This window comes from Calidris pugnax, unplaced genomic scaffold (assembly GCF_001431845.1).
Source record: "Calidris pugnax isolate Ruff unplaced genomic scaffold, ASM143184v1 scaffold8, whole genome shotgun sequence".
Taxonomy (NCBI): domain Eukaryota; kingdom Metazoa; phylum Chordata; class Aves; order Charadriiformes; family Scolopacidae; genus Calidris; species Calidris pugnax.
Genome location: NW_015090830.1, coordinates 25,681,874 through 25,885,770, shown reverse-complemented (window position 1 = coordinate 25,885,770; position 203,897 = coordinate 25,681,874). Strand labels below are relative to the sequence as shown.

Genomic DNA, 203,897 nt, shown 5'->3' with positions numbered 1-203,897 from the left:
CCCCCCCCCCACCCCTTCTACCGGGCTGGGGGGGCAGCGCCAGCCCCAACAACCCCTCTGTGTGTGTGTGTGTTAATATCACGTTAATATCATCATTAATATATTTAACACCCCCCATCCCGGGGCTGGTAAACTCCCCCCCCTCCCCATTTTGAGGCGATATCTCAAAAAACTGAGCCCGAGCCTTACCTTAATTTACTACACTTTTTTAAAAAGTGAGGGAGCTCTGGTGGGGTGTGGGGGAGTTGGTCTCTTCTTCCAAGCTACAGACGATAGGACAAGGGGTAATGGCTTCAAGTTGGCGCCAGGGGAAGTTCAGGTTGGATATTAGGAAACATTTCTTTACTGAAAGGGTTGTCAGGCATTGGAACAGCCTGCCCAGGGAGGTGGTGGAGTCACCATCCCTGGAGGTGTTTAAGAAACGTGTAGACATGGCTCTTCAGGACATGCTCTAGTGCCCAAGGTTATTGGTTTGTGGTGGGATGTTGTGTGGGTGGGGGACGGTTTTTGGTTTGGTTGTTGTTGTGTGTTTAGGGGGTGGGTGGTGGTGTGTGGTTTTTTTTTTTGGTTGGGGTTTTTTTTTTTTTTTTTTTTTACAGTTTAAATAACGAGGATGTCTTCCTGGATGGTGGTGTTTGGGGGTTTTTTTGTTGTTTGTTTGTTGTTTTTTTCCCCTCCTCCTCTCGGTGCGACATCCAGTTGCAACTTATCTGCAAGGATTGACATCCTCCTTTCCTGGGGTGCCTCCTTTATCTCTTGCCAGTTTCTTGGAACTGCCTCTGTGGCTAGTATCTGCCTCCAGGTTTTTGTCAGTTTTTATATCTTTTTAATTTATTTACTCTGTATCCTAGCGTTCGTCGCGATTTATTTATTTATTTCTTATTTTATTTTATTACTTCCTTCCCTCCCTTGGGGAAACTTCTGGCTCTTCCTGGCATCTGTCACGATTTTTGCCTTTTTAAGACTGAAGCAAAGATGAGGTGCGTATTAATTAGCGCCTTCTCCGTTAGTAGAGCGGCTGCAAGAATATACCAGGTCAAACTTGATAAAAGCAGCCCCTTGTCTCTGCAAGGACACAGCTCTGCATGTCTCAGGGACAGCAGCGTGGTGGCTGGTCGGTGCTCTCTGTAGGTATTGGGGAGGTTCTCTTTGTACATACACACACATTTTGTGCTTTTACTGATTATTGTTTGCATTCACTACAAAATCTATCATTGCTCTTGAGCTATTCGATTTCCAAAGGGAACACGGAAGAAGTAATTGTCAATTTAAATATGTTGCCTTCTGATTTCATTTAATCTTCCGTTGCTCTGGCATTATGAAAAGACAAACAAATAGGGCCACCCGTTCAACCTTGCCTTATGTCCTTCTCGGCTCCATTTTGGCGCCGCTTCTTGCGTGCTCTTCATGAATCAGTCCCCTTGGTTCTGCCACTGAAGCCTGTGGAAGTGAATCAGCCATCGCAATATCCGACCTTGGTTTTGCCAATACTACAGAACTATCTGAAACCACTTGCCTTTACTCATACAGCAAGATCTTCCCGTTTTTAATTTGTTTACTGCTCAACAGCACACATAGCCTAGGTCATATCCCCACTGGCGTTGAGATTTTCATGCTTTTACTTTCCTCTGCCTGTTCTGTTTATTTATCCATTTAGCTTCAACTGCGTAAAGCTTGCATTTCCTCAAAATGGTCTCTGTTAAAATACACTGAGGCATACCTTGATTATTCCTTTTTTTACCCTCTAATTCCTAACCAGTAATTTGACATCAGGACAAATGCTATAGACGAAGGAGCCCGATTCTCTTCACAAACTGATGTGGTACCAGTGGCTTGAAAGGTTACATTTTGGCTTATACTGGATCAAGCTCTGCTGTGTCTGGTAAGTTGCATGTCCCCAGAAATGAATACTGAGCATGGCTGCACAGGTGTAATTCCCCTTTTGAATATGCCCAAAGCATGAAATGATTATTTTTTTTTCTCCCCAAATTCCACTGAGTTGCAAATTCTTTACTAGGTGAAATAATTCTGATGGTGAAGATGAGTAGCAGAATGCCATTTACGGGGTCCATGCCACTCACCTCCTCCAAAGCAATACAATTCCACTTCTTCGAACAGAGGGAGAAAAGGTCGCATGGAGCAGTTAAGGAGCAGTTAACTGGTTTGGACGTGGTCGTATTTGCACATTCTTGGCAGAACAGAGGGAGAAAAGGTCGCATGGAGCAGTTTGGACGTGGCCATATTTGCACATTCTTGGCAGGAATGATGTTGAAAGCCGTGTCTCTGGCTCCAGCCTTCACATAGTGACGTTGCTTTGTGCTCTGGTTCCTTGCAGGCCACCTCCTGAGCGCCATTGCTCGCCTCATGCAGCACCCACAGCTGCAGCACTCAGGCTTCAGGCTCCTTTTCAATCCTTCTGAGGACAACAGCAGCAAAACTGAGCCACAAAAGGTAAAATGGCAGCTTTCTTTCCAGCCCATCCCTGCGGAAAGGTGGGACAGTGTGGGAGAATTCTTAGAAATTAATGGTCATCCTGTGAGCACCCCAAGCTCTGGGCAGCTGTTGACAATAGGCCTCTGACAGTAGTCCAGGCCCTTGACAACAGTGCAGGCCTCGAGGTTACTAAACGGTTAAGTTGTGATTTGTAAACTAATGAAGCTGGCACAAAAGGAGTAGCTGTCTTCTGAATGTACTGATAAGAAAGACCTTGAGTAGAATTAAAAAAAAAAAAGAGAAAAGACTGTGTGTGTAAACAGCTAATAATAGCCAACTATAAAAACATGTAACTAGTTATCACCTGCTAATAATAGTTCACTATAAAGGCATCACCTGGGAATTATCTATAAAAGCTGAGCTATCTGTGCAATAAAGTGGCATCTACCTGGTCACACTGGTCGTTGTTGTGCAATAAAGTGGCATCTACCTGGTCACATTGGTCGTCATGTATGGTGTCCGAAGCTTCCATGTCATTAGGATAGCCACCATTCCTTCTTACTCTTGATCCTGGGCTGGCCTGGAGTAAAGGCAATAGAGTTTATTTACAGTCAAGCCCTCCTACTGCAATTAAAAAGATATTTCTACGTTTTTTGTGTGAGGAGCTCTCTTTACGCAGGAGTGTGCGTGCAGCCTCATCCGTCTTCTAGTTTAAAAATTCCAGTTTCTAGTTGGACCTGGTCCTGCTTCAAATGGAATCACCGCCTGAAGTCCCAGTTATGTCAAAGGGAGTACAATTAAATGCTTTGCAGGGTTGTTTCTTCCTGATCCATCCCGCTAGTGTTGCCATTGCTGCTGTTCCACAGATGGTGGTTATGATGACGGCGACAGGGCAATCACAGAAGCCAGGGGGCACCTCGGTTTAACTTGTTCAATTAGTTGAAAACTTCTTAAATCTGTTTAATTTTTTTTTTTAAACAGTGATAAACTTAAAAGCACTCACACTTCATACACTTGCAGTGCTCACTGAGAGAAAAAAAAAAAAGCAGCTTTAAGTGCAATACTTAGAGGGTTTGTGTTTTTTTAATCTGAAAGCTGAGGAAAGCTGGACTGTTGTCCCAGATCTGTGAAGGGGAAAAGGTTACCATTTCCTCTAGACTCGCAGTAGGATGACTCTTCGCATTGCTTTTTCTTCGGATTATTTTATCATCTCAGTTGTTGTTACATTGCCACGATGAATTTGGTTTAGGATTTGTACCATCTAATCCAGAAAGGATTTCACGGGTCAAAAGGATGTTTCAGCTAGGTGTTAAAAAGCACTCTTCAAATATAGTCAGCTTCTTGAGACTCTTTTGGGACGCGTAGCATTAGGAATCAGGGTTTATGTATGTATTAGTGCATGTGTTTTACGGGTGGAGAAACTGAGCCACCGTGGTTAAATGATGTCACCGGTGACCAAAGAAACAGGACATGGCTGTAAGGCAGCAAGAACCTGTACTAAAGCTGCAGTTTTGTAGCTTCACCCTGGTGTCCCAGTCAGCCAAGTTGTTTCAGCTGCAAAGTGGTGTAAAAAGTTGTCTCCATCTGTCTGGAAGGCACCAAGTTGTGAACTGGAAGCCTTTGCAGAGAACGTGCCTAGAAACGGTGGCATCAGGCAGAAGCTGAGGGTTAGGAGCTATTCCCACATAAGAGGAGTCACAAAAAGGGTGGGAAGGTGATGGTGACCATGATTTTGGGGCATCTGGGGTGTGTGTAGACCTCGGAGGTGGTAATGGAAACTCACTCCTCAGAATCAGTGGAATCAGGGATAAAAGGAAGCCCCTGGAAGCCTGACTCCCACTCCGCTCTCATGGCAGACAGAAATCCCAGAGATGGGTAAGTGAATGTGTCTGTGAAGACTCTGTTGAAAACTATTATTGTAATATTTTTGATCGATTGTCACGAAGTATTGCTGAGTGTGCTTTTGAAGGGAGAGAGAGGCAGATAGCAAAATTTCGGTACCTGTCATGGAGATAATTATTTTTGTAGCTGTAGGGAGGGAAAAGGATGGGGGGAAAAACAAGAAAGGGAAATGAAGCATCACTTGCTTCAGGTTAGAGCGATTTTTCAAACGGGAGAATAATTAAGCTGAACTTCTATTTACGTGACTGCAACCAATTCCATTCCGGGCCCCTGACGTGAACAAAGTTCTCAGAGCTAAGAAATTATACTGCAGATAGCAATGCAGTGGGGAAGGATAATATAATTGTATCAGTGACAGCACTGGAGAAAATTCAGTAGTTTTCCCCTCAAGTTATTTGTCAGTAAAGTGGTCATGTGCATGGGCAAAATATTAATGATCTATTATAGCAGTGATCATGTGTTTATATTACACAAATAGAACATTTTCTGCGTATTTATATTCATTTCTGTAAGAAGAAAGAGAGTTCAGAGTTTTCTGCAAACTGTATATAGAAATTAGATAACCTGCTGCAAGCAGGTACTTTTTATATTAAAGCAAATTTTTCAAATTACCCAGGTTGGAAAATCCTAAGAGTTGGATAAACAAAGGAAATTAAGAAAGTCACAGAAGACATCACAGAACTACTGCGGCGGTGGCTTATAAACGCTCCATACCCTTTTTGTGTGGAAACAATATTGCTGTGAGTTACAGCCCTGGTATTTCCTCTTTTATTAGACATCAGGTTATGTTACTGCAGCTTTGCTAAGAGTCACAGCAATGAATTCGGGTCTCTATAATCTCTCGCATCCTGTTGCAAGAGCACAGTCGTAACAAACAGCATAAAAGCCACCTTCCAATTAAAGCTAAACTCAATTTGAAGGTAGTCTATGCAAATCTGCCCTGAAAGGCAAACTTCATTAAGCTTGTTATGCACAAAGGTGTTTATTTTCTTCTCGTTGTGTTTATCTCCAGGGTCATGGGGGTGGTGGAGGGGAGAGCAACTCTGCCAACCAAGAAACCCTTAGCTACTTAGCTCTTCAGCTTGAAAATGAGAAGCCAGGTATACATATTAACAACATTTATCAAATCAGGAAACCTTATGAGAACAACCTGTGTAGTTCAATTTCCACTACTTTTCCCAGAGCAGATGCAAACTCGTACTGCAAACTGTCCCCGTGTGGAGACGTGGCTGAGCTGCCAAGCCCAGGTGGTTGGCAGCACACCTCCCAGCCATCCTCCAATGCTGTCCTGGTTGGAGACCACACCACATATTCCGAAATTGCTTGTCTACGAAGGGTTTCCATGTAAAAAATCAACATATGCCCACCTCCGTGTTGGTGTAACAAGTCCCAAGCAGCCATGCTCAGGTTGGAGAGATATTTTGCTAGTGCTGGGATTTGCCCACTCAAAAATACCAAGGCAGAAAACACTCTGTAAAGGGGAAGAAGTACAGAGCATAAACTGCAAGCAATTTGGAAATTAGGTTTCAAACATCAGCACCCAAGGCTCCCAGAGACTGACTGAACAAAGGCACAATCAGGCAGCCAAACAAATGGAAAAAGAATCCAGGGGTGTTAAGCTTGATCCTGTCCTGCTCTGGGCAAAATTTCAGCCTCGTGGGTTAATGCTTCTTAAATACAATTCATTGTGTAAATTCAACATTGCACCTAAAAGTATTATATTTGCTGCATTACAGGTCTGAAGGGTTCTCATAAGCCATTTGGCTGAAAATCAAGGACAACGAGAGAAGAATGATATTAGGATGATCTCTGTGGGGTTTACCTACGCTGTGGTTCTCAGAAAAAAAAATAAATTAATCCAAATTGACTAGTTTTAGATTTTTAAAATGGATCATTAAACCAAGCTAAGCTCCTCTGTTGACTCTCTAATTCAGAACAAAGATTTTCACAGTAAATTGTACTTCTTTGGAAAAAAAAAGGAATAGAAGCGCATCCCCTTCAATTCCGAATGTCAATACACAGAAATTTAAAACAGTTTAACAAATCCACTCTGAAAGTTGATTCAGATTTAATATTTAATCATCCAGCATTCCTGTTGTCAGGAGGCTTATGAGCATGGGAAACTTAATTGTGCTGTAAAGCAGCTTTTAAGTTTTCATTGAAGGAGAAGACGCCATTTTCAGGGAAGAATAAACTACTACTGGGTAGGGGTCTGCAGGAAGAGTTCATGTAGGGTGAGTTTACAGTCCCCCTTCACTAACTTCACAGTAACCTCCTCTATAGACGTGCATCCAGATAATAGGCAGAATGTGTGTGTTATCCAGCTCACTTGGCACACATTGCAGCTCTCTGGGTGCAAAACACATCAGATTGCAAACAGGGAATGATGGCTGTGTCCACCTTAGGAGCAAAATGGTGTGTAGGGCCCAGCATCTGTGCTCTGTGTGTTTGAGGAGCTTCTCCTTCCAAGTAGCTGTCATGTGCTCCCGGGTACCCAGTGCCCATTGGCAGCTGAAGCACATCTTTCAGGTTTGCTCCTGCAGAAGGACCCCAGGTTGGGCAGTGTGAACCCAAGCACAGCAAATGGGGAGAATCAAGAAACTGTTTTCTAAAGCACGGTCCTCACCTGAACTGCGATGCGAGTGTAGACATCCCCAAGCAGAGCACAGCTTCCACCGTGGTCATCCTCCCCCTCTGCTCTGTCCTGGTGGGCCCCCATCTGGAGCAGTGTGTCCAGTTCTGGGCTCCCCAGTTCAGGGAGCTGCTGGAGAGGGTACAACAGAGGACCACAAAGATGATGAGGGGCCTGGAGCATCTCTCTTAGGAGGAAAGGCTGAGGGACTTGGGTCTTTCTAGTCTGGAGAAGAGAAGGCTGAGGGGGGATCTGATCAATGCTTATAAATACTTAAAGGGTGGGTGTCAAGAGGATGGGGCCAGTCTTTTTTCAGTGGTGCCCAGGTATAGGACAAGAGGAAATGGGCACAAACTTGAATATAAGAAATTCCACCTAAACATGAGGAGGAACTTCTTTCCTGTGAGGGTGGCAGAGCCCTGGAAGAGGCTGCCCAGAGAGGTGGTGGAGTCTCCTTCTCTGGAGACATTCCAAACCCACCTGGAGACATTCCTGTGCAACCTGCTCTGGGTGGACCTGTTTTGGCAGGGGGGTTGGATGAGATGATCTCCAGAGGCCCCTTCCAACCCCATGTCATTCTGTGATTCCACAGCAGGGCTACTCTGATGCCAGCCTGAGTGCACTGCGAGTCTGGAGTCACCAACGTCCTGGAGACCTGCTAGAGGATGGCTGGGGGACTCCTGGAGTTAGCAGAGAGGCTGGTATTTTCCATTCTGTGGGAAAAAAAGGGATGCAGAAAAGCACTCTTCATCTTGATGCCGATGGCATCATTTAGACCATCACAGCACTTGATGCAGAAGTAAGAGAGACTTTGTTCAGAGCGTGCACAGCGCTCTGTTATGAAAACCGCATTATAAAGACTGCATTGAAAGCTGACCCCTGAAGCTTTTCCTCCTCCAGCCTGTTTGCCATGAGAAACAATAAATTAAATCGCATCGGAAGCGCTGGCCTCCTATATATAATGAGCATGCAGCCCACAGAATGCACTAAGCGAGAGGCCAGTGGGCTTAATGAATTTGACCGGGTCTTTTTAAAGACTTCATGTTATTAACATTTCCAGCTTCTTTGTGTGAGCTACTGAGCTCTGAAGTTACAGCAGAGCTTTTGAAACAAATTTCAGGGATGTGCTGCTGTCGATTTCAGCGCTGCGTTTGTGAGCTGTGATTGTTGCTGGGAGTAGCATCTTCTGACCTTCAATCCTCGTACCACCAAACAGGAAAGAATTAGGTAAACGATTTGCTCATGCTGCGATTAATGTCGCGCTGCTGGTATTTGTGGGATTCTTTTTCGTAAGAAAACAACAGACCTACCATTCCAGCAGCTTGCAACATAAATTTAGAGAAACCTGCGAGGTTTGGCAAGTATGCTTTTGCTCCTTGCATAGCAAATAAGATTGAGAGGAAAACAGATGGCCACAGGTGGGTCCCAAGCAGCTCTACACAAACCTCGAACGTCCACCTAAAGCACAGTCACCTCTTGGGGATTCAGGTGGTTTTTGAACGACCAGTGGGCTGTTTGCAAATTATTTACGTGGATGTTAGCTTGTTCCTACACGTGACAGTAGCACATGAGAGAGAGAGATGGGAACGACTGTGGGAAAGGGAAGGTTAGGGCAGCAAGATGCACGTTGTATCACAGAATCATAGAATTTTAGAGTTGGAAGGGACCTTAAAGATCATCGAGTTCCAACCCCCCTGCCCTGGGCAGGGACATCTCCCACCAGAGCAGGTCTGTGCACCCTGTCAGTTATGGATTTAAAAAAAAAAAAAAAAAAAAGAAAAAAAAGGAGAGTTAGACTTTAGCAGTGTGTCTTTAAAAACAAAATAGGATGCTGCTAAGACTTGTAAAGGAAGGTCTGATGTATGTTGCATCAGTTGTTAAGCTGAATGATGTTTAAATTATATTTATTTTTTTTTTGCAAACGCCAGTGGCTGAGCTATAGCACGAAGCAGAACAAAGCCACTGCAGTGAAGAACATGAGTAATTTCAGCGATGGCACCTGCAGAATTATTTAAACAGATTTGTGTGGTAACTGGGGCTTTTCTCATGGTGTTTAGTCCTGATGAGAACAAGACGGATGTCTTATCTACACTGCTTATCACATTTACTGTTTAGTAGCAAAGGGAGCTGCTGAAAACAAACAAATAAACAATTGTCAGGAAAGCAGAGTGATCGCATTACCACGTAATTAATGTCCAGAGTCGCCAGTGGTATTTTTGGCCAAAAAAATAAAGGGATTTTCAGAATCTGCAGGACCAAGGTGATCGCTCAGCAGCCACCGGCGGGGGCTGCGGCAGCAGGAGGTGTCACAAGAGCCATTTGCCTCTGGCTCCTTCTCCCTCGTGATGAAGGAACCTTCTCCGCTTCCAGAGCAGGGGAACTGTCGCAGAGCAGAAGGACAGACAAGGAGGAGAGGGAGGGAGGCAGTTTGTCAAGGAGGAGCAGCCATCTTGGCTGCCCTTGGCTCGTCTTCTGAAGCACAGCCAGTTTTTGGAGGAAGGTAGCTCCGGGAAAAGTAGGTGCTGGGCTGTGTGGGAGCTGGCAGGCTGCCCCTCCTGGACCAGCAATTAACCCGAGCTAGAAGATGAGGCTGCTGCTTTGTGAAGCGCTTATTGTCATCTAATGGCCATGACAGAGATGAAACTGCTGGGGAGTGTGAAATTGGCTCACTTTAACAAGTTGGTACCTGACCCACAGCATTCACAGCGACCTGATCAACCTGGGCTTCCTGCTGGGGCGTTCTTCAGCTTCAACACTGAAAGCAAAAGATTTCATTCATTTTCCATTGCCCTCTTTCAGATACTTTGGAGATGCACTTTTCATTAATTTAAACAAAACCCAACAATGTTTTTCATATTGTTTCATGGGCCTTTTTTTTTTTTTTTGAAAGACACATCCCATAAACTTTTTTGTTTGATGGTGCACACTGAGAAGGCATCTTTGCTGAACTGTTCAAAAAGATCCTGCCAGGTTATTTTTATTTTTAAATGGGGAAGTGGCAGCTCATTTTTAGCCCAAGAGCATGCCTGAAATGTTCCAATGAGTTCCAGCTGAGACAGCTCTGGGTACAGCATGAAAACAAGGAGTTTGCTTGGTTGAAGAAGGTCATCCTACAGCAGGACATCTCTCCCTCTTCTACCTGTCTTCAGTAAAACCAAGGTGACAGATGAAATGTCACCAGCAACCATTGCACTTTTCCTTTTAATTAATGGCTCTTTGGGTGAATCAGCAGACACCTAAGACTTGTCTTTACTATGAGTAATTTGCTATTAAATCTTATTTCACTGTTTTAGTTCAATGGTGTTACCGCTTCCTTACAGCACACATTGCAAAACCCCCTTTCAAAGCCCAATCAGAAATTAAAATTTGAACATTGCCAAAAGCTACCTAAAAACTGAGCATGAATAGCTTCAGTGGCTAGAAATGTTATTCTTAAAAAAATTTCTTCTAATGACGGGTTCTCTACCCCTGGAATAGTCCAGAGGAGGTTGTCCTTGGTTTACACAGATGCTGACGAGGAAGTGTAAGCTGGCTTCATTCCCAAATTACGTGGTAGCTAATGACCCATAATTCATATGCAAGAAAGAGCTACTACAAGAGCTGCTACATGAAACTGGGTGGTTAGATGGCTCAGGTCAAAGCCCTGGAGAGAATCCATGCCTAGCTGGTGGGCTCTAGGCTCCACTGGGGTGGCAGTTCTGTCCCTGGTGATTTTGAGAGAGTATTAGTCTTGTCCCAGTGCGGAACAGAAAGCCATTGAAAGTACTGAAAACTTTTTCTGTGTTGCTCGGGAAGTCAGTACAGCGGGGCAAGGGCAGTGTTTGTCTTTCTTCAGATATCCTCCAAATATTTGTAATTTCTGTGACCTCTCCCTGGGTGCATTCTCCATTAGTATTTTTGCAAAAAGTATTAATCTAACATTTTCTGGGTAGCTGTGACATTTCAAAAAAAACCAAACCTGAACAATAAATTCTGTTATTTTCTCACAGCAGTACCAGTCCCCCTCCCTGCTCAGTTAATTTACAGGTCATTCTGCTTGGGATGCTCTCGCGGGGGAAAACAAGACCTCCCACAGCTGGGTCCCAGTTGTCTGACTGGGAATTTGTGCCCCTGTCAGTCTGCCAGCTGTTAAACTGCTCCCTGACCTGGAGCTCTAGAGAGAAACCACCTCTGTGAACTGAAGGAATATCGTGTACCAGAGCCTCATCACTGGACAGACTTAACTCTTGCACTACTACAGCATCAAGCAACTACCTTGTCAGTGGGAAAAAGGAACCACTCAGCTTGGATATAAATTAAAAAAGATGCACCATGATAAAGCTCGAGATTGTGATGTGTTCTGCACGTATAAGCAACATCCATCCAAATGCTTTTTTGTTCCTACTGCTTAATGCAATTTATAATAATATCGCAATTGCCCAGGAGCATGAACATGTCCATATGCAGGAAGCAAATTAACTCAGTAAATTACTGACAAAAAGAAACAAGCCAAATGTGGTTTTTTTGCCCCCAGAATAGCATCCTCTCAACCATTATCAAACAGATACCTATGTAAAAAGCTTAAATTTAAGGTGCCCTCCCCAGCTCTGCGCTATTCATGATACAAACCCATGCAGTTCATTACAGCACACAAGAAAATTATTTTTACTTTGTAGTAGCTCTTTCTTGCATATGAATTATGGGTCATTAGCTACCAAATAAGAAATATTTGCTCCCATGCGTGGCATGTAGCCACCTTAAAAGGGACAGTGGAAGCGTCCTAATGGAAGCCTAATGAGGTCACCCTGGGAAATTCACATGGAGTCAGGCAGGTCTAATTAACAAGTTTACAGAAACAGGGACTGCAAGAAGATGCTGCTTCACTTCTCAGGCTGGGCTGTGCAGATGGCACTTTTCTCCAAACTGTCCCACTTTACGTTAGAAAGTGTTTAATATGCAAGTTCAACCTACTCGATTCCCGGCTGAACATATTCAAGAACCCGGCTCAAACTGGTCTCAGGGAAGGTGTGAGAACAACATTTGCAGCTTAACTTTTCACCACAGACCCTGGGAAGTTATCTGCAGACCTGCTCCTTGCAGGGAGACTTTCAGTGAGGGCTGAGATAAGGATTAAACGCGATGGATTTCATGCCAGGATTTAGACACCTAAACATACCAAGTGTCTTATTTTCTTCATCGTAAGTGATTTGCTTGTGGGGACACAAGATGCTGATGCTCCAATAGGCACTGAGCCAAGCTCAGGCATAGCCTAAGCCATAATCAATCCATTTGATTAACCATAATAAGACAGTAGCAAGTCACCAACACGTTGACTCAAATGGCTGGATATGAAAGGAATGAATCGTCTATGTCCAGAGGCTAAAGGCAGGTACAAAAACCATAAAAATGACCAAAATAAATGCCATGAAGCATCCATTTGGCTTGAGCACTCAGCACAACGTGTCAGGAAGCTGGGGAGAGATAGGGGCAGCAGTTGCTGGGAGAGTGCAAGAGAAGAGGTGCTTCATTCTGACAAAAAATGCTGTTGGCACATTCAAAGGTGCAGAATGAAAGAAAGGAGTTCAGTAACTGCCAGGTTCTCAGTGGAGTAAGAGACAATGGGTTATTTCATCTCTGAAAATTGCAAACTTCACCATAAAATAGCATTCTTCTGCAGAAGACTGAATACCAAGATAGTAGTTAAAACAGGAAACTAGCTACAGACAGAAAAATACATGGTCTGAAAGAGTTAATCAAAGAGAGATCAAAACGTCCAAAGAGCTGGATATTACAGAAAAACTTTGACTGCCAGTGAAGGACCAGGAAAAAAAAATTATTTCTAAAATGGAAGGCACCATCTTCCAAATGGAACCTAAACCACTTGCAATTTCATTATGCATCGCACAGTACTCACATTACTGATCCGTGGTGCAGAGGACATTAGGTGACCCAGGTGACGTCTGAAGAAGAGCCATCACAGACCTTTAAACAGTGGTGAATGGGAAAAAAAAAAAGAAAAAAGAAAAAAAGGAAAAATATAAACCACATCTGCAATTAAATTGTAACTCAGCTAGAACTAGGCATGCACAAAGTAAAATGAATTCTGGCTCGGTTTCTCAGAGAAAATTAGATAGTTCTGCTTAAAAAAAAATAAGTGGGAGAAAAAAAAAAGGATCCTGTTGCAAATGCATTTTTCTACATTATGCTTTTAACTACCAGCTCTTAAATTGTGTCTGAAGGAGCCAGGGGAAACACATTAGGACCTCTCCACAAGCGCTGTGTTTGAACACGGTTGGCTTGGGGAGAGGGGAAAGAAAGATTTCCAGACTCGGTATAGACAGAGCCCCAGGGCTGTTGGCATAAGCACAAAGCCGGAGTAGCGAGTCAAGAAAAATGAAAAGAAAATGCCTTTAAAGCAGAATTCACCAAAGAGACGTTAAACAGCAAACAGCTGACAGGGCCCTGGAGAGAGAGCAGCGTTTAATAATTAGGTCACTGCTCAGTTGCAGAGCTCTTTTGTGGACCAGGAAGGTGCTCTACAATAGGAGACGGAAACCTGCCAAAAGACAATGTTCTAGAAACCCTCCTGGATTCCCTGGTTCAGTTTTCACCCTCGTAATTATCACAGAATCACAGAATCTTCTAGGTTGGAAGGGACCTTAAAGATCATCTTGTCCAACCGTCAACCTAACTGACAAAAATAGACACCCACACAACAAACAAGGAGCATCACCATCACTAAACCAGACCTCCCAGCGCTTCATCAATCCGTCTTTTGAACACCTCCAGGGATGGTGCCTCAACCACCTCCCTGGGCAGCCCATTCCAATGCCTGATAACCCTTTCAGTGAAAATTTTTTTCCTAATATCCAGCCTGAACCTCCCCTGGCGCAACTTGAGGCCATTTCCTCTTGTCCTGTCACCTGTGACTTGAGAAAAGAGACCGACCCCCATCTCTCTACACCCTCCTTTCAGGGAGTTGTAGAGAGCAATAAGGTCTCCCCTCAGCCTCCTCTTCTCCAGGCTGAATAACCCCAGCTCCCTCAGCCTCTCCTCATAAGACTTATTCTCCAGACCCCTCACCATCTTTGTCGCCCTTCTCTGGATCCGCTCCAGCACCTCAATTATCAGACGGACAGGACAACGGATAGAGCAAATTGAGGGTTACCTTCCAAAGCTGCTCACGGCTGGTCTTCAGGAGTTAACAGGAGCTCTGAGAGGCCACAGTTGCTGGCAGCACCCTTCTGAGCAGCTCACCACATTGTTTTGGGGGACGACGGACCTACCAGCAATTTCTGTGTGCAGAGGGACACAGTGCAACACAAAGTTACCGACTGCATTTGGCGATCACGACTCACCTGTCCCTGTCTCCGCGTCAGGGGAGCACTTGCTCATGAACTGTACTTCAAAGCACGTGCCATGAGGTCCTAAGTGTGTTTCTGACTCGGTGTTTGCAGGCTCTGGCAGCCAGCTCTGCCAGAAAATGCCATCCACGTGGATATTATTAGCACCCCTGCATCCTGGAGAGGGTTTTGCATTTGAGAGAGAAAAGATGAGGCTGCTGCGTGCTACCGGAGAGCTACGGCACTGGAGGTGAGCAGAGAAATGTCATCTGCTGACCTACAAGATGAAGCACGCCGGCCCCTGGGGTTTTAACGGATGCCTTTCCATTTCTTTTCTTCCTTCTAACTTGAATACTTCAGTGTTTTCAAAACGGAGAGCATGCGAGCAATAAAAAAAAAAAACAAAAACTGTGTGAAGGAGAGGGCTCGCGTTCTCCAGGCAGCCTCTAGATGGGTGAGATGGCACCTCGGAGGCAGACGGATGCGGATTTCCAATCCAATCATCAGTCGTTCAGGCTGCGTGGAGCTGGGAGTGAGTCCCAGCACAGGCTTAGGCAGGTCTGTGTGCAGCCTGCCTGCTTTTCCAGCAGCTCCTTCTACTTACAGTGTCATTTCTTTTCCTGAGAAATGTCTCAGCAATCCACGGCGCCCTGGGATGAGCAGGCTAGGGCTGCCACCGGTGGGACCCAGCCCAGGCAGAGACCTTGGCCAGCAGGGCTGCCCTATGCCTGTGGCTACAAAGAGGCTCCTGCCACCAGCCCAGGGGGTGCAAAGAGGACTGGGGAGCCATGGTGGGCTTGCAGGGAGGCAAGCAGGAGCTGGGAGTAAGGCTCATCCATCAGGAGCAGGAGAGGGCTCGGCCAGGAGTCAGAGCAGCACTAGCACTGGGGTAGAAACACATCAACTAAAGCATCAACACATGAGGACATGACTAAATTTGCAGCCAGAAGATCGGGCAGCCCTTAAACAAGAGTAGGTCCATCCAGAGCAGAGGCATGGCAAGGCTGAGGGCAGCTTTGGGTACCCTGAAGCAGGTGTCAGCCTCCTCAAGGGCATCACCCTAGCCCTTGGGATGGACTCAAACCTCCACGGCTGCGAAGAAGCAGAGCACTGACCAAACTATTTACAATCCCATCTGTACTGCAAGCTGATGTGCTTCGGTCAGTGTGACACACAGGGAGTTGTTTTCTCAGTCTAGTGGGAACAACGCTCTTCCCTGGTGTTCCTTCTTGAGTGCAATTAAAATTTTGTTTCAGTTTTATGGTGAGGAAAATGGAAGAAAGTGTCAATAAACCTCAGAGACTCTTCTGGAAATGGAAGAAAGTGTCAATAAACCTCAGAAACTCTTAGGAAAATGTGTTACAGGTATAGGTCGTTGTGATTTTACAGTATGTAATTTTTTCCAGTTACAATGTGGAAATAATTTTATGGGTTCTGTGTTATGAAATATAACTTACATAATTTAAAACCAATTTTCAAGGCTAAGATGAAGTTTTCTTTTACATTTTTTGCGCAGGTGTTGTATAATCATTATATTTAATTCTAGATTTTTATTGATGAGGTAGTCTTCAGTTTTTTGTTGTTTAGTCTTACCTTCCTGTATAAAGTCTGCTTTAAACCATCTGAAATTCCTGTATGTGGAGCTTACTGAACAACAAAATTCACTAAACTGTCATCGGTCTCTGCACGATTAATAGAGACTAAGAAAGTGCTGACATATGTACTGACATATGACATCATTGTTCCTGAAAGGAACCGTTAATCTTTGGCTCAACATTTGGGATTAATTGGCTTTGCTTATTACCAGGGGGAAAAGAGCAAAAAGTTCAAGTTCCACTAGCAAAATTATGCACTATCACTTAGTAATCTCTCTTCAGCAGGAAATATTCATGGAATTGAGTGAGAACAGATTTTTAGATTTTTTTTTTTTTGGTCAGACCAATCTATTTAGTCTATGTAATTACAGGCTAAAATGGATGTTTGTGTACTGACAGCCACTCAATGCCTGTGGACCACTTTATTTACATACTGCCAGTCATGTGCCACTATAATTTTTATTTTTAGTGTCATTGTTTATTTTAGATTAATTCAAGGCACTTCTGACACTGTTTTTGCCATGAATTTGATTTTTCAGAAACAAATCAGGTCTGCTTTGGAAATATCTGATGCTGTTTTAGGGTCTATGAACTACCTGCACAGGCAGGGATTACTCAGTTGAGACCTTTATGTATTTTAAACCATCTTTTTTTACAGTGTTTGTGTGAGCAATTCTGCAATGCCATTTACAAATGATGAAGGATCTGAAATTAATGATGAATGGAGAATGGATGAGACGCTAAATAGCTGCGGAGAAAAATCTTCCATCACAAAGAAAAGCATGCAAGGGAAAGGTGTGGTATATGTTACAGTGCTTATATAAAATGCAGGTGCGATCTCTAAATAAGAGATGGCAATTAACTATGGCAATGTGAGATGTGTGGGCTATTTTAGGCTAAGTCAGCAGGGAGGAAAACATTATTAAAACAAATATTGATAAGGAATCGATTTGCAAAGACCTAGTGATTTTGCAGAAGTCCTTCAGTATCGGGGTGGGGAGCCCCTCAGGGGTCTGAGAGTGTCCTTATTCTCCCACTAAACAGTGAGAGTCCATGAAACCCAACTGGGCTCTGGCAGTATTGGCCAATAAACTCTCTAGATCACCGATGCAAACATCACAAATTTGGCACAGCCCAAAGCTTTCTAGAAGGTTAAAGGTCAGCAGAAGCCTTACAGGATTTTTCAGAAGAGGTCTGATTTCCTGCTCTGGCCAAGTTATGATGTGAACACCAAGAGAGGAACAGGCACTGTCCGTGCAAACACACAGATCTTGAAAGCCTTGGAGACCATTTGGGATTGATAGCATGAAGGCTGGGATGTCATAAGAAAAAACACAAGGAGAGAAATTAGAGTGATGTAAGAGTAACTGCTTATTCACCAGTTAGGAAAATAGCAAGGTAAATGGGGAAAGAGGGATAATTTGTTCCTCTAAATGATGCTTCTTTTCTACAGTTCTGGGATGGTATGCTCTCAGTGCATTGCAAATTTCTTCTATATTCTTGTCCATAAGATTTGAAACAAGATAAAATACAGAGGGAACCAATAATTTTCCAAGAAGTGATTGGAAGAACTGGGTTATGATTCACAAAACAGGACTCCGATTTATGCTGTAAAAACCAGGATTTTACCTTTTGTGAGGGTGATTTCCATATGCAGTCAGCACTGAGACAGATTTTTGACTCATTTCACTGGAAACACAAATAATAATCAAAAGGTTATGCTGAGCTTCTGAAGCCAGAAAAGGAAATTTCTAGTTTTCAGTAGTTTTGTCACAGAAGGCAGACAATCTATTTTTCCCTTTGAAAGGTATTGTCCTTTCAGAGCTGCAGATTTATTTTTTTTTAAAGAAGAGTCAATAATGCAAAGGAAAGAAATGTCATGTCTTTCCGAGCACCCTTTTTTGTCAAGGTTAATAGATAACAGCAAAATTACAAAACAAACCACTCTGGGAAAACAAAATATGTAATACAGAATCTGCAGACAAAAGAAACTGCAATGGTCATCTCATACGACCTCCTCCTACTGTTAAATTTGGAGTTATTTGCAGAATATTTTATGAGAGTGGCCATTGAATCAGCATCTCAGCATAATTTACTAGGGTTAAGAGATGGTCACATGTCTTTTAAAAATAAAATTAAACATTATAAACAAATGATTGAAGTAATGATTTATAGGTCAGCAGGGACAGCAGCAGAGACATTTGTTAAATAACATGCATCTCTTCTTTTATACTTTTACTAATTATCTAAAGTAGAGGATAAAGAATGTAATAATGTAGGTCCCAGATATATTAAGTTGAGGAAAATTACTAATACAAAAAAGACATGAAAAAAAAAAGGAAAGAACTCACCCAGATAAAAAATACAGGGAGAAACTGAGAAAATGAGATACCATTTATGGAATAAAAACCCAATCAAAATGAAAAGCTGCTCTAATTCACAAGGGGAAAGAACAATCTAAGGCATGCACAATCAGATAAACCTGCAAAGAAATGACATGGAAAGAATCTTAGGGGACTGGAACTGCAATGCAGGATAGCAAGGTAAAATAGCCAGAGCAACATATAATGAGGCCAGAATATATAGATACAATCTTTTCACAGTCACACCTGGAGTACCCTGTTCATTTCTTTATCAGATGAAGAAGATCTGGTAAATGGGAGAGAATTCAGATCAGCTCAGTGAATAGATTCATCAAGGTCCAAAGTCTGATTTATGAGGAAGAATGAAAAGACTTCAAAATGTATTAGTTAGATTAAGAGAAAAATACAGTCTGGGAACAAAGGAACAGTCCTGAAATACATAAAACCTATAAATAATGTAGATAAAGGGACTTAGCTAGCAAATTCAAAGCAAAGATAAATTAATAGGTCAAACTAAGAAAGGAGGAGTTCAGACTGGACTGTCAACAGTCCCTCTCCTCATAGCACATCCTGTTGGCTTGCTCAGGGATCTTGCAGGAGTCGTGATGGAAGGAACTTCACTTGGCCCATTCAAAACCTGAGAAAAAAATGCGCAAGAGAAGTCAGCCAGGAGTGGGCAGATTTGGCTGCCCAGCTCGAAGTGACTGATGTTCCCCTGCCCTCCTCAGCTGTCACCAGAGAGATGTCACAAGGCAGTACCATGTCAGTTGGATGTGGGGACCTTGCTTGGTGCTACCCCTATGACCTTGCCCTGCCCATGGCTGCTTCTCACTCCCTGCGAGACTCTTTTGGGCATGAACTAACTAACCTCTGTCCCACCACAAGTCAGTCTTCCTCTTCCTTGGTTCAAGTGGTTCTTGGGTCAGGCAATGAGCCTGTGCTGGAAGAACGGCACTGCTTGTTTTACAAATCCAGCTGTGCCCAAAGCCAGATTTTCTAGAGGATTTTAATGGGATTTCTCAGCCCAGCAGACACAAGAGCATCAGTGGGAACGGGTGTCAGTTGGGAATGAGAAGCCCTAGCTGGGCTGACCTTCTCTTTGGGAAGAAGTGTGGCTTTGTGGCCTGTTTCACAAAGCAGAGGAGAGCTGCGGGTAAGATCTGGATGGCAAATTCAGAGAGCGAAGAATGATGCCAGGGCTCAGCAACCCGGCAGTGCTGGAACTGGAAAATTTAACGCTTGTTAAATTTCTTGGCATTAATGTCCTGCTGAGCAGCTAAGCTGTATCACATAGAAAGTGAGCTGCTGGAAGATAATGTCTGCTCTGTCCACCTCTCTGACCCAAGGGGCTATTTCCCTCAAACTCAGTTTTCCCTCAGGGCCGGCATGTCCGCATCAGCCCTGCGATAAAGGAGTATTTGCTTATTAGCACAGATGACCCTATTTCATCTACAATCTGCCCCAAACACACAGTTCCTGCTTCCCAAAAAAAACCCACCCCTTTTCTGTGGCCGTTGGTGAGGGTATCGTGTTATTCATTAGGCCTCTTATTAGCATGCTGCTGGCTTTCACTGTCTAACAGCACCCACTGTGGTAATGATCACAGAGTGTAACGTCGGATATGTACAGTGGGAAATCACGCACATAATGCGGGCAGGAGGGCAATTGATTGGACAGTTTAATCTCCTGGTTTATTCCCCCACTGCCATTAGGAAGTCAATTACATCGAGCAAAAATGCCAAGGCATCATCTTGTGAGCAAGCCTGCCCTTCGGTGGGATTTAAAGCGATGGAAAGTAAAAAGAACATGAAAAGTAAAACAATACTTACATAGAACTCTTTCAGGCCCCCATTAGTCACGCTGTGTTTGCGGGTAGATACTGGTTTTGGGTGGTACCTTCACACTGTAGGGCTGAGCGGCTTCCAGCTTCGCTTGCTGGATGCAGGAAAACGCGGTGACCTTTCAATGTTTTCTTCAGATAAGCCTGAATCAGAATCCCCAACCCAAACACCCCCAAACGTTGGGGAAGTTTGGATCTGATAGACAGACCAGCTAGGTGGTTAGGGATAAGTTTAGATATTTGTGGAGGAGGGAAAAGAAATCTCCCCGGCGCGTTACAGCCTGCGTAATCCTAATAGCTGCACGGAAAGAGCGTGTGTTGTGAAGAGGGGAGCATGACTAACCGAGGCAGAGGAGAGCAAAGAGGAACACAAAGGAGAGGGATAAAGTTTTCCAGGCACTGGGAAAGGCACCGTGATGGTCACAAGCCACCAGAGCTCCTGTTAGGTGCTTGCACCCAGCTGGGGTGATGCCACAGGAGGAAACCATCAGGTGAGATGTGACCCGACCAAATGCAGGACCTGGATGTCAGCAGGGCCACCTCGGGGTGAGCAAGAGCCCAGGTTGGGCTGGATGCTTGAAACATCAGCTTAATTCAGCAAGGGAAAGAGAAGCATCGTCTCAGCATCCTTTACATCCACCCCTTTCCAGTTCTGCCTTGGCAAATGGGCAGCACGAGTGTGGGAAGTCGGGAACAAAACCCAAAAGGCAAGCAATTAAAGGTGATCACAGAGGCTTGTCTGAGCTGAAGAGCCACGAAAGACTGAAATGTTTGTAGCTGGGACATTCTTGGTATTTGGGAAGTGCAAGCAGCAAGGTTAGCAAAAGCTGGCAAAGCTGACCCCTAAAAACTATTGCTCAGATAGGAGGGGGGAAGAATTTCCTCGACATCAGTTTGGGGGAGGCCACTCCAGCAAAACTTTACTCAAAGGAAATGGCTCATGTCATTATTTTGGATTCTTTCCACTAGCTCAACAGACCATTAAGAAATTTATTATGAGAGAATATGGAGCAGGAGAAGGAGTAGGTAAAAACGGTTGTGTGCCTAGTGGCAACAAAGTTTTTATGAACATATCTACAATTCTTACCCTGGCCTTTATGAGCTAAAGGACATGAACTCCTCCTGGAATTGCACGTATGCAGTTTGGTATGGAAAAACGTGGAAAAAACCACGGCAGGCATTTTTCTGTCTTGGGGTGTTTGCAGGCAGCGGGCCTGCAGCAGGAGCTACCAACAGCTCAGGAGTGGCTGACTTTTCAAGGGATGCCCTGCTTCACTGAGTGATGGGGAGGGATTTGTCTCCATCCCTGCTGCCTGCGACGCAGATGGAAATAGGATGACAGGTTGCTAGCAGGCCCAGAAGTTGGTGGCTGTCAGGGGACTGCATTTTAGAGCTTTATGTTGGGGAGCATCACTCCTTTCACCAAAACAATAGGAAGGACTAGGGCCTGAAGCCCTTGGTAGCAACCCAGCCTCTAGTGCTGTTGTTTCTTGGCACTAGAGTGGGAAGTGGTAACACAGCCATATCCCTTCTCCTTCTCCTCTCCTTCTTTGAGAGGGAACGATGGGATGTGATCACAATGATGATCAGAAGATGTCTGTGTGTGCCTGTCTGCTCCTGTGGGAGGATCCCACAGGAAAATCTGGCCCTGGCCTTCGCTTCCTCTGCAGCTCATTTTGTCCTCTACAAGCAACAACAACCCCAACCCCTGCAGTGATGTTGGAGAAGCCAGTGGGTTGGTGATTTCTCTGGCACACAAAGCCCTACAAGGGGTAGCAGAAGGAAGGGGCATGAAACCCAAAGGGGATCCCTCCCCAGAGCTGGAGGTGCATGGGGCATGGGTGAAGTTACCCACTTACCAAGGGGGTGCTCCCACTCACGATGAGGGCTTTACCTGCAGAAGACTTCAGCCCATGCCAGGGCTCACAGGCCTCGCCGCATTGTGCTTTTTTAGCGGAAGAAGCGTCTAGAGAAAACAGAATAAAATTCAAATCAATTACGCTGTTCAAAGTCAGTCTCTAAATTAATCCAATTATGCTGCAGCAATCTTTGCTTAATGCCTAGAAGCTAGGAAATGATTGTTAAAGCAGTGGTTGGGGAAATTAGTTGATAATGACAATAACCAACAATGGAAGATGCTATTCTGAACGTAAAGTGGGGGGGGAAGGAGGGGGTTGCGGGGAGAGAAAACGCTCTATTATTCATCCTTCAAGTGAAGTATATTGCTTAGCTATTAAAGGGTAATGCACCAGGGCTAACCAAACACAGTGCTGCCTCCAGGTCTCGGTGAGGAAGAAGTCGAAACTTGCTTATCATTCTTTACTAAGGAAACCTCCCAGCACTGTTATTATGGAAGTACAGCTCTTAATAACCATTGCACAGCCGTCTTCTGGAACAGCTTGCCCACACAATCTCTCTGCCTCTGTCAGGCAGGCTGCTAAAAGCCTATTTTTATATTTTCAAAATTTAGGCTTCAAATCAACTCGATACATTAGCTCAGCTTCAGGGCCTCGATGTTTTTAACACAATTGGCCACCTTGGACTTCCAGTTCGGGGCCCAAAAAGATGGGGGAGCAGCAGGTGCAAACAGCAATCTACCGTTGCTTTAATTAGTCAGTTTGTGTGCACAACAGCTGGTCAGCTGGACTTGGATCTCTTGAAAGCACTGATGAAGAATTGTACATTGACAATTTCAAGACAGGACGTTAAAAATATTTAAAACCATGTGTCCCAAAATGCCCAATAGCAAAGAGCAAGTGGAAATTCGCCTAGTTGCCCTAGATGAATTCCATTCAGAGCCTGCATCTCTGGTAGTCTTTACAGAGGCAAAACCTGTCTGAAACATGGAGGTTGCTTGTGAGGACCCATATTCATGTCATTACATTGAAGCCATCAGTATCTGGGGTGGTTTGGATGCCTCTTTCCCCAAATATCTTTGAATCTTGGTCTAGCTGTCTTGTTTTGTAGGGTACTTCATACTGAGACTTCATTTTTGAGCTCTAACTCTTCAAACTACATTGTTCAGTTCCTCTCTGCTGGAAAACAGATGCATCCTCCAGTGCCCAATCTCACATATCAGAACATAAAGAATATATTTACAAGATCCTCTGCTCTGAAAATGCTTGGATGTAATTTCTGAGGCAGGATGCTTGCTCGTTAACACTGGAAGAACCTGTTCCCAATATTGCAGCCCACATGCTGCTCAGAAATCGTTTCTTTGAGCTGTGTAAAAATTTCACAAAAGACTTGAAGGAGTCTCATTTCAACCCAGTGGGGAAATCGCACATTGCTTACACCTTTATACCTCATTGCTTCAAGACCACAATTATTATTCATAGCCCCTCACGTTCAAAATTGCACATAAACCTTCACAAAGGTGTGAGCCTAGCTTCAATACCCCAGGCATACCTGTTGGTGCTGTGCTTTTTCACAGAGCAGCCAAGACATATTTTCAAACTTTGCTGCAAAACCTGAAGGAGTATAGGAAAAAAATTTACATTTTCTTAAAGTGCAAATCGAAGTTCTTGTAGCTGGCAGATTCCAGAAACCACAGAAAGAGGGTTGGTAACCCTGGGCTTTATAGTAAAAGCTCATCGCAAGAATTGTGCAGCTCTATTTACAGATGCAAATGTACTGAATTATACTGATTTGCTAAATATCTTCTGAGAAAGCCAAGTGAACATCATAACATGAGAGCTGCAAGCACTGAGCCTTCTACATCGCATCAGGAAGCTCTGAGCAATGAATTTCTCCTTTGTGCTCTACAGGTTTCCAAATACCACATGCTTCCACAATGACCCTGAATTATAGAATCATAGAATGGTTAGACTTGGAGGGGACCTTAAAGATCCTCTAGTTCCAACCCCCCTGCCATGGGCAGGGACACCTCCCACCAGACCAGGTTCCTCAAAGCCCCATCTAGCCTGGCCTTGAACACCTCCAAGGATGGGGCATCCACAGCTTCTCTGGGCAACCTGTTCCAGTGTCTCACCACCCTCACAGGAAAGACTTTCTTTCTGGTATCTAATCTAAATCTCCCCTCAAATTAGTTCTGAATTCTTACTTCTCATCCAGAATGCGGTCCATAAGAGCTTCCAGACATGCCAGAGAGCACCTCCTCAAACAGCACGAACCTCTTGGAGAGCTTCAGGGTAGATGTCAAGGGAGCCATGGCAGTTTCCACCGGGCAGGAGCTGCCCCTTTGGGAGCCCTGAGGTGTCCTGCAGCCCTTTGCAGCACCAGGGGTGTGCAGAAAGACAATAAGCAATAGGGTGGGGGGATCTAAAAAAGCAAGGCATTTTGTGCCCCTAACCCCAAGGCCTGGATTCCAGATGAGGGCACAGGGTGATGAAGGATGCAGGTGGTGCCAGCAGCCAGGGCTTTCTTCTCCCCAACCCTAACAGAGACCAGAGCGCCGGGGCTGTTTGCCTGTCCCTGCTCTGTGGTTGCTCCAGGTGAGGTGCAGTCCAAGGTAACCAAGCCTGCAGTCCAGTTGCAAACTGGTCCCCTCTCCTGCTCGGGCAGCATTTTCAGTGTTTGCCCTCTGAAAGCAATGGTTGTCCCTGCCTTGCTGCCCACCTCATGGCGTGTGAGGCACTGTGGCAAAGCACAGTGGCCAGGGCTTGCTCCCTGAACATCTGGGCCTCAGGTTGTCTTCAGCTGTGGAGAGGAGGGGAATTATTCCCCGTGTCCAGGTGCAGAGTTGGTTTGGCTCAGAGAGGGATGGAGCACAGCTGCCTGTGATATCTATTATCTCCAAGGGAACGAAGAGCAGCTGAAGGCTGCAGGCGGTGCCCTAACGAGGTAAACGATGTAAGCTGGGGAGAAAAAGGAATTAACGGAATCATAGAATTGTCGGAGTTGGAAGGGACCTTATAGAGATTCTCTAGTCCAACTCCCCTGCCAAAGCAGGGTTGCCCAGAGCACATCACTCAGGACGGCATAAAGCTGGGGCTTGAAGATCTCCAGAGAAGGGGACTCCACACCCTCCCTGGGCAGCCTGTTCCAGGGCTCTGCCACCCTCACCCTAAAGAAGTTCTTCCTCCTATTTGGGTGGAACTTCCCATGTTCCAGCTTGTGCCTGTTGCCCCTAGTCCTGTCACTGGGAACCACTGAAAAGAGTCCAGCTCCATCCTCCTTCAACCCACCCTTTGGATACTTGTCAGCATGAATAAGGTCTCCCCTCAGTCTTCTCTTCTCCAGCCTAAAGAGTCCCAGCTCTCTCAGCCTTTCCTCATCAGGGGGATGCTCCAATCCTTGAATCATCTTTGTTGCCCTACGCTGGACCCTCTCCAGCAGTTCCCTGTCTCTCTTGAACTGGGGAGCCCAGAACTGGACACACTATTCCAGTTGTGGCCTCCCCAGTGCAGAGCAGAGGAGGAGAATGACCTCCCTCGACCTACTGGCCACACTCTTCCCTGTGCAGCCCAGGATTCCCTTGGCCCTCCTGGCCACAAGGGCCCATTGCTGGCTCATGGATAGTTTACTACTCACCAAGACCCCCAGATCCTTCTCTTCAGAAGTGCTTTCCAGCGGGTCTATCCCTGAGCACTTCGGCAGCGGCCGTTTGGTGCCTTAGCCTCAGGGATGCCAGAGGCAGGCCATTAAAGTCAAAGTTAGGCAAGGTGGCAGCTGAAGTGAAGCCCTGCCATGCAGCAGCTCACAGCCGCCGGCAGGCCCAGGGCACACAGACGGGCAGAGCCGCTCTCCTGTGATGAAGCAAACGAGGGGTCTCTGCTCGGTGGCCTGTCCACGGGCTCGGGTTCAAGCTACAGGGACAGCAGTAGGTGCCGGGCTGACACAGCCTCACCAGGCTCCAAACAGCCCTGGGCACATGCTGTAGAGGACAATTTTTGGTCTGATGAACTGCCATTTTGCCATCCTCCTTCCCCTCACAGACCGATGTGACACAGTGCCCAGCCTTTGTTCACAGCGCCGCATTTCCCCTCTTCCTCTTCTCCTTACATCCATCCCAGGTTTGTAGCACACAGACGTCCGTGCTGTGGTTTCTTATAAACGTGGCTGGAGGAGTGTGTTCCATATTTCTCCAGAAAACATGGTTTTTTTGTTTTGTTTTTTTTTTTTTCTGTGGACAGGCTATTTCAGATTGCAACCCGACAACCTCGGAGGATAACACCAGCGTCACAAAATGGCGGCGCTAAACCCACCACACATCTCCGGGCCATCAGGAAGAGTTGTAGCTTGTACCTCGGGCTGGAAAAATGACTGGCTGATACCTTCCTGCGCCCAATGGGTTTGTTCAGATTAAATGTACGCCAAGCATCTTCTCTGTTGCGACAGACGAGTTCTTCCTTTCGAAGAACTCAACCTTCAGACTGCTGGGGCCTGCTTCCACCTCCTCAGCTGCCTTCTGAAATTCAAAAAGGAACAGAGATTTTTAAGCGTGACGCAAAAACAAAGTGCTGGGAAGAGGCTTGACTTAGTGACAGGAGGAGCCAGCTGCGGGGGAAGCTGTGAGCGTTGCACACAAGAAGGCTGAAAGGGCATTTCCACCACTGAGGGAAAGGCGATGGTCAGTAGAGCAGATGGACACTGGAAGACATGGAGTTGTCACCCTGAGATGTGCTCAGAGGTGGCACTGCTTCCTGGTGCCCAGTGACAGGACAAGAGGAAACAGGCACGAACCTGAACATAAGAAGTTCCACCTAAACATGAGGAGGAACTTCTTCACTTTGAGGGTGGCAGAGCCCTGGAATAGGCTGCCCAGAGAGGTGGTGGAGTCTTCATCTCTGGAGACATTCAAAACCAACCTGGACACGTTCCTGTGTAACGTGGTCTAGGAGGACCTGCTTTGGCAGGGGGGTTGGGCCAGATTATCTCCAGAGGTCCCTTCCAATGCCGTATCATTCTGTGATTCTGTGATGGCCATGTCCTGTGGGCTGCTGTGTGTGTGGGTCCTGTGATGGAGCTCCCCTGTGGTCTCTCACAGGGTGGCTGAGAACCTGGATGCAAGGACAGAAAGAAAAAAAACTCAGAAAAATAAAATGGAGCCTTCTTCATTTGATATTCAGTGTCAAGGAAAAGAAAGCTTTCCTGTGGGTTGCAGCTATAAGATTAGGAGAGACAAAGTTGAATTATTAAAACATTTATTCATCCAAGTACATGTTGAGCTCTCCGAGGACCAAATGCATCCACTTAATTAAAACAGAGAACTTCCCAAGGACCGTTTATATTGGCACTAAGTGACACATTTAATACTTGTGTCCTGAAAGGGTCATACATATCCATAGCAGTAGAACTGAAAAGATAAAAAGCTTTTCTGACTTCTTGCTGAAGTCCCTGCCAAAAAGCACCGGTGCCTGGTCTGAAGGCAGCAGGATGAGGAGGAAGCTGCTGCCTGTGGGCTTTGCTGCTGACAGTTGATCAATAGCAATGGTCAGGTTGTGCTTTAGTGGGAACAGCTTGCCTGTTGTGAAAGAGTGACAACGTCCAAAACCTGACAGACAAGGCAGGCAAACGTTCTTGGGGACTTAAGAGATGTTGGTCTCCTATAGAGAAGGGAAAGGGAAGAGGACGCAGCCCTTCTGAGGGCCTTGGCCAGACTTTCTCCCTCATGGTTCCTGTAAGCACCAACACCCAGCATCGTGATTTGCCTTTTCAAGACTTTTGTGGTAGATGTGGAAGGAGCAGGGGAGAAACATCTGCATCCCTCATGTCCCATAGCAAACTCAGAGAAGGATAGGCACTTTATCATGGCCTGTCGAACCTACAGGGCTTTGCAATACAGCTCCTGTCTGCCAACTCTGGCGAGAGGTCGGCTTGGGAAGAGAGCAGTAGGGGAGGAAGGTCTGTCTGTCCCCTTCCCAATCTCCTGGTGGCACACACACTGACCCACGGAGGACAGCTCAGTGGAAAAGGGCAACGCGTCGCAAGCCGTGGACACAGCTGTTCATCTCACAGGTATGGCAGCAAAATGCACTTTTCTTACCTCTGGTGTGATAGATAAGCATCTTCTCGACCTTTAAAGCTGTCTCTAAACCTAAATCAGTCTAGGTTCTTCTTGGGACAGAGATATTTAGAACTGCATACGTGCTTCTATCTACCTGGTGAGACTCCCTGTCTTGTCGGGAAACAAAATTAGGACGGAGGGTGGAAAGAACAAAGAATCCATCACAGGTGAAACATCCCCTGCCAAGGGAGCTCTGTCTCACGCAGGCAGCTTGGCTCCACGGAAGGGGCAGCCCAGGCTCTGTGGACGTGAGACCTGCAGAGGTGAGAGAACTCCAGGGGGGTTAAAAAGTGCCAGTGTGTGCCAGCAACGTGAACACATCAAACCCATCCTCTGCTCAGCACAGGCTGTAGAGAACCTCTGCCACAACCAGCCCCTACCTTGCCAAGTAAATGATCTTAATGCTCTGGGGTTGGGGTATATGAACAACTCCACCGTGCTCCGGGACGAGACCACAGGTCTGATCCCTGCTCCCCCAGCAAAATGAGAAAGTGATGAAGAATGAGAAGTGTGAAAGAGATAATTGGCTGTACCAGAAACAGAGGTTGTGAAAAACAGGGCCTTGGCTTTTAGCTCATCTCCGTTTCTCCACAGTTCTAGCAATCTTGTGGTCCAGGCGCTTAGCATCCCTCTCAAACCTTGTTCCCATATGAAAATCTCAAGTGGCTCAAAAAACCCCAACACATATATGGTAAAATCCACACTCTCCTCAACTCGAGTTTGGGAATTCTCTAGTATTGCACTTGGAAGACAACAGGCTTCTGGCAAAAAGAAAACCCCAAAAATTTCAGCTCTTGGAAACCCACAAGTGAAGACCACACCTGCCTGATGCCTCTTCTGTCTCAGCCAGCACGGAATAGTTAAGGAGCTTGTATGACACAAAACAGCAATTATGCTCCTTGTGCTCATTCTTAATTTCGCTTGCCCAGCCCCTCAAAAATAAAAAGCTTTTTACTGTGAGGGTGTGGAGTCTCCATCCTTGGAGACATCCAAAACCTGGGCAACCAGCTGCAGGTGGCACTCCTGGCTTGAACGGGGGGTTGTGCTAGATGACCTCCAAGACTTCCCTTCCCACAGAATCCTGCGATTCTGTGGATTTATCTTTTTATATGCATATACTGATGACAACAGACTCTGCCTTTTTCCTTGGAGGAGAAAGACCACAGAGGGACATGTGGGCACAGTGGAGATCCAGGAAAGCAGCTGGCCTAGCTCTCATGGAAAAAGGCCTTACAGCTGCTGGGAATGAGACAGCTGAGAGATTGACACAGGAGCCCAGAGCAGAAGCAAAGGTGAATTTCTCCATTTGTGGTTATGAGCTGTATGACACTGAGGAACGGCTTCCCTGCATGAAAGATGTTCCTCCTTCCACATGGAAGCATTCACACTCGGTCTACTGAAAGGCCAAGGTTTCACTTCTCTGTACTGTATGTTACTGCTCTGTTGCTATAGTTCATGTATATAACATAAAGCCAGTTAAAGACTCTTGATTAAAACAACTGTGGTAGCCACCTTCTCACTTGAAAGAAATGGAGACTTACCTGGATGGGGTCTGTGAAGTCTCTGGTAGCTCAGGTAATGACTGTGTATGCAAGAGATGGAGAACTGGGTCCTTCAGCCTCCTGCTGCTCCGGAGCAGGACCGTCTTTAAAGGGGCCTTGTAAGAAAGATGGGGACAGACTTTTTAGTAGTGATAGGACAACAGGGGTAATGGTTTTAAACTAAAAGAGCATAGATTTGGAACAGATATAAGGAAGACATTTTTTACAATAACAGTGGTGAAACACTGGCACAGGTTGCCCAGAGAGGTGGTAGATGCCCCAACCCTGGAAACATTCAAGGTTAGGTTGGATGAGGCTCTGAGGAACCTGGTCTAGTTGAAGATGTTTCTGCTCATTGCAGGGGGTTGGACTAGATGACCTTTTAAGATCCCTTCCAACCCAAACCATTCTATGATTCTATAGTTCTATACCTTTCTATGATTCTATACCCAAGAGCTGCAACTCTGTCTGCTGGGTTCATGTTTGGGGAACACAAGGTGTTTTGTTTTTTGCTGGGCCAGTAGGTGGGAGAGCAGCAGCATGCCAGGATGGGGAGGACCTGTTGATGGAGCTGTGTTGCGGAAGGAAATCTTAACATCTAGTGCTTGTTTTGTAATTTTTATGGGGAGATGAGATAGGTGACGTGACTGCAAGAAGAGGTGCTACATAAGCTGCATGTTCTTTTAGCGTGCTTTAGACGGGGAGGGGAAAAGCTGGTATAATCAGAACAATATGATAAAATAAGAACTATTAATGACGTGTGAGTAGGAAGAAAGATCTCATTAGAAAGAAAGTGCAGCAAAACGACGGGGAGGGGAAAAGCTGGTATAATCAGAGAAATATGATAAAATAAGAACTATTAACGACTATTGATGATCTCATTTGAAAGAAAGTGCAGCAAAAGCCCCAGACAGGACAACAGGAAGAGGCCAGGGTATGCAGCTGCAGCAAACCAGCCTGCTGAGGTGATGCTGCCCAGGTGATCAGATACTGCTACCTCCTGTTCTGCAGAGAGGGAGGGGAGAGGAGGCTGTGCTGAGCACCGGGCTCCAAACACTCCTGAAATGACAACAGAAGGTGGCATTGGACAGGAAAAACAAATGTATAAAAAATTTGCATGCAGGTAGTGAGAGTTGGGACCTACTGGATAAAGGCAGTGATGGGAAAATGTTTCTTCAGTGACAGAACTGGGCAGGCGATGGCCAAGGCTCAGTGAAGAGCACAAGTCAAGGAGAGAAGCCAAGATGAGGCGTGGAGTGGCCCACACGCTGTACATGAACTTGAATTGGACAAGGAAAAGAAAGAGGATTTGGAGGCTCTGCTGAGGAGAGAAGCAAAAGAAATAATGCCCAACCTGCCTCCCATTTTACAAAAAAACCTTTTGTAACACATAAACACACCTTTTTTCTTTTTTTCGGTATCAATTTGACTTGAAGGCTTAGCTACCAGGGAACACGGCTACTTAAGAAAAATAATTTGTTTTTCAGAACACCCATGTATGCTTTTGTTTTTTTAATTAAAAATGATTCACCAATGTTTTCCTTTTCGGCTAAGAGTGATTTAATAATTTATGGGAGACTACTCGCACTGAATTTTCAGCTACATGAGGAGATCCCACTTCCTTAACAGGGCCACTACATATTCATTCTCCCACTTGTCATCCACCATCCGCGATGTTCGCGGTAGTAAAAATAGGCAGAGCTGAGAAACCTTTAGGTACAGCTCCAGGTTTGTGCGTGTGGATTTTCACGCTTGTAAGAGAAGTCACCTTCTTCTGCAAGCAGTAGTGCTGAGAAGGAAACTTGAGACTTTTCCACCCTCTGCAGAGGATGTTACTATCTCACGCCGCCGAGCAGACTCTGGGGCCCACTCTACATATGCACAGAACCCCAGGGTGGAAGGGTTTGTGTGCTTGGAGTTTTTTCACATCTCGGCGCTGAAGCGACACTGTTCCCTCCTCTCCCCCCCACCCCACGCTCACAAAGAGGGAAAACTTGGCCACTACCTGATGTATTTTTGCTTTTATCACGGGTCCCACCACCTCCCCTACACGGAGTGTGATGTCGTCCCCTTCTCTTAAGAACTGCTGAGGGCAAATCGAGAAGGAAGAAGTCAGACTTAAACTGAAATAAACTGCTCTTACCTGTTTTTAAACAGTCGTCGGAACGTAGGAGCCCTCTTCCCCAGGCAGCAGAGATGCTTTAATGAAGAGAATTTAATGAAGCAAGGCATGCTGTATGTACACCCCTTCTGTGCTCACTTCCACCCCTGGTTTCCCCTTCAGACACCAGCTCTGCCCGGTGAGTTCAGCAGCCCCAGTGGGAGTCTGGTCCTCGTTCGCTACCCCACGCACAGAAGCGGGTGAGGAAGGCAGGATGAAGCAGCTGGTCAAGAGATTGCGGGGCACTTCATAAAGAGTTAAAAGCCATTTCACAAAGCACATTTTCCTAGGATGATCCTGCAGCTTGAGAAAAGCATAAGTTAGTGGGAGTGAGCGAGAACTTCATACCTCAGAACACTTCTCGCTGGCAGGTCAGCCAAGGGTATCTAACTTACCATCTACTGCATTTTCAGTTTCCATTTCTCTCTCCTACCCCTGCAGAGGGGCTGGTGAGCACTTCACTAGACACAGCTACCCGTACGGGCAGGAGTCTACTTCTGGACAGGAAGCAGGCTCAATATCTTCTGGGCAGCAATGGGTTGGTGCCCCTCAAAAAGCCCCTCACTGGCACCAGACCCCTCAGCAGATGCAGCTCAGTCTGGTGGAGAGCCCTCGCTCGGTGTTTTCACAGTAGTCCAGATGACATTAGTGGAGTGCTGATGGCTTTTAGGACTCCTGCTCAGACACACGCACCACCAGCTACACCAAAAAAGCCATAAAGTAAAACTGGGAAGAGGATACAGCCTTCCGCACCAAAAAGCTCCTCAAACTTACCACGTGTGGAATCACTCCATGAAGCACTATGAGACATCTGCCACACCAGGAACGTGGCATCTGGAGCCAAGGGAGAACATTGCTGAGCTAACAGCAACCTACCTGGTTGGCTGTGTTTATATTTGAAGCTTTGATGCTACCACAGAGCCGCGTGGTGGCAGAGATCATCGGCCAGGACGAGCTTCTGCTGAAATCTATGCTGCCAAGTCATTCGCAGCGTCACGGTGACCCCAAAAGTTGGTACTGTTTCAACTTGTTTCAACTGAGTTGGATTTAAGAAAAAAAAACCACCACAGGACATACCCCACAACCCCTGATGTTTTGGTATTCAATTGCGCGGAGCCGCCCTCCGATAGCCGGGAGGCTGCATTTAAATTGCTGCAAAAAAATAGTATTTTGACTTCCCATTTTAGGAGCGCTGGTCTTTTTTTTGTCATGTTGTACAACGCAGCCTGCTTGGAGACATCCTGCTTGTCTTCACGGAGAGCTACAGCAGGTGGGCCACTGGAGGCTTCAGCCACGCGGTACCTGTGTAAACGTCCAGGAAGTTTAACATTTTCCCCCAGAAAACACTATTTTTTGCCTTGTGGATGCTGACCTTGCGTTCTGAAGCGGAATAGCAGTCTCAATCTGAAAAGATTCTCCCATTTTCTCAGTCTTCCTTTTATTGCTATTATGAAGCTTTGAAAACCAGGCTGTTCTTTGCAAACCAGCTGAGATTCTATTGAAATACCCTCTCTGTTTTACTGCTAAGTGGCAAAATTAAGTATTTCTGCACCAGAAAATACCTCCTTTTTAACCATGACATCTGAATTAATGAGTCTTCTTTTGCTAACACGTTTTAAAAGGATTTTTCTCTCCAGTTGCTAACAATTGAGAATAAACCATGATTCTGGCCTCAGAAATTCAACACCAGAGCAATGACTCCTGAGGTATCTTCAGGGGTCAAAGAGACCTGAGAAAGTGTCAGAACGTTAAGAATTCATGTACCAGAGAAAAGGGAATCTTCTGAGCCACCGTTTTTTCATTATTTTCATGCAGAGTAAAGGAAAGATAATACAGGAAGGTGCCTTGTATTTGATGGAAGCAAATGAACAGAGAAGGGAAACAAAGCGTACAAAATGAATTTTTATTAAATGAAAGAAAATCTGTTTTGTGGGTCAAATATGAAATAGAATATACAAAAAACTTTACATCAGATCTCTTGTCAAAGAAATTAAATCCTAGCTAGGCTGAAGTAGCACTCGTTCTTTCCAAGACAACACGAATGGGTGAATATGCTTCTTATGGCAGTACAGGATCACACAGTGTGCTGTGCTAAACTTCTGGTTACAGAGAAGAAAAGTCAAAAAATCTAAACGATGTCCCTAAAGAACCCAACTATTCCACAAAGTAACTTAAAAACATGAGTTTTGATCATCATGTATTCTCTTAGAAGCAAATGACAGGTGGGTGAAGTGCAGAGTTCACAAAACTTGCATATCACATCCTCTGTTTCTATACAAATATAAATCGTTCTTTTTTTTTTTAATTATTATTATTTATTTTAAAAATCCTCTGATATTTGATAGCATTTATTTGTGGAAAAGGATGACCAGTTCGTCAGGTTCCTGCTGTACTACCCAGACAATTCCATCTCCTTTAGCTCCTCCTTTTGTTTTTGAAGACCATTACCCATAGACCACAGACTGCAGTATTTTAAAAAAGTTTGCTGTATGTTTAATCACAAATCTTTGTATCACTGTTCTGTATACGAAGGTTCTGCAGAGCTCCTAGCATGTCTTTGGCATAGCACACCAAGTCTCATTTAATACTTTTTTTTGTTTAAAAAAGTATATTTTCCTTTAGTAAAACACCTTAAAAACATCTATTTCTGATTTTGTAAAATAATGTGTCACCTCTTGTGTTGCTTTGCAAAATATACACACACGTTTTGGAAAAACATTGAGTACTGACATAAGGGACTCGTCTGAAGTCCGATCTGTTTATGAGAAGTAAAATATAATTACAAATTCCATCCTCTGCGTGAACGTTCACATGAAGTCATTCAATTCAGCTTCAAGTGCTGCTGCCATTTCATCTGCTTCGGAACTGCTTCCTTCCTCATCCTCATTGCTAGATTCTTTACTGGATTCACTGGCAGCATCATCTTCATCCAGTTTGCGCTTGTGACCCCTGGAAGGATAAACGGAGATAACGTCCGTGAACTGAGGTGCCTCATTGCTTATTAACACAGACCAATATTTAACAGGAGGAAAAAATGGGGTTAAAGAACTCGATTTTTTTCAGGTTTAGATGAAAAACATTGCATTTGCTTTTTGATGAATGAACAGTAGTTAGTTCACACAAATGATTTTTTAATTGCTCTTATTTACCGTCAGCTCTAGGTGCAAAGTACTCTTAATTTTATTTTTCCCATTCTTCTAAACAAGGAATGAAAACAACATATAAGACTGTTTGAAAATAATGAGATGATTTACTTTCCTCTCACATTCCAAAAGGAAGAAGAAATCCATTTTGCGAAGGATGTTACCAAACTACATTATATGTTGCTATAGGATTTTGAAATATCCGAGTTTCTTCTTTTTTATCTCACATTCCAAAAGGAAGAAGAAATCCATCGTGCGAAGGAGGTTACCAAACTACATTATATGTTGCTACAGGATTTTGAAATATCCGAGTTTCTCCTTTTTTAAATAAAAATAAAACCGTAACTAATTAACCAAATCTCACTGCACCAGCTTCTAAACTTTCAGGCTTCCAAACATAGGAGGGGGTCTTATTCTTCCCTTATAAGTCTCTTTGGATTAGCACTGCCAGGCTGAAGACCACATTTCTTAGCATCTCTGGAGAATTAACCAGTTTGAACAGGAAGCTGCTGTGCACCAAACCCTGCCGAAGGAATCGTCTTCCTGCTTGTGAAAGATCTCCAAGGAAAATCTAACTCTTCAACTGGGACGTAGCCATAAGCAAAAGAATTCGGATTTGTGGAATCCTAAAATCTCTTTTCCCTGCCAAAAGGGAATTTTGTATCAGACATGTACTTCTGAGACAAAAATAAAGTTAAGATTTTGCATCGCATAGAATTCATAATGAGCTGTAGAAACACCCTTAAAATTCTTCCTTGATCATTTGATCACATTTCAAGCAAAGAAATAAATGCAAAGGGGCTCTCTCTTCAATAACTGCCCTTTTCATTGCTAGGTGAGGTTTCACAAAGAGAATTGCATCGACTTGCAATCATGAAAAATTAGTAAAATGATCATTTATCTGTTAGCAAAAAAGCAGTAATTTAACAACGGTCCCTCTACTTCTGAGAGCACAGAGAAGTAGCCTACAGCAAGGCAGACCTTCGATAAATACTGATTTAAACCACGCATATTCCAAAGAAATAAATACAAAGATTAGCAGTCAAATGTGAGTTTCTAAGTGACATTGAAATACAAAACAATTTTTATTCAATACAGGCATTCTTATTGCCTTTTTCCCCGAAACAGAAATTCTCGGGAGCCCAGAGTACTTGACTCGGAGGCTGGTTGTGTGAGACCTGACCTCCCCTTTCTCAGCTTTTGGGGGAGATGGACAAGGACAAGGTGGGGTGTGAAGACAGGAGGGTGGCCCCAATCAAAACGGGGAGCAAACAGCACTAAGTTACCCTGTTTTTAATTTCGGCTGCCCCGGTGGGACCAAAAGATAAGCTGCTGCTGCTTTACCAAGTGCTTCCTCACAGTGGGTTGTTCTGTCCACAATAGGGTTGTAGGGACAATACTCCAGGGAGGAAAGGGTCCCAGTCACACCCCTGGGATTCAACCTGGGGTCAAAATCCCTAATAACAAGGGAAAACAGGATAAGGTGAAAGCATTTCCTGAATGTTTTGCTATTGAAACTCCAGTGTGGACTGCTGAGGGAGTTACAGGGCACTAAACACAGCCTAAAACACAATAAAAGGCAGTTTCTCAGGCGTAACACTGATTTCCATGCAGCCCACATTAGCGTGCAGTTCAGACGAGGAAGCACTCACAAATTTCTTCCCAGTTGGAAGAAATCTTAGCACATTTCCATTAAAAGCTATACAAACGTACTGAGCTTGACTTTCCTCCGCTCACTTCATGATGCTTTCAGCCTTCAGAGATACAGCACTATTTTAGGCATTAATGACACTATTAGCTGGAGGCAAGAAAAAAAAAAATCTAATTGGGAATGAAAGCTGAAAAGGTCTTACTCAGCAAAAGAAGAAAAAAGTCGTGCATATTTAGAAAGTAGTGGATAAGAAGTATACATGTAGTGCTAACTGAGAAATACCGGTACAGACAGATGTGGAGGGGATCTATGTGCTAACTGAGAAATACCGGTACAGACAGACGTGGAGGGGATCTATAGCACCACGTTCACAGCTGAAAACATTTGTATTCGTCTGTTTGTAACACTGCATCTATGGAAACTGATGGTATCTACCAACCAAAAAATAAAATTAACAGCCTGACAGCCATAATTTACACGTAAGAAAGGCGTACGCGCAACGGCGGGTGATGTATTATAGAACGTGGCAGAACAAGCAGGTTTTCAGAGCCAGCCCAGACACTCTTGAGTTTTCAGGGACCTAAATCAATAGCAAAGATTCCATAGAAAAAAAGGTCTATGAATAAACAGTATCTCACTGCCAGTTGATTATTTCTTAAAAGTGAGGAACAGTTCATTTACTCACTAGTTAAGGCAAAGACTAGCAACATCACTGATTTATGCAACAAAGCCACCTTTTTATTTAAATCTACTCCATAGCAACCAGATTTCAGTAATCAACAAAATCAACAAAATAGAGGGACCTGAAATACTCAGTGTAATGAGTTAGTTAATGAACGGAGTTCTACACTACGAGGAGACTTTCCAGAAAACTTCAAGGGACAGTCCTGATATATATTCATCTTTTATGCGGTTGTATTAAACCAGTAGTACCTTTGGAAATGCAAAAGCCTGAATGTGATCTATTTTGTCACTTTTTGTTCTTTCAGCAAGGCTAGAACGACAGCTCCATTCAATCAAGATACGAAAATTTACTCACGGGGAGGAAAAAACCATCCAAAACAAAAAAGAAAACACAGCAAAGTATCAGTCCTCTGCTAAAAGAAACAAAAAAATCTCTCAAGAACACGAGTATTGTTCTTGTTAAGATATAAACATCTTCATAGCTTCATAGCTATTCCAAAAACATTTAAATGAGTATTATGAAATCAAATGCAAAGCTAACTCTAATAGAAGTAACATAGTACTGCATTTTTTATTTGCAAATTTAGAAAAGAGAGAGAACATCCCATTAATCATTTCTATCTTCAGAGAAAAGCAGTATATCCCCATGGCAGCATATCTATTAACATAACAAACAATTTAAAATATATATTTTCCTCATTATTTTGTGCCCACTCCTTGTCGTTTCCAGTTTCAGAGCCATAGTGCATCACACTTTTTAGTGGAAAAGTTAAGCACGTACAGGATTCCTCCTTCGTGTTTAGAGAAAATGATTCAGCAGTGTGTTGCAGGCTTCCATTAGCCTAATTTGCATTTTTAAAAGGATTTTTGCTTTACTGATATTAAAACCCAAACATATGGATAGTAACTGAATATCTTTAACCTTGTACATGAACAGTTAAACTTTCCAAAAGACTAAACTTAAAACTTTAAATATCTGACAAGTCTTTGACAAAACTTGTACAATTTCTACTTCCATTGCTTTTCCATTAAATATTTTTCTTTTGTAATACCCAACACTAGGAGCTCCACCAGTTCATGTGATGGAGAAATCTTTTTTAAAAGAGAATTACATTTAAAAAAACCCACCACTATTTAAATGAATTATCAAGTTTTAAAAATAAAATACAAATGTAATTCATAATGATATTAACGTAAAAAAACCCACTTGTAATTATACACGTTGCTTTTAGGAAAATTTAATCTACGGAATGCTAATGAGAAATATACTTAGTGATATTCCAAATGAAGAGAGAGGAAGAGAAGATATGACAAAGTTGCAATAAAGCATGGCATATTCATGTGAAACATAGCACAGGAAAAATTACTGAAAATAAAAATTTATTCAGCTATTGATCTGGTGAACTGGTCACTAAAATATGATTACAACTGTAGGTTGAATGAAAACTTCATTCTTATAATTTCAGTTTAAGCTTAGTTCACTGAAAGAGCCATAGGGAGCAAAGCAGTGAAGTCCAGTATTTGTTGCTTCCATTAGCCTAAGACCTTAATTTATAGTTAGCTGAAAAAATACAATGTTGGAAAACCCCCTTTTTGTCTAATAATTAAAAAGCAAATTGTCTCAGGTCTCTTTTCTAGGCATCCTTTTAAGAAATACAGAGCTACATTAAAATAGAAACACCTAAAAGGAACTGAAAGGGCAACATAACCCTTGTTTTAAACAAAGCAAATCTAAACCTTTTCCAAACTTTGTGTTAAACCTACAAAACTATAGCAAGTAGGTAAATAAATGCTCACATATACTTTAAACTCCAAACACCTACAACCCCCATCCCTGCTCTGATCAGAAGTAAACTTCTAAATTATGGCAAACTGCCCTGCTTTTTTCAATTCTCTGAAATTGGTAGAGTAACAAAGCAGAGTCTGCAGAATAAATGTGTTCAGTCTTTCACAAGCCATCAGCTTATAGCACTGGCATCATAAATCAGCACTTCAATTTGGTACCAAATACAGTCAAGTCGCTCTCTAATGAGAACACTGACGTAGCAGCCGTAAGCAGTTTGGAAGGCAATGGTTTAAAAAAGGGCATTTTGGAGCAGCTTGCTGCCTTCCAACAGCATCACAACCCTGCACGACTCCCTACGCTGCCCCAGGCACACCTCTGAACCCCCACGTGGAAGATCCATCCCAGTTTCCTTACCACTGCTAGCCCACAGCTTTCCCTAAACGCCTTCCACAATGGAGAGAAGGGTGATGCTGAGTTTGGTCACACAACAGGAATTTGACCCAATCCACAAGAATTTGACAATGAGAGCAGTTTCTTTAGATAAACTCATTCTGCTGCAATGTCCTTTAGTTGTTATGAATAAGAGCTGGTAAACCAGGAAAAATGTTCTTCAACTGATTTGAAAACGCCAGCACAGTGCTAGGCCAACAAGGTTAAAGGACGTGAGATCTGAGAACATACAGAACAAAAATCAGTGTTGCGGTCATGAATACATTATATTAATCAGCTCGTCTGTCCAAACTTTCAGGAAGATGTTCCAAGTTTTGCAGTTATTTTCTTACCATGGGATGCATCACAGAATCACAGAATGAGAAACTACCGTGAAAACTTTTAAAACTATTCTAACAGCTTCGTAGTGCTCCGAAGTAAACACTCAATATACGTCTGAATCGAAAGAAAGGTTTTTTTAAATCAGCAAGTCATAGAAAATGGAAAATAAATTCAAAAATTACTACAACGTGTCAACAAGGATACATTGTTAAGTTTTGCTAAAATTGCCCATTTGGCAAGGCTGCATTTTCCTGATATTTAGACCAACAGGAAAGTTTAATAACAAAAAACCCACCCCAACTTCTTGAAAACGGTTATTTCTTTACAATGAAACCTTTGGTTGGGATATTTTTCAAGAATAAAGTGTAGCAATAAAGCTTTAAAGTGAAAGACTGTGCACTGAACTAATTTTCTCTGCACTGAGCTAATTAGATACAGATAATAATTAAATTGGATAATTCAAAACTGAAAAGTTGAATCTACAGTTTTGCTTAGATAACTAAATCACAGAAAAGTAAACCGCGTCTCTAAAATATTACTTGTTATTTTATTAAATTCAAGTGGTTTAAAAATAATCCACATAGTTGTTTTAAGAAGGTATTTACAACATGCAACGTTGACTATTTCTTCAAAAGGCCCATGTGACAGTTTTATATCACATAACAAATACTCCTGTCATTGGTTTGTAGAAGACAACCAAAATCAAATATCCTTTTCAATAGGTGAGAATTCCAGTCTGTTACCTGACACTTCCATAATGGAAAAGGCACGGATGCTCTCTGCCATATCATCTCTCAAACACAAACACGAGGATCTGTTCACCTTTCCTGAACAACCTCACCTCCTTTCTAGATGACCAACCCAAAATTTAGACAAAAAAACCCACGTTCATCAACACATCAATATTTTTAAAGCTAAGCCAGGCCTCTTGTTTTTTGAGTCAAGTTCTCTCTCCAGCTTCTTCTAGTTTACAAACATGACCCATTCTGACCAAGAAATGTCAGATGGTAGATTAATAGCTCTGTGGAGATCCTGGGTAGCTCTGGAAGGCCATAATAGGAGACACCAAGGACCAGCAGGCAGCAAAAGAAGCTTCCAGCCTTCCTTCACCAGTGCCCAATAGGTAGAGCACAGCAGCTCTACCTGGATTTGGTTTGAAACAAGGCCTTTGCAAATGGTGCCACTCAAATAATTCCTGTTACAGGAAGCACTGCAGAAGGTTGTCTCAGACAGTGAAGAATAACATTCTAAGTTTAATCACTAGAAATCTAAATACGAGATTTGTTTTAAAAAAAACGGTAGCATGCAATAAAAAAATTAAGATGAAAAATGGGCAAAAACCGGAAGATGTATGTAATTTAGAAAATTCAAAACCGTACATCAAAATAAGGAGTTGAAAAAGAAAAAGCATCTGATTTCTCTGAGAAAAGCCAAACTACCTTCATTTTTCTCATCCTGTGAGCACACCGAGCGCGTGGAGACGCCCCTGTGCCAATACAGCGGAGTACAACTACAGTTTAAAGACCCCGTGCTGCAAAGTGAGGCTTGGAACTCACCTGCCCCATCATCCTGGTCAGATTTGCCAGCTTCACCCACACACTGAGAACGTTCTTCAAGATGCATCATTGGGCATCTTAACAACTAAAGATATAATTCAGCTCATAACACACTGATTGTGGTAACCAAGGAAGTTGGAAGAAGGATTTGGTATTCTCTTACTGACATGGTGGCTTTTTAAGTTGGGTATTTGCAGATTATCTTAATATGCATGTTAATACATAAGTTATGGGCTGCACTCAGTTATATTGTAAGTCAAAAAGGTTTTGTTAAAGCATTCAACTCCAATTTTTACTAATTCTTCTATTACTTTGTCATTGTTTTCAATAAATTATCAAGACTAAATTGCAAATAGCTAAAGCAATCATCCTTCTAGGATGTTCGTTCACTGAACAACGGCTTTCCTCACAATAATACTGACTAAGAATATCTTTGTTTCATGATAAAATATCAAACACAGAACGCATCACTGACTCTGTATGGACACTGGTAACGTTGTGCAGGTGTTGGGGTGTCATGAGGGTACTGGAGATACCATGGTACTGCTGGGAACACGGGAGTGAGATCTCCTCATCTGGCAACCAGCTACGAGGTTTGCTCCTCTGTATCATACAACATTTTCCAGGAATATTACCTTCCTCTACTACTTTTGTTTCCCTGTCAGAACACTTCAGCACTCCCAATGGCAAGACATGCTATCGTGGCACTCCCCACCCCTCCACCTCCTCCTTCCCCAAATTCCCAGCCCTGCCAGCTTAGATTTTTCTTCATTTATTGGTAGAAACTCTATACAATACATCTTTTTTCCATGCAGTAAAACAGGTCTGGGAAGACTTTGTTTCGGAGGTACCACAGCAGTGAAATACAAAGCTACGAGCAGCCTAGAAAATAATTGATCATTGTTAAAAAGTCATATTTGAAGCCAACATTTTGCTTCAGGCGTTGTGGTATGCTTCAAGATGTTTTAGAAAAGCCAGTAAATTACAAGATGAAATGACATCAAGGCAGGCAGTCACCTCTTGGTAGAAGAAATGTTGAACTTAAATTTGTTAGAAATTTGGGCTAGAAATTGCTAGGTGTCCGTGAGAAACAGCGGAAAGCGGTGTCACAGTTTGACTTACAAATAAGAAAAAATTGAATTAAAGTTGTAAAAGTATCTAACAGAACTACATGACTTTTGCATCAGTTTTACAAGGTTTGTGTAGACGATATGTACAGCATACCAATACACACAATACGTTCAAAACAGAATGGTATCCATCTTTCTTTAATAACAAGCTCCCCCAAAAGTGGGTCTACATTCATTAAATTTGGATCCCTACGACACTGGGTCACTGAGCATCACAAATTCCATCTGGATCAAACTGGCATATGCCAGCCTATCTGCCAAATCAAATCACACTGCAGAGAATTCAGCGTACCTGTTGTTTTCACACCAGCTAAGATATGACAAACTACCCGGGTGCAGCAGATCGCAGCTCTGCTGAGTAACAGCACTTGATCCCATCTACAGTCTGCTCCACAATTTTTTTCTGTCAACATTTCTGGAACAAATTTGAACTAGCAGAGGCAGTTTATACTTCACCTGTACTTTCTGTCGCGCGGTTGCAAATTTTTTCGATGGTGCTGCCCAAAAACTAGATTCACTATATTGTTCAACTGCAGCCTTTCCTGTATCTCTAATGAAGAACACATCTGAAGGAAAAGGTGCTTCATATCACAGGTTGCTGCTGAGCCTGGTCTTATCAATGTAGTGGTACCAGCCATACGCTCATCTAAATTAGGATTATCAAGTTAGGTGGGATATATGGATGCATGCAAGAGGAATGTGTGAAAACGTGTTCCTCTGGGTCCCAAATGACTACGGAGAAGTCACAGCACTTCAAACATTTAAGACTGCAACAGGACTGGAACTCAATGATCTTTAAGATCCCTTCCAACTCTAACCATTCTATGATCTAAACTGTTCTCTGGCCAGTTGCTACTGGAGACTGAGGTGGCCACACTGGTGCGGGGACAGGAGGCAGGAAGAAAGTCTTCCTGACTGGAAGATAGACCAGGCAATTCCCTTTGTCAGAGTTTGGGGAATAAAATTACTTTGGATGACCTTTCCAAACTGACTGAACATGCTCCACAGCCAAACTGCCCAGAGCAAGGACTCACTCAGATACACCCCTGTATGGCCAGGTTACCCTCCTGGGGGTAGCACATGTGTGCAGCCACGGCAGAGAGGAGAAGCCTGGCCACGTACCAAGATTTTGCAGGCAATTCTGGCCCTACAGCTCAGGTACAGTTTACCCACCCTTGTTAACATCTGGAACATAAAAAACCTTATTCTCAGACTTTCAGGTATTACCATTCCAGACACAGCCGACTGAAGTCAACAGCAACACCAGCTGAGACCTGTCTCCTATATTTTGTGTTGATGGGGTCTGCAAGCTCCACAGGTCCTCTTGCCTAGCAGGAATGTATTTTGAATAAGGATCTGGTTTGTTTGATAGCTTACTTCACTGTAACTGCCAAAACAAATACTGTTGTGGATTCAATTTAGTTTTCCAGGACATTTCCTAGGATAGCAAAAGGCACACTCAAGCCACGCTGGTAGTTTGAGAAACAGCAAAATGAGGCTCTAGGCAGGAGACGTACCCTTCAGTGAACAGGGACCCCTTCTGCATGACGTGGAAGCTTGAGCCACACGGTAAAGGACACTGCTGCTGCTGTGACATCTACTGCTGTGACATCTACTGTGGGGTGGGGGAACTAAAACATCCGAATTCTGCTTTTCACGTGCTTGGCTGATAACCGCGCAGGGACAATGCTCCACAATCAGTTTGCCACAACAGACTTCCCAAATAAGTTCAAGTTTTCTACAAAACCTGAACTTACTATTTCAAACTATTCACAAATAGGAAGATATACCCATATTGATTACTGGGGTTTTTCCCCCCCTGCATTAAGAAGCAGCACCATTTCTCTTCTACCAACATTTTTAGCACATGCTTCAAGCAGGCTTTTTAATTGTTGATACACACTGCTGTTTAGCAGCCATTACATGCTTGCAGGGGTCAAGATTAATGCACATTAGTTATTATGTGAAACTTAAAGTACTTTTAGAATTCATTAGGGAAGCTAGAGGGTTGTAATGTATCAGCTATTTTTCCTGATGGGAACAACATTGCCTTACAGCATTCCAGCTAATGTCCTAGGTCTCAGCAGTGGCACAGAATGAAGGATTAAAAACCTTCGCTAACAGTTGTTAATGTACTTCTTGGTTTCCTTATTCTCAAGAGATATTTAGATATCCGTTCATATTACTTAGGAAAACCCTAAATTGTTTAATAGCTTATAAATGGCACTGAAGCACTCAGCCTGACTAAAGGAAAAAATGCTGCCTAAATGACCCTAGGGCCAACGCTAGGCTGTTCTTCAGAGCCTTCATGCCAGCTCTCTCACTGACAGGTAAACTGAGGCTGTATGTTACCAGTTCCCCTCACCCTGAACTTCTACTTTACATCTTTCTTACCCCTCTCTCCATTCCTTCAAAGCCACAGATACAAAACAACATTACACAGAACCACAGAATGATATGGGGTTGGAAGGGACCTCTGGAGATCATCTAGTCCAACCCCCCTGCCAGAACAGGTCCACCTACAGCAGGTTGCACAGGAACGTGTGCAGGTGGGTTTGAATGTCTCCAGAGAAGGAGACTCCACCAGCTCTCTGGGCAGCCTCTTCCAGGACTCTGCCACTCTCAAAGTAAAGAGGTTCCTCCTCATGTTTAGAGGAACTTCTTATGTTCAAGTTTGTGCCCGTTTCCTCTTGTCCTGTCCCTGAGCACCACTGAAAAAAGACTGGCCCCATCCTCCTGACATCCACCCTTTAAGTTGATCAGATCCCCTCTCAGCCTTCTCCAAACTAAAAAGACACAAGTCCCTCAGCCTTTCCTCTTTCTTAAGATGCTCCAGGCTCCTCATCATCTTTGTGGTCCTCTGCTGTACCCTCTCCAGCAGTTCCCTGTCCTTCTTGAACAGCAAAGAGCGACAAAGATCATATCTAAGATTAGTATCTATGGACTGCTGAAATGGGGCAGTGGTGGTGGTAATAACAAGTGCTTCAACATTCACCCAGTGCTGGGGGAACTGTATCTTTTACATGCGTTGGAGCAGGATACTGGAGCCTGGTATTATTAGTTGCTCCTGTAGAAAACCAGAAATAATTCCAAAATAACCTGACGCTTAGAGTTTCTTATCTAAATTCAGATCTCATCAGAGGAAGGAACTGCCCCTACGTGTGGCACAAGTACTCTGAAGACAGTGAAATGTTTTCCTTACTCCTCCCTTTCTGAGTGAACAGAGCTCAGGTTTTTCAAATCCACTCAGATTTCTAGTTCTCTGCCTCTGGGTCTGGCAATCACAGGAGCCAAGCTAGAGATGCTGATTCTACAGGGGGGCAGAACAGGTAACAGACCCTTAAGCAGGTCAAGTCACCATAGAATCACAGAATGGTTTGGGTTGGAAGGGAACTTCAAAGCCCACCTAGTCCAACCCCCCTGCAATAAGCAGGGACATCTACAATTAGATCAGGTTGCTCAGAGCCCTGTCCAACCTGACCCTGAATGTTTCCAGGGATGGAGCATCTACCACCTCTCTGGGCAACCTGTTCCAGTATCTCACCACTCTCAGTGTAAAAAATGTCCTCCTTACATCTAGTCTAAATCTTCTCTCTTTTAGTTTAAAGCCATTACCCCTTGCTGTATCACAAGAGACCCTGCTAAAAAGTTTGTCCCAATCTTTCTTGTAAGCCTCCTTTAGTGCTGAGAGGCTACAATAAGATCTCCTCAGAGCCTTCTCTTCTTCGGGCTGAATAATCCCAACTCTTTCAGCCTGTCCTCATAGGAGAAGTGTTCCAGCCCTCTGATAATTTTTATGGCACTCCTCTGGACCCATTCCAACAGATCCATGTCTTTCCTGTGCTTAGGACTCCAGAGCTGGATGCAGTGCTTCAAGTGTGGTCCCACCAGAGTGGAGCAGATGGGCAGAACCACCACCTTCAACCTGCTGGACACGATTCTTGTGATGCAGCCCAGTGTATGGTTGGCTTTCTGGTCTGCAGCCCACATTGTCAGCTTTTCATCCACCAGTACCCCCAAGCCCTTCTTGGCAAGGCTGCACCCAATCCCTTCATCCTGCAGCGTGTATTGATGCCAGGGATTGCCCCGACCCGAGTGGAGGACCCTGCACTTGGCCTTGTTGAACCTCATGAGGTTCGCATGGGCCCATTTCTCAAGCTTGTCCAGGTCCCCAAGTCAAGAATTCCCAACTCATTCCCCACTATCCTGGTTTCTTGCCGCCTTCATTTCTTCAAACTTGAATTGTACTCTGGGCATTTTTTGGATCTAGGCAATACCTAAATAAAATGTTTCACACAATAGCACCTCTCCCAGCTGGGCTACAGAGCCAGCACCAGGTAACTGCCCTTTATGTGTTGTTCTGAAAATTCTCCACTCTTACCTGTGAGATTGTTTTGAACAGCCAACTATCTCAAGGGGTAGCATTACACATCAAGGGTTCTCCCTATCTGGGAGCTTCTCAGATGGGACCCATAGCCAGCTCCTATTTCCCTGGGTTGGGGTTAAGCTGGGATCTCATCAACACAGGCTCTCCTCCTCTTCCACCCCATGCACCCCTGCTGTAGGCTCCTAGGACTTGCCCAGGGCACTCCGACTCCCAGGTAGCTTATGCAAACTATTTCCTCCACCTCTGACCTCAGCAAGGCTGATTTCACAGTTCATTTAACAGTTATATGCTAATTAAAGCAAACAAAACACTCATTCTTGATTCTAAGACAAACTCATCTTTACTCCAGAAGCACAAGAAAACCAGAGCTAAATAAAAACGCGTTCACCCAATTTCTTACCCTCACTACTCTAGATCACTCCTTAGGCTTAAGGTCAAGGTCCTCGAAGGGTGGTGGGACCCTCCCTGCTGCACAGGGACTCTTCTCCAAACTGAAGTGCTGTTTTCCAACGCTTTGCACTTTCTTCTTCAGCTGGTCTCACGGTTAAACAAGAATCCTCTGCTGGAGGAGCACACCTTTCTCTCTGATTATGTGAATGCCTCACTGCTTTTCAGCCCCCTTTCTTAAACGATAGTAACAAATACGTGATTTCTACAGTCTGCTGCTACAAAATCCAGCTGTTGTAGACGGGTGCTTCTTGCAGATCTATTATAGAAAATTATTTTCCCTCAGGCTCGAATCATTCCATTGTCCCAGGGTGGAAGCTATTAGTTAATGGCTCTGCAGTGATAAAAGGCAACGACTGCAGAAATACTTCTACTTCAAATACATTGACGCATTAGGGAGAAATCAATTTCATTACTTCACCCAGAACTCTTAAGTTATACACAGATTCACTAAATCATTACAGACAGTAACGGTTAGAAAAGAGAAATGTAACAGCAATTCCTGTACATACTTTAGCGTTTATTAGCACATTTAAGGAGACAAGAACAAGGTAAATACTCTTATGCCTAACGACCTACATTACTGTTCCAAACTTCTGCTCCTGTATAAACTAGTAAAAAGTAGCATCTTAGATTCTCAGTTCATTTGCAGATACCAGGACACTTCTTATGGAAAGTGCACGTGAAGCCTATCTAGTGTTAAAATAAATTGAGAAAAATTAGGATATTTTAACAGCACTTTCCTAATTCTAGTAACATACAGACTTTCAGTTGTCTGTCTATCCTTCCCCCAAATATCAGAACTGTTAGAACTTAGGTTTCATGTAAAGGTACACAGTTAAACCACATAGTATTGAAGTAAGAAAACTCATTAAGAAAAAATGGTATTGATGACTTAAGTTTATTTTTAATGATTTCTCTATATATTAAGACACACTAGCTTTCAAATCTGTTACTGAAAACACTTAGAAGTTTATGCTATTTTTCACTTCGCCAAAGATGCTTCTCTTCCTCATCTCATTTGGGTAATCACTATGTCCATTAATAGGAATAACCTCAATACCACGTGCATTTCAAATTATATTAGCTGCACACACAAGCACATCTGGACCGGATAATATTATATTATTGCATCTAAACAGCTTCTAGGTATTTTCATCACAGCAGACAGTAAAAGAAGCTAAAGGCAGATGGTCACTCTAACCAGACTGTATTTCAAAGCATTTTCAAACTTCCCATCCTACATGGTCTAACACAAAGGTATTATAAATCACTACTTTGTGAGAAAAGCAGCCTTGTGCAGCTTAGATACATTTTAGCAATTTGCAATGATTTTATTCCTCCACATAGTGGAGGAAAACGTGAAGATACCTCAGAATCATGTTAAAATATCTCGCACAAGTTCAAAGTACCACTGTTCAGCTATCTAGTGAACAATGAAAAAATATTTATAGCACTAAAACAACTTACATTATTCTTAATGTAAAATCGATTAGACTTAGGCGATAGTTAAAGTGGAGAACATCTCACTTATTATACCACCAAATGCTAAAGAAACTTGGCACAAAATCAGTATCATATCCATATGGAGATAGACTTCGGAAAAAATCTCTTTGAAAAAGGAAAGAAAGTTAAAAAAATTCAACTGGCGTTTATATTTAATAGGTTTGATTTGAAAAAAACCTCATGTTCTGTGGATAGGAATGTTACTCAGAAACAATTTATACACGTTGTTTAGGAACTGTGCAAGAAGAGCAATTCAGATATTCTCTCCAGAAAGAACCATCCCAAGAGAAAGCAGCAAAAAACAGTCAGTCCCTTTGAGCTTTAGCTACAGCGCCCACCATGTAAGATTTATGATTATAAAAACTATGTATTAGTGATAATATTGAAATTTATAAGAACAAGATCACAACATTTGTCATTCCAGGACTGTGGGAATGGCCTGGCTACTCCTTATAGAGCTACCTTGATGGTAACCCAGGCTCTGGGGCAATCTGTATTAAGCTGGGTGCTTTTCAGCCCAAGGTTTGCTCGGTTTGGCCAGAGAACTTTTCCAATTGCACAGTTTGCTTTCTAAAAGCCTCCAGGAGGACGAGCATCTCCATTTCAGAGGAGACAAAAAAGCTGCAATGGAAACCTAGCAGCTTGATGCTTTCAGGAACCGTGCACAAGCTGTGCACTTGCTCCTCGTAGGAAACACAGAGAAATGCAAGACCATTTCAGTCTCATGATCTAAATGTGAACCAGCACCTTGGTTAATTTTAGCTCTAGTTAATAGTCTAAATCTGTGAAAGTGAGACTGTTCTCTCCTATGGCTCTTGGGATTTTTTTTTCTTATCCAGTTAATGATCTGAGGCTTTCCAAAATCCATGTTCCTCTTTAATTAGCAGATATTGTATTAGGCCTCTGCAATAACTGATCAGCAGCTCAAAGTATTTCAGAATCTCTAAGCAGCAGCTGTGAAGTGAAAGATGTCCTGTAATTTGTCCTGAAGCAAACTCTGCATCTATCTCTTGTGCTACAGGTATCAATGACATGTGCCTGGACCTTCCTCTTCCACATCTGAATAAGCACACCTTTGTTTTCCTACTGATCTACGCATGTCTGAACATACGACAGACCTAGTTAGACCTGGTTTTTCTCAGTAATCTTCCAGTAATTTGAGGGTTTTGATTGTCCTGTAAATGGGGATGGAGCCAGTTTGAGTATCTCAACATCCCCCCCTGCACAGTGAAATCCCATTCTCCTTTCTTTCCACATTTGTAATTTTGACACAGGAAAACTATTTTATCAAAGAGAAAGAAAAAATTCAGGATAAGTCTCTGACAAACAGAAAGAAGAAAGAGAACTGTCGAATTTCATGCAAGAATACAGTAAGAAGATATATATATATATCTCGTTTCTCCACTTGACATGAATAGTAAGCCTAGTGCAGTAACCGGAAAAGTGGAATTTCAGAGAAACATATAATGCTTGAAAAGCTTTACTGAAGAACTTCCCATGTTTTTGTGATACAGAACTCCCATTCAAACACCTCTTTGTGCCAAAGATGAACTCTGGAATAATCTGTATTTCATGCAATCACTTTCATTATGGAGCAATAACTTAGGCCAGAAGAATAGGATGAAGAAGTTACTTCCCCTAAATTTCTACCTACGACAGCAGTATCCTTAATCTCCTGCAAAACCGACTTTGTTACTGCAAATTCTGGATGGCAAAAGCAGCTTTCATCTTACTAAAGTACTTTCATATCCAGGCTTGTACTTTAAATACTGCATGTTTGCCATGCCTTTATTCTGGAATTACTATTATGCATGCTATGTAACAGCAAGGATAAAAAGATTTTTTTTTTTTTTTTTGGAAACAAAAGGGGTCTTAATAAAAAAAAAAAATTACTATGTCATTCTAAGGGTTGTATCACTCTCTGAAACTCCGTGCTTATATCCTTCCCATCACAGCACAAACACTGACACATTAGAGGGCTAGTCATGCACACACATTATTTCCATTGCTCCACTGGTATCGTTGCTTCTGGGTAATTAAAAATCTGCACTTAGAGAGTTTCCTGCTTTCCACAGGACTAAGAGTATGCTTTGTGTGCAGGAGAAATGTACAAACAGGAGTAGCACAAGCTGTAGCTTTGCATCTGCAATGCTGTCTTCCTATTTTCATTTAAAAACATTATATTTCTTCCTTGAACACTGGTTGGAAAAACCTGAGATACCTTAAGGGAACAAAAATAAAATATATTTTGAATCGGTGTGTGCTTCCTTGTATTTGTTCCTCTCTAGTGACCCATATTCATTTTGCTACTTGGCTTTGGAAGATGAGTGAAATCTATACATTTCTCCCATTCATGAAACGCACACTAAGTACATTCATCTGAAACGAGATGTAATACTTCAGTAGGCACAAATGTGCCATAGGAAAAGGTCATCTCCCCTAAGTATTCTGTGAGGAATCCACGAAGAATTTCTTACAGTTTTTCTTCCCTCGCAGAATGCTACCATAAATTTTAAATACAATTATAAAGAAGCCTGAGGTTAACAGCTGTCAACATTGTTGTTTAATCTCTTAATTTACTACTGTTGTGGTTTAACCCCAGCCAGCAGCAAGGACCATGCACCCACTCCATCCTCCCCCCTCGCCCGTAGGGTTGAGAGAAAAGGAAACGATGAAGAAAACCTCATGGGTTGAGATAAAGACAGTTTACTAGAAGAGAAGAGGAAAATAACAACAACAACAATAATAAAAGAATATACAAAATAAAGTGATACAACACAAGTTGTTCTCACCACCCAATGATCAATTGCCCAGCTCATTCCAAACATCGATCGTGGGTTCCTACCCCTTGGCCAAACCTCATACATGACATCTATGGTATGTAATATTCTTTTGGCCAGCTTTTCTGTCTATGCTCCCTCTCGGCTTCTATGGGAAGGTAAGAAAGTCCCTGACTAATATAAAGATCACTTAGCAACAGCTAATACAAGATGTGTTATCAACATTATTCTCATCCTAAATCCCAAACACAGCAGCTACTAGAAGGAATTAGCTCTATCCCAGCTGAAACCAGGACAATCACATAAATAACAAAAATGTCACCATCAAGAAACATATTAGAAGAAAATTAAATTAATGCATGCTTCCCAAATGAAGCTGCAAGCACAAAGCCTGCTCAATCATGCAACATTCCTTTCTTAAATCCTCTGATTTTCATACTATTCACCAATTTCTTCCTAAGCACAACAATATCTAAGATTATTTTCCAGACAAGCATATGAAACATATTTTAATAAGACCATACTCAGTTTCCTACAAAATGTACTGATAAGTCTTCAGGGCAAAACTACCCAGGTAAAGAGCAGCACAGGTCCTTCTGTTAAACTGAGGTGGGTTTTTTTTAAATAACTAGTTAAGATAAGAATAAGCTATGACTATATGTTAAAAACTGATTTCTTTGTATTAATAGCTGTCATTTTCATAATGAAAAACTACTCCCTTCAAAATGCTTCATTTTCACCATATATGCAAGACAGCAATCACCTAAAATTCCTTCTTATAAAGACTGCTATTTAATTTTTTTGTGTGCATAAAACAGATTTATGTCCATGATGCCCAGGAAATCGTGGGTTTCAGTCTTTCCCTTCCCATACCTTAGGAATCCCAGGTGGGAAGGAGAATTGAGACACACATAAATAAATACATATGCAGTAAGGGCTGTGATTTTTAAAAGGTAAGTGCATAATAGAGTTGACAGTCTCCTTTTAAAACCAAAGTAGGGTTTTATCCATTGTCCTTTCAAAAATCTTAAAATGACCTCTCTATTTTAAGGGAAACAGTTAATAGAACTGAAGCCTAAGGAAACAAGGAAGATGACAGATGATAATGAAGGGATAAAATAAGCATTTGGGAATATAGGGATTATAAAAGCATCAGCCAACCCATGGAAATTATTCATTCACATATTTATTTTTAGAAAGATGCTATGGCATTTGCATCTAGAAGAGCAGCTTCAGGTAATAGGAAGCCTGATCAATTACAGGGCTTTAAAATGCTACCAGCAGGACTAACTGACAGAGAATAGCTAAGACGAGCACTACTGTACTTGAACTCTTAAGGCATTAAGAGTATGATTCAGAACCTTCTCTTCCTCCAGCTTGGGAGACACTGAAAGACTTATCTAATATAAAATGCAATCCTTGGAAGGGTTGTACTGCCCACAGAAAGGGTGCACCACAGCAGGAAGAAACTCCAGCGATGAATCTGGCATGTGAGGTATGTGGTGCTTTAAACCCAAAGTACACAGGTTTGATTTATAAGACCATATTTTCCTTGAATTTGCTGTGTTCTTGCCCATCCGCCCCCTCCAGAACTATCCAGTGTCTTACATCAAGCTACCATCCCTGGCACTGGACATTTTTTCTATTAGTTTCCCTAAAACTTGTACCTTCTTTTCTTCTCTAATTCAAATTCTCCCTTATTCTCACATGAGAAACCTGCCTTTTTAGCAAGAGGTCCAGCCATGTAAAAATCTAAGTGATGAAATGGCTGAAGGGAGCCCAAGCTCTGAAAAACATTTATTTTTCAGTTGCAATAAAGAAAAAGACATTCCTTGTTAAGCAATATGGATGCCACAGGCATTACACCCTAATATTCACCTTATAAATTATACTTGTGCCCACAGCTTCTGGAAATAAAGCATCAGCTTAAGTCTCATAGATCTTCCTTTACAAACAGTGAAGAAGGTTAAATCCATATGAGGAGCTGGAAGGAGAACTTAATGAACACAGGAGCTGGTAAGGGTTTGAGAGGTTATCTGTAGCATTAAAAACTTAGTAATGCTAAAACTCTGCAGAAGGTGACAGCAAATATCAAAGAAATTTAAATTGGTAAAGGAAAACTTTCAAGGCTCGTAAGCATTTGTGTCACTGTTGTCGACCCCTTTCGGAAGGTGAACCTTTCTACTCAGAACATGAGCTTCTCCCTCCTTTCTTCCATACTTTGATGCAATATGTCAATAGCATCTAGAGAAAGCTATTTTTATGGAGGACAGCTTTAATAACTGGCTGCTATTAATCAAATATTTTAAAAGGAAACTATCCTTCCAAAGAACACATGATCTTTATGATCAGGTAAAGAGTTTGATGCTCAACAAATGCCAGATTAGACCTAGAGCAGAAATATGAAACCATTCACCTCTCCTGTTACGGGATATGGCTCCCAGTGCTGAGCACCTTGGCACCCATCTGAGAGCCAGCAGACTTTAAGGAGACAGTATTCACCTCTGGCACCTCCTTGCCTGTTCTCCCTGTCCTCTACCCAAACACATTCCAAATCCTTTGGAAAAAAAACCCAGAAGCATGCTGGTCTTACCTTGACAACAGCAGTAGAACACAGAGATGTGGAGACAGTTAGATAAGTTGCTATAATGATATCTACTTTTCTCATCATTTTCATCCTCAACTGCCTTAAATACCACTCAAACCCATCCACTACATACTTCTCAGATGTGGATATGCCAATCATTATCAATCACTGCACAGCCTCTAGTGTTTTACAGACTGATGCATCAGATCACAAAGAGAAAAAAGCACTACAGCTAAACAAACCTGGCCTATACACAGAATCACAGAATGATATGGGTTGGAAGGGACCTCTGGAGATCATCTAGTCCAACCCCCTGCCAAAGCAGGTCCACCCAGAGCAGGCTGCACAGGAACACTTGTCCAGGCAGGTTTGGAATGTCTCCAGAGAAGGAGACTCCACCACCTCCCTGGGCAGCCTCTTCCAGGGCTCTGCCACCCTCACAGGAAAGAAGTTCCTCCTCATGTTCAGATGGAACTTCATGTGTTCCCAGAAGTTCCTCCTCACGTTCAGATGGAACTTCATGTGTTCCCTTTTGTGCCCGTTGCCCCTTGTCCTGTCACTGGGCACCTCTGCAAAAAGACTGGCCCCATCCTCTTGACACCCACCCTTTAAGTATTTATAAATGTTCATCAGATCAGATCAGATCTTCAACGCTCTGCAGAAACTTCCTGGACTGTGTGTGCCTGGTTGTGTTGCCTTTCCAGCAAATATCACCATCTATTATATCTATACACTATGTACTAGAAAGACAAGATTAACAGATCTATCTTTGCAAACTGACTGAATATTTGAATCCCTTCTGGCCCAGATTAACAGATCTATCTTTGCAAACTGACTATTTGAATCCCTTCTAGCCTGACAACTCATGATACCAGAAGACCACAGAAAAGACAAAAAACCAGGAATGGATTCCTGTAGCTGGAGAAGTTTCCAGAGACCTATCTGTCCTCATTCTGAATTTGGGAGGGGAGTTCCTTGCAAAGTTCTGGAAGAGAGAAAGCTTTCTCAGGGGCTACTCAAGGTTTCCAGAAAAAATTCCTACAGAATCCAAGGAGCACAAACTTACACCAGATTGCTTTCCAAGTGCAAGCCTTTGCTCATCTGGACTTCTCTAGCAAATACCTAGTTGTGTGCCTACATTTCTGTATGTAGATAAAACACAATTTCAAGCAAGAACACACAACACTATAAAATTGAAAATCCCTACGTTATGGTAATTCATGAGTAAGACTCTACAGAGTGAATAAATGAATCAGTACACATCCAGATTTCTGATGTTCTCAATGCAGCAGCAGCTCATGTATCTAGAGCTGAAGATAGTACAAACTGCCTGTTAGGTTCTTCCCCGAGTGTTTGCTCACAGTGTGTTCCTGCTGTCTATGGAAACCATAAACCACAGTGAGAAAGTTGCCTACAGAGGCACACGGTCAGAAAAAAGGGGCTTCACTGCAAATTGGTCTCCAGCAAGAAGTATTGGCCCTGTGAAAACCAAATCTGACATTCTCCAGAAAGATCTAAATCTAGATCCAAACAGATCCAGGGCAAGAAATACAACGCAGGTTTGCCACTGTCAGGTAGATTTTTAAGATGACATTATAATCAAGCCTAATATGGGTGAAATAATGAAGTCAACACTTCACTTGACTTCATAAAACAATATTCCAGTATAAGAAAATGGTTTTACACATTACAGATAATTAAGCTTTGTCCAAAAATAAACTTCAAAATAAAAGCATAACTATAGAAATGTGCCATGGTACATATAGTAAGCTCTTCTCTCATCTCAAGACACAGCCCAGCTGATTACTGATACAGAAAATGTCTGGTAACACGAAGAGTGCAAGACACTTATTTGAATGAATGAGCAAAGTACTGATTCTCAATTTCTTTGCCATGTCAGATTTAGGTCTGGTTTCACACCTTACCCAAATTCTTGGATCTTCCACAAGTTCAAAGCACAACAAATCACTTGCATGACTACTTTTTGTGACAGATATTCCTCTCCTGAAGCAATGCTGTTATCTGCCTAGAAGCCCAGACGTACAGACAATTTGAATTTGATTTCTAGTTCCTGTTGGGTACATCACAATTCTGGTGGGATGTTTGCTTTCCAGGGTAAGCATCCTAAACGATCTGCCTAGAAGCCCAGACGTACAGACAATGTGAATTTGATCTCTAGTTTCTGTTGGGTACATCACAATTCTGGTGGGCTGTTGCTTTCCAGGGTAAGCATCCTAAACAGGAACTTAGTGTATGGAGAACTGACTTCGCTCTTCACCTGTAAATCTTCCTGCATATACATATAGCCAAGAAAAGGATGGAGAACTGACTTCGCTCTTCACCTGTAAGTCTTCCTGCAGGCTGTAAATACAATTTATACATATAGCCAAGAAAAGACTTTCTAATATAAATTATAATTTGTCAGTGCAATTGGATGATAGTAGATTCTTACAGACAACATAATATAGGAGTAAAGCCAACAGTAAAATTGCAGAGAAAACTCTGAAAAAAACCTGGGCCAAACTGCAACCATTTCTGTCCCCAACTCACTAATACTCAGATTCATTTTCTCGAGCATTTTTTGTACAATTTTCTTGACATCACATGCACTCTATGTACCAACAAGACTAATCAGCAGCTGGAACACAACTGTAATTTAATCTGCGACTTAACTGAAGTTGTAGTAGGTGTATTTTTAGTAACAGCTTGAAAATTTAGGCCATTAAATTCATTAACAAGCTTGAAGACATGAATGTTTCATCTACTTAATTGAGTGCTCTTATATAAAACTAAGTCATGCATTCATTTGGTTATATAGCTGATTTTGCCATTCATCAGTGCCACTCCTGTAATTTAAGCAATTTACCACTTGAAATTTTAAAATAAAGCAGTGTACTGCCATGTCCCAATATTCAAACTATCAAGAAGAAATAATACAAAACTGTGGTCACTGTCTAGATATAAGAGACTATCAAAAGCAGCAGAAAAGGAATCCAACCCTGAAAGCATATAAAAGTTCAAATGGAAGAGTATTCCAGGTGACTTATTTACTGTTGTCCTGTTGACACTCTAGGTACTGAGAAGACACATTTGGCTTTCATGCACATGGGCCATACAGCTGATTAAAGACAGAAATAGAATTTTACTTTAGATGACCTGTAAGCTCATCCAGTAGATTGAAGGTGCATCACTGGCTAGAGCAGAACAGGAAAGCTCTTAGAGTTAAATCCCATCTTAGATCAACCTAGAGGAAAGGCAGGCACACCAAAGCACTGCTTCAAAGGCATGCTCTTGATCTGGGCTACCACATAATGTGGACACGAGTTACCCCACCACATGCTCACTACCACTGTTTGCTTCTCCACTGGGAGCTGGGTACCTACTACATACATGAAGAAGAGGGACCTCTTCTTCATTTCCCACAACTTCTCCCAAACATTTACCACCACGCCTGCTATAGTTTCTTCTCTGATTTATTTTTAAAGAAGTCTGAAAGGGATCATACATCTGCACAACCTCGGTACTGTTGGTTTAATCTACCGATAATCTCTACTTCTCACCCAACCACATCATCATCGTCTGGTTTACACCAACTTTGGAAGTGTGACCGCTGGGAAATCACTAGATCTGAGATTAGGCAAGTGTAAAAAGAAAAACGTCCAATAGCTCCACAGAGAAAATAACCTATGATTTGTAAAGTCCCTTGAAAATAGGAGTATTAGAATTTCCTCAACAAAGCAATATTTTTCTATTATACAATATTATAACGCTGGCTGGTCGTGATGCTAGTACATTTGAGTAAGGTTTATTACATTAAAGTAACGAAATCACAGCTGAAAAGGTTATTCAATAGCATATAAATGAGCCAAATTCTGCATAGCTCAAGCGATAGCCTATCAAGCAGCAGTGCTACAGATTACTTTTTTTCTTTTTGTAGCTGAATAACATACAGTCATTAACCAGAAGATTCTTTAAAACCAACAGAGAAATAAATTACACCCAATTACCGACAATTTTATTTTATGCTTTTGCTAATTTTGTTTCCTCAACAGCTAGAGTAGTTCAAACTATGCTTTATGATTTATGAGTTTTTAGACTTGCCTATGTGAATTTTTCCATATGAGAACATAAAGCTTAATTAATTTAAATTAGGAATAAAAACCTTTTTACCATAGCAGCAGCAGAAAACTAAATACAAAAGCTAAAAGTGAAGGACACACAGATCACCTCTGAAGGTTTAAGATATTAATAGAAAGATAACTTCTCTTTAAAAAGCAATCAAAACTGTATAGCTTATATCTCAAAAATCCCCCTTGGGAACAGTTCCCTCAATCAGATAGAATATAATAGCAAATGAAGAGGAAAAATATTTTTCACTGAGATGATAATTTTGAGGTTTTTTTACTTTATATTAGAGCACTCCATTCAGTCTTCCTAAAAAGAAACGTTCGGTGCCAACCTCCCATTCTAACACTGTTGTCCTCTTTTGTGGCAGATCTCCCAGATTTCCTTTCATTTGTGGAAAAGAATTACGGTAGGGTTTTTTTTTTTCCCATGTCTTTTTAAAATAGAAATGTAATATTCCTTAAACAACTGATTTAGTCAAGCACATCTGCCTTTTTTTTTTTTAATAACATCTAATAAAACAGCATCTTGAAAATAGCATCACACATTTATGTTCCTTAGACTATATCTACCTACCAGTGACTTTCAGCATCCTTCCATCCACCTGTGGGTTTACATGGGTACAGAAAACCCATTCCTCTGTAGCTGCTACTGGCCCATCAATGCTGCAACTCCCCCCCAATAAAACTAACACATATCCATTTTTCAACCCAACATTTCCATATGGTTAAAAAAGTTAATCCCCCAAGTACAACATACTATAACTACACCTCACAGCTTTGGAGAAGGAGGAAAAAAATCCCTCCAGTTTTATAGGGGACTCATAGTAGATTTGAGACCTCATTTATTTAATATTGAAAAAACCTTGAAAAATCAAATCTTTGGCAAAGAAAGACCTACAGACACCTTTCTGTTAGTAAAAACTTTCTAGGAAGATTATACAGAACAAAGCAAAGCGAATTTGGTATAATCTTTTCATGGCAATAGAATTTTGAATCCTCTGTGAAAAGGAATCTATGAAGCATTATAACCCCTCCAGTTCATTCCACAAAGAAAAGACAAGCAAACAAGTTAGCTAAAAGACATAATTCAGGAACAGCAAATGAGTAGACTATTGTTGCTATTTTACAAGTACCATTATTTCAAATATTGTGTGTAAGAGTTACATGATTCAATCTTTAAGTCAAAAGGATTTCTCTCAAGATAACTAACGTAGCTTTCAAATAGCAGGCAGCATTAACACCTTAAACCTTTAACACAAATCTATTTTCAGTCCAATTTCTCTATGCATTTATGTTGGCCAAATTCAGAAAGCCTCAGAATTCCTCAGCGTATATTTCAAGTAAAAAAATAACATGAATGTAAAGCCACAAAATCTTGAAATGTTTTCATGGAGGGGACAGTGTCTATAAACCAGGTGTAGAAACATGTATTTAACTCCCAAAGTCACCCAAAATGTAGACTAAATGAGAGAATCCCTCACTGACTTTTACCAAATCTGCATGTTCCTCATACTTCTTTAAAAGAAAGCAGTATTTCTACTCAGAGATGAAGAATACCTCCAGAACAAAAGCAGACTTTAAACAGAAGTGAGCAATGCCCTAAAAACAGGCAAAAGCTGAATACTGGTGGACTAGTGGGATGGTTGAGGGACCTACGGAGTTAGTTGGATCCTTCAGACCATTAACCCTCTTCACTGAGCCCGACAAACCTTGGTGGAGAACAAAAAGTTAAGTTTTAGACAAATTCTGCTTGGTAGCATTTTTAGTAGGCAGATGTCCTCGCAGTGGAAAAAAATGTGGGAATATCAGGCTGACAAATAAAGAAGATTTCTGCAGCCCCTCCCAACCCTTCTCTTGAAGACAAGACAACTGTCACTTTTTCAATATGAGCAGACTGAGTAGTAAATTGTTTTCCAAGCCAGGAGTAACAAACAAGCCTCACGCTTCTTCTGGTTGCTCTAACAAAATGATCTTGCAAGATCGGGGGCAAAAAGCCCCTCCACCCTGTCCTTCCCCCCTGAGAAAACAGGCAGAAAAGCACTCCTCGGGGCAGAAGTCATGCTGGATCTTCCATTTTGCTCTAATAATCAGAAGGAAAAAAAGCAAGCAGTTCCTCTAATAAGAGCAGCTTAGAAACTATATTCTGTAATAGCTTTAAATTAATTACGGAATAAGTCATCATTCTACAAGGAAAACCAATGATGCTTAACCTCATTAGTGAGGAGACAGAACTCCCCATCTTGCACTGTCAGACACAGACCAAAAGACTAGCAGTTACCTAACAGAAAAATGGCAACTAAAACCGAGGAAAAGCTTTAAACGTTATAAATACAGTGGAAGTTCCTTCTGATTTTTTAAGCAGCCTACAGGTTTGCTTCTACGGTGATTCAAGTCTAAAGAGCAATATATGGCAAAATGTGTACGTGAAATTCTTTCAGGCAGTTAAGATGATTGCTTTTCTGTTTTACATGGGTAAAGTGAAAGCCTCATATCATCAAAGTGAAATTTTAAAGGCAATATTTTGGTGAAAATATGCATTCAAACGTACAGACTTATATGACATTCGAATAGTTATTTTCTCAATTGTAGAAGTCCTCAAATAGTCCTTGAAAGGAGGACTGGCTTAATAAACTGCAATGTTACTTAGACTTGCAAATGAAGCACAACCCTTTATATATATTATTTGTGAAGCCATAGCTTACGAATGATTTTTTATAAGTATGTTTACAGTCAAATGATATGATTGGCGTCTTTAAAAAGTAAAAAAAAAATACTCTAGTTTAAAGATAGTAAGTGGCACAATAAACAGAAGCATGCTGGCAAGTAGATGCAATTTTAGAAGTAAGATTCCCAGCTCTCTTGATTCCTCCTTCTGCATTTTTTAATGCTCCGCTGATAATTATAAAATGCTTCCAATATGGTGTTAAAACAGTTGCATTTGTCAGTGACTTCCCTAGGCATTTGCAATTACATTCTAATACTGTTGAAGTTTTCTGCTTAAAAATCCAGTTAGTTTTCAAATTTCAGTTAAAGCTGTAGAGATCAACGAGTAAAGACACACTTTGAATAAATCACCAGTATATACTGAAGCCTTTTTATAAAGATTGCTATAAGGAAGGAATCACTTAAGAGCTTGGACAGTCTTTCACTTCAATCAAATCTATTTTTCATGAAACAAAGCCAATCAGAGGAAACAAAGCATGGGCTATAACTACATTTTTCAAGTATAATTACCCTTTGCACAGTTTGCTCTTAAAAATAATTTTTTATGCCTTAAAATGGGACAAAAAGGGTCAGATTTACCTTATTAGGTGTAGACTTTCAAAGTTGGTGAGATAAGCTATCTCCTCAAACTATTTTTCTCCAAGGAGAGGTGGGGATAGAATGACTGGTTTAGGTATATGTAAATTTGGAGAGGTCAATTTTACCAGGGATGTGAGAGAGGCACCAAGATAAAAAGCTGAGAAACAACCTTCACAGTACATTTGAAACAAAATTATCAACTATCAAAAGAAATAATGCTCTTACTAGTTATAGAAGGTGGTTAATTGTTGATGGGATGTGCTCCAGTTGCCTAAAACAACCCTAATGAACCTTTGAAGGGGTTCACTAACCAGATCCTTACCTAATTAGACAAAGATTGCAGCTGAAGGACTCTTGTTTTTTTAGGATACGTCTTTACCTTTAGAATCCAAAGTATTCTGGATTACACTATTTTCAGTTTCTCCAGCAGGAAAGACTTGCTATAAAATACTTTCCTAATAGCATAAAATGTGAGTAAGGATGGGCTAACACCAGCTTTTTGGGAGAAACATACACACCGGGCATTTTGCCACGTTTGGACAATTTTCAAGGGGGACTGAAAAAGGCACATTCTTGATGCAGTTGGAACCCGTCACCTGAGATCCAGCACTCCAAAAATCAAGGGTTAACTAAGCCACAGTTTTTTCGACACTGGAAAACTAGTTAGTGTTTGGATTTTTTTTATTCTTTATTTTTTTTTAAATAAACTTTCTTCCCCTACCTTAAATGGCTGAATCTTTTTTACTTAATTTTTCCAAAAGCAATAAAACGTGAAGCACAGAGCAAGTCAGGGTATTTTAGCTCTGGCAGTTTATGTCTGGCAAAGTTAAAGCCAATAAAATGGAGTTGTGCAAGAAGAAAGTATCAGGCAACTTAATGCTACTGATCCCACCTATTAAAATGTTTACCTGAAGACCATTTCTGCAGAGACAAATGCCTTCCATCAACAACAATTTATCACCTCCCAAAGCCTCCATTCTGCCTAGTTTGCTTTTTTAATCTTTTTTTAAGCTATGTAAGTCCAGGAGGACTTGGAATGTAACAGGCTTGTATGCATTACAGCAGTGCGATTTCTAGATGGTACAAAAGTAATAAGTTCAGGTTAGGTAAGTATTTTAGATATTTCCCCCACCTGAAAAAAAATATAAATTTTTACTAGGCTGCAGTTTAATAATTATGCAGTAACTCTTTGCTGCCTCCCTCCTCACAGCACTAGAATACATTTTTACAAGACAACTCTGTGCACACCAGCAGTTAGTTTTATATCCGTAAGTATTTAATTGCAACCTTGAATAAAGGTAATTAGGAATATTCTGAGAATATATTCTGATTCTAACATATCAGTCAGAAACAGTGTGAAAAAGTGGGGTAAAGAGAGGGATAGGTACAGTATAGATACTTCAATACCATGTTTTGTTTATGAGAAAACATATATATTAAATTCTGTGCTAAGAAGAAAAATCCCATAGTATCAACAATCACTCGACTCATTTCCTGTGTGGTTTTAATCTTAGTTTAATTTATGGATCTATCAATGCCTTTTTTTTTTATTTTGCTTCTATTTATTCAACCCTCTGGAACCAGGACCTACAATTTTCTAGCTGTCAATCAGCAAAAATGAGTTGTTGATTCAACATAGTACAGAGAGTAGAGCATTTGCTACTAGAAACATTGAAAAAACCTAAACAACCCAAAAACCAACAGAAAAAGAAAAACCGTCTTTGGAGGAAACAAACTGATCTAATTCAAAAGGGCTTCAAAAAGCTGTTACCGCCCCTGCATCGATTTTGCCCTGTAGAAATTTTGGGTAACACGAGAGCTTTGAAGTAAAAACTAAATGTAAACTTAATCTTTAAAGTTTACAGTGGACACACAATTCAATAACGATAGTTAAGTACTGAAGCAAAATATGCTGTGCATGCCCAGAGTCCTCTTACTTCTTAGAGCCTTCATCAAAATCACTGCCAAATAGAAGTGACATTAAAATTCTGCAGAACAGCCGGCTCATGTGAAAACAGCAAGATGTGCTGCCAACGGGAGCGCTTGCCTTCAGAAGCTGATCCTGAATTTCAGTCTGGAGTGTTTCACCATTGCTTCTGGGAAAAAAAAACCCTAACTGAAGCTGCAGACATTTTTTTATTTGCTTATGTGTACTGTACACACAAAGAGTCTGTTTTCTTGCAAGCTGTTAGAAATGCAAGGAGATTCAGTCATTTAAACATACTCTTACCTTGCTGTACCTATGAGAACTACTGTTACGTCAGGAAAAATTTGTACCACCAGAAAACAACAAGGGTTTCCACTTTGGGGGTTGCATTCAATCAACACTTAGTGGGGAAAAAGGAAGTTGGTGGAAGTTTCAACTCTTATTGCCCTCAAAATACTCCTCTTGAATAGCTCTTTAAACTCTTCACGGGAGTACTGTACAGACTTGGAACACAGCTCAGGGGTTGTATTGCCCATATCAGTTAAGTTTTAAACCCAAGAAAAAAGTACTTGTGGTAACCTTGCAAAATTAAAATATTAATCACATTCTCTTACTACCTGAAGCATGTTTTCTTCTCTTAGATGTTGAATTTAGAATGTTGAATTAGACTTAATTTATAAGAGTTTAGACTAACCACGGAAATAATTACAGACAAAAGTTTGGGCTGTTTTCTGTCAAACACAATCTTTTCCCAACAACTTGAAACTTTAGAAGTGTAACAATTTATTAAATTGGAGCCATCGCATCATCTATTTTAAGCTTCCTTTACTTGCTCCACCTTAAGAACAGGAATTTCCAGGGAAGTACCTTCAAGCTGACAAATGCCACGTATCACTGCAAATTCTTAAAGCAAATCAGCTTTTCCCAATAACCGGGAGAGGAGGCAGTTGCCTGTCAGGGATCTTTACTTTTATAGAGTTCAGGTCTGATTTCTGCCCCCCACTCAGTGATTATTCACGGTGTTCAAAGCCTGAGTGGGTTTCCTCCTTTAGTGTGGACACCTACGGGCTCTCACTAAAATGGAGTGAGATGCTTATTAAAATGTAGTATTCAAGGAGGAAAACGGCATTTATTTACCAAACTACATCACGGACCAATAACGAGCTGCTGCTCCAATCAAACATACTGTGTTTGACTGGGGATTCATTATGTCATTGCCAATATCAATAAATGAGCTGTATATGTTTTCTGAAGTTTTCCAGCAACCTTAATTCCGTGCAGAGATCTTAAACCACCCAAACAAGCTGCAAGATTCAAGCTCATTCACCAGTGCTTAACTGAGATGCTGCTTCTGCAATACAGAGACAGACGTGACGAGTTTTGAGGGAACACAGTCTCTAAGATAAGCTGTTTTCCTCTGCAATCCCACAGCCAAAACCACAACGCAGTTATAGAAACGGGCTTATACTACAGCCAATTAAATAATTAACTCCAGTTCTTACAGAGGAAGATCTGAAGGGGAGATGTACCAAAGGACCTCAGTATTATGAATGACTAAACTCCACTGCTCCAGAAACTTAAGCAGTGCAGAACCACACGCCACAGAGATTCAGGTTAAACATTTGAAGCAATTACTCGGGAAAAGATATATCAGTGAGATCAAAATAAAGTTAATTTTTTCTTCAGACAAACAAAATTTTCCAATTACCTACCATGGCAAGTATCTGTTTACTTTAGGATTTGTTCCCTCCAGAGTTAAGCATAATGTTTTCTAGAACATCCAAGTGCTGACCAAATGCAGAAATATCGATCCCCTATTTCATTTTGCAGTTAGCTTTGCATTTTAAAGGGACCGAGCGTCCCTTTAAATAAAATCTACTTCAAGGGAATGGAGTTAAGTAAAGATTTAATTCTTAAAATCAACTTCTTAAAATCTCCTTACGGAGAAGGCTCCTCACCATACGATTAAGTGAGCTATGCTGATGCAGCAAGAGGTCCTGGGGACAGGAAAGGATGACTTTAAAGCACCAGTATTTCTAAATTCAGATCTGCAGCTTTTCTATATTCTAAAGATCAAATCAACAGTATATCTGCATCGTCAGAGAGGAATTCTGAAAGACTACACAGTGTAATAAAGCTAAGACTTTAATCATGAAATAATGCAGTGGGTTGCTTGGATAAGAAAATAGAGGACCACTATTATTTGGCAAAATGCTTGAATTTCTCCAATTATTTTGTAGAAATACAATGCATACTTGAGATGTGCTGTTGTCTATTAAGGGTACTTTCAACAAGACTTTGACCATATACCAGTTAGTTCCTTAATACACTTTGAATAGATTGTCACTGAAATTGTTTTTGAAAAAAATTTCAGCTGACTGAATAACAACCGCAAGGCTGACAGCCTGGGAAGCATCCAGCTGTAAAAAAAACTTAGATCACAAGATTCTCAAAGCCGAGTGTCTCAAGACTGGGAACTGGAAGAAAGTTATAGTGACAGTGAATGTACTGGTTCAATTACCATGAAAGGTGCCATCAACAAAATCCTGCAGAGGAGCTTGCAGCACTGTTTTCTGGCAGCAAGAAGGCAAGCAAAACTATAATTTCTGTCTTCTAGCAGAGTGGCTGTTGAAAGGAAGTGCTATTATGTTTGAAAAGAAAGAAAACATTTAGAAGAACTGAACATCTTCTTAAGGTAGTACATAAAATATCACTGCTCCTTTTGAAAGTCTAGTAAACGGGTACAGAAAGGACAATTGAGGGATTTCTGAGATTCTGAGCTCAGTTTTCCCTGATGATGAACTAGCAAGCCCTTTCTATAGATAGCTGAAATTTTACCTTACATCATGAATCATCTAACACAGCTGTACTTTAAATTAAACAACTATTCTCATTTATTAGGACAATGAAAAATAGCTTGACAAAACCTGTTTTGGAAGAAATCACAGGGCAGCTTTAATATGCAGATTCCTTCTGATCAGACAGCCAAAAATTAGTAAAATAATTTACTTCAGTTCAAGTAGAGTTCAAAGATTTATTTTATCTAGAGTTTCAAAGCCTGGAGGCTCCCTGAAAGACTTGAGATCAATGTAGAAAAGTAACTTGAAATGCTTTTCTTGAATTTAGTAAGAAAAATGTATCAAAACCTCAAAATGTGAATGTGTAAAAGCAGAAAGCATTTCAGATCTTTTGAAATTAAGCTGAAGTCCAAGCGTAAAGTACCATTTCATATAAATCTTTTATAATTTATCCATTTGTTCTTAAAATTATGATTTCTCCATCAGTCAAACATATAACCTACTCAAGATTGATGCAGAAGTTATGAGTAAGAATTTTTGCTAAAGAAAATGCTTCACTGGGCTATACTTTTTGTAAAGGAGGTTCAAACTCTGCAAGCAAAATTTTGTTGCTAATAGATTAGATATCACTTCCAGTTATTAGATTTCTTCTCACCAGTTATTCCGAGGAGAATACTTCCTTCTTAAGCTGAAAACCATGTCTTAACACAGGTATTGAAATTTCCATTCCAAAGCAAAGAAATTCTCAGCAGAGCAAGCCTTAGCCCTTACATCAGATTTGCACAAGCTGAAATTACCAAAATTGAAACTAAACACTGTAAAAAAACTAGCCTTGGCACTGTGAATTGAAAGCATTCAGAAAGAGGTTTTTTAAAAAAAAAGAAAGCATGCACTGGGAACCTGAAAAAAAATTATGAAAAATCAAATGAAATATGCATAAAGGTCTTCAGTGAACACATCATCAAACCTATCTGATGTACGTGGAGTATAAATAAATTTAACTGCTTAACAATACGTACAGACAAAAGTGTGGTTTATAAGCATACTTCAAATAACCAACACACTTTTCAGTTGTAACTTTTCATGACTCAAATAATCCACTCAATCACTTAATTGCATCACTGCATCAATCTGTTTCATGTTTGCACCCTTTCTCCTTCATTCCCGCTCACCCTCAGGGGAAGGTCTCATGTTGGTGGCCAACCTGTGCAAAAACCAGAACAAAAAACCGACACGCACCTCCCCGCACCAGAAAATTGCCTTTTATCAACCATCAAACTGCAAAAGCCCATGGATGTGCTGTGAACTGTGCTTTAGCAGCAGAGGGATGCAAAACCAGCAAGCTGAATCCAACCTCCTGTGCTTCAGGGAGGTCTCACACATGAGTCCTGGAAGGTCTCAGTTGTCCCAACACCCAAATAGTCTTTCCCGCAAAGGAGCAGCCACCACACCTTTACATCTCCACAACTTCCTGCAGTACACAAGCCCTTAAGCTTATTTAAAACTGGAGACCTCTGAGGAAGACTCTCCATGTCATAGTGATCCTAATAGTGATTCGCTCTCTACAGCTATGTAAAAGGAGGGTGTAGAGAGGCAGGGGTTGGTCTCTTCTCCCAAGTGACAGGAGATGGGACAAGAGGAAACGGCCTCAAGTTGCACCAGGGGAGGTTCAGATTGGAGATTAGGAAAAATTTTTTACACCGAAAGGGTTATTAAGCTTTGGAATGGGCTGCCCAGGGCAGTGGTTGAGGCACCATCCCTGGAGGGATTTAAAAGATGGGTTGACAGCGATGGCCCTGGAGGTATTTAAAAGATGGGTTGACAGTGATGGTTTTGTGTCAGAGTTAGGTTGATAGTTGGACTGGTTGATCTTAAAGGTCCCTTCCAACCTAGACAATTCTATGATTCTATGATTATTAACAGCAAATAAAACACTGCCACAACAGCTTCCTACATAAAAAAATATTAAAAATTACAACATATTGACTGTATGGAAAGTAATTTTATGGCATAGGTAAATGAACTGCATTATTTTTTACCCAACCTCGACAATTCTATGATTCTATGATTATTCACAGCAAATAAAACACTGCTACAACAGCTTCCTATTTAAAAAATATTAAAAATTACAACATATCAATTGTATGGAAAGTAATTTTATGGCATAGGAAAAGGAACTGCATTATTTTTTATATCAGTGCCACTGCTGGACTCATTGCCCATTAGTCAAAGCACTCTCTGCCTGGACCATAATTCCTCAGGCACAACTGAGGCAGGTAACGAGCTACTGCGTATCAGGGAGTCTGCCACAAGAGCTATCCTTCAAAAATCTGAAAGTTCCCATCACATCCTTTCCCTCAAGAATGAGAGCCTGACTGCAAACCTTGCACTAGAACACACGAACACAGAAATGGAACGGTTCATCTGGACCATCAGTTCAGAATCTCACATGAACATAAGTACTCGGAAACTAAATTAGTATTACATGTTTTTTTTAAAAAAATCCTGCTAACTCCCACTCACCACTAAATACTTCCAATATCTTAAGAGAAATTTTAGTTGTATTATAGAAGACCACATGCCACTGGAAGACGGCAACAGAGACAGCACATCTCAAGTTCCCGTTTTGCTACCCCAATTCCTTTTAAAATTCAATTTATTAAACGTTCACCCAATTTCCCAGCTTCAGTAACACAACCAAAGCATTTCATTACCTATTTTTGAAGTCTGCTCTGCATCAGAAAATAGGCGAGTCAATAGACACATAGCACACTTATATTTGCTGTACAGGGCTTCACTTCTCTACTAGAAACTTCCAGGATCTGCAAACTGCACGATGCTAAACCCTGGCCTTTGACATATTGCTCTGCTAATTTTCTCAATGACATTATTTCATGTGCCTGTCCATTCTTCTACCAAATACATTTTTCCCTTTTCTCACAAAGACCAGTATTGAAGCACACTATCACCCAATATATTTGTTCAATGCATATTATTATGGCAACCACTTCACGATATGGAAGTTTAAGGTAAGGGGAAGCATGAGAACATCAAATGTGTTCACTGTCACTCAAGTCTCAGCGGAGACAGCAGAGTGAAATCAAAATACACTTGAGAAAGAAAGCAAACTGTGCACTGACAACTTAAAGCTTAAAATATCTCAACTAATTAGACACCTCTTGTTGCTAGGTATATACTGTGCAATGGAAACTAAACAGTCAGTTTTCCCTATTTGTACTAGGCTCAAAAGCTTTTTCATATTACGAATCGTTAATCATTACTAACATCTATTATAAAACACCTGTGCACTTTCACGATTTATAATTCCGTATTAATAACTTATTGCCATTAAGTTTCACTTGTGACATGTTTCAACTCCATTAAGTGGAATTTCATTTTAAGTAGAAAATTTTAGTAGAACTGTGGAGGGGCTGAAATCAGGCTGCTCATTGCTTTGACAAAAGCTGGATCAGAGCTCTAAACAATTATTTTATTTTTTAAAAATTAGATTATCAGCAGCTCAGAAAAATACTATCTACACAAAGATCAAGACTATTTAAGGGTAAAAACTTGTTTAGCTTCTTTAGATTTTCTAAATAAAAGTGAGCTGTAAATATATTTTATTGTTGTGCAGGTCAATCACAAGAGGCTGATCAAATGTGAATAGTATAAACCATTATTTTTTAATTTTACTAATTTCTTTTTACACAGTATGAAACTCACATTCATTGTCTGGCCTATGCAACACCCTTCTAACAGGACACGTGAGATAAAGGCAAGCATTTTATTAAGTTGCATAAGAAGCTAGGATTTTCAAACAAGTCTAGGCTTCCAAATTGCAACCTAACTGCTCGGTACTTACCAAAAGTCATAAAAGTAAATGGATGTAGCAAAGATGCTGCATTTCCCTTCCCTCTCTCAGAAAGTAGCTATTAGATTTCTCCATCTCGGAGAATTTTAGAAGTGGCACGAATCAGAGGAACCATCAGGGCATTCTGTAGATTTCAAGACTGAAGACCAACGTTGGATAGAAGCAATGCACTTCTGTCTTGTGGGTGCTGTGGTTCCAGTGCCAGTCACTACTGGAAAGGTGCAGTGGAGCTTTGCTCACCAGGAACCCACAGCCTCTGCAGGTCTCACCTCTGCTGGGAATGAGCTGAGCCAGAACATGAGGGTGCTGGATGGTATTTGGAGTCTCACCTCTGCTGGGAATGAGCTGAGCCACAACGTGAGGGTGCTGGATGGTATTTGGACTGCCTTTCTCTTGTAGCTTTTGTTTTCCGGAAACATTAATAACTACAATATGGACATCAGGGTGACCATAACAAGTTGTGAAATAATGATTTAAACAGCTGGGCCAGGGTGGATTTACATAATGAATAGCTGGGGCTGGCTTTTATAATACAAAGCCTCTGTTTTCCTAATGTGGCGAGAAGTGATGGTGTTTATGGCAACAAATAACTGCGACTTCAGGCTATGTGACAGAGCAGAAATAATTTAAAATTATTAAGTACAGTTTCAGCCTCATTATGTTCCTAACACCCCAAAGACTCCAATTTTAAGAACAGAAACTTCATACGTCCCAAGAAGATTTATGTTTGTATAGCACTTAGCCACCAGAAACTGTAGCTAGGATTTGTGTTGGAGCAGACTAAGCTCCTGGAGATTTTCATCTTGCTGTTTAACAACTGTTCTTACCCTCTGGTACTGCATCTCTTTAGCGCATACAACACTGACTGACCACAAAAACATCAATTTAAAATTTAAAACTTAAAATGAAATGATGGGTGGAGGCTCCTTTCCATCAAGCAGAATTTCCTGCCTAGCAGACACTGGTTCAGCATCTGGACCAGCAGTTTGTGAGTATGTCCACCATTCAGGTTCAACCCTAGATGCAATTTAACACAATGACAGGGAAACTTTTAAGAGGCAGAAAGGTCAAAAAAGAAAAGCTGCTTAAGAAGAAGCCCTCTCAAAGATTTTATTCTAGCAACAACACTACCACCTCTACCTTCCAAGTGCAGAAGTATTGCCAAGCTTATTTATGAACTTTCCTATATAGAACAAAAGTTAATTACAAACATTCTTCTCCTCTATCTTTGTAAACCATACATAGAGAATAATACTTAGCAATAACCCTAAGCAATATTCCTTAATACAATTCTTCTTGCCTTTTGTTTTTCAGAATTTGATGCATTTTCTACACAACAAAACATCACGGTATTAGGATGAACTAACAGTGCCATGCCACCACCATGCTTTGCTGCTTTAAATGGTATTCTAAAAATATCAATCACTGGCTTGCCTTTCCTCTTCCAAACTTCATTTAGGAAGGAATTCTTCTAGCTATGTGAGACAGATTAAATTCTTACACCCTTTAGACTGACATTTTTCTGAAGATGCTCAGTGATTAGACATAACCCACAATAAACTAAAAGGCCTTTGTAATCTTCCCATGTAGCTCCTTCTCCAACAAATTCCTGACACATCAACCTTGGTACCCCAATCAAAGTCTCCTCCTGAATATAGACATATTTCGCATTCTGTGGTGGTTTTTGCAGTTTCTCTCATACATTCTCTGTGCGCTAGAACAATGCTCACGGAAGTTAAAATAATGTAAATAACTCACTTAAGTCCCACTACTTATATTGCTCTTTATTAAGGAGCTTAAATTCTTATGAGTGAGAACAGAGTCTGGTTGTGAGAGCAGGAAGAAACTACAATGCACATCCGAGTCGTGTTTGCATTTTTAGTACTTTGTGGTACAGGATGATGAACCCACCAATTCTAAATTAAAACTGCTATAATCTTAATCTTATATTGTTACTCTCAAAAACTATTAAAGGGTTGAGATTGAGAACCATTCTGTAACATATTTAAAACATGCACTTACTTCACCAAGTTATATTTTACTAGCAAATTGGTTGATAGTCATCATTCACCAAGTCAACGATGGGACACTATAATAATTTTTGCAGAAGAGACTAGCAAGTTTGAATTTCTTTCCAAGAGACTAAAGCAGAAAACCATCTCAACAACGTACTTTTTATGAATTTCCCACACAAAAATATCTCAAAAATTCAGGGTGAAAAAACCCGTATCTTTCCAAACACGTGCTTTATTTTACTTAAAGTAACACTGAAGAGGACATTGTCCTATTATCCGTTTCAGGATCAAGACTATTTTAAAATCGGTGGCCTTCAACTCTTTCAAAACAGGCAAGATCCTGGTTCTCAACAGACATCTAATACGACCCTTTCCATAAATCAATCCCAAAGCATTGCAAAGGTAAGCAGGACAATTTCAATGAGTTACCAAAAAAAAGTTACCTACACAGAGGTTAACAACATAAAGACTGCATTGCCAAAAAGCATGCTGAATAGTGCACAAACACAACGAACCATCATTAAATACGCTTCTTTTTACATTTGAAAAACTCATACCTGGGCACACTGCCTGTTAAGCTTCTTTCACTTGATGATGACGATGAGGATGATGATGATCCAGGTCTCTGATCCGTTTTCATTCCTAGAGTCTCTGTTGCACTAATCTGAGGTTTTTCACCTTCCTCTTCTGGCTTTTTTTTTTCGCTGTCACTTTCATCACTGCCTTCTCCTAGAATGTCGTCCACCTGCCAAAGAGTGGAGAGTCAGTGTATCTGCTAACAGACGATTCTATATCAATCTTTCAGAATTACTGGATTGCTCTTAAATAATCATTAAGAATATGCTTCAACTTTCCTTGACCTTCTCATTGAAAATTCAGATTAAACCCCAACGTCTTCATGCAATTCCTGTAACAGCCTTAGCAACACTCTATACAAATTCAGTCTATTTAGTCAATGTTTAACTTTAGATGTACATATACCGATTGCTCTTAAATAATCATTAAGAATATGCTTCAACTTTCCTTGACCTTCTCCTTGAAAATTCAGATTAAACCCCAACGTCTTCATGCAGTTCCTGTAACAGCCTTAGCAACACTCTATTCAAATTCAGTCTATTTAGTCGATGTTTAACTTTAGATGTACATATACTCACATACATTACACAGTCACATTTGAGGGTGTTTGCAGTTTTTTGTGACAACATGAGCAGCTGTAAACAAGAAACTGTCTGTAAACAAGAAACTGTATTACAAAAACATTACACAGTCACATTTGAGGGTGTTTGCACTTTATTGTAACAACATGAGCAGCTGTAAAGAAGAAACTGTATTATGAAAGAAGTGCTGTCTTATGAAATTAAAGGGATAGATGCTTCATACTGTTGTAACATATAATAACATACACTTTGTACTATACATATTTTACACCATTACAACCTATAGAACCAATTGGGCAAGGCATATCAATATCTCTAGCTAATAAGTATTCTTATATTTACAGGTATTCCTTGATAGATACATAACTTTAAAGAAATTTATTCCCAAGTAATACAATATGAACGGAACAGAATGTAGAGAAGCCCATTCAAACCAGATTGTCTGCTTATGCTAACTAATCAAGCCAAATCTATCAAAATATGTACACATTTCATTGAATGGTTGTTTGGCCTTTGCTTCTGAAAGGTTAGCAAGGGATTTGATACTCCTCTAAGAGTATGCTAATTTGCTCTGACAGGTTGGAACTGCTGAAACCATCATTAAAAGCAAATCATACTCATGAGCTACCCTGCTGAGCTTCAAAAGGTTATATTCTCTTCGAGTTGGCATTCAACCTTCGGAGAGAGATGAAAACAGGAGAAAATAAAGGTGAAGATCCCACAGTGTCTCTATTTTTGTGAGTAGCAGAAGACATGGAAAGAAACTACATGTGAATATTTCTCTATTGATATTTAAGAATTTTTCCTAAAAGTAGCTTATCCCAGCGTAAGTTAAAATAGACTTCACAACTGCTCTCTGTTCTCACTAATGCCACACCTGCTTTATCAAGAAGAAAAACTCTGTATATGAACATGGCCGAAAAGATTTTACACTACTTATCCACTGCTTTTACACTGGCAATCCCAAAAGCTAGAAGAAAGCTGTAAGAAAGTCACTTATATCTCATCTTTCATAAACGCACATCTGATTTGTTTACTGGGTATACAGAGAAGGAAAGTCAAAGCTGCCCTTTCTTTCATAAACGCACATCTGATTTGTTTACTTGGATATACACAGAAGGAAAGTCAAAGCTGCCCTTCTCTTTATCAAACTAAATGCAAAACATTTACATCTGCCCAGTACTCTACTGGAAAGAGGTAAATGAGATATCTTTTTCAGAGAAAGAGAAATCAAGGGAGAGCTTGCAAGCAAGGAGGGAGGGGAAATAGAAAATACAGAAGTTTGGTTTCCATTTCTTTTTCTGATGTCCTAACAGAGAGAGAAAAGAACCCAAGATGATGAAGGTGCTCCACAGAGCAATTTCACCAGGCACAGAGGTGACACCAGTCACACTCCTGTTGACTTCAGAAAGATGGAGTATGTGGCATTTTTCTTCAGTCCTCTGCTAAATAGACAGATTTGGTGGAATTATTGGGGATTTATTATCTTTCTACAAGCCTCACTAAGCTATTCCTGTTTGAGGGTAGTAGCAAATCATTTTTCTTCCTTATCTTGTGCTACTTTCCACAGAGGATTCTGCCAATCTGTATTGTGAAAGAGAAATGAAGCACAGGGAAAACAAATAGTAATAAAAAAGGTAAGAAGTACTTCAAAACATCCTAAAGTAATAATTTTGAGGAGATTTGCCACTGTAAGGGAAAGCAAGGACATTTTGTTACAAAATATCCTTGTGAAAAACAATTTATTTAAATATGTAATCGTTCAGAGTTCTACAACTCAAACTTTAAAACTGGATTTAAAAATCCAGGCTGTACTATCCTTGGATGGAATAACTCCTATAAAAAAAATGAAAAGTAACTTGCAAGCTTCCTAGATCTACAATTTAAACTGGTTTTCCATTGGCCCTTGTCTTGGTACATTTTTACTACCTGAAACATTGCTGTCTAATGCCCAGATTTTTCATTGTGAAAACTCTAAAGAAACCAAAATAACAAAGAAACCACACACCAGCTTAGTGCATCTAAACACAGACGATGGTTTCAGGTAGAAACTTTAAGGATTGCTGTGTCAAATCAAATTTTATTAGTCCAAAAAGGCTTTTTCCAGCAGAGGAAGTTGTCATACACGTGGAAAATAAGAATCATGGAATGCAATCCAGGGTCAGGGAGACTTAAAAGGTGGCTAGAGATAAGTCAACAGTGAATCTGGTGGAAATGTGGGAAGTACAGAGGGTAGGGATTTTTCAAAGAGTACAGAATACACAGGAAGCCTCAAGTGTTTGAAGTATTACAGTTTGGGATGGGATGGCAGGAACACCACGCCTGCATAGCTTTGTTAGAAGAGTTAAGGTTTTCAAAGAACAAATCAAGTTGATAGACATTCAGATGTCTCTCAAACTGAATTTTTATAGTATTTTAAAAATCTGCTTTGTGCGGACAGTTCTGACAGACTAGCAGTCCTGCTATTGCCATGTCTTCTTTTCTTTCATTCTGCACAAAGATGACATTATTCTTTTGAAGTCTGGAATGCCATTTAATATTAGAATTACTAAAGTAGTTTTACATGGACATGCCCCATTCCTGTATAAGGGCATTTAAAATGCATGTATAAATCAGAAATACAGCAAATTTTGAAAATCATTGCAGATGAAAACAATTAATGTGGGATGGTCCTTACAAACCACTTTTAATTAGAAGGGCTCCCAAAATACAGATTGACTAACTAACTACTGAATATCTTAAATTGCAAACTGTGCTGAAAAACACAAAGACTACCATCTTCATTTTCCAGAATTGTCAAGAGAAATGGAAAGGAAAATATGTTTTCATTGAGGCAGCAAGATTTAAGCTCTTCGCTCGAACAAATGAATAGGTAAGAAAAGCACATTAATGTTTAGGCAGCAGGTATCTACCTGGACACATCACTAACTTTAAATAAATAAAAAAGCTTAAAGAACAGAGAAAACTTTCAATCTGGTTCAGACCAAGACAGATGCTGATGTACAATTTCTGCTTATAACATCAGATTTTATATGATTAATACAAATGGAACATAACACTTCAGAAGAAAATGCCAGCTAAAACAAATTTTCACTGGTAAGATACAGTGAGGGGATGTTTACTGCTGAAACACTACCATAGCAGCTATCTTTAAAATACTTAAAAACTTTTGTAACACAGCAAGAATGATTAACGTCGAAAAAGAAAAATGATTCATCCCTTGAAGATGACAAATCGTTCCATTTAGCAAGAGAATGAAAAGTCTGACAATTCTTTTAAACACAAGATTATAAAAGCCAGAAAAAGTCCTCAGCTGACAAAGCTATTTTATTTCTCATTTAGGAGGAATACAGCATACACTCACGCAGACAAAATAGAGACCAAAGAGCAATGAGATTTTAAGTCTCATTCTCCAATTATAAGCTGTAAAGTACCTAGAGCTTTGTTAAAAAGAAAGCCAAAACCTTCTGTCTTATTAACAAACCAGGTCAGCTGGAAAACGTTCTTACTCCAAAAGTTGAGTTAACACATTCAAAATGAATCAAGACTCTGAGAAAACCTCCAAAAAGAAACTGTCTGAGCGACCTCAATTTGTCAGAAAGATAATTTATAGGTAATGTTTTGGGATGGCAATATGGATGTGACAGAAACCTATCACGATGCTGTAAGTTTTTTGGAAGAAGCAGTTACTCATGCAGTAATGTAAACCACATATTGAAAAAAAAAAAGGAAGCTGTAAATAAACTTTAATTCTTGTTTTTAAAACTAGCAAGTATTTTAAAAGTTTTAACAGAACTGAGAAACTAACTATCTTAGACAGTAACAGGACAACACATGTAACCTCCTAAATGATCTCTCTTAAAAGCAGTGGAGTGTTCTGAATAAATTCTTAACTGGAATTACAGAAAATTCTACGAAAAGAATAGGTTTAATGGGCAGCTGTTCATTTTGTGCTCCAGTTTTGCATGGAAGACAATTTCCACCTCCACCCCAGTCTTTCCCAAAGGATCAATTATACTTTTGCTCCAACTGATTGTGTAAGTTAAAGGAAAAACAGGAAAAAAAACCCCAAGTATTTACAAGGAATTTCTTATATTTGTTTCTACTGCCACAAAAATGACTGCTCATTGTTAGCAATGGAAACAATCCATCCGGTATTGACAGTAATCACAGCTAAAAACCAACTGCATTTCGGTGTAAACCCCATGTTTCTGAAGCAGGTATTTGACATTGTGCTGAATGCATTGCATCTTTGGAAGAACTTGCAGACACTAATATAATTTGCCATCTGAATGTGTCAAAAGGTTTCGGTATGTACCTTATATTCCCCCCTTGGCAAATAATTTCATTTTAGAGTTATTTTTATGAATTTAAGATGACCAGGTACACCAGTAATTGCAGATATCCCCATGTAAAACATGGTATTAGCTCAACACACTCTCTATAAATTAAAACGCTGCCATGGTTGGGGCCAGGGACCATGATGCCCTCTTAGTAGTTATTGAACATAAAAGGTAGCAGACCACCGGCTCTATTCAATTAGTGGGTAAATTGATACTCTGCAAACAAATCCCAGACTGAAAAAAGGCAAATAGACGTTTCACACATCAATTAAAATGGCTTTATCTGCACTGCATTTCTTTTAGTGTTCTTTCCATTAGCTGAGTAAGTCTCTCAGTGTTTCTGGCCATGATGATTTACCTAACAAACATGACGAAGACCAAATTCTTTTAACACATCTCTCAAACTCTATGCATACAATTACTTGAAATGTAATAGGCTGGTAGTCTTGAAAAAATAAATCATGATATTTATACCATACCTTTTTTGAATTTACTTAAGTATGTTGCTGACATCCTGAAATCCTGAGTGTGCTCAAGACTGTTCCTAAGAACCAAAACAATTCAGTGTTTGGGGCTGGTTTTGCTTGACATTTTTTCTTTTTACCAAAACATGCTTTGGGACTGACCTACACACTTGCATGACTTATATGAAGGTTTTTTTTTTTATTTGTTATTAAAAAAGAAAAGTAAAAAGCTAGTGTTTTGGTCTTACAAGTTACTTCTAAACTACAGGACATTGCTGTAAACAACTTAAGGAATATTATGAAATCTTAGAAAAAAGCTTTTGTAAGATTTATTTCACATATAATTCATTTAGAGATTAACTTTCATTCCTTGGATCACTAAATTTAAATTAAAACATGTTCTGCTGAAACAGCTCGTAAAACCAAAGCTGGTCAGAAACAGGCTATGCATTTTTTTTTTTACAAAAAGGCCTGGTAAAGACTATAAGTATCCATACCTGTTGAACAAAAAAGGTAGCACAGGGGGATGCTTTACAGGTTACAGCCCGCTGCAAACACGCACCAATACAGCTCCCACCTTCTAAACCTTTATAGCCCTATGTTAAAAAGTCATGAACAGTTAATAGTACTGCTCACCCTTGTTTTAAAATAGGCCAGTACCATGATAATCTTGGTTCACAAAGCCATCCTTTCTTTAAAGTATATTTTACTGATATGCAGCAAGAAGCAGCTTTGGGTTTTTTTTGCATTTTTGCAAGTCTCTCCTAAGAACTCTTAGCCTGGCTATTAACTGAGGAACAGTTTTGCCAGAAGCAGCCATACCTTTATTCATATTCCTAGGGATTTAGCAAGAGACATGCACAGCCTGGTGATCAAGATTTTTTTTTTTTTTTTAGTAACGTAAATTAATCTAATTTGTTAATGAAAGGATGCTTAGAAAAGATGTTTAAATACTATCACAAAATACCACTGGCACATTAAGTTAGAAACCCTAATATACTATCAAAAATGACACATGGCAATTTGAGAGGGCACAGTGCCTGGGCTCCGAGTGATTTTTTTCTGACACATTTCACTGCCAAGGCGAGTCATCTGTAGCAAGATGCTAATGAAGTGCTGAGGGCACCACGGTATCAGTATGTTAGTATCAAGGGATCGTACAATTTTTGAGCTCCTAATCTAGTTTTGTATTATTTATGTTATGAAAAAAAAGAATAGAAAATTGGGTATAAATCACTTCGCATAAAAATATTTATTAAAAAATATTTAGTCTACTCAGATTGCTTTCCCTCATTTCTTTAGAACAAGTTTTCTTTGGACATAAACTTCATTTTACAACAATTTTTTGGTCATCAAAATATGTTAAAGTGCCTTCTTGACAGCTTCCATAGATGCTAAACACATGTATTATGGTGTTTACCTTCACGAGCATTTTGTAGAGATAGGATATTGATTGCCCAAACCTAAAAAGCAGTAGGATTCCTACATAACAAAGACTAGGATGACGTGTAATCTACTGCTAAAACTCACTCCCACTCTGGCCCAGTTAATATTACATTTCTGGACACACGGAGGCAGCTTTGAACAGGTATGGGCAGGCTTCCTCCATCAATCCAGCTTGTCGTCTGCCCAATTGGTTTTTAAAAAGAGAACAGGACAGTTCTATCTATATGCTCACTATTTTATTTGGCAAAACCTGCCGAAGTGGTGAAAGAGGTTTAAAATAATCATTATTTTTTCTTTTCATATGAAAAGCAATACAGGTTTTTGCAGCCTGCCCTTCTTAAGAGAAAATTAAAATAATCATTATTTTTTCTTTTCATATGCAAAGCAATACAGGTTTTTGTAGCCTGCCCTTCTTAAGAGAAAACCTCAGCTTTTTCTGGTTCTTAAGAGAAAATCTCAGCTTTTCCGAAAAAAAAAAAAAAAAGAGAAAAAAAATGTACCAGGATACTTATTCACATATTCTCTTTTAAGTCATCCTCAAAGGCTGCAGCCAACCTGGAAGTACACATTGTCCTTGAAAACTTCTGAGAAGCATTTAAGGCTTACCCATTTGGTTATTCCATTAAAAAAAAAATTGAAAACTTCTGAGAAGCATTTAAGGCTTAACCATTTGATTATTCCATTAAAAAAACCCCATAAAAATCCAAGAGTGGGAACGAAAAAAAAAAAAAAAAAGAGAAAAAAAATGTACCAGGATACTTATTCACATATTCTCTTTTAAGTCATCCCCAAAGGCTGCAGCCAACCTGCAAGTACACATTGTCCTTGAAAACTTCTGAGAAGCATTTAAGGCTTACCCATTTGGTTATTCCATTAAAAAAAAAACCATAAAAATCCAAGAGTGGGAAGGAGCTTGATTTCTAATCATTTAAACCTGAATTACAGATTATTTAGTTTACATTTAAGGCTCTAACGTGCCTCAGCTCAGAGACAAACACCAAACTTCTGAAATGCTAACCATTATTGAACAGTGTCAGGATTGGAAAACATTGCTTTTGTAGAGTAACTCTACAAAAAAAAATTTTTCTAGAGCTATGGACCTTACTCCAATAGATAAGAGAACCCAAAGAATCCTCAACCTGAAGAGAAAATACATACAAGCATAAGCAAAGAGTTTCAGGTATACACAAAATGTAGACCAAATCTCCATATTTTTTGCATCTCAACTGTTTCAGAGCTTTCACACAATGATTCCTTATTATTGGATGTTTTAACAACTCTTATTAGCCCAGTGCTAGGTTCTGAATATCTCTGAATTTCCCCTCTGGAAAGCAATGCCTAGATTTGAGTAGAAACGTTGTAAACATTCTTGTGATCTGTAGGACAAATACTTGAAACTGCTAAAAGAAACACGAGGTCAAGCCTTTCCTCGGTAATTAGGATGCCTCAACTGCTGACTTAGGGATTCTAAAACATTAACATTATTAGCATAATGAAAATTGCCTTCTTCAATTACATCAGTAACACTTCATGATGTTGGAAAGAGAAAAAAAGCCCATTCCTAACTACCAACTTCTGAATTGTAAAATAAAGTTGCACAGACTAAAAGTTACTAATTGTAAAACCCACAATGATTTTTTTAATTCAAAGTATCTAAGGACAAAATGTCTCAAGGGAGATAACAAAACGACTGCTCCAAAGCCTTCCCGAGCCAGTGACATCGCTGCAGCCTGGAAGCTATGGCTTTATCTGATTAAAAAGCCATCCATACCTCTAATCTTCCTTTCCTTTATTCTGTTTTCAAAAGAAAACCTCTGCCAAGAGTTCGTTAAATCGTAACAGGCCTGTAAATCTACATGGCGATTTTTTACAAACGGTGAAGTCTGAGAATAAAATGAAAGTTACCTCAATACCTATGGCCAGAATACAGCTCTTCACCTATTCAGCAGGACAGACTTGAGGGCAATCAAGAACGAGAACAGGTCCAGGTCTGCCTGGACCCCACGATAGCTTACGACCAGGATGAAGAGGAAGGACAGCTTCAGCCTACCCGAGGCAGGCTTTATTTCTTCTGTTGCACCATTTCTAAAACAAATGATACCCTGACACAAACAAGAGCCCCCTGGCTACTAAATGCAATGATTCTTCAATTTTAGACTGCTGAAAACATCCACGCCAAAATTCCAGAGAAGGCTCCAACAACGTGAGCTAAAGGCCAAGGAGTAAGAGGAAGATCTACAGCTACCCTTCAAAAATAAGAATGTGTTTTTAGTCTGTTAGAGAACATTATTTACAAAAGGTTCTGGCTTTAGGTAAGACAAAAAGCCAGTAGTAGGAAGAGATTGGCCCTGGGGTTCTTTGCAGCCTTCTGTTCCCACCAGGGAATGCTCCCTCCTCAGCAGCAAACAGCCCCTCAGTTGAGTAATGTTGTTCCATTCTGCTACACCAGGGAGCTTAGTTTTACTACACCATTTTCATGGTTTGCCTAGTATTACTTTATGTGGTTATTCTGGGTCGAGTAAGACCCTTTCCTCCTCTCCAGGCTTAGTTGGGTGGTCACAGAAAGCACTCTAGGAGTGATGGGCTGAAACCTCACGGACTAGACTATTTAGGTATACCCTCCAGCGCTTGTATAGCTCAGCTCCAAGACCTTAAATAGGAGGAAAAAAAACATTTGGGGCCTAGATTTATGCACTTCTTGGTGCCTCTTTCCAGTATTTCCAAGTCCATTATTAAGTTTGGCTGAAGTGAGCTAACAATATGAATTTCTTGTAACTTCCACAGCTATAAGCAGCTATGGGCTGCAGCATGGGGCCATTTCTTACCAGACAGAGAAGAATTCACTTAGTTTGATATCAGGAAAATGTTTTCCAAGTACGTTAGCTTATCTAACAATTTTTAGCTTGTCTTTGATCTTAACTTTTTCCTCCGTATATGAAGACTTTCCATTTTGCTTTTTTTTGCCTTAATGAATTGAATAGCTTTTTATGTATATTCTTACCACCTGACCGTTTAGGAACAGCTATCTGAGCAGCAAGACATTACCACTCATGTCTTCAAAAAAGCTGGCACATTTTTTTAACACGCTTTAAGAGGCAATATTATGACATAATACATGCAATAATTAAACTTTCCTACAATACACAAAGTTTGTATTAAGAGATTTGGGCTGAATTTAAGTCACTTTGAAACAAACTATTTTATGCTACAAAGATGTCACTGGAAGGATAAACTGTCTGAAGTAGGTTAAGTCGTCCCTCAGAACACCAAATTTAAGGGAGAATGCGTGATATAACTCAGTCCCATTTCTTCTGAGTAACCTCAGAAGAACCTGCCTTTCACGTTCTGTTTATTCTATTGTCTTTCTTTGGCATTAGAGCATTTTTTCCTTTCAAATTTCTGACTTGCTTTCTAGAGTCACATAATGCATTTATGCATGTGCTTCAACATCCCTTTGTCTCAAGCACTTCAAATGCAGATTTTACTGTTCTTTACCACAATTACCACTGGCTCATGTGAGCAGGTGGTGAATCAGTATAACCAGAAATGTAACAAAAACTAGTCTTGCTCATAATTAAAAAAAAAAACACCTATTTTTTCCCTCTATTTAAGTCTCCATACACTGAAAGCTCTCTTTGTACTATCCTGTTTTTGATAAAGGCATGCTTCAGGTTAGAATATCAAGTCTGGCAGCGCTATTATATCTACTTTGATAGATTAGAAAAAAAAAATAATTGCTGTAAACAACTTAAGGAATATTATGAAATCTTAGAAAAAAGCTTTTGTAAGATTTATTTCACATATAATTCATTTAGAGATTAACTTTCATTCCTTGGATCACTAAATTTAAATTAAAACGTGTTCTGCTGAAACAGCTCGTAAAACCAAAGCTGGTCAGAAACAGGCTATGCATTTTTTTTTTTACAAAAAGGCCTGGTAAAGACTATAAGTATCCATACCTGTTGAACAAAAAAGGTAGCACAGGGGGATGCTTTACAGGTTACAGCCCGCTGCAAACACGCACCAATACAGCTCCCACCTTCTAAACCTTTATAGCCCTATGTTAAAAAGTCATGAACAGTTAATAGTACTGCTCACCCTTGTTTTAAAATAGGCCAGTACCATGATAATCTTGGTTCACAAAGCCATCCTTTCTTTAAAGTATATTTTACTGATATGCAGCAAGAAGCAGCTTTGGGTTTTTTTTGCATTTTTGCAAGTCTCTCCTAAGAACTCTTAGCCTGGCTATTAACTGAGGAACAGTTTTGCCAGAAGTAGCCATACCTTTCTTCCTATTCCTAGGGATTTAGCAAGAGACATGCACAGCCTGGTGATCAAAACTTTTTTTTTTTTAGTAACGTAAATTAATCTAATTTGTTAATGAAAGGATGCTTACAAAAAGTGTTTAAATACTATCACAAAATACCACTGGCACATTAAGTTAGAAACCCTAATATACTATCAAAAATGACACATGGCAATTTGAGAGGGCACAGTGCCTGGGCTCCGAGTGATTTTTTTCTGACACATTTCACTGCCAAGGCGAGTCATCTGTAGCAAGATGCTAATGAAGTGCTGAGGGCACCACGGTATCAGTATGTTAGTATCAAGGGATCGTACAATTTTTGAGCTCCTAATCTAGTTTTGTATTATTTATGTTATGAAAAAAAAGAATAGAAAATTGGGTATAAATCACTTCGCATAAAAAAAAATATTTATTAAAAAATATTTAGTCTACTCAGATTGCTTTCCCTCATTTCTTTAGAACAAGTTTTCTTTGGACATAAACTTCATTTTACAACAATTTTTTGGTCATCAAAATATGTTAAAGTGCCTTCTTGACAGCTTCCATAGATGCTAAACACATGTATTATGGTGTTTACCTTCACGAGCATTTTGTAGAGATAGGATATTGATTGCCCAAACCTAAAAAGCAGTAGGATTCCTACATAACAAAGACTAGGATGACGTGTAATCTACTGCTAAAACTCACTCCCACTCTGGCCCAGTTAATATTACATTTCTGGACACACGGAGGCAGCTTTGAACAGGTATGGGCAGGCTTCCTCCATCAATCCAGCTTGTCATCTGCCCAATTGGTTTTTAAAAAGAGAACAGGACAGTTCTATCTATATGCTCACTATTTTATTTGGCAAAACCTGCCGAAGTGGTGAAAGAGGTTTAAAATAATCATTATTTTTTCTTTTCATATGCAAAGCAATACAGGTTTTTGTAGCCTGCCCTTCTTAAGAGAAAACCTCAGCTTTTTCTGGAAAAAAAAGAAAAAGAAAGAAAAAGAAAAAAAAAAGTTCCAGGATACTTATTCACATATTCTCTTTTAAGTCATCCTCAAAGGCTGCAGCCAACCTGGAAGTACACATTGTCCTTGAAAACTTCTGAGAAGCATTTAAGGCTTAACCATTTGATTATTCCATTAAAAAAACCCCATAAAAATCCAAGAGTGGGAAGGAGCTTGACTTCTAATCACTTAAACCTGAATTACGGATTATTTAGTTTACATTTAAGGCTCTAACGTGCCTCAGCTCAGAGACAAACACCAAACTTCTGAAATGCTAACCATTATTGAACAGTGTCAGGATTGGAAAACATTGCTTTTGTAGAGTAACTCTACAAAAAAAAATTTTTCTAGAGCTATGGACCTTACTCCAATAGATAAGAAAACCCAAATAATCCTCAACCTGAAGAGAAAATATATACAAGCATAAGCAAAGAGTTTCAGGTATACACAAAATGTAGACCAAATCTCCATATTTTTTGCATCTCAACTGTTTCAGAGCTTTCACACAATGATTCCTTATTATTGGATGTTTTAACAACTCTTATTAGCCCAGTGCTAGGTTTTACCATCCCAAGGCTAACTGTAACATATTTTTCACTTAGAGAGATGGAATAAATATTCATTGCTATGTATTTCAGAAAAAAAAAACCAAAACTTTTTCTCCATTTCAAAGGCTGAACTCCTGAACTTCTTGTTCAGCATCGTATAAAGCTTTTCAGAAGTCACAGCCTACTAAAATACTAAGGTGAGAATAAAAGGCAGGCACAAATCTGCTTTCATTTATCTGCAAGTGCAGCTTTTCTACAGGAAAGCAACTGTGTAGAGCAATTGGGATAGAGTAGGGCTTACTAGCTCAAGAACACTGCTATATAAACACAGATATGCTGTGTTCAGCATAGATTTATTCACGCATACTATGAACAAGCTAGTAAACACACCCCGACCCAAGCTAGCTATAAGCAGAGTCATCCTGGATCTGCCACGACTTACTAATTTTAACCTGTTTAGCATTAGCGTTGCCAGACATCAGCTGGCTTCATGAAGCACTGCTTGATTGTCAATGAACCTCCCCTCTTGAGTAAGCCTGATTAGCTCGGTCTCATTATCACAAGAGCCAAGAGACATTTGTCAATGTGCTCAAGCTGACAAAGCCACCCCAAGCAACGAGCATCGGGGAAAACAATTCCTGAATTTGCTTTACTGGAAATGTAAAGATGACAGCCAAGACAGGTCAGTTTTGAAATAGTTTCTCCTTGAACTGGGCAATGGGACTGCAGAAAGACTCCGTACAAACAAGCATGCAACTTTTAAGTGAACTAGTGAAGAAATATGAGCACTCAATGGGCAGAGTTAGGCACAGAATAAGGAAAAAAAAGAAAAAAACCCACAATCCAAACCACAGTGACCGATAAGCCCAGCAACTGAAGAGTGGCCAGCTTCTACAACCAGCTCAATATGAAGGCGATGAATATTACGCAGGTTCTGATATGATCTCTGCGTTGTGGTATGCCAGCTATATCCAGTCCTCAATACCTCTGTGATGAAGCAAGGTTGATGCCGGAGCACTAAAATATCTGAGATAGACAGCTGTCTGTGTTCATCTCCGAGAAAGAGCTATTTTCATATTTGCCATGAGAAGTGGCAAAGAATCTTGTCTACAGCTGATGCCTGGCAAAGAGAAATTGCAAACTCATACACAAAACCCATAACAATATAGAGTAACACTGACATTCTCTCAAAACCTAAAATTAATACCACTACTGTAGACATGAAAAAGTTATAGCAGCACAGCCATTCAGGTAATTATTCATTTTGTGACTGCATTGCAGCAGGGATTTTTTTTTTTTTTTACATCAGTAGGGGGCTCTAGCTCTGCAGCTTTTCATAATCTCAGTTGTACATGGAATGGAAATATCCTTGGCGATGCTGACACAGGAGCTGGAACACTCACAGCTGCAGGACTAACACAGAGAAGCAGAGCTTCTGAATAAGCAGAGCAATATTCAGAGCTCTCTGATGCTGGTGCCTGACAAGAACAAAGACTACCAAGGCAAAGGAAAGATGCTTTATCTCAAAGATGTCTTAGAAGCAAACAGTTGCAATCAACCATAGGTTCAATTTAAAAAATAAGTCACCTTATGATCAATGATCATTAACAGCTGATTGAAAGGTAATGGTACAAACCTAGCCTTTATGTCACTAAAATGGACTTGCATTTTTATAATCCCAGAATTGCAAACAAATCTGTAAATAATTGCATTATGCAAGTGTCTGTAAAGATTCTCCATAGCACCTAACATATATTATGCTATATTACACAGTTACATTTATTCTTATGTTGAAATAGAAGTATCAGGGCACGTTGACAAAACAAAGAAAAAGTTACGAAGAAACAGGTCAGACAGACCAGGACTTGAGCAGACACCTTTAAATATCACTCACAGGAAATAACACCTCAAATTTAAATGTAAAAACATGTCAGACTTGTGATGAGGCTCAATCAGGCCCTATATGCAGAATTACGTTAGGGATCAGCTTGCAAATTGTCTAATGTGGCTCAGACAACTCATTCTTAACTGTGGCCAATTAGTATTGACAGCCTAAGCTACATTTGATTTAGAATTTGGAGGCAGACACATTTGTTAAAATGAGGTGACTCAACTCTATTTATAGAGGTTTTACCCCATTTTCAGTGAGCAAGCAAACAGCTGGAAAAGGCTTACAGCTTCTCTTTACTCTGGCCAAGCAGGGAAGGATGCAGACGCGTAACGTACTGTCAGCATTGGTAGGAAAACCAAACAGAATCTATGGAAAAGTCTTCCTCCCTATAGAATAACCAGCCTTCACTTTTTTAAAAATACCTTGTGCATATATATTCTAAAGGTGGAAGCTTTATAGATCTACTTTCAATATCATATAGAATAACATTAGAATAACGCATTTTCTATATAGCCAGATATACTTTAAAAGCCAAAGTAGTTGTTCCTATCTGCAGAAACAAACACACAGAGCTTAGATTTAATGTATCTATGCATCATTTTTACCCTATGCTTAGCAAAATGATAGCAACATGTAAAAAGCAGCTACTTTTCTCAATAACTTATGAGAAAATCCTCTAAAACCCCAGAATTACTTAAAACGAAACAATTTTGGGAACAAGTCTCCATACACTGAAAGCTCTCTTTGTACTATCCTGTTTTTGATAAAGGCATGCTTCAGGTTAGAATATCAAGTCTGGCAGCGCTATTATATCTACTTTGATAGATTAGAAAAAAAAAATTTGCTGTAAACAACTTAAGGAATATTATGAAATCTTAGAAAAAAGCTTTTGTAAGATTTATTTCACATATAATTCATTTAGAGATTAACTTTCATTCCTTGGATCACTAAATTTAAATTAAAACGTGTTCTGCTGAAACAGCTCGTAAAACCAAAGCTGGTCAGAAACAGGCTATGCATTTTTTTTTTTACAAAAAGGCCTGGTAAAGACTATAAGTATCCATACCTGTTGAACAAAAAAGGTAGCACAGGGGGATGCTTTACAGGTTACAGCCCGCTGCAAACACGCACCAATACAGCTCCCACCTTCTAAACCTTTATAGCCCTATGTTAAAAAGTCATGAACAGTTAATAGTACTGCTCACCCTTGTTTTAAAATAGGCCAGTACCATGATAATCTTGGTTCACAAAGCCATCCTTTCTTTAAAGTATATTTTACTGATATGCAGCAAGAAGCAGCTTTGGGTTTTTTTTGCATTTTTGCAAGTCTCTCCTAAGAACTCTTAGCCTGGCTATTAACTGAGGAACAGTTTTGCCAGAAGTAGCCATACCTTTCTTCCTATTCCTAGGGATTTAGCAAGAGACATGCACAGCCTGGTGATCAAAACTTTTTTTTTTTTAGTAACGTAAATTAATCTAATTTGTTAATGAAAGGATGCTTACAAAAAGTGTTTAAATACTATCACAAAATACCACTGGCACATTAAGTTAGAAACCCTAATATACTATCAAAAATGACACATGGCAATTTGAGAGGGCACAGTGCCTGGGCTCCGAGTGATTTTTTTCTGACACATTTCACTGCCAAGGCGAGTCATCTGTAGCAAGATGCTAATGAAGTGCTGAGGGCACCACGGTATCAGTATGTTAGTATCAAGGGATCGTACAATTTTTGAGCTCCTAATCTAGTTTTGTATTATTTATGTTATGAAAAAAAAGAATAGAAAATTGGGTATAAATCACTTCGCATAAAAAAAAATATTTATTAAAAAATATTTAGTCTACTCAGATTGCTTTCCCTCATTTCTTTAGAACAAGTTTTCTTTGGACATAAACTTCATTTTACAACAATTTTTTGGTCATCAAAATATGTTAAAGTGCCTTCTTGACAGCTTCCATAGATGCTAAACACATGTATTATGGTGTTTACCTTCACGAGCATTTTGTAGAGATAGGATATTGATTGCCCAAACCTAAAAAGCAGTAGGATTCCTACATAACAAAGACTAGGATGACGTGTAATCTACTGCTAAAACTCACTCCCACTCTGGCCCAGTTAATATTACATTTCTGGACACACGGAGGCAGCTTTGAACAGGTATGGGCAGGCTTCCTCCATCAATCCAGCTTGTCATCTGCCCAATTGGTTTTTAAAAAGAGAACAGGACAGTTCTATCTATATGCTCACTATTTTATTTGGCAAAACCTGCCGAAGTGGTGAAAGAGGTTTAAAATAATCATTATTTTTTCTTTTCATATGCAAAGCAATACAGGTTTTTGTAGCCTGCCCTTCTTAAGAGAAAACCTCAGCTTTTTCTGGAAAAAAAAGAAAAAGAAAGAAAAAGAAAAAAAAAAGTTCCAGGATACTTATTCACATATTCTCTTTTAAGTCATCCTCAAAGGCTGCAGCCAACCTGGAAGTACACATTGTCCTTGAAAACTTCTGAGAAGCATTTAAGGCTTAACCATTTGATTATTCCATTAAAAAAACCCCATAAAAATCCAAGAGTGGGAAGGAGCTTGACTTCTAATCACTTAAACCTGAATTACGGATTATTTAGTTTACATTTAAGGCTCTAACGTGCCTCAGCTCAGAGACAAACACCAAACTTCTGAAATGCTAACCATTATTGAACAGTGTCAGGATTGGAAAACATTGCTTTTGTAGAGTAACTCTACAAAAAAAAATTTTTCTAGAGCTATGGACCTTACTCCAATAGATAAGAAAACCCAAATAATCCTCAACCTGAAGAGAAAATATATACAAGCATAAGCAAAGAGTTTCAGGTATACACAAAATGTAGACCAAATCTCCATATTTTTTGCATCTCAACTGTTTCAGAGCTTTCACACAATGATTCCTTATTATTGGATGTTTTAACAACTCTTATTAGCCCAGTGCTAGGTTTTACCATCCCAAGGCTAACTGTAACATATTTTTCACTTAGAGAGATGGAATAAATATTCATTGCTATGTATTTCAGAAAAAAAAAACCAAAACTTTTTCTCCATTTCAAAGGCTGAACTCCTGAACTTCTTGTTCAGCATCGTATAAAGCTTTTCAGAAGTCACAGCCTACTAAAATACTAAGGTGAGAATAAAAGGCAGGCACAAATCTGCTTTCATTTATCTGCAAGTGCAGCTTTTCTACAGGAAAGCAACTGTGTAGAGCAATTGGGATAGAGTAGGGCTTACTAGCTCAAGAACACTGCTATATAAACACAGATATGCTGTGTTCAGCATAGATTTATTCACGCATACTATGAACAAGCTAGTAAACACACCCCGACCCAAGCTAGCTATAAGCAGAGTCATCCTGGATCTGCCACGACTTACTAATTTTAACCTGTTTAGCATTAGCGTTGCCAGACATCAGCTGGCTTCATGAAGCACTGCTTGATTGTCAATGAACCTCCCCTCTTGAGTAAGCCTGATTAGCTCGGTCTCATTATCACAAGAGCCAAGAGACATTTGTCAATGTGCTCAAGCTGACAAAGCCACCCCAAGCAACGAGCATCGGGGAAAACAATTCCTGAATTTGCTTTACTGGAAATGTAAAGATGACAGCCAAGACAGGTCAGTTTTGAAATAGTTTCTCCTTGAACTGGGCAATGGGACTGCAGAAAGACTCCGTACAAACAAGCATGCAACTTTTAAGTGAACTAGTGAAGAAATATGAGCACTCAATGGGCAGAGTTAGGCACAGAATAAGGAAAAAAAAGAAAAAAAACCACAATCCAAACCACAGTGACCGATAAGCCCAGCAACTGAAGAGTGGCCAGCTTCTACAACCAGCTCAATATGAAGGCGATGAATATTACGCAGGTTCTGATATGATCTCTGCGTTGTGGTATGCCAGCTGTATCCAGTCCTCAATACCTCTGTGATGAAGCAAGGTTGATGCCGGAGCACTAAAATATCTGAGATAGACAGCTGTCTGTGTTCATCTCCGAGAAAGAGCTATTTTCATATTTGCCATGAGAAGTGGCAAAGAATCTTGTCTACAGCTGATGCCTGGCAAAGAGAAATTGCAAACTCATACACAAAACCCATAACAATATAGAGTAACACTGACATTCTCTCAAAACCTAAAATTAATACCACTACTGTAGACATGAAAAAGTTATAGCAGCACAGCCATTCAGGTAATTATTCATTTTGTGACTGCATTGCAGCAGGGATTTTTTTTTTTTTTTACATCAGTAGGGGGCTCTAGCTCTGCAGCTTTTCATAATCTCAGTTGTACATGGAATGGAAATATCCTTGGCGATGCTGACACAGGAGCTGGAACACTCACAGCTGCAGGACTAACACAGAGAAGCAGAGCTTCTGAATAAGCAGAGCAATATTCAGAGCTCTCTGATGCTGGTGCCTGACAAGAACAAAGACTACCAAGGCAAAGGAAAGATGCTTTATCTCAAAGATGTCTTAGAAGCAAACAGTTGCAATCAACCATAGGTTCAATTTAAAAAATAAGTCACCTTATGATCAATGATCATTAACAGCTGATTGAAAGGTAATGGTACAAACCTAGCCTTTATGTCACTAAAATGGACTTGCATTTTTATAATCCCAGAATTGCAAACAAATCTGTAAATAATTGCATTATGCAAGTGTCTGTAAAGATTCTCCATAGCACCTAACATATATTATGCTATATTACACAGTTACATTTATTCTTATGTTGAAATAGAAGTATCAGGGCACGTTGACAAAACAAAGAAAAAGTTACGAAGAAACAGGTCAGACAGACCAGGACTTGAGCAGACACCTTTAAATATCACTCACAGGAAATAACACCTCAAATTTAAATGTAAAAACATGTCAGACTTGTGATGAGGCTCAATCAGGCCCTATATGCAGAATTACGTTAGGGATCAGCTTGCAAATTGTCTAATGTGGCTCAGACAACTCATTCTTAACTGTGGCCAATTAGTATTGACAGCCTAAGCTACATTTGATTTAGAATTTGGAGGCAGACACATTTGTTAAAATGAGGTGACTCAACTCTATTTATAGAGGTTTTACCCCATTTTCAGTGAGCAAGCAAACAGCTGGAAAAGGCTTACAGCTTCTCTTTACTCTGGCCAAGCAGGGAAGGATGCAGACGCGTAACGTACTGTCAGCATTGGTAGGAAAACCAAACAGAATCTATGGAAAAGTCTTCCTCCCTATAGAATAACCAGCCTTCACTTTTTTAAAAATACCTTGTGCATATATATTCTAAAGGTGGAAGCTTTATAGATCTACTTTCAATATCATATAGAATAACATTAGAATAACGCATTTTCTATATAGCCAGATATACTTTAAAAGCCAAAGTAGTTGTTCCTATCTGCAGAAACAAACACACAGAGCTTAGATTTAATGTATCTATGCATCATTTTTACCCTATGCTTAGCAAAATGATAGCAACATGTAAAAAGCAGCTACTTTTCTCAATAACTTATGAGAAAATCCTCTAAAACCCCAGAATTACTTAAAACGAAACAATTTTGGGAACACCTTTGGAAGAGTGGCAGAGGATCTGAATAAAGCTTTGATTTCATCAGGAAACCACAAAGACTATGTAAGATGGTAGAAGCATCCTTGTTGACAAGTAAATCAAATCTATCTTTGACTGACTGTCAACAAGGAAATCCAGACAAAACTCGGGCAATCTCATTACTATAAATTTGATCAGATTCCTCAAAAAGAGGCCAGATCTGAATTAAGCACGACTGCTTCTTTGGTTGATGTCCATTTGGTGCAGCCCTTTAATAATATCAATTCTAGCACAATCATTTGTACTTATCTCATGATTAAATTACCTGTTAAAATATATGGGCATAATACAAGTCCATCAGTCTCAATCACATATTTTTCTTTTATTTTCTCCTAACAATAGCCTGACCAGCCAAGAGTTTGAATCACATATTTTTCTTTTATTTTCTCCTAACTCCAGCCAAGAATTTGGCTGATTGTGTTCATTCTGCACAAGATTCTATATAATAATATCACCTTTTAATTAACAACTTGTCATGAGTGCCATCAAACTAATCCTTCTGTATATAGGTAGCTTCCATTTTTATCTACAAAATGCAGATATTTATACAGCATGTCATCTGAATGCCAAAAGGTTCCAATGTGTTTCCCATATCCCCTCATGGTGAATAAATTCATAAAAATAAATCCAAAATGAAAATAAGATGTCCAACTACACCACAAAGTGTGGTTAAATAATGTTATCGAACAACCTGTGTAGAAAAACAGAAGCTGTCCAAAATTGATTGCCTACTAGAGATAGTATCAAATTAGATAAAAATCCTTTTACTACTTTGATAATCAGTTGTCTCCTGTTAAAACATGATATTACGTTAAAAAAACCCAAACTTTACAAACACTCAAAAAAGCTGCTAGGGCAAGCTTGGACTATGATGGCCATCTTAATAAACAAAAACTAGCACACCAGTCGTATCTACACTGCATTTCTTTTAATTAGCTGAATGACAGTCAGAATGTCAATGTTTCTTGTCAGGATGATTTACCTACAGCTTAATCATGACCAATACTGCTTTGTGGGTTTTTAACATGTTTATATCTTCTGTGATTAAAAATAAATAGACATACATTGCTACTTTTTAGTATTGTTTCCATTTTCCAGTGGCAAATGAATTCTTCAAAGCAAAACATATAAAGAAAGGCAGAAATAAATGACTGACATGCAGCTTTATTTAACTGCTTTTCTTTCCTTTCTCCATCCCACTGTGCTGATCCCTTTTAATTCTACGCTACTGATTCCCATTGCCAAACTATTAAAAATAGGACTGGGCAACCTTACTCAGTTTTCTCTACTAATCAGATGAGATATGGGTGAAATAATTGCTTTAACATTATAATAGTTTAATGTTCAATTACTTCTGTGTTATTTAATCATATTGGACACAGGTGAATGTCGAAGTCTTTAACAGGGGAAAAGAGTAAAAATACTTACTTTCTTTTATAACAGCTTTAGAGTATGTTCATTACAAAACAAAGTAACCTGTCCTGGTGCATTGGCCAGTCATAGAATGATAGAATTGTCTAGGTTGGAAGGGACCTTTAAGATCATCCAGCCCAACCATCACCCTAACTCCGATGAAAAACCATCACTAAACCATGTCTCTAAGCACTGTGTCAACCCATCTTTTAAATCCCTCCAGGGGTGGTGCCAGTCATCACACCACAGCAGGTACTCCATGAAGATAAACCAGCACCCTGATTCCTGACACCACAGCCCCACCGTTTCTCTCCTGAAAACCAATCTCAAGAGTGAAAGCAAGCAAACGACACATTTAGTCTTGCTGGGTTAAGCCGTTGGGTAATAAGTGCTCCAGAACTGGAGTTTCTCCAGCTTTCGCACTGCCCATTCTTCTGTTCAGGAGAAGCCAGCTAGAGGTGACACGGGACCCAGCGTGTGAAGGAAGGTGACAGGAGGGCTGTAGGTGAGGAGGACATGGACACCACTGGGAAGCACCGTGGCCCACAATGGACCTAGGCCAGCCAGCCCAAGTGTCTTTGGGTCCGCTTATCTCACAAGATGTTTTGGCAAATTGTTTTTACACAGGATCCTACTGTCTCATGAGTTTTCAATGAGGAGTAGCACATTTAGCTTTTCTACTTCTCCATATGTATACTTTCACCAATAGTTACCTCAAAGAATTTGTTTTGAAAGCTCAAGTACAAGCAGTCTAATAACTGTAAAGCAGACCTCCTACCTTCCAATGGCCAAGGTGCCTGGGTGACAATCACTGACAACAGCAAGGGTACACACAGGCTCATTCTTTTTACTTCAAAAAAAGGCCACAATTTATAAGAAGAGGTTGCTAACTAAATTTAGCATCTCTACAATTTATGACATGTTACACATTAAGGTGTCAGGTAAGAAATTTTGTATGAGAAATGTAGCTGTGGAAATTCAAACAGCAGTTAATGTGAAGTGCAGAGTCCAAGTGGGCCCCAGGCAACTATTGTTTCGCACTAGAGACCACATCCTCCACATTAAATTAGTATTTTTAAACTAATCAAGAGGCTAACCACTTACTGAGATAATAACTTTTACTGAACTGAAGGACAAAAACCACTGCCTCTTAATTCACTGCATGGTATAGCCACTAATTCAAAATACAAAGCAGAAATTAATATATCTGCTTAGATGAAAGGAAAACGCACAGTGACAAAATGGCCTTATGTAAGAGCAGAATGTTGTCATTTTGGTCTTTATACATGGAACAGAAATTCCAACTTAGTTAAAAGGAAAAGAACGTGCAGAATATGTACCAAATCAACGGAAACGCACAGTGACAAAATGGCCTTATGTAAGAGCAGAACGTTGTCATTTCAGTCTTTATACATGGAACAGAAATTCCAACTTAGTTAAAAGAACGAGCAGAATATGTACCAAATCAACGGAGCCATTTTTACGTGAAAGTAGTTCATTAGGCAATTCCTGCTCAAGAAAAGAATCTGTGCACACTGTAGTTCATTAGGCAATTCCTGCTCAAGAAAAAAAATCTGTACACACTTAAATGCACTGATGCACAGAACATACCTTTGCGATGTGCTCACTGTGCAGCTGCTAAGGATGCATCCAGCCAAATGGCAGGAATCTTTGCGTCTCCGCTAACTGAAGCGAGAGACGGGAAAGCTGGAGGTCTGACTGGTATCAGATTCACTCCCTCTCTTCCCCTCTCCCAAGTCCCAAACGAAGAGGAATTTAAACCAGCACTGTATTTTACCTTTAGATGGCAGAGATGATGACACTTGACAAGATACAGATGCTGCTCTCAAACAGCCTGACAAAAACACGGTAATAAACACAAAAGCATAAGGATCATACAACTAATAGACTACGTGTGCACAGCTCTCCCGGGACATTAGTAATCCCAGGCCATCTTGGACGAGAAGGCACTGCAGAACATAATTAGAAATCTTCCTGCTTTACTGAACTTAAATCTTAGGGAAATCTTACTGCCTTACTGGAAGTTCCTTTTTGAACTTCCCATCAGTGAAGCCCATAGGGAGTTTCTGCCTAAGACGGGTCCTGCAAGCACTGACAGCAACAGACAAGTAGCTAAAGTTGGTTGACTTCTACTCTTACTTCCCAGTCTACCATGGACATGGTAGCAGCCTGTATATAATCAAGAGAGAATGGGATCTTGAGCCCAGTACCAGGCTTATAATTCAGGTGGGGGGAAGGATAAAGAGAGAGACAAGAGTAATTTATTTTTCCTCTGTCACTGCCATAATATAAGGGAGCACCTTCTTAGACTCTTTCTACACGTTTCTTCAATTTATACAGACTGGTGAATTTGAAAGCACCTAAAAATAAAGGAACTCTACTGCCAGCCACAGCTCTTAAAGCATCAGACAAGAGAATAATTTATAGCCAAAAGGAAGAGAGGAATGAAAAGTCTTGAATTTGCTTACTTATCTTCTGGATAAGTGATTTATCATACACAAGAACGTCAACCTAATTATGAAAGGGACACCGATTATAAAAGGGAAAATCTTTAAAATTGTATAAAACTGATTCAATTAAACATTTTAAAAGAAGCTAGGACAACGCATAGAGCTAAAAAAAAAAATATCACCTTTTGGGTCTGCAACAGACACCCAAGGAAAGATTAAATTTTACAGAAAATCAAAGTCAAGGTCCATCAGGAAGCAATTAGCACGTAAAAACACAGCTAATTTATAGCACGTAGGATACAACAGTGTTAAGATTAGATCAACTTGACTAGGTAACTGTACGTGATACTAGCCCAGTTGCATAGGATTCTCTCCAAATATCATTCAGGAACACAAATTGAGAAGAAAACCATCCTTAATGAAAAGGAATTAACAATAGCTTAACAATTTCTAAACCAGCAAGACTGACAGAGTTTATTAAATATTGATCATAGGTAATTTTTACTGGTCTTCTTTAAATATATAAGTAATGGCATTAATGCAGAAAGGAATCAATATGCCAGGAGTTCACAGGAGCGTTTCTCAATGAATTCTGAGGAAATATCCTCACAAGATGATCCATGAGTAACCTCTGGGAAGGAGAACTGCACATACTGAGATAATCAGTTATGAATGGAAAAGACACGTGTATGTCTCCACATGATTTGTATGCCATTACCTTCCTTTGTGCAACTTGCTTTAGCCAATAAATCTTACTTCTGGAAATGAAGAGAGTCATTTGAAGCCTGGATTCCACTTTCTGGTTTTTGTCAGTAAACTACAGCAGATCTGCACAACATTGGAGTGACTGGTAGGTCAGCCACCTCCACCTAGCCCAGGGGAAGGATGGTGGAAGGACACAATCACACCAAAAGCATTCAAACAACAGTCCCATACCTCCAGGGTAAGCAGGGGGGCGTAAGTGAACCCCTGCTGTGATGGGGGACAGGAGGACCTGCAGAGAACCCAGCTCTCTCTTCCCCTATAGGACAGGCTTCTGCAACACTTACTTTCCAACAGTCAATGGACACAAAACCAAATACCTCCCCTGTAAGTGAGATTACTGGTTTTGAGAAAACAAAAGTCATCCTGGAACAAGTATTATGAACAAGAGATATTTCTAGTTCCATATTACTGGCTGCATTTAATTGTTTGGAAACCTCCTCTTTACAGATGGTTTTCAACCCTTGCCTTTTGGTGAAACCAGCAACATACCAGGAAGGCTACAGCATAGTTAGCTACAATCTGATAAACAATGCTTTTATGGAATAATCTTTTGCAGGTTATGTATCAGATAACAAGTTATTTAGAAACAAAAAATTATCCAGGCCTTTAAAAATGACTATAAACAAAGTCATTTACCTGGCAGCATTTAATTTTGCTTCCCTTTACCATTCCATAGCAGAGACACACAGCAACATTGGGTGTAAAGCACCTGTGTCTCGCTAGCACAGAAAAAAAAAGGGGAAAATGTTCTCTCAAGTGTAAGGCAGCAGCATCAGCAGGCTGTATGTTTCCCACATAGGGATCCATTCCTTATGCACTTTGATTTGATAATTGCCCTTTCAACAGCAATCCTATTACATCAAATACTATTGCTCTTGCACTTTTCCTAAAGTTCAAACAGTCCCTCATATCAGAGGGAAAAGAAGTTACCATTGGATCTCATCTCCCAGATCTTTGGCACTGAAAAAGATACAAAAGGCTAAGTAACCTTAAACTATAAGCCAATAGCAGGGATGTTATTAATTTTCTTGGACTTCTTTAGTATCCATAGCTATCCACAACTATGGCTAAAAATAATATGAGAAGATTAAAATCCATGTAAGATCAAATTTTAGTCGATATGCCTATCTGTGGCAGTTCTACCCCATGGAATATTGGAACAGATATTGCTTTCTTACTAGGAAAAGCAACAAACAGATGTTTAAATAGGTTAAGGATGGAAAGGGATTTAATTTGGGAATAAATCATAATTTAATTATCCTTGTTGGCCGCCATCTTGATTCTTCTAACAAAATTCTCTGATGTATAAACTACATGCAAATTCCGTATTGCTTGGGGCTGTGTGTGGCCTTTTCAGAGATTTTTTGCAAAGAAAAAGCAAGATTTCCTTTCAATGTTAAGTGCAAACGAGTTAGTTATTGCTTGTTTTGTCCATAGAAGCAGTATATATAAATGCTTGCATTTCCAATTTCATTGAAAAAAACCACCCCAGTGCCTAAAGCTGAAAGACTCCTCTTGATCTAGTAAAAATCCTTATCTGAATTTGCCAGGGAATTGAGCAGAAATACCGAGGGTGCAGTTTTAAAGCTAGAGGGCTGCAGTTCTGCCTTTGCTGCTCAATCCCAGCTCTTCTATCTTCTTCCTGCTCCCAGCACTCATGCAATGGCAACTGTGAGCTATTGCAGGCAGCTGGTAATCATGAAGATCACCTTGGAAAATGATCTTTTCCAACCAAACCAGCTCCCTGAACTGGCTTGCCATGTGGTCCCATGATTATCAGTGGTGTCTCAGGGGCAGGAACACAGCAGCTGAGCCTTGGGCTGGCTTACACTGCAGCAAACTCACACTGTAACTCGCCTTCACTTTTCTTGGACCACGTTCTCCTAACCCCAACAGTCTCAGCACCAGCGCTTGTAGTTGTGGAGCAAGACACCACCATTGTGACTGAAACAGACTCCATCACCAAGGTGGTTTGCAATCAGATGGAGATCTTGTGGCTGTCGTAGCCACTACAATGGATATAAATCAAGCCAAGGCATTTTTGTGGCAGAAAGCAGAAATCTCTCACTTCTTGGTGATGTCACTGCAAAAGGTTCTTACCCTTTAACATTTTTTGAGAAAGAATGAGATGTGGGCAAACACCTTTCTGTGGACGTTAAACTAATCAGAGTGCCACCAGAGGGAACTGAGCACCAACAGGCAGTGCTTATCAAGCTTATTTTCACTTTATTTGGTAACGATCCTAACCGCAGAATCTCCTATGTACACTCCACTACACTTTACATTTTATGGACTACGTTGCCACATGTCCTCCCCGTTTCATAAATGTACTCCCACATGCCATGAAATCCTGTTTTATTACTTATATTATATTTTTTGTACATGAATACATTATCTTTACCGCGGTGAAGCTAGCAGTCCCAAGGCTAGTCCACAAAGGTTAGTCTCCCTTGGCTGTCTCTGTAGTCATCTCCCAGGAGGTGATGACCTGCTGGCACCACCGTGTCCAGTTCACCATCCCGTGACCCCTTCACCATGTCAGTGCTAACGTTTGATCGCTGATCAAACCATGTTGGGGAGCTAAAACACCAGAAACTCCCACCTCCCTCCCCCACAAAAAAAAAAACCCCAAACATACCTCCCCCCAGAAAAAACCAACCAAAACAAGTGAAGAGTTTCTACTGGTTCAGCTGCCTGAGGATCAGAGAGATATAAATTTAATAAAGACAGAGGTGGGAACAGTCACCGGTGGAAGGGAAATCTTTTGGCAGCAACTAGAACCTCAAATCATGCTCCTGGAACCAAAGCTAAGTCAACCCTGAAAAAGAAAATCCATTGGAATTTGGCCTTCATTTGTTCTGAAGTTCATGTAGTCTAGTTTCCAAACATAATATAGAGCTTAAGCATAATTTGAAAACAAATCATTGTAATTTAAGATGTTTATATTTATGGGATAGGTAGAAAACTTTAATTTCTTTGGTCTAACTGTAGGAGCATAGTGAGCAATCAATCACAAACAGTGCCAGAAGATTCAGATTTTTAACCAAGGTCCAAATAGTATCTTTAAAAACAGAGTAATAAATACTTAATGCAATAATTCTGGAAAACATGCACACTTTCTTTTGGCTCAGTGCAACATTGCAAGAGCAATTCATCAATGTTTTCCAAAAGCCACGTCATTAGAAAAATATTAGTACACAAAAACCATAAAAACCATATAATAACCATTTGCTTTAAGTACCATTGACAACACAGAAGGAAGAGACAGATGGATTCAGGGACTGGCATCATGACAAGAAGAAATAATGTTCCTTATGAAAGTCTGAGATCAAATGGACAAAATACTTTAAAACAAAAAGCAAAAGAAATCACAAGTCGTCAAATCTGAGAGTTAACGGGTAAAGTCAAAAGCTTGCACACATCTGAAATTTGTATTAGATCATCACATTGCTTGAAAGTTATTGGATTTATCCCTAGAATACCAGCTCAAACTTCCTCTAGGACCTCCTGAGCAACTGCATATCTCAAAATTACTCTATGCTGTATACATAAACTCTTTCCTTGGTGAAATATGCAGTTTCCTTTCTATTATATTTTCTATTATACGCTTCTGTGATATTTTCTCAAGATAGCTCTCAAGGCCTGTTATGGCCAGAACCTTGTAATCAGCCTACTGCCAGAAGACAGCAAGTTACACGCTCCTGTCCCCACCCCAGTGAATGATCTAAGCTCAAAGATGCATTTAAGTTCCAGGGTCATTAGGTTTTATAGTAAAGTCACATGAAGTGTAATGAATTCATGACAACGCAGCGTGCAGTGGTAGGTATTATTTCTCTATGTATCAGTTAATATTACGTAAGATGGTGGTTCATTTGCAAAAAGCACACATGAAGAGAAGTGAAAAAGAAGCAGCTGCTGGAGGTCCACAATGAATTTCAAATAATGCGTTTTTGTATGAAAAAATACAGCTCCCATTGTGATAGAAAGCTCCCTTCACCTGCAGAACCATGACAGCCATGATTTAACAGCACTGCAATAACACGTCGACGGATAATGAGGCCCCACAGTCCCCTCTGGGGCTTTGATCTTCTCTGCAGCCTGTGCCTTTTACATCCACAGACCCCTCTTCTCCCATCCCGCCACTGATTTTGTCCACAACATTTGAAGATTTACTTTAAAAATGAAAGTTTTGAAGTGACACCCGGCAAAGCAACACAGCAAATGGGATAACGTTTTGTGTCACAAAGCTACACTTAAATAATCTCTGCTTTAAAGTCCTACTGTCACACAAGAGTATGCCCATTCCTTAATTCAAGTTTGTTTTGCAGAAGATAATTGCATTTTAGATTGAACTGTACTTCAGAGTCTGCTGTGGCTTTTATTTCAAGTTACTGTAATGGCACACAAAGGTCAGTTCATGTACATGCACGATTTAACAGAAGTTAAACTGTTATGCATAACTAACAATCAGTGTGTTAGAAACTTGTCAGAATTAATTAAGCTCACCTCTTTATCCATACTTTCTAAATCCTCCTTACATAGGGTGTACAGGGGCATCGTCTCGGACATACTTGGCTGCCGTTTCCGCTTAGATGGACCAGGCTGCTCATCATTTTCACCGGCTGGTAGCTCCTCTTCTTCAAACATCTGCTGCTGATGTGGTTGAACAACTCTGAAAAATTTCAGGGGTCCCATGTAAGAAACATGTACTCAATTTACAACTTGTCTAGAAATAAAATCCTATGAACAATTTATGACTGCTGGATATCTATGACTTTGCTGAATAGGGTTCTGGGTTCATCAACAGAAGAAAGATTAAGTCTCCCAATGATTGCCTTTATTTTCAGTTTGATGGCTTAAATTCTTATTCTACCTTTGACAAAGTACTCGCTCTGCTGCCTTCCCATTGCTCTTGTAAGGAACCATCAAACCTTTCTTGAGGCCCAGAGTTTCAGTAGCTGCAGGTGCATTGCCTTTAGAACACCTTTAAGGTTTGTACTCAATTAGAAGTTGTCCGTCACTTGACACATTTATCATTCAGGAAACAGTCCTTACATTCTAATTTATTTTCCTGATCTATGTTATGCTTGTGTTCTTGAGTCTCGAAGTATATTTCTCCATTTCTCAACCTTACAAGACAAGAGGTTTGCAAGTAGAAAGCTCGTTTCTGGAGCCTCAGTCTTCAGATGTTTCCCAGATGTTAAGCCTGGATGAGATGCAAAACAGACCCTATTTCTTTTTGGCTAGTGTATTCAAATATGGTAGTGTTTTCTCTTAGTCTGTATTTTATTACCTCGTTAGTTACTGTATTTAACCAGAACATGCAGATACAAAGAGGAATGTCAAAATGGTTGTGAAAATGGATAAAATAATCATAACTTCATGGGAATTGCTTTATAATAGTAATAAAAAGATAGACTACATCTAGAACAGTATCAGGAGGCTTCTACTTTTCTTAGGTAACTTTTTTGTGAATATCACTTAACTATTAGAGACTTGGAGAAGCTAAAACTGCTACACAACACAGTTTAACTATGAATACTGGGCTGTTACACTAACGTCCTGGTTAGAGCAGCTCAGCACCAACCAGAATCCCATTCAAAGATCTCAGGTCAGAAAGCTCATGGATCACAAATTATTTATGTTAGCCACAATATTGTGTGTGTGGGGGGGAATAATTACCACAAGTATAAAAGTGGCTGCATTTGAAAGCACAAGCTGTTTCAAAGTTGTAACTGCCAGGTGAGACACCATCAAGCTGTTTCAGAGGGCGGTGCTGATAAAAAAAAGGGTAGTGTGGTCTCTGGTGAGAAGAGTTTCAGCACAGGATGGCTGCTTCTCATCCAGCCTGGATTTTCAAGAAGCAGCTTTATATCACCAGCCCCATCCAAAAAAAAAAGCCATTATTAAATTCTGTAAATCCAGTCACGTGTAAGGTTCTACACAATCATTTCTCCTCTCAAGAACTTTCTACAGCAGTACTTCGATCCCAGAACGTATGAAGTCTGAAAGCCACACGAAGCTGCAAATTGGGCTCATTTTGAGGGCTTATAATGTATAGATGCAGGAGATGTAAATTCATTTTTTGAATTAAGGGTGGTGGGGGAAGAGAGCCAAGCCATGGTGCCGTGCTGGGAAGCCCAGCAACCTGCTGCAAAAGAGAGCTCAGCATCAGCTCAGCACCAGAGCAGGAACGTTCCCCTTCACAGTTCATCATTTCTGTACACTGGAATTTCCTACAAAGCCAGAACAACAATTCAGATGTTGTGGAAATGAACTAACCAAACTCTTTTCTGTTAGATTTTCATCACAGTTTAAGAGTTTTTTGTGGGGTTTTTTTTTCCTCTCTACTGAATGTTTTCTATTTTACAAGACCACACAGTTTTCTTTTGCTATTAAACTGCTCTAAGACAATGATTTTCATAGGTGTAAGAGGAAAGAAATACAGCATTCTGCAATATTTTCCAAAAGAATCTTTAAAATAACATTTTCACACCTTTTTAGTAGGTACCCTAGCCAAGAGAAGGGCGATCTCATTTATATTCTTAGTAAAACAGAGAATGACAAACCAAAAGGTATAAGCACCTTATACAACTGTATTACATAACAATATGTTTAACATATTAAACATGACAAGCTCCACCATGCCAAGAATTATACACAACTTACATGTAGGTAGCCAAGCAGTTTTTCTTAGATCAGATATAAATCTAGTAAGTGTTTTTAAGAACACATTATCATACTGATGACAGCAAGAACTCCTCCTTGTGCAGTTTCTTTATCATTGTATTCTTATTTATATTCTTTGTTTGAACACTTTAGAGAACATCACCCCCACCTCAACGAGTGGCAGAGGCAGGAATTATTTTGCATCGTTATTTAATAAAGACTGTATTGATGGTTTAATTCTGGAGATGCTGCATCCAAGATAAGTCATAGCTATGAGCTTCTTTACCACGAAGCAGTAATATGCAGAAATACTACAAGTCTCAGGTTAATTGTGAAGACTCCACCACTGCTAAAAAATAAAAATAAAATAATCCCCCCTCAAGAATAAAATGTGACATCAGCCGTAACCACATTATTATACACAAATATTAACTGTAAAATAACTGTACTAATAGCTTTTATAGGCTGTCAGATTTCCCCCCCCCAGTATCTTCCAACTGCTACTAGATTAGAAACACTGGGACTTCCCAAAACATTCAAAAAAAGCAATATAAAACAAAGACTTCTTTAAGGTTTATAAGAAACATTTTTATTTTATCAAAGGCATTTTTCAGGCTTTACATTTTCAGTTGCTTGTTACGTTGATTAAAATTTAAAGACATACAAATGCAGGAATTGACATTTGTTTCTAGTCAGATGAGATTCATGAGTACTCTTTTAAAAAATAACACCATATTCAACCCTGCACAGGTTGGCTGGTGCTTGCCACTCTTACACGCACGAGGATGTGCATGTGCACCAGAACTCACCACACGCAGGGCGAGTTCAACAGCTGTGGAAGTAACAAGCTTCTTAGCACTTTCGTTGATACAGCATAAGGGCAAAAGCTAAAGTAGCATTATCATCATGAAAATGTTAGAAATATTAAAATTCCATTCATGATTTCATTTTGGTACCTAGTATTTTGCTGTCATAACAAGACCGATAGGAAAAATTGTAACAATGAGCATGTAAATTAAGACACAAAAATTTTATAAGTCAAATTAATTTATATAAATCTTAAAGAATTGCTTCAGTCACCAACATTTGCTTGGTGCCTTTTCAAAGCAAACATTTAGTGCATCTTAGCATTATTTAACACCAGAGTGCCACCTTTGCCTTCTCCCATGTCAATTATATCCATATTTTAAGCCTAGCTTCATCTCTTAGCGTATTATTAGCATTCACTAGGATTCAACTTGCAATAATATTTTTACTTTATTCTAGTCCAAGATGCCATTAGCATTTGCATGATTTTGGACAACGCCACATTACACATCTCATGATCTGTTACAACTTTAGTGTTTACTGTGATGTCTGTAGAATACCGTCTCCATATGAAAATGCAAATTGAGATAGGCACGGAGTGTCAAAGCTCTGACACACAGGTTATTTTTAAGGAGGAATCCTTCCTGTTCTCAGAGAAGAGCTCCTGCCAGCAGCCACCGAGCAGCACAGCATTGCCTTCCATCCCCTTCCCTTCTAGTACAGCTGCAAACCCTTTGTCACCCTTCTGCTCAAGTGGCAACGACCATGGCAAGAAGCAGGTGTTCAAGTTTCTTGAGCTGAGCATGATGGCAAGATCTATGTCTGTCGCACTAAACGTCGACCAAATTAATTGAACCATCTGTAACTCACTGGTGAGTTTCACTGCAAAGTGCGTGTAGATGTTTAAACTAATCATATCCTAATTTAAATTACGTTTCAAGTTGAAGAAATTAAAAATGTTTAACCTAAAGTAAAAAAAGCGAGTGCTGAAACAATTCTTATGAAATTGCACTGGGATAACCTCTTGCAGGGCTGGTTACTGCAAAGGGCTTCAAGTTATCTTCTAAGCACAACAAGGTCTATTCTTACAGCAAGTACCATCCCTATGCCACGTGTGGTTACCATCTTCAAGGGTTTCCTCTCTCACCAGAGCAGTTTTGTTGCCCGCTGTCTGAAATTCGGAATCAGGTGAAGTTTTTAGAAACTAACAAAGATTATTGGAGGCTTTGACTACAACCACCCACAACAGGAGCTTTATCTAACTCTGCTTAAATTCAGTGGCTTAGTTACAAATATTCTCAAAATCTTTCTGTAGGAATGAACACAGGAGCATGTGAAGTTTGTCAGGACAAAAAAAAAAAATATATTGCCCTCTACCGAGAAATTGCCGCACCAAGGTCATTTTCTCTGAAGTTAAACATCAATTTTTCAACTGGATGTGGAGCTTTTTTTAAAAAGCTTTCATTGATGCATGCATTAAGACAAAGCAAGGTGACGACACAGTACTTCTGCCTCAGCTCTTGCTCAGTCAAAACACAGCCAAGTTGCTCCTATTTGGCTTTTTGTTACTTCTTTATGCTTTGCTTGCACTGTACTTCCTATCCATTTAAAATACTTTATGTGGTATTTGATCATGGCACTGCTTTCCTCCTAGACTTTACCAAGACACTCATCTAAATTGAAGGTAGCAGAACTGCTCTGAGGAGTACAGATATGTCCCAATTAAGAGATCAGTGTTTACAGGTCACTAATTTTACCACTAAAACCAAAGCAACAGGAACTGACGATGAAAATATTGACTATTTCCCAGCATACATCTTATGCTAATCTCTTTCCTTACAGCCGCTTGGGATGAAGCTGTAGATTGTGTACTTTGATTTCCTTCCTTAGGTTGAAGTGTCTCAACCCTGAGCATTGACCATCAGAAGAATGCTTAAGTGAAACAAAACAAGGCAGTAGAAAAGAGATACAGTCTCGCTCCATCCCCAAAACCTGTCTGGGGCTCTGAGAAACTCAACTAGGAGGACAGCTAAAGCCTATTTCCTTCTTTGTCCATAAGATGTTAAAGTGAAGAAGCACCTCTACATTAAAAAAAATAGGCTTAGGAGCAGACACAGCTCTTCATTAGGTTGTTGACAAAGGCAGAACAAACATCAATATGCATCAATATCAACATAAACCATCATACTGAAGCATCATGACAATTATACACAAGTACAACCATCCTAGCTCTATTTCTAGACAAATTCCTTTCCACAATAACTGGCAAACAAAACCAAAAGCCTTTCAACTCCTCTCTGGATACATGTTGTGTCTTGATTATTTAACATTCTTCCTGTTCATTTAAAATGTGATAGTAAAATACGGACGTTAAAGATACAGTTTAAAAGGAACTGAAAACAAAATGACTTCACAAACAAGAGAGACTCAAAAAAACCTGTGTTGACAGAAACAAGGAAGCTGAAATAAGAAAAAGCCGATAAAAAGATGACAACTGAAAAAAGCATAGGTTGAAATAATTTAGCAACAGGAAGAGAGAGTGGAAATATAACAAACTACACTAATATATAAAACTCTTAAGTGATGCACTGCAAAAGTGGCAGGGGAGAGAGCAGAAAGGTAGAGAACTGTGTACTTTCAGTTGTGCTTTGTATTTTTGTAGTTGTTTGGAAAACTGAATTGCTTTATAACAAATGCAATACTCTGATCATATTTGTACAAAGGAATTTTGATCTCATTTTACAAAAAGAAAACCTTTGCCTTCAACTGGTTCTTTCTTTACTACTGGAGTCAACGAGCCTTGCTAAACTTGTTAGCGTTCCAGATAGTCAGATCTTTTACGTAGATACTTAGGGATGGATTTTAGATATTTTATGCATCCTTAAGAGACAAGTGTTGCTGTTGTAGCTTAACCAAATCCACACATTTTGACAAAATCCAGATGCCAGCCTTTGTACTTCAAAAAGCAGGCCGCCTCCCCCTCCTGCTGCTTTAGTGTCTTGATTTAGTGACCTAAGGATTATAACTAGCCCGCAGTCATATAGCCTTATTTAAAAACACTCAGTTAGATACACCCCTCTTCCACTACTTCTGATATTCTTCAAAACAAAACACAAAGCTAACGTCCCATCTGAAGGAATCAGGTGAAGAGGAAAATTTTATAAACAAAACACAAATGCTATCAGATAAATTATAGACAAAAAACCCCAATCCAGTGTTCTAACACTCATTAAATACATTAGGCTACCTCATTTCAGACAGGAGTTATTTAACATCCTTTAAAGTACACAAACTACATGCTGCATTTATTTGTTTTGAGGCTTCTAGTCGCATTTTAGGTGAGGCATAAAAAGCACCTGGAATTCTAGCATCCTGATTCCACTTCAGCTGAGTAGTCACTTTCACTCATTTCCTTGGCTTCTCAGAAAGCAAACAAAGTAACCCAAACAAAGATGACAATCCAATCAAACGTGAAGATAATAAGAGTTAAATTTACTACAGCATCTGAAAAGATAGCTGAAGTGACTCTTAGCTATGCTTTAGGTACCTGAAGGAGGAGTGTTCGCCGTGGACTGGTAAGGTGATGGGAGGAGCTGGAGACTGGATGTACATGGACTGGCCAGAGGTCTGAGCACCTTTCCTGATCAGCTTTCCAGTGTTAGGATCGTAAAGACGGACTTCAGGACCGGGTTGAGACTTTGGATGGATGGGTGTCGGGTGGAAGAGAGCTGTCTGAAACGTGCTGTGCGTATCAGGGAACGTGGCAGGGCTATTCTCTCTGTTGGATGAAGTTCAGAAAAAGTTGCTTTAGAGATTTGAATGAGCTATGTAAGTAGAATGCAAAAAAATGAGCATTCATTTTTTTATAAAGAAGAAAGTGGGGGGAAAAAATAATAATAGTTTGGAAGACTTCAGAAGAAACATTTCTTCTCCCCAACCACTATTAGTCTCACAGAGAAAAATGCAAAGACACAGATAATGTCATATTTACATTATTTAAAAAAAATAATAAGCCTGCTTTAAAATTGTTTTAACATATAAAATTACTGAAATTGCTTCCAGGTAGTAACAACTGAAAACTAGAGTAATGTCATAATTTGCACATATGCAACAAAGAGAAAAGCATGCTATTGTGTCAGATCTTGGTATTCGCTCTCCAAATTGGCTCTGAAAAAAAATAAACACGATGTTTATTTGCAAATCATCCAAACTCATCTATTAAAATACTAAGCTGCCTATGATCATCCCACTGCATTTTAAAACATAATTTTAGAATTGTTAGCAGAAATGTTCAGAGATCAGTATGCAGGAATCACCATTACGGCACAGTATCCAATTATGATAAAGTACCACAGAAAAAAAAAAAAGGAAGTAAACTGAAAAACTTTAAAACAAACAAACAAAAAAGTCAAGTAAACCAGCATGCCATGCACCATGAAACTGAAGCTATAGAAAAAACAATGAAACTACATTCAAACAAATATTAGAAGTGCCACAAACCCGGAGTTTTTACCATATGCTTTCATGGATGTTTCTGAAGTAGTCTTGCAGCATCAATACTTAGAGTCAACTGATTTCAAGTTTACTTTGTTTTGCTATTCTTAAGCTTATTTTATATGCAAATATTTTCTCAGAGTTCATTCTTCACCTAGTTCCTAAGTGTTCTGGACCAATAATCATTATTTCAAGCAGTTTCATTATGGAGAAAAGCCTTTTCCGAAGTTGCACATGTTGGGTGAATAACTAAAAGTTTTTGCATTAAGATAGACGTCTTACTGACTGAACTTTGTGAGGGATGTAGTGAAGGGAAATAAGAAGTTAAGGTATATTTTATTTGGAACACAGAAGTAGGAAAAATTATCAACAATTTTTGATAAAATGGAAGAGTATATTAAGACAGGTAGAAAGACGAACATTCATCTTGACATCAAAAAATGATGCTTACAAGTCACTGTCCAAGATCAGTACTGAGAACTTGGCTGTGTCAGGCCTCTAAGACAAGTTAAACATCCCATACAAATATTCCAAAGTTTGATTAAAAAAAATAATAATCTCATAGCACTTTTAAAAAACAAAGTATTCTAACTCAAGCCATAAGGAGGCTACAGCCCTTTCCTAAGTTTTGTAGATCCTGGGTGTCTACCTAGTCTCCTTTTTGATACGTGATCTCACTTCCAGATGTTTCTACTTTTGGTGTCTTCAGAGTGTATGAGGACTTACACATGCACATTCTGCCCTCCTTTGAGGGCTATTGTCTTCTAAGCAGAAAGCAAACCTTGAGCTTATTCAGTCAATCACACCAGTAGCAGTTTAGTACAGAAAACCTAACACGCTGTGCCCCTTCTTGTTTAAACACAGAAGGGAAGGTCCTCCCTTAGGCTTGTTAGACACTATTAATGTGAGTCTATCCAAATGGACAAGTCAAGAAGCAAAATCTGGCTCTACAGTATCTTGTCATGAGTTATTTTAACCATGCCACCTTCCTGAAGGGCACTGTTCTTAATAGCCCTCTGACTTCCTCTGTGTTAATAAAGTTTTTGGTTGTCCCCTTCTATTTGCTGTCCAATGCCTCTTAGATTTTCCTGGTATTTTCTGGTATTCTCTTCCTCCTCACCACCAAGTCTCAGAAAAAAATGCCATACTTTACCAATTTTTCATGTTGTGGGAGTGTGTGCTTTTTTTCTTTTTCTTTTCATTTGGCAGCATGAATGATCCTGTACCTTCCCTGATGGCATTCCCTGAATCAGTTTGTGGATGAACTGCAAAGGTCTACTGTTCCAGCTGAAGACGGCTAACAGTGACAACTGCTTAAGAAACTACTGGTACCACAGGTTTCTCCTGATTCTACTAGTTGCTGAACTGCCTCTCAATCCCTCAACAGTCTTCAGTTTAAGCAGCATAGAAATGGACAAAAATGGAGGGTTCTTTCATAAAAATCTGTAAGCACTGCACAGCATTCTGAAATTTGCAGGAAACCGATTTTATGGCTGCATTACCAAATTAGCATCATTGTGTGAACAATCTGTTTTCATGTCCCCTACTCCCACCTACCTGTGTGTTTTGATGTAGTCATCCTTCAAGGGAAAGAGCTGTTCCTCAACCTTGTCCCAGCGCTCCAGGCAGCTCCACAGCCAGTCAGGGTTTACAACATGAAGGTCCTTGCAGTCCTGAGCTTGCCGTACTTTTTCCGTGCCTATTACGAAGTTAAACATAACATTACTGTTTTCCCAGAAACACAGAAAACAGTTTTAAGTACGCACTGGTTTAAGAAGAAGATTTTGTGATCAGTCTTACAGGGAAAAAAAAAGAAACACCCCTCCCCAATCCAACCAAACAATCACAGCTGATAGAAGTGAGATAAAATAAGATGTGATAACTTCCTGAAGCACTCGCACCGTTGAAGTAGTCTGCTAAAATTAATCCATACAGAAAACCTCTACATCTCCACATAAACTGAACAATAAAAATATACTTTTGTATTTCATCTGCTTTATTTCTATTTTTCAGAGTCCAAGCAGCAGCAACTCTTCAATGCTGGTAAAGCCTAACACTAACTTATCATGCTAATTTGTCCCTGTACACGCAGTATCTACTTTTTTAACAGCCAGTCACCCCTTCAACCTCCATTTACCAGGAGCAGAGGAAAAGCAGAAAAATGGATTATTTCATGCCAAAGAGGAACAACGAATGTGAAGTTAAACATGGCAGGCTAGCACAAAGCCCCCATGAAACCATCAACAATGCAGGGTGCAAGTGATCTCAATTTCCACCCTCTACAGAAGCCAGAACAAGACAGAACCTCAGTCAAGTTGCAATAAATCTTTGCCAAGAAGCACCAAAACCACTAAGCAAAGAGAAGCAGTTTAAACAAAGGTTAAAATTAACCATGAAAATGTCATCTGTTCTCAGAAACAGCTGACTGTCTAAATGCCTCAAGATTGTATTTCTTCTATTTGATTGGAAAAAAATTAATATTACCAACTGTGGTATTTGTTTTCAAGAGATCTATGGAGGGTCTGAACACTTGGAAACAACACAAAATTATATAATCTGCCATTAAATATATATGCAACAGAGAAAAATCCCAAGGATTCTGACCTGATATATCTGTGCTTGACACATGTGGTATTTTTACAGTGCACAAATACTGGTGTAGCTAGAATGTGGTAAAGGAACTCTCATCAGTCTGACGTTCTGCCTCATAGCTGAAAGCCATCACTTTTCCCTTTTATTATAACCCTATAATTTATCACATTTCATCTTATTTACACATTGTTTAAAATGCTTACCAAACTCAGTCATTTTGCCAGTAAACATCTTTGCAGCAAGACGGAATAATACACTCAATATTGCACTACTTTTTTTTTTTTTTGGTGTGTTTAGAAAAGCAAAATAAAAGTAGATCATCAAGAACTAAAGGCAGGGATTTCAATTAACAACTCAGCCCTCTCCTCTAGCTTAAGAGCTCTCAGAACTGAAGGTGAAGAATATATCACCCTGAACACTGCCCACTCCTGTTGAAGCCCGTCAGCTTTGCACAGAGACCCTGGGATTTCTTCCTGCAGATACTTATATAAAACCACAATACTCTAGTCTAGTTTAACTAAAAAAAAAAAATATCTAGAGTAAATAAGGTAAGTTTTTAAAAGTTAGTATTTATAAGCCTTGTCTATTTCACACATGTGCCTTCAAGAATGAAGCCTCCAGAAAAAAAAAATAAAATCAAATTTCAGAAAAATTCTGACAAGGAAGCAAGAACAGCAAATTAATTCAATGGTTTCAACATAGTTCCCTGGAGTTTTATCTGCACGGCTGTCATTTAACAACATGACTTTACTTGTTTCAATTAAGATGAAAGTCTTGAAGTACTCCTACTTCTCCACATCATTTGAAGATGAAAGCAAACAGTTAAGAGCAACTACCTAAAGGACGATGTACAACCTGAACTAGAATCTTCTGGGGCAGACAGATCAGCTGAAATGCTCTTGAGGATTGACCTAACTAGCTAAGCAGTTTATTTTCTAGACTTCCGTAAATTCAAAAAGACTAAACAAACAGTTAGGGCAGGAGATCATTGTCCTTTACTGAACTGCTGAAAGCCTCTGTTTCCCTGCTTTTGTTCCTCCAAACCCAACAGAATACAGGAATAGGGCTACCTTTTCCTCTACCTTTAGATGCAAATACTTTATTTCTTGGATTTAGATTAAGAAAAAGATGTTCTGTACACAAATATATTTATTCTACCTTCAGCAGTAAATGCAAGCAATTCCACAGTTCAGGATTTAAGAGCCATGCAGTAAATGTAAAGCTTTTCTCCATGTTACTATCTTTGCAATAAAAAAGCGTTCATTTAAGAACACAACACAAACACAAGTATTTAAAGATAAAGCCCTTCCCAAACCACAAGTGATTTAGAAGTGCCGTATTTTGAATTTTGCCATGATATAAAAATAAAACCACCATCCAACAAACACCCCATGAACACAACTTTAGAACTCCAACTGTGTTAATCCCAGCACACCTTTGCCGTCAAGAGGCTTTAACCAACTAAAAAGCAAAACTCTTTTAAGAAGGGAGGTCAGGACACTCAGATCATTCATCCCCCTGATACAAGAAATCTGTTTTCCAATTAATCATCAGGGACAAAAGTAATCGGTGACCCAGAGCACTTTCAGACAACACTCGTTGGAAATGAGCCAGTTTACAGTGCCAGAAGGCGCTTCCACAGGAAGGGCTGTTATTATTATTTCTATAACTTCAGTGGGAATTGTGGAAATAGCTGCAGTTAGATACAAGTATAAAGCTGTATTTAATTTATATACAGGGTACATCTCAGAGGAAAGAAAGCAGAGGTTCTGAAGGACAATCAGGTCAGAGATCTGGGGGAAAAAAAGGATTAAAAAAGTAAAAGAGTTGGCTTGGAAAATACTTTTTTTTATGGGTAATAAAGGAGAAAAGCAATGACAACATAATAGAACAAAGAGCTAAGACGACAGCTGCCATAAGGAGGATGCTGAAATTGGGTTCATAAGCATAGGAGTTTTAGGGGGAAAAAAAAAGGCAACAAAAGAAAAATGTCCAGTGGAAGTTCAGGTACTTGTGCTGAATTCAGGTACAGATGCTGAATCAAATACCAGACATAAGACCAGTGATGCTGTCCTGTGCTTAACTCTGCAGCTGACTGAATACTAGTAAGCATACAGAACAGTTAACTAGAGTTGCTGCAGCTATTGGATAGACAGACTGTGCTTATAATACCCTGAAGAAAAGCTTGCCTGATACCCTAAGTACATCCATTGCCCCAACTAAAGTTATTGCTGCTCTTTTTGGACCTCCTCAGGGGCAACCTGAACAAAACCATAAAACTGCACCTTCAACTCATGTTAAATCTGTGAAGTTATATGAGAAGATGGCTTCCTCCAACTATTTTTAAAACTGATGCTTCTGCATTGATGACTTGTCAGGTGCTTCATCTTGCTGCCCGTTCCACACGCAAACACAGTCTGCATTCACGCATATCTGATCATTTCACGCCGGAGATACGCTGAGGAGCTCAGTAAACTCTTCTTCTAGCCAACAGGATTGCAACAGAAGCCATAAACATGAAAGCCAAAATGGCCCTACTTTGTATGAAACTTATGGTTCTGAAACAATATCTCCAAAAGGTATAACCACTGATATAAAATTAAAGTTGGCAACATAACCCCACCCCAGTTGATGCCACCTGGAGTATTGTGTCCAGCTTTAGAGTCGTCGACACAGGAAGGACATGAACCTTTTGGAACAGGTCCATGAAGACATACTTTGTATGAAACTTATGGTTCTGAAACAGTATCTCCAAAAGGTATAACCATTGTTATAAAATTAAAGTTGGGAACATAACCCCACCCCAGCTGACCCCACCTGGAGTACTGTGTCCGGCGTTAGAGTCCTAAAAAAAGGAAGGACATGGACCTTTTGGAACAGGGCCATGAAGACAATCAGAGGGATGGAGAACCTCTGCTATGAGGACAGGCTGAGAGAGTTGGGGCTGTTCAGCCTGGAGAAGAGAAGGCTCCAGGGAGACCTTCCAGTACGTAAAGGGAACCTACAGGAGAGATGGGGACTCTGTTCAGCCTGGAGACGAGAAGGCTCCGGGAAGACCTTCCAGTACGTAAAGAGAGATGGGGACTGACCCTTTATCAGGGAGGGTAGTGATAGGACAAGGGGTAATGGTTTTAAATTGGAAGAGGGGAGATTTAGATTAGATACCAGAAAGAAATTCTTTCCTCTGAGGCTGGTGAGACACTGGAACAGGTTGCCCAGAGATGATGTGGACGTCCCATCCCTGGAAGTGCTCAAGACCTGGCTGGATGGGGCTCTGAGCAACCTGGTCTGGTGGGAGGTGTCTCTGCCCAGGGCAGAGGGTTTGGAACTTGATGACCTTTATGGTCCTTTCCAACTCAAACCACTCTATAAAGACCAGTGTGTAACCAAACCCATCTCCTGATGGTGGAAAACCTTTACCTTTCTCACCTCCACAACACCAAGGCCTTCTGCTTCCTCCTCCTCTCCAAAGCACAGCTGCCTGTTGCACGCTCCAGCAGACTGAGAATCGCACGAGGTAACGCACTGTGCCACCTCAGGGGCTGCCTTCTGTTTCTAGCTGACTTCTTCACAAATCAAGATTTCACATGTATAATGGTTTTAGAGCAAGATTTGGTAGAACACATTTAACTGGGCAGGAGAAATAGTACTGCAATACTTAATATCGCCTTCTCCTCTCCCTTTCCCCAGCGTAACTCCCTCTTTTGGAAGTGTGCTTATTAAGGAGAAACAGCAGAAAGGACTTTAATCCTTCCAAGCAACAGCATTTCTGATACAGTTCAAAACCTCTGAATCATCCAGCTGGGCTAAAAATCACTTAAGAGAAAAACTGTTTTTCTGGACTGCTTTTTTTGCATTATTCTCCTCTAATCACCTTTCCCTACTTCAAATTCTAGTCTAAAAGTGTTCCAAAAAGGTAAAAAGGCACACAAGCCTTTTTACGTGAAGCAGCCAGGGTCCAAATTCATCACATCTACCCTCTGACAGATACAGCCTGAAGCACATAATATTGGGAAAAGGTTATTTGCAAACCTGGGGAGTCATTAATTCTGCTTTTGAACTTGCAAAGAAAGGTTGAAAAAAACAACAAACCAAACAAAAAAAAAACCCCAACAAAAAAGCATCCTGTTAATCTTGACAACTCATTACTAAAAAAAGTGACTAAAAATCAATAATGCAAGACTAAACTTCTACAGCTGTTCTCCAGGACATAACTATTTTGTCTTATCCACAATATGAAGCACACTAGGCATTAAAGCAACATAGATAAATGAGACCTAAGGTGTAAATTTATAAAGACTAAGAAGAAATATTACACTGCATATTTGGCTACATTCACGTTACCAACTAGTGCAGCCCAAGAGGGAAATCTTCAGGGCAAAGGGGTGCTGGAGGAGCAATGCTCACCCCAACATGAATTTCAGGGACTTTGGCTTTGGATTGACTCTGTTCCAGTCCTGTGGGTCATATGCCCTGGAGTCTTTAGTTGAGTGCACCCTCCAATTCCATCTCCCTCCATGAGGAGAGGCTCAAGGCCACGGTCGAGGCTGTGCCAGAGTGAACCCAATGGATGCAGGTGGAGCAACCACCAGAGTCGCTCTCAAAACACTCTCCTGATTCCAACACACCAAAGTCAACAGATCCTTGTGGCAGCTTCTAACCGGGTTGCCAGGCGTCGCTTGGAAAATCTCATCACTAAAAGTTTATTTCTCTTCAGACCATTTTCACATATAAATCCTGATTTATGATCAAATCCTGGAGCTCTTCAACCACATTAACCTAAGACAAGTCATACAGACCTCAGTGCTCAGCCCTAGAAGAATTAAATGACCATGAAATAGTGATAGATGTGCTGTTTGGAGGCTACACCTAGAGTTCAGCTTTATCACTGCCCTGTGCTTTGCCAGGAAAAGCAACAGGCTTACCTGGTCCGTGATCAAGTTTAGAGAAGGGCTCAACGGGATATTTTTTGTAAAAACGTGGTCTTTGAAAATACTGTTCACTGAAAAAAAAGTTTAAAGAAAATATCTGTGGACACATCATAGCCATGCCTGTGAAGACCTCCCACCAAGTCACAGGACAGGCTAACAAGACTATCAACTGGCAGCTTTCTCTTCTCTAAGTATCTCAGAGAGAGAGAGACCAGAAGCATGTATTTTTTTAAGGTAGACGAGGATGAATAAAAAGGAGCCACAGCTCATCGAATACTTGGTATTTTAAGCAATCTGATATTTAATGATATTAAGCAAAACTTGATGTAGGCTAACCACCAAAAGTAAGGAAATTATTCCCATATAGCTTTCGAAGTATAGGAAAAGACACAGGATTAAACATATTTTGAAAAATAAAAAAAAAAAAAAGAAGAAACATTCAGGGCCTAAACTGACATATTTCCACTCCTACCCCACTAGACTAATTTTTAAGTGACCTGAACAGCTTTTATCTTCTCCACCAGCAAAAACTCAATACAAAAATCAACTACAGTATCTTTTATTTGTTCAGGAAAGAGCATAACAAGATTTATAAAATAGTGTGGTAACTGCTTCGCCAAGTGTGTACACAGCTGTAACAACCCATCACCCAGTGCAGTTTACTGTTGCTTAAAGCAAACAGCAGATATTTCAAAAACTAAAATAAGATTTATACAGCCCATAGGCAAGTGGAAAGGACTCTAAGGTAGCCTTTTCTCAGTCATTCAGATTTATGAAAGCTGATTAGATGATACAGATCCTTGTATTTTCCTCTCTATATAATGAAAAAAATCCCAATTTTTCTCCAAGAAAAAGGATTTATCTTCATAATCCAGACTATCTGAATCACAGAATGTCTGCAGAGAAACAGACAAGTATAAGCAAAGAATAAAAGAAATTTAAATTATTTACTGCAATAGGCTGGCAAGAATGCTGTAAATATAATCTAAAGCAGCATTCACTAGCTGTTCATCCCATACACCCAGCTATGATGTGGTCATTTTGCAAAGGGGAAATCCATCCCTCCAAGATCTAGGGGGTACTCAGTTTCACACCAACTGTGTTCAAAACTCAAAAGCTAACAGTATTTATCCCCACTGCTTCTCCAGACTAAGTATTAAAACAACATTGTCTGGTCTCAGGCCATTGATTTCTGAACAAAAGTCAAGAAGGGACATTTTTTTGTTTCCCCCTTTCACCAGGAATTCCACATTATGCAGCGCTTCAGATATTTGCCACAGGAGCCAGAGATGTAGCATTTGTAAGGCTTACCTGCAGTAACAGAGATTTGTAGAACTTGCTTTCTAACCACACAAGAATCAGTATGAAAATCACGCTGACAGCTGAATTATCATGAATTCAGCTGTGACAGGACACAATTTATATCCTTAACATCATTGATTAAACGTCAGTTTCCCTCACGAAATTAGGATGATGCAGCATAACTACTCCCGTCTAACTGGCAGGGAGAAAAATATAGTTGAAAAAAAAGATCACAACAAAATCCTCAAGCAATCCATGAGAATCTTTCCCAAAAGGGTTCATCACTGCCTCCTCAACAGGAAGACATTATTCCTGGTCAGCTGTATAAAGAAATAGAACAAGATATTTCTAAGTCATAGTCGCTTCAAGAAAAATTCACTCATCTATATTACAGCCAGTGAAAATATACTCCATTCTTTTATAATACAAGCTGATGAAACAAAGATGCTTCTGATGGACTGAAAGCTCACAGGAACATGAAAAAAATATTCCAATAGGCAGCAGATGTGTATTTCTTGGCTTACGACATCTAAGGATGTCCTAAAGCTACCTAGAACTTTTAGATGATTTAAACTATGCAGTTTTACTTTTGGATTTCATGGTTTTCATTATCAGATATTTGGATTGCAACTTCAAAAGGCCAACAACGAGGTAACTGAGGACCAAGGCGCATACAAAATCTTGTACTAGAAGCTAAATACATAACAAAAGTCAGGCTAAACTCTCTTATATTCATGACAAAGATGTACAGGTTATACAGAGAGCAGTGACAGGGTATTATCAGATTCCAGTCTTTTAGGATAATCCATTTGAATTCCATACAAAGCGAAACTGAACCATCAGAGGTGAAATATGACAAACCAAGAAAGCAAGCGTTGCTGAAACTTTATAGCAAGACCACTATAAACTTTTCTCTGACACAAACTTTGAAGTTTCTATTCAACAACCTTAATAGTCAAAGACTCAGTATCACCAACCAAGGAGTCATGACATATTACACCAGAGGTTATTTAACAGGTCCTCCTATTAACACTTAAAAGCCATGCTTGATCCAAAAAAGCAGCAAAAAAGCCTTTAAAAAAAGGGCTTCCAAGTTGTGCTAGGAAGAATCTTCCCTTTAACTTCAATTCTAATGTCAGTTAGGTTAAGACTGCAGGTTATACAAAAACCAGCTGAAGGCATGAATGAACTGTCACAGGAAAAAAACTGATGGGAAACTCAAGTCTCATTTACCCACCTGTCCTTGCCGCAATGAGATGCGTTGCTTTGTCAGGATCATCAGCACTCAGTACTAGATTCTTCACAATTTTAGCTCCAAGTGCTGTGGCGTGATAGTGTTCCCGTGTTTTCTCAATGGGGAAGTTTGTTGGGTAGAGTCCACTAAATATTATGGTTACATCTGCCAACACTTTACTTTTCAGTTCTGGTACTATTTTTCTAATGTCTGGAATTTCCTCAATCTCTTTTTTCAGGTATTTGTCATACTTGGTGTAATAATCAGTGTGAACCCGCACAAGGATCTCTTCGAGGTATATTAAATGGTCGTCGTCATCTGTATCGTCCTCCTCCTCTTCTTCCTCCATACTCTGGTCTAAGGACTCACCCATTGTAATTCCAGACTGTTCACTATTCTGAGACTCTGTTTCAGCTTCTTTCTTGTCTGCACACCCATTTCCTAAATCACAAAGACTTTCTTGTTCACTTTCTTCTTGTGCTTCAAGATCAGCTTTGTCATGAATGTTTTCACTAGGTAGAGGTTGCGTGTCCCCAGAATGGTTCACCAGACCATCCTTTTTTTCACTCACATCAGTGCAGCTCTCTTTCTGCAAATTCTCATCCTGCAGAGGTTGTGTGGATTTCTTCCAGCTTCTTTTTTCCTCATTCTCACTATCTGATACAGAAGTGGATGACTTTCTGGTATCCAATCCACCCTCGCTTTCACTGTCACTAGACAGTTCAAAGTCCAAGTCATTTGTTGTCTTGTCTTGGGTTTGCTGCTTCTCTATCTCCGTTTTCTCAGCTTGTTCTGAAAAAGTCTGAGATTCTTTTGTATTTGTCAAATCATGAGTGACCTCACTGTCCATTTTGTGGTCAGCACTATCATTTAAGGAGTCCTGGGCATTAACTTTCTCACGAGAGTTCATGTCCCAGTCGGATGTTTCACTGCTTACAGAAGTACTTCCATTTGCAGTGCAAGTGTCCTTTGTAGCTTTCTTGAGACCATTGCTTTGTTCTTCTATACATGTAACATTCTTTATTTCTTCAGCATCCTTTGCTGATGTCACTGCTGAAACAAGTGCCTCTGGTTTTGTAGAGTGGTTTACTAAGACACAAGAAAGAAAGAAATAAAATGTACATATTTTCTCAGATTTTGGTTTTTTTTTTTTTTTTAAGTTTAGTGAAAATTTAGTTTTCTTTTTCCTTAAACACCCAGTTTTCATATGCAGTTAGACTTCACTATGCTTAGAAGTGACAACTAGGCTTTTCGAAGCTAAGATACTTTAGGTGTCAATGATTACTAGAAAGAACTGGAAAACCTAACAAATTTTACTTTTGCTAAGAAGCTGTGTAAGTAGCTTTTTTTTTAATTAAAAGGTCACAAGTAATATTTGTTAACTATGTATACATTAAAGGATTTATCTTGTAGCATACATTTTATGTATGCTACAAGATCTCGGGGCAATGAAACTACTGCAGAGAATCAAAAATAGGGCAGAATTCACTTCAGAAGGTCCCAGACCAGGACTCCAACTACTCAACTCCATTGCTTTCATATATTTCCTATTTCTTATAACCAAAGTAACTGTATTTTAATAGTTGAAAATATATACATGTTTTAGCAACACAAAGATGCTGTTCGAGGTTCATTTGAGACTCTGCTGGAACACAAGTAAAGGGCAATAGACTCAAAGGCAAAAAAAATAGCTTTAGGGCACGTCTTCAGATGTTTGCAGAAGAAGAGAGAGACAAAGAAGCTGCAGATAGATGTCTGTGTGCAAATTTCTGGTTATCAGGAACACTGGATGAAGTCACTCTACTTTGTTACTTGCAGGGCAGGGACATGCATGCAAAAGAGAGTCAATCTCAGTTAAGTGCAGAGGTCCTGTGTCATAGCAGTCTAATTCAGTTTAAGTACATACTATTGTTTCCATATTGGACATCTTCAGTTCAATCAACAAGGGAAAGACAGTGATTATAAAACCACCCTTGGCTAAACTGGAAAAACCCCTGCAATTCTTTCTTAACCATTGTCTTTCAAATACATTTTGCCCCTAAATTAAATGCTAACATAGTGATGTATACCTTCTAAATCCATCATTTGAATTATGCTGCTGAGCCTGCTGAACATAAGGTTCTTGTGTCAAATTCCAGAATGCCCCATTCAGTAGACACTGAAAATCCCCTGCTAATTTTATTAGCATGATGTAGGCAGGGAGGTAAGCAGAGATCAAAACATTCATTTTCAGCAGCATGTTGATATCAGAGTTCGTTAACTATTGCTCCAAAGTGGGGCAGGGAAAGGGACCAAAAAGGAGAGAGAAGAAGTTGGTTCCCTGACCGTCTACAGAGAAGAAAAAACTACTGTGTTTTACAGAGAAGGGGAAGGGAGAAACTGTCCTCTTCTGTATGTTCTTGAACAATTTACTGTACTACCATATCAGCTCTCCAGCCATAACAGCCAAAATACCATTACCAGTACTCCACTTTTGCTGTGGTCACCCACCAAAAGGAGAGCTCTCAACAAGAACACACAAGTTTTACCAAGCTACTTAACATTTGTGCTTCAGGAGCACCCCCTGGGACTCACAACAATCTAGGATTGCTCATCTGAGCACAACAGCAATACTAGCAAGATGATTTATATCTTACCCCAATGACTTACAGCAATCACATTCAAACAGTGGAAAAAGCTATAAAAGCAATTTAAAAATTATAATTACCTTTCTTCTTCATTTGAATTTCTCTTGATCCAGGAGGTGCGTTAATATCTCCTATCCCTTGAAAGTATACATATTTCTTCACAGTTATCAAATTGGGTGCAAACTTCCAAACATCTTCTCTGTCATCAATGATGCAAACCATGGAATCCCCACATGGGAAGAGATCTCTAAGAGACAAAACAGTTGACAACATTAATCCAGTTTTAGAAAATAATGCTATCAATGGAAGAAGTTTCTGTTGATGCATGAGCATGTCTGCAGGACATGCTTATATATGAACTTTAATACAAAAAAGGAAATAGCTATTTTAAATTCTCTATTCCAACGTCTAGAAGCAAGAACCAACAAGCCTTTGCATGAACAAAATATTACAACATTGTGGTCTAGTTTCACAGTTTACGTCAACGAACAGCCCGAAGACAACTATCACATGGACAATACACTATCTATACATAACCAGGAAAAAGACATAAGAAATGTTTTTGAAGAGTAGACTTATTCAACCCAAGAAAAAGGAAGCAAAACATACTAATCCTTCTATCACCTAGGCAGGTGAGGTAGAATACTTAAGATGTAAACTTGTATAGGAAAACAGAAAAAGTGAAGAAAAAAGCTTCTCATTTCCTATGGGGAGGAGGCAATGATTTTTAATCAAGATCTATGAAACACTAAACGTTTCTGTCTTCTAGAAAAAATCTTGGCTTTATGCTCTGAAAAAGATCAGAACCTGAATTTAGACTAGAATATGAATTCAAGGCTCTAAATGACCTAATTTCAAGAAACACTGCAGAACAGAAGCTGCTAGGTGTGTAGCACATTGGAAAGCCAGAATGCTAGACCTTCAAATATGAATTAACCTCAAACTGGGAATTTTCCTTTAATTAAAAAACCACAACCTATAAGATCTTATAGATCACAAGCCATAAAGTGGAAATGCAGTTATTACAAGAATGAAAAGTATAGTAAAACCAAGGTGCTGTTACTTCCCATTCTTACTGTTCTAGTACCACAGAATACACTAAGTAGATGAAATGCTGCAATGCCTAACATCTCAGTTTTATTGAGATGGTGTTGATATTTAAGAGGCAGACAAGGAAGAGCTCTAATCATTTTAAGTGCAGAGGGAGTAATTTTTATTACATTTAGCAAATTCTCTTTGTTTTCCTGTTTTGTTTAATGCAGAAGACCCATATACATACCTAAGATTCCCAGTTTTAGAAAATGGATCAATACATTCATCCCTTGACAATATCCGATGGGAAAAAAGCTTCTTTTCAGGGTCCAAAAATCCTTTTGAAAGAAGAAATTTAAAAGTTAATGTTCAAGATGCTTGTTCCTTGTTTATGCTCTATATAATTCAGCTATTTTAATCTGTGCAACAGCAGTTTAATTAACATACAATTTTAAGGTAAGAGATACTTTATGAGGGAAAAGGTAAGTGCAGGGGGTCAAGTATTTGTACTAATGCAGTGGGATTAATTTAGAAAAAAATCCCATCTCCTGTTCTTTCAACATAGCAAGAAAATGGAAGAAGCTAAATTTGTGACAGCCAAATAAATTAGGCTGAAAGAGATACAGCAGGCGATAGACACATGTGATTTTTTGCAACTTACATTTACCTCTCTACAGGTGGTTCTTTAAAGCTACATGCTCTCCTTTGCTCATTATGCCTAGGGACTGCAGAGAAGTCTCACAAGAGTCGGCCACGTGCTGCAATACTTAAGCACCATGGGCAAGTTAAGGGACAGTTACAGCCGGAGCTCTTGCATTTGTAGGTTTTAAGTTGTACCTCTAACAAATACTTGAATCAATTTCCATATCAGGAATATATCCTGGGATTCCTAGAAATATTTAGGCCCAGTTGCAGTATCTTTTCAGACTGCGTTTTTTTTAAAAAAAAAAAAAAAGAAAAAAACCAAACCAAAAACGAAACAGGAGAAGCTGTGCTAGCTGATCTTAAAGCAAGATAAAATGCCATTATTTAGGGAAATGGTGACTTGGGTGTACAAACACACATGCACATGCTTCTGAATCTAGCCTCCAGTAATGAAGTTCATCTTTGTGAGCCACATAATTGCTTAGAAAAACTGGCATTTTACATGCTAATCTGAATTTTTACTGCACTGAAGTTAGCATCAACTTCTCATTATTCTTATGAATAATACAAGGTAGTCAATACTTGATCTGGGAACAATTTTTTTAAAGTTTTACTTTATTTTATATGGTGGCCATCTTACAGCCAGAACTAGAGTTCAAAATGACTACAGACTATAAGGACCAACTTTAATTTTCTTTCAAGGATCTCTGAGATTTGCACAGGATACACATTCAACTCCTTTTAGAAGTCCAGCTCCCAGGAGTGTGTTAAGTTGGGTCTTCAAAAACAGAGGGCATAAATTAAAAAAATAAATAAATAAACAAATCAGTCATCGCTTCTGAAAAGTTGATCCTGTATTTCATATTAATGTGTAATTGGAATAACTTAAAACCCATAAAAGCAAGAAAATTCCGAGTTAAGGACAGAGGTTCAACCTTAACTCACCCGACTATGCTTAAGAATTGCTGCAAACTCGTAGAATCATCCCCTGTAGTGAGACCCTTGCAGTACCTAGGCATAATGAATTGAGAGAATTAGCTACAAAGATTTATTGCTGTACACACAGATATTTTTGACACACTACATCAGCTGTCACGCAAGTTGCTGTTCTCCCCAACTAAATTCTCTTCTGCTAATTATCTGAATACGCAGGGACTCGCTACGCTAAATTGGACAGGAGTGCACTCATTAAACTGCAAAACTGCAATGGGGCATCCAGTTGCAATGCTGACTAGCAAAAACTGTAAGAAAAGGAAAATTGAACTAAGAAAGCCCAAACACATGCTGTCAGGGATTAGAGGTGAGGTAGCCTTTTGGAGCTTTTCAAGAATGCTTTGGTAAAGACTAATTGATTTTAATACTTTTGTCCCCTTAATAATTCACTAAAAATACTCCATGCAAAAACAAACAGACGCTTAGTGGCTAGAGCACATACTATTAGTTAAAACATTAACTTTTAATTGGTTTATAATTGCAAATAGAACACAAATCTGAAGAACTAAAAAGTTTACATTAAAAAATATGTAGATGCAGATACGGCCTCCAAAATAAAACTAAGTAAAGATTAAGATTTAACTTCTGTATTAAAATAAAAATATAAATCATTATTCTGCTGCTTTTAGTAACAAAAAGAACTGGGAAACCCTCATGAAAAACTCTACCACCTTCAAAATAAAAATCTTTTCACAACCTACATGTTGAAAGATGTAGAATTTGATGATAGTACACTGTTTGGATATTAACCTTTAATAATGAAGCTGAAGGTTTCAAATGGATGATACCTTCCAAAGTATTGGTGTTTGGCTGTTGTGGGGATTTTTTTGTTGTTGTTAGTCTTTGTTTGTTTTTTGTTTGGTTGGTTGGTTGGTTTTGGAGGGTTTTTGTTTGTTTGTTTTTGTTTTTTATGAAAAGTCAAAACAGACCACCAAAAAACCACATCTGTTTAGATGATGTCACTTTTCTGTGGGAGCATTTGGTTTCAAGTTTCTATGATTTTTGGAGCAATGAAAAGGTCTACGTATAAACTCATAGAGTACACAGAAACAGCAAGTGTTCCTAAGATTTACTCTTCATTTTGTTTCATTTCTTTCTTTATTCCTACCCATTTCCCACCATCGTATCCTGAAAAATTATTATTGTCACAGTCTGCTGCCTTACTGTTGGAAATTAATTTTTTTCTTAACAGATTTGTTTTTTATTAGAGAAGTATCAGTTTGCACAAATCATCCCAGCGGAAGGATAAACTGAGGAATTTCTCATTTTGTAAGCACGTTTTAAAAAAAGATATGTAAATCAAAGCCTTCTATAAAAGTCAAAATGATTGAAGGCAAAGACTTGCTGTTTCAAATCAAAACTGAGCTCCTGTAAGTTAGCCAGCGTGATTAAGTATGCCTTCAAGAAGTTTCTTGAACAAACTGAAGAGCCTATCATTACCCGTTAACTGTGGTATTACGAGGGACTATTCAGACTTACCTAGCAGAAACTATTCTCCCCCAGTTGGTTGCTTTCCAGTATCTCAGACTGGGTCTTTGCACGTGCAGTCTTATCAAACTGTGTTATCTGATCTCATATAGACTCTCTTAGAAAAGCAAACTTGCAAATAAGACTTCTAAAGTTAAAAAACATCACAAAATGCAATGTTCTAAAGTAACTAACTCATATTGGGCAAGTCTCAAGTCTTAGATGCAGATTGAGGTAAGTAGCAATTCATAGTAGAATTGATAGAACAGTAGGATACAACATGAATTTGAAGTAGTCCTTTTAAAATTAATCTAAAAATGAATTTCTGAAGAATCAGGTCACCTCCAGTTCTGCTTCAATTCCTACTTTAGAACCTGGAAAGAGCTGTTGACCCGATCTTTCAATAGCATTGGAGACTTTCAGACACTGGTGATGACATACACACACATACTCTGTCACTTATTGAAATACATATTATAATATACTTGCTGCAACAAAGCACACATATGACTGCCCTCAACTTAGCCCTGCACTTTCTAAATTCCACTTTAAATCTGAGTGATTTTACATTGCATTTTATTGTCTAGTGGCCTCTGAGCTCAACATTCACAGTGGCACTGACTTTTACCACCAGCATTTAAGCTGACTTCAGTATTAAATACTCCAAACTTCTCTTATGCAGATTAGGAAAAAAAAAATAAGTAATAATGGGTGAAAATTATTTTGTAGACAGGAAATACTATGGAGAGCTCTAGATTATAAAATCCAAATTAATCTTCATAAATGTACTACAGGATATGACTTTGTAAATGTGTCAAGCTAAGAATGAGTTTAGGATAAATGACGGCAGCAGACATAAATGACGGCAGCAGACATAAATGTTGTTTACAAATATCAATCAGCTAATCCCACTTAACATCTGAAAGAAGTCAGTGGGACGAGAGAAAAGGACTGACAAGATGTCATCTGTTTGCAAAATGAGAAAAAAGCCTTCCAGGACATGGAAGAAGCAGCTCAGATTTCACGATGAAATCTAGGATGTATATAAAGGACCTGAGAAAACAACCTTTTCCTTCTGAAAAAAGATTCCTAGCATTTTATTACCAGTCCTTCCTTTATGTAACACAGGTTTAATGGTAAAATATCAGACTGACAGCTTTGTGTGAGAAATCATCTAACCAATACTGCCATCAAGTGTTCTCTATATGGATTAGCTACCTATTTCTTACTGCATCTCGGTTACACAGGTGAGTACGTGGACCAAAGGCTGTATCAGCTGTTTCTCCACACCAACATATTTCAATCAAAACTATCGTCCTCACTGTACAAGTTATCCACTTGTAGTTTGAATGCTTTTGGTGAGGTTAGACAGCTTCAGGCAAGACTCCAGAAGCCTGGGGATGTCAGGAAGCAGCAATACCCTAATTTGCTCATTTGGTGGCTATTTCCTCTAGGGAACAGATGGAGCAACTCAAGTATGATGCCCACAAAGAGGCTTGTCACATTATAAGTATCAGTCTGTGCCAGCACGGGGCCTGCGAGGTAATCCAAGTTTTAGCTCAGAGATTAAAATAAGCAAACACAAGACCAAATCACACACGGAGAGATGATCAATCACTGGGAAAGCACTACCTCTGCAGCTCATTCTTCTCCCTGGCTCTGAAGTGATACATCTTCTCACCATAGAATCATAGAATCACTGAGGTTGGAAGAGACCCTTGGGATCATCGAGTCCAACCATCTACCCTGCTCTACAAAGTCCTCCCCTACACCATGTCCCTTAGCACTGCATCTAAACGGCCCTTAAACACAGCCAGGGATGGTGACTCCACCACCTCCCTGGGCAGCCTGTTCCAATGCCCGACCACTCTTTCAGTGAAAAATTCCTTCCTAATGTTCAATCTAAACCTACCCTGTTGGAGCTTGCAGCCGTTCCCTCTCGTTCTATTGCTAATTACCTGTGAGAAGAGACCAGCCCCAACCTCTCTACAGTGTCCTTTCAAGTAGTTGTAGAGGGTGATGAGGTCTCCCCTCAGCCTCCTCTTCCTCATACTAAACAGCCCCAGCTCCTTCAGCCGCTCTTCATATGATTTGTCTTCTAGGCCCTTCACTAGTTTCGTTATCCTCCTCTGCACTCGCTCCAGCACCTTGATATCTCTCTTGTATTGAGGTGCCCAAAACTGGACACAATACTCGAGGTGTGGCCTCACCAGTGCCGAGTACAGGGGCCACATGTAGATTTTGGCACATAGATCCAAGTGAGGAAGACTGTCCACCCACTTTCTTAAAACCAGGTATTTACACCTAGTGTATATGAAAACCATTCCCCTTTTGCTACACAAGAAGTAACCACACTATAAGGAGGACAGTGTTAATGCATTAGCAGTACGCAAGGTAAAAATCCAACGGGTGAGATTGACAAAGCTTTAGGAAGATTATTCAAATAACACAGCCAATAAATACAAAGCGATGCAGAAATTTCCACTTGAATAGGCAGGACAGGAGATGCCTCTCCTGAACTTTCTTTCAAGGAGAATTAGTTGCAGGCCACAAATAGGTTTCTTTTCCGATTACAGAAGTCTCTTACATTGGTCACTACAAGAACCTTGTGTGTCTTATTTAACATGCATGAAGAATTCTCTAACTAGACAATTCTTTTCTAAACTGGTCTAGAGCTAGCTTGTATGGTTAGCTAACTGTTTTGGAATCTTCCTTTCTTGCCAAGAAGTGGGATCATTGGGACAGCATTGCTCAAGGCGTTCATGGCAACGTGACATTAAAAAAGCAGATGTGAAAGACAATTTATTTTTTTTTTAAAAAAAAAGCAAGCTTGGAGACGTGGAACAGCAGCAAGGACAGTTTGACATGCAGAGTAATAACCTACAACATTGTTAATTCTATTGTCTTAGTCTGACAGACTTAATAAAGGAAAGTCTGAGGTGAAAAAGCTATTAGTCAAGGAAGACCCAAGATGGGGTGAAAGCTCATTTTACAGTTTACACACATGGTCACAGTCCTAACACAAAAATGACCCACATACTTGCATAACAGGGCAGTTTTTTCCAACAAGCAGAAAAGAAACCTAAAACATCTCAGTCAGTGCCCCACACCATAGACTACTACTGCTATAACTGAAAGGGAAATTTCCAGTTACTCAAAGAAAATATTTTTAAGTTCTTGAGAAGAATACATGAAAATACTGCTAGATGTCTGCTTTTACTCAAGTAAGTGCATCTTCGCTCCAGGACACAAACAGAACTGCTGTAAATTGATTTGCAGCAAACAAACTTCCTTTGGTGAAAGGAAACAGCAGGGTGTGTGTGTGAGGGAGTGTTCCCCATAGGAGGAGATAGCTTCATGTTGTTGATTTTTAAGGAAATGTTGCTTTAGGTTTCTAAGACAAGTGATGTTGCAGATCATTTTCACAGCCCATCAGCATGATTTCTTACTTAATTCAATAGGAAAGCGCTAGTTCTTATGCCACAATCTGATTCTCTAACCATCAGGGAAGCAAAAAAAAAAAACACATCTGATGGAAAAAAAAAAAAAAGGATTCCTTCTAAAATTACAGACTATACAGGCACTGCCTTGTAAACAAGACAAGAATTCTACTTGAAGTAGTACTATTTGGGAAGTGTTTTTGCATAAAACAAATACTTGAAAACAACCACAGAAAGAAAAATAGTTGTGACTATGAAGGCTGATTATGTAAATATTGTGAAATGTAACATACTACTCACCTGCAATTGTATGTGCATACAGTCTGCTGCCAAAAGTAAAAACATGTAATTCATACAGCTTGGCAATTTTTTCCAGGAATTCCTTACAATGAGGACGCAAACGAGTATGCAACATAGGCTCACCTCGACCTAACTGGAAATGAAATATTCCCTAGAAGAAAAAGCACGTTTCATATTATCAAAATACCAAACAAAAATGCCCATATTCCAGAAGTGCCCTCTTCCATCGCTTCCACTGCTTTTATTTGGTACAACTAGGTTAAACCAAGTTTTGGCCACAGAGATCATGTGGATGAATAAAATCCAAAGCTCATTTTTGCTCCGTGCCAGGCAGTCCAACACGAAGCTTTTCAAAGGCAGGAAGCTGCACTGTTGAAAAGTTTCTGATCAAGGTAACTCTCATTCAAATCTTCACTCACGGCAAACCGATCTCTGAAAGTTCAGGATCTCACTTCAATCAGTACTACTCAATGAACTCCACTCAGATTAGTTTCAGTGCATTTTGAGCTCAGAGAAAGACTTCATTGGAGGGAAAAATATTATGTCTATGGAAACACATCATCAGATAGCAATCGAGGAAGGAACTTTGCAGATAAAGATCCAAGTTAAAAATCTCAAAATCATTAAAAAAAAGTCTCTTCAAACCATGCGTTTATGCAGATGAAGACAAAGCCTGTCAAATACACATGGTTTTTTAATCTTTACACTGAACATTCACTGTTCCTTTTCCTCTTAATTGCAGAGTACATTTAGAACTTGTTTTTTTGCTAGCAGGTGTGAACACATGCTGAATCTACGGGGCATGAGAGAACGGCAAGAGGAAAGAAAGAGGAACTATGCAACCACAGTTTGCATGACACTGGAGCTTGAATTTGCACCCTCTGGTACAATCACTGCAGACACATTCTGACATGCTTCTTGTCTTCAAGTTTCCAAATTGGAAATATTACAAGGAATAGGCCCTATCAGTTCAATGAGGTTTCATGAAGAACTTAAACAGCAACACCCAAATTCCTGGCCCCCCCCAAAAAAAAGTTGAAGAAAAAAATAAATCACTAGACACATTCATGGAATGACAGACATAATAACACACAGGATTACCCAAAAAGGGTCCTCCAACAGTAATTCACTATATCCGCCTCAGACTTGGAGAGGGAAAAGACTCTCATTACTGAGTACTCAGCTTGTGAATTGTAGAGGAAGGAAAGCAGAGATTAAAAATAGCTACCTCAAACTTCTCACTTTAAGTGACTGGGATGGAAAAGTGCAGGAAAGTATAAATGGAAAAAAGAAAACCATCAATTTGCATGTAGAGAAAAAGTGAACATATTTCAGAAGACACTTTTCTCATTTTCTGCTATTCTTCAACTACAAGTTTATCTAACCACAGACTGTTTTCTTAAAGAAGCATCATTTAAATATTGTTAGAAATATTGTTGTTACTTTGGCTTGAATGTTAACACCAAATACTTACCTTATTAGACATTTGTTGGCAGTGCTGCTCTGTAGTATGGATCAATGTCTGGTCCAAATCTACCATCAGCACCAGTTTTCGATTTCGATGTAGTCGCTGTTGGTCTTCTCTTCCTAGCTGCTCAGCTTGCTGTAACAGAAATATTCACAACTAAGCTTAGCTTAGAAGAAATAGATTAGGTTTATTGTTTTTTGTATACTGTAAGCTTGAGAAGAAGTTCTGCTACAAACTAATTGCGTAAGAAACGATGCTTGAACTTAACTGTAGTGATGTCAGCTTTGTCAGCAATTTTTCTGCAGGAAAAAAACCCCTCCCTAAATCTTCTCTCAGATCTTCGTGGCACTGGTAACTCTTAAAATTGATATACTCAACACAACAACTTCCAAATTTGGGAAATAAGTAACCACTGAATTACGGTTAAGAGTCTTGAGAGGAAATACAAAGAGCAAGTTCAATAAGTCTGAAGGCCTTGGTTGCTATGTTCAACAATTTTGTACCAATGAGGTACAATACGGCTGACAGCACCAGGCTGAGTACTGAACTGAAGCTGCTAATGACAGAAATGATTATAACTGTCAACCTGAACTCAAGGAATATATGCTTTCAGACATAAATAGTTAGATCATACAGTTCTACGTGGGCACTGATATCAAAGACCTTATAGTCCCGTAAATTTGAGCTGAAGTTCCCTCCTTTTGTGCACATTTACAAACTTTCAAAGTACCATATTGACTTTAACCACTTCTGACAGCAAGCTGCAGCATTACCCACCAGGCTGCTAAACTTAAAAGCAAAGTTAAATGGAACATTATAAAGGAGGAGGATTCAAATGCAAATTGCTCCTTGAAATGCTCCACTACGATGGGGACACATCTAGTTGCTTGAATTGTCACCTTTCTTCTCACTGCTGTTCTCTGAAGAGATACAAAAAAAACCCAACCAAGCAGCAATATAAAAAGGTAAAAAGATTAAGTTGGTAAGGAAGATAAACAGAAAGTTTATTTTCAAAATAAGCACAGTTTTTCCTCTAAAGAAACTGAGGAATGAACTAGCACATTTTGATAACTCAGCTGAATGGAATATTTGAAAAATAATGACATGGTTTAGTGACATGTTCAGTGGTGGTTTTTATCAGGGTTAGGTTGATGGCTGCTGGACTTGATCTGAAAAGGTCCCTTCCAACCAAGACAGTTCTGTGATTCTATGAAATAAATTTAGCATGCAGGTAAGAATAACTCAGCTGAATGGAATATTTGAAAAATGATGACATGGTTTAGTGACACGTTTAGTGGTGGTTTTTATCAAGGTTAGATCGATGGCTGGACTTGATCTGAAAAGGTCCCTTCCGACCTAGACAGTTCTGTGATTCTATGAAATTAATTTAGTATGCAGGTAAGTTGCAAACAAACTACCTTTACTATGTCTAGTGGGACCAATTTCAAGGCGAAGGGTAAAGGTTTCAAAGACATTGCAAGCTTTCAACACGTCAGCTATATGTCTAGTGGGACCAATTTCAAGGCGAAGCGTAAAGGTTTCAAAGACGTTGCAAGGTTTGAACACATTTCAGCTCGTGGAGACTAAGCTTTCCACAAACTGCTCATTCTTAGAGACAAAAACATTAAAGTAGTACCTTTTCATACTGCTGTCACCGAAGTGCCATTTCTTCAGTGCCCAGCTCTAAAAAACCCACTATAAAACCTAATAATCAATTTGTAATAGGGGAAATGCACAAATACCCTGGGCTACTGATGTTCAACCCCAAATTCCTCTTCAAAGGGAAGCCAAGTTTTCTGTATGAAGTATCTACAACGTTGAAGAAATGCCTACAATTAAGCTTCTCAACTGTGGAGCTACAGTGAAAGGTATGAATAAAGAAAGCTTGGTGGGACTTACCTCAGAGCTAACTTTGAGTTCTGGAACACTGTGAACCATAGACACAGTTGCTGTGGATAATGGCACATTCTGCTTTCCATTTTTGCTTCGTATCCTAATTGTGCAGGGAAAAGAAATATTAAAAACAAAAAAAGAAAAACCAGAATAACAGTTTAGTGAGAAGTTGAACACATTAAAATCTGTGGTATCAAACTAGTCACCACCAAAAACCTATGATTAAAAAGAGCTATTTTGACTAAAACACACTTTCAAATTCTTGTTAATGCAAGTTACTGAACAAAATGGATAAAGAGTTCAAAGCAGCTCATTATAAAAACCTTGCAAAAAAATCACTGTAATTAGGTATGCTTCCATAATTATTTCATGAAAAATGATGCTATGATGAAACAAACATCTACATATTGATTGGCATTAGAAAACAGTTATAAACTAAGCATAACTACCAAATCATTCACATTTAAAACTATTCCTTTTTTTTTTTCTTTTTGCAATCACTCAGCATGCAATGATCTACTTTTCTCCAAGCCAGACTATGAAATAAATTTAAGCAAAAGATAGGCACAGTTCCTCTTTACATAGGGCAGAGTGACTTACACGTGACTGCTGCTTCATGAAAAGCATTCAAAAAATCCCCATACAGGCTCTTCCCTTTGGCACAAACAGAATGAGGTACTTCATGTGTGTGCCTGTATTTATTTCATTTAAGTGTATATTGTACACACGCACAGTCTTACTCATGTACATATCTCTATGATATATACATATCAGATAAATATTAATACATACAGAACACATGTCATCCATATATATATATGAAAGTGTGTGTGCACATGAGTATGAAATTCCTTGAATACTAAAGTAACCCCACATAACATCAGCATCACTAGCTTCCAGCTTCCACAGATCAATTTGTTGGGAACTCTGATATCTAATTTTAAAGACCTCTTTTACGGTTCACCAACATTAAAAATACTACTGCAAATTTTTCTGTTCTGTGACACATGGACAACTTTTAATTGTTCCAAGTACTTGTCCTACCAAGGACACAATTTGGTATCAGACCTACAGCCAGAGTTAAACTTCACCCAGTTTTCACTTCATGCCAAGCAAGTTCCTGAGGAAAAAAGAAATGTTACTAAGGCGTGTCATGGCAGACACAATCACAGACAGATAATGCTTTTTCTGTACCACAGTGTTTGGAAACACTGATATCCAGAAACAAAGCACAGATTATTTCATCTGGTCCAAAGTTTAGCCATGCATTTTAGTGTCTCACATCCTCTGCTCCAGAGTTCAGAATACTTCTTGCATATAACACCGAATGGTATTTTTAATGAGTCTTTAAAAAATATGAACTGTTTTCAGACAACTTCTTGAATGAGCGTAAGAATTGCTTAACAGAAAGGATGCACCCAAGCAGCTGGCAGGGAACTGGCTGTACTCGCCTTTCTTCAGGCAAGAAAAACACTGATGCTTTTGAGTCTCCTACTGATGTAGTAGGCTCAGCAGACCTAACACATTCTTCCAGATGTGTAAGCCATTTTTAAAATAATGAAGAAATTATCTGAAGTAGAGGAGTATTAATTGAGAAAACTGAATTTACTGCATACCCCGAATTTACCTAGATTTTTAACTGCATAATAGCAATCTAGCAATATTTATACGTGACTGTATTCAAACCTCAAATCAAGAATTCGTTTAGGGCAGGCAAAGCCCTGTTCTTCATTATCCTAACTTTTTGTTATGTTTGCTGTTTCGCCAAGTGATACTTGTTTACAAAATATTAACAAACATCTTGCCATTAAAATTTATACCCAACCATTAACTAGACTACATACTGCATAGCATTTTCAATATTCATTCCATTTGTGATGGTTTATGGGATAATGCTTACAAAATAATTCTTAGTGAGCTATGAATTAAAATGAAACTGAAGTATTTCCTTCCAAACGAAATGAGAACGTAACATTCATTTCTAAAATCCAGGCTACTATACAGTTCATTTTGGAAAACAGCTGTTGAATTAGTAATTTGATATGCATAAGAAACATTCTCTTTACCAACTGTATTAGCAGTGAGACACGTCAAGAGAGAAATACAATCATCTTTTGAATTTGCTTTCTTGTTGGCCTAAGGCTTAGATTTCCTTAGTTCTGTTGCAGAATATTTCACACAAAAAAAAATTGAAAACAGTTCTAAAGCCTTAAGCTGAAAGCACGGAGAGAAGCTAGCTCCCATCCAACACAGTTCAAATAAAGCAAGGTCACATGAATGAGACCAATATTAACTCCCAGCTATTTACACCCGCACAGATAAAACTCTCCGGTTTATTAAGCCACTATTGACACCTTACCACTCTCAACCTCAGTTATGAGTCCATAAAAAGCAAAGTAGGACACCCTGTGATTAGAATTTATGTCTGTGTGCGTGCTCTTTACATTTTCTACCCAAGGTAGCACGTTACCCTACATTTATCTCCCCAGAAAGAGAGTGTGTGCAGTTATTAAGTCATAAATTTGTAACGTGAACTGTAACTCAAGTAAGCACAAGGCATCTTATTCACCCATATTCCTAGTTATGAATCACTGTAATGGCTCAAAGGAAACATAGTTCTAAACAATGCATCTGTGACTACATATATATGGTGACATATAAGGAGAAAGAGGGCATATATTTGAAGATTGCAGGGTGCCCTGCGTAAACAGCAAAAGTAAACTAAGACATTTTGCAACAGAGGCACAGATCTTGCTTTTTTCCTCTTAACGTGTTGGTTTTATCCACAAGGAACACCGATTCCTGCCTTCAAGCAGCAATTTTTCAGTAAAGAAATGCACTTTATTAAATGACTACACTATTAACAATGTGATCAGGAATTAATATATTTAGACCACTCAATTTTAAGCAAAAAATTTATGAGCTGATGTCAGTACATTTTTATTTTTATTTTTTAAAAGAAATGTGAAAGAGTGCCTTATGCTGAAATCTCACTTGTAGAGGAAACTCCCTCCCAACTTTCTGTCTAGGAGCACTCTGAGTAGGAGTGTGAATAGTGTTCTCCTTCCCAACTAGTATCTACAACTTCACATTTACCCTTATAGGTATGATTCATAACTACCAAGACTCAGAACAGAGAAGCAAAGTAGTAAATGAGAGAAGGAAGAGCTCGGATCCCTAATCACAAGCAAGGAGACATTGGAAAAAAAGAGCTGAGAATACTTACTGAGTCAAGTCCTGGCCACATTCTGCACACAAGCCTTTCATAACAACAGGATGGCTGCATCCTTCCAGTCTCACCAAGACACCCCTGAAAAAGATGTTGACATTTCATTTATTGCAGGTTGATTTCAGACACTTGGATTAATGACTGCAGATTGAAAGAGTTCAAAGAATAATTTCTGGTTATTGTTTTAGCACCAGCCCCCAAAGACATATGCCCTAAGACAACGTGGGGAAAGAGGCACCAACTAAGTACTCACATCATTCAATTTCACATGGTCAAAATTCACCAACACACATATTAATGTCAGTTTCTAACCTTAGTTTAGCAAAGAAGTTCAGTGTATTAACAAAACAAGCATTGCTTATCCAGAAAGTTTACATTCAGTTAGACACAACTCCCCATTAATATGCTACTGAGCTACACAGTAATGAAAATCAACATGGAAACTTTAGTTCTATACTGATTTCATCTTAGTTTATTATTCTCCTGTATCATGGCAGAAAAATATACGGCATTAGTCTTCTCACAAAAAGTTCAATTTTTGATCCTTAAGCCTTGGATTGTTGTCTGTTTTAAAACAAAATATACGGCATTAGTCTTCTCACAAAAATCGTTCAATTTTTGAGCCTTGGATTGTTGCATTTTAAAATAGACATGTAAAAGGATATTTTGTTCTTTCTTCCAAACAAACAGAAAAACAAAACCAGAAATTAGACCTTGAGATGCAGATGTGACATTTAGTATTCCAAACTGCATAGAAAATGAAGTCTGCATTTCATTTGGATGATCCAACTAAACTACTCCTTTGCTCAAATTCAGATCTCAAAATTCAGGGTCTTTAAAATACTGCCACTTATTTATCTCAATTACTCGAACAGTTATTACAAGAGACTTCTTCCATTTTCTTCAAAACAGTCGAAGGAGTTGACCTTTCAGTTCAAGGGTTTGGCTTTTCTTCTTTTTTTTTATTATTAATTAAAACACCTCTAATAAACAGATACAATTAAGCTACTGCCAAATTCCCTCAACTCTGTGACCACGAGCTACAGTACCTCTCTAATATTTTAAGAAAAATAAAAAAGTAGATAAAACCCACCCCAAACCCAAACTCCTTCGTACGTTGGTTAGAGCGTTCTCTTCATGGCTTCAAATCTGCATTGCAATAAGCAGACAGCACCAGGAGAAAAACTGTTTCACATGCTGAAATCTATCAACCATATATCCGACTATTTAGCATTTGTGAATTCCAAAAGGAATTCCATTTCCCAAATGATGCCTGCAACTGTTTACTTCCAGCATGTCACTCATTTCTCAATGACCAGAAGACTGATGACCCGAATAAGAAAACTGCAGTTGATGTCCATACTGAGGATTTTTTCCTCAAGATCAAGAACTTGATTCAGGCCAGGTTTATTTAAAGAAAAGTCTTCACAAGCCTTCACACTACTACCAGTACTCCCATTGGCAAAAGCACTGAGCTTGTCCCTTCTCACACTCAGTCATCACCTGCTTGGAAATTATGGAAATTACATCTCCTCTTCCTGTGTAAGCTTTTTAGATCTCATTTTTAAAACACAATATGTATTTCATAGAATACAAATAATAAACAGTCATTCTTGGTTCTGTACAAGAACTGCACAATAGACAAGCTATTTTTGTGGCCCTTTACTATTGGCAATTTATTGTTTGATTATTTAGTTCTCTCATGCCCCTATGGCTGCATTATTTCATTTGACTCTTCTCCTCCCCCAAACCTTTGACAATGTGTCTGTCTTGCTGCCTTTTACCTTGATTCATCACTAAGGTCCTTCTTTTTAGGCTACCAACTCAGACTAAGGACCATATCAGAATTGCTCATCTTTAACCTGTGTTCCGCGTACAAACCTGAAATTACCCACACCTAAAAAGGCCAAAAAAAACCCCTGTGATACGAACTACAGAAATGTGCATAAGAGTTTAAAATGACTGAGTTTTTATCCCAACTTAATTGGTTTTTGATAGTTCAGGAAAAAGCGTTGCTGGGTTGTTGTTTTTTTTTAATGCCATCTTAGAAGCCAAAATATCTTCAGGCATTCTCTACTTTGCATCTGAGGTAACCTCACACTCCAGGAATGCAACGGGAGAGGCTGGTACACTCCTGGGCTGAGGTAAGATTCAAATTAGGACATGCAAGAATTTCTGTTCATGTATAGATACACATCATCCTGTCCTTTTGATTTTAACAAAGGAGAGATTCTTACAAGAAAGTTAGAGTTCTAAATCATTCATCGATATTGTTCTTAAACGGCACCGCTAAGCATCAGTTCTGCTCCTGCACATTTAAATGTGACCAGAACACCTATTTTGTGATAAATAAAGATGGAGATAAAAGGTACATGATACAAAGCCCCCTGTCATACCTTCCTCTGTGATGGTGTTTAACCCAAATGACAGAGGAAGGACTCCAGAGCACTGGCAAACTTCTGAGCACTGTACAACCAAGCTGGTCAACCCTCAAGTACAACTGTCAGGATCTTAAGCAGACCACTCCAGGGAACAAAAAAACCCAAACAAACCACCTAATGCTGCAGAAAGGATGCCCTGAACTCTACTAAGGCTTAAACATACTTAAATATTTTACTCATTTAAATTTAGCACATATGCTTTAAATACTAAAAAGGAATATATTGTGGAAGAATAGGCACAGAACCCAAATAAAATGACTTTTGTGAATTTCAGAACTGGATATACTCCTTTTACTAGGGTTTAAAAAATTTAATGCCCAATATCCAAGAAAATTATTAGACAAGAGCAAGCTGAATCGAAGCGTGTCTATTGTTTTTTAAATGGCTGCATATACCAAATACAGGGTTCAGGTTTCTGCTTGTTCTCTTCTCTGGGTCATGAGTGAAATCTGCTTGAAGAGCAGAGCCGCTCCTGACTCCATTTCTGGAGAGAAAAATAAATCCAGCCCCCCAGCATGAAGAACTGCAATATATTCTACTGCTGGCAGCATTAGCAGCATCTTCCTCTTTCTCCCCAAACTCCTCCAGGACGCACTCAGTGGTAAGCAGAGCTCATCAGCTCCTTTCAAAACAACGTTCCCAGGATGACTGCCACAAAAGATGGAAAAAACTTCAAGTTTTACAAACTGTCACAACTGCACAAGTGAGCCAGGCACTGGGGAAGATCCACAGGGCTGTGAAAGGCACGTTTGGGGGATTTTTTGGGTGGCTGTGGAGGGGGTAGGTCATTCCAATACACACCCTGATAGCCAAAGGGCTGCAACAGGACAGCAAACTGCCCACAAGGTTTAAGTAACAAAATACAATGGGATTTAAGCAAAACTTGAAGAAGTGAATGAGGAAACCCACCCTAGGATCTTACATTCTTTCCAGATGTGCTTGTAAATAAGAAACAGAGATACTAGGTGTGCCATTAGAGCAAAATTTCATTTTTGTTGTAACGATCATGGATAGGGACAGACATTTTAGTAATGGCCTCGGGATGCTGATGACCATAAGCCTGTCAACTGTTCTCCCAGCACTTCCACATTTTGACTGCTTCTATGCTTCTAAACCAAGTCTTTCAACAATATCTGCTTTCAATCAGCAGGATGGGAAATAAGAAAAAAAAAAAAAGGAAAGCTTTCATGAAATCCAATAGGAGCATTTTGCTTTTATTAACAGAGGAAGTCGATGCCTTTGCTACTTCTAAGGCCTGGTCGTTAGGGCCGAGTCCAAATGTAAGAACTTTGTATCAAGCTCAACCACAACTGTGGTTCTGGGTAGGTTAATTACAGTGATAAAGTCAGCAGATAAAGTTCTCACATCTCCAGCTTATCAGGGAGGAGAACATTTACCTGCAGTTGGGGGGCTTGGCCAACTGCAGCACAAGGAGGATTGTAAATTCGCTCCAGTGACTTGCAGCTGGGGTGTTGAAAAACACACATACCATACTAACTGTTGTGTGTTGGACAAGTAGAACGTCTGTGTTTAGATAACACAGCCCTGTGATAGACTTTGAGGCACCCTCTTGAATACCCTTGAGATTCCTGCTCTGCTGTGGGAAAGATCAAGGCACAGTAGAAGGCTACGCCTGCAGGAATCTCCAATACCAAGGCACAACCAGAAGGGTCAGTGATCCTCTAGCATGGACCAAGCTCAGCCTGGTGGTGCTTCAGGGATCCCCCAGCTGCTGAGGTAACAAAAATAAATTTACTCTTTGCATTTCATCCGTGGTTTTGTGGTTGCTCCTGCGTGTGCTGGCTCACAGGTTAGCCATGGCCTTCTATTACAGCTTGGCTCCACTTCCAGAGGCAACTGCTCCAATGGCTTGCTGCCAAAGAAAGGTAATGCCTAACTTTCCTTTTTCCCAACCCTCGTATCTCCTCTGAAAGCCTACCTCCTCCTTTGGCACTCCCAGAAAGGACTATTTCAGTACCTTGGGCCAAGAGATTGCTGGGTTTCCTCAGATCGGTTTGGGTATAAAGAAATATATCAAATACCACAAGAGACACATAACCCAAGTTGTCACTGTGATCACTGAAAGCTGCTGTCCTCAATCTGATGCCATATGCCCTTGCAATTAGCATGAGAAGATGTAAAACTGTACTAATGCAGCGAAATGAGACTCCAGTGTACAGGTAAACAAAATCCACCCCCAGCCCAGTTCCGTACCGTGCTCAAAAGGGTGTTATTGACAAACTGTCAAGGGGTAGAAAACATCAAACGAACACATCTCAGATCAGTGATTATTAATACCAATTGATGTAGAACAAACAGGACTACACCATCATTTAGCTGTCATAAGACTAGCGCGGCAGACAGATGAAGGCTGATACAATTCAGAGCCTGCTTCTAACAGTTTAATTTACTCCCATTTGTGAAATGCTGACTTTTTTTGTTAGCTTGTACTGGAACAACATTTTGCGGTGTGTGGCTGCAGGATTTAGAACCACTACAAAGAGCCCTCAAGCCCAATTTACATCAAACCACAGCCTCAGTTACATACGACTATGGTTTCATAGCAAGGATTCTTCAAAGCCTTAATCACCTTGAGATCACGATGAAAGAATAATTCCTTAGATATTTAACCATTGGATTTTTTTATTTATTTAATGCTCATCCGTGAAGAAACAGAGACCTTTTGAATAATTAATGAAACTACCAAGGATGACAACTACACACAGCCCTTGCTTCTATGGGTAATCTGTAGCCCACAACCTCTTCCAGGTGTTGCAAGAAACTTGTCTCATCTGTTCTCTACAGAAGCCACTTGACTTACACATTTTAAATACAGCCTTCTCCGCTTGATTGTCCTTGAGTGTGAGCCCCAGAGCTCTTACACAACCAAGACAGATATTTTGATATAAAAAAAACCAACCAAAACACACACATACACAAAAAAGCCAAAACCCTACAGCCTATCCTAGCATGACACAGGCATGATGGTACAGCCACATTTGTAATTACACCATCTATATAATAACAACTGCTGCGAGCAGCAGCTCATAGAAAGCATAGTTCCCACTTCCAGGCATCATCTCAACTCTTCAAAGCTAACACAGAAAAAATGACTATTGAGATTTTTTTTTTCCTGCCTATAAAACACAAACTATTCACAATTATGAGTTAAAACATTGTGTGAACTTATATACGTTTTAGAATAGAAAAGCTGAAAAGACATTTTTCCTTCTACTTTTCAGGCAAGATGCCTGTTCAGGTGTAGATACGGTCAACAGCACTACACAGGTCATGAAGGCCAAGAGAAACTTCAGCCCAAAGTTTCTGGAATTTATTTATAAATCAAAAGACATCTTAACTATGAATTAAATCTACTTGGTTTGCATGATTTGCAAGCCTTTTAGTAGCATTTCCATTGATTTCCGGAGAGGAGTTTGGCATTACAAGGAAGGAGGTAACCCTCTCAAATCTACTTGGTTTGCATGATTTGCAAGCCCTTTAGTAGCATTTCCATTGATTTCCAGATCGGAGTTTGGCATTACAAGGAAGGATGTAACCCTCTCCCACCTTACATGCACACACACACATAAGGGCAGCTTCTTATGTGTTTCAAAAAGCCACTGTTAAATGTTAACAGTGTGCAATAAAAAGGTACCAAAAAAAGGCGAAATATTTTGCAGTGTCCTTCACATAAAAACTGGTGAATCTTTCAATGATTATTTAGAATGGCTTTTTATTTTATTTAGAACATTTTTAACTAAAATTTTATAATTTGGGAGAATTCAAAACCGTTTTTTTAAAAAAGGTAACGATAAGAATAGATTTCTCCATACTTTTACATAAATACTCCTGAAAATAATGAGGTTCATACAGAATGAATTCAGAAGTACAGTTAAGAGCTCATGCTTTCTAACTTGATTCTTTAGTATTAACTGGTACTTCTAACAATAAGAGAAGAAAATAGGCTGTCACATCTCAGTAACTCACTGAAGCTGCAAACAGTTCTGTAGTCTGTCCCTCCCCATCATTATTACCAACTCCTGACATTTCTGCTTTATGCATTTGCCTTTCTATTGCCACCCCTCTCCGACGGCGGCGTTAGCAGCCACACAGCACTTACCAAATACTTCCAGCACAACTCCAGTTGAGGGCTGAGGAACTGTATCTAACAGGGCCAGAAAGACCGGAAAATTACTTTTGTGTTCACACCCAGGTTAAACTTTCTTAACTGAAGAGATGACTTAGCACTCGAAGCAGTAAAATCCAAGTGAATGCATGTCCTTTGACTCCTTGACCACACTTAACATCAGAACTTTACACCAACTATAGAAAAATTATTGGGAAAGCTCCATGGGAACTTCAAAGAGCTGACAGCATCTCTGCAAGGTATTTGTAAATTTTACACACAAGCATCACAGCAATAGTCTAATTAAAGCCAGTTACAGCTGGAAACGTAACACATATTATAGCCAGCTCCCTTCTACCACATAACATCTTAAATAAGTAAGAATTATACAGGGTATAAAAGATGTCCTGAAGTAGTTAAAACATAGTAGCTTTAAGAACATGCCCAAATTTAAAAACAGTGAACTGTGGTTTTAATATGAATACCCACCATCTTCACTGTTACACTAAAGAAGGTGTTTCATTTTTTACAATTTCCCCTCTTTGAGCATTTCATGAGTACATTGCCATCAGCACCTGCTTGTATGAGGATCACAGGGCAAAGGCAGTGATACAGGTTCACAAAAAAGCTGGCAAGGGAAGAATAAGGCACAGTAAAGCTCCTAGGAAAATCTACTTGCAGATTTCAAATGAAGTATTTTTACAAAGCTTACATTATCCCAGGATCCATTTTCTAAACCGCTAAGTGTAGCTTTTTAGCTACAAGTTCACTGGTTCAGAAACATCCATCTGAGAGCAGGACCAGAACTCCAAATCCACTGCACAGATATATATATATACACACACACACGACGATCACTGCCAACCTAATTGGCATTTATCCAAAAAGCTGACGTGGCAGAGCGGTGACTGTATATCCTTCTCATTGACAGAACTGTAGTTTTAGATTAATTATTGTTTTCTCAAACAACACTTCACCATTCACATCAGTTACAAAAGAATGGTAGTCACAGCTGAACTGCTGCAAAGCCAGGTAGGTGACAACTGTCTTGGACTAATCCCATCTCTGACAATTTTTGTTGTTTTCAGATGTATATCTTCTCAAATCCCCCACTTTTCCCCTCCAGGTAAAGGTACATAAAGAATGGTAGTCACAGCTGAACTGCTGCAGAGCCAGGTAGGTAACAACTGTCTTGGACTAATCCCATCTCTGACCCTTTTTTGTTGTTTTCAGATGTATACCTTCTCAAATCCCCCACCTCTCCCCTCCAGGTAAAGGTAGATATTTTCCCCTTAGCTCAGATGGATTCACCACTGCATTCCTCCTATCCCCAGTCAAGTTCACCTGTGATTATCTGCACAGATTTGGTTTGCCTTCCGCAGCTGCAGGCTCACACCTAGAGAAACAGCTACAGATGAACACCCAAACAGCACGGACACCAAAGCTGGGAAAGATGACTGAGAAATAGAGAGTTTGACACACACACACAGCTGGCAGCAAAGCTATACGTGTGGTTTTTGCTTCTTTCTGTGTGTAAGAAGCCTGGGAGGATCCTGTGATCTCTCCCTCTCCGCCTTAGAAAGTGGCATCTATTAAGAGATCACACCTTCTCCAGACATTTCATCACCTTTTTTAATAGACCAAGACATTTAAGCAATCACGGTCCCTTTACTTTCAAACAATGAATAAAAGTGGGAAGAGGTGTACTGCAGGATGCAGAATCATTAAGTCTAACAGCTTCCTCCCCTCCTTTCCCTTTTGGGACACTGTGGCAAACTTATTTTGACACTACCTTCTGCACGTGTTTTCCTCTGGGACTTGTTGTTAAGCCAGACACGCTTATACAGGAAAATTTAATAACTCTTAACACCCTTAAAAGCAATTATGAACAAGACCATCACAAGTTTCGCAGCAGCGTTCAAACCAAGGAGCTGCAGCCCCACATTTGGCGACAGCCACACAACATGGCACACTGTGGGGGCACCTCAGAGCATCCCAGAATCCCAACACAGGCTCCCAAAGCAGAGCCCAACAGTTCAGAAGGCTGCCCTGCATATAAAGGGGAAGTGGTATAACTAACTATAAAGTTACCAGGAAAGTTAATTAAATCCCCTTCTCGTTTAGTGATGCCTTCCTTGGCTAAAACCCTAAAACCCTCTCTCCTGTGAATCACTGCCTTATTCTACAGGTTCTCTCGAAACATTGGTAGAAAAACAGTATTATTTTTATTTTAAAAGTTTGTTAGTGGAATAGTGGCCTGGCAACATTCCAACCTTTCCTCAAAAGAAGGACGTACCATTAAAAAAAATGGATGTGTTTGTAAGAAGTAATCTACATCTAAGCCACCTTTTACACAGTAACACACAAAGCTAAAAAAGTCCATGTGGATCTAGATGTTTCTGAGGAATGATATCTTGGATAAACCATCCAGCGTCAGCCCAGTTACCCTAAATCTACATCATTTCAGTCCCATCAGACAACTGAAGAAAACAAACTTCCCTTCCCATTGCACAGGAAAGAGCACAGAACCTTTACTCTGTTTCAAAAAGACTTTTTATATTGGGTTTGGTTTTTGGTTTTTTTTTTTTTTTTTCTCTTTTTTTTTTCCAATAGGACTAGTGTTTTGGAAAACATCAGAAAAGATACACCATGCTCTCACAAATGTCCCACGTGTTTCACTCTGGCTAATTCATTTTCATCAGCAGGCTAGTGTGAGGCCAAAAGTAGTTTCTACTACTGAACTACTCAACCACTGAGTAGGTTTTACTCCTGAAAACAACATTTCATCCTTTCAGACAAGCAGCACTTCTTCAGTAGAAGTACAGATACAGATTCGGAAGGAAAATACACAGTTGTTGAGCACTATTGTAGGACCCTACAAAATACAGTGAGAAATTCCCACCCAAGTTTCACAGTACACATTACATATGGCAGCACTTTCTTGTCTGCACCACAGAAGGAGAAACCTCTCAGTTTTCCAAAGCCTTTTGAAGACCAGCAAGTCTCTCCTGTTAGTGACAGTATCTATCCTTCCCCTACAGTCCAAGGGCGAGATTTCCAATTCCATGGGTTTAGGTTCAACACAACAAAACCTAGCCAAAAATGTGTAATCAAAATCCTTCAACTGTAACCTGTAATGCAATACTACTTGCTTTCCAGGAAGTCATTTTATGCTCCCCTATACACTTTAAAAGGCAACTGCTACAAATTCAACCATCCACATGTGCTGGAAGACCTTAGGTTAACCTTTAATTAACATTTTTAACTACACAAAACAGATATTTGTATTTTATAGGTGACAACTTGCAATGAATTGTCTATTATCATTCTCAAAAACAGATCCCAAAATGAAGGCTGGTAGCTGCTTAGTAAGCCTTCAGGCTAGAAAGTCGCAACTGGAAATATTTTTTATATACTTTTGGTAATGCTTGAGAATTTTCAATACCATACCCCATATTCATTTTTATTTATTAAGTTCAAATGTTGGGTTACGAAATTACCTAAGTGGAGCCTTCCACTGGGTAAGACTGACTTTGAAAATCCAAAGGGCTGGGATTCTTTTTAGGATCAGTCCTTAATTTAAGGTCAAACATGCAGTCATCAAATCAGAGTGATTTCTCAAAGGAAAAAAACTCTTAGATCAAGATAGAAAATTTTAAGAAAAATAAGTCTCTCACTTCTTCAAACTTTTCCAATTCAAAGGAATTGTGCAGCCCAAAAATTCAAGGTCTCATTCCAGTCCTCAGCCAGAATTTTTGTCCATACATTTTCTCTTCAGAAGGCTTTTTGCTTTACAATTAGGGAGAACCACATGCCAGTTTCAGAGAAGAAATAACATGCACATTTGACTCTGAAAAAGACCGGGATTTTCTAAACAGCTCTACTATCGAGTAAAGTTCAAATACAGAGTAAAGAAACTAGCCAGCAATTAAACAGAAATCCATTACAATTTAGGTAAAAGCAAAATTGATAGCCAGCACAGACATCTACAAACATACACATTTTTAAAGGAGAGCTATGACCAGCTTGTAACTCTACAACAAGATGCATAAAATAGTCCCATGAGCTATCTGGCTCTGTCTGCTGGCCCGTGGGATTCTCCAACTGCAGCAAAGTCCTTGAGCTCAAGTAAGACAAGCATCTTGCAGCAAGAACTCTGAGAGCAGAAAATCCCTTGGTTTGGGAGAAATCTTGTAAAGATAAAAGTAATGTGCACTAAAGAAGATCGTACAAAATGCCATAAGGGACACATACAACCTCAATAATGTTCTTTCCCCGTATCAACATGTCATTTATCCCTCTAGTGACCCTACTGCGTTTACACAACCACTTTGATCTGACCTAAATACAGGCTACTGCTGAAAGGATAAATCACCCTCCCTTTCCCTACACTACACTCCTGTTGCAGCAACTGAGCAAAACGAGGGAATGGATCACTACGGACCGTTTCGCAGGAGGTTGGGTGGGAAGGATGGAAAAAGAGAGAGACCAAGCCACCTTTAGCTACATGATTTCCAACACCCAACTCAAGTTAGAGGCTCACAGAAGCATGAACATCCCTTCCAGCCAACTCTCAGAGTAGTCAGAAGCAATCATGAAACCATGGCTTAAGGAAGCTCCACCAAGAAGAACTGCAGACACAAGGCTGCTCCAACCACACCACCGGGAACTTCTGAGCCCGGCGCCTGTTTCCAATCAAACCTGACCAAGCAGCTTGATTCTCTTAGATAAGGAAGTTCCTACAAGTTCTGTGAAAACAGATGGCCCCGTAAAGAAAACAGACTTTGTACTCTACCACTCAGAGCTATTAGCTGCATCATGAGCTTCCAACGTGCCAGAGAACCAGGAAGAGGAGAAAAAGGCGGCAATGAAGGACAGAACCCCCCCAATTTAGAACTTTTCAACATCACACTCAACCAAACATAAGACAGATGCATTGAAAAGCAGGTTTCCTCAGTATCACCATATAAGATGGGAAGGGGTGGGGGCAGATACACAAGAAACAGGTTGGAAAGATGATACCAAAATGTACTATTAAAAAAAAAAAATTAATCCAAAGGGAAAAAAAAAAAGGAGTTAGGTGAGAGATGCAGTAAACTGGGATTGTTGAGTGTTATTCAACAATCCTCAGGGTTCAGCAATGAGGTTTATTTGTAGACTCCAATAAGCTCATTAAATATTTGACAGGATATTATGGAAACATTTGTGCGCAACTGAAACAGCAAGTTGTTTTTCCTGTAGTTCATTACGAGTGTCATTACTTCCAAATAAGCCGTAATTCAGCAGCATTTTATTCCCCTTGAAGACTGTAAGATGAAAGGTACTGGGGTCCAAGGTTAAGTGTTCTCATCTTGGGTGGTAAACGAGCCCCTAAGGCTTTGCGGCATTAGATAAACAATGGAAGATATATTTTAAAAAAAATATAAGGAAGTTCTTGATACAAAAAAAAGCCAAGTAGCAACACATAAAAATCCAGAGGTTTAGAGAACAAATTCCCACCTCTTTTCTGCTATTGTCTCCAAAAAGAGAAAATAAAAGTTTTGTTTCACTAGAATCCAGATTCCTACACTCTATGTTCTGTACAAGAACGCAAGTCTTTGCTACTAAAGCTACACAGTAAAACACAAAGATACCCAGTTCAAATGTACAGGTGATAAATATTTTGGAAGACTCTACTAATGTGAACCAAACTAAAGACTTTCAGTAGTCTGTCCCACCAGTAGGGCCTGAAAGCAGACAATTGTTTCATGTTAGAAATGCTTTGGTAAATATTCACATAAAATAAAACACTGACCCAACCCAGAATCCTGACATACCTGTAGCAGCTTCAGAGCTATTAACCTAATGGGTAACTGGCACTAATAATACACAGAGAAGCGCAGCAGTTTTTGACATTTGAGTTCTTGCTCCTGCCACCCATAGAAATTACGCTTCATTAACATCAAAGACCTTTCATTAACTGCTTACTGTCATCCCTGCTACTTAGAGTACTAACAGGTCAAACACCTTCCTCCCTCGAGTCCTAGTTTGACATCTGATGCCACCCCACCTCTGTCATATAAGCAAAAGCCACCTCCTGACACCCCCACCCCATCCTCCCTCCCCCTGTGGACAGCTTACACCACTGCCAAAAAGCAGATAATCAAACTACAAGAAAATTAAGTACTATATATGTAGAAAATTACTTCCATACACTGAAAGATTTCATCTCATGCCCGGTCTAAAAGAAAAATAACCAAAAGTTAGAAATGGATCTTCTTAAGAGGGAGAGACTTGTGCTAGAAGATGTCATTTTCAGATGACCAAATTCACACAGAAGAAACTCAGCCAGTCACGTTATCTATCCTCAAATAAAAAGATTTAATCAAATTATGTTCTCATATTCTAATGCAAAGGAAAAATATTTGGAATAGAAACAGTATTTCTACAGCACTTAAGCGACTGACAAAAATTTGGTTTATAGAGAATTTGGGGCTAAACTGACCAAACCACCTTATTTTTGAAGGCAGCAAATGGTACCTACTGCCCTTGAGAATTTGGACTTTAAAAAAAAAAAAAAAAAAGTGTACCTTCTAGAGACGCTGAATAAATTTCAGATATGGTGCCTACCTTAATCAGACCTGTATTTAATACCCCACATTGTTAACATATATTTAAATATTGCTGATAGGTAGCAAAATGTTATTATTTCCATTCCACAAAATGTGAAGCCACAGGTAAGAGATTAAATGCTCACCAAAAAAAAAACTTTTAAGTGACCAAAGAAATGCAGTTATGTCTCCAACTGCTGGCCAGCTCTTCTACCGTTAGGTCATGCATCTTCTACTTCTCCACTTGAAATTTTCTTTCACATTCACCCAGTAAATACCATTACAGCATGCAACAGAGAATGCACGCTGAAAAGTCAGAATCCCAGAAGCAAAATGTTTAGCAGCAGTCAATACTAAGAAGCAACTTTTAGCAATACAAGTTACAAATGTCTTAGAAGCCAAGAACAACAGTATAAAGAGCAGTACTTGTTTTCTAAATGTCTCAAAGCAAGGAGTTTCTAATTATAATCAAATGAATCAAGACCAGACAAATCCAGTAAAAGCATTGTATAAAAAAATGGTGCGTTCAAGTCCTAAAGTTTACACTGAGCAAGGCTAAACCTAAAAATGCTGCTACATCAGACCCAGCATAGTTTAAATTGTTTATATTTACCACCTGAGATCTTTCGGTTTGGTTTTAGTGCTTAGCTAACAGAAGTACAATAAAAGAAGATAGTTATCTCCCCTTACACTCAGAACTATCAAACGAATTTCATCACGCATGTGGTGTTTTAAAATTTCAGTTTCTGTTTTTAAGACAGTAAAACCATCTGACCCAGCATTTATGGTACCTTTGTTCTAAATCAGATATTAAAAGATTGTCCATGTTGCACCAGATGCGACAGCAGAAGGCTGATGTGGCACGAAAGGAAAGCCACAGTCTTATCTCACAAAGATTAATATTCTCTGTAGCAACAAAAACACATCTTCTATCTCCTCTGCAGCATCTTATGTTACTGACTGATAAAAAAAAACACAAAACGAAACAGATTGTTTTTCTTCCCTGAACCTTTGAGAACACCCCCATACACAGATGTTTTGCATACACTGGTGATTTTCAATCAAGAAAAGCTTCGGCCTGGCTGCACCCACCCCAAAAAAATCAAGTGAACTGCAATAAAAGAAAATAACTTGCTGTCATAAAACAGAGGAAGTAGAGCGTTTCAATGGTTTCCTGTTGAGGAAAAAAAAAATAAAATCAAATCTGCTTGAAGGAGAGGGTAAGCAAACTATTAGCCCAATTTAACCTAGAAAACTGGGAGGGCCTATCTAAATATTAGCCATTTAAGAACTTAAAAGTTGCCTAATATCCTGTCTTATCAAGGCAAAGCCATTGTGGAAAATCTCTCTGGTTCAACCCCTCGCTCTTCTGAAAGTTCCAATGACACCACCTCATGTATAACTGTGAAGCCTTGCACGTTGAAATGTCTGTGATATTCAAAGTGTTTAAGATGTCAATATCATCCGTACAGCATCTAGTAATTTACAAAGGTCTTGCTGCAGCGCTGATTCCTGCTAGAATTCCTCCTATGGGGCTGGAAAGCAGCCCTCCTCTCCCCGTGTTTTGCACCAACCTAACAGGGAACCGCCAAACTAAGGGAAAAAAGTTTAAAAAAAAGTATTTCCAAGTAGTTTTGCCAAGTTTTTTCAGGGAGCCCCGAGAGACGGGGAGGGGATGCTCAGCTCTCCCTGGCATTGCTCACAGAAAGAAGGGAGCCCAGCACTTCCCCGGCCTCCTCTTCCTCCTCCTCCTCCTCCTCGCCCGGCTGCTTCCCGCCCAGCGCTCCCGAGGAAAGGCGCCTTGCGGGACACGCACCGGAGCCCGGGCAGGGCCGTAGCACCCGCACCGACCGCCCTGAAGGGGAAGCGGGGCCGGGGGAAAGGCCCTGGCGGCTGAAGGAGAAAGCGCCGCCGCCGCCACGGCGGGGACGGCGAGGGCCGGGGGCAGCGGCGGGCAAGGCCCGCGGTGGGGACCCGCTCCCAGCGGGGCTACCGCTAGGAAAGAAAGCCGAAACCCGCCTCCCGGAGCGGGCTGCCCGCCCGGGAGGATCTCAGTCCGTCCGTACCCCCCGCAACACCCCGCACTCACCCGGGCGCGATGACCTGTCCGGGCCGCGCACACAGCTCCCTCACCACGCCGGGCCGCTCCGCTTTCAGCTTACGCTCGGGGCCCGCCCGCTGCGGCCGGGTGCTGGCTCCGGTGGCGACGGGCGGAGGGGAGGTGGTGGAGGAGGAGGAGGTGGCGGCGGCGGCGGGTCGCTGGGCAGGGGCCGGCGGGGCGCAGAGGGCCAAGACCGAGCCGATCTGCACCGCCGGCCCCACCGACACCTTCCACTCCAACAGCCGCAACGGCCGAGGGCCCGGCGCCCGGATCTCCGTGATCAAACCCGACGGGGCCTCGCCGCCCTTTTCCTCCTCCGGCCCCTCCATCGTCCCCGGTCGCTATGGCAACGCCGGCCGTGGAGCCGCGCGCTTTGCCTGAGGAATCATAGAATTGTCCGGGTTGGAAGGGGCCTTCAAGATCATCCAGCCCAACCGTCGACCTAACTCGGACAAAACCAAAAAACCCACATCTCTAAACCATGTCACTAAGCTAAGAAGTCCTTTTTTAGGAGTTATGTACACTGACATTTACAAGCAGGAAGTTATGTTTAAAAGCCGCCCTGCCGTTCCAAAGCGAGCCACCAGAAGAGGAGCAATGTCCAACCCTTCCTCACGGCATCACCCCATTTTCCTGACTTCTTTCTCTCCCTCCTTAGGCAAACTGTTTAATTTCAGGAAGATTGGGGGAAAAACAAAAAATCGCTCTTTGCTTTTGATGGCTCCTGTTCAAATCACACCTACGACCACGCAGGCACCAAAGTGCCCCGTAGTTTTACCCCGTATAGTGGAAAACCAGTGGATTCTGCAAAGAGACCGGCTCGATTCAGTTGTTTGACTGTCTCAAATACCCGGGGGAATTAGTCACCCATGCAAAATGATTTATTTTATAACTAGACCATTAGACTGGGATATCACATATCAGGTTATTTTAATTAAAGGCATCGCTATTTTTTTCTGAAAGATATGCCTTTGCCTGATACACTGAGAACACTATTTCCAAGCATAAAGCAGACAATTTTTCTTACCTCTGCATCTCTAGTGCTTGTGCACTGAGGACACCTAAGCTTTGTTCCCTGTTGGCACTCCCAGAGTTGACATGTCTGGGACTGGGAGCTCCAGGGCTGGAGCCAGCAGGATTTTGGTAGAGAGAAGCCTGGCAGTGCTTACGGCCTGTGGGCAATCTCCAAACAGCAGGTTCTCCTCAGGGTTTTTCCTCCTAGCACGCCTGTAGCAACACCTTCGAACAAGAACGGTGTGGGGCGGTTGGGAATTTGGCCTGCAAGTCGTTGCTGTGAACTTCATGACAAGATTGGGTGGTGAGGCCACCACCATCACCAGCAACCAGCCATAGGGAAACTCTCGAATGAAAAGTTTCCATGGATCTTCTACCGGCTCCCCGTATGCAGGGATAATCATAGAATTGTGGAATGGTTGGGGTTGGAAGGGACCTTAAAGACCATCGAGTTCCAACCCCCCTGCCATGGGCAGGGACACCTCCCACCAGACCAGGTTGCTCAAAGCCCCATCCAGCCTGGTCTTGAACCCCTCCAGGGATGGGGCAGCCACAGCTTCTCTGGGCAACCTGTTCCAGTGCCTCACCATCCTCAGAGTGAAGAATTTATTCCTAATATCTAACCTAAATCTACCCTTTTTCAGTTTAAAACCATTACCCCTTGTCCTGTCACTCCACTCCCTGATAAAGAGTCCCTCCCCATCTCTCCTGTAGTCCCCTTTACGTACTAGAAGGCTACCTGTAAGGTCTCCCCGGAGCCTTCTCTTCTCCAGGCTGAACAACCCCAGCTCTCTCTGCCTGTCTTCACAGGAGAGGTCACCTCTGGTCATCTTTGTGGCCTCCTCTGGACCTGTTCCAACAGGTCCACATCCTTCCTGTGCTGGGGGTCCCAGAGCTGGATGCAATGTGATCACACATGGATGCATTGCATGATCACACGTGCTTTCTAGATCCCTTTCTGGTACAACAAACTGAAGGGAGCTGCTTTTTGGGAAGCCTCAATGTTACACAGTAAAGGAGGCTGTTGACTGTACAGTCCTTCACTTGTTTGCTAGAGAAGTTGGAAGGTTTGTTATGAATGAGGCTGAGGAACTGCAAGAGGAATATTTCAGTTTCATTGTGAAGGCGTTTGGACACTGCTTAGGAGGGTGCAAATATTATTTGCTCATTCTCTTTTGGCTCCAGAGTTCTTGTCCAAGGCAGGTATCTTCAGCTACCTTTTTACAAAAGTGTTTGTGTAGGTACTCTGTCCTGGGGTGTGTGAGGAGAGAGTAACACTGCCTTCCCCTTATTGGAGGGATTTACTTATAAGAAATTTTGTTATTGTAGTGTCCTGGTTTGAGGAAAACAGAACCAATTTCCTTTTCAGTAATTTTACTTTTCAGTTAAGTTTCATCTCACTAACTGCACTGTCGGAAATTAACAGCATATTTTCCATACAGTGTCTGCTTCAAGAGTGGTAAGGTCTGCTGTTTGTAGTGAATACCAAGGGACAGTGCACAGAGAGGCAGCTGCTCATGCTTATATAGCAATCTATAACAAGCAAAAAGTCAGCTGTGTTATTTGCCCCGTTGGAGGGTTGGAAACAGAAAAGCATAGAGGGGTCGCACCTGCAGGGAGGAGAGGACAGGACGGATGACCCAAACCTGACGGACAGGGTATTCCATCCCATCTGCCATGGTCAGTATAAAAGCTGAGGGATCAAAGAGGTCAGCTCTCTTTCTTCAGTGGCCAGTGTCCAAGGAAGACTCTGTTCATCTGCCTTTGATCCTTGTCCATGCATTCCTGAGTCCAGCTCCAGAATCCAGTTCCCATCATCTGTTGCTGAGTCCGGTCTGGGCCTTTCCCAGTGCCTACCAGTGACTTGATCATCATCCTGGGAGCTTGATACTGGTTTTGTATATATTGCATATTTTTCATTATGTTCTTATTAATATTATTACCTTTGTATCATTTTATTTTAAATATTACATTAGTTTAGTTTCTTTTCAACTCATCATTTTCTGTCCTCTCCTCCAAAGGGAGATGCTTTCCCTACTCTGAAGGGGAGAAAGGTAAAAGAGAGCATCTGTCATTCATTTTAGTGGCCAGCCCAGCCCAAACCGCGACAATTAGCAGGGTTCAAACAGTGGGAAATAAGTAAAGGATAAGGTCACACACTGAACACTGGATCTAAAACTGAATACTGAACCTTAGCTATGTGGGCTCCAGCTGTTCTTTGTATTTTGACTAGCAGCCTTAATTCTTATGTTCCCTAGTGTATATTATTCTTAATAATATTCTTTTAATGTTGTGGTGTGCATGCAGTAAAGCTACATCATAAAAGGCGAGTCATTTCCTTTTTGCGTACTACTTCTTCTTTACAAGGCTGCACAGTTCTCACTGGGGAGACTGGTAGTATCTCCCTACTACATATATTGCTCTCTCTGCCGTTTCTTAATCTGAAATAAAAATAAACAGCACTGAAGAAAAACATCCACATTCTTTTGCACATGAAAACTGAAGTTTATACCATCATTGACCACTGAAGAGGTACTGTGGTTTAACCCCAGCCAGCACCTAGGACCACGCAATCATTCACCCACCTCCCCTCCACCCCAGTAGGGTAGGGTAGGGAGAAGAGGGAGAAGAAGAAGAAGGAGGAGAGAAAAACCCTCATGGGTTGAGATAAAGACAATTTAATTGTAATGGAAGAGATAATGGTAATGAATGGTAAATCTTTTACAAAATAAAGCACTACAACACAAGTTGCTCTCATCACCTGATGTTCGATTGCCCAGCTTGTCCCAAGTAGCGATCATAGATTCCCACCCCCTGGCCAATCCCCATATACACACACTGAGCATGAAGTCTATGGTATGGAATATCCTTTGGCCAGCTCGTCCTGTCTATACTCCTTCTCAGCTTCTATGGGAAGCTGAAAAAAGTCCTTGACTTAAAGATCTTCCTTAAAGAGGAAGCCTTTCCTTAAAAAGACTTTTCCTTAAACTAAAACAATATGGGCTATCAACATTATTGTCATATTAAATCCAAAACACTACTAGGAAGAAAATAAACTTTGTCTCAGCTGAAACCAGGACATGAGGCCACCATGGAGCTGTACCGTGAAGGGCTGACTTGCAGCATTTCTCCTCAACTTTCATCGGACCAGTGTTTTTAGCTTGCACCCAGGCTTCCTTCTTTTGAGGTGTGGATTGATAATGTTCTGCTCAGGGGCAGGAGGCTGAGGCCTGTCTCAAGAGTGCAAAGGAAAAGAGAGAGCCTCAAAGAGCAGGAGAATTCATCAGGAATTTTCCTATTGATAAAAGTTTTATAGACTTCCAAGTCTAGCAAGCCACTGTTCCATCAAGAGTGGTAGTCACGATAGGACTGAAACTGTGGCTGAGATGGGAAGGGACGTCTGGAAATCATCTAGTCCCAATCCCCCATCTCCAAGCAGGGCAACTAGCAGGGTGCTCAGGGCCCTGCCCAGCTGGGTTTTGAATATCTTCAAGGATGGAAACTCTACAGCCTCTCTGAGCAACCTATGCCAGCATTCAACCAACCTTACACCGAAAAAACCTTTTCCTTGTGTTTGGGTGGAATTTCCTATATTTCCATTTGTGCCCATTGCCTCTTATGCTTTCACAGGGCACCACTGACAAGAGTCTGGCTCTGTCTTCTTCATCAACCCACTCCCACCAGATGTTCATACACATTGGTAAAATCCCTCTGGAGCCTTCTTTTCTCCAGGCTGAACAGTCCTGCCTCTCACAGCCTCTTTTTGTATGACAGATGCTCCAAGCCCTTTAATAATGTTTGTGGTCCTTTGCTGCCCTTGCTCCAGCATGTCCATGCCTCTCTTGTCCTGGACTCAGCACACCCCGTGTGGTGTCACTAGTGCTGAGTACTTGGGAAAGAGCGTCTCCCTCAGACCTACTGGCTGTGATCTTCTTAATGCAGCATGACATGCTGGTGCCTTCTTTGCTGCATTTGACATTTGCTTATTCATGGTGAGCTTGGAGTCCACCAAAGTCCCCAGGGCCTTTACAACAGAGCTCCTTTCCAGATGCTTGGGCCCCAGTCTGTCCTGATGCCTGGGGTTGTTCCTCCCCAGGGGTAAAACTTGGTATTTCCTTTCCTTGAACTTCACCAGGTTCCTCTCTGCTCGTTTGTCCAGGCTGTCAAAATCCCTCTGGACAGCAATGCAACCATTTGGCCTATCATCCACTCCTCCCAGCTTTGTATCACCTGCAACCTTGCTGAACGTGGACTCTGCCTCATTGTCCAGGTCATTAATGAAGACTATAAACAGTATTGGCCACCATATTGACCTGTGGACAGACCACTAGCAAGCAGGTAACTAGTGACAGGACCCTTCTAGCATAACATTCTGCCATTCTGCCATAGGAAATAACCTCCTTAAGGAAACCAGAAAAGACAGCAAATTTTCTTCAGATTCCCTGAGTGTGATCTTGCCCTGTGTTTGAAGATTAGCTCAGTCAAACAAACCTTATTTGTTGGTACTGAGTGTCCCCTTATTATATGTGGAGATGATAGTCTTGGCAGCAAGAGCAGAGCCATGTCATAAAAAAAGATGTGGCTTTGTTTGCCCTACAAATATCTCGAACCGATGGTTACCGTGTTTTCCTTTTGCCTGCTCATCTCCCTCACCTAAAGATGTGCGTTTAAGGTCATGCAGCTTTCTCAACACCTGACGTTTTCTTGAAAGCTGGCCCGTCACCCAGCTTTTATATATTTCAACATCATACCTGTCCTACCAGACCTCCTTGGATGGACAAGGATAGACAATATTTGATCCCTCACCAGCAGGTTTGACGCATTTAAGAGTGAGCGATTTGCCACACGGGGCTAGAATTGGTGATGTTAGAAGTAAGGGATGAAGTAAGAAGAGCTCACCTCACCTCACCAGCCCTGGTACGTTAACTCTGGAACAAACCAAAGGTGTGCTGCAGCTTCTACAGTACTGCTGATCTCCGAAAGCCTCTGCGGGCCCTCCTTCCACAAGAAACTATTTTGGGACTTTCTCTGCACCTGTAATGAAAAGCTCAGCTGGGAGAGTAACAGCAGATATCTACATAATTAGTATTGTTGTTTCTGGTTACTTTGATTGCACCGAGACAAAGCTTTGGAAAATAATTGCACAGATCATTCCTAGGTAGGTGCAAGGGAAAATCCCTGAGATGGTGTGTGCCAAGAACATTGGGGGAAGAATCTGTAGTTCTCTTTAGTAAGTATATTTCTACAAAATACACCGTGTTAAAATGCTTGACTTCATGTCTGGTTACACCAGATGGCTTCCATCAAGAGGCAGATGTTTTCCCCAGTCTTCCCCTCAAAAAAGGACATCAGACTTTAACCACGCCTTTGTATTTGAATACGTAGCATGAACAAAAGCATATGCTGCAGATATCAGCCTCATATAACTGTCGAGGGAAAGAACTGGGGCGGTAGATATAGCTTTATGGGGAAGCATTTCTTGAAAGTGATAGAATTTAAAAAATATTCAGTATACGGCTGAATTCTAAGAAGACAAAGGAGATAATCTGCAGTTCATTTACTTAAGGTTGAGACACGCTGTGCTTTTACTAAAATAAAAGACAGGTTGCCCTGCGTTGGGTGCTCTAGCTTTAATGAAAATTCAAAATGCATTATATAATGCCTCTTAAGGGCGGCTTGGCCGAGTGTTTTCCTATTCAGACCCATGACTTTGATGCTGTAAGCCTCTCACAGCGTGCTTAATCCACAGTAATACCTGCTCCATAGTAAGTTTCGTGAGGCCGTGGAGCCCAAGGTGGCCAAACCTCCCACGATCTACAGGCAGCTCAGAGAAATCTGCAAATGGGCGAGAGCCACAAAGCACAAATACACCTCATTGCTCCCCGGAGAACTTGCGGGGTGGTTTGCAGACAGGATGTGAGAGCATCTCACCTGAGATCCACAGACCCCTGCTCCAGGGGGCTCGAAGCCCAGCACCTCCCACGATCTACAGGCAGCTCAGAGAAACCTGCAAATGGGCGAGAGCCACAAAGCACACGTTCATACACCTCATCACTCCCCGGAGAGCTTGGGGGGTGGTTTGCAGACAGGACGTGAGAGCACCTCACAGGACATCCACAGACCACTGCTCCGGGGGGCTCAAAGCCCGGGCAAAGTCACCCTTGGTTGTTTTTCACCCCTCTGGCTGGGGATTTGAATGAACCAGCCATCCCGCTGCTAATTACATGATGTAATGTTATTATGAGAGCCGTATCGGAACTACTCGGAAGTGAGGGGAAAGTTGTTCAGGAGTCACAGACTGGCCAGTCCCCACGGTGGGGAGTTTATAGCTATTTAAATGCGACTCCCCAGTGCAAGAAGCCTGCAAGGTGGTGTCACAGGTAAAGATTACAACAAAATAGGGAGCTATTCCAAAGCCCTCACAGCTCTTCCGTCCTCAGACACCTCATTGGATCCAGTGTGATAACCAGGGGCAGATTTCACCTGGGGAAGCAAAATAACCTCATCTTTTTTTTTTTTTTTTCCTTCTTTTTCAGCATTTCCAGTACAAAGGGAAGCTTTACCCTCCTCAAAAGCTAGCAGGGCTTGCCATCAGAAACTAGAGCAGCTTTTGTTGTACGTGAGCGCCCCGTGTAGAAGAGGTTTGGGTAGTTTCCATTGTGGCAATCCTTTCCTGTTTCTCGGCTCTTGACTTCTCAGCCAAGGACCTTCTGCCAGGGTTTCTGCTGGCTTTTACAGGAGCAACCCAGGGAATGACTTTAACACACAGAATACAATAAAATGCCTGTCTGGGGCTTGATCCCGCTCGCACTGAACTATCACAAATGTTGTCCATTGCCTTCAACAGGAGATTATGCAAGTTCTTACCACCACAATAATCAATTAGCAGGCAGTTTAAATTGTCTTGTCACCAGCTTTTACATCACCTGGCTCTCTGCGTTTACAAATGCAATTTTCATGCTCTGTTCTTTTTTTTCTGGCAAATACCTTTGGCAAAACTCTACGCTCCTCAGTGGAAATATAGCAGAGACTGATTTAGCTTCTCAATTTTTGTTTTTCTTGGGCAACCTGAAAGAAAAGGATATAAAATAGAAAGCATCTGTGAAAGTTAGTTACATTTTCCCCGTTGCTCTTTTTCTACAAGCGGAGTTGGTTTTGTACTGATGGATCTGCACAGGTGTATTTTGAGCAGTGCAAATACTGCCAGATGGGCATTTTTCTGCATAACTGGCTCATGGCAGCTCCTCTGTATGAGAGATTATCACCTACACACCTACCTGAGTGAGGCTACCCCAGCATAGACACATCCTTCTGGCCCTGCCCTTGAAAACCTTATAGGTAGTTGTCCTTACTCATAAAGTAAACCATTATTGACTTTGTTGGGGCTACTCCCACGGTGCCTCCACAGCCACGGTTCGCATCTTGAAACCCACATAGTTTTGAAATGCATGACTCGGAAGCGTGAATCAACATTTCTCCCTTTCTTAGCAGGGATGCGTACAACCTGACATCCCTTCCCTCCTCTGCAGAAGGAGAACACGTCTAAACATCTTCATTTTAGGAGAGAAGCTGAAAACAGAGATTCCTGTGCTGTCACAACAGAACTTCACTCCAGACCTAGACCAGGCCATTGACCAGACAGGACGGGCAAATTTTATAATTAAAGCTGTGAACACAGAATTTTAGAGTGGTAATTTCCAGCCTGTGCTCTGCAGGCTCTTGGGGCTGGTGTGTCCATGGATGGTGATTAAGAAAGAAGCATAGAATGGTTAGAGTTGGAAGGGACCTTATAGATCACCAAGTTCCAACCTCTCTGCCATGGGCAGGGACACCTCCCACCAGACCAGGTTGCTCAAAGCCACATCCAAAGACAATTTGCTGTCTAAGTAATCTACAGATGGGAAATTTTTCCCCTCACCTCCACTGGAAAGTGTATAGACATGAAAACTGGCAAAACAGCCGAAAAGCCTTGCTGTAATGAAACACGTGCTCTCCTTATTGGACTTGTGCAAAAAGTTTGTTCAGAACAAACCTTTTTACCCTTCCCTTCCCTGTTCCCCTTCCCACTGCCAGCAGCCTCCAGCCCAAGGTAAAAAATGGGGTGTTTGGCTCACTTTTGGCAAAAGATGGGTGGTAATGCCCACTGTTCACACGAGGTGGCAGAGCTTCACCACGTCCCAGCCTAGGAGGACATCGGTTCCTCTACAAAGTCTCCTTCAAGCAGGGTACAGCAGAGTGGTTCCTAAAGAGAAATGACGTTGCAGATACTAAGTATGACAACTCATTTAAAAAGGGGGAAAAAAACCACCATCTGTTTAGAGCAACGGGGGAAACCCTGCTCAACTGGGAAATGAAAAGTGGGTTGTTCCATCTGCACGGGCAAAACGTAACAGGTAAGATTCAAAGCTCAGAAGAGGAATTAAGGTAATACTTCCCCGCTTATGGTGGATCAGGAAAAGTTCAGACAACCAAGCAGGAGCGCAGGGGGGAAAGGAAGAAGCTGTCAGCAGTGATTTTTAATCAAAGAGAAAAATCATAGCACTGCAAAGAAGATAAGCAGAATCAAAAGCGATCAAGAACAGGGCTGCTGATAGAAGTGACAACAAAAAAAAATCATTTGGTCTGGTGCCTTGCTGAGGAAAGATGTGCCTGGAGACAGAAGTCATTAGCAGGTGAGAACAGGGTGAAGCAAGGATCATTTTTTTTTTTTCCAAAGCAGGGATGAAAACAAGTACATCTGAAGCAGAAGGGGGAAGGTGGTACAGTCACATAAAGGATCAAAGAAAACATACTGTACGCTGTTTTAGCATAAGAGACAATCATGGTAGCTTCATAAGCTGGTCTTACTAACCATAAATTATGGCAGTAGCGTTAGTTGTGAGCGTCTGAGCTGGTGAAAGTGGAGTTCCACATGCATTACTAAGAAACCCATGATCATACATTGAGACACACAGAAACAACGTGGGTGTCTGCACAAAAGTGAGACCTAAATAATTTTCCCCCTTTTACTTTATCTGCAAATTTGCTGTATGGACGGTGCTGACATTTTTCTCTTTCATTATTTCAGGAATATTTGGGGGGAGGAGACATTTTTATGTTCTGTTCCCATGAAGGCAAAATTTGGACTCACCCTGATCCTGCTGCTGGGCAGTTTTAAAGCAAAGGAGAGAAGCTCTTAACGATGATCCATGAAGGAGCCTCAATCACCATCCTCTCTGCTCCAGGTGCCAGCTTCTTATAGCTTTTGATGCATTGCACAGGTGGAGAGGCCAGCTCTCAATTAGCACAGTCCTAGCATATGAAGTCGTTTACAAGAATCCCTGAAGGAGATATAGTAAGGACTAAGAAGCCACAGTAAACTGGGGTATTCCAGCACTGGATTTTGGACAAATGTATGTATTGTATGCATCTCAGTCTGACAAAAATGCTTCTGTCTTAGAAATGCAAGTGAATAGGGTATGTGTCCAGGGCAGGCAACGTTCAGTATAATAAATGCACATTTTAATAGTAGCAAAATCATAGTCTAGTAGAAAAACACGCTTCAGGTGTGATAACATGAGTTAGAACTATCCTCATGCTGAATTTAACTATGATCAAAACTTTCTAATAAACTTTTTACTTCTCAGCTGCATACTTTGCACACTATTTGCATGACATCTCCTCCTGCCTCTTCTCCTTGTTGGCTGACTTTGTGCCCCTTTTGGCTTGTCCTTTCTTTCTTTTTTTTTTTTTTTTTTAAGCCTAGTGGTGATTCACTGGAAAAAAATCCATTTAGCCACTGAGCAGGAATTTATGACCTATTTACAAGTGAACTTCACTATACTTTTCGTAGGCCAAAGTCAACCCCCAAAGCACCCCCCAGACTGCCTTTTAGAAACCATATCAAGTTCTTGGTGATTCCCAAGGACTCCCTTCCAGCCTGTCTGCACTTCCCTCACCTGGCCTGCCCCATCCTAAATTGTATTCACTATTTGCTCAGCTAGAATATCTTCATATTTTCTTGTAAAAGAACCTATATTTTTGGGGATGGACTGCATGTTTTCCCAAAGGTCTCTAGAAGATGCTGCACTGCAGGAGGACAAATGAGAAATAATGACATTTGAGGTTCTACTCGCTGCTTCCTGGGGTAACACCCAGCTTAACTCTTGGTCCTTCAGCCATTGCTAACTCCGCTGAAGAGCCTCCAAATTTCAGAGAGGATAACCCCATACCTACGAGTTGGACAACCTAATGTTTTCCTGACATTCACCACAGGATGGCAGTGCAAGATTTTAATTTTCAGCCTCTGTTTTTTATTTCATGTGTACGTGCCTCCTGCGTGTGACAGTGCAGTTAGACAGAAAATTAAAACCAGTAGTGCTATTTTTCCATTTTGAAAACGAAGATATACTAGTTTCCTTTCAAATAGAGCTGGATTGTGCAAATGCAGAACCGATGAGAAAGCAATGAACGTGAGAAAGCTGCCACACATGAGGTGTTGCCATAAACGCCAAATTTCAGAAACGCATCTCAGCTTTGTTCCTATGCTGACTATGCATTTATTTCATTTACACCTTTTTTTTTCTTTCTTCCTTTTCCCTGAATATATAGCTTATATAGTTCCGGGCAGACCTTATAGCAGCCTTCCAATATCTGAAGGGAGCCTACAGGAGAGCTGGTGAAGGACTCTGTCAGGAAGTGCAGTGACAGGACAAGGGGTGACAGTTTTAAATTGGAAGAGGGGAAATTTAGATTAGATACTAGAAAGAAATTCTTTCCTGTGAGGGTGGTGAGACACTGGAACAGGTTGTCCAGAGAAGCTGTGGCTGCCCCATCCCTGGAGGGGTTCAAGGGCAGGCTGGATGGGGCTTGGAGCAACCTGGTCTGGTGAGAGGTGTCCCTGCCCATGGGTTGTTGTTGGAACTTTGTTGTGTTTAAGGTCCTTTCCAACTCCAACCATTCCATGATTCTATGATTCTACATTGCAAAGATCATTTAGGTGACGTATTCTAAGTGCCTTTTTCATTCAGGGAGCTAGTGTCCTACAACCATTCCATGATTCTATGATTCTATATTGCAAAGATCATTTAGATGACGTATTCTAAGTGCCTTTTTCATTTAGGGAGCTAGTGTCCTGAAATTGCATCTTTGGCTGGTGTGGTCCCCAAGCACGTTCTGCCGTCAGAGCTGCGAGTAGTCGCCAGAAGGTTAGTTCAGCTTTCCCTCTCTATCTCCAGCTTCACATCCCTGTTTTCTTTTTTACGAGGCAAACAGGGGAATTTGGGTTGTCTGGAAATGTACCTGACAAAACTAAACAGCTTTTAATCTGATTAGTTCCCCTGTCTGGCTCTGGCTTGCAGCTTGGGTCCCAGGACCAGCAAGAGGAGGCAGCAGGGAGCCTGGGACCATCCTTCCAGCTGCACCTCGTGCCCGAGCTGGTTCATGTGATGGCAGAGCTGAAGAAAACTTGCAGGCTTGGGCTCTGCTGGTTGTTGATTCAACTGGCTTGCCATCGCAGGTGCTGTTTCCTGGTATGGCACTCACAGCTGATGCCATAGCTTGCCCCGTGACGTTTTTGTCAGGATGCAATAAAGTATCATCCCAGCTACATTAATGCCAAGGGCAATGCAGGATTTAAATAATGCGTCCTGCTTTGAACTGCTGCTGAAACACACCCATACACTCATCTTCTTACTGATACACCTGGCCGTGCCAGTGAACTGCACTGACTGCCCGGCTGCATCTCCTCAAGAAGACCATGCAGGTGGGCTCCAGGAGACTGACTGCTGTATTGACAGCTGCCACAATTTCACAGCTTGTTTGCCTCTAGAACACTTCGCAGTTCAACAGGAGAGTTGAAAATATGAACTCTCTGGCTCAAAAACATGAAGGCACATGCAATTTGTAAATTCATCATGTTTAGGGTAATGCTTTGAATGTTGGGGACCTGCTCTATGATTTTTAATCCTTGGGACTGGCAGCCCCGTGGTTTCTTCCCTTCCAGATCATGCCAGGGGCTGGGTGAGGAGGGGTGTTAGGGTTTTGGTTTGAAGGTAGAGAAGTGAAGTCAGGGCACTCTCAGCTCTGAACTCCACCGTTCCTGTTCTCATCGAGCAAAAGCTCTGAGAGGCACAACCAAGGCACGGGCAACATTCACCTATTTGCTCCGTCTGCTGCTGGAGACAGACAGTTTGATAAACAAAAGCTGAAGGGTTCTTCAAGTGGCAGCTATCTGTCAGCGTTGCTACTTTTTTTGAAGCTTATGTACATGTGTTTAGGAGTCCCAGTAGTCCACTGGCAGATAAAGAAAACATACAGTTCAGCAGTGCTGCTCGAGGTGTAATAAAGGCTCCACACCAAGGCAGCAGAGCAGCACTTACTTCTGCTTTCTCCCCTTCCCAATAAAGGGCAGTTTTATGTTTCAGAAGGTTTCTGGGATGACTGATATGATCTGATACAGAAGCAGCCTGGATGTAGGGGGAGGCTGTCCTGGAAGACTTAATGGAGGAAAAATGCATTTTCCATAGCTAATAGCACCCAGCAGCCTTAGCTATATCTGACAAGTGCTCTTCTTACATGGAGTGTCAGTCTTAGGCTCCAGTGCACAGCAGTAACATTTCCGAAATCTGGTATTTTTCTTTGCAGGGTAACTTCAGGTAAATCTCCTTTTTGTCTAAAAATAATATATTTCTTTTTTGTTTCAGGACATACCCTTCTCTCCGTCTCTTCTAGTGGTGTAGTGGTAACTGAAAAGCGGACAGAAATGCCTATTTAGTATGAGATGTGGCTACATTCGACATTGTGTAAATGGAACTGGGAAAAAACATTTACCTGTTCACCCCAAACTACACAAAAGCTTTTCCCTTCTTTTCCAGACAGGATAGGATTTGTCTTTTCTTCTTTCATACCTAGAAAACAGTAACACATAGTCATAAAGAGCACATATGCGTGTGCAACTGCAGCGACCCTTCGAAAACAAACCGTTAGTGCCACAGCTAATAATCTCATATGTTTCAAGATGCCGCATCCCAAAAGGGAGATGCTGCAAGTTGACAGCTGCAGAGACCCCAGGAATGTCACACAGCCTGTAAGGAATTAAGCTTCACAAAAAAACCCCCAAAAACCAAAACAAAAACCCGTGGCAGAAGGAAGTATTTTGATTCCTGATGGTGATGATATATATATTTCCATAGCAGCCAGCGGCAGCACGAGGGGGGAAGCGAGGAGCCGTTCTGCAGCGTGAACACCCACCACCATGGGCTGGTGTGGGGGGCTGGGGGGGGGGGGGTTAGGGGCAGAAGGGGAATGGAGCAGCCTCCTTGTAAATCACTGTTGGGATGGAGGTCCCATGAGGCTTATTGTCCTACAAGCCTGTGTAGAAGCAGTTCTTCTGGAGAATACAAAACAAAAACCCGTGGCAGAAGGAAGTATTTTGATTCCTGATGGTGATGATATATATATTTCCATAGCAGCCAGCGGCAGCACGAGGGGGGAAGCGAGGAGCCGTTCTGCAGCGTGATATATATATTTCCATAGCAGCCAGCGGCAGTGTGAGGAGGGGGAAGAGAGGAGCCATTCTGCAACGTGTGGCCCACAGCATGAACACCCACCACTGTGGGCTGGTGTGGGGTGCTGTGTGGGGGGGTTAGGGGCAGAAGGGGAATGGAACAGCCTCCTTGTAAATCACCATTGGGATGGAGGTCCCATGAGGCTTGTTGTCCTACAAACCTGTGTAGAAGCAGTTCTTCTTCTTCTGGAGAGAGCCTGTAAGGAATTAAGCTTCACAAAAAAACCCCCAAAAACCAAAACAAAAACCCGTGGCAGAAGGAAGTATTTTGATTCCTGATGGTGATGATATATATATTTCCATAGCAGCCAGCGGCAGTGTGAGGAGGGGGAAGAGAGGAGCCATTCTGCAACGTGTGGCCCACAGCATGAACACCCACCACTGTGGGCTGGTGTGGGGTGCTGTGTGGGGGGGTTAGGGGCAGAAGGGGAATGGAACAGCCTCCTTGTAAATCACCATTGGGATGGAGGTCCCATGAGGCTTGTTGTCCTACAAACCTGTGTAGAAGCAGTTCTTCTTCTTCTGGAGAGTTTGCAATAGGAAAGAGACCAGACCAGTAGCGGGGAGGAGTTGGGGGGCTGCATCAGGACTATGGATGGGCCAACAGCACTGGCCCTCCTAGGTCAGAATGTAGACACTGAGAAGTGGTGATGGAGGGAGACCATGACCATGGGCAAACACTACCTGTTGCCTGGAATGCCTTTAATTAGTCAAGCTGGAGCCCAGCTATCCCCATTTGGGAGGTGCCCTTTTTCAAGCCTCTCTCCAAACAACTTTCCTTTGGCAGGGGTGGAGAGGCTCGATGAGGCCCTGGGCAACCTGGTCTAGTTGGGGGTGTCCCTGCTGACTGCGGGGAGGTCGGACTAGATGGCCTTTGGAGGTCCCTTCCGGCCTGGGCAATTCTATGATTCTATGATCATGGGCAAACTCTACCTGGAATGCCTTTAATTAGTCAAGCTGAAGCCCAGATGTCCCCCTTTGGAAGGTGCCCTTTTTCAAGCCTCTCTCCAAAAAACTTCCCTTTGGCAGGGGCGGTTTGAAGAGGGGAAGAGATGGTCAAAACCAGAACTGAAAATGTGTGAAGGGAAGAGGAATATGGGAACGATGAATAAAGAAAAGGGAGGAGAGCAGGAAACATCTAGACTTAAGATACCATCTGAGGACCTACAGTGGTGGGAGTGGGGTCCTGAAGAGCAACAGTAATCAAAGAGCAGCAGAACAAGTGGTATTGCCTCCACACAATGCTCACAGACATGTCAGAATGGACAGAAAATGGGTATTAGGAGGAGGGCAGCTATCTCGCATAGAAAGAGGCAGGGTTAAGCCACCTGTGGCTGTCCTGGTTACAAGGTGGCCCCAAATGCCTCCTGCTCTGCACCCACTTGAGCTGCTGGGGGAACCCTGAGGCTCTAGAGGTGCCTGCAGCCGCTCTCCTGGAGCATCCTTCAGCTGCAGCAGCGACGTGGGTCGGCAGGGCGGGCGGCCACTGGTGGGGCTCTCCGTGGCCACTGGCAAGCAGGCAGGTCGAGCTGTGCATCTGTGGGACCCGGGCAGAGCTGAGAATAAACCCCAGATTTCCTGCAGCTCAGCTCTATCCACGAGGCCGTCGCTTCCCCACGCACTGATCTGACATTACAGAACGTATGGCGACGCAAAGCCACAAAGAACCTAAATTAAGAGAGTGGTGGGCGTATGACTTGCATGCAATGTTTCCCTTTCACTGCAAATTTCTCATTTACTGTTATTTTTGCATAGGCCCGTGTGACTGAATTCCCATAAAGTGGTCTCCCACACCTCAGGCAGTTATTAGAGCGAGAGGCAGTCACTGGGCAGATCTGTGCCTGGAAATTAGAGAGAGACAGACACAGACCAGGCATCTGAGAAAGAGACTGCAGCACGGGAAGGGATATATGAACCACTCTGGCACAATTCAGTTGTTAGGCAAATCATTAAAGCTAAAAAGGAGGAAAAATGAACCGCTTTCCCGGTTGGATATATATAAGCCGGACATTTGTGGAGAGTGAGCAAGTGGAGTGGTTATCAACAATAAAGGAGCAATAAAAAGATAAGATCTTTGCATTCCAATTAAAAGAAAAATCATTGCAACAGGATCAGATGTTTTCCCTGGCAAAGAGGCAAAGAATTCCTCTCCAGGCAAGAGACAAATACCTACCTCTTCCCTTTTATCAAGTATTAACCCGTAGGCCTCTGATAGTAAAAGGCAGGGAACCAGCACAGGAATTTCTACTGCAGATGGGAAAACACTTTTTTTTTTTTTTTTTTTTACCTTTTGTTCAAATCTGAAGAAAGATTGCACCAATGAATCAATGGGGTGGAGGGAAACCAAGCTATCAGGAGATTAACATCAGGGGAAACTTTAGAGCAAGATGGCTTTTCTGATGGAACCCTGTAAGAAATTAAAGAAACAAATATCAGCTTTCTTCCCCTTCCTGCCACCCCCACATCAGCCACATCTTTGCAAAACATGCCATACAGCATGTACTGATTCAATGGCAAGGCGTGCTTCTGCAATAAAGATTTTTCTCACCGAGGCTTTCAAAGCCCCAAACAATGAAAAACAAGCGTCAGATGAAGTGATGCAATGACAAATTTGCAATATTCGATCTCGAGGTGGCATACGTACAAACGCTCGAGTCAATGGAACAAAAGGAGGTTTGCCTTTTCTGTACTGTTTTTTTTTTTTCAAGATTGTTCCAAAGTAATTGGAGCAATGCCAAAGGGTTAAGCACTCGATTTACTGGGGACCTTCAGAGGCCAGATTCTGGGTTGTCTTCTCTCTGTCAGTGCCAGGCAGGTAGAACGATAATCAGAGAGAAAGTCAGTTTCAGTGACTAACCTTAAGTATCCATCGTGGAGATTGCTGCTTTTTACAAAGTCAAGAAATGCCATTGATTCAGCTCCCCAGGAAGCCTGCCAACCGCTTAACCAAAATTTCAGAAATAGAAGTGCTTCATAATTTACTATCAAATAACAGGTTTTAAATCTGATTGCTGCTTGAAAATTTTCAAATCTGTTCTCAGTGGAAGATCGAGTTCTTTTATTTCCTGCGTGTGCAGTGCAGACCTGAGAAGAGTGTCTGCTTCCCATGGAAAGTGCCGACTGCAACTGAAAAAGAGAAAGCCTGAAAATACATGAAGAAATGCAACATTTCAGCTGGTGTATTCAAGCCAAAGTGATTTCATTTGAATGTGGCGCAGTGAAAATGTAATCCACTGACTTGGTTTCCCCATTCTCTTTATGAACAAGTTTTCCCCATCCTGGCTTCAGCTCCTGTCGCGCCGGGGGAGCCTTGATGGTGCTGGGGACAGCCATACCCTACCGTGGGGACACTCACTCAGGCAGGTAGGACTTCTGGCCTATAATGAGATACTGCGGTCACATTTATAGATCACAGTTTTGAAGCTGCCACTCCTCTGCTAAAAGATGTCAGTTTTCCAGTGGGAAATCCTGTCTCCAAATTTTCTGACCAGAACTTATGTTTATCAGTCTCCTAATTCCAAAACCTCTTCTCCAGCACTCCCTTTCCTTTGACAATTCACTAATAGCTTCATTCCCTTCCCTATCATTGGCTCATCTTTCTTCTTATGTGCAAGCATAGATCAGCTCAAACATGTATATCGCTTGTCTCCTTCCAATAGCAATCTGATTCTTTACATTAACCTTGAATTTCAAACATATTGAGGAGAAAGGTGAGAGTTTTTTGTACCTGTCATTTGTTTCACTGCTGGGATCTAAACAGAAATTCGTTACATGCCCCACTTTTCCATTTTACATACATTATTAAAAATTGTTTTAACAGCATTTGGCAGAACACAATTAGCCAGTGAACAGACCTTCCTGATGAATATTCACAGGTTCAAATCTGCAATAGGCTGAATTATTGTCTACCCCTATTGCATATGTTAAGTAAAACGTCTTGGAAGTAACCCAGTAAGTTTCTAATTCTTAGTGGATGTTTATTCTGTAATCACAGGGAAAAAATATGCACACACATGTGTATGTATATAAATCCAGCTATTGTCCCAGACAAAGATTCCTCATGTAGGGATCCAAGTGGTGTCTTACACTCATTCCTTGTGGTCAACAAGTATGATGAATACATCCTTAGTAGCAAGATGACAGTTACTTCCTCATGTCAGGGGAATACCCAGAACAGCATTAATAGATGTCAGTTGCAGGAAAATTGTCTGACCCCTTGAACCTTTATTTTTTGCAGAGTAGATAGTAGCTACTTATTTAAACATTTTTAATGTTGCATATCTTCCATAAGGTACATGCTATAAAAAGTGGGTTTCCAGTACTGTGCAAAGTATTTGCCTAAGTAATCTTTTCTTAGTTATTAAGAGTTCAGGAAAACACCAAGACCCATCTTAAAATAGGCCAACAGCTGAACTTCTCAAGGATACTTGCTAACATAGGTGTTCCTAATTTGTCTCTAACTTAGAGCCCTTAGAACTTAACTTAGCCTCCCCACTTAGATACCTGAATGTGAACCCTCCCTCCCACACAGTTTCTTACCTTTGGTCTCAAAGAAGGAGTTGAACTTGGTCTCTTGCATTCTAGGTGACTGCCTGAGTGACCAAGCTACCGGCTGATAAGGGATAAATCACTCTCATCCTCTCTTGTGAGGGGTGCTCCACTTAATATCAATAATTAAGTACTTATTTGAGAAGGTATTTGAACTCTGCTGTATTTCCCAACTAATGGCCTAGAGAGTCAGGGTGTCTTCTCTCTCCTTGCTCTCTTCCCTCTACTTCAATTTCTAGACCAGCAGTAGTTAATAATTTATATGAAATGGAACATTTCCAACAGGGAAGATGGAAAGAAACCAACCCCTTGGTGCCTATATCACCCCAAGTTATGCCACTAAAGAGAGATTTGGGAGAAAGCGTTTGGATGCAAGGGCTATCTTTAGACAGACAAGAGTTTGGATACCACAAAAATCTTTGAGCGGAACCCTTATGGCTCCAATCTTTATCTGCCAGTGCCCTTATCCTACCCTGACTCCTCCCCGTATGGTGAATTTTGGGGAAAATGAGAGAGATTGAGCCTTAAGAAAACCTATTAAAAATATTACCGCAAAAATGCAATACTGAGATATATACTGCAACTCTGTTGACTTTCCACTGTCTTTGAAAGATATTACTAAATCTGCTTCCCTTAGTTCATTTTAAATGTTATATTCCCCCGGTTATTTTTGTTAACTGTGTTTCCCTAATTTTGCTTTTAAAATATTGCTTTTAAATACTAAAAGGTTGAGGTTTCCTTTTTCTGTTTCCCTCCCCCTACCTTTTCTGGTCTAGCATAAATGCCAGCAGGAGAATATGCACTCTCAGACTTAACTCATCCACGAGCTGTAAATATTCTGTACTAAATTAAGTACAGAAACAGATACCTGGTACTCTGGAAATATGGCTTTAACCAACAGAATTGTGATAGCTCAGGAAACTATGCACTGACAATCAGCAAGAGCTCTATCCTGATGAGTAATGGGGGAGATTTGTCATTGTCTTCTCCTACTGAAGTATTTGCAGCTGAATTCTACTTTCAGAACCAATTAGGCATCATATACTCTTGTACATAGGCGCTTTTTCCTGAACAATATGGGAAGGACAAACTTTTGAATTAAAAAAAAAAGAGAAGTTCAGATCAATCATGCTTATTTTCATCTTGCTTTAAACGTGCTGTTTCCTTTTTTTCTTTAAATAGTTTTCTATGTGGTTGCTGAAATGTCTTTGCAAGAGAAGCTACAATACTCAGACAAGGAAAGTCCCTGGTGTTTTTTAAACACCATTTTTATTGAGGTTTCTTTAATTAAAAAAAGAGAATAATCTACTAAGCACATCAGTCATAGAAACCCCTTACCATCATGACTACTGTTTAAGTTTTATGAAGAGTAACCAAAATGACGTCTGTGTCACGGGTTACTCTGTGGAGGTGTCTAAAGTGGTTTAGGAAGGTACATTCTAAAGGAAACATTTTTATATGCAGAAGAGTTAGGTCTGAAACTGTATTCATCAGGCAAGATTAGCCATGCACACGATTATTTAGGTGTGCAATTCTACAATGTTTAATTTGCACAATGATCACGGGAAAAGAAGATACATACGTAAGTCAGCAAACACAGTGATTATCTGCAAGAAACATAGCCCTTTCCTCCAAATGTTTTCCCCTAGCACCCTAGTTTTCTCTAAATAATGTTATAATGACTAAAGCTGACAGGTCTGAAGACTAACTGTCTACACCCAGTACAGGTAGGTACAGCACAGATGACTCTATTTGACAATCTCTCTATATCACCATTTAATTTTCTCGAGAATTTCTAACAGACCCTTGAAAAGAACTTTGGAGGAAACAGAAGAGAGATTTTTCCTAGGAAGTGGATTCACAGTATTTCACCAAACCCTCCACAAGACTGGAAAGGACCTCCAGATGTTAGTCGTGGTAGGCAAATGCTCTGACAGTGCAGACACCCACAATAAAAATCACCATTATGCACCTTTACAAAGTCTCTAGTGTTCAGAGAGCATTTTGGAAATTTAAATACGTATTTCAGTGGGTGGATGAATTCTGTCCAACCACACTTCCTTCAGATAGGACAAGAGGTCAGATTATCTAAACTACGCTGGTTGGCACTTTTTACTGTACGAATCATGACCAGGTTTGCAGGAGGTAACTATGGATTACTTTTGCAATCAGGAGGCAGAAAGTAGATAATTCCAGAAGCGTCTGGACAAAAGACAGTGTGTCTGGTGGATGGCTTTTTTTTCAGACCATGGTCTAGCTCATGACTGAAAGGCTCATGATTGGGATAACTCTGAGACCCAACTTTCAATAAAGGTAATACCATATCTGTTAGGTACCTGTTGATGACTACTAGATATTGATGACTTGACTGCATTAATTAGGCAGGCTGGATGGGATCGATTCTTCTCTGTAGCTTTCTGCCACCTGCCCAACACCCGGCACTGGGGGGGTCAAGCAGTTGAACTTACCTAGGTGAGTCTGAGGAATGGCTTAAGGAGGAGAACATGTAAAGGCTGTCACTTGTATGATGGCATCCCTCCTGCTGCAGGTGGTTTGACGTAAGGAGATTTCTGGGATTCGAAACAGCTGTTTTTGTCTTTTTTCCCCTATCTGCCAACTGAATATGGGAACAAATTTTGGGTGCATTCAGTTCTGGGCCCCTCACTACAAGAAGGACATTGAGGTGCTGGAGAGTGTCCAGAGAAGAGCCATCAAGCTGGTGAGGGATCTAGAGAACAAGTCCTATGAGGAGAGGCTGAGGGAACTGGGCATGTTTGGTTTGGAGAAGAGGAGGCTGAGGGGAGACCTCATTGCCCTCTACAACTCCCTGAAAGGAGGCTGTAGGGAGGTGGGTGTTGGCCTCTTCTCCCAAGGGAATAATGACAGGACCAGAGGGAATGGTCTGAAGTTGGGGCAGGGGAGGTTTAGATTGGATATTAGGAAGAATTACTTTCCTGAGAGAGTGGTCAGGCACTGGAACAGCCTGCCCAGGGAGGTGGTGGAGTCACCATCCCTGAAGAAACGTGTAGACATAGCACTTCAGGGCATGCTCTACTGCCCAAGATTGTTGGTTTGTATCTGTTTGTGGGGTTGGGCTTTTTTGTTTGTTTGTTTTTTGGGCTTTTTGTTTGGGTTCGGTTGTTTTTTTGTTTGGGTTTCTTTTGTGGTCGGACTTGATGATCTCAAGGGTCCTTTCCAACAGTAAAGATTCCGTGATTCTTTGAAACTACTTCTTTCAACTTGGAAATGTTGGAAGACGTGGCCTTGATTCCAGATTTACCTCTTGCCACAGGAAGCTCACATCTAGTAAAGCAGGCTGCCCTAAGGCATGGGGCACGGAGCTGGGGGGCACAGAGGGTGGCCCCATGGTGGCGTGGGGCACGCTGGCCGTGAATCAGCAATGCCGGCACCGCTCGGAAAGCTGCCCTGAATAGCTGCTGCTGGCAGTGTTGCCAGCAAACACAGCTCACAACCCATTCCGGTGTGCAAAACTGAAAATAATATTGGTCAAAATTTGTGGTGTTGCCTGTTGACCTGCCTCTTACCGTGGTGATTACGATCAGCTGAGCTGAAAGAAGAGCCAGCGCTGGCACGGTGTCACCCTGAGAAGACGGGAGTCCCGAAGCCACACGGTTGACTTCCAGTGATTTTTAACTCTGCTTTTGCCACGTAACATGTACAAGCAGCCCAGATTCCTTTCTCATTCCCTATGTGCTGCTTGGAGCTAGAAACCAAGGGTATTTTAAGTGTTTTGTAGGGTTACTTGGGGTTTATTTTAAGCATATTCTGATGCTCTGGAAAGGTTTTACCTATCTAGACAGACAGGATAAATTTACGATTGTTCTGCTTACTGGACCAGGCTGCGTTTTCCCTTTAAACTCTTGTTTTTAATTATATTTGAGCTAAGCACTCAGAGGCCTTAAGGCATGAATCCCTTCTTTACTAGCCGTCATAATTAGTCCTGATTGTTCCTTTTTGTGTCTGTTACAATCAGGAAGCACAGAAGCTCCGAACACGCATTGCCACCTGATGACTACGCAGCGTCTTTCCAACACCAGGGGAAAAGCACAGGCTCCTCATAGGGCAGCTGATTCAAATATACAGAAGAAGAACGCTTATTTATTATTAAAAGGCAGCAACCAGGCTGTCTAGGTATTCATTTCATATTCCCCATAATTACCGAGTGCTCGCCTCGGCTCACAAACAAGGCAGTGAGTCACCTTCCAAACCTTCCTCTTCCTGTCACTCAGGCCCTGTACTCCATCACCCTCAGTTCAAGAAGAAAAAAACTCACGAGGCAAAGCTGACTTTCAGCAGCGACTTCTTCTAGAGTGAGGATGTGAAAGGAAACCGTAGCGTTTTGTTTTCCTGAGTTTTCCCTCCATCCGTGCTCGGTGGCCTCCTCCGGTGTGCAAATTGAGTCTGGCTCTTGTGGTTCAGCCTCTCTCCAGTGTGGCTGTAGTTAGCAGTTGGCTGAACACCCAGCTCTGTCACTTTGTTTCATAGCTTTGCCACCAGCAAATGACAATTATAAACCATTTTCTTTAGCTTCTTCCCCAGGTGTCTGTTGAGACTGGAAACCCAGTGCTTGAATCAGTTAGGTTTCCTCTTTTCTTTTTTTTTTTTCCTAAATTAGTATCCCTAAAAACATCCAAACAACAAAAATACAGCCACAAAATACATAATTTCTGAGCCGTGCTGTGGCAAAGGAGAGGGCTCCTTTAGAACATGGGCAATTCAATAGATTGAGCTAAGCAATCAACATACTGCAGCAACAGGAGGTGCATGTTGCTTCTTGTGCATTAGACAGAGTCTTCATTACAAATCAATCTCCCAAAGCATTTCTAGGGACTGAGAAATTTTACAGTTAATAGATTTTTTTGAAAGGTATATGGAACAATTATCATCATCTCATGTGGCCTCTAAGCCACAGGTTTCTCCTACATTCTGTGTTGATCCCCATCACTGAAGCCAAACTTGAGTCTTCATTTAGCCTGCTAGGACTTCATCCCTAGTCCGTAGAGATCTCCAAGCATCCTAAGAGGAACAGGTCACACTCCACAGCTACCTCTGCCAGCTGTCCCCACCTCAGTATTTAAGCACGGTTCCAGCCCTAAACTTCTCCCACGTATAAGTAGTCCTCGGACTGGGACAGCAATTCCAAGTGGGTATATGCTGACCATATGCTAACCATATGCTAACTGAGCTTCACACAGCAAAGACACTTTTTTTCAGGCAGTGCAAGTATATGCACGTCACCAACGGAGCTGGTGCAGTTTAAGTTCATCTCTCCTCCCTGCTCTGCTGGTTTGTTACTGCTCCTTATCTCAGTATCAGCATTGGCAGTATGAGGACTCTGGGTCTGCTCCTTTGCAAGAGAGAAAAAAAATCACCCAGTCTGAGCAAGATCGTACCATTAATAATTTCCAGACAGTGCTTTCCAGTGATGAAATATACATGACTCACCTGCTGGGCCATCAAAGTTACCTGAAGATGTTAGATTAAAAGAATAAAATAAAACCATAAGCAAGGCAGCATCAGCATTAGGGGATTTGTTAAATTATGATTGCTGAATTAATGAAAGCATTCATTCCCTGAACTGATGAAAGAAGGGACACACAACAGACTGCCTGTCTCTTCCACTCTACATAATCCCTTCTGCACGAGGGACTCTTCCTCTCACTATCTGTGATATCTGTGGGTGTGGGGAAGGGGAAATGTTCAACTTGCTCTTCCTCTAAGCCCTAGCAGCGGTAGATATAAGATGTTGTAAATAATAGAAAAAAAAAAATAATGCAAAGCCCACAGCACATTTAAGCACACTCCAAAAATACTAGAAAATTGAGATGCCTTTTCCAGAGAGTTCACATCTCGTATTTTCTCCCCCAGCTTCCACACAAGGCACGGGCACACACCGTGCTCCTGTCAGAGCTCCTCCTGCCTCCTTTTTCCTGGAGGGGCCCTGTCCTCCTCCGACACAGGGCAACACCCGGGCTTTTCTCCTGGGCCTGTTTGCACTGACTGACCTGCTGCCTCCCTCCTCTTCTATTTCTCTCACCTTCAGCAAACAAATTGCCCTCTTGTCTTCTTCTTTCTGGTGCTTTTCCAAGATTCTTGGTTTTGCTGTTCCAGACAAAACTTAATACTGTGAAATCTCAGCGTGGATGAGGATAGCAGTTCTTTAATATGTCTTTCTAAGTGTCCTTGCCCCGAAAAAGTGAATCTCATTTGTAAGTGTTGGTGTAAGAAACATGAATGCAATTTCCTGGAGTTTTGCATGAGACTTGTGGGAGCAACAACGTACTTTTTATACCCTGCCAACTTGATTTCATAAGGTCTTGGAGAATGTAGACCCTAGGGACAGTTGATAGCCAACTTGTTATTTTGTACAGCTAATATTTGTTATGTGACCTTTACATGAGCAGGTCTTACTGTATATTGGGATATGTTTGTGCCTGTCCCTCTGCCCATGGCCTGCGTGTTAGATCCTTCACAAAGGCAAGCTCACTAAACCACATCCTTGCTTTGGAGAGAGTCAGGTTTGTAGCAGTTGTCCAGCAGAGTGAAAAAGGCTAATTGTTGAATTAATTGCTTCTCATTTAGAGGGCCTAATAAGTTTAACTAGGGGTCTTCCCCTTCAGCCAGTATCAGAAAACAAAATATGCTGAGTGCTAGGCAGGAAATGCTGCTGTTAGCATATTTGTAAGCAATGCCAAAGGTAGATGAAAAATAGTAAGTTCTATTTAATGTGCCTCCCGTCCTCCTGTCCCCAAATCCTCAATGCTTTACCATTAATAGACTATAAATTCTTACAGCATCCTTGTTAGGCAGGTGGGTAGACAAACGTTATTATCCTTACAGCACAGGATGAATAAAGTGTGGCAAACTGCTCTCTGAGGCTACGTCTATACTAATCATCCTGTTAGTATAGACATAGAGTAACTTGTATACACTAATTCTATATTAAGAGAAAATGATAATAAAATGGGCCGTTGCCCAATTCCTGGCACTGAAATGGCTGGCACAACAGATTATGTGCCCATACAGATGGCGAAAGACTTCAGCCAAAACAGGGTGGCAGCTTTCAAATTACCTACTGGGAATGATTCCTAGTCTGTGTTTATACCCGACAACATACCTACGAGTTGTCTGGGAGAGTGTTGGTTGGCCCAGGTCAAAATGGGCCACACAGAATTTCACAGTACGTCTTGGCCCGTAGTTCGTGGGTACAGACAGAACTGTGAAGGATTTTACCTAATGCCGTGCGACAGCTTCATTGCTCTACTTAATCTTGGGCATCATCTTTGGCTTTTCTGAAAACTCACTTTTGCTTCTGCCTCTGTTTTTCTCCTTCTCTTCCAACCTGACTGGGGTGTGTTGCCACTGGGGGGCAGGTCTCTAGAGCAAACAAGCCAATTTCTTTCCTACCAGCTCACTTCTAACAAGGCAAAGAGCCTTGGCAACGATTTGGCATTTTGGAGATTTTTCTACAAACGTCTAAGTTACGATTAACTGGAGTTCCTGGTTAAGGACTGTAGACAAAATTCAATACCAAGTAGAAGTGACACACCGTTCCTCTGCCACCATCTCTGCAAAAGGCTCAATTTTGAGCAGCTGGAAACTGGTGCAACCCCATATTGAATGTGTAGGAAAACCTACAACGTTGTATTATAAGGGAGCTTAATATCCTCCGTTACACAAAGTATGTGTAATGTGGGCCAAATTAATCTCTGGCTCAGTTCTACCCCATGCATTAAAATCCCTTGGTTTATTAATTAGTCCCAGAGCTAAATATTTTTCCACCATTCTGTCTACCACTCTTGAAGGAGCAAGATTTTCATTAATTTTCATGCAACACAGCAAATTGCTTCCTAGAATTTAAATCCCCATTTATCTTGTAAAAGTCAGGGGCCTTTGATGAATATGGGAGTTGAGCCAACATTAGTGGGACGTTACATTCTGAAAAAAAAAAAGCTGCATGTAACATAAGATGCACATTTCTATACACAACTCACCTACTGCTGTGGGCAACACACAAGTCTATCGGAGTGGACTTAATAGATTATTTTCTGACTCTCTATTCCAACTGGCTGGAACAACAGCACAATCTGCTATAGGGACCCAAACAAAAACCTCGGTGAATTTCAAAGATGAAACAGCTGCCTGGGGTAGGAATCAGAATCCCTTTGACACTGGGTTGAAAAGGAAGGGGAAGAAATTGTAGGTACGTACAAGGCAGTCAGAGCAAACTCATAGACGTTGCAGAAAAATGAAACACAACTTGTTTCAGCCCCGGAATGTCTAACACCAAATCACTTCAATGCACCTACCGTCACTCACACGTGCTACAGCTCAGAAGGTGTGTACACATTTTAATTTCCATCCCACAATTTGTCATCCACCTGGAATAAAAAAAAATAAAAAATAAAAATCTGTCTGAATGGAACTTGCTATGCTTCTCCACGGTCTTGTCACCTCAAGATTAGCCTCCTGTAATATGCTTTGCTTTAGGCTATCGCTTGAAATCATTCAGAGCCCGAAGCCAGTCAGGAATGCAGGAGTCACGTATTAATCAGAGCTGAAGCTGGCAGCAGGTACCACCAGCGCTCTCGGAGCAGTGTCGGCTGCCAGCAGGAGCCAAGGCATTGGGGCTGACCTTTAAATCTCTGGATGCAGGCTCCATCAGTGGAGGCATCTGAGTGGGAGCTCAGCTGATGGCACTGGCCGCCAGCTGATGGCACACGCTTTGCCAACGCCGACCTGGCTCAGCAAATCACTGCGCTCAGCTGCCAGACGTGCTGCTTGAGCCCCTGTCTTTTCCTAAAGAATCTGGAGACAGATGCTCTGAGGCATGATCTGTCTTTCTCCCTTTTCTGAGATGATCCCAAAGCTTGGTATAGGTTTGCCTGTTTCCACCACACTTCGCAAATAAACTCACGATATCCGAAATAGATTAAAATATGCTTGCAGTTAGCACCTGAGATGCAGGCTTACTGTACTTGCAGGCTTGACATATCCATCGAAGCGGAACCTCTGTTTTACCTTCCAAAGTACTAAAGAGCAAATCTAATTACTGTGCCTCGATGAGAAATGTCTGTATCAAGCCAACGGGACACAAGAGACGCGCGCCGAGTGCTTGTTCCAAACCTGGCCTGTGGAAAAACAGGACCTAAGCTAGTTAACGTAAAGTCCAGTTATAAGGCAGTGTTTTCTCCTGGGTGCTAGAAAGGGCTGAACATTCAAGCAATCTGTGTGTTGGCAGTAAATGAATTGTGTGAGTGACCCCAGCTATAATACTAGGTTTTACCATCCTCGGCGCTAATAGAAAAAGCACTGATGCATATTACTGAAGGGTAGTCCTGACCATGAAGTAGCAATAGAGTTAAAAACAATTCTCAGGCCGTTGCAGAAGGCAAGAACTGATAGCAGTGATGGATATTTCTGCTCCCTAAAAGGGGATTCTCTTCAGCGACAAGCAAAGTGCCCTGGCAGTTGCACGCTGAAGCCTGCACAGGAACCTAGTCACGATGATGCAGCTGCAACACAATCCCAGTGGTAATGAAGCAGAATTGAAGTGGGAAATTGTTCCATAAGATCTTTGGATAGTTTGGAGGACATGGTTCCCATCACCTCAGGCTGCGTGTTGAGAAGGCTCAAGAAGTATTGAAGCCCTTGTTCTGCCCTAAGTGACCATCGTGTCTGTGAAAAAATATTCATGGATTCTCTCTGAAGGAGAACCATCACTGTTCTTTGCTGTGCTCCGAGGCTTTGTGAAAGTGCTAGAATTTGATAACTTTTGAGTTTCTTACACATTCATAGAAGCATATATCACTATGTTAAAGACACACTTTAAAACACTAGAATGGGCTAACCATTTTAAAAATTCCTGCTTAACAAATAGTTACATATTCACATGTGAGCAGGCATTCATTAAGCGGTATTTTTTAGAGAGACTGGATAAGTATGATATTTGAAAATAAAGCCGCACAGAGTCAGTTTTAACAATAACTGCCAACAATTAGAAGTTATGATGTCATTCAAAACAAATTGATGGCGGTGACACTGGTGCCCAGCAGATCTCCTTCGACTTTACCATATTGATCTACTTAATATTTTTCCACATTACACACCCAGCCTTAAAGACTGCTTAGCGTGTAAAGAGACTCTCCATTACAGAAAACAATAAACAAGTATCACTGACTGCATCCCCTGGTCCTTAGTGTTTGTCCAAATGGCTCTTCTCTTCACAGTTATTGCTATGTCATAAGTAAGAGATCCATTACCACAGCTTTTACTCCCTTATCTGGTTCTCCTATGGGATTATTCAGGTAGGTAAGGAATGCAGAAGCAAGTCCGAAATCTAGCTCTTTCTGATACAAAATGAAAGAATAAAAAAAAAAAAAAGTGAAAAAATATTTAAAAAGTAGGTTTTGTGCCACCTCTCTCCCTCCTAATGCCACTGGGAACTGAGAGCACCCTGCACCTTGCAGGATTAGGTTCTGTGACAGAGCGTGGTTCTGCAGTAACTTGTGTGAAAACTGCCCACCTACACATCTCATATCTGATCAAGAGGAAAACACGTCTTTCAAACAGCGCAGTGTTTTACTGCAAACAGAACGAGGTTCTCTATTTGCAGACTGAATCACTGTTTAACTATGGGCAAAATTGTGAAATTTCTCCGTTTTAGACTGCAGCCTAATTCTTTTACAGAGATGTTGCCCTATTTTTGTAGCTATGGAAATAGCCTTTTGTTTCTTTAGAAATAAGCCAAGAATTAGGGGCCAGGCCACAAAATATTTTGTTTTATTACAAAACCACCAAAACGTGATTTCTCACCAGTTTAACTGGCAGTGAGAATATTTCACACAGCAGTACCATGTACTGGTGCTCTCCTGGGGAAGCTCAGCAACAGTAACTTTGGCTGAGAGTTAGGACTATTTTTGGAAGCTTCAAAAGTATCTAGGGAAAGTACTTTTCACTTTTATTCATATAAACAGTATCTCTATTTATTAAAAAAGTGAGAAATGGCTTCCACTTCAAATGGCTTCGACAATAAAATTCTGCTTATATCAAGGTCTTGGGAGACACATGAAGCCTTCTGATAAATGGGGTGTTTGGATGATGAAAAGATGACTTGGAGACTCAGGAAGAGATGCTTCAGACTCCTGCCCCTGGAGCACAGTGAAATAAAGGTGAGTTCACTCTGGATTTTAGCTCTGTGTCTCCTACCCGTTTAATCTCTCGCATGCCTGCATGGGGATGGACTACAATGAACTATATGGTCTCTTCCATCTTAAATTACTAAAAGGCTAAGTCAGTCGTTCCTGCTGTGAAAAGAAGGAAAAAACCTAACTAAATGTTTAGGTTCCTAAGGCTTATATCTTATTGAAGTCCACAGAATTTAAAGTACACCCTTAAATGTTTTGCTGGATACAGATATGTTGCTGAATCACGGCCAAGACTTCTGAATTTGATGTCCTGTTGCACATGAAATTACTAATATGCTCAATAGCAATCCTGACCTTAAATGCGTTGTTGAAGGGGAATAGACTTTTTCAGGGTTTCTGATTCATTCTCTGCAAGAGCATCTGGCTGGATAAGGGATTCAGAATAAAGCTGATGAGTAAAAATGTCAGAAAATAAAACCCTAACCAGAGCAGGAAATTGTGGGATGAGCCAGGGCAAGACTTTTCAGACACCTAAGCTGCTATTGACAACTTTAAGGTTCAGTACACTCTGCTGTGGTGTTACCCCTCCTTCTGAAATTTGCTTTCCAGTGAACAGAAAACAAGATCAGGACTTTTACTGGAAACGTATAATCTTCATTGGTATAAAATGATTTCCATCCCTTCGTGTCCATCGCCTAAGGATATGCCCAAATGTTTACATCGGCAGCTGGCTACAGCTCATGGTATAAACAGGAAACAAAGCAGTTTAACGCTGTCTGTCACTGCATAATAATTTCCAGTACCCTTTTCTAAATTTCTTTTTCTGTCTTCCACCACTTCTGCAATAAACTCTCTGATCCACCAGTGTGTCAAACCTGCAAGGTACTCTGATGCTCTCGCTGCCAACGGTGGGTCAGCATATGTGTTTGCAGTTAGTTAAGCACATATATGCTGACAGGATTTACTGGTTATGGCTGGAGTGATCAGCAGTGAAGAGATTAAACCAAAATTTTTGAACAAAACATCAAGGAGGCTTTAGACATCAAAGATGGTCTTAAACCAACTGCCTCGAAACTTCAAGGTAGATCAGGTTTGGGTTCAAACACTGCACCCTATGGCTGTTCAAAAGCTGTTAAAATGAAAATCCACAGCAAGGTTCTGTGTCTGTCGTTCCTTATCAGAAACACCAGTCTCAGCTGCGTGGCAGTACATTTTCCCTTTCTGTCAGGCGCTGCGTTATCCCTTGCCCTCAGTTTCTCCCCTTTTTTGGCACCGATGACTTTCTGGAGGTCAGACCTCATGAAAAAAAAACAAAACAAACTTGCTGGGAGTTGATTTCTGAATCCCAGCCGTTCTTACGCAGGAAAGTAAGCAGAGAGCAAACCCACATCTTAAAGCATTAACTAAATAACATGCACCAGGAGGGCTTGGGGGGGGTGTGATGTTGTCCCCGGCTGCCCCGGTCCCACCAAGCTCCACTGCTGCCAGGGACCCTGCTGGCCCCACAGCCCGGAGCAGCCACTGCATCCTCACCCAGCTCCTTGTGGAGACGTGCTTTTGAAAAAGAGCAGTGGGGGAAAAATGCCCCCCTTGTAATTACTGCAAGGCATTGTCCGCTGAGCGTAAACAAGAGGCTCCCTCCAACCCCTCTTTTCACTCCTGGCTTCTCTCTGCTAGAGCACTTCTAGCTGCTCTTTCACAGTAGCTCTCCTTTGCCAACAAATAACAGGCGTTAAGGATAGAAAAAAACAATAAAATCACACCAGGAGAGAAGAACAATCAGTACACAAAGATAAACATCAGCAATAAACACTTTCGGCTGCCAGTCCTGGGACGTATATAAATGACAGAGGGGTGTGGGTGAGGGAAGAAGCGGTGAGTGCGGATCCAGGAAGGGATTGTGTAAAGGCTCCTGGCAGGAGCCTGGAAAAGCCCACGCGGTTCAAGGGTGCTGGAGCCACAAATAGTTTAGGCAGGAGAGCCCACTACGCCCAAATGCCACATCAATGTGGGTCCCTTCGGCTTCCCGGAGCTGAAAATTGACCTGTAGGGTTAATGTGGTAGGTCAAACATCCGGGAAGCAAAGGTGGCACACATGACATAAAACTGACCTTCTGAGAGCAAAAGAGGGAAAAAAAGATTTTTTTTTTTTCTTCCTCTCTCTGACATTGAAGTCTAGTCTACAAATAGATTAAAATGCTTTATGTTTACGGTGAAAGAAGAGCTTTGCTAGGTACTTGCTGGAGGTATTTTTCACTGCCTAGCATTCATTTCTAGGTGGCAGATCTTATCTTTGTCATTCTCCTCCCACTTCCAGTGCTGCTCAGCCCAGAGCTCAAGTTGCTATTATTTTGAGAAGGAGAATTTTGAATCTGGTTAAAAAACCAGCACTTCTTACAACAGACCGATTAGAGGAAAGAAGAGCTTGGTCTTTGTTGCTGATTTGAGGTCTGGGGTGTTAGATGCGGTCCAGCAGAACAGGAACATGATGGGCTGACTGCTGGTGAAGGGGTGAGGAGCACGTGCTGAATTCAATTTGCCTGAGCTACTCTGTGGCTGGCAGCTCAGATGGCCCCTGCAGCCAGAAGAAGTGGAGTCTTTATGACACGTCTCTGTTTTCCTTTTCTTTTTTTTTTTTTTTTTTTTTTTTTTTTTTTTTTTTTTCCTTTTACCTGCTGACACTAACACAGAGTTTCACAACTGTGGAGAATTTCAGATTAATTTCATACACATTGGAAGTGGTGGCTGGCAACATATATTCTCTGGGGTACAAAAGCCCTACAACAGCTGCTCTCTGAAGTAAAAGGTTTAAGCCACTGGTGTTTTAACTGCTTTCCTGCTATTAAAACTTATGGACACCCTGTTCTTAGTACCGCTCTCCCCTCTTTTGCTCCAAAGTTACAGCCCAGGCACCACACTACTGTTTGCCACCAGCCATAGAATCATAGAACCATCTAGGTTGGAAGGGATCTTTAAAATCACCTACTCCAAACATCAACTTAATGTTGCCAAAACCACCACTAAAACGTAGAATCATAGAACCATCTAGGTTGGAAGGGGTCTTTAAAATCACCGACTCCAACCATCAACGCTGCTAAAACCACCACTAAAACATACAAAAGCCCTACAACAGCTGCTCTCTGAAGTAAAAGGTTTAAGCCACTGGTGTTTTAACTGCTTTCCTGCTATTAAAACTTATGGACACCCTGTTCTTAGTACCGCTCTCCCCTCTTTTGCTCCAAAGTTACAGCCCAGGCACCACACTACTGTTTGCCACCAGCCATAGAATCATAGAACCATCTAGGTTGGAAGGGATCTTTAAAATCACCTACTCCAAACATCAACTTAATGTTGCCAAAACCACCACTAAAACGTGCCCCTAAGCACCACATCTACACGTCTTCTAAATACCTCCAGGGATGGCAATTCCACCACTTCCCTAGGCAACCTGTTCCAATGTTTGATAATCCTTTAGGTGAAGAAATCTTTCCTATTAGCTAATCTAAATCTCCCCTGGTATAACTTGTGGCCATTTCCTCTTGTCCTATTACTTTTAGTTGGGAGAAGAGACCAACACCTGCCTCGCTACACCCTCCTTTCAGGTAGTTGTAGAGAGCAATAAGGTCTCCCCTCAGCCTCCTCTTCTCCAGGCTAAACCACCACAGTTCCCTCAGCTCCTCACAAAACTTGTTCTCCAGACCCCTCACCAGCTTCGTAGCCCTTCTCCAGACTCACTCCAGCACCTCAATGTCTTTCTTACTGTGAGGAGCCCCAAGCTGAACATGGTATTCGAGGTGGGGCCTCACCAGTGCTGAGTACAGGGGGACAATCACTTCCCTGGTCCTGCTGGCCACGTTATTCCTGATATAGGCCAGGTTACTGTTGGCCTTCTTGGCCACCTGGGCACACTGCTGGTTCATGTTCAGCCAACAGTCAACCAACACCTCCAGGTCCTTTTATGCCAGGCAGCTCCAGTCACTTCCCCAAGCCTGTCACGCTCCATGGGGTTGTTGTGACCCAAAGGCAGGACCTGGCACTTGGCCTTGTTGAACCTCATGCAATTGGCCTCAGCCCATCCATCCAGCCTGTCCAGATCCCTCTGTAGAGCCTTCCTACCTTCAAAGAGGTCAACACTCCCACCTAACTTGATATCATCTGCAAACTTAATGAGGGTGCGTGCAATCCCCTTGTCCAGGTCGTTGATAAAGGTATTAAAGAGAACTGGCCCCAGTACTGAGCCCTGGAGAACACCACCAGAGACCGGCCGCCAACTGGATTTAACTCCATTCACCACCACCATTTGGGCCCAGCCTTCTAGCCATTTTTTTACCCTGAGGGTGCGTGCAATCCCCTTGTCCAGGTCCTTGATAAAGGTATTAAAGACAACTGGCCCCAAAACTGAGCCCTGGGGAACACCAGCTGGGACTGGCCATCAACTGGATTTAACTCCGTTCACCGCCACCATTTTGGCCTAGCCTTCTAGCCATTTTTTTACCAAGCAAAGATATTAAAGGGATTATGAGAGGTAGCTGCTACAAGGAGAAGTCAATTGACTTGGTGTCCAAGGAGCTTCTTTCTGGGCAGACACAAGCCAATGTCAATGGTGAGGTACTACTGCTGCACAGGTCAGGTGTGTTCAGCCCTAGGGATCACTGCAGGTGGCGTGGGGCAGACATGGAGATCCTATTGCCCTCAAACATGCCATAGAGGTTAATCCTATTTTTCTGGCAACTGTGAAACTCGGAGGAAAAACTGAACCATCATCCATATGACAGGGGATTTGTCATGTGCAGACTGTGACTTTAGGTACAAGTTTCATGGAACAACAGGAGGATTTCATCTGATTCAAGGAACCACGTGCTATGGAAAAGCGCTGTAGGTTGCCCAAGTCAGAGCAGTCCTTCCCCAGCTCATGTTGTTGCTTTGATAAAGAAGGATGGATACAAACCCCTGAACAAACACCACCTACCATTTACTTTAAAGGAATACTAATAGGAAATGGAAAAAATAACTCCTGATTAAATTCAAGGACTGTCATACTGAGAAAATATTTTCACCTTTGATCAAAAAGAAATGGTGCTTTCCGGTGCTTGCAACAGACACAATTAAGCTTGCACAGCAGTAAACTGGATAATAGTTTTAAAATGCTTTAAAGAAACTACCATTTTTGTCTATAGAGCTCCTTTTAATGTGTTTCTCTATGTCTGAAATGAGGCTTTAAGCAATTCCTTTTTCAAGCAGATAGTGCAGAGAAGTGACTTGTTTAGGGTCACAGAATAGATGAGTGGCAGAGATGAAGAAAACCCATCCTGGTCCACTGGTCCCCAGGCCTAAACTGCCTTTCTTGTTCTCTCTTTTGTGCTATTACAACCTCCTAGCTGGTGCATTTTGCCCATTTTCCTCCAAGATTATACTACCATTATACTAAGCACTGAGGGACAAAACCAGAAGTTACTTCACGTATTGATTTGTCTTTCTAAACTGGAAATTGTTTTAGTCGACTCTTCAGAGCATCTATTGCTTCTTTCTTAGCCTATTGACAAGATTTGTCATCTAATCCAGTGTCTCAGGTTTAGCAGAAGTCAGTGGCAAAAGCAGTACGGATGCTAAATGGACTGTTATAGACTGCAGGACGCAGTTCTACTCCTGCAAGAAAAAAAGCCAGTCACTTAACCTCTCTGTGGATGTCTGGTGTAGCACAGGATAAACCTCTCTGTGGATGTCTGGTGTAGCACAGGTTATCCTGTGCTACAGACCTGAGCTAGCTTTAAATCAGCTAGGTGTGACAGCATCAACACTTGAACTGCAGCAGCACGGGGCTCAGCACCGGCTGGGAAGGCTCTGTTCGGTGTTGAATCGAGCCCTCAACACCTGTTGCTTCTTTCTTAGCCTATTGACAAGATTTGTCATCTAATCCAGTGTCTCAGGTTTAGCAGAAGTCCGTGGCAAAAGCAGTACGGATGCTAAATGGATTGTTATAGACTGCAGGACGCAGTTCTACTCCTGCAAGAAAAAATGCCAATCACTTAACCTCTCTGTGGATGTCTGGTGTAGCACAGGATAAACCTGAGCTAGCTTTAAATCAGCTAGGTGTGACAGCATCAACACTTGAACTGCAGCAGCACGGGGCTCAGCACCGGCTGGGAAGGCTCTGTTCGGTGTTGAATCGAGCCCTCAATACCTGTGGTGACAGAAGTATAAAAGTAGTATCTCCTTGTAATAAAAAACTGTCCTTAAAATCTCGTTACACTTAGTAGTGCTGGGCAAAACTGCTGGACGCATGTGTCACACGCATTTCCTTTCTGAATCCGTAAATGGAGAAGTTAGTACAGTGAAAAACTGGTCAGGAAACTGATAGTCTCATGCTTCAGAAAGCCAGAATTCACCACCTGATGCTTTCTTTCAGGTCATAATTAGAATGAGACTCAGCCATTGCTGAGTAATGCACAGATGAGGATGCTGGAATTATTCAGCTCTGCCTCAGCCTTTGCTATGCACCCATGTTGAGCATCACCCAGCTTAATCATATAGAGCCCAGCCTGGAGTACTTCATTGCCAGGAATTAAGAATGATCCACACACCAGGAATCTCATTAAACTTTTCAAACATCAGATTAACGTTCAGTTTGACACTCCCTTGGCTGCACTTTGCAGTTTGCTCTCTTCTTTAGGCAAGATGTCCATAAGTAGGCTTAGTCCACCTTCAAGAATCATGAGAAAACAGCCCAAGGTTTATGGGCCACCTCAAGAAAACAGACCAACGGTAGCCTGTGCTTGATAGTCTCCTCGCACGCTCTAGCAGGTCATATTAGGATGATTCATGAAATTTAAGTATGTCCAGTTGTCAGTAGGCCATTTGTAAACATTACAATAGTTTCAATTTTCCCAGTTTTCCCAATTTTTTTCAATTTTCAATTGGCCAGTTGACAGTAGGCCATCTGTAAACAAGTTACAATAGTTTCAATTTTCCCAGTTTTCCCAATTTTTTTCAATTTTCAATTGGCCAGTTGTCAGTAGACCATTTGTAAACTTTACAATAGTTTCAATTTTCCCAGTTTTCCCAATTTTTTTCAATTTTCAATTGGCCAGTTGTCAGTAGGCCATCTGTAAACAAGTTACAATAGTTTCAATTTTCCCAAGTGAACTTTTTTACTAAATGGTTCCTCCTCCCAATGAAATATGTAAATAAACAATCTGAGCTGAAAATAAGCATCTTTTTGACATACAGAAGGGAAAAGAGGATTACATTTTTGTCAGATTTACTTTTTGCCACTGGGAGAAAAGGCAGAAACTCTCTTTCTCCCTCTCTCTGCCAAAATGCCCTGTTTAAATGCTGCTGAGATACATGATTTAACAAAGTTGTTTTATCCCCATCAGGGAACACTCTTATCTGTACTAGACTTCATAACAACTCCTTGAAAGAAAATAGACATGATGTTTTCAAGATGTGAGAAAACACATCTAACAATTTTTGCACTGGCTCATCAAGACAGTTTAGTACTGAAGTGATAATGAAATGACCTCATAACTCTTTGCTCTTGGGTTATGACAGGCCAATCTAGAAAATTAAATAGTCCTACTATCACATGGGAAACAATTCCTGCTTAATACTAACTGGAAAGAAGCACTGTTATTAGCCTTCAAAGTAGCTGCAGTCCTACAGCAAGCAGTGTATCTCCAGCCATAATGCTTTCCAGCAGAAGACACAGCCTTGGTAAGTCCCTCCCTCTGGCCTTCTAGGTGGTCTTTCCTACAGATCTAATGATAGGTCTGTCAAAAGTGATTTATGGTTTTTATCCATGCCTGTGTGTTTTTTGCTCTTCAGCTTTGGGTCAGCTCTGGTCTCCAGCGCTCTGTGGTTGTTCTTAACACATATTGAGTGATCACACAGCCCAAGACTGTTTTTCTACATTTGCGTTTTCTTTCATTCTGCCTGTCTTAAAGCTTCCAATAACACTCATCGCCACAGGATTCTACTTCTATATTTCATCTGTCACTGAAGCTCGAGCTAATCTGCTGCCACTCTCAATCCTCTCTGCTGGCTCATATTTACACACATGCACACAAACAAAAAATGCACTATCACATTACTGCTGGTTCCAGATCCCTTTGCCTCCCATGCTTGATCCGCATCCCATTTAAATCAGTGGGAAGTTTACCATAAATGTTAACAGGAATTTTAATAAGCCCATTTTATCTAATGTGGGGATGGACTGAATTCTCCTCCATGGTGCACAGAAGGAAATAATATAGCACAGAAAGCCCACTTCCATGCTCCTCCTTGCGTGCAGTTACACCACCATGAAGTGCCGACTACTAATTTTTGAGAGAAAAACCTTCTGAGCAGGGCTGTGGCAGGAAGAAAGTCTCTGTTCCACATTCCTGGGGCACTTTGGTCACTCATCATAGTGCAAGCAAAATGCCTCCAGTACTTGAAGTTGCAGACCCCTCCAGAACCTGGGACCATCATCAAGTAAAACAAACGACAAGGCCCATAGCCTCAGACTCCTTGGGACAACGATTTCCTCTTGTACTTGTCTCCCTCATAATAAATCACACATCCCTTGCTGCATGGATGCCAAACAGGGCACCACTCACTCCTTCTAATTTAGCAACTGTTTCTGTACAGTGCTGCTGTATCTGATTGTCGTTATAACAACCCCAACATGGCTGAGATAGATACTTCTTATAGGATCAGTAAAATATTGGAGGTCTACCTAGGGTGGTCTGAAGTATTTCCTTTGAAAAAATATGTAAAGATCAGAGTTCCATGAAGGAATGGGCAGATAAAAGGAACTCAGACCACTGTGTTAGTTTTAATTAAATGAGAGGAAGAAAGGGCTGTTGTATATGTTTTACACACAGAATAAAAAGCTACAGCTTTTCTGTAGGTGAAAATTCATCTCAAGCCAATGTGAGTTTTGCCCTAATGGCAGGATCAAGGCCATATTTACATTTCTTTGCATGCCTGAGCCTATATTTCATGATTAAATAAAGTCCCACTGAATATGGAGAATGAGAGCTCTGTCCACATAGGGAAGATTCCAGTCCTCAGTGGTTACCCAAATTGTCATTTCTCCCCATCATTTTAGAAGAATAATCATTTTGGAAAGCAGCAACCATGAAAACAAGCAAACAAACAAAAAAAATTAAAATAGATGAGAATGCAATTTTCATGGTGTTTTATCCAAGACATTTCACCGCCACCTGAAAGTCATGGTCTAGAGAAATAGACATTGAAGCAGCCAACAGAGAATGAAGTACAGGTCAGAGCAATTTATAATCTAAAACTTCAAGGAACTGTGTGTGATTTGTTTCATATTTTAACTTGGGTTGTAGGAGAGACAGCAGGAAGTTTAGTTAATTTGTAACAGGAGAAAAAGATATTTTTATCAGTAAAATCCCTAGAGGATACTGTATTTTCTAAAATTTCTGAGATGTCATAAGAGACAAGGGACAAATTGAGGTAAGCCACTTCATGCAGCAGAAGTGTGAGAGGCATAAATGTAGCTGGCTGAGGAAGCCTGATGCAAAATGGTGATTTGGGACCACAAGGCTGGTGGGATTTTTCTCTTGGTCTGCACTTGACTGACAACAGACACCAAACCTTTCACAGAGTGTCCTACCTCAGTTTGTGCCTTTTGCTTATTTAGTCTCATTCTTGCCCTGGAGATGAGAAGTCTCAATCCTACCCTCCTACAAGGCCTATCTGTCTCAGTGGCCCTGGATAATTATCCTACAGACGTGAAACAGAGACCCTCCCTCATCGCAACCCTTTCCACACCTCATAATAAACATCTCCTGGCTGGACCCAGGAATGAAGATGACCAGAGAAGAAGGGGGTTCCTCTGCGCAGGACTACCAAAGTCTGAACCTGATGCTGGAGGAGCATTATAAAGGGCACTAATATTTTTGGTAAACCTGCACAGATGCCATAGTAAGACCTAGGACCTAACTCCAGTTTCCTTCCATCAGGGCTTAACTAGAGAGTTCAGCTGTTCTCAGGTAGGGCTAGCAGGCTGAAAAATCAGGGACATTTATCTCAGAATTTCCATATAGTTTTCCTTTAGGAGAGGCAAAATGGATGACCTCACTGAAATAATGTGCGTAAGCATTGCTGTGGACCTGTATTTACTAACCTTTGCTACCATTTTGGAGCTGCAACTGTCTCTTGGCACTGGTGGAACGAAAGACTTTGGTGGGATGGTGGGAATAAGCACAACAAGGGGATACTATCCTCTACCTAACAGGGATCACCAGGAACAGCATAATCTTGGTTTACAGAAGTCTTCTGGAAAATATGGGGGGGTTTGTAGCTGAGGATGCCAGTCATCCAGCTCAGATGTTGACCTTGCACATCAGGAATGACAAATCACTGCCTTGGTCCTGCTATCAGGGCTTTGGCTCAACTCCTAAAAACAGCCCCAGAGAGACACAAACTGAATAACCCTACTGGACTGAGCAGTACTTACTAAGCTACCTAGAGCTCCTAAACACTAAACAGTGATGGACTGCAGAATAACAATATTTGACTTTAGACTTTATGCATCTGTGGGAGCTCATGCAATTAAAAAAACCTAACTAAATACAAGTGACATCAAGCTGTCACAGAAAGCGACGGGGTACAGTGGCAGAGTACAGGATTTCCTCTAGCAAAAAGTTAAAATGACTGAAACACCTGAGGGACATCCATTCTGCTGCCAGGGAGCTGGGGTGGGAAGTATTTGGTGGTCCCACAGCCTTAGCAATGCATATATCCAATCCTGGCAAGTGGGAGGGAGCAAAAGGGGCATCAATGAAGAGAAGGCAGGAAAACTGTGCTGGTCCCTTCCAGCAGCCATAACAGTGTAAAGAGCTGGCTCCAGGCAGAGTTTGGGAAGGTTAAAATAACAGGCGAGAACAGGAGTGAAAAGCAGCCTACAAGAAAGGCCAAGAGGCTTGGAGGGTGCAAGAGATCAGTGGATGGTTTGGGAGAGGACAGACTGAAAATGTATATATCCATATATACAGCTGTATTTGTCCACAAAGAGGGATTCAATCACACACCCCTAGTGACATTACTGAAATCCCAGGTCCTTTCCTGCACACCACAGTTGCAGACATTGCAGTCCAGAGAGGCCCTTGGTGCTGCTTATTTCCTTTTAGGTGGCTGCTGTTTTGAGGAGCTATGTCACATCAGTGAGACCCACACAGAATCACAGAATCTTCTAGGTTGGAAGGGACCTTAAAGATCATCTTGTCCAACCGTCAACCTAACTGACAAAAATAGACACCCACACAACAAACAAGGAGCATCACCATCACTAAACCATACCTTCCAGCACTACATCAACCTGTCTTTTGAACGTCTTGCTGGTGTGCTCATGTGTGACATTACACCAGCATTGGAGACATCCCATCCCATCCCATCCCTGCAGGCTGGACTCTGATGGACCGTTATTCGCGTGACATACCACTTCCAAACCCCAGCAATGTTGCTGGGCAGGCTGGAAGCAGAACATGGTTTGCAAATACACGACCTACTCTGTTTCCCTGTACGTCAACGGCAAAACTGCCATTTTTAGCTTTTGTATTTGTAGTAGCTGGACTGTAACAACCTGCTGAACTTTGTATAATCAGCTCGTGGAAATGAAAGTCTTGTTCAGCACATCTCGGAAACGCTTCACTGGAACAGCTTGGTAGCACTCCATAATCTCATTGAGCCCTATTCTCTGCATTTGCTTCTGTGGACAGTTGGAAAACATCGGATGTGGGGGAAAAAGGTACTTTTTTCTTTTCTTCTGTCTAATACACCACGCATTAAACTTATCATCCAATTTTAAGGAGAACTGTGCTCCAGATGGGATTGGATCTTGGGACCCTAAGTCCCCACTTAGTGGCTGAGGAGCTTCTTGTAACTACCATGGAGGCTAAATTACCTGCTGTTCTCAGAGAAGCAGGTGCCTGCGAGCACTCCTCTATGCACAAGAGGGGGAGGTTACAGAGAGGACAACTGATAATAACAGAGCTACTTGTGGACTGCATCTGGCATATGTAGTCATATGAGGTTTTTTGTTCTACGCCTTTCCAGGCAAGCACTAGCGTTTTCTCCTCTCCAAGCAAATAATAGTAAAAAAAAAAAAATAAAAATTAAAAGTTTTCAGTACAACAGAGATGTTGTTTTTCTGCTTTTATGACAGACAGAGCTCTGAACGTGCAGAGTGTAGCAGGTCATCAGTAAACAAGCTGCAAGAGCCCACAGAAGTGCTGTCTATCATGGCCCGAGAGAAAGCTGCCAAGTGTTTATCTTCCTTCAAGTGACACTTCTCTTCAAGGAAAGACTGAAAAATGTACAACACTCAGAGTGGAATGAGGGAAGAAAAGGCTATTTAGCTTTTTGAAGAAAGTGGTTGGGACTGGCTGTGAAAGGTGTCTGAAGGAAAGGAAGCTTCCATAGCTTGTAATGAGTTATCAGATTTCTGTTGAACTCATGTGCTCTGAAAAAATGTTTGCGGATGCACAGAGCCATGGGTATGCAAGACATCCGCTTGGGAAGAATTTTAATCCTCCTGGAATTCCAAAATCTCATTGGGAACTAAAAGTCCCAGTGTCCAAGTTGTTGGCTGCGGTGTCTGCCTTGGGCTGGGTAGCAGAGGGTAATTTACAGTCCGTTCCAAAACTGCTGAGTCTGGACCATGACTTAAGGAGACTCTGTGTGGAAACACTAGTCAGCCCTGGCTGTGTTCCTATTCAGGATGGAATAAAGGAAAGCTGCATGAATCCAAGAGACTGAATAAAGGTTTCCCTCTAATGTGCATTTTTTGCAGCGTGTCAGGGGTCTAAGTGACTCATAGCATACAGCATTTGCCATACCAGAAGATAAGCCTGGCTGTTCTCACCAAGACCTTAACCATGAACTGCAGGGGTCCTGAGCACTGTCTGTGTATCTCGCATGAGCATTTCCACAGGTCAGAAAGCACTGAACTTAGCCTGATCTCACTGAATACTGAATTGCTGCGACTGTAGACAAGAGCAAGTCTGTCCATTCACTGAAGTTTCCTGAAATAAGAGGTGGCGGAGAAAGCAACTGTACTTTTAGAATTACTTTAGAAATAAATCTTTTTTGTTATGTGCTGCTTTTCACGACTTCGTTAATGGTCAGGCGAACATTTAGATAAGATCAGAAATGTAAGGTTAAGTGAGGATGTGAAAAGAAGAAGGCTCCAACCGAGGCAGAGAAGTACTGATTTTTGTGGCTTGTCACAAGGTGAGGATGGGTCACAACAAGCCACCTTATTGTCTGTGGGCAATAATGAGTGCAACAGGAAAACAACCCTGGAAGAGTACCTTGAAAGACAGTAAGAAAAAACAGGATACGTTAAGATCAAAGGAAAGGATGGTACTGAAGTAGAGGTGGAGGGAATGGATGTGGAAACATCAGAAGTAAAGAAGAAAGGAAGTGGAAGCGCTACAGCAGCGGTAAATTAAGGGCAGGATTTTCAAAAGTGCCTCATTGTCCTAAAAAGTTGTAATTACTTTACCATTGATGCTGGCAACAAAAAGTAAGTAGAGGTGGCAGAGTCAGGCAAGCCACGAGCACTTTAAAAAAAAAAAAATCTCTCACCTTAGAATTATATTGCTTTCTTACAACTTTTGCTGCAACAGTGACGTCAAGCAATACTCATGGCTACTAAATTACAGCCAGTGTCCACTTAGATGTTCTGGAAAACCTCAGATGTCTGCGGCATTAAGACACCCAGCAGCAATTACACCACAGGAACTTTCTGAGGCCCTCAGAGGCTGGTTAGAAAACTCGCTTGTTTTAAATAATGTAAAAACATACATTATTGCAGAGCTTAGAAAAAAAAAAATAATCTGTTTCTCGGAGTAATTAAAAGGAAATCACTAAAAGTCAAATTGCGCTTACAAACAGCTTAAGGCTTCTAAGCGCTCTTTCATGGCTCTGGTTTCCTAAATGCAGGGCTGAGGATGGAGAGCCAAGGTTATGTCTCCAGGGACTGGGCTTCTCCCTGTTGATGGGAGGCTGATCAGAGAGGAGGGAGCCTCCCGCTGCTGCCCTGCCAGCCAGCCCCAGCCCTGACCTGCAGGGACCACGGCTGGGCGTGAGAAGGCAGCCCAGGCTCCACACCTTTGAAACCCGTGGCATCTCTGCCCAGCCTGAGAAGAAAGAAGGCAGCCCTGCCGGTGATGTTTGTTTGTGATGCCTCCTTTTATCCACAGGAGACTAACTGCTGTTCATTTCATTCCACGTTTTGCATGGGTGATGGGATAACTCGCTAACGGCGGCTGGTTTGGTCCCTGCTACCTCAAACTCCCTTATGAGGAGAGACTGAGAGAGCTGGGACTCTTTAGGCTGGAGAAGAGAAGGCTGAGGGGAGACCTTATCAATGCCTACAAGTATCTCAAGGGAGGGTTGAAGGAGGAGGGAGCCAGACTCTTTTCAGTGGTTCCCAGTGAGAGGACGAGGGGCAATGGGCACAAGTTGGAACATAAGAGGTTCCACTCAAATATAAGAAAAAACTTCTTCACGGTGAGGGTGACAGAACCCTGGAAGAGGCTGCCCAGGGAGGTTGTGGAGTCCCCTTCTTTGGAGATCTTCAAGACCCGCCTGGATGCAGTCCTGAGTAACATGCTCTAGCTCTAGGCAATCCTGCTTTAGCAGGGGAGTTGGACTAGATGATCTCTATGGACCCTTCTAACTCTAAAAATTCAGTGAAATTCAGTGAAACTGGGCTCATCCCAGGGGTTCAGTATCTCACTTCTAATCCCTCAACTCAAACACACAGCAAGGGGGTCTAGGGTGCGAAGACGTAATTCATTTGCATTTCTGCAGGGATGAAACTTTAACAAACGAAATATTTACCACTTGGACGTGCTGGGAAGCTCAGATCCTTCTGTTTGTTAGTTCACAGTGCAATAATTATTAGCTAGAGAGAAGCACAACTGCAATCAAAAAGAAAACTAAATAAAACCCACCTACACAGATTTCTCACACTGGGCTCCGGGCATGACTCACCGGTTATGTATTAGGCGTTGTGGGTGGGTACTCTCATTTGTATGTGTTCCATTGTTTAGATGTGTTTTGTATGCACTAATTCTGACTTTCTGTTTTGGCAAAAATCTTACAAAAAAATTAAAAAAAAAAAAAAAGCCAACCAAAAAAAAAATAAAAATCACCACCCTCTTGGGTCACAGTCAGTGAAATGCAGCTGTATGACCTCACCTGCCTATCTTGGGATCAGGGTGGGCTCCACAGGGGAAAGGGATCGGTGCTTGCTGGGGCTGCCGGGGGGAAAAAAATCACTGCCAGCAGCCACAGGCACTGCCTGGCCACGGACAAGCTTCTACAGCATCATGCCCACCCTGTGGAGGATCGTTTTGCCTCCTTTTTGGGCCGGATTTACAAGAGCACAAAAATTTTTTTTTTTTTTTTTTTTTGCGTGTTTTAAAGCATTCACAGGAGAAGGAACTCAGCCTGCAGTGCATTTCTGAGCTCAGTCTGACATGCCAGCAGACAAGAATAAGTTAAATAGTAAATGGAGAGGACTTTTAAGACTGAAGGAAAAGGGCATCCTTCCAGAATACTCTAATGCCGGTGTGTGCCTAAGCACCAAAAGAAGATTTTTAGAAAAAGTCACGAGAAAATGATTAGAATCGAAAGTATTTTCTTGGCATGGGATCACCAATAACTATCTTCCTTTGCGGAGCATAAGTTCTAAATAAGAATTCAAATGCTAATTTGAATATGCATTACAAATATATAAATATATTTTTTCTGTTAATAGTAAGATAGCTTACATGGCACTTGTCACCACGAAGTGAGAGAGGCAAATAGGAGAGCGTAAAGAACGAAGTGTGATGACCACTAGAAAAATATTGTGATACATCTGGGAAGCTGACTGGATCTGCTAACCATTTCGGTCACTCCGGAAAAAATGTAAGACTCCGTCTTTCACTGCTTTCACTCTAATATATGTCCTTGTGATAGCCTACCACGTTTTCAAATGCATTCTGAGGAAAGCCCTCCTGGCTATGCTGTGAAGTTTGGCAGGCACTGTCAGCTGTGTAAACTACCCTGACTGTCACCACCAAGGAGTAAGCCTACAGTGGATAAAACAGACACCGTGTCACCGTGGTAGCTATCACACCATCACTGGAGGACAGAGGAGGAAAAGGTCTGCTTTCTTCCAAGAGCTCATGTACTTCCTACAGACGGATGGCCCATCAAAGCATAAGCAAAGAGACCAGAGGAGTCAAAAACCTCTTGCAAAACAGAAAGAACTGGCAAAAAAAACCACCCAGGTGTGAAGCAGCACCCACCCAGAACATCAGAAGGCCCAAATGACCCCGACCCATGCGCACTTTGGCTGCATCTCTAAGCTTCCCACGCCTCTGTAACCTGGCATCCCCCTGGATGCCTCAAACTTTCTGGAGACACCAGAGCTGCAGCCGACCTCGCCGGCATCCCCGACAGTACTGATGCCCAACTTTGCAGGAGACAGAGGCTAAATCAGAACATTCAGCCCTAATATTCCACAGCTAATACAAGGAGGTACTCAACACACCAACATTTCTTGCTTTCCTTGTTTACTTCACTCATAAAATATGCAACTTTCTTGACCTTAAGTACACTCCTTAGGAGTGTTCAGGCTGAAAGAAGCTCCACACCAGCCAAAAATAAGCATGGTTGACCTTAATAACTACTTTCCTTCAATCACAAGGGAAACACCAATGCTACACCATGGTGTGCATCACTTTTCCTTAACGCCTACATTTGCAGTGAGAGAAATGTGCGAGTTAACCCTTTCTTTAACTAATCCCAAAGCTTACAGATGTGAAGCAGGGTCCTTAACAGCCCTTCAGGTTTCTTTTCAAGGGGATGCTTGTGGGATAACGCGAGTCACTCAGACTTTCCACTACATCGCAGAAACGACGCTCGTGCCCGTTCCCACTATTTGTGTTTAAATATAAAACAGCCCTCAACTTTCCAGCAAGCAGTTTCCTGTTTAACAAGTATTCAAATGAAGGGCTGGGTAGGTTTTACCAAGCTCGGTTGGCAGCACTGGAGGTGCACAGCTCGGAGACTAAGCAGCAAACAGCAGGTAGATGGGGCAGGGTGATGCTGCCCTTCCATGCCTGCTGCAGACGGGGCTTGCTGGCAGGTTGTCTGCCCAAAAAAGTGAGGAAAGTGCAGAAACGTAAAGTCAAGAAGACCACATGGCCCAAAATGAGTCTAGGGAGAGGAGCAGCAGACCTCCTCCTCACTCTTTTCGAAACACACAGCTAATGAGAGAAGCTGCCTCGTTGCTCTGACACCCAGAAGTAGCTGGATGGGAATAAAATGCCACCCTTTATCTTGCTGCTCCCTATTAACTGGGGGCATTGGCTTCCGAACCGGCCCCTGAACTGCGCTAAATAGGCAGGGGGAGGTGGACCTTAGGCCAAAAGGGACAGTAAATTTTGGCTTGTCAGGGTGAGAGTTTTCCCTGTTTCTCACTTTTATATCCAGTGTGATTTCTGTGAAGTCTGCGAAATTATGCCAGATTTAAAGACGTGCTACTCGCAGCAGAATTTCTTCTTTACTACTTAATACTGATTCTTCTTAATTAATTCATTATGCCAGGACCAGAAGCATGCTAGGTGCCTATAACATTCTCATCTACTTCTCTGTTTCTTATAATTTTATTTCATACTGCAAAAATATTTCCTGTAATTGGACCTCTGGATACCTATTGACTTTCCATAAAACTGGCTGAAAACTACCACTCCGTTATTCTTGTATTTTCACTGATATTTATTCAACTGTAGGTTCCTCAATGTTTTAATTGGTTACAGCAGCTCATATAAGGCAGAAAACATTCTTCCAATGATATTTCCTCTCAAGGAGGTTACTGCACTGGGATGAGATCATCAGCCTTGTTAGAAGTGTATGGAATTCAATCAAATGCAAAATATATAGCACCATACTAATTGTCTGTATTGCAGGGAGAGAGCGCAAGCATCCACTTAATGTAAATAATAGGAGTAGTAAAATGGCAAAAAAAAGACCAGTCGAAATTAAGATAAAGTGTCAGAAATTCTGGAATTGAAATGAGATGCAGCACAACACTAACACAAAATGGGTATGGTTAATTATTGCATTCATCACTATAGAGTCTGCACAACTCACCACCTAAATGATTTGCCATTCAACATCCCAGAAGGCAGAGCAAGATTTTTATTCCATGTCACTACAACAAACTTAAGAAGCTGGGAAATAAAAACCTGTAATTTGAGAAAGCAGCCATCGATTCCACTTGTCTCTGAGTGGGTTTGGTGCTTTTTTGGTCAGGTATTAGCAGTTCCTCTTTACATCACTGAAAGCAAACCACTTGAGATACTAAAAAACCAAATGAGAGTCCAGAACTCTTGACAACATGGTCTGAACTTGCAAGACAGCAGAAACTATGAGTGGACTTGTCTTTAGCTCATTTTGCAGTCAGAGGGGACTGGGAACTGTTTAAAATCAAGACGCAGTAAATTCTTTACCACTGGTTGCACAGACCTACAAATAAAATTCTGATTGCCTACAGCCTTACCATGCCATTCAAAATTTTGTTGGGCTAAAGTCTTTGTGTAGCCATCTGATTAAAATGCATCAGAACCATTGTGCAAGGGGAAAAAACCCCAACCTTTAAAGGTGTATTGTTTAAAATCCCTCTTGCCCTCTGTTTTAAGTTTCCACAGGCTGAGGTGCTGTTGCTCCTGGCCTGGCTTATCATGGGAGGCCTTCCCATGACAACTTGTAGCCTTGATGGTTCAGCAGATGGAAACTCTATGTAACAGGGCACCAGAATTCACATTTCACAGAGGATTTGGCCGGGAGGCTGATTGACATATATGACTTCACTCTCAATCAAGAGGGACTTGCTTCCAACCCGTAAAAAAAAAGAAATAAAGTGCTTGGTTGCCAATGAAATTGCTTCGTTGATTCCTACATGACAGGTAACTCGGACTAGATTGCTCATTATGCTTTGAAGGATGTATTGTGGTCATACCTTTAAGCTCGCTGACTGGCTGATAAACTTTGAGGTTAAGAAGTTCGCTATTATCTCATGCTCTAGGAGAGGGGGGAAAGTGTGCTGATGGAGACCTGCTGGCCTCATTACAGCGCCGTGGGGTGAGCCTGCCTTCCCTGGGGGGCTGTGGAAGCTCGCTGGCCTGGGCTTGCCTCATGAGAAGGTTACAGCACGGCCAGGATCCCCTGTGCCACGCTGGCTGCTGCTGCTGGGGACAAGGAGGCTCGGCTCCGTGTTAGGCTACAAGCTGCTCCAGGGGTGGAAGAGATGCTGGGGAGAGGAGAGAGGGGGTCAGGCTCTGAAATATTTGCTGTCTGTGGTTAAAAAAATAGCAGTAATGTTTGCTTTCTGAGCTCTGGCAACGAGTGCGGAGTTATACTCTCTTTTAGGTATTAAGTTCTTAACCAATAAATGATGACAGATACCTAAAAGAGAGAGATGGAAACCACACATGACAATTTTGAAAATGAACCCTTCTTTCTCTTGCTCTCAGATCAGCTCTTTTGGAAACAGCGTCACGGAGTTTTTGGCTATCCATTCAAACCCACCGTTTTTGACAAAACCATTTCCTCGCACGAGGCACCGGCAGCCCATACCAGAAGCCCTTGGGCTCGTAGCTTGAGGCTATGATTAAGAGAGCCTCGGTCACAGCTCAGGGGCGAACTGCAGCTCTTACCCTTCCTGCCTTCCAGCTGTGTCTGCTCAGACCTTAACCTGCATCTGCTCCCTTGAGGTGGCACCAGGCAAGGCGGCACCTTGTACCCCTGTCTCGTCACACGTTGCTGCCTCCGTAGCCTGACTTACCTTCGGTGGCTGTGGTTTTGGGTGCCGTGACAATGGCAGTCAGGAAACCAGGCTGGCTTTCTAAACCAGAGTTTGTTCAAAATCAAAAACATGAGAGAGAAAAAGAGATGCTTAACAACGCATCGGTACAATCTACGTGCACCTCCCTCTTTTCCTGGAGCTTTGTCACTCCCTTGAGAGGGCCCCAAATCTCTCTGCAAGATGTCCTTCTAAAACTCCTCAGCAGCTGTCTCTACCTCCACCTCATAGAAGAGGCTTTCTAAGCTTTCAGCAATCTTTCAAAAACTAGGTTTTCAACTAAGCAATCCATGTCATGCTTTTTCACTAGAGTCAAAAACCATGATATATCTCTCCAGCTTTGCTTACTGCCCTTTCAAGCATAAACCAGAGCTTGCATCTTTGGAGATGACGTGCTGGATCCGCAACCGCTCTTCCAGCAGTCCCTGCTGCATTCAATGGCACGTAGGCATAAAAGAAACACCGTGATAACCTCTATGATATACCAAATCCAGTTCATTACATAAATTATCATAGTCCATAATGTTGGTTATTATAAATTAGCTTCACATCTGCTGAATTATCCCTTTGGACAATAGATACAGGGGACCCTAGAAAGATTCTAAGATTGTTAACTGAGTAATTAGAGACCATGTGGCATTACAGAGAGTGAAAGAAAATCCATCAAGGAAAAAACATGTGGATTTAGAGAAGGAAAAAGCAAAGATAGAACCAGTATAATTAGGAAAGTTACCTACATCGGGAATCTGAAGTTAACTCCATTGCTTTCAATGATGCTACCAGTGAAAAGGTACTGGTTTGCATATATAGAGACAGCAATTTTTCTATTTGTACATCAGACCAATAAAATATTAGATTGTATCATTCCTTCCTCAAATAAATCAGAAGCTTAAGCTATTTGGTTTTGTCTGCCCATATGAGAGAGATCATCCGTCTTAATGAACTAAACGCAATCCATAGAAAATCTTGAAAATACCCACAGCAATAGCAGCAGCCTGTCCTCGCACAGCATAAAATAAATGAAGAAATCATCTATTTGAGCAGATAGACCGCAAATAAGCCTGTTTGATAGCTTTACATACAAGTCTTGGCTATCCATGCACACTGTTGCTCTGGCAGACTCTGGGGGCTTCAGAATGGGGCCCTGCTAGATGATCCCTGGATATTTAGAGACAGGGAACATGAGAAGCAGTTTCTGAAATGACACCTATGCCAAGCGCCTCTGGTCTTACCCATTTCTCTGGCTAGTCTGCAGATCCACAATATTACAGCTTTTAAAATGCTCTTCTCTCCTTTGCTGCACCAGAAATAAAAGCAGCAGGGAGAACCGTGAGACCTGGCTGCAGACAAAAAAAAAAAAAAAAGGGCTGAGGGGGAAAGGAAACCAGTGGAAAATACAGAAGCTTTTCCCTTTATCATTCATTTTCACTTGCGATGCTGGTGTTACCAAAGTAATGCCATTTGCGAGTTGACCCCTTCCCTTTACATTTTCCGCCTGCAATATTTCTAGCCTCAGTCCGGAGGCTTTTGTGAAATGTTTCTGTTTTTTCACAAAGGCCATTGTGTTGTGCGTGCTGGGGCATGTACAGTACCTTCTGGCTTGGTGAACCCGCGCCTTTCCTTTCCGCACGACAAAGGTAGGAAGGAGCCTGCCCAGGGACCAGGCTGCCCCGCTGACCTGCCGGTGCCACCAGCCACACAAAAAAACCCTTTTCCCTGCGAGCCGGATTGC

At 41.0% G+C, this 203,897-nt stretch overlaps 1 protein-coding gene across 1 annotated transcript; it reads right to left on the bottom strand.

Moving 5' to 3' along the window:
• Positions 1 to 33,647: 33,647 nt before the first annotated feature.
• CTDP1 (CTD phosphatase subunit 1) lies at positions 33,648 to 152,359 on the bottom strand. Its single transcript, XM_014941047.1, has 13 exons — positions 151,999 to 152,359; positions 136,750 to 136,833; positions 133,530 to 133,623; positions 131,637 to 131,765; positions 130,163 to 130,313; positions 123,565 to 123,655; positions 122,366 to 122,532; positions 119,662 to 120,747; positions 111,157 to 111,298; positions 108,653 to 108,883; positions 102,136 to 102,301; positions 72,785 to 72,972; positions 33,648 to 34,707 (listed from the first exon to the last, which is right to left on the bottom strand). Exons 1-13 carry the CDS (start codon positions 152,337 to 152,339, stop codon positions 34,566 to 34,568), a joined length of 3,012 nt encoding a protein of 1,003 aa, XP_014796533.1. The 5' UTR covers positions 152,340 to 152,359; the 3' UTR covers positions 33,648 to 34,565.
• Positions 152,360 to 203,897: the final 51,538 nt, after the last annotated feature.

Excerpts from the sequence above, each read along its gene's own strand:
- CTDP1 (XM_014941047.1), bottom strand. The coding sequence starts at position 152,339 with ATGGAGGGGCCGGAGGAGGAAAAGGGCGGCGAGGCCCCGTCGGGTTTG. Across the intron at positions 120,748-122,365 it reads AATTCAAATGAAGAAGAAAG|TAAACCACTCTACAAAACCA; the intron begins GTAATTATAATT and ends CTTGTGTCTTAG. Across the intron at positions 72,973-102,135 it reads TAGAAAGTATGGATAAAGAG|GTGGACGACATTCTAGGAGA; the intron begins GTGAGCTTAATT and ends ACTCTTTGGCAG.